The 224,059-nt window shown below is 36.5% G+C and overlaps 19 protein-coding genes, 1 long non-coding RNA gene and 2 other non-coding genes across 25 annotated transcripts; 12 read left to right on the plus strand and 10 right to left on the minus strand.

The window, feature by feature from the left end:
- The first annotated feature begins 70,152 nt into the window (after positions 1–70,152).
- On the plus strand, positions 70,153–72,514 carry LOC140744035 (uncharacterized). The gene is made up of 3 exons (XM_073075476.1): positions 70,153–70,234; positions 71,587–71,823; positions 72,360–72,514. Exons 1-3 carry the CDS (start codon positions 70,153–70,155, stop codon positions 72,512–72,514), a joined length of 474 nt encoding a protein of 157 aa, XP_072931577.1.
- Positions 72,515–73,796: 1,282 nt separating this feature from the next.
- Positions 73,797–77,416, plus strand: LOC140744088 (uncharacterized). The gene is made up of 3 exons (XM_073075553.1): positions 73,797–73,879; positions 74,647–74,888; positions 77,148–77,416. Exons 1-3 carry the CDS (start codon positions 73,797–73,799, stop codon positions 77,414–77,416), a joined length of 594 nt encoding a protein of 197 aa, XP_072931654.1.
- TRNAR-UCG (transfer RNA arginine (anticodon UCG)) lies at positions 76,332–76,404 on the plus strand. Its single transcript has one exon. It is a non-coding gene; the product is annotated as a tRNA-Arg (tRNA).
- A 5,278-nt stretch (positions 77,417–82,694) lies between the features above and the next one.
- Positions 82,695–84,791, minus strand: LOC140744037 (uncharacterized). Its single transcript, XM_073075477.1, has 4 exons — positions 84,506–84,791; positions 83,848–83,971; positions 83,177–83,203; positions 82,695–83,063 (listed from the first exon to the last, which is right to left on the minus strand). The coding sequence occupies exons 1-4, from the start codon at positions 84,585–84,587 to the stop codon at positions 82,949–82,951; spliced, it is 348 nt and encodes a 115-aa protein (XP_072931578.1). The 5' UTR covers positions 84,588–84,791; the 3' UTR covers positions 82,695–82,948.
- Positions 84,792–85,433: 642 nt separating this feature from the next.
- LOC140744038 (uncharacterized) lies at positions 85,434–87,118 on the plus strand. Its single transcript, XM_073075478.1, has 4 exons — positions 85,434–85,568; positions 85,854–85,972; positions 86,636–86,790; positions 86,917–87,118. The coding sequence occupies exons 1-4, from the start codon at positions 85,553–85,555 to the stop codon at positions 87,083–87,085; spliced, it is 459 nt and encodes a 152-aa protein (XP_072931579.1). The 5' UTR covers positions 85,434–85,552; the 3' UTR covers positions 87,086–87,118.
- Positions 87,119–89,242: 2,124 nt separating this feature from the next.
- LOC140744516 (uncharacterized) lies at positions 89,243–92,704 on the plus strand. Its single transcript, XM_073076143.1, has 3 exons — positions 89,243–90,578; positions 91,481–91,584; positions 91,833–92,704. Exons 1-3 carry the CDS (start codon positions 89,539–89,541, stop codon positions 92,093–92,095), a joined length of 1,407 nt encoding a protein of 468 aa, XP_072932244.1. The 5' UTR covers positions 89,243–89,538; the 3' UTR covers positions 92,096–92,704.
- A 1,386-nt stretch (positions 92,705–94,090) lies between these two features.
- LOC140744517 (nucleoside-triphosphatase THEP1) lies at positions 94,091–95,774 on the minus strand. Its single transcript, XM_073076144.1, is given in 5 exon segments — positions 94,091–94,304; positions 94,910–95,104; positions 95,248–95,441; positions 95,444–95,503; positions 95,579–95,774. Coding segments are annotated over 5 exon segments (567 nt in total). The 5' UTR covers positions 95,622–95,774; the 3' UTR covers positions 94,091–94,229.
- Positions 95,775–96,094: 320 nt separating this feature from the next.
- Positions 96,095–102,803, plus strand: Echs1 (Enoyl-CoA hydratase, short chain 1). Its single transcript, XM_073076145.1, has 6 exons — positions 96,095–96,370; positions 97,972–98,148; positions 98,966–99,114; positions 100,222–100,426; positions 101,544–101,731; positions 102,616–102,803. The coding sequence occupies exons 1-6, from the start codon at positions 96,262–96,264 to the stop codon at positions 102,679–102,681; spliced, it is 894 nt and encodes a 297-aa protein (XP_072932246.1). The 5' UTR covers positions 96,095–96,261; the 3' UTR covers positions 102,682–102,803.
- A 2,703-nt stretch (positions 102,804–105,506) lies between these two features.
- Positions 105,507–106,672, minus strand: LOC140744519 (uncharacterized). The gene is made up of 2 exons (XR_012102554.1): positions 106,239–106,672; positions 105,507–106,143 (listed from the first exon to the last, which is right to left on the minus strand). It is a non-coding gene; the product is annotated as an uncharacterized LOC140744519 (long non-coding RNA).
- Positions 106,673–110,137: 3,465 nt separating this feature from the next.
- LOC140744520 (uncharacterized) lies at positions 110,138–118,996 on the plus strand. 2 transcript variants are annotated; one of them, XM_073076147.1, is made up of 6 exons: positions 110,138–110,318; positions 112,002–112,162; positions 113,543–113,720; positions 114,438–114,631; positions 115,547–115,756; positions 116,234–118,996. In XM_073076147.1, exons 2-6 carry the CDS (start codon positions 112,025–112,027, stop codon positions 117,257–117,259), a joined length of 1,746 nt encoding a protein of 581 aa, XP_072932248.1. In that variant the 5' UTR covers positions 110,138–110,318; positions 112,002–112,024; the 3' UTR covers positions 117,260–118,996. The 2 variants fall into 2 exon arrangements, with proteins under 2 accessions (XP_072932248.1, XP_072932247.1); XM_073076146.1 differs by lacking the exon at positions 110,138–110,318 and adding an exon at positions 111,128–111,688.
- A 2,848-nt stretch (positions 118,997–121,844) lies between these two features.
- On the minus strand, positions 121,845–140,615 carry LOC140744521 (glutaminyl-peptide cyclotransferase). The gene is made up of 5 exons (XM_073076148.1): positions 140,374–140,615; positions 133,558–133,888; positions 129,273–129,505; positions 127,119–127,344; positions 121,845–122,896 (listed from the first exon to the last, which is right to left on the minus strand). Exons 1-5 carry the CDS (start codon positions 140,461–140,463, stop codon positions 122,745–122,747), a joined length of 1,032 nt encoding a protein of 343 aa, XP_072932249.1. The 5' UTR covers positions 140,464–140,615; the 3' UTR covers positions 121,845–122,744.
- Positions 140,616–145,693: 5,078 nt separating this feature from the next.
- LOC140744039 (raffinose invertase) lies at positions 145,694–147,296 on the minus strand. The gene has a single exon (XM_073075479.1). It carries the CDS (start codon positions 147,268–147,270, stop codon positions 145,750–145,752), a length of 1,521 nt encoding a protein of 506 aa, XP_072931580.1. The 5' UTR covers positions 147,271–147,296; the 3' UTR covers positions 145,694–145,749.
- Positions 147,297–150,026: 2,730 nt separating this feature from the next.
- LOC140744522 (uncharacterized) lies at positions 150,027–155,468 on the minus strand. The gene is made up of 7 exons (XM_073076149.1): positions 155,329–155,468; positions 154,722–154,933; positions 153,122–153,347; positions 152,776–152,881; positions 150,968–151,100; positions 150,422–150,656; positions 150,027–150,191 (listed from the first exon to the last, which is right to left on the minus strand). The coding sequence occupies exons 2-7, from the start codon at positions 154,922–154,924 to the stop codon at positions 150,042–150,044; spliced, it is 1,053 nt and encodes a 350-aa protein (XP_072932250.1). The 5' UTR covers positions 154,925–154,933; positions 155,329–155,468; the 3' UTR covers positions 150,027–150,041.
- A 62-nt stretch (positions 155,469–155,530) lies between these two features.
- Csas (CMP-sialic acid synthase) lies at positions 155,531–157,633 on the minus strand. The gene is made up of 4 exons (XM_073075555.1): positions 157,602–157,633; positions 157,294–157,496; positions 156,354–156,567; positions 155,531–156,277 (listed from the first exon to the last, which is right to left on the minus strand). Exons 1-4 carry the CDS (start codon positions 157,631–157,633, stop codon positions 156,106–156,108), a joined length of 621 nt encoding a protein of 206 aa, XP_072931656.1. The 3' UTR covers positions 155,531–156,105.
- Positions 157,634–158,541: 908 nt separating this feature from the next.
- On the plus strand, positions 158,542–160,625 carry LOC140744523 (ATP-dependent DNA helicase Q1). The gene has a single exon (XM_073076150.1). It carries the CDS (start codon positions 158,755–158,757, stop codon positions 160,585–160,587), a length of 1,833 nt encoding a protein of 610 aa, XP_072932251.1. The 5' UTR covers positions 158,542–158,754; the 3' UTR covers positions 160,588–160,625.
- Positions 160,626–160,633: 8 nt separating this feature from the next.
- Positions 160,634–162,647, minus strand: LOC140744524 (UPF0193 protein EVG1 homolog). The gene is made up of 4 exons (XM_073076151.1): positions 162,219–162,647; positions 161,769–161,926; positions 161,232–161,462; positions 160,634–160,829 (listed from the first exon to the last, which is right to left on the minus strand). Exons 1-4 carry the CDS (start codon positions 162,515–162,517, stop codon positions 160,696–160,698), a joined length of 822 nt encoding a protein of 273 aa, XP_072932252.1. The 5' UTR covers positions 162,518–162,647; the 3' UTR covers positions 160,634–160,695.
- Positions 162,648–162,813: 166 nt separating this feature from the next.
- LOC140744091 (uncharacterized) lies at positions 162,814–164,642 on the plus strand. Its single transcript, XM_073075556.1, has 4 exons — positions 162,814–163,068; positions 163,152–163,409; positions 163,769–164,048; positions 164,275–164,642. The coding sequence occupies exons 1-4, from the start codon at positions 162,984–162,986 to the stop codon at positions 164,327–164,329; spliced, it is 678 nt and encodes a 225-aa protein (XP_072931657.1). The 5' UTR covers positions 162,814–162,983; the 3' UTR covers positions 164,330–164,642.
- A 1,560-nt stretch (positions 164,643–166,202) lies between these two features.
- LOC140744525 (histone H3.3A) lies at positions 166,203–167,879 on the minus strand. Its single transcript, XM_073076152.1, has 3 exons — positions 167,721–167,879; positions 167,252–167,539; positions 166,203–166,801 (listed from the first exon to the last, which is right to left on the minus strand). Exons 2-3 carry the CDS (start codon positions 167,531–167,533, stop codon positions 166,673–166,675), a joined length of 411 nt encoding a protein of 136 aa, XP_072932253.1. The 5' UTR covers positions 167,534–167,539; positions 167,721–167,879; the 3' UTR covers positions 166,203–166,672.
- A 567-nt stretch (positions 167,880–168,446) lies between these two features.
- On the plus strand, positions 168,447–175,535 carry unk (RING finger protein unk). Of its 2 annotated transcripts, none has more exons than XM_073076153.1 (6): positions 168,447–168,783; positions 168,866–169,096; positions 171,716–171,999; positions 172,365–172,465; positions 172,540–172,777; positions 172,866–175,535. In XM_073076153.1, exons 1-6 carry the CDS (start codon positions 168,725–168,727, stop codon positions 173,981–173,983), a joined length of 2,031 nt encoding a protein of 676 aa, XP_072932254.1. In that variant the 5' UTR covers positions 168,447–168,724; the 3' UTR covers positions 173,984–175,535. The 2 variants fall into 2 exon arrangements, with proteins under 2 accessions (XP_072932254.1, XP_072932255.1); XM_073076154.1 differs by having other exon boundaries at positions 168,453–168,783; positions 168,887–169,096.
- Positions 175,536–181,582: 6,047 nt separating this feature from the next.
- On the minus strand, positions 181,583–212,014 carry LOC140744527 (uncharacterized). The gene is made up of 23 exons (XM_073076155.1): positions 211,612–212,014; positions 211,095–211,248; positions 203,417–203,488; positions 202,038–202,256; positions 201,344–201,449; positions 200,542–200,688; positions 199,994–200,152; positions 199,340–199,479; positions 198,610–198,877; positions 197,973–198,226; positions 197,270–197,393; positions 196,881–197,001; positions 196,182–196,422; positions 195,520–195,641; positions 195,108–195,261; positions 193,656–193,812; positions 193,250–193,396; positions 192,766–192,897; positions 190,876–191,038; positions 189,460–189,634; positions 188,847–188,941; positions 188,239–188,359; positions 181,583–187,742 (listed from the first exon to the last, which is right to left on the minus strand). Exons 1-23 carry the CDS (start codon positions 211,796–211,798, stop codon positions 187,610–187,612), a joined length of 3,591 nt encoding a protein of 1,196 aa, XP_072932256.1. The 5' UTR covers positions 211,799–212,014; the 3' UTR covers positions 181,583–187,609.
- Positions 212,015–212,308: 294 nt separating this feature from the next.
- On the plus strand, positions 212,309–219,058 carry LOC140744528 (diphthine methyltransferase). 2 transcript variants are annotated; one of them, XM_073076157.1, is made up of 7 exons: positions 212,309–212,510; positions 212,697–212,894; positions 215,507–215,512; positions 217,301–217,422; positions 217,529–217,990; positions 218,218–218,350; positions 218,717–219,058. In XM_073076157.1, the coding sequence occupies exons 2-7, from the start codon at positions 212,701–212,703 to the stop codon at positions 219,039–219,041; spliced, it is 1,242 nt and encodes a 413-aa protein (XP_072932258.1). In that variant the 5' UTR covers positions 212,309–212,510; positions 212,697–212,700; the 3' UTR covers positions 219,042–219,058. The 2 variants fall into 2 exon arrangements, with proteins under 2 accessions (XP_072932258.1, XP_072932257.1); XM_073076156.1 differs by lacking the exons at positions 212,697–212,894; positions 215,507–215,512 and having other exon boundaries at positions 217,278–217,422.
- Positions 219,059–220,005: 947 nt separating this feature from the next.
- On the plus strand, positions 220,006–220,078 carry TRNAR-CCU (transfer RNA arginine (anticodon CCU)). The gene has a single exon. It is a non-coding gene; the product is annotated as a tRNA-Arg (tRNA).
- Positions 220,079–224,059: the final 3,981 nt, after the last annotated feature.

Here is a 224,059-nt window from a genome sequence, read left to right on the forward strand (position 1 = left end):
TCTGACGACCTTTTTTATGTCTAACTATTTTAAATATTGAACCATTGTTTAAAAATAATTTCGGAGAAGGAGCAAGACATCTCTGACCAATAAAAATATATGTTATACGATCTACATTTATAAAGGCTTGTTCTGAGTGACTAATTCATCATCAACGAGACTAAACTACTGAAAATAGAAACAGAAAATTTGACCAGAGGATTTCTTTTGTGACGTAGACTCTCACTAAGGCAGCATTTTTATATTCTACCTCTAACTATTTAAATTAGGGGATAAACATTGTTTTGAAGACCCGCTAATTTAAAGCAAGCCGTTTAAAGAATTGACATTTAACGTTCTGTGTACCCTTACCAGGAGTTTTTACGTTTCGACAAATATGACTGTTTTGGTATTTGTTTACGTATTGGCCCATACGATTTGCTTGTTCTGATACAATCCGCTAGGGGCGCTGATTGGAATTTGTATGGGCAAATACGTAAACAAATACCAAAAATTATTTGTCGAAACGAAAAAACTCCTAAAAATGGAACAATATTTCACGGTTTTCGGAAAATCAACCCGTGGCACATTAAAATAAGGGTTAAAAGTTCGTTCTATTACAGTTTGGGTGGCAACCCTATTCCTGGGTCGACTTTTTAATACGACAGCCCATAAAAACTGAAACAAGGCTCGTTCTGTACTCGTTGCGCAAACGTGTTGCGCCAATGATATAATTAAAGCTTCTTATAACATAAGAAGCGCCATTTATAGTTAGTTATTCATTATGTTATAATAACCTTTTCTAAGAAGTATAAATATTGACAGCTCATTTCTCAAGGGTGTGTAACTAACTATAAACATGCCAATATGATAAAGTAATACGTACATACGAGTAATATTGGATTTTTATAACTGATTTGCTTACAACAATGTTGTAGTAATATACCCATGGCTTTTTATACCTATTAATTAAGTGGGAAGTATACTAATTCGTACTAGATGTCTCCTATTAAAAATACGTGTGAGGAATATTGTTACGCCAATATTGGCTGATCACAGATAAAGCAAGCAGTGATAGCCTAGTGGTTAAGAAACGCGGCCTCTTGATTGAGAGGTCCGAGGTTCAAATCCCAGACACGGACCTCGGATTTTTCAAAGTTATGTGCGTATTAGAAAAAAATACCTATTCGCACTTGGCCAGCGCGATGGACTATGGCCTAATCCTTCAAATTCTGAGAGGAGACCCGTGCCTAGCAGTGAGACAATCATGGGTTGATGATGATGATCACAGACACATAGGTACGTAAGTTAACTTGCATCCACACCTTCTACCGAAACCCAAGAAACCCTATAAGCCAGAACTAGGTGTGACGGCGGTGGTACCTTCCTAGTCAAACTGTACTGCTTCTACCTTTCTTACAGTTCAAGACCATGATCACATATAGATTTAACGTCCAGTGCGAAATAAAACTTTAAACGACACTTCACTTTTTTAATATAGGAGTAGCAAACGCCCATCCAGTCCACTCATGGTAAATGGCTACCGCCGCCCATGGACATCAGTAATCAACCACTAGGATTAGATATTCCTACCTGGAATCAGCCACAGCCACGCTGCCATCTCTGAGGACTAAGCTAGAACGCCTCGGAAAAGTAGGTCTCTCTTACCACAACCTCCAAACCGGAACACAGCAGCGCCTAACACTGCTGTTATTAGGCAGAAATAGGTGTGGCGGTGGTGCCGCCGGAGTCGGACTTTAAATAGAACACACCTTTAAATAGAACAAGCAACGCTGCTACAAAAAATCACATTAGAATTAAAAGAATCAATATCCCGTTATTTGCTGTTTTTTTGGTACCCATTAAGACTTTTTGTTTCGCGACGAGTTAAGAACGGAAGCGTATCTTTACGATCTCGCGGGTAACGTACGAGGTGATTACGACTGCCGTGCGAACACCCGAGAGGTTTACTGCTTCCTCTGTCTTCGATCAGTCTGTTTATATAATGAATAATAATGTTTATTTTTTAGTTAGAGACAAAGTTATGAATAGTTGCTTGGTTCTACAGTTTTTATTAACCTAAGTGTCCGAAGTCAGTCCTCAAGGGTAGCGAAACACCTGTGGTTAACCTAAAGTAAGAATCTATTCTTATCTAAGGTTGATCACAGATGTCCAGGGACGGCACTAGGCACTTACCATCAGGTGGACAAGATGCTTGTTTACTATAAAATAAAATAACCAATATTCCGTTGTTTGCTATTTTTGGTACCCATTAAGACTTTTTGTTTCGCGACGAGTTAAGAACGGAAGCGTATCTTTACGATCTCGCGGGTAACGTGCGAGGTGATTACGACTGCCGTGCGAACACCCGAGAGGTTTACTGCTTCCTCTGTCTTCTATCAGTCTGTTTGTATGATGAATTAATGATTATTATTATTTTCTGCTAGTACCTACGACATAAAATTTCAAACATAAACATTTGCTCAACAGTTTTTACTGTAGAGTTGGTTTTAAAGCCATCTGCGGTTTAGCAAAGAACTCATTTTGAAGATCATAAAATCCTGTGTGGTTCTGGACGTTTTACCGTCACAATACAATACCGGCAGAAATTGGTTCTGCCGGTATTGTATTGTGACTAATAACACCACGCAGTGTTTACAGTGCAGTGAGACATAGCTATCCGAGACGTTAGTCCTTGCGGGTAGCAACACATCTGTGGTCAACCTAAGGTAAGAATCTATTTTTTATCTAAGGCTGATCAATATAGATTACGTCAGTACCACAATTTAAAGTTATGACTACAGAGCATGCCAAAGAATGGAACAAACCTAGGTAGGTACATACGCTCGGAAAACATTACCCTCAGCAGTCGATTAAAAAGGAGTAGTTAGGATTACTCGTCTAAAATAATTCAAAAAATGCCAATTCAAAGCTAATAAAACCAAATAGACTTGAAATACCGTTTTAATATTAATAGATAGTAGATAAATCAAAATGTACTAGAAGATGCTTTGTTCTAAGTACTGAGCTCTGAAATTATGCAAGAATCATGATGTAGGGTATCAGAATAGTGAACTTTAAACGCAATAAAGATGCAAACGGAACAATTACGGACAGTTATAACAATAAAATTTGAAGGCGAGCGGGCCGCCGCGGGCTGCATCGCGATATCGCAGAGCATTTGAACGCTCCTATTGCTATTAGGGCAGAACCAGCAATTGCTAGGAGCTGTCCTTCATATCTATTAGAATTGTCGTTTTATGCAGACGAGCATGCATCTGAAAGTACCTAAGTGGCTACTGCCCATGGACATCTGTAACCCCAAACAAGACCAGATACTGAGGACTAAGCAGGAATGCCTCGGAAAAGTATGTCTCTAATCACACCCTTCAAATCGCACAGCAGCGCTAAACACTGTTATTATGAGGCAGAAATATGCGGCTGTGGTGCCGTGGTGGTAGAACCCTTTATGGTATGACTCCGGAGTCATACCATAAAGGGTTCTACCACCTTCTTTATTATAAGTAGTGTATAATAATCATATCGTTATACTAATTGGTTAATTAATTAACTTTTAAAAATGTCTTGCAATTTATAGAATTACAATATTTATAAATTGATTCGAATAATTTGTAATGCAGAATGGCGGCATTTTAATTTTTCTATGGTATGTTCGATATAAAAATACCGCCATACTCTATTATGTTCTTATTAAAAAATGTTACATATTTGTCTTTATACACATAAGATGTATTTTATAAAGTAAAACGTCTCTTATTATACTTCGCACAAAGTTTTTCCCCTGGGCTTACTCACCTGATATTTGTGTGTTGATCTGTTTATGCAGTTTCGCTTAAAATTTCAAAATAAAAGCCTCGTCAAAGCTCTTAAATGTTTTGCCAAAATTAACGTTCAGAAACAATAGATAAAACATATTTCCTAGGTTTGGTATTTAAAACTAACCAAATTAAACTTTAACAAATAATAGACAAAATATACCTCATTTTATTCACTTCTTTAGATAATATTATTAAATTAATTCATTCCTTAGCGCATAATGCCACTTCTACTTAACACGTACTCTGTGATTTCAAACGACGGTCTTTTTGGATAAAATGCATTGTTTTATCGAGCGGAAGAGAAAATAGCGCTAAAAGCCTTGAAACGAGATACAGGTACAAGCCCGGAGGCGGAGGACTCGGTTACAGCTAGCCCTTAGCCGCAGCTGCGCTTGCGCAAGTGCAATATCTGTTTTTTTTTTATAATATAGGAGTTGCAGACGAGCGTGTCCACCTTATGGTATGTGGCTACTAACGCTTATGGATATCTGTCAATCCGAGATAAGATTAGATATTCCTACCTGAGGTCAGCCACAAATCTGCCTACTCCTAATTATTAAGCTGGAACGTCTCAGAAAAGTATGTCTCTCTTACCACACCCGAGCACAGCAGCGCGTAAAACTGGTGTTATTAGGCAGAAACAGGAGAAGCGGTGGTGTCGCTGGAGACGAACGATAAAGGATTCTACCACCTTTAATGGTAGATAATGTGATGAATGATAATGAAATGAACAGAATTTCAAATAACCAATGACTGGAATTTAATTTTGATTCCCAAGAGACCAAAAACACACTACCAAAATATCATTTCGATTAAAACAATTCCAAAAAAATAAAGTCTGCAATTTGAATCGCGGTCACAAAAAGGCAAAAATACTGTACAAAAACGCTATCATCTAGTCTTGCTACTTCTCTCAGTAGCAATATCTTTTAGTAATAAAACACCCGTAAATAACAAGCATATTAGTAATAAACAATCGGCGCTCTAAATAGCTATGCACCGTTAAGGAATGCGATGCCGGTACAAAAACGAGTGAGAATCGATTCCATCACACAATTCCGATGAAATTGATTCTCGAGTACGCTTCGGAGAAAACGATTATTAACAATCTATGCACTTGTGTTACTGTCTTGTGTATTACTTTGTGAGTGCGGTTTTACCTGTGATTTAGAAGACAATAAGGCTATACAAGCATAGCATCCATCACAAAATTGAGATTAGAAATAAATAGTTCGAAAAACTAAAACAAACACGCTTTTATTGCTAATTGAACTAAAAACTCACTTTACTCTGAATTGAAACTCTTTACTCTTAAACTCTTTGTCATTAAAAGATATTTTCTAGTTTTTGGTTCTATTAGCAAAATGAGCGTGTTTTTTTAGTATTTAATGTATTTTTTTTTCAATTTTTAGTATGTGACAAACTCATAAATTGGGGAATTTATTAATCTAATAAGGATAATGGGAAACCGTTATCAAATTATTGCATTGTCATCGGTCCTTGATACGTGTGCAAAGTTTCAAATTAATCAGAGTTGTGGAAGTTGGTGAAATTATGCTCAAAGATTCCGTCACATACATACATACATACATATAGTCTGATTCATAATTAGGTGTCCAAAATGTAAACAAAGGTGTTGACCTATCAAGAAAATACGTTTCAAATAGTAGTTTCTTATTTTTGACAATATTAAATTATTACAACAATAATAAAATAATAACCTAAAAAAATTAAGATCAATTCACATTTTCTAATATTTATATTACCTCAATTTCGTTCCATACAGTAATAATAATAAAAAACAAGGTTTATGGTAGAAAATTAAAATGTGATAATGGTAACACAATCGGAACCCAGAACATTTCTTCTGCCGTCATTTTTAAGTTTCGTAGCTGATGTTATTCATTTTCGTGATTGTAATTGAATTCGTTTTCATAGCGCGTTTGTTAAATTGTGAATAATTGTAAAGTTTTCGTTTTTTGTTATGTTTCTAAAAGTTTCTGTTTTTTGTTAATTTTGACAGTGACATTTGCTTGTTTACATTTTGGACACCTAATTATGAATCAGACTATACATAGATACAACCCAAGCTAATAAAAGTGTTAAAAAGAGAGATCTTGCGATAATTACAAATATCATGTGATATTAGTACTTATAGTTTTACATACATATATGCTCCTCATAAACCTTCAAGTGTTTACGACGGTATCTAGCCACACTTGCCGTCGTCCTTCCCAGGGTCGTTGGTTTAGCTGTTCAAGCTCCCACTCTTGCCGCTCGAAACGAGCTTGCGGCGGTAATCGCCTCTTATTACAAGCTGATCCCCTGCTCTGTACTGCTCCGCTCTTTACTGCTCCGATCCTTTCACACCATCTGGTGTTCACGACGGTATGCAACCACACATACCGCCGTCTTCCGGGGTCGCTTACTGGACGGTTCGAGCTCCCACTCTTGCCGCCGGCAACCCCGGAAGCCCCCTTTTAGTCGCCTCAGCGTATGATGTAACCTAACTATATTTTTTTGCTTCGAGGAACCCCCCGCTGCCATTAAAAATCATACGGACACCCCATGTCTATATAAAATGTATATCTTAGCAACACTTTGACTAGGTCGGGCTTGATGTATGGTTTTTAATTAAACAAAATTAAATATTCAATTTATTTAGACCCCACGTAAAATATATCCCAATCCCTGCTATAAAGTGACAAAGATAAAATTAAATGTAGTAAAAATGATTCAGATCTAGCTGAACAGAATATCTTACGTATTCAAACCGAAATTCAATTATAATTGGTGATTATCAGCATCAAAGCTTGATGGCTGTCTCAATTGAACGCAATGATCTTTCTGGATACAATTTCATAAATTGCGCTTTACTTATCAGATAAACCAAAAAGTGAACGTTTTTTGGAACTAGCAGGCAATTATTAAACTCTAACTGTAGTAATATAGTGTTAGGCCAATTACAATTCTTACAATAGTTTTTAAATTACTATAATTGTCATGAAAAGCCCATTCACTTATTGGCCTACTTCGAGTCATGAGTCTGGTCTCAAAGGGAGAGAGTTAGGTCATAGTCCACTAAGTGGACAATTGGTAGACTTACGAGATTCAAACATAGGAGTCCCTGATTCAGAAACAAAATTTAAACTATTAGGCTTTCACGGCTATCATCATCATCACCAACACTTTTTATTGTCCTTGTGCTAAGCTAATATGTTCTCAAAATAATATGAAGAGCTTATAACAGCGTTTCTCAACCTGTGGTCCGCGCCGACACTAGAAGTGATCCGTTAACTTTTGAGTGAATTTACTCTTACTTGTAAAAACGTTAGTCTTATTTACCTCATTTTATTCTAATTATTATATTGCCAAATATAATAATGGTGGTGATCCATGTGCAATTAATGTGACCACCACCATACCACCAGACCATATCTATACAGTGCAATATTCATCCGCCTAATTAAACCTATCGCAATCCGAAATGGTAATCACCATAGGAGTTTGGAAGTAAAAGACACCGTAGAAGTCGCAAGTAATGAACCCTTAATTGACTCGATTAAGATTGACAGACCTCTGCCTGATTTACGTAATCGATCCCTAGCCTCATAGAGTCAAAGCACTTTACGCTGGAATTATAAATACTTAGGCTAAAAAGCTTCTTAGTTGCAAATAAAGTCTATTCGATCTTACTGTTTCAACCGTTTTTGGTGGAGGTCGTTGCCGACTACAACATCTGAAATCAGCCTTAGCGTTAATTGACAAAAATGAATCTGTATATCATAATGGGATAGGATTGGATTGGATTGATTGGACACCAAATTGGATTTTTATTCGACAAAATTTCAAATTTCGTTCAATCAAAAATACACCATCCTATCGCAGAATTTAACACACATCCATAGCATAATTATCTCGAATATCTTTAAAATTACCTTATTGATAGAATGGCACCTTAAGGGTTCATACATTCAACATAGATCATAGACAGAGACTGTCGTACATGTGCCATGGCAGAAAATTTTAATAACTCTGTCACCAAAAATAACAAAAAGCTGGAATGAAAAGTATGCATTTTCTGCTTGGTAACTTATTCAACGTATCAGTTGAATGGAACATGAAGTGTATTAACTTATTTATATCCATCTTAACACACTCGCGCAGGCGGCAGCCGCTTGCCTGTCAAAATATTGTATGTATATTAGAATTGTGTTGGAGAATTTGTCTGCCGCAACCCCTATATGACATACAATATCTCTCGATATAAACGGCCTCAATCGTAAGAAAGAGTCGTATACTTATAAATACTCTTACGTCGTGATCACAAACAACGAACCACCTTTAATTGACTGGGTTGAGATTGACAGCCCGCGTTCCGATTTACGCAATCGATTACTGCCAACATTAAGCCTTGAAGCCTTCACGGAGCATCTCGGAATCTTTATAAATGAACACATGAGATCTAGAATCGATTAATCGCCTTTTTGTGTGATGCTTCTGATTACTGTCGTCATTAAATGACTGTAAGTGAGTCCGGTTGGGAATGTTCTGCTAAATTGCGTGTACGCATGCGATCGACTTTTTGACGTGTCGGTTGTTTTTGACGGGCACTTGGCTCTTCACTTTGTGCTTCACTGTACCAAGCGTTCCGTTTTACGCAGAATCCTTGGTTAAGTATATAATTTTGGGTAATTATTTTTAAGTGCGATTACGTTTTTATTATGCATCTTGATTGCTTCGAGTAAAATGCTTATTAAGCTATTTTTTTGCTTGTTTCAATATTATCTGAACATAGATGCAGATAAATAAGCATTTTGCTTGAAGTGTTCAAGATGTGCTATTGTAACTGTACGGAAATGAAACTTTTTTAAAACCTTAGCAGTAGATTTATAATTTTCAGACAGGAAAACAGACATACACGAGATCAGACAGATTAGATAGTAAATAGATTACCACTTGTAAACTAGCGCATATCGCAACATTAAACATTCTCACTGAAAGATTACTGTGTTAATGCTTACCGTCACGCTAATCAAGTATACATGTACTAGTTGACTGACAACCGATAGAAAAAGTTCTTCGGGTGATAACAATACAAAGGAGCATGGTTTGGAATAACACCATGAAAGCGCTAGGTACAAAAGGATAATTCACGTATATGACTAGTTGACTCCAAGGAGTGATGAAGTGTTGCGCTAGTCAAATAGTTAATTGGATTAAGATCATTTGAAAGACAAAGATGACATTGGCGTAACTGTAGGATGGCAGGACTGACAAAATGCCACGGACCCCCGGCCTGACGGGGCCCCCGGCCGGACGGGGCCCCCGGCCAGAGAAGTTAGAAGTTCAAAACTCGCCAAAAATGTGTATTAATCAGCGAAAAAGTAGGTCGCTAGGACCAAAAGGGCTCTATGTAATTAATTTGCTACGTATCTCCTTTGGAATTATGACGTCACTGATAAAAGTTATTGACAATTTCTACCTACTAGAAATTGTCAGATTCCGATGTTAAGTAGGCAAAAATTTGATTGATATAACGAGCATTAATCTTCATAAATAGCAACGTATTTGTGATCTATTGCAGCAAACCCGTTTTGTTTTTGATTGAGGTAGATTACACATGTTCTTGGACAGCAGTTACAAGTTAATATCAGGTGGACTACACGGTAATTTACCGTGTAGTTGCATTTTCACAAAGAAATATCTCAAAAAGTGATGGATGGAGTAGTTGACTAGTGACTTCAATTAAAACTATTTTAAAAAGACAAGACCTTATCACATTTACGTCATTATGTAAAAGGCTATGTATCTACATGATATCTTGTGTACATGTGTATGTAAAGTGGCACGTATTGATGTCTTCATTCTTGGAAGTTATTTCAAACTTCATTATCGTATACATAAATTGTTTATTGAACAAAACCTTTTGTTTACGCCATGACAGAAAAATTATATAGAGCAGGTGTTACAACTGTGCAAACATTTTGACTAAAAAATGTAATGACGTAAAACGTTTTATGTAAAATAAGCACATAGCTACAGACAATGAGTTTGTCTGTCTTTTTATACATGTTGTTCATAAAACTTTAGTTTTATTTAATCTATAGATTAGCCGATTTTGATGCGACTTTCAGACAAACGTAACTTGAAACATGATCCTCAAACGAGATGTGTTGTTGTTTATCTAATTAGGACTTGATCGTAACAGATGCCCTCAGATTTAAGTACTCTTATACCAATAAAAATATCTATCCCTGTACTACTTCAAGTCGTATCCGACAAGCAAAAGATTCCAAGTTCGATTACAGGTTTTGTTTTGTTTTTCTAGTAGATTTTTTTTCTGTTTCTGTAACTTTCTGACTTTTATGCACCCATCGAATCTTCATATACCTGTTTAAAAACACATTTTTATTAAACTCCACAAAAGCTTTTTGTTAACATGAACCGTCGCAGTTCGAGCCTATCCCTAATAAAACATGCAAAACATCCAATTTACACTTCAGCTCAGCCGCTCATAAACACTAGATAGTTACAGCTCATGACAGGGCGGGCTGTAGGGCGCACTAATTAAGAAGCGTCCCTCACACACGCCCAGCACAATTATGTTTGTAAGGTGTCAATTAAAAGTGCACGGTGCCTGTCTAGCGTAATACATACAGCACAGATAAGTAGGGTTGCCATCTAGAGATAAAGATAAAAAGTTTTGTGCAATTATATAGAAATAACAAATGAGCAGTCCACGTGAGGTAAGTGGCTATTGTCGATGGACATCTGTAATCATCGTCATGAGATTAAATTCTCACTTGAGGTTGCACACAGATTCGTTGGTAGCCCTGAAAACTAAGTTCAGAGCAGAACACATTAGCGCTTATCACTGCTGATATCGGGCAGAAATAGGTGAGGCAGTCTGGAGTCAAACCATAGTATTCCACCACCTTCATAATCTAATGTTGCATTTTTATTCTAAGCATTCGACTATGTAACATTTCTCCTCAATCGTTTGAATTTAATTTGTTTAAATTTCAGTTGTGAAACTTAACTCTCATATACGAACTAGCTGACCAGGCAAACGTTGTGTTGCCATATAAATAAAAAATGTTAAGGGTAAACAACTCTTATCACGTAGGGGTATGAAAAATAGATAGTAGCCGATTCGCAGACCTACTGAATATACATATAAAATTTGATAAAAATCGGTAAAGCCGTTTCGGAGGAGTACGGTAACTAACATTGTGACACGAGAATTTTATATATAAGATATACGAACTCTCACAAAACAAAACATACAACATACGAACTAACAGGCAAATTAAATAAAAGCTTCTAGAACTACCAAAGACGTTACGTGACGTTACGTTACGTTTCGACATTTAAAAAAACACGGTCCTCAAAAGTATGTGAAGTCTACCAATACGCACTTGGCCAGCACGGTGGACTATGGCCTACTTCTCATTCTGAGAGGAGACCCGTGCCCAACAGTGAAATTATAATAGGTTGACGACAATTTCTTTTAAACCCGCATTTACTAGAGGCAACCAACAATAAGGCGCAAAAAAAACTACTGTGTTTACCCCCCCCCCCCCACACACAGACTAAAAATAAACATAATACTAAAAAAAATAAAGATCTTCAACCACTAAAGCTTTTCGAAAAAGTGACTTATGTAACTCCCATTTAGATATCATAAAGATACCATTTAGAAATCATATCATGATGTAATCAGGATGAAGGCGGATTCCACGCGGATTGTTACAAAAGTTTACCTATCAGTTTATACACCTAGTATTAAACCCGAAATTTGCTAGATAGAGGCAGCCCTGTCTTTAAGATCCACCTGAAGCTGTCAACTACGAAGTAAGTGGCAAGCGGCGTACCTTCCGACCTTCGCAACTAACTACCAAACTTGTAACAGGCGGCAATTAGCGGCAGCGGATTAAACAATAACGCGTAATGCCATTTTCATATACATCGTGGACGTGTCGTTAAGACGCTGAAAATATCATTAACCTATAGGGAATTACATTATTTATGTTTCTGTCTTTAATGCGCGGTTTTAATTCTAAAAATTCTTAACTTTTGATCTTACTTCGTTGAGGTCTCTTACATAAGAATCAAGAATTGGAGTAAAATCTATTGGAAAAATTATTGTGATTACCTTAACAGACTAAAAAAAGAAATTGCTGAACACGTTAATGAAGAATTCCAGTGAGATTTAATAGGATTAATTCCTTTAAAATTTCGTTTATAAAACCTACTCAGATAAGCCATTCCACGAACATTGGTAGAGAAGGGTACGAATACATTTTACGCGCTCGGGCATTTCGCTATTTAGGCACATTGAAAGTAAGGCATTTGTATCTAATCTCGTACGAAACCCGATATTTGCTTGATAGAGGCAGCCCTGTCTTTAAGATCCACCTGAAGCTGTCAACTACAAAGTAAGTGGCAACCAGCGTACCTTCCGACCTTCGCAACTAACTACCAAACTTGTAACAGGCGGCAATTAGCGGCAGCGGATTAAACAATAAGGCGTAATGCCATTTTCATATACATCGTGGACGTGTCGTTAAGACGCTGAAAATATCATTAACCTATAGGGGATTAAATTATTTATGTTCCTGTCTTTAATGTGCGGTTTTACTTTTAGAAATTCTAAACGTTATGTCTGTTTATTTTTTCATTAAAGTTTGTAGCAAAAGAATTAAGAATTGGTTACCTACTTGGTTGAAGTCTCTTGCATAAGAATTAAGATTTGGAGTCAAATCTATTGAAAAAAAACTATTGTGATTACATCAACAGGCTAAATAACGAAATAGCTGAAGCTGTCAACTACAAAGTAAGTGGCAAGCAGCGTACCTTCCGACCTTCGCAACTAACTACCAAACTTGTAACAGGCGGCAATTAGCTTTCATATACATTGTGGACGTGTCGTTAATATGCTAAAAATATCATTAACCTATAAGGGATTAAATTATTTATGTTTCTGTCTTTAATGTGTCGTTTTAATTTAAAAAAATCTATGTTATGTTGGCTTGTCATTTTGTTGAAGTTTGTTGCAAAAGAAAATAAAAAAGGGATAAATTTTATAGTGAAATCTATTAGTAAATTTATCGTGTTCACAACAGATCAAAAACAGAAATTGCTAAAGTAATTTAGGAAGAATTTTAGTAAAATTAGGAAAATTCGACTCTTTAAAGTTTTTGAAAATGTATTCTAAATAAGTCACCAAATTAATTAGAAATTTATATAGGATTCCATCAAAAAAGTAAAAAAAAAAACTGAAAACACCTTCCGTGTAAACTATCAAAAGTTTCCTTTAATATTTACTTTGAACTACTAATTATTAGCAGTATTCCCATTTATCTTTCTCCTTTACTACATAATTAATCTTACTAAGCATGATAAAATCTTGACAATGGTCTTCACTCCGCTACAAGCTATCATGCGCACGCGCCGGTCGGGGCCTACTGTTAACCTCTCTCTGTCAGTAACTATAGTCACGCTTCACTGCGCTCGCTTAAATGTAGTTGAAACAGGGTATACCTTACATTGTGCATTATTGTATCCATATACTTTGATGATTTTATGAGTGGAGTCCGCGCCAAACTGCTAGTCCGCTCCGAATATAGAAACGAGTCGCGTCGTAATAGCAAATTGTAGATATGAGCGGGAGGAAGATAGTCCGGGACCTCCTCGGCACCCGACCGCTGCCCGCTCTTGCCCACGGGTACATAGCTGCGTTAGTGTTCCCTTACGTTGTTACCGAGTATATGCTTGTTGAGTTGAGTTGTGTTCAACCATATTGGCTGTCTGACTGACACCTACGCGCATTAACTTCAGAGCGGACTTGAAGTTTGGCGCGAACTATGAATCTATATTCTTTTATGAGTACCTACATTATATAAAATCTTGACACTGGTCTTCACTCCGCTGCAAGCAATCATGTGCACGCGCCGGTCGGGGCATACTGTTAACCTCTCTCTGTCAGTAACTATAGTCACGCTTCACTGCGCTCGCTTAAATGTAGTTGAAACAGGATATCCCTTAGTATGTGCATTATTTAATCCTTATACTTTGATTAATTTATAAGTGTATATTTTTTTTAATTTAATTTTTAAAATTTATTTAAAATCTTGACAATGGTCTTCACTCCGCTACAAGCTATCATGCGCATGCGTCGATCGAGGTCTACTGTTAACTCTCACTGTCAATAACTATAGTCACGCTTCACTGCGCTCGCTTAAATGTAGTTGAAATAGGGTATACCTTGGATTGTGCATTATTGTTTGCACAATAATGCACTCTTATACTTTTAAATCGGTAGTTATTTAACTCTGTATAAAACAAGTTTTACCTGAAGCGGATGAAAATTTGTTGACACTTCAAAAAACTAAGATGGTTGCAACTAAGAACGATGGTATGATGGTCGACTTTAAATGTTAATCAGCTAACATTCCTTCCACCCTGCCACCAAAACGCCTAACTGCTTTAGCTAGAAATGTATGTGGCGGTGGTATCTCCCCGGTCGAACCATACTGACTCTACCTTTCCAATCAAATTACTACTATGTAGTTCATGGTAAGGAGTTATTGCTGCCCAAGAACATATTACTTATGTATAATAAGATTACAGTCATGAGATTGGCAATACATGCGCTGCTACCTCAGACGACTAAGTTGAACCACCTAATAAATATTTCTTCTCCTTACCACACCCCTTTAACAAGGATGCAGCAGTGCTAACACTAGCATCAGCGCCCGTATAAAAATTGATAGCACGGAGAACGCGAGAGACACAACACTAAGTGTAACACTATTATTAACATTTCTCTCTCGTGGAATTTATTTATAACAGTTTCCTTGTGTTAACCTCTGATCGCAAGCAGGCTTCAAGACTTCAGACTACTGTTGGCTTGTCACTATCGTTAACTACATTCACGCTTCGGTTGACGCATACACGGTAGTTAGCGGCCGTTTAAATTATAGTAATGCAATTAGGTTAACATGTAGATATCAAGATACGAGCCATATGGTGTCGGAATAGAAAGTTGATGGTGTAGGAACCCATTTAAGATTAAATCCAGAAGATGAGTAGCGGCGTCTTCCGGTGAAGTTATTCGTCTCGTGTAGTCTAATAAGTTTATTCAAAGTAAACATAAGCTCCACACATCAAAGCATAAGCCGCCCAGGCGTAAGGTGGTGCTTGGCACATATCCGAGCGTCACATGCACGAATTTCACATGCACGAGCGTCACATAACCGAGCGTCATATGTCCGAGCGTCACATATCCGAGCGTCACATGCTCGACCGTCGTTTTTTTTTTTTTTTTGTTTACGAGGGGAAACCTTCAAAAGGTACCCGGTGTCGTGGGAGCGACGTAGGGTTATGTGGGATTCTTACCGCACTAAAACCCCCCCGGTGGCCGTCCTCGGCGCTGCGTAGAGGGTTCCGGGATCTCCAAAGGAACGCAACCGGAGCCCTCTTAGCGCGTTGCCCCGTCGGGCTCCGCCCAGGTGAGCTTGGCGCTCGCCACACCGACTGGTGCGTACGACGGTATGCGACCACACATACCGCCGTCCTTCCCGGGGCCGCTGGCTGGGCGGTTCGAGCTCCCACTCTTGCCACCCGCAACCCCGGAAGCCCCCTTATAGTCGCCTCTTACGACAGGCAGGAGATACACCGTCACATACCTAAGCGTCACATGCGCGAACGTTATATACCCGACCTATATATATAATAGCGTCATTTACCCGGGCGTCTCTCACCCGAAAACCCCAAATATATTCGAGCAAATAAATCCTAATTCTCTAAACCTGAACTGTATAGGTATTAGAATCATTTATAATCCTCACTTTCAAACTATACTTTAGTAGAATCGTTCTATCAGCCTCCGACTGTCAGTATCGCATTCACGCTTTGCCGAACGTACCATTTGACGAGAAATATTGTTGCCATTTAATTATAAATAACTATTTTAAATGATAGATGGTGCTTTTAAGTTTGATATCACTTCGATATAATTATTTATCTCTTAATACAAGATAGTGAACGGTTGTTATGAAAAGTGGTAGAAATCTTTGTGGTTCGACTTGGTAGGCAACACCGACTACCTATTTCTGCCTTATAACAGCCTGTAGTGTTGCACTGAGTTTGTTTTAAGGGGACTACGCTACCAAATATGGATTAACCTTGAAGACCCTTTGCGTACAGTCATATAGATTCCTCAAGACTTTTTCCTTGACAAGTTCTAATAGAGGCATAATTGGAAAACTAAGATATCGAATAGAACACCAGCATAAGCACTTGCATACACACTTAAAAACAGAACTTTTCTTACTTCCAATAATTTCCTTAAAATTTCTTTTTAATAAAGAAAGAACAAAGTAAACTCCCGCGGGTCCTCACAATACGCTACGCCGACCTTAACACAAATGTCGTGGCATCCTGAATTCCATTTAAAAATCAAGAAGCGATCCGTCAATGCAAGCGATTCTAGCCATTAGTTGCTTATATCTTAGGTAAAAAGGGCCCTGTTCCCTTGCAGGGCGTATTTCCTGGGTACCGGGCACCTTACATGCATTCCTCGCAACATCTCCGCGGCTCACGATCTGTCCTTGCTATAACTCTCGTAATTGACGTTAGCCACCCAGAACGGAACCGGGCCGGCAAAAGCATGTAACTGAAAAATTAATGGTTTCCGTTACTATAGGTTTCCTTTTGGAATAAATGTTTTAAACATATGGTTAAAACTTTACGCCTTAACAAACTATAAATATGACTATTTTATTAGCACAGCATTATTATTATGGCACAGATTAAATTGGTCATATACTAACATCACATAGATTTATTTAAACAGCAATGCTTGCCACTCAATTCTTATAGTAATATAATGTAAAGAATAAATAAACATCATAGTCAGATCATACAAATCCTTGAAACATGAAGAATAACTTTGATGAAGAGTTAATTATAGTTAAAGTTTTTGCGTAAAATAAGTCATCAACCTATTAGTACTACACTTTTAGGCAAGGGAGTCCTCTCAGATCGAATTAGGTATTAATTCCCTGGCCCAGTGCGAATTCGGAGACATTAGATTAACGTGATGATTTTTGGGCGAACTCTCGCGTGCAGGTTTCCATAATGTTTTCCTTCACCGTTTAAGCAAGTGATGTTTAATTTCTATTCCTAATATGCACATAACTTAAAAAATCAGAGGCTCCTGGGATTTGAACCTCGGCCCTCCTGATCGACAGGCCGAGATACAGCCCCTAAATTATCACCGGGTTCTTTTCTTTTATTTAATTTCTTTGCATAAACACATTCGCAATATTGTAATTTTCATACTTAGGGTCTTGTTGTTTGTTCATATCACCCCGTGGTCATAAATCACGGTCGCGTGGTGACTTGCTATGATAATTTAATTGTTGTGCGTGCACTAACATGTACTTCATATTTATAGCGAGAACGGTCCATGTCTTAAGAACATCTAGATTACTCTAAATACAATGCAGATTTTTATCAGAAAAGGTAATTTAAAATCAAGTTACTATTTAATCAGAAAGCTTACTTATTCCTAAGTTAAAAGCCTGAAGTTATTATTATAATTCGTTCAAAGTAAATCACTGATTAGAAACAAAATTCTGTAAGTTAAATATTAACTACCTTATTCTAATCTAATTTATCATAAGCCATCGGTTGCATGTTGCATTAGGTATCAATCAGACTTCAGTCACTCCAATAAACTTCCATATTCTTAGCGCCCGTTAGTATCTAATAATGAATCTTGACAAAGTTTTTTCTAACATAATTCTAAATTTAATAAATTTCAAACTTTGGTATTAATTCTATCTTTAATTTATGTAAGGTATGTGCGTCTCCACGATACTTTAATATTCCTCACTCAAACTACCATAATATAGATTAATTTATTGTACGTTATCTTGTACTTTGCTGTTTGTCCCGTTATCCATGCTTCATATTTAAGTAACGAAGGTAAGTAGATGTATACTTTCAATTTTGACACTTAAACTTGCATATCCTTACATTACGAATACATAAAATTTTCAAACGTCGACCAACCAAACCATATTCGTGCAATCCACATACCACGTTTCATATTTACGTAGGTATTTATTCTGGTTCCAATCTATATTTCTATACCTTATCAAAGCCCTATCTATTCTTCCTTAGTCCGCCAGTATATGGAGTACCGGCGGCACCACAAAGGGACTAACGGAGTACAAAGCAGATAACTTGTTACGGATGATATTGCAACGATATCGATAATTGACATGCAATAAGGAATATTTCGTATTTATGTGCTGGATTCGCAACTTCAATGTTTATCTAGTAGACGAAATGGATGATATTTGTTTTTACAGGGAGGCGCAAAATTAATCACGATATTTTGTTTTTAATTTGTACTGAATAAAAAAAATGATTTTGAGTAATATAAATCTTTACCGGGACCTGTAACTTTTTTTTGCCAATTAGAAAATATGATATCTGTCAAGTGTCTTCCACCAGCGTTCATACAAATTAGCGAACAAACAATTTTTTAAAGAACGTTAATGCGTGTAGGTTTCCACACAAAGTTTTCCTGCACCTTTATAGCAAGTGATGATTAATTACTAATAGGCACATAACTTTGAAAGTCCATAAGCAGTAACATTAACCATAAGTAATTGATACATATAAATTCCAAAACAAATGGAAGACCAAACACTGCACCCCTGTCTCACGTCATACGTTAGACCGATGAGTAGTGTACTCACCGTGGGGCTTGCCTAAGTAAGGAGGAGTTCCTCGAGACCCGAAATCCCTCTACCCTGCGGCGACGTGGGCTTTAATATAGAGCGGCCACAATTAATTCCTTCTTAATTTACATGCTCGTTTTCCACTTTCATATTGCAAATAACCCATTATTCTAATGACGAAATCAGATGAAAAGCTCTTCCATAACTAAGTCAGAATTTAAATGCCGCAAGATTTCCACCACCTATTTATAATGCATTCTATTATCACGTGAGCTAATACCACGGTCTGGCTTCCCCATTAATTTGAGCGATATCTTTACTGGTACACGACAGACAATAAAACTTGTGATAAGCAACGCTACGTCGTCTGTTAAATAGATTCAACGAGCTTCTATTTAATATGCGAAAGGGCTGCTACCTTATATTTTATACAAATTTGCCTTATTTAGAGTTCCGTACAAACATTTGCAACTGTTTCTTAACCCAACCCTACACGTTCGATTAGTTTGCTTTACCTCTAAAGCCCGCCCCACATTCTCGCGAGAATCTCGGGAGAATCTCACGAGAATGCGAGAAAACCCCGACTCGTATAGGCTCCACATTCTCGATTCTCGTGCTTTTCTCGCGTTCTCGCGAGATTCTCGCGAGAATGTGGAGGGGGCTTAAAGGACTCTAACATTTGAACCTTAATTGGTAGCTGCCTTAAAATCAATAGGCTTACTGCTGAGCATGAGTCTGTTCTCAGGGTGGCAGGAGTTCTGGCCATAGTTCACCGCGCTAGGAAAGTGCGAATAAACTTAAAGACGCTTTTAAGAACTTTTTAAAACTTGGCGCCTGGGATTTGAAACCCGGACTCCCCAATAGAAAGGCCAAGTTTCCAGTAAGTAGACTATAACTGCTGTTAAGGTGCGATTATGAAGTATATCAATCCGCACTAACAAACTTGATACCTAAACTAACTGTATACCAAAATAATTCAATTATTTCCATTAAGTACAAAAAATATTAAATTACCTTATCAAACCCTACATTACCGGCCTACACCAGTTAAAACCAATCAAGCCAAGATATAAGAAGTGGAACCAATCGAGTTCTATATTTACAATTTCATTTACACTTAAGCTTTTAAAGCAATCCTCAGCAGCCCTGAGATCCGGAAACTTCCTCCAAGCGTTGCCCTGATACAATAAAACATTATGTAATTATGCACTTCGGTACTATGATACACGATCACCTTTATCCGACACGGATTCTCAATACCGGGTATTATACACCTGTTTCACGGCTTGCGATTATGTACAAGCTATTTTTTCTCATAAAGAGAATTAGAATTCCTTACTTCAGGAAGAAAACGTAATCAAAATTAAGCTGGTATATTTTAAGGTATTTGTTCATGAAATAAAATCATTATGATTATTATGGATTTTAAAAAAATAAGCCGAATTATGTTCATCTGACGGTATTACACAATTGAGTCTAATACCGGTAAATAAACAAACCAGAAGGAAAATACATCGCCATTGAGTTGAGTTTTACCATGTAAATAACATATAAATAACATTTATTTTAGTTACTTTTCTTTCCCAACCGATTCATTAAAAGAAATGCATTTAAGTATTGACTCGGTATAAAACAAGGTAGGTATAATTCTATTACCGATCGTAAAGTATATTTAGGGCTCTGTACCAAAAGGAACCCCTAAAGAAACGAAACCCTATTACTAAGCCTCCGCTGTCTGTTTTTGACAAGGCTCTATCTCTTGAATCGCAATAGAGGGGGACAGTTAAAATTTATCAGAGTACATACTCTGTAAAAAATACATTTTTTCAAACATTCAAAAATACTTACGTACATATCGAAACTGTTACTCTCCCTCAAAAAAATACTCGCTTAATCTATATCGCTATTCGGTATCGGTGAAGCCAGCACCTTAATCCCTTGTTGTGAGAATGGCAGCTATTTCATAAAGCCGAGCTCTGCCCGGAGCAGTGGTGTATCAATCAGATTAAAATATATTCTGTCTCAGCACTGGTTTCATACAAACTTGTTTGATATTCAGAATTCAATATAATATCAACTTTGTTGTTTACTGCATAAAAACTAAGTTATGTGCTAAACTATTAATATTGTGGTCCTGTTTTGCATTTACTAAGCTTTCGAGTTCATTTGATGAGCCGTAATTCTTCAATAATATTTTTGATTAAGTCGAATACATGATGATCAGACTACAGTCCAAAATATGTCTAGTTATTTTGGACTACCAAAACCAGTTGAGTCGAAATAAACGCTTGACCCTTAGCTTAGCGTGGCGCTAAGTCTAACACGCAAAGTTTTCCGGATTCTACCCCCAGCCAAACAAACATCTGAATGATAAATTTGGATATCTGTTCTGGGAATGGGTGTTTGCGTATTCGTCTTTGTTTGTGTCCATGGCAATTTCAAAATATTTGACTTATTATAAACTTTATACTCAAAAAAATAAAGGTGGTGACCCTTCGTGGTTTGTCTCAACTAGTTCTGCCTAAAACAGTGTTAAGCGCTGTTGTGTTTGTGTTTTGATTTCTAGGGGGAGACATTATACGAGGTATTCTAAGTTCAGTGGTAGCAATGCACCAGTGTCATTTGGCACCCTAAATAATATTCCAAAAACATCTGGCACTGATTTCAGATGTCCTTAGGCGACAGGGGTCACTTATATTTCGGGAGAGTGCATGCTCGTTTGATGCTCCTACTCCTATTTTATAAACCAATCCTTTTCATCATTTTCCCAGAAGCTTACTTCAAAAACCTATTGTACCACTCTCCCACGAACTAAAATACAGTAACAGATAATCTCGGTAGTATTTCAGCCATATATAGAAGCCAAGACACGACATTATATTTTTGTTGTCGATTTCAGTAGAGGCACAGACCAAAGGGAGCCGTTGCGTTTACTTTACAAATACATATTGGTCACAAGACCCATAACTTGAATAAACAAAGGTGTCACAACTACAAAGGAATATAAGTTTATTTCTATGGTACACACACTGTAATAAGTCGTATGCGCCTGAGAATTACACTACAAAGGCTGTTACTAACTAAAATGTGATTATAGAAGGGAAATGTGATCTCTTAATGTGCTGTCGTTGTTATAACTTCGTGAATATAACATAGTGTCACACAGATAAACAAAAAGTGATAATGAAATATGATGGAACTTAAAATCTGGCAATGAACTTTGAATCCAATTCTCAAGCAAGCCTTACTTAATCATAGTATTTGGTTCTGATTAGAAATAATTAAAGATATCACCATTTTGGAAATCAACTCTACGGGGGTAATTTCCCATATATTTAAATCTTAAATATACTATATGATGATGTGATTATTTATGATCTGGAAAAAGCTAGTAATATCTTAAAACAACTGCTAACGATTAAAGATAAAACATAACTCAAGAGAAATTTGGAGATAAATTGAAATTTTGAATCTTAAACATATTCTTGTAATAAATAATATTTTAAATGCTTGGTGCTTGATATTTTAAATATTACAATCATTCTATTTGCAATTATTTATGAGAGAATAGTTATGAACTGCAGTAAAATGCAGCCCACGCTTTTTACTCTGAATTGAAACTCTTTACTCTTAAACTCTTTGTCATTAAGAAATATTTTCTAGTTTTTAGTTCGATTAGCAATAAAAGCGTGTTTTTTTAGTTTTTGAAACTATTATTTATTTTTTAGTCTGTCACAAACGCATAAATTGGGGAATTTATTTTATTAATCCTGGCGGTCTTCTCAAGGATAGTGGGAAACTGTTATCAAATGATTGCGTTGTCATCTGACCTTAATACGTGTGCAAAGTTTCAAATTAATCAGAGGTGTGGAAGTTTGTGAAAATTATACTCAAAGATTCCGCTACATACATACATACATACAACCCAAGCTAACAAAATCGTGTTATAAAAAAAGCTTATTTCGTTCAACATAGCATACAATGCACACAATTACAGTCCGCAGATCTGTTAACCAATATATCAGATAAAGAAACCGTTATCCCGCAACCGTACGATTTATTCGCGGCATAATCTCGAGCAATTTAAATACTTCCAATACCTTATTGATTCCTAAAACAACTGTAACGCGAAAGCAATGAAGATGATAACTCGCACGTACGGGCGGACGTGATCGCATTTGTACGACCATTGTCATCGGCCGATAAAATCCGAACGGAGCCGAATACTGCCGATACGCATCTCCAACCGCCGCGCATGACACAGATAATCTAAACCACCCGCTGCGACCACAGATATTATATAGCCAACTTAATAAATGCCCATTAAAATAAATTGTTTGGCATTGTTAGCTTCCGAGTGGTTCCGAGTCGCGTGCTCCCTTGGTCTGATTGCATACCTTTATTAGCGATCGTGTGATAACGTATGAATGGTAATATATGTGTTGGATCTAAGGATAGGCAAGGTTTTTATTACACTATTACAATGGATAAATTAGTTTGTAGTAAATTAGCTTTTGCCTTTAATAGTGTCTTAATTTTGCCTTTAATAGTTTTCCATCACAGATGTATAATACCGAAAAATTTCTTAATGATTTATGGCCAATGCTATTACCAATATCAATATGTAAAGCCGCCCTAGATGAAAGCAACAGACCACAGAAACCCAAAATTGGTTTAGCGCGTAGCTGTCAAAATGACAGTTAATATCCGTTCATAGACAACGTTATTGCGCTCGTCTCTGGCTAGACTACCTGAGAGATTGCGATCTGCCGCGTGCCGTAGGAATGGACAAAAAATATTACCGGATGACTGCCTGGACAGTGGTTGTCAAAGTCGAAAGAAAATATGCCAGTCGTTCTTAAGATGCATTAAACATTCCATTCATTGTTTCCTGAGAGAAGGGTTCTCGAGACTATCAAAGCAGAATAAAATGTATTGAATACAATTTTTAAAATGTTTCAGTAGTGATAACCATTACCTACTAACCATTTCATAGACAGCTTACCTAATTTAACGTAATTAATTAATGATTAATACCAATAACTAATTATGTCAAAATGAGATGGAGATCTTCGTATAAGTTTAACAATACTAATAAATGAACAAACAATTATTAATTAGGCATTTCTCAAATCAAATTTTAATATTAAATTGGTCATTTGTTAGACGTCTTTTATTTTTTTTATATTACCCTACTAATTAACAAAAGCTCAAAGCTTAAGAAGTGTAAAGCTACACGCGTCATCAGAAATTTGAGGACCACTGGAACAATAGTAGGTTATTGACACGGTATTTTAAAATGGCTCTCAAACGTTTTGAATAATGTTATTATAACAGAGATGTACTGTGACGGTTTATTCTTAAAATCGGTTATTCGGCTGTATCGAGTTACGGTATCATTTTTTCATAGCTATCACGAACTGGACTGGATCTGTTGCTGGCACGTGTACCAATCATCATGCATAATACAAGCTGAAACTTGTATTAAGTTAAGAATTTTAAAGGTCCCTTTGTGGTTCGACTCAGACGGCACCACAGCCACACCTATTCCTGCCTACTGACAGCAGTGTTAAGCGCCGTGTTCTGGTAAGAAACATGGACTTTTCCAAGGCATTCCTTAGTCCTCAGGGGTAGCAGCGCATCTGTGGTCGACTCCAGGTAGGAATCTTTCTTATCTGGGGTTGATGATAGTTACTTAACATCAGGTGGACTACTGCTTCTACTTTATAAAGAAATCCTGAAGTACTTTGGAAGGTGATAGAGCTAGTACCTTTCGAGCGAATTACAACCCCACACGTATTTCTATCACTTTAACTTCTTTCATTTAATTGTTTGAGCTGGAAGGACTACGTATAGACTACGTATCTCACTGCAATAATGTATTATTAACTTGGTCTGAGATGAACCTGAATACTGTCCAAAGCGACGGTTCAGGTAATACCACAACCAAAAGACAATTAAAAACTTTATCAAGGAAAGTTATGAAAGTTTTCTACAAAGCTCTAAGCGCAATCTTTATGTGATCTTGACAGTACTCCACCATAACTATATTTAAAATTTTAAACCTACTTGTATTTCTATATAAGAGTTTTATATATTACGTTCCTAAACTTATCAATGACGGAATCTAAACTTTTATTTAGTTCCCTAATAAGTAATAGCAACATGAGACACAGTAGCCTCATAAAACTTGTACATAAAAAAGATATCCACAAAAAACGCAATAAACCAACACAAAAACTATCGAATACGAACAAAAAACAAAACAGTAGCTAAACTAGGATAATTAATTGTTATTATTATGTTGAAAACGTCCTAATGTTTAAATAGATCTATGCAGACAGGTCATAATTTAGATATGCGTTACAATTAATCAAAAATTCTAGGCGAAACTAATACAACTGAATATTATACTGGTTTAAACCAGTAAGAGCTGCTAAACTCTGCCTTTTATTTCTGACCGATTTAGTTTTATTTGTGTGTGTATATATATTTTTTAAGTTTTATCAAATGAGAATAGTCTGTAGGATATCTGCAACATGAACATCAGTTAATCCCAAAATTAGATTGGAGCCGTCTAAAACAGAGGTTCAGATTTTTGCCCGCGGCTAAGCTCGCGTTACGAAGTAATATTATTAACTAAGAATATTTATACACACTTTCATCCCCTATTTTATCAACTTGGGTGTAGAATTGATCAAAATCCTTTCTTAGCGGACGCCTACGTCATAACATCTACCTGTACCCTTACCATGAGTTTTTACGTGTCGACGAATATTACTGTTTTGGTATTTGTTTACGTATTAGCCCATACTATTTCCAATCAGCGCCCCTAGCGGATTGTGTCGGAACTTGGAAATAGTATGGGCCAATACGTAAACAAATACCAAAACAGTCATATTTGTCGACACCTAAAAACTCCTGGTAAGGGTACTGCATGCCAAATGTCAACCCGATCAACACATACCAAACAGTCATATTTGTCAAAACGTAAAAACTCATGCTAAGGGTACAGGTTTACTACAGCCCATAGATCTATAACCAATTTCAAATAGATTGTCCCAGTAAATCGTAAAGACTACAACTTCACATATTTACTTGGAACTAGCTACTGAGCTACTAACTTGGAACAGCAGAGCAATCATATGTCATAAACTCGAAAGGTGTGCCGGTACTCCATGCTAGGGATGTTATTTTCAGATCTGTTGGACATGAATACGGATACGGATTCTTTTAAAATATTGTTTAGGTTTCGGATACAATTACGGGTATCGAATTACTTCTGATTATCCAACAGTGTCCAACACTTAACTGATATTGGATTAATAAAAATGTAAAATTGAATAAAATACAAATTGCTAATTATTTTATATTATTTTTAAAGAAACTAGACAGCGTCAGATTGGTAGGGCGAAAACTTCATTATAGTTTCATAGATTATTCTGTCTTATAAGTTATCAGAAATTATTCCAAACTGTTATATGAGATTCGGTTACGGTTCCAGTACCCTTACCATGAGTTTTCAAAACTTTTCACTCTTAATAATAATAATAATCATATATACTTTATTGTACCCATAATATGAAATAATAAAGAAAACATACAAATATTAAACAATACAATAGGCGGCCTTATCGCTAATCAGCGATCTCTTCCAGGCAACCTTAAGGTGAGGAGTAAAAGTAAGGATGAGTAAAAATAGGTAGGGTCCAAACAACAGTAAAGTAGTGTAGTTAAGGAGTAAATTGATGATAGCATAGAACATATAATAAAAGGAGAAGGAAGGTAAAAGTGAAAAAAAAGTAATAACAGTTTTAGGAAAAAGGAAAGATTAGAGATGGCGTAAAAGAATAGGATAGGGTTAAAGACAAGGTTAAAGCTGCAAGTAATGCGATTTCACAAGATTATTGAATGAGTGTAATGTTTTTGCGTTACGGATAGAAACAGGAAGGGAGTTCCAGAGACGGATAGCTACTACAGTAAATGACTTTTTGTAAAAGGAAGTTGAGTGGGAAGGTGTAGTGAGAGCAAGATTTTAGTAGAGCGAAGGGATCGATCATGGGACACGTGGAGAAATTGGAAGCGATGTTTAAGGTAAGGAGGGGTAATCGGATTAAATAAAACGCCATAGAGAAGAGATAGGATGTGAGCTCTCCGGCGAAGGCGAATTGGGAGCCACTTGAGTTTTGCGCGATATTCAGAAACATGGTCATATTTTCGTAATCCAAATATGAAACGTATACACAACTCTTTCATTTTACGTTACGTTTACTCAATCCATTATTCTGTTCAGTTTGCATCAGTAGACTGAGTAAACGTAACAATAAGTAAGTGCTCAAGTCTGTCTCACATGTTCGCAAAAAAGAGAGACAAAACAGTCATTTTTGTCAAAACGTAAAAACTCATGGTAACGGTACAAATATGTTTTCATTCAGATCCGATAGTTACGGAGCTTCATTACATCTCTACTCCATACTACACACAAGTTTATACACAAAAAGCTAATAGATTACAAAGATTTATCAATTGCGATTGATTAATGATATCTCCAGCTTCTGAATCCGGTTTGTTTCTGCATTTGAAGTTATCTTATCGATCAATACGTATCGAAGCTTAAAGGCTTGTGACACAAAAACGCAAAGTGCAACTTTGACAGGTGTATAAAGTGATTGTATTATGGCACGCACAGAGTAATTTTAAAGCAGAGCTTCAGTAACGGTCATTAGTTTGTGTAAATTAAAGGCAGGCGCTGACAAGAGATTTTACATGTAATGTATCAGCATTCGCATTGAAGGTGGCGACTCAGGCGGCGCCACCGCCACACCTAGTTCTACCTAATAACAGCAGTGTTAGGCGCTGCTGTGTTCCGTTTTGAAGGGTGTGGTAAGGGAGACAGACTTTTCCGAGGCGTTCCAGCTTAGTCCTCAGCGGGGCATCTGTGGCCGACTTCAGTTAGGAATATCTACTCCTATTATATATATATTTATATATATATATAAATACATTATATATAAAAAATCGCTTCTCAACATTACAATGCAATGAATATATCAACTTTTAGCCTAAATTCACTGTCCCAAGTGCCATGGAGCGAGAAAACACATACCCATTACAGAGTTTGAAATTACTAGTGTTAGGTCACATTTATTATGATACCTTGCTGCGTTAGTTCAACATTATAAAAATAAATAAAATTAAAATTAGTTTAAAGCCTTTCACTTTACATATTTAATTGACTGTAATGTTGTATTCGTGATTTAAAAAAAAACAAAAGGGTATTATGACAGGAAACAGCAGATGTTAAGAACGATGTTTGTGGAGGTCTTGGAATTAATTAAAAATAACTAGCTGGATTCAAGTCTTTCATTGGAGATATCCCCAACAATAGCAATTATTGTAAATAATTGCTATTGTTGGGGGATACCCCCAACAATAGCAATTATTGTAAATTCAAGTCTTTCATTGGAGATACCCCCAACAATAGCAATTATTGTAAATAATTGCTATTGTTGGGGGTATCTCCAATGAAAGACTTGAATCCAGCTAGTTGTTTAGTCATAACAAGCTTCTAGATATACGAGTATACGCGTGGCTAGATTCGACTTTGGGCAATCAATAAGGTGACCGCTACGTCAGGACCCACTGTGACAAAAGCGCTAGAATGCGTGAGCATAGATTAATAAAGATACTTCGCCGCCTTGAAATTGAATGAAGCCACAAACGGCTTATTTTAGTAAGTTCTTTTTTTGAATTCTTGACAAATAAATACATTTTTAGAGAAAATTTACGAATAAATAACTAATACTGCGTAATTTACGTAATAAATAAATAATTATTTCAAATATTTTAGGGACATTTTAGCACGGAGACGTGACGAAACTTTTTTACGCAACTATTTCAATTCTCAAAACTGGGTACATTTTCTTGTTAGGAGTGAGGAATCTTTATTAATCTATGTGCGTGAGTAGGAGATTTGGTAAGAAGTGGGAAGAAGAATTTATATGACTTTCGCGTATTGTTTATTACAATATTGCATCAACATTATTTTTTTTCGTACCATCTCGTCAAAACAGTTTTGTTTTATTCCTGCCGAGTGATGTAAAATAATATCTAATTTGTCTATTCCTTCTCCATCTCTTTCGCAACTCGATCTTGATTGTGTTCCGTCATACGAAGTGAACAAACTTAAGCCCTTATGCGTTTTCGCATATCCAGTGTATAAAACCAACTGAAATTGTCATATTTTGCATAAAAAATTAAATTCCCTGCAAAAAAAAAGTCGACGAACATCATACAAAACTGCTTATTGTAATATTGTAAAACAATCTTACTTTAACAAGGTCGTGGTACGAAATTTCAATGTATGATTAAAATAATATTGTTTTAAGAGATGGTAGGAAGCCCCCGACTCGTTTTCATGCTGACAATTCACAGAAATGCCCTGGTGAGTACGCATCATAAAACCCACGTATAGTATATTATAAAATGATTGTATAAATTGGCGCTATTATGTCTAAAACATTGCGTGTTTCCGCAATCAATTTGAACCATTTATAGACATGAACTTTAGCAAACATGTTCCTCGTAATAAATACTTCACTATCTACGTATGTCGCAATATTCTACAGGAAATTCAGAGAATTTCCTATAAAATCCGTTTTGACAATTACTGTAAAACAAAAACCCTTAAATCACTTACTACACATTCTGTGATACTTATTAATAAAGGAACACAAACAGATACATATAATAAAAACGACAATAATTGTACTACAAACTCGCCTTCTCTTCAATGTACAAATGAACAACCAAGTTGTAATGTTGAATGCAATTGTAAAAATATATTGAATGAATGAAAAGGAAATCATTAATACTATGTGTAACAATAATTTAATTGATAATTTTGTAAATGACTTACAAAATACAATAGTTCTAGCATTTGTGTAAAGGAAAATAATGTCACAGAAATAAATAATCTTTTTCGTGAATAAATTGAATTGTATTAATAATTATTATAGCACTTTAGGAATAATGCATAAGAATATTGCAGGAGCACTAACTAAACAAAATGAATTATATTTCTGGATAAACAATCTAACTGATACTGGTTACGTCCGTGGATGTCATATGTCTTTGTGAAACCAACTTACAGGCCGGCACAGAAAAAAACTTAAGAATAAAGGACTTTAGACTCGCTGCCTGGTATTCTAGGAATAAAGTAAGAAAAGGAGGGGTAGCCATTTTAGTACGAAATGATATAGAGTATCGGTGCATTATTAACTTAAACTCTATATCGAAAACATTTGTGTTTGAATGCTGCGGCGTAGAGCTTATAAAACATGGCGTAATAATTATATGCGTTTATACCAATAAAACACCAAGCAGCATTAAATCAGAATTCTTCTATAAATTATCTGAATTATTATATAATTTCTGCCGTAACAAAAGAAAAAAATATGTCCTCTGTGGAGACTTAAATATAGATTCAATGAAGGGTTCAAAATTAGCAATTGAACTTCAACAAATAATGGAAACCTATAAGTTAACACAGCAAATTACAGAGCCAACGCGAATAACGGCAACTACTAGTACTTGCATAGATCATATCTATACAAATATAATTGGTGGTCAAACTCAAGTTTATGACTTGAGCCTTTCAGATCTCACTGCTCAAATTTATCATTTTCCAGTTCTTAAGAAGAGAACTAAATAATTACAATGGTGGTATGAGCTCAAAAGAGATATTTTAACGCACAACTTAGATAAATTTATAGACTGCTTAAGTAGCCTTTCGTTTAATGAAGTGTTTAATGCACGGACAACCTCACAAGCATTTAGTGAATTCTATGAACTATACATATTTTTTTTGAATTATGCTATCCAATTATTAGAGTAAAAGTATCATTATTAAATAGAACTTCGTATAGGATAACTAAAGGTCTTCCTTCGTATATCAACCAAAACTAAAACTAAAAAAAATATCGTTACAACAGGAAATACAAAGAAAAATATAAAACATATTCACGTCTATTAAAACGCTGCATGATATACTCACAAAAGAGTAATAATATGACATACATACAAAAAACACGAAATAAATGTAAGGCCGTCTGGAAAGTCATGAAAAAACATAATAATAGAATTATTAGCGATAAAATAATATCGAAAATAAATATAAATTATTTAAACGTATCAGATCCCCAAAAAATAGCAGATTCATTCAATAATTATTTTATATCATCTGTCACTGATCACTGTACAGATAATCAAAATATGCCCGAAGCCCTTAAAACTGTCCCGTCAGAAGAATCAACGATTTTTGTCACGCCTTTATCTAACTCTGAATTACTTAATATAGTAAAGTCATTAAATAATTCAAACGCAATTGGATATGATGAGATTAATACCAAAATATTCAAAAGCTCCGTTAAAATAATTGCCTATCCACTTTACAACTTACCACAAATACAACTTACCGCGGGGAAAAAAATCAAATCAATCCATCAATTTTGTGGTCACTAACATAAGTGATTTTTAGGGTTCCGTACCCAAAGGGTAAAAACGGAACCCTATTACTAAGACTTCGCTGTCTGTCCGTCTGTCCGTCTGTCTGTCTGTCTGTCCGTCTGTCACAGGGCTATATCTCCGGAAGCGTAATAGATAGACACATGAAATTTTTACAGAGGATGCATAACGGTGGCAGCTATAACAACAAATACTAAAAATAAAATAAAGTTGAATATTAAAGGGGGTCTCCATACAACAAACAGGATTTTTTCGGCGATACGGAAGCCTCCATGTGCGAGTTCGACTCGTACTTGGCGAATTATTTATATACAGATATAAGTTATTTATTCTTTATCAATGAATTAAATACATATGCATCTTTTTAATCTATGCAAGAAAAGTCGTGATCAAAACATATTTATTACATTAAATTCAGTTAGATCTTAAACAACCGTTACCAAAGTAGACAGATGTTAGTTATTCTGTATTTTATACGGTGTTTATCCTGTTTATTTTTTTAGATATTCCCACAAATTAAGCCAGCTCTTACGGTAGTACATACCTAGATTAATACATCAATCAATTAGCTTAAGAGATATAAATCAACCGCTGTCAGTAGTAACGTCAATATGATGCTCTTAATTGCGCTTCAGACGTAAAACCATGTGTAGGTAACATAAAAAAAACTGTAATTGAAATGTTTTCAAAAGTAATGTTATACAACTGTTTGTTTTGTGTAACCTGTATCACTAGAGAATGGAATCTAGAATGGCGTTTTGTTTTGTTATATTTACATCATAGGATAAGGGAAAGGTGAATAGAAAAACTATATTGAATTATAAGTATTTATTGAAAGTATACATCGAATATTACAAAAAAATAGTTTAAGTATATTTTTTTGTACTACAAATTTAATTTATATAATTTGCTTGTTATCTAAGTAATGAATAACTGAAAAGTCATTATATCATGTTTATTTACTATTAGGTACAGTTGAAAAAATATAGGCGATGTATATAAGAAGTTATATATTTACAAGAAATATGTCCAAAAACTGACCAAAAAAGATAGGTTTGATCTTACAAAGGTATGTAATTGCCTTTAAAATTACATTTACTTTAGAATTTTGCCTAACAATAAATGGGCCTGAAGGCGCATATTGTTCTGCAATAAATGGGCCTAAAGGCTCAAGCAAAAATACAGACCAAAATATTTAAGCATACGAGAATTATGCGTATTGGCATAGTGCACACGAATTACGCACTAATTATGCTGATTACATTCAAGTTATTATGCGATCGATCATTAAATATCTCTGTCTGTCGCCAAGATTTCTGATACATCCTATAAATCATTTCAAAATGTAACCTTGACCCTAATTTCTCGACTATCACTCAACTTGATTGTATTCATAATTACTATCATTACGATATCGGTATGTAAGGTCCCACGGAAATATATATATATATTTTTTTTTTTATATAATATAAGAGTAGCGGACGAGCATGCAGTCCACCTGATGGTAAGTGGCTACTGCCGCCCATGGACATCTGTAATCAACCCCAGATAGGATTAGATATTCCTACCTGAGGTCTACCACAGATGCGCCGCTACCCCTGAGGACTAAGCTGGAACGCCTCGGAAAAGTCTGTCTCCCTTACCACACCCTTCAAACCGGAACACAGCAGCGCTTAACACTGCTGTTATTAGGTAGAAATAGGTGTGGCGGTGGTGCCGCCGGAGTCGAACCATTAAGGGTTCTACCAAAACCTGTAAACCAACTCACGTTCTGGTAACATATCGGCCAAATGGGTCTAATGTTAAGCCACGCCTTTATTAGCTAATGTAATCGGAAAATGTATGTTTATGATAAAATTAGTCTATTGAATCTCGTTTTGTATGTTCTCTCATCCAAAATGTGGTTGAACTTCGTTCGATAAAAGTGGGGACACCACAACATTATCTCTGCAGAAGGTATAGCACGGTTGACCGTTGAATCATAAAACCAGAAAATAGCTACAGTTCCCCCTACCTGCCAGCCTGCCTGTGAGTATGACGGTATTTATGGCATCGTAAACACCCAAAAGTTTGGTGAGTGTAAATGCTCACCCGTGTAGAGTCCAATAGAGGCACCGCTCTCGCAAGACTCCAGCTATGTTCCATTGGAGTTCACAGATTCGTCCTCCACGTAACGCTGAGGACGAGCGAAACTGAAGAGCAGATGTTGTGACCACCATAAAATAACATCGAAAGAAAATCGATGCCGAAGAACGAACCCGGATCCCTGCACATCAATCGAAGACCGCTCTGACACATCATACTTCCGAAGTAACATTCGCAGTTGTACAGAGCCGCAAATTATTGGTTTTATCTCACAGCAGTTAACATGTAAAGCGGGCCCGTAGATCACCTCCCCTGCTCTGGTGGTCCGGTCAGCCGCCGCACGATCTCCACATTACTGGCCAGGGCGACCAAATTTACAACATGGGCGCAGACTCGTGATTAATAGGAATTTAAGACTAAATCCACATAAAATCGTTAGTCTTGTAGAGATTGCAAAATTAAGTCGATTTTCATAGCTCTGTATTATTTATAATTTTATTGCCTTTTGAAAATATCCTTTGGTAAAAACGTTTAATCATGTTTTTTAACACTTTGAAAAATAAATACTTCTATTAACTAGATACTCTTAAACCAATTTTTATTAATTTCTTAAAGCTGGTTTTAGTCACCTCACTTTTGTAATATATTAATTAGATTTATTAAAGTATGAAAAAGTAACTTGTATAGTATGGTAGTAAAAAGTAAACATGAAAACTTTCGCGCTATATTCCAATCACACATAAATCAAAATGTATTTCACATCAATATTATCACAATTTCATCACAATCACAATTTAATCGCGAAGAAATAATATGTATATGTGGAAGCGACGTAAGACACGGATGGAACAGACAATATAAGACAATGCCGAGCACGCTCTACAAGTTTTGTATAAAAATAACTTAGGCGAGGCCCCGCGTTAGCGTTCCAACCGCGCCTCACGTCTCTTCTTCTATCAATAAATTAGACTGTCCGCGCAAACACTGGTAACCCTATCCGCGTCATGTTTAGATGTTTATAACGGATATAATGTTGGGACGACGCGTGGAATTTTCTCTATCTCTGGAACAGCTCTTAAGTAGTCGCTTTGCATATATTCGTGGGCAATCAGCGAGCAGAGTGTTCACATATTTTTCCCCTAGTGTCAGGTTTACACGAAGCTACTTGCCAAGTGGCAACTGTGTACGCACAAAATCTGAAACACGATAGAATAAATGGTTTTATCTGAATGCTCTGGTGTTTACTACTTCGGTATGCTTAATGATGTAAGTAAATGTAAATATGGTTCATAAGGTGGTAGAACCCTTTGTGGTTCGACTCCGGCAGCACGACCGCCACACCTATTTCTACCTAATAACAACAGTGTTAAGCGCTGCTGTGTTCCGTTTTGAAGGGTGTGGTAAGGGAGACATACTTTTCCGAGGCGTTCCAGCTTAGTCCTCAGGGGTAGCGGCGCATCTGAGGCCGACCTCAGATGGGAATATCTAATCCCATCTGGGGTTGATTACAGATGTCCATGGGCGGCAGTAGCCACTTACCATCAGGTGGACTGCATGCTCGTCTGCTACTCCTATACTATAAAATATATATGATTATATGATTTCGGTATGGTATGATTTCGGGAGGGCTTAACGAATAATGAACGATCAATATCGTATTAGCAAAACTTGATACTGATATAAATTAGGTTACTAAACTGAAGGTGGTTCAACCCTCGACTCCGGCGGTACCTATTTCTGCCTAATAACAGAAGTGTTAAGCACTGTGTTCTGGTTTGAAGGGTTTGGTAAAGGAGACATACTTATCAGGAACGTTCCAACTTAGTCCTCAGGTAGCAACGCATCTGAAGCTGACCTCGAACAGAATTCTAATGTCATCTGGGATTGGTTATAGATGTCCGTGGTCGACAGTATCCACTTGGAGTACAAGAAAAGATAGAATAGTTCCTAAATTTTATGCTCATGGACCTTTGTGATGTTTAAGTTCGTAGCAGACACCACAAGGTTAGATATATTAAACTATTATTTACTAAGAGATTTCGGCCTCAACCCTTCTCATTCTGAGAGAAATCTCATGTTCAATAGTCAAACAATTACCTTATTAGCCTTATTTCTATACCTGAACAGACACTGTCATACAAATTATCATCTCTAAACACCATACTTAGAAGCCTTTAAATAATTCCCGGTTGCGCCAATTTATTTCAAACTTTTTGCGCCAATTTATTTCAAATTTACTTAGATACTATGGCTCGAATAAAATCGAATAACAAATTAATTCCCCCCGTTTCTCGTTACAATAATTCTACGCGTAGAATCTGCCACATTAGGGCGCCTTTAGACGCATTAGTTTTAGCCGGATTAAACCGGACAACGGACAAAATGAACTATTTTTAAATGTACCTACATTTTTTACACGTAGAAATCAAAATGGAAATGCGTTTAATACATTGGAAGGTAGTCAATTTTTTGACACCACCCTTCAAAAATAACGCGAGAAAACCTGAAAAGCGCTGAAAAGTTTAAATAATGTTCTCAAAAATTTATGAAATCTACCAATTCAAGCTGGACAGAAATAAGTTCTCAACATTCGAATACGACTCACATCTATGACAAAGGTTGTGATATAACATACGAGAGTTGAGAGCTATAAGCAGTGATAGTCTAGTGGTTAAGAAACACGGCCTCTGGATCGAAGAGTCCGAGCTTCAAGTCCCAGATACGTACCTCTGATTTTTCTAAGTTATGTGCGTATTATAAACTGCCTAATCCTTCTCATTCTGAGAGAAGACCGTGCCCACCAGAGAAACAGTAATGGGTCGTTGACGACGAAGCGAGAGTTGTATAGCAGACGCTTAACAAAAACGACTCTCATTTACACATAAGAGATAATAACTTCGTAAGCAAACATCCTCGATTGGACAATGCCGTATTATTTCTCCCAGCCGCGTGTGCCATTACAGGAATCGATTTGCGAAACGTAAATGTTTAATAAAGCAATATTTATCGGCGAATTGTGAGCATTCTATCCCTACGCTGCCCTGAACGAGAGTTTAGCTAGGCAGACTATTTCTGTAGTAAAATTAATAATGTATTTTCTTATATTGAAGTGAAGGTAAAATGTTAAATATAGCGGAATCATCGCCACACCATTTCTGCCGTTTTACAACTGTTTTAGCACTGCTTTGTTCCGCTTTGAAGGGTGTGTTAAGAAACACACTTATCCGAAGCGTTTCAACTTAGTCCTTAAATGTAGCAAAGCATCCGTTCCCAACCTCAGATAGGATTCTTCTGGGAACTTATCTGGGCTTGATAACAGATGTCTGTGGGCAGTATCCACTTGCCATCATGTGGATTGCATGCTCTTGAAATCCAAAAATTTATTACCATTTTAAGATAATCCATTTTTATCCGACTTCTCTACTTACTTCTATCCAAATAAATTCCTCCTGAATCTAAAAATCACGTATAGGTATTTAAAACGCATTTTAACTAAGAATTTTTATGTTGGATTCTAAACATGCCGCACTGAATCAGGTTAGAAATGCAACCTAAATGTCAGTCTTATTTCGAAAATCGCGTTGAAAAACTGGACGTCAAAATTATACAGCGCACGATTAGTTAGCGTCCAGATAATACCCCTCGGACGAGCGACCGTATCGATCACGATAGGCAGACTAAACGCGGAGCAGGTAAAACGTCATAATTCAAAATTTATTTTTTTACGAAGAATCGATAAATAAAATTTATTGTTACTTGATTTTGTTTTATACATTAACGTATGTGATAAATATTTAAATTTGTACAAATATATTAATAGCGTAAAGGCATCAAAAAGATTACACGTACAACTGTTAGCTAATCGTGCTGTATGAAAAAGGCTAATTAAGAAATAAATAAAATTAAAAACCTCTACCGTAGCATCTGGTCTTGTTTAACTTTTATATCAATAAAGTATTAAACCTTGATTAAGTTGACTGACGTTATACGTTAATCCGTCCAATTGATAAAAAAAGTAATATAATTTGAAAAAAAAATCGACTTTAAAATAAATTTTATTACTTCGAAAAGGTATTATTAGCACGTCCGTGATATTTAATTACTTTTATTCAACTCAGATGAGAAGCTCCCTGTCACCATTCGGGCACCTAGTAACGGACGGTTATAAAACGTTAATTTTGGCCGCTCATAAAAAGCATAGCCTGCGATCAGCCTTAGCCAAAGCGCCGCTAGAGTCAAGAGGTGTTAGACGCCGGGCTTTAACTGCAGTCAAGTGTTCGTGCGACTTTTAACTACTTATAGCTAAACCCGCCTCTAAATTATAGAGTGCGGTTACTTCGGTACACTACGACAAAGTTAAGTAAACCTTCGGGCTTTGCTGTTTTATGGGCGTAAATAGCAAATGCGTGTGCAAGCTGACCGCTAAATATTTATTTTTTATTTATAATATAAGAGTAGCAGACGAGCATGCAGTCCACCTGATGGTAAGTGGCTACTGCCGCCCATGGACATCTGTAATCAACCTCAGATAGGATTAGATATTCCTACCCGAGGTCGGCCACAGATGCGCCGCTACCCCTGAGGACCAAGTTGGAACGTGCCTGAGATTTGAACCTCAGACTCCTCGATCAAGAGGCCGAGTTTCTTAACCACTAAGCTATCACTACCCTTAACGTAACATTAAATCACTCATAATAGGACTTTCTGTACTGTGGGTGCCGTGGACACAAACAAAGACGAATACACAACCACCCAGACCAAGAACAGATATCCAAATTCATCATTCAGATATCTGTCTGACCGGGGATCTGAACCCGGAACCCTTTGCGCGCCAGGCCGGTATGATGACAGCTCCGCCACGCGAGTCGTATGAAGCGAGATCTAAATTCTCACGAGCGGCAATGCGTCTGTGCTCCCTGTTGCATGTGCAGTTTCTGTGGTACACGACTTATTCGAAGTTAGTCTATAAAGACTAATCTTAATAAAAAAGGAATAACAGCCCACAATAATTACATAGAAAAACAGTAGGATATTACAAAAATAATTTATTATATAAGTAGTTATAAATGTGCGAAAAATCAGATAACTTAATTTATCATTCGATTAAAGTAGAATCCAGTGAGCTCAGACCACTCGCTGTTTGATATAAGATCGTATGAATCATCTATAATAAAATTGTCTGTACGTACTTAACATCTTGAATTATTCCATCGTTTATTATTCTCTCCGGACCTCTCGTAATTCATCATGATCCTCATCTCTCTCAATTACAACATCAAATTAATTTTATTATCTATATTCGATAAGACAAACAGCGGACAGAGTAAGTTGGGAGTTTAGTAGCGGTGTGGTACAAGTGATAAGGTGAAGCGTGTATGAAATAACCGTTTTGAAAAATCTTTTGTTAATCAGTAGCATTACCATGAGTTTACAAAAGTATTACTCGCTAGCGACTACGTAAAATAAATGTATGAAAAATTGTACAGCGCCTCTGGTGGTTACTCGTAGACCTAAATTCCGTAGTGTGAGCCACTCGTAACGTAAAAAACCTATCGAAATCAAATCGCTAGCGAATGTCATTATGATCTATTGCCATACAAATTCGGTCCCATGAGTCATTAATTTGACAGACGTTGTCAAGAAATACCGTAACGATAGTAGTTATGTTATTCACTAGCAAAATGACAATAGTTTTCTATTTACAATTTCTATAGTGGCGTTTCTATGCCAACTCATGGTAGTGCTACAGTACTCGCGCACGGTATGTCGTTGTTTTGTCGCTGGGCACGGTTCTCCTCTTAGATTGAAAAGGATTAGACCATAGCTTTCGGCGCTGGCCAAATGCGAATATATAGAATTCATATGCCGTTGAGAACTTCTTTGAAAGATTTCACAGATGTGCAGGTTTCCTCTCGATTTTTTTTCTTCAACGTTAAAGCAAGTAATAATTAATATATAATACGCATATTACCTTTTTTTTGTTGACGAGGGGGAAACGTTCAAAAGGTACCCGACGCCATGGGAGTGACGCCTGGTTATGTTGGACTTTCACCACACTAAAACGCCCCGGTGGCCGTCCTCGGCGTTTGATGGAGAACTCCGGGATCTCCAACGGAACACAACCGGAGTCCTCCTAACGCGATGCCCTTTCTATCGGGTTCTGCCCTGGGGGGAGCAATTTACGCACCTCTCACATCCCCTGGTAATTACAGCGATATGCGACCACACAAACCGCTGTCCTTCCCGGGGTCGCTTGCTGGACGGTTTGAGCTCCCACTCTTGCCGCCCGCAACCCCGGAAGCCCCTTTTAGTCACCTCTTACGACAGGCAGGGGATACCGTAGCCTTATTCTGGTCCCGGTACTACAGGGACAAATACGCATATTACCTACTTAGAAATATTAGAGGTGCGTGCCTGAGTTCCAGCCTCGGACCCCTCAATCGAGAGAACGAGTTTCAACCACTCGGCTATCTCTACTGTTGTCAGTGTAGTATCGGGACCAGAATAGGTCGACGGTATCCCCTGCCTGTCGTAAGAGGCGACTAAAACAGGGCTGCCGAGGTTGCGGGCGGTAAGAGTGGGAGCTCAAACCGCCCGGTCAGCGACCCCCGGGTGGACGGCTATATGTGTGGTCGCATACCGTCGTACGCACCAGACAGTGTGGCGAGTGCCAAATTCGCCTGGGCGGAGCCCGTCGCAGCAACGCACTAAGAGGACTCCGGTTGCGTTTCTTTGGAGATCCCGGAGCCCTCTACGCACCGCCGACGACGGCCACCGGGGGTGTTTTAATGCGGTAAGAATCCCACACAACCCTGCGTTCCCACGGCACCGGGTACCTTTTGAAGGTTACCCCTCGTAAACAAAAAAAAAGGCTATCACTGCTGTACTGCACTTCACTTGCATGCACTATATATAAATATCTTCAAAATAGTGAAAGTTCAAATGTTTTAGTTCATACACATGTAAAATGTGATAACACATCTTTATTCTCTTATCACTTAATCCATACGGTCATTAGGCCTGTCGACGATGGATTGGAGATGATCGATCATGCAGGTACACCTCGTTTGAACCATTTGCTGCCGCCTCCTTATCTGTATTCTTTATTATGGCAACATTACGGACTCATTATCAAATGAGCGGTTATTTCATACACATTTTTATAACAGGTGGGACTCGATTGTTTATTTTGTAACATTATTTCAGTGTTTTTCAAAGTTGCGACCCCCTGAGATCGCACAGCTTTTATAAACAAGTCACCGGTCTCGACTTCCTTTTAGTAGAAGTAAAAACAAATTAAAGTTGGCTCCTATAAAAATGACTACGCCAATTCGTGATGTAAGGACGTGAGAACGATTTCAGAATTATATACTAAACCAACACTTATTTATTTATTTTTTTCATTGTAGTGACCTATGTCACTAGACATCTATATGTCTGTTATATTTTCTTATTATTTTTTTCCAACAACAGTTCGGTGTAACAACGACACCGAACAACCATATATATGGCCATCTGTGTAGTTTCGTACTGAAATTAATTTATAGAAACAGAAGATATACTCGTAGATATAGACATAGATATGTTAATAAATAGATACGTTAATAAAATAAAATAAATCTATTAAAACGATTTCACAATTCACAATTTCATTCGAGCTTACCTCAAACAATGTAGGAAGCGCAGTGGATTGGCAATATTTCAGTACAATTGAATAATGTTGGATAACAATGGTCATTGTGGTGGGATTGATGAGCCCCGATGTCCGCGTGACGAAATTATGGCCGTTTGAACAAAGCTCTATGGGTTAATATACACTCGCTTCAACTAGTAAAGTATACGGTTTAATTTAATAATGATTTATAGAAAATTAACTTAGTACTTAGTTAGTAACTAAATATACTACCTACACTTAGTATAGTTAGTGTAACTGCAGCTGGGATAGACTTAAATAAAAGTAGTCGTGAAATAATTTAACTATATTCTCGGGCAGAGTTTCCTCTTACAGACCAAATATTAGAATACATCATGTCAATGCAGAGCTTCTACTTAAATATGATTTTATAATTTTGCACTACCTCCTTTATACTTATAATTGAACAAACGTTTATTAACACATATTTCCGGTAAAACATTCCATAAATTGAAAAATTATTAGGCATTTATAAAATAACATAAATTAATTAAATAACAATTTTAAAGACATAAATAATTAATAATATAAAACTAAATATGTAATTTACGCAATAACTAATAAACATGACTATGACGTAAATAATTCTTATACAATAATAATCAAACTGATGTGTAGTGTCCTTAGGCAAGCTACTTGTTGGTTGGTAACATTAGTTTGTTGTTTTCTTGGTAAAATAGGATATAGAGAATTGAGTACTCGAAAAATGAAGTTATACAGTTTAAAGGTAGAGCAAAAGTGGTTCGATCTGGTAGGTGCCACCACACCTATTTCTAACCTGAAGCTGTTCTTGCGTTTCGGTTGACGATACTGTGGTGGTCCATGATCCATAGATAAGAATGATTATTATGACTTCATTGAGCAGCCCCTCAAACCCCGTCGGCCCTCATGTTATCAAAAATAAGCGAAGTAAAGACGGGGCATCTTTTGTTGCATATATAATACTTGAATGATCCGTTATTCAGATTTTTACCATTACAGGCGCAGTCCAGCATGCAGTCCACCTGATGATAAGTGGCTGCTGCCGCCCATGCAGTAGTAATCAACCCCAAGTAAGATTAGAATTCCGACCTGATTTCGCCCAAAAATCCGCCACTACTCTTGAGAACTATGTTAGAATTCCTCGAATAAGTATATCTCCCTTACCACACCCTTCAAACCAGAACACAGCAGCGTTTAAAACTGCTATCATTATTTGAAAAATGATGAAAGTTTAAACAAAAAATAAAGTTGCTGATATTAAACAATATATTATAACAATAACAGTAGCAACGGAATAAATTATTCGCAGATTGCATATCTCAAATGTCAAAGGAGTATATTTACGAACCACCTAATTCCTTATCAGTCATCAGGTCGAATCTAGTGATAATGCACTAGGGAATACCCGTGACTTTGGTTACAGATACAATAATTCGGATCAAATTACACTAACGGTATAAATAGACCATTTAATGACTGACGACTGTTGTAACACTGTTTGTAAAGGACAGTTGTTAAGTTACCTTTTTAATGATTTTTTCGAAGCGAAACTTTAAAATCGCATCTTTAAGTAACAAAACATTATTTTGTTAACAATACATGAGAAAAATCGAAATTTGGAGACAAAAATAAAATTAAAATAAAACGGCCTATGTTTCTATCTGCTATTATTAAATGCAAAATTAAATTCAAATCCATTCAGGTTTTTACGCACGTTGAAATAAGAAACATAAAAGCTTTAAAATTCATAATCCGTCGTAATTCAGAACTTAAACTATTTGTAGACCTTTGAACTATATCAACAAACTTCTTTAAACAAATCGTTTCAACACTTATTGCGTAATTTATTAACAAGCATACAAACTACAAGCTACAATATTATAATAGAGCTCATTTCTTATCAGTCATCAGGTCGAATCCAGTGACAAATTATAATGCATTTTCTTCAGCGAAAATTGGACACTCGATATAACTTATGCAGCGAATTTTAATGGTTTAATATTTCAAAGGTGTTGGGAAGTTGGAGATTTCATTAGGAGATTGTCAGGTCCAGTTTGGTCCATTTTGCACTGGGCTAATGATGTTATTATTTGATAGGCTTGCCTTATCACGCCTTGCCTTAAGCGCGAATGAAGCGGTGCACCCAGGTAGCCTAGATTCTAGATTTGGATTTTGTAAGGAATATTAATATTAGTTTCCATTGTTCACACCTTTGTTCGTAAATGTGGTGTTACCGAAATAGATAGGTTGTTCGTGACTCTTAACCATGACTTACTAATCAAATACAGACTTAATAAACATTGTCGTTGTTAGTATTCACTTTTGGTTCACTCGAAGTTTTGGGACTATTTTTTACAATCAATTAAAAGGCTTAAGAGCTTATCATGGTGCAATAGGTACTTTGTGGGACCTAGCAAATGCCAACGCTATACTTAAAAAACTCTCGCTTTGGGCACCAGTACTTATAACAATGGTCAAACAAATCTCATCTACTTCTCACTACAGCTCTATAACAGCAGTTAACCTACTGTATTTTTATTTTAAGGGAATAACATCTGTTAAGAAAATAACATACTTCCTGTTCCCTTGTTTTTAACGCCAGCAACAAATCTGTGGCAGACTTTATGTTGAGCTCCATTTAGTTAACCCATACCATTCACTTTCTTATACTCATTCATTCTTCAGTTCGTTCAACATTATTATTTTTGAGAAATAGTCCTTTTGAGTGGTAGTCTAAAGGATCACAATAACATAATAAACGGTATTAGAAGAGAAGAATCTAATTGAAAAAATCTCTTTAACTTCGATTAAAAGTAAAAGTCTAATTATAACAGCGGCGTGTACTCGTTTTATGTACACGAAAGTCTCATTAAGGGAAATGGGCAGCAATCGCAATATTTAATTCTACGAACAAAACGCTAAAAGCATTTTTAGAATTAATCCAATTAAAAGTCAATTTAATTGAAACGCCTGCGTATGTTAGTCACGCACGGCTAACGCTTAGGGTTTTATTGAGTCAGGATTACATAAGATACTTAGTTATATTAAGCGTTACTTTGTTATAATAAAGTTACTTCGCAACAATCTGCTACCAATGTATGTATGTTATATGACGAATTTGTAATTTAGCGTAATATAGCGCCGTAGTGTCAACTTGATTACTTAATTTTGAAGGTGGTAGAACACGTTGTGGTTCGACTCCGATTGTAATAAAGTAGAATATAATATAAGTAGAATAGTTGTTTTTATTTCATTTTATTTTAAAATTTCTTTTTTTATTATTGTCCGTGGTTTTAGTCTGTAATAATTGTTTTACTGTTCATCACATATTTTTAGCACATATTCTCGAGCAGCTACTTGTGGTTTTCAGTTTACCTATATTTTACTATGTAACTAATATGAGCCGGAAATACTGCAAGTTGTTTTTAGTATATTATATTATAATTTTTCTTCATTTATTATTTTTCTTGGCTTGTGTTAATTTTAAGCCCTATACTACGGATAATGTATGCATTCTGTGCTGCAGTACAAGTAAATCAGGTGAGACTGTTGTGGTAGACATTGGTTTAATTTTATCGAAAGTCACCTGCATTTGTATCACTTTCTATTTACTTCAATCTATTTTAACCTTTTTTGAGAAGTGTTTTAAAATTATAATTTATATAGTGACTACATATTATTCTCGCAAAACTCATTATTTTCTATATTACTATGACAATGGGTAACTCAAATAAATTAAAAATTGGTTTGCTTAACCCAGGATCGCTAGGGAACAGACATGACGAGTTCTTGGTGGCAATGGCGCGACATTCAGTAGACGTTATGGCAATAAATGAAACGTGGCTTAGGGAAGGTGAAGAAGGGAAAGCACCAATAGTTCCTGGGTACCGTTTTCACCATATACCGCGACCTTCGGATGTACGATCACGTGGTGGTGGAGTAGGCTTCTATTTCAAGCGGGGCTTACCTACGAGGAAGCAACACCATCCCATTTGCCACACAGTTGAACAAATGTGGGTGAGCGTCATAGTTAATGGCAAGGCTCTCATAATTGGAACAGCGTACCGCCCTCCGTGGTTAAATGCGTCGTTATTTTTTGATGCACTAAGCGAGTCATTAAGCTCTTTCACACGGTTTGATCATGTAGTTTTACTTGGAGATTTTAATATTGACATCCAAAATAAAAATAGCGCCACTACTAAAATATTTTCAGATTTTCTAAGTTGTGGAAATCTTTCACAATATGTAAATCAACCTACACATTTTACAATTAATAGTGAAACTCTCATAGATGTCATATGCACTGATGCTCCAGTATCTTCCGTTCAAGTAGACCACATTAAAGATCTGAGCAATCATGCTATGGTTGTATGTGAACTAAATATTACTAAGATTCGTCCGCGACCCAGATGGGTCTTATACAGACCCTTAAAAAATATAGACATAGCTCTTTTTAATCGGGATTTGAGTAATGTTGATTGGCTTAGCATTTCGTCGATGAAAGATGTCAATAATATGGTTTACACGCTTAACAATAATATTTTAAATCTTTATAATGTACATGCGCCGCTGAAGAAAGTTTATATAAAGGAAAAAAATAATTATCCATGGATAACCTTTAATATTCGGTGTATGATGAAAAAGCGTGACGAGGCACAAGTTAGAGCCCGTAAGACTAAAATAGACTCTCATATAGACTATTATCGGGAACTTAAGAAAATTGTAAATTCTGCCATTACTGCTGAAAAAGCTGCATATTTTAAACAATACATAAATTCTAATTCTAACCAACCTAAAATAATGTGGAAGCACGTAAAACAGCATGTCGAGGTAAAATGTAAAGACATTTCACTCCCTTCCCAATTCAATAATCCAGATGAAATCAACGATCACTTTTTAAAAGTCCCCGGCATAACCAAAGTCTCTTTCAGCCTATTAACGTTCTACGAGTTTAATCGTTTCTGTCACGCTACCTTCAATTTCCACTCAGTTACAGAGTACGAGGTGGTAAATGTTATAAATTCTTTAAAATCAAATGCGATTGGGTGTGATGGTATATCACTTGACATGGTCAAGTTACTACTTCCGGATTGCCTCACATCAATTACTGCCATAGTGAATAGATCTTTTGAAGTAAACACCTTCCCAGAGACATGGCAGCAAGCTGTAGTCCAGCCTATACCCAAAAAGTCTGATATATCTGAATTGACCGATCTTCGCCCAATAAGTGTATTGCCATGCCTATCTAAAGTACTTGAAAGGATAGCATGCAATCAGCTTACAGAATATCTTGTTGCGAATGACATATTACCTGTGCACCAATCCGGTTTCAGGAAAAAACACAGCACAACCACTGCACTAATAAGTGTAGTAGACGATATCTTGACAGCGCAGTCCCAAGGAGAGGGCACTATCTTGGTCCTATTGGATTTTTCTCGAGCTTTCGAAACTATAAATGTAGATTTGCTACTCTCAAAGCTATCATATTATGGAGCAAGTACAGAAACACTTATGTGGTTTGACAGTTATTTCAAAGACCGTTTTCAGCGGGTCGAACTAAAGCAAGGTTTTGACGGATCAAAAAAAGTGTCTAAAAACTTACGTGTCATTCGCGGTGTTCCGCAAGGATCCATTTTAGGACCGCTGCTTTTCATTTTGTATAGTGCTGACATCATTAACAACATTAAGCATTGTAGATATCACATATATGCGGATGATCTGCAGGTCTACATGTCCTTTAAGCCCGACGATGTTAACATAGCTATCGGAAATCTAAATTCGGATCTTGAACGTATATCCTTATGGGCCGAAAGAAATGCATTGGTCGTCAACCCGATAAAAACTAAATTTATAATTTTAGGAACTCCGGCACAAATAAGAAAAATTAGTTCAAGAAACCCCACTATTGTAATAAATGGAGAGGTAATAGAAAGGGTGGTGACCGTTCGTAACCTAGGGATAATAATGGATGAAAGTCTACGGTTTGAGAAACATGTGGTGGACATTATTCGTAATTGTTTCTATAGACTCAAAATTCTATACCGCATACGTAACTACCTCAGTACAGCAGTACGCATTAGTCTTTGTGAGTCCCTAGTACTGTCTAAATTTAACTACGCTGACACTCTTTTAGGGCCCCGTCTACTGGCGCGTTCCAAGAAATTAATTCAAAGGGTTCAAAATGCCTGCGGAAGGTTCTGCTTTAATATCCCACCTCGGGCACATGTAGGTCCTTTTTTAAACAACGCAAATATTTTGAAAATGGAATACCGCAGGCGGCTACATTTTGCTACTCTTCTGTTTGGAGTTGTTAGATGTCAAGAACCCAGTTACTTGTATAGGAAACTGATATGGGCCAGGGACCAAAATAAAAGAATTGGCATGAGGTCTACCCCTCATAAGCTTTTATATCCCTATAATCGTGCGGCATCTTTCAGGAGTAGTTTTAAGCACAGCGCCACGAGGTGCTGGAATAACCTTCCGCCGCCTCTTCATACCACGAAAACATTGAGGAATTTCAAAAATACATACAAGTCATTGTTGTTGGAAAAACAAAAATATGATTATAATATGGTTAGCGCACAAAAGAAATAAATATATATATATTGTGGAAGCATCAATATGTACGAGTACGTCATCATAAGAACAGTGTTTTATCAAATTAAATCATTTAGAAGTTTCCTAATAGTATACGCATTGTCATGGTAAACTAGTCTCTTAACTTAAATTTATCGACCCTCAGAGTTGTAGTTTCTCATTAGGTTTTAGATTATGTTTATACTAATAAGTTAAATTTTGATACTACTCATAGGATAATACATAAGCATATTCCAAAAAAGCAAGAATGAAAATAAATATACACACAGACAGCCGCCCGAGTTACTTCAATACCAGGACCGGACTGAAAATCAGTGTCGTGAACCATGTTTTCGCGACTTACGCTGAGTTCCGGTAACCTTTTTGCGAGCTTGGCCTGCAGCACGGTATGCAAAACATTGTTCGTAAAATTGTAGGTATATTTATAAGTCGAAATTTTTATTTTTTATTTTTTTGTATTTTTTATGTGATTTTGTATTTTGTCATAATGATTGCTGTAGTCCTTGTTTTCGTGAATAAATGTTATTATTATTATTATTATTTGAGTACGTTGTTTTTATTCTCCCTTCAAAGGGGTATAATCCATCTGCGCGGGCCTTAGCCAAGCGTAGAAGGAGGAGACTTTTACAAATCTAAGAACTTACGCGTGATCCGACAGGTATTAAGGATGGCGGCTTTTTGTAGAAGTGATTGTGTGTATGGTGGCATCTGTAATGTGTTGAGACTGATGTGTAAAGTTTTGGGAATGACACCTGTTGTCGAAATTATAATTGGGACTGTTTTGACTGTGTTGACTTGCCATTGCCTTTTTATTTCTATCGCTAATTCATTGTATTTGGCCATTTTTTCTGTGTGTGTACTTACTAAGTTGTGGGTGTTACATACAGCAATGTCTACTATGAAAACCGTCTTATTAATTTTATCCAATAATGTTATATCCGGTCTGTTGAAATGTACTGTTTTGTCGGTGATGATTGTTCTGTCCCAATAAATTTTATAATTATTATTTTCTAATATAGTGTCAGGTATATATTTGTAATATGAGATTTTGTGTGGTATAAAATTATGTTTGTGTGCTAGGTTTTGATGAATTATTGCTGCTACTTGATCATGTCTGTGTTTATAATCTGATTGAACTATGGATTTACAAGCGCCTGTAATGTGTTGTATTGTCTCAGGACTGCTCTGACATCGCCGGCATAGATCATTTAATATGTTAGGGTTTTTGATTATGTGTTTCTGATAATTTCGAGTGTTTATAGTTTGATCCTGAATTGCCATCATGAAAGCCTCTGTTTCGGGGAAGAGCTCACCACGTCGCAACCATTCATTTGATGCTGCCTTATCAACGTGTGGCTGTTGTAGATCTTTATAGTGCCTTCCGTGCATAGACTTTTTCTCCCATGTAGCAAGTTTGTCTGATATATTTACTAATTGTTCATTGTGTTGTTGTGTTCTATCGCAAAGGTTGAGTGGTGTCAGTCCAGTATCTGCTGCAGTAATTACTTTATGTAGATTCGATTTTAGAGTTTGGTCAAAGAAGAAAGTGCGTAAAGATGTTATTTGTTTATTATGTAAATTAACCACGTCTATAATTCCTCTTCCGCCTTCAATTCTGGGTAGTGTTAGCCTTTGTACACAGGATCTGGGGTGATGTTTTCGATGAGTTGTTAAGGACGTGTTAATGTTCCGTTGAATATTCTTGAGTTCTGTCTGTGACCACCTAATAGTTCCAAATGAATACGTTAATAAAGGTATAGCATAAGTGTTCAGTGCTTTAATTAAGTTGCGCGCGTTAAGTTGAGAGCGAAGGACGATGTTAAGCCTATGTTGAAATTTCTTTAATATGTCCTTTTTAATGACTTTATGATTAATTTTTTGATTTTGTTGAATTCCTAAATATTTATACGAAGTGTTATGATCTAGTGATTCTATAATTTGTCCTGAATCTAAAGTGTAATCATTTTGTACTATTGTGCCATTTTTAACTGTTAGGGTTTTACATTTATCTACACCGAAATTCATTTGGATATCTTTTGAAAACGTCTGGGTGGTGTCTGCTAAAGCATGCAGAGATTTGGTGTTATTACTGTATAGTTTGATATCATCCATGTACATTAGATGTGTGAGTGTTGTCTGACTTTGATTGATTTTAACGCGGAACCCGGCTTTTGATTTGTTTAACATATAGGAGAGAGGGTTAAGGGCTAAACAAAACCACAATGGGCTAAAAGCATCACCCTGGAAGATGCCTCGCCGAATAGGAATAGAAGGAGTATGCGGTGTGATTTCAGTTTCATGTGTTTTTAGTTTAGTAGACCAGTGACTCATGGCTATTTCTAAGAAGGTTATTATTGTTGGGTGTATTTTATAATGATTTAATATGTATATTAACCAGGAGTGCGGTACAGAGTCAAACGCCTTTTGATAGTCGATGTACATTATACTAATATCCTTTTTCTGTGTATAAGCAGTGTTCATGACGACTGCGTCTATTACTAGTTGTTCTTTGCAGCCTTGGCTCCCTTTTCTACACCCTTTTTGTTGCTCTGCTAGTATGTTATTTTGTGTTATGTGTTGGTAAACAATGTCTGATATGCACCCTGTAAGTATTTTGTAAATGGTCTGTAAGCAAGTAATTGGGCGATATTTTGAGGGATCTGCGGTGTTTTTATTTTTAGGAATCAAGTAAGAGACGCCCTGCATTATATATTCCGGTATTGAATGTGGATTACTTATGAAATTGTTAATATGTTTGTGTAATATAAGATGAGTTGCTGTAAACTGTTTGTACCAAAAGTTATGAAGATTATCGGATCCTGGACATTTCCAGTTATGAGATTTTTTAAGAACTTTCAAATTATTATTATTATTATTATATTATTATAATATACTGTTTGGAGGCGTACCATGCTTTAAATACATATAAGACGCTTCTACACTCACAGCCCCACACTAGCATTTCATTTGTGTCTTGTACACACCAAAGACGAATACACAAATACCCAGACCCAGAATACAAACCCACATTCATCATTCAGACCAGATCATTCACATCAGAACAAAGCAGCGCTTAAAATTGCTATTGTAAGGCAGAAGTAGGTGTACAAGTATACCTCCGGAGTCGAACCACAAAAGGTTCTTCCACCTTCAAAAACAGCAGGATTTGAACTATGAAAGGTTTTATAACCATAAATGTTATTATAATATATTTTAACGCTACAATTCAGTGAAATCAGAACATATTTTATGCGCATAAGCGATATTTTTCATATCTTTCATTTAAATGTAAGTAAATATCAGATATCTAATGAGTTTAATTCCCAAGACAATGCTCCTACCGTGATAACACATGTTAAGTCGCAATTTGTATGCCAGTAGTAATGGGAGCCAGTGTGACCTCTGAGCTGCAGCCGATTTTCAGAATAAGAAACCTGTAGAGCCGGTATTTATTTCATCTTTTGAACGTCCTACAGTCACATGAGTATGAATACAAATTCAGTGCACAGCTTTTTGTTTTTTGGAGATAAATGGTGAATAATGCCAGTTCTAAAATTTTGTTTCTTTAATTATATGAGCTTAGAGTTTAACAGTTATGAACAGCAATTGTAGAGTCCATTATTGGAAAGAAATTTGAAAAATAAATAATTAACGAATATTAAAAATAAATCGAACATTATGACGATGTGTTCATTTTGTGTAATATAAACATATTTTAACGATTTCCTTATTTTTTCTCATAAAAAAATAAATATAAGTCCTAAAAATGTCATTTACAAGTAGCCTCGCTTTTAATAGCGGTCATGCATTTAGCGGGTCAAAAGATAAAATACAAAATGAATACAAATTTCAAAACTTAATCTGCGGTTTTATTTACCAAAACTATTACTTTAATACTACTCCATACCTTTATGTCCATCGATGACATCTGTGGCGTGAAGCCCGTCCATTACCGACCTATCAGCACTTCGTTAGCCCAACACATTCTATCAGCAGCTCGTATAACCGCTAAAGACCATTATCCCATGCGCCGCATCACACTTCACCTCAATTTCCATTCTAATGTCACCGAAACCATTGAAACCAATATAACCTTTACTGCATTGGAATACTTCAATTGTTTGACGTGTCCAGTGGCCGCTGTGGTCTAATATCGTATGGATCACTATTCTTTGTTCAAAGTAAATTGTGCTGCTGTTACACTGTTTGTGCAAAGGATTCTAGTCCTTAGTGCACTGTAATAGATTCGTGGTTGGATTTTGGATTAACCCTTAATACAATGGTCGGGCTTTGCCACCCACCAATGGATGGTGTTAGATAAAAGAGGATTTAATGAGACCTGTGTGAATGGGAACCGTTCGTTAGGACTCTACAAAAATGGAACAAATCCTTTTAGAATGGGCGCTATGGAGACGATGTAATCGGTTGCTGGACGTCTTTTACAACCTTATATAGGTTATCATAAATATGTATGTGTATTTTTAATTCTCTATTGTAAAGGGTTCTAAGGGTTCTAATGCTATATCTAGTCCATATATAATTTTAAAGGAAATGTTTTTTCGAGCATTTAATTAGGTATAATAAATGGAGCCTTATATCAGACATTGAACGTGTCAAACACGTTACGGGCCGTGGAAGACAGAATTTTTTTTCTATAAAATATTTTGACGCCCACGGACCTTTGCTGTCCGACCGTGTCACTATATCTACGTAGACACTATATGTTTATGTATATCTGAAGTAGATTTAAATAAACCCTTCAATTTAAGTTATTCGTGACACTTAGTTATAACTTCCAATTTAGTTTTATAAATGAAACAAATGTATATGTATATCTATATGTTATATCAAACTAAGTTTGCTATCAACTTAGCCAAGGACGGTACTTTAGAAAACTATTTATACATTTTTAGGGTAACGTACGAAAAATCGTAAAACGGAACCCTTAAGTTTATTAACTATTGCAATAATCTACGCAACGATCTACGATTATTGTAGAGGATATATTAAACATGTATAATTTAATTCTTTTATATTTTCAAAAATACGAGTAAATATATAAGAATGGTAGCCTGCAGTGTAATGTCAGCGTTTGGACCGTAATCATTACCATACTAGCGAGTCTTACCGCCACATTTGTTCCAGAATTAATTCCTAAATAAGATGTAATATGTATAAGCAAATTATACGGGCCTGAATACCGTACGACAACGAAGAGTTATTTACTAAAACGCTTCGATTTTTGTATAATTACTCTATAAGGATTGTAATGTTGGATAATAATGGTAATGGAAGGATAGGTAATGTGAATAATAAAGTTTAAATGAATATATTTCTTTAAATGCACTTCTTTAACTTTTCAACAGACAGACCAACAGAATATGAGCACGGGTTTTTTGAGTACAATTCATATAGGATAACATATTCAAATTACATATTTTTGATGCATTTTAGATATGTTTAAAATACAGACACTACAGAATAAACATTTAGGATGTTAATTTAATAAAGTTGCTGCTGCAGTGACCCAAGAGCTTACCAACAAATTCGTTTGTCAATTCAGCGAAGTAATGCTGCTTGTATCTTGGGTACACTTCCTCGGGGCAGCGATTTGGCTCATTTATTTTATTTAGAAAATTTAATATTAATTGTACTTAGTAGTTTATGTTTAACTATTTTTTAATTGTTTTAAAAAAAATGTATTGTAATTATTTGTTATTAAATAAAGTTTTTAGAGGGGTTTCTGCACTTATAATTTCAATGGTCAGTATTTTCTATTTTGTTTGTTTGTTTATCATAGAAGAAGGATTTAATGGACCGGCGCCAACTCATTACCCGTGTGTTTTTATACAAACTCTAGAGAGACCAGTCTTTACGAATTCGTTCCAAGAACTACTGGAGGCGACGATTTGAAGCTAAATAAAGATATTAGAATTCATTACTAGTTTAATAATTATATTGCTTTCAAAGTAAAAGCCTTCTATTATTGAAAAAATCATACCATATTAAAGATTTTAACTTTTTTTTATAAAATTGAAGGAGTAAACGAGCTATAATATGTGATATATGATATATGATATGATAGGTGATATATGGCATATGATATGATATGATGATGTGTGAATTTGATGTAGTCCACCAGATGGTACGTGCTCCCTGCCAGCTTACCACTTATCATCAAATTGACTCATTTTAGCATTAAGTCAGCCTTTTGCACCACACTGTTTTTAACTTGGTCAAAAAGGAGTAAATAAAATAAAATAAATGGACTGCACGTTTTTTATTATAAAAATAAAATTACTCTTTCTTTAATTTTTTTTTCAAACACTTGTCGCAAATATTTAGCAGAAATACACTTGTTATATAGAGACTGAGACATGTTTCAAGAAAACATAAACATTGCATTATATTACCTGTATTGAACTCTACCGTACTCTACCAGATAGAGCTTAGGAGCGGCATTACGCACTCCACCGATATCTCTATCGACGATATTTATTGTCTAACATTATTGTTATTGTTCAAAGCTGTTTAGAACATTACCAGGTCATTCTGGAACTAGGGAGTGCTTCGAGATATTACATTGTTTACTTAGGCTGACTACACATTGGCTACTATCGCTTTTTTATAATATAGAAGTAGCAGACGAGTATGTAGTCCACCTGAGTGGCTAATACCGCCCATGGACATCAGTACTCAACCCCAGATAAGATAAGTTTCCTATCTGAGATCGACCACAGATGCGCCGCTACCCCTGAGGACAAAGCTGGAACGCCTCGGAAAAGTATGTCTCCCTTACCACACCCTTCAAACCAGAACACAGCAGCGCTTAACGTTGCTGTTATTAGGGAGTAAATGGTTGCTGTCTGACCGGAGACCGGTATGGAGACCGCTCCGCCACACGGGTCGTCAAATTAAAATCAAACATATGTAGTATACACGTAGGTCGTTCAAACAAAAGAATTGATGCTCAACTCCCCGAGTAGCAGGGAATTAATCGACTACTTAGTAGCTTATGCGACAAAATGGTAGCATATGCAACCATCACACACGACAGCGGCCAGTGGGCAGTTAGCCTTAGGGATTCCGAAAAGGAACCCTAGAACTAAGTAGTCTGAGTGTCTTACTTTGAGGCTGTATCAATTGTAGCGTAATAAGTAGCTGGAGGAAATTCCAGAGGATATTGTTATGGCGGATATTCTGATAGCTGAAAAACAAAGTCAAACATTAACGGTATCTACTAGTAACGTTTCTTCACAGTTTTGTAGAATCGGTAATACTTGCAAGTTTCAAATTTACCTGCCTACACCTATTTCTACCTAATAACAGTGTTAGGCGCTGCTATGTTCTGGATTGAAGGGTGTGGTAAGGGAGACATACTTTTTCTACGCGTGTCAGCTTAATCCTCATGGGAAGCGACGAATCTGTGGCCGGTCTCAGGTTGTAATCTAAACCTATCTGGTTAATCACAGATGTCCATGGGCGGCAATATCTACTTAACATCAGGTCACTGCATGTTTATCTGTGATAGTGATTTGTGTAAGGTAATAGTGATTTTAAGTTGGAAGTCATAAGATTTCCTGTATCTTGATTACCATGACCTGATGCAAAAACGAGTTCACGAAAATCTACACGAGAAACAAAAACTTAAATTCCTCATTCACGTATCTACTTAGTTGGAGATCGAATCCTGTACCCTTACCATGAGTTTTCAAAACATCCCACAATTTTACGTTAAGTTTACTCAATCCATTATTCTATTCCGTTTGCTTCAGTAGACTGAGTAAACGTAACAATAGGTAAGTGCACAAGTTTTTTTGTCTGCCTCACATGTTCGCAAAAAAGAGAGACAAAACATAAAGCGCCATTTTGTCAATATATATTTAATGTTACTTTACTGACACTATAGTTCTGATTTAATCCGCTAGGGGCGCTACTTAGAATTTGTATGGGCAAATACGTAAACAAATACCAAAACATTCATATTTGTCAAAACGTAAAAACTCATGGTAAGGGTACAGAACCCTCTACGTATGGTTACGTTACCTACTGTTAGTCATACAAACTACCAAATTCGCTACTATGTACTGCCATATATTATTATTTATCTGTAGTGCCACTTAGTCACAAGCCGAAAATGTCACAAATTATAGAATTGTGTAAAGGAACAGCTTATATTTGTTTTGATAGAGATAAGATCATTCGCAAATGCAGTGCACACAAATCTTATTCGAAGTTCGAACATACCGTCATCATAGAAATTACACAAATAAATAAAATCAAACTACATGTCTGTAATTTAAAGACATTAGATTATTAACTGCATACTAAAATACTGATATAAACAGTTCGCTTTTTTTTAACGGAACCTGTTATCATGTGACTTTAATTTTTTTTTTATAATATAGGAGTAGTAGACGAACATGCAGTACACTAGATGATAAGTGGGCACTGCCGCCCATGGACATCTGTAATCAACCCTAGATAGGATTAGATATTCCTACCTGAGGTCGGCCACAGATGCGCCGCTACCCCTGAGGACTAAGCTGGAACGCCTCGGAAAAGTCTATCCCCCTTACCACACCCGGAACGGAACACAATAGCGCCTAACACTGCTGTTATTAGGTAGAAATACGTGTGATCTTGGTGCCGCCGGAGTCGAACCACAAAGGGTTCTACCACCTTCAAATAATCAATGAAATAAAAATTAAAATAAATCAATGTAATAATTACAGGTTTTATTTACATTTACTATTAGCTATATACAGAAAAATAAGTTTAAATAAAGTTAAGGTATCAGTTAAAAAAAATTGAAGGTATAGCGTTTCTTAACGAGATTTTACAGAAATATCTTAATATACACAGTCATCAAAATTGACATTTATATAACAGTAGCTAGAAAAAAGTTCTCAAAGGTGTGTAAATGTAAAGTCTACTAGAATTAGTAGACTTTGCAAGCGCGGTGGAGGTGGCCTAAGCGTTATTCTAAGAGGAAACCCATAACCACTGTGACAGTATTAGGTTGACGAACATCCATTATACTTTTAAGGTAAGGGCCAAATCTAGCAAAACCGAAATGGCCAATACCAGTGCCCTATCGGATCGTGTAGATGTATATGAAATATCCGCTAAACAGCAGTTTAACAAACAGATGCTGCGTTGGTCACAGATGCGATAACACAGGTTGAACAGACCTTTGCCCTTACTACCTGTTCGTGTTACGAATGTGAGTTAATCTCATCCATGTCTCGAATATTTGTCATTCTAGTTACCCATTAGCAATAGTTGTGTTAAAAGTTTTAAACCGAGCAAAGTACACATGTCATTAAAATATTACTTAAAAATCTGTGAATTACGAGTACTTGTAATAACATGTAGTACACAATATGTGTTTTTAATAATATAGATGTAGCAGACGAGCATTCACCTGATAATACAGCGCGTATTATGCCAACGATAAACATCTTAATTCAACACTAGTTACGATTAAATTCCTACCTACACCGTTACCCCCGCGGATTAATCTGAAATGCCTCGGAAAACTATGCCTCCCATACCACACCCTTCATACAGAACACAGCAGCGCTCAAAATTACTGTTATGAGGCAGAAATAGGTGTAGCGTAGGTGCCGTCGGAGCTGAACCACACTGCTTAGGCTTCTACCACCTTCGTATAATTATAATACAAACTCAAACTAATATCATAATAAAAATATTATTATTCATAAAAATTATCCAAACGTGATTAACATAAGACCAGAATTCTCTCACTTCCTTTTTTACTAGTTTCGAGAACCAAAAGTACTGTCAAATGTCGATATTATCCACGGGTCTTTAATCAGATATCAGCTGTTTATACCCGACTGAGAAATTTAAATGTACCGATGCAGCGATGACCTAAGGGTTAAACTTGCCGATAGCCGATATTGTGGTGAGATATGGCGCCGGATTGAGAGATTCAGATATTATGCATATAGAGCAAACTTGGAATTGTTAGGCGAAAGGTTAAATGTGAATTGGTGTTAAGCAATTAAAGTGTTAAGTCTGTACAGACGGTTTGCTTTTAAATTGCAATTATTAGAAAAAAAACTTGCAACATATTTTCTTGTTTTGTCGCTGCTCTCATGATCATCTGTAACGATTGTAACGAACTATAACTATATAATTACAAGTAGAATTCGGGTCCTACCTCAGATCAACCTGATGCGATGTCTAAGACTAAGTTAGACTCTCAAAATGCAAAATTGCAGTTTTAATGCGTTTTTTGTCCCGTTCAAATAACAACATAAAACTACTAACCAATTCATTAATTAGTTAAAACTCAACGCTGATTTGAAATGATTGCGCAATAATTGTGGTATTTACCAAAGTTACTTTTCATACAATTATGTCAACTGCGTAAAAACCGTACCTGAACTGCAATTGCAGTTCCAATGCAGACCGTCTGTTAAACACTTATAGTGCATGGCGCCTACATATAATAGCATTATTTGGCGTCGAATAATTTACTTCCTTGCCAGAGGCTTGAAGCTTACTAATGAGATGGTGCAACTTTGCTGGTGGTTGCTCTTATAAGAACACTGAACAGCAATATGTTTAAGAAAGTAATGTCGTAATTTTTAGCGCTTCTTGTTGGTTGAGATTTATGTTGGTTGGTTGGTTGAGCGCTTGAGATTTTCATCACAATTTCTTTACTTATAATTATAATTATAATTGAGTAGGTGGCATTAATCTATATAGAATTTCTATATAAGACATTAATAGCTTATACTCTTTGAAATACCAAAACTTTGACAAGTTGGGTTACAAATTCGAATAATCACAATCGATATAATGGTGTTATATAAACCCGTTTCCAAAAAAATATATATTTTATCCTACATAATCAACAAACCATGTGCCTAAGTGTTAGAACGTGTCTACCTGTAACTAATTACACCAAAGCAACACCTTAACAACGTAATAACAAAACATGCTCCTCTGTGCCAATATTTCAAATGTTGCAAAATTACGAAGTAGCTCAACTAGTTACTAAGTTAAACGTTAAGTCAGAGGATAAATAAGGCGGCAGATCGATTAGCGGGTAAGAAAACGAGCACAATGAAACAAGAGTTATGCGCGGTTCCCCAGAGAAATGAGTTGTTACCGAACTGCGAAAAGCGAGCAAAACCAAAAGTCATTAGGGCATTAAGAGTGAGACGGTTGCGGACGCCCAGTTGCTCGATTTAATGCTGCAACCCATAGCTGAGTGGTACAAAGGTGAGAAATCAGCGTTTTAGCCTTAGTTAACAGGACTAACGACGCATTTATGATGAATTTCAGATATATCGCTAGTCCCAATTAAATTACATTACGAAGAACAACAGTTATGCGCTTTTCCCGAGAGAATTAAGTTGTTACCGAACTGCGAAAAGCGAGCAAAACCAAAAGTCATTAGGGCATTAAGAGTGAGACGGTTGCGGACGCCCAGTAGCTCGATTTAATGCTGCAACCGATAGTTGAATGGCACAAAAGTAAGACACCGGCGCTTAAAATTGAAAGATTGACTGACGCATAATCATCAACTGCTTTACCAGTACACCTATTACTTCCTTCTAATCCCGTTGTAGCACTAATGTGTTCTGATTTTAACTTCTTAAATTTAAGCAAACTAAGTATACGTTGCAAATTTAGATAATTTTTCGTGTTGATGGTTGATTAATTATAAAAAAAATATATTTACTTTTAGTTAATTAATACGTCGATATTAAGAGTAAGAAAAAAGTGATTGCAGAAACTAATCACACTGTTAGCGTACAGAGTGATTATTTTCTAATCATAACTGTACGCTTTAAAACTCAACATTGTATATAAACACTACTACTACTAAATGTACTAAATCTTAACATTTTTAATGATATAGGAGTAGTCTGCTACTCCTATATCCTATATATAGCATGCAGTCCACCTGATGGTAAGTGGCTACTGCCGCCCATGAACATCAGTAATCAACCCCGGATAAGATTATATATTCCTACCTGAGTTTGGCCACAGATGCGCCGGTATCCCTGAGGACTTAGCTGACCTCGGAATAGTATGTCTCCCTTACGACTCCCTTCAAAACGGAACACAGCAGCTAACACTGTTGTTATTAGGCAGAAAAAGGTGTGGCGGTGGTGCCGCCGGAGTCGAACCACAAAGGGTTCTACCACCTTCAGCATTCCATTTGTTCAACATTGTATTTGTTAAAAATCGCTCACATTTCATGACTTAAATCGACCAAAATGGAAGCACGAGCGTAAAATATGGCGGGCGGGAGCGCGTGTGCAGCGCAACATTTGTACACGAGCTTTTGATATTAGCTTCCCCGATAGCAGAGATAATATCGCCTCTTAAGCACATTCAACATTACACTTTACCTTTTTTATTTAGGTAATAGCGGTAGCTAACGTGCATGCAGTCCACCTGATAGTACGGTCTAATAATCTGTAGATATTAGACTGAAAGAGAAAGAAGTGGGCAAATTGCAAAGTACTACAACATAATAAAATTAATAAAATAAAATGAACGATTCAATTGCTTATAGTCATATATCGTCTAGTATTAAGCGTAATAATAATAAGCATATTATTAAATAAAATTTAATTTAAATAGGGCAGAAACATACGACGTGTTCCAACTTAGCCCTCAATGTTGGTAACATTTACAATAGTGGCCGACCTCTAAAAATCGTATCCTATTTGGAATCCCATGATTGTTATTAATAACATTAAGTTATTGGTGTTATTAATAATATTAAGTTAAAGTTAACGTTTATTGCTAATGCGTATTTTATTTCATACCACAGAAATAAAATACGCATTAGCAATAAAACCGTATTTCATATTAAACCGTGGACATTTCAACAAAAACGCCTTTAACATTTATTGTTGTAAAACAAACATTATCAATGACAATAATAAATACCTAATTATAGCAAATCTCAAGACATTTATTCGAAGTTAGATCCAAACTAAAACAATTTCATTTGCAACATAAATCCAGATAGAATTATCTTTTTACGCTAAAACCTATAATGGAGCAGCACAGCGAGTCACGCTCACTTAAACTACGGTAATGGGGTAAATGCACACATAATGTACCATTTTCATTTTTATTAGTATCAACTTATTATGTAGATAGATCAGAAAAAGGCAATAAATCTTCGTTATCTGACTTAAATCTACGTTAAATACGAGTATCTGTGGCAAGTAAAGTATCTCCTATATTTGGCTAAATTGTTGGATAGCGACGTTTGGTTTAGTTAAGGCTAATTTATAAGCTAAGTCTAGTTTATTAATAAGGGATACCGAACGAGGCGAAATAAAGACATCAGTCACATAAGACGCGATTTAATAAACCACAATGTTTGGCGCGGCGATAAATAGTTAAGAAAAATAAGACGATTATAGTAAGATAAAAAGATTATAATATTTCGAATTTCCTAAAAATTACATTTAACGAAATAAAGTGGAGCATTGGCTATAAAAATGATTTTATGATGATGATATGATGATAACATCCTATGATATGATGATGCGGAATTAATAATGTATCTCTACATTTTCATGGTTATTCGCTTAAACACTGATTTTTCATCGCACTTAGTAGCTAGATATCTAGGAGTTCTAGGAAATACCTGCTACATTAATATATTTCATATTCTTATTATATAGTACACTTACCTATTACGTTTACAAATTTAGGAGCATATTTGTAAATATCAAAAGTGCCATGTTAAATCTTTGTTCATAAAAATTGGAAATCCATATCTTTTTTCTATACCTTACCTACGTCAAAACCATTAAATTTGCAAATCTTTGGATATTTTTTACAATAACCGTTTTAACAGTAATTTCGTATATTTATAATTTTCCACACCTTTTATGTTATTTATATTACAACATTGTAACCTATGCTATGACACATAAAGCAGCAAGAGATTGATCAACACTCAACAGTAATTAATTAACTCGTAATTACCAGTACATTTGTTTAAATACTGTTCATAATTTGTTATACCGCAACCATACATGGTCAATGGTGGTGAATGGTACGATAATACTAATTAATTTCGTAGGGACAGTGTGATTGTAAACGCGCCAGAGAACCTTAAACGTAACACAAAGAGCCGGTGGAACAATGCTATTGTTACAGTAGGGTGGCTATGAATTTTCTTTTTTCCGGATACGAATGGCCTAAAAGTTGCGTAATATTGGGCATTTTTGGTGTATTTACCTGCGATATGAAGACTGGGTGCTATGATGGGTATGGTCATTTGGTATCGTTTGCTATGTCCGTTAAGAATATAATGCAGTGATTGTAGATATTCGCAGGTTTAAACGCTGAAAGATAATATCGTGAAAAATCAGTCTGGCTCATAGAAATTGATGTCTCAATAAAATTTACATAGCAATTGGCATTTAGCTATCGATCTGGACTTACTACTACTTACGTTATTACTAATACAATAAAGTATTTAAAGATTAAGTAATTCTTTTTTTTTATTTTTATTTTAAGTAATCAGCTAACTTAATACATATTTATCCCATTTTCGTAAAACATATGGGATCCCTATCCAAAACTTAGGTAGCCCACACTCTAATATGGTCTAGGAAGTACGAATGAACTATAACAATTGAGCTTATTTATTTACGAATGAATTATAGAAATGGTATTTTTCGCCTTATAAGGGAGATTATTATTCTACTATATTTAAATAGATAACTCTAAGATTATTTGGCGCATGAAGAAAGTAGTACCTATATTAATTTAAATACAATAAGTATCTCGAAAACAATGAAATACTAATTTAATTTAATACTTATTAAGATATTGTTATAAGATATATTTATTTTGAAGGTGGTAGAACCCTTTGGTTCTACCTAATAACAGCAGTGTTAGGCGCTGCTGTGTTCCGGTTTGAAGGGTGTGGTAAGGGAGACAGACTTTTCCGAGGCGTTCCAGCTTAGTCGTCAGGGGTAGCGGCGCATCTGTGGCCGGCCTCAGGTAGGAATATTTAATCCTCTTTGGGGTTAATTACAGATGTCCATGGGCGGCAGTAGCCACTTACCATCAGGTGGACTGCATGCTCGTCTGCTACTCTTATATTATAATATATATATATATATATATATATATATATATATATATATATACACAGAGAGTATCATAGGTATCTATAACCTATCTCGGTATCTATCTATCCTCCTATCTATTCCTCATAAAATGTAGCAAGGCTTTTTTTATGGAAATGTTTACAAAAATGTTTTTGTTATATCTTAACAGTATTTTCTTAAAGTGTAATTCCTAACATTATTTTTAAATGAATATTTGAATGCAACCATATATTTTGTTTCAAGTATATAATATACATTCTTCATCTGGAATGAAAAAGTTCAAAATCAGGAACAAAAAATTGGAAAACCAAAGATAGAAAATTTAAACGAAGTAGCTACAAGAAAAAATTAAGTTTTAATCAAGGGATACTGACATATTACACAAAAGATTAATGATTTAATAAAAAATCACGTAACAGAAACCGAATGACATTATAATTTCGCACCTTCCACGCTGAGTGGAGAATAAATCATCACTCTTGTCTGTACAATACAGTGGCTAGATAAGGCAGGTGTGATACTACAAACGATAATAAATTCAAACAAAAGAGGTGTAAAAGAAAGAAAGAAAACGTTAAGGTATAGGAACGGGATTAGAAAGTAATTAGTTAAAAATAACAGCCTGAACAATTACAAAGGTAAAGTCAACTTAATTTCGAATTTAAGGCTCCAATGTAAAATACTAGGGTTGTTTTTATGAAACAAATCAACAGACAGCATGCGTTCGATCTAATAAAATAAATGATCCCTGCGGTTATGTATTAGCAGCCCCTGATAGTATTGTAGTCTTACCTGAGGTCGACTACAGATGGGGTAACTGAGAACTAATGTACTACAAAGGTTTTTAGGAGCCTTGTTGGTAATAGTATTAGCTTATAATTTGGTGTTAGTCTAACCGCCTTGGAATGAGCATCAACATGTCAGCAGCGCCTAAAGTTAGCATCGCGTCCACTGTGTAACAAACTTAACAACTCGGATTGCCTTCAGGAAGCCTCGTTTCGGTTTGTAACTGCATGTGAAATCCATTAATTTATCACATTGCCCGCCATTTTGGCATTACGCCGCCATTGCCATGATTTGTTCGCTCGGTGACCACCGTAATCGCTTTAAAATTGATATTTTGATCTTACACAGCATTTATCATGCCATCTGTCCACATTTATATCCGCTATAAATAGCTACTGCCGTATTTAGGTGTTGACTCACTCATGTATTCTATTCAATTCAAATCGATCGGTAGATTAGATGTTTTAAAATTCTTATTTGATATGAGCCTAATGTTTGGTTGCGTTCTGCGCATGAACAATTCACACTTTATTACTTACTACAGTAGTAAGTGATACAAGATTAGTATTCCTTTCCTTTATATAGTAGTAATGTTTAAATACAAGATGTACGAGTACCAAATGTGGACTACATTACTACCTACTGCGCTACTACGATTTACAGAATTTTTAAAATCTATTATACCTCTACATTTTTGAATTTGAATTCAAAATACTCATTACACATTTTATTATTTTCTAAATAAAAAAAACACCTTAAATAAATCCCGAAAAATTAAATGCCTACAAATTCCCGGCTTCAATTACTATTATTCAGTTGTTATGAAAACTTACAGGTACTATTGTTCAACAGGCTAATTTCGAAACATGATTTTGGATTGACGAATAGTACCTATTTCGACATATTTCGATCTATTTCGAATACAATATTCGTGGTTCGTGCTGGTGTATAGACGTGAGGATGGCTATCAAAGCCATTGTTTGGTATTTCAAGAAATATATCTTTAATATAAGAATACAATAACCTTATACACAAATGATTATTTCTAAACAGACGCGAAACGTGCTGGGGGCATAGGGGGAGATCAGCCCCGAGCAGCTTTTTATTTGTAATATAGGAATAGCAGACGAGCATGCAGTAGCCACCTACCATCGGGACTTATTTACTTCTTCCATATTAAAAAAAAGATAAAGGGAGCAAAGGTTTTTTAATAATAATAATAATAATAATATACTTTATTGCCTCAATATACAATTAAAGAAAAAAGGGAAAGATTTACAAAAAAATACAAGCATAAAATTGCTGACACAGAGTCAGGGTTCCGTGCAGCGCTGTTTTTCAGCCACATCCTTGTCTCTCAGATGTTAAGCGGAAAAAAGTGACCGTCGCCTTTTAAAGTACAGTTTCCACACAATTTGCATTATAATTTCTATTTATTTTCAATTTAATGTAAACTTAATAAATATAATATAGTTTTTCCGATCCAAGCGGCCGAACACACGCTTCGCCACAGTTTTAAATCTGGTTTATTATAGTCACCGATGCAGAAAACCCATGTCAGTTGTTCCAAACTTAGTAACGGTATTTCAAATTCATATTTTTGACAGTACATTTATTGGTCGTCCTATATATTCATTAATCTTGCATCAATGTGACAATATTTAACATATTTATATTGCACACGTGGGCGGCTAACAAGAGCTAGTTAATAGCAATAACTCGAACAATTATAGCTCGCTCACTAATGTTTTATCACCGGCTCATAACATGTTACCGTCTAATAAAATAATATCACATTACACTGATTTCATACAGTATATCAGTAACATGGACGAAGTAGTTGAATAGACGCCCAATAAATATTTTCGTACAACTCTGATCTTACAATGTGCAAGTGTGGATTACTGCACATGTATGAAATTATAGTAAAAAAAGAATAATATGTAAGTTATGGATATCTTCCAGACATCCATAGACAATTATAAAAAAAACGAAGTGGAGGTCATTCTCATAGGTTATAGACAATTACAATGGTATTAGAAAATATTCCTTCACCTTAAATTTCATAAGTTCCCAACTACATAAAGTTATAACTTAATATCTATATCGTTTATTAAAAAAATACACAACTGCTACTTACATGTCTAAATATATATAACTCAAAGGTGACTGACTGACATAGTGATCTATCAACGCACAGCCCAAACCACTAGACGGATCGGGCTGAAATTTGGCATGCAAGTAGATGTTATGATGTAGGCATCCGCTAAGAAAGGATTTTGATCAATTCTACCCCCAAGGAGATAAAATAGGGGATGAAAATATTACTTCGTAACGCGAGCGAAGCCGCGGGCAAACGCTCGTTCAATATAAATCATTACCGTGGTGACAACCAATCTACTAAGCTAATGACAGCAAGATCACTAGGAGTCTGTTTCGTTACCACATCCAAGATTTTACTGATGTGACCACCCCGCAATGATGCGAACAGTACAACAACTCTACATTGCACCCCCTGATATTTTCAAACAATCTTACCGCTCTACCATAGAGCTTAGTTCTTCTATCATTCATTTTCATGAACGCAAACCTAAGTTGGTGAATACCGAACATAAAGTTACATGCTTAATAGGTATTGAGCCCATAAATCCACCTGTAACAACTATAGTAGAGGCCGTCCATCATACGTGGCTGAAAGACACCCACCGAGATTATTAACTGACCAGTATAAAACAATGGCTAAGGGCCGACATAGACTAAAGTTGTACGTTGATCTGCGGCATACGTCGCAAAGCGTGCTGCTATTGTGGTGTGAGGAGACAATATTTGAAACAAATTCCGGAATACGTAGCGCGTTGCAAGCCACTTTCGTGTTTCGCGTCGCTAAATTTGCGCACCGCTTTGATGTGTGTTAGTCCTCATCCTAGCAGTAATAGCCTAGTGGTCTGAAACTCAGCGTCTCAATCGGGGACTCCGATGTCCCAAGGCACTCACCGCTGACGTATTACGTTCATAACTTAGAAAGTAATGAATAATTAAACCTAAAACATTTGAATAATTAAACCTTGCTTAAACGGTGTAGAAAATACATCCTGAGGAAATCTCTACCCTGAAAAGTGTTCTTTAAAATAAGTTTTCAAGGGTGTTCGACGTCTACCAACTTGCACTTGACCAGGTAATCAATAGCCTTAAATACTCTTTACACTCTGAGAGGAGACTTATACTCAGAAGTTGCGCTATAAAAAACTATTAATCACCTAAATCCAGACCAGATATCTTAATACACGTTTATAAAGACCTTATTATATAAATAAACAGCACTGATTATATATTGATAAATGATTTGAAAATTCAACAAACTTCAATAATATCGAAATAGTTCAATCTAGATAAATATAAGCACTAAATTGATTGATTTCAGATCACTTATAACCCGAAATTCTACTTCAGATTCTGGATATCAATATGAATAGACTACTTATCATAAATAAACGATCCCAGATAAAACGATCTCAATTCTACATTATGTTAGACCAACCCACTAATTGAATATTAAGCCTCAATACCAAGTCCTAACCTAAGCAGCTTTGCATAATGACCCGAAGAATAATGCCGAAACTTCACGTAAATCACCGTGATATGAATTAGAACAGACAGGCAGATAAAGAAATTTCCGTCCATTGTAGTGGTGTCGCCAAATTGCTGCCTCAATGGCTTATCAGGTAGTATTCGAACATTATTGAAGTATTAGGCCAGTGTTCCACTGCGTAACGTGCGCACGAATTGGTAATATTTTATGGAAACATTTGAAAAAAGAAAACAGAACATGTTTATGACAATATAATCTAAAAAAGTTTATTAAATTCGAAATTTAATTACTACCTGTAGCATTACCATGAGTTGGCATAGAAACGCCACTATAGAAATGGTAAATAGAAAACTATTGTCATTTTGCTAGTGAATAACATAACTACTATCGTTACGGTATTTCTTGACAACGTCTGTCAAATTAATGACTCATGGGACCGAATTTGTATGGCAATAGATCATAATGACATTCGCTAGCGATTTGATTTCGATAGGTTTTTTACGTATCGAGTTACGTCACTACGGATTTTAGTTCTACGAGTAACCACCAGAGGCGCTGTACAATTTTTCATACATTTATTTTACGCAGTCGCTAGCGAGTAATACTTTTGTAAACTCATGGTAGTCCTACTGAAGTCGGCCAAAAATGCGCCGCTACCCCTGAGGACTAAGCTGGAACGCCTCGGAAAAGTATGTCTCCCTTACCACATCCTTCAAACCAGAACACAGCAGCATTGCAACAAATGCGGAGTAATAGACTTAGGGCAGAGTTATGGACTTCATACATACTCATCCAAGGTCTTTCTCAAAACATCGAATTCTAAACAAGTTAAACGGACTCCGATTAGCAGATATAGCAACTTGCCCTGAAAAGTGTTCTGACGATAAAAGCAACAAACTATCCTAGCTCGAAGTGTAAAACGGTTTATAAAATCGGTTAGTTATTTGTAATTGGCGCCATAATATCGTAGCTATTTGGTACGCAACAATGGCGGCGATAAGCGGGTGATGTATTATTTTGTAGCACAATTAGCGCGTGCGATGTTGGCTGTACGCAATTTATTCCGGTAACGAGGGAGAATTGGCGCTACGATGTATTGGGAGACGGCATAGCTATCAAGATACTTGTAATAGAAATCCCACTTAGGAATACACTAAATTCTTCGATTTAAATATAGACATGAAGACTTTGTACGGGGATTTAATCACAACTAACATTTTAAAAATCATTTGTATAATTTCAACATATAATAGATCGTAACTAACATCGTATGGTAATGCGGATTTTGTCTTTACAAATATCATCACCACATTTAAACCTAGAAATATAATTTACGTTGTTATTAAATCAATAGTAAAGATTAGGTTTGTAGAAATATGATTTATACATCCTTTAAAGATGTAGCCGTTACTATTATGGGGGATATTGTATGAGAGAGTCGATTTCATTAAACACACCCACACATACACATACACACACACACACGCACGCGCACGCACACACACACACACACACACACACACACACACATACACGCACACGCGCACGCACACACACATAGTACACACATTACAGAATTATACTGATGTCTTCTGGTATTACAACGTAGTGTCTTCGCCTCCTCTCTTCTCCTAATGTACTTTACACGAACTATACTTAACCTTGTAAGAAAAAAATCTTGAGCAACCTATACCTGCCTTATATTAAGGAGATCTGAATAATATTTTCAAAGGCATTTGAAGTTTTAAGCCCCGCACTCAGCCAGTCCAGTATGGCCAGTAACTAAGCCGAAATATGCCATAAGTGGCTTAAAAGTGATGCAAGTTATTCAACGCGTGAAATGTTGGAATGATTCAGTGGTATCTCTCGTCAGGCTTACAGACATTAATTAACGAGAATAGACAATATAGAAACGTTAGGAATCCAGACCGAACTAAATATAGTCATTGTTTAACTGACAGTTGTCTAGAACGCTTATCTTCTACACGTTGATATGCCCAAAAAGTTAATGGGTAACTTCAAAGCAGTTACGAAGGGAGAATAAGATTTATTAAACAACTGTTGTTTAAACTACTATTGCAAATACTGCTCCAAACACAGAAAGTAATTTTTCTTGGCTTCCAACACGTGCTAGACGTGAAATGAGCTCTTATTCTACTTTTGAAGATGGTAGAACCGTTTGTGTTTTGACTCTGCCTTTTTTTAAATTTTGATTTCATTCGTATCCTAAGTACTTTTATAAATACAAATGTAAGTTTGTTTGTTTCACTTTCACGCCTTAACTCACGATTGTCATGATTTTTTGGACACACGTTTTCAAGGATTCAGAAAAGGTCATAGGGTTCCATTTATTCCGAAAAAAAGTACTTTTCCTGAGAAATAAATAAAAACGTCCGTAAAAGCTAGTAAATAAATAAACGAAGCAGTTAACAGGCACGCAATTTTCAGCTCTTACAAGTTATGTTAGACATAACCCTATATTTCTTAAGTCGTGCTAACAACAAATGATATATGTATGACAAGAAAATGTTGACTTTCAACTTATTCTGTTTTTTAACCTGAGATCCGCGGTCCCTTGAGGGTCCACCATCTAATCTTCATCATCAACCCATTATTGTCCCACTGCTGGGCACGGGTCTCCTCTCAGAATGAGAAGGATTAGGCCATAGTCCACCGCGCTGGCCAAGTGCGTATTGGTAGACTTCACATACCTTTAAGATTTTTTATAAATCTCTCAGGTATGCAGGTTTCCTCACGATGTTTTCCTTCACCGTTTAAGCAAGTGATAATTAATTTCTAATACGCACATAAATTTGAAAATCAGAGGTGCGTGCCCTGGGATTTGAACCTCGGACCCCTCGATCGAGAGGCTGCGTTTCTTAACCACTAGGCTATCACTGCTAATAACCACCATCTAATCTATCTGAAATGTATTCCTACGTTTTAAAAAGGTTGAGAAACACAGGTCTATACTACATATATCGTTCAGTACCTGTGAATTCTCCAAGCTGTTCTTTTTAAATAGAAAACCATTACTTTACTCGCTGGCTTACAACGAAAACATTCAATGCGTTTTTATCTCACTTTCATCGTGTTTATTGCCAATTGCTTTTAAAGCCAATTAGTAAGTCGTTTTAAACAAAACACGTTGAATTGAACATTTATTTGTTGAAGAAACATGCGGAGTGCTATATTGATTTGCGTTTTGCTGCAATTGACGAATCATGTTGGAGTTCGAGGATATATTGTTGGTGCTGGGTGTAAGTTTAAGAAGCATACTTTAAATTCCTTACCTTACCACTAGATTCTGCTAGTGACTTCATACGTATGGATTTTTGCGTAAGTTTTCATAAACAAAGTATACTTATACGATAAATATGCTCAAATCATACTTACGAGGGAAATAAATCGAGGATGAATCAATCGAGAGATCCAAGGCTTAAATCCCAGGCCCCTTTGAGTTAAGTGTGTATTAGAAGGTACTTAATTATAACTTACATTCAGGGTTAAGGAAAATATTGTGAAAACCAGCTAAGACTGATTAGGTAAGAAACATGCAAACTTTCACATTTTATTTAATATAACCGACCGTCGATATAATATGACGAAAGTTACGCAAAATATGATAGTTTGATTGTACAGTTACCTATTTCCAATTAATTCCTTTATAGAAAAAATAATTGCTACTTTCATAATAAATTTCAATTAGACAATGATAATGCAATATATCGTAATGTGACAGGAAAACTTTAAGGATAATAGTTTTTTTCCTGTAGAAATTATGATAGAGTATTGCAACACGTATCTATTCTTTTTAGGGTTTCGTACTCAAGGGTACAAACGGAACCCTATTACTAAGCCGTCTGTCCGTCTGTCCATCTATCACTCCCTTATACCGTAATAGATACACTTGAAATGTTTACAGAGGATGCATAATGATAGCCGCTATAACAACAAATACTCAAAATAAAAAATAAGTTAACATTTCGCTGCTTTGCAAGAATAATGGCACAAGTAAAAAAGGTAATTTTCCAGGAGAGCCAGTTTATAATTAAACAATGTTTTTATTTCGAAATCTTTTATTTAAGTGAAAATTAAACTAAAGATAAATACCACTATAAGCAGTTACGTATATAACAGTACTATCAGGAAACATTAAAATAGGAAATATTCGGGATTAAATTGTATCTTTAACAGAAAAATGAATTTTGAATTGTGCTATTATTGTTGCAAATCAGCGATTTGTTGGTACGGAACCATCCGTGTGTGAGTTCGACTCGCACTTGGCCAATTTTATTCATCTTATTTTATTACTGTGCAATTAAATCACTTGTAAAAATCGTATTGTAAGTACTATTAAATACTGTGAAAGCGAAGACTATTGCAAATAAATATCATAACCAACTTTTTTATCCATTTGCGGAGGGGAATGTTTTTCGACGGTATGTATGTACGAGTATGTAATGTAGGTATGTCTCACTCTTAGGCACGCCTTGAAGTTCAAACGGCTTGATGGATTTTAACTTAAGAAATGTTGTTGGACTCGTGTCAATGATGGGAGTGACATAATAATATGCTTTATTTTTAAGCAGTCTGTTTTTTAATTTCCTAGTAAACGTCCGCTTCGCCCAAATACTCCACACGGACTCCAAGTACCAAGTGCTCCGTGAGGAGATGGTGAAGGCCAACACGAGGAACCTGGTCTACCACTGCCGAGCTGATGCCTCTGACTGCTACGCCGCGCTCGCCAAGATGAGATACAAAGCCAGCAAGCACTTCTACGCGCTGTCTAAAGCTGTTGTTGACTATGTGAAGAATAAGCGACAAGCGCGACCCACGGGTTACGTTGGTGAGGTCTTAAGACTTATTTTCTAGTTTGTCTCCTTTTTAAGTGGTTCTACACGCTGCCGGTCTTAAGTGCGTTGACACTCCATTCTTTTTCACGTGGGGAAACCCTACATCGGTTCCTCTCAGCCGCGTGGGACAGCGAAGAGGATATGCCTACTCCTTACGTTGTTCCTCTGTACGCGCTTTGTCGGGACAGCGGGTACGCTAAAGGCATTCGTCCGCGGTCCCGACGGCTACGTTGCCACTCCTAAACGATAAGACGATCGCCTCGTATCTAAGTCAAGTGGTATCCACACCCTTCCACCGAAAAGTAGATTTGCTTCACGCTAGAAATGGATTTGGTGATACTTTCTCGGCCTAACCTATCTGACTCTACCTTTCAGAATTTAGAAATGTATTTTTGGCGCTATTTCTCTCCTGAAAGTAGCTACGTAAGCGATTATAATTCCTATAAAAAAAATACGCTGAACATAAATATGGTGACATTTATGGACTCAATAATACTAACACATTTCAGTAAATTAATTTCTGATGCAGGCACTGCCACTTTCTGCCAAGACAACATATGCGTTCCGGACACCGATCCACCCATTGTCTACGGTGGCTGCTACACCCTGATCTCCTGCGGCGGGAACCAAACCTGGCACCTCGACCCCGTCGCTCATAAGAAGAAGAAGTCTAGATTCTTCTAAATTTAAAATGCTGAATACATTATTGATATAAAATTGCGTTTTCTTTACAATTAATAATAAATAAGCTTATATATTATTTTTTCTTATTATGCCCTTTATTGTCATACTTCTGAACATCTATCCTTGTAAAATTAGAGTTCAGTTCTATCAGACTGGTCACACGCTATTAGTTTAGACTTCAACTACCTTTACCAGTTAAGGTATATAATGTTTAGGTACACCATATTGATATTGGTTTGAAGGTGGTAGAACCCTTTGTAGATCGACTCCGGCGACACCACCGCCACACCTATTTCTACCTCATAACAGCAGTTTTAGGCGCTGCTGTGTTCCGTTTTGAAGGGTATGGTAAGGAAGACATACTTTTCCGAGGCGTTCCAGCTTAGTCCTCAGGGGTGGCGGTGCATCTGTGGCCGACCTCAGGTAGGAATATCTAATCCTATCTGGGATTGATTACAGATATCCATGGGCAGTAGCAGTGATAGCCTAGTGGTTAAGAAACGCGGCCTCTCGATCGAGAGGTCGGAGGTTCAAATCCCAGGCACGCACCTCTGATTTTCAAATTTATGTGCGTATTAGAAATTAATTATCACTTGCTTAAACGGTGAAGGAAAACATCGTGAGGAAACCTGCATACCTGAGAGATTTATAAAAAATCTTAAAGGTATGTGAAGTCTACCAATACGCACTTGGCCAGCGCGGTGGACTATGGCCTAATCCTTCTCATTCTGAGAGGAGACCCGTGCCCAGCAGTGGGACAGTAATGGGTTGATGATGATGATGATGATGATGATCCATGGGCGGCAGTAGCCACTTACCATCAGATGGACTGCATGTTAGTCTGCTACTCCTAAATTATAAAAAAAAATCTCTCTCACACTTTCACAGTACTTTGTTAAGTTTGAATCGATTTTGAATAAACTCTTTATTTTTCGTATTTAGAAATCTTAATTTTAATGTCCTAAACGAATTCCCTTCATGTTAATTCACCAAAACACCCAAATAAACAGCAACATATGCAAATAGGAAACAAGATACTCACTAATTTCCTTACGATTTAACCAACGCGAGATTTCCTACGAAACAGAATATCGTGACGACCGATACTCGATAACAATATAAACCACCTGTTTCATTGTGCTAACAACAATGCACGTTTCTCGTATTGTTAGCCCTATCAAGATAATAACCAATAAATACAAAAGGGAGCTTAAAAGACCAGCTTAAACAGATGGCAAAGCCATTAGGAGTGAAGCAGATGATGTCGATGCGATAGGCGACAATGAAGGCTTTAGTATTCGTTGCTGTTTTAGAACTGTCTGGGTTCGTGACGCCGGAGATAAGGAGCAGTGTACTCGTTAATAAGTAAGTTTATTAAAAAATTAATTTGAATGCCAAAATGAATTTGTTTGGAGTAGACTTACTTGTAAATATAAGTATAGTCCGCGTAAAACTGCTAGTCCGCTCTGAATATAGAAAAGAATCGCGTCGCCATAGCAAATTGTATGAATATACCTACTCGCAACAACTTCAGAGCGGACCTGCAGTTTGACGTCGACTATACCTACGTTATATGAGAAATATATATATCTCGAAATACTGCAGCTAATTGAACCTGTACAGTGTACAACTCTATCGTTCGTTTGTGGTGGTACTAACGTCACACGTATTTACGCCTATAACGCTACTATTTTCTAAATTTAAACGATGCGTTCCAAAATCCTATTAGCAATACATCTGTGTTACAGAAATCAGGTAAGATTCTTATGCTATCTGGGATTGATTATGAGGACTATGGACAGCGGCGGATCAAGAGTTCTGACCGCCCTAGGCCAATTATGAAGACGCGCCCCACCGTTACGATAGACCTCAAAAGTAATATATTAGTTTTGGCTTTGTTTACTAGCATGAATTTAAAAGTGTCGTAGACACAATTTTGGCGCCCCCCCCCCCCTACCCTCACGCCCTAGGCTGCAGCCTAATTAGCCTAAGGGTTAATCAGGCCCTGACTATGGACGACAGTTGCAACTGTCCGTCCATGTGCTCGTGCTCTTATTACTTCTATAATATACAAAAGAACATTTATCCATCACCACAATCTTTTTTGGAAAACGTGAAACTCTTTTCGACAGGTTAAAAAAAGTGAAGCCAGTGGGTGGTGTGGTAGCGAGTAACTTTGTCCCCCTGACGGAGATCCCCCCGCCGCACGCCCCCCACCAGCACTCCGGCCGGCGGCATCTCGAAGATGACTGCTCCCAGAAACCGCCCAACAAGGAGATGTATGAAGGCGGCGAGGTGAACATCTTCGGAGAAGACTACGATGACAGAGTGGCTAAAACTGTCGCTACCGTGATCATACCTGATCATATTGATTGTAAGTATTCTAATTATGAAGGTGATAGAACGCTCTGTGGTTCGACTCCGGTGGCACCAACGCCACAGTTTCTACCTAGTAACAGTAGTGTTAAGCGCTCATGTATTTTGGTTTCAAAGGAGTGGTAAGGGAGACATACCTTTTCTGAGGCGTTCTAGCTTAGTCCTCAGGGGTAGCGGCGCATGTGTGGACAACCTCAAATAGGAATCTAATCTTATCTGGGGTTGATCAGGTGAATTGCGTGCTTGTCTGCTACTCTTATATTATAAAAAAACGTAAAGTTTGCTTTAAAGTTAACATTAAAATGCATATACAAATTCATTAGAATTTTGAATTTCAGGCCTCACCCACTAGAATTTAACGCGACAAACCGTTTGTTCACTGTCGTTTATAATTTTCTCTAGCTTTTACCCGTGGCTTCGTTATCCATGACAATAATTTGATAACATTGTCCTTAAGCTCATCAGGATAATAGATAAGGTTGTTCTTATCCATCCCTCGGGAACGGTACTTTTTCGGTATAAAAGATACACTATGTCCTTTGCTAAACCCCTAACAACATGTGTACAAAATTTCATCGGTTATATAGTTAAGGCGTGAAAGTGTACCAAATAAACAAACATTCACAACTCACGATTCAGAATATTCAAAAACTCACATTCGCAATTTCACAAATTCACAATTATATCATTAGGTGGGATTATGACTCTTTAACCCTTTGGTAAGATTCACCGCCTTGAAATTGGATGCCATAAAACGCTGATTTGTCGTTGATTTTTTGATTTATTGACAAATAAAAAACATTTTAGAGATAATATAAGTATAAATAACTAATACTACGTAATTTACGTAATAAATAAATAAGTATTTCAAACATTTTAAGGACATTTCAGCATGGAGACGTGGCAAAACTTTATTTACGTAACAATTTCAACTCTCAAAATTGGTTACGCTTTCTTGTTAGGAGTGATCTAAGGGTGGGTTGCATCATGTAACTTTAACATTTACAGAAGCCTAACCAACCGTCAAATCAATGGTTTAAAAATAATTCGTTGCACCATTTTAGTTGAGGTTGAAATTACGTCATATCTAATACTTAACTTTAACCGCTTGATTTCGATCGGTTAAAGTTACTGTATTTGTCAACTTCCCTATCTGTCAATTTCGACTAAAAATTGCGGTGACAGCGACACAAATGACGTTAATGACAAATCAATTGATGCAACATATAATTCTTACTTACTATCGCTACCGTCAAAGTTACTGTTATATTTAACTTTAACGCAAACTTTAACCGGGCTTTCGATGCAACGCGACCTAAGTATTTTACTCATAACTTTAACCAAACTCTTTATTAAAAAGCAGCGTAGCTCGATACCACTTATTCAGGCTGCGCGCGCATCCCATACGAATCTGTACCCTACATTTGAAACTGATTTCCATGGCCGTGTGGCCTAATGGATAAGGCGTTGGACTTCGGATCCAAAGATTGCAGGTTCGAGTCCTGTCACGGTCGTGACTTTGCAGATAATCTTTTTTGGTACTAAAATTAATTTAATAGAAATATTTATGTGCGCTGTTTTTAATCAAATTTTTGACATTGTATTTTTTTGTTTGGAATATTAATACGGTATTACACATCATAGTAGGAAGAATCTTAAAATACTTACATATTTTTGATAGATTTTGTTAAAAGTAAACGTAAGACGTTGATTTACATTCGGAACGATCAAATTTAATAACAATTCACTTTTACTTTAATTCTAAGTCTGTTCTTGAAATATTTAAAACGCAATAATATTTGCATCATTAGTTCGATAGTAAAAAAATATTTTTAGAGTACCATGCTTATACAATGTTTACAAACGCAATAACATCACTTAACCCATCCTACTCCCGACTGCGTCAAAAATTACTTAACTTTAATCCGATAACATGTATCTAGTGCCTTATCACAATTAATTGCCAACAACATTTACGCAAGCTATCCTTACCACTATTAATTCCTATTTTTATCACCCTTTTATTTTATTAGCTTGACCTGTATGTATGTATGTAACGGAATCTTTGAACTCGATTACCCACTTTGAACTGTCCGATTAATTTAAAATCTTGAACAATTATCAAGAACCGATTTACCGGCAATACACGATTTAAATATTTTTTACGCATTCACAATCATTCATCAGGATCGTCAGGAATCAAGATAACGATTGCAATTTTAGCGTGGTTTTTAGTTTTTAATTTTTATTTTACCAGTCAAACACTTCCAAGTAACAACTCAGGTGCCCTACCTGACGTTGGGTCCTATCGACGCTATCGGCTACCACCCCAGCACCACACGAAGCGAATACCCAAATGAGTGCGAGAAGATCTACCAGGACCACATAGCCGAGATGTACTCGGACGAAACGACCGACATGTCTGAAGAATCGCTAGAAATGGCAAGAATGCCGCTGTTCCCCGACAAGAATATAGATAGCGTGGAACAGAGATTCGCACAAATGTACGATGATGTAGATATGTGACTGTAGTTTCGTTTTTTACTTTTGTATTTTTAGAAGAATTAAAATTTATATTGTTTGTAATGTCTGTTTGTTATTTCATCGTCAATTCATACCGGCCCACTGCTGGGCTGGGTCTAGACTTAGAAGGATTGAGTTAAAAATGTATATGTCGGCGATATCCCACTATCGCACTTTATTAATAAACTGAACGAAACGATTTTAATATGAAAATCACTTATATTCACTTTTATTTATAATTCGAGCAGAGTAACGGCTTACACGACTGACTAAATGCGAATGAATCACGCTCTACCAGCGCGTGGACTTAAATACTACTCGAGTGACAAACAGCGTAAGAACTACCCTCTCACATCACTTGTTTTGTTATAACAAGTGACATGATTCACAATAAATTTAACTATTAATAAAATAACATTATATTTAAAATATTGTTTTAAAAATACGAGAATAAATATTTTAATATTATTATAATTCATATAATTTATTTGGTATGACTAACAAAGTGTTTTGAAGTACTACCGGAAGTCGTCCATATTTTAATCTAAATATTAATTCCACATTGACAATCAAAATTAACATGATAATTAATATTATATATTATAAAAGGTCTCGCCGCCCATACGGCCATACTGACTCAGCGCGCTCTCTGCGCAGATCTGGTGTTACAAAAATAAACCCACAATAAATATAACATAGTTATCAAATGCCTCACCGCCCATAAACATAGTTATCAAATGCCTCGCCGCCCATACGGTCATACTGATTCAAGCGCGCTCTCGGCGCTTATTACAAATGAAATAAAAATAATAAATTTCTTTTGTGAACTTAAAAAAAAGAGAATCAATAACAATAAAACATTTTACATGTAAAACAAAAATATAACATTTCCTTGAACATAAAAAAAATAAAAAACATTTTAAACTAAAAATAACAATAAAACATTTCTTTGAACATAAATATTTGTAAACTTAAATTAGAGATAAGATAAACAGTATTGCAATATGGTACCAGTAAGCCCCAGGATCCAAATCAAACCAACCATAACAACCATCACCCATATTGGGATCAAGCTGACAATAACCGGCATCACCCATCCCGGGATCTAGCCCCCAAGACCGGGAAAAGGAAACGCATGGTGGCCAGCCAGCGTCAGGGAAAGGAAATGCGGACAAGACAACAACAACACAACACAACACAATAACACACATCGGGCATCACCCATCCTGGGATCTAGCCAACACACAAATCAGGCATCACCCATCCTGGGATCTAGCCTCCAAGACCGGGAAAAGGAAACGCATGGTGATCAGCCAGCGTTATGGGAAAGGAAATGTGGAAACATAGGCATCACCCATCCTGGGATCTAGCCCCCAAGACCGGGAAAAGGAAACGCATGGTGATCGGCCAGCGTTATGGGAAAGGAAATGCGGAAAGGAAATAAATAAAGCGTAGTTACAAATTGTTTCAAAGTTCTCATTTACCCAGTGCCCATACGGCTCCACGTGTGCAAATTTGCATCTTTTTCTTTTTTTTTTAAAGAAAATAATTTGTTACAAAAATTGAAATGAAGGTTCAGCGGTCCAAATTGTGGCGTTGTGGCACCCAAGGACCACGCGCACCCCGACCACTCACTTGTAGCAGGTATCGACAAACCGCCCCTATGTCTGTCCAGCTAGTGCCATCTCATACTTAGCGCACTCAAACCAACCCTCCACTGGCCATCCGCGGCATGGCCATCGTGATAAGTCAAACGTCCTCGTGTGTTGTTCCTATAAGACAGAAAAACAAACGGCGAATATTAGAATTTCCGCTCGGCCAATCCTGACTAACTCGTGTTAAGGTTATTCGCCACGCTAAAACTAAAAGACTAATGATGAATAGTTTATTTCAAATCACATGAATCTCTCAACGCACAATACAACCGTACTCAATTTCGACCTCTTTTACATTACTATCACTTTTCTAATTAAACAAAATTTTACACAAAATCGATCGGTCGCATTGTCTGTATAAGATTCCAAATTTTCTACAACACCATTTAAACAAAAGAATTAGTCCCTTAACATTAAACTCAAACGCGTAAAATAAATTCCAACGAACTATTATTAATATATATATATATTTTTTTTTTTTTTTTTTTTTATTAACTAAGAGCTTAGCTGACCAATTCCTTCTAATTACTAAAATTACTTAGACCAAATACATCAAATAATTAGAGACATTTAACCACTACATGTGATTGATGGATAACCCAGTAACGTCTTGTTACTTTTTATTAACGCAAATCCACTTACATGAATACACATAGTTTCTACTGAAACTAGACCTCCGCCATAGCTGCCTGCCCACCGCATACTACGGCTACACGACAACCTCTGGTAAGATTCGATCAACATGTTTACTCAAGTTCTCAAGTCATTATTGCAATTACTTTAAATAAATTTAGTCAGCTTAGCACCAATTACCCCGTAATATACCCTATTTGTATATAGAAAAACAAAATGACAAGTCTGGAAGTTCATCAAGGACATTAAAACCCAAATTTTAAATGTTCTAACCTAAATCACCTTCACCTTGCTCAATACAACACACCGTTAAATTCAAACACGAGCGCCACTGAACGCTACGGTATCATATCTTCGCTGAACCCATATCACAAACACATCTATTGAGCCTTTACCGAAGACAACTCTATTCGCTTCATCAGAAAAAGAAATGAGGGACCTTATGAATCGGCTTGAGAGTACAAGCTTGGACTTTGGCCTTTTGATAAACAGGAGCAAAACTAAAATTATGATGATCGACCGTTCTGAGTCACTACAACGAACAAATCTGCTCAGCGACTTCGAAATCGTCAAGGAATTTCAATACCTGGGGTCAGTCATTAATGATAAAGGAAACTGCGAAACTGAGATACGACGCCGCATCGGTATGGCTAAAACGGCAATGAACCAACTTACCAGGGTCTGGAAGGACAGGAATATTACTAATCGTACAAAAGTTCACTTAGTTCGTACGCTCGTCTTTTCCATATTCCTCTACGCATCGGAATCTTGGACGCTGAAAGTAGCAGACAGACAAAGAGTGGACGCATTTGAGATGTGGTGCTGGCGGCGAATGCTAAGAATCCCGTGGACAGCCTTCCGGACCCACGCATCCATCTTAAAAGAATTACACCTAGAGCATTCCCAACGTCTCTCCAGCATTTGCCTGCACCGCATACTTAAATACTTCGGTCATATTGCCCGAAGAAATAATGACAACCTAGAAAAGCTACTGGTGACAGGCAAGGTGGAGGGCAAAAGACCCAGAGGACGCAGCCCAAAACGATGTTCAGACCAGGCATCGGACCATCTACCGGTCAGCGAGGCGATACACCAGGCCACTAATCGGAATCTCTGGAAAGACGCTATAAAGCAAAGAAGTCACGATCCTCAGCATTGAGGGACCGACTATAGAGAGAGAGAGAGAGAAGAGTCTCCATTGAGCAACGTGTAGACTATTAAAATTGCATTAATACGACTAACTTCAGAAAATTTTCACAAGAAATAATGAGTGTACCCGCAAAAATCTTAAAAATTCGTAATTCGTAAGTAAATTCTTTCCCAACAGTGGTCATATTCTTGTAGCCAAATTCTTAACAAACCGTCAAGTATCTCAATTTTTAAAGCATAAAGTCACTTACCGAAAAGGCTCTTACTAACTCACCGCCTTGGTTTTACCAAAGTCAAAAGTATCCTGCCTTATAGCGACCCGTAATATTGACCACCTTCCGGTACGTTTGCGGTCAACACAAGCCCAGTGTCGTTGCAATACACCCAATAAGCAGCTATAGTAGATTCTTATCCTGTGAACACTCAAACATTAGGTGAACATTATAAAATTACGAGATAGAAATAAATTGAAACAATAGACCATCCAAGTGATTATAAGTATCAAAATGGCAACGTGTCGCCCGTATGAAATAAACGGTCATACTAGACCAGGGTCCACCCCAAAATTGCACTGTTCCCTACGTTCAGTACCGCCATAATCAAAGCATCTGTCAAACGCTTTACCAACGGCGTGGCTTCCTAAGGCTTCGTTCAAAGCAATCCCAGGAAAATCACCAAACACGCGCGCCAAATGTGCGCGCCATTGCCCCGAACCAATAAACGTCACCATTGATCTCCATCATGGCCATGTGGACACGTAGGACCATCCCACCGCTGCTGTCGGCGATATCCCACTATCGCACTTTATTAATAAACTGAACGAAACGATTTTAATATGAAAATCACTTATATTCACTTTTATTTATAATTCGAGCAGAGTAACGGCTTACACGACTGACTAAATGCGAATGAATCACGCTCTACCAGCGCGTGGACTTAAATACTACTCGAGTGACAAACAGCGTAAGAACTACCCTCTCACATCACTTGTTTTGTTATAACAAGTGACATGATTCACAATAAATTTAACTATTAATAAAATAACATTATATTTAAAATATTGTTTTAAAAATACGAGAATAAATATTTTAATATTATTATAATTCATATAATTTATTTGGTATGACTAACAAAGTGTTTTGAAGTACTACCGGAAGTCGTCCATATTTTAATCTAAATATTAATTCCACATTGACAATCAAAATTAACATGATAATTAATATTATATATTATAAAAGGTCTCGCCGCCCATATATACTAATAAACTCAATATTAAAATGATACAGGAAGTCTACTAAACATGTGGATTTCTTCACTATGTTTTCTTTTTAACATTCCCAATGTTAAACTGTACCCTTAGTACGATTTTTTACGTTTGCTCAAAAACGTTCGACGTTTACGAATTCGCGCATACAGCGCCACCGTGGACCTTAACAGAACTAAAATTTCGCATTGTAAGTTTTAAAATATTTAATAGTCAATTGTATTGACACTTAATTTAACAAATATAAATAGAATGCATTTATTTTTACATTTTTAATTTAATTTTGATAGCGTTATAGTTCCGTTTTTGAAACTTATGCTGCGGAATTTTAGTACCGATTCGCTCCACGTGGGCGCTGTATTCGCGATTTCGTAAACGTTGAACGTTATCGAACAAATGTAAAAACTCGTACTAAGGGTACTGAACTGAATATGACCATAATTTATTACATAAAACTTGCCTAAAACCTACGTTTTCCTGCTTCCTGAAAAATTCAATAAGGTAACTTTAATGTAGCAAATAGTTAGATAAAATATAAATTCAACTTTAGGTTTAATAGCATTACAATGAAATACACCAATTTACGTTACAATTAATGGATTTATTGCTTATCTTAATTTTTTTCTTACACCTAACTTACATGGTAATAAACATAAAACATTTTAATAAATATATTCAACAGACATGCTCACAGATCATAAATTGTATCTGTACTCTATCAATTTTTCACTCAATAAGTTTCCAGAAATTGTGTCCTTTAGGAATACTAGTTATTTCGTCGTAGTTATTAAGCCCTTCAAACGTAGCACAATTTAAAGTCAAGTTAATTGATTTCTAAACAGGCCCCGCCTGTAAATTATACTTATTAGGTAGTTTCACATCTTTGTCTTTATCATCGAAAAATTCCTCCGTTTCATCATCATCAAAATCATCAATGTCCAATGGATTCCTGAAAAACACAAGCATTAGTAACAGAAGTAGGCTATAGCAGATAGTATGTAATTTGTTATAAATTTCAAAATCATTACTTAAAATTTAAATATGAAAGTATTTTTAACTTACTTGTTCCAGTCGATTTTATGTCTTTTTCTGAAATGTAAAAAATGTTAAATTTTAACAGTTTACTCATTAATTATTGTCGTATTATAAGAATGAAATGAACATTTGTAAAAAGTGAACTTAACCATTCTTATAAAATTCGTGAACGAACTTAAAGGATAATTAAAAGAATAAGCTTTACATTGAACTATGTAATTCACACATTACATTGTGTAAAAAAACATTGTGTAAAAAAACATAAAAAAAAACATTGTGTGTGGGCGTGCCAAAAAACGAGACATACATAGATAAGTACATACATCCACTCGGAAAACATTACCCTCTACAATTGGGTTAAAATCAGACGTGCATGCCTTATCTAAAAATATATAACTCAAAGGTGACTGACTGACATAGTGATCTATCAATGCACAGCCCAAACCACTGGATGGATCGGGCTGAAATTTGGCATGCTGCAGGTAGATGTTATGACGTAGGCATCCGCTAAGAAAGGATTTTGATCAATTCTACCCTCAAGGAGATAAAATAGGGGATGAAAATATTACTTCGTAACGCGAGCGAAGCCGCGGGCAAAAGCTCGTTTGGACATGTAACTCAAGCCCTGACGTCAACATTTATACTATTACTTACTATTTTCATCCATTTTGTCATTGCCTATTTATTAGGTTTCTTACCTATTGGTAGCTATGTAATCCTGGTCCATGTATTCTTCTGATACCTCCACGGATATAGGCTGTCCGCGATGGTCTTGCAGTATACCAAAATAACGGGGCGCTCGTGTCACCGTGAAGAGCAGACCTGGACAGAAATATTTAGTTAGCTAATTGAATGAACGATTTAGCCACACTACGATTTAATTTAGCTTTATAGTTTAGCTGCAACAGGAACGTCGAAAACACAAAGATGGCAGAACCAGTGTGGTCTGATCGGGGGAGTACCACCGCCACGCCACACCTATTTTTGGCGCAAAATATCGTTTCGGTAAAAACCTGTGAATGCTGGCTGACTTAAATATGAGACGATGATCTTAATCTTTAGGAGTAGCAATGTATCTTTAATCGGGTGTTGTAAACGGAACTCGTTACAGAGATTTTGAAGGTGGTAGAAGCCCTTATCGGTTCGATTACAAAGGCACCACCGCGCTTAATAGTGTTAAGCACTGTCATTGATATATTGATAAGCGCTGTTATGTTCTGGTTTGGAGTAATTACCCCAAGGTCTTCCAACTTAGTCCTCAGGGCTACCAAATAATCCCTCTTTAGGGTTTTAAGTTTACCATCAAGTTTACTATACGCTCGTTTATAATTACGATTTTCAAAATAAGCTACTTACTGTCATCAACAGCATAGATTATTCTAAGGGCTAAACTTAATATGACTAACACAACTTGCAATCTTAATTGTTTTTCACACATTTTGATATTTAAAATAGTTAAACGATAAGTAATAATTCAGTAATATTTCAACTTAGCCGAATTATAAAGTGTTTAAAAATCAATTAATAAGGATAAATAGTATGACAGAAATTAACTCATTTTCTCCTACTATAGCTGAACTTTTAATAGCGAATGAGACTAAAACCAACTTGACTTAGAAAAGTTTGTCAAATATTAACTGTTTACTGAAAACTTGCTATTGTTCCTGTAAGTTTTCGATTTCAGTTGTTGTTGAGAAAACACGTGACTGTTATGTAACTACGTAGGTCTGTTCTAAAAACTTCGTATCTTTTTTGCTTTATTGAGCTTTTTTACGAAGTTTGGGCCCCGTAAATCCCCAAGAATTGTTTTCTATTTCTTACAAATGCACATCCAAGCTTAAAAAAAGTTACTTAAAATCACTCCTCAAGGTCGCATTTTTGCCTCAATCAACTTTTATGTAAACAAGAATATTATATTGCTGTATGTACAAATTACTTATGTACGCATTTTAGAAGCTATTATCTACTTCTTATAAAAGGAAGATTAAGATCAACTAAATGAGCAGAAGTTTTTCATGAATAACTGTTTCCCCTAAAGTAAAATAAACAAAAAAATAAATTTCATATCAGAAACCTATAAATAGCCTGTGTAGCAACAAAACTGATTAAAAATTAGTTTATAAATTTTGAAATGCCGTAAGAAAATTTACAAAACACTTATCGCTGACACAAATCCGACGCATTGTTGCCTAGCCATAAAACCATGTTTTGTAAACCATTTACATCTAGAGATTTGCCCTTTACAACACAGATGCAGTTGCAACGAACAACGGAGGCAAAATGACTTTAATTGCGTTAAGTATTCAGTGCTATCTTTTATTTTTAATTTCGAACACATTTGTTCTTGGAGGGAAAACTTCGGAAGAATATAATAAACCGGATATACCTAGAGTTGGCAAGACAATGAAAGCAATGATGGGTTAGTATTTTTTTTTATTTAGTATTTTTAACACAGCCATATTCAGCCAAATTCTGGATTCAGCCAAGTTCTAATAAAGGCGCCAAGGAAAGATCTAAATGTTTGGCAAGTTAAATATTCAAAAGTGATTAAAAATTATCAAAAACTCTGTGTTTAAACGGTATCCTACCAAAATGCTCTCAACAGGCAGCCATATTTATCAAAGAACACAGAGACAAACAATTTTAAGTGTAAATAATTTCCAATTTTATTGTGTATATTTATTTTATGATTATATTATTTCAGCTAGAAAAACAGCAGTAGGATCAAATGACAAAGTGATAGTACAGATACAGAATTTACCGACCATGGACCTCGGTCGGAAGTTCAGGACCCCTTGTAAAACTGGAAACAAGTGTGGGAAGGTTACCAACTTTTTAATATCAGTTTTGAATCTATTAAATCCTTTAAATTTGTAGATACTAAGTATAAAATATTTTATACAGAAATCTCTTGTTATTTATGGTGTTTATCAAAATGAAAAAAACGGTGAACAAGGATAAAAATTACATTGCACTTTTCTATATCTTTATCTCCGTAATTTTCTGCGTGGCGGAGTAGTTACAATATTAGTCTAGCGTACAGAGGGTCCTGGGTTCTACCCTAGTCAGTTAAAATATAAATGCTAAATATAAATGTCTGGGTATTTATGATATTTGTGTGTCCATGACATCCACGACACAGAAAATCACAATGTGAAACCGGTTGTAAAGAAAGCGTCAAAACAGGGTAATTTAAAATCAAAGCACCCAAAATATAATTAATTAGAAACCCTAATGAAGCAAAAACAAATAAATGCAAGAGAAGGGTGAGGTCTTACTAATTTTGCAAGATCTGATTAATTCCCCACACAGTCTCACACGGCCTATGGGACTGTGAGTATTACTCACAGACCTGTATCTAAATACAGGTATTTGGTATACCTCCTATACGAACCCAATTACATTACGACCTTGACTTGATTCAACAAATATTAGGTCCATGCCACACTGCGTATATCCTATCCATATAGAATTTTAAATGTTCAGGTGATCAAAAGACTAATGGTGCCGAAGCTAGCACAACTAGAGAACACCATTATGGGCATCATGAAGGAGCTATCCAAATTGCCGCCTGGCTCCCGTCTACCTGATAAATACACGAAAACTGAACCTATTAAGCTGTTACTGGATCAAAATTACAAGTAATACTTTTTTTTTTTAATAAAAAAGCAGATTTGAATTACTTCTTAGTTCTTCATAAAAATGTCAACATCATTATTCATGTTAATACGTAGGACTAACTAAACCGTACTTTTTATTTTTTCAAGGGAGGAAGTCTGTATGGACAAACTGGAATCCTGTCTGAAAGAAGACAAGCGGCGTAAGCGAATCCTTAAGAAGTTATTCTTCAAGAAGTACAATGCATTAAGACAAGAACTCATAGGCTATGGCGGGCGGCGCCTGTGGGGTGGAGAGGGCAACCTGTTTTATCGCTAGTTGGTTAAAAATAAAATCCTATTTTAAAGATAATTGGCTACTTGACACTTTTTGGGAAAGTGTTTTAATGAATTAGTATACGTATTATATATGCCTTTCATTGATTACTTTTTCGAAAAAAGGGCTATTCATTAATAAAAATCGAACTTTCTTTACGGTGAACGGAACGTCGCGTTAAATCAGGCGGTCAAGTGTCATTTTGTGACATAACGTCATTACACTGTAAACAAACAACGCTTTGAAGAAAATTGAGAGTTATTTAGCTATTATAACTAAAATTTAAATAAATGACAAGTTATAAGACGTGTGCAGTGACGATGTGTACAAGTACGATCGTAACAAATTTGCTTATACAAGTTCCTAAACCCAAATCTCATAAACGTTAAAGAACTTGCAGATTCTTATATGTTTAAATCCTCTGTTTGCAAGCAATGACATTTTATACTATCTATGTAAGAGAAGTATTATTGAAAAGGAATAAATTTAGTAACTCTCGAGTGATTCGTCAATTCCAAATCATTGGAACGGGACGTAATCAAAACAAAACAGCAAGTGGAAGTATTCATATATTATATAGATGTCTATGATAAGAATAGAATTATAAGACGTCTATGAGAATTCTATTTTAAGGGCCCATTCAGTAATTAATAGGACACAATTAAAATATTTCATGACTGTGTTATTATTGATGGTGCATGTGCACTGATTAAGTTACAGGACTGTATAATTAAAAATACATGATTTGCTAATATTGGTATTTTATTAACCGATTTCTTTGTTTATTTGGTTTATATGGTTCTATTAGTGAGTACACACAGTAGAACTTTTGTATATATTTATCATATGTTACAGTTACAATAATTACTACAGATCACCTAAGCTAAATTTTTGTGCTGCTTGCGTGTCTGCTTTTCTTCATTACTAAAATTATTTTCCGTAACAAATGGATATATATTTTTATCACTGTCATTTTCAGAATTAAATTGCAATGCAATAATAGGAACTGTATGGTCACTTTTCTTCCTTTATCTTGTTGGGTAGGTTACGCAAGTAAAGAAGTACTATTTCCCGTGTACTTTACTTTATGTATTCAGACTGGTGCCCACTTTCCTCCGGAACTTTCCACTTTCCGGAAAGTTTTGGCTCCTCACTTCTTCTAGGCAGGACAGTCATCACATTTTCATTTTCATTGATGTACCTTGTGTTCAGGACAACTTTTACTTTTCATGAAACACAAACCTTCACACTTGCCTTCCTCTTAAACTGCACATACTCTATAACGTCGTCATTATACGATTGTCGGGAAGATCTGTAAATATAAATATAACCAATTAATAACCTTAAAACAGTTCACATAAGAATATAAGTATATTTAAAAAAATCTTAATAATTACTTGAAGACAACCTTTCTTCTGTCTGAAGTCAGTTAAGAAATGTTTTAATTGTCCGATATGATTAAATGTAAATATAAAGAATGTTTTACTTACGTTGTTTATTTGATATTTCCATAGGTTATCTCACGGAAGTTTTTGTATCCATTTTGATTTATTGCACTGCATATATGGATCTTCTTTAAGCAGGTTCACGCTATCAGCTTTAATATAGTATGGCTTCATTTCGGTTCACAACATAAATTCAACCAACTCTAACAGCAAACGATTTAATTATTATTTGTCTTGTTTGGTTTCGATGTAGTGACGTCACATGACATTTGAGGCAGCACTGTCGCCGTTTTGGGATTTAAAATCCACAGATAAAAAATCGAAAATTTCTTTTTAAAAATTAAAATACTTATAACGTATTAAAAAATAAACGAAATACTGCATAATTTATGTTTACTTATAAGCTATCATATCCAACATATTTCATATTTTATTGTTATAACTGTCAAGTACCCAATTCTCATAAGTACGTTTTATTTGAATAACACACTCCAAACATGGGATTCAAAATGAATCTTCTATCGCATATATTATAAATATGCGTACTTAGTCAAGTGACAAAAAATCTTTTGTACATATCTTGTCCGGGTCCAGACTTATTTAGACATTATCATTTTTTTGTCGAAGCTTATTATTACAAAATAACCAAAACACCAGAAGCCATAGCTTCAAGAAAGTAAAAATGAAAGATCTGTACTTTATTTGTCATATGTCATTGTCAACTGTCAAAATTTAATTCCGAAAAAATATTACAAATTTAAATTTACAGCAAATTTCAAAATACCTGCCTACTACTAAAAATACTAATCGAAACCATACAAATCAAAACTGTGTTAATCTATAAAAATATATTTCATCTACTACTGCAAGTTCAAACAAAGTGAAAATTTCTTTGGTTTGTTTCTCGACTTTTAAAAATAAAAAGATTAGTCGCCGGCGGTAACCTACAAACAACTATAATGAGGCAAATTAACTTTAAATCAATGTGACAATCAGAAATATTTATGTACAATGGAAAAAGAAGAGGACGCACTGATCGAGCGAAATGGTTTTACGAAGTTATTGACGAACATTCATATCACCGTCTTGGACCTCAGCCACCGAAGTATTGCTAATATTGATAACACTAACTTCCCGCCAAACTTGATCGAATTGAACTTATCCCACAATGAGCTAGTATGTGTACCGCCACCGATATTGGACCTTAAGTGTGTTAAGATACTAGATTTGTCTTTCAACAATATTAAGTACTTCGACGAAAGCCCAGCGTTTTGTCACACGATAGAAAAACTCAATTTGGCCTATAATGAACTTTGTGGACCCCCATATTGGGTGTGGGTTGAAAACCCGAAGAATCTCCAAGAACTAGATATTAGTTGCAATAGAAATATTAAGAAATCGCTCAATGACGCTTATTTCAATGAGTTACTACAGTACAAAACTTCGTTAAGCATTATTAAACTGTGTAGTTGTAATTTAAGTACACATTATGAGCTGTTAGGAACATTTCATAAAGCTAAAACACTAGATTTAAGTACAAAAAACTTGTTGCTCTCAAATGTTATGAAGCAGGTTCCTTGCATAGGGCTGGACAAATGTTGTGATATTGAAAGACTGAACCTAAGTCAGACGTGGATATGTACTATTACGTCCAATATAGATATATACCAGAACTTAAAAGAAATAAACCTCTCGCAAAACTCTCTTACTGATGTGCCTAAAGAGTTTTGCAATTTGAGTAACTTAGAAATATGCATTCTTTCCTCAAATAGTATTATGTTCCTACCTGACGAAATTGTACGATTAAAAAAACTAATCATACTTTGTTTGGATTTCAATAAATTGTGTATGCTTCCGGAAAATATGCATGAGCTGCCAAATCTTATTAAGTTAGATGTATATGATAATTACTTGTATGATGCTCCGGAAAAAATGGAAAAGTTACAGGAATTTGATCTAGCTCAAAACTACTTTGAGGAGCCTGATGATGAGGAATATATTTTGAAAAAGAAGAAATTGAGGTTGAATTTGGAAGAAAGGATTGATGGAAGGTAGGTTTATGCCTTATCTAATACTTTTTAAATATATCCATACCAGGCATGAATACGTAATAAGTTAAAAATACACATTTCATTGTAGCTTATACTCTTGTACTGAGAAATTAATTCAAAAATTATAAGTTGTATGTGTGTAAAAAAGACCCATTAACTTACCTATATATTTACCCAATAAATTTAGCAATTCTAATACTTATTTATTGTTTATATAAATATATATACATATACATATATATGTACATATTTGTATATGTAGGTTGATTAACATATTTACGCCTGATATCCATGTGATTGGTACATTTATATGGGCCACAGCATTGCTACTAGCCACAGGATTGTTTTTTTTTCTTATGTTAATAGTCTGCTAACAGCTCAAAAACTATGAAATACTATCAAGTATCTGTTTCGATCTCATAACATAACAGTTAATCACTTTTTCAGTTCCCTATCATAGACCTCCAGAGTAGCATCTAACTTATTTTAGACGGGAAATATATTCTTATCAAGCAGCCTACAAGCATATAATAATCATCATCAACCCATTACTGTCCCACTGCTGGGCACGGGTCTCCTCTCATAATTAGAAGGATTAGGCCATAGTCCACTGTGCTGGCCAAGTGCGTATTGGTAGACTTCACATACATTTGAGTTTTATTTTTTTTATAAATCTCTAAAGGTTCTCATGCAGGTTTGTTTTCCTTCACCGTTTAAGCAAGTGATAATTCTAGTATGCACATAATTTTCAAAAATCAGAGGTGCATGCCTGGGATTTGAACCTTGGACCCCACGATCGAGAGGCTGAGTTTTTTAACCACTAGGCTATCACTGCTGTATCATATAATAATAATACAAGAGATATAAGAACCCAATATAACCAAAATGGATCCATTTTTCAGAAAATTTGAAATCTTAAGGCCTGAGAGTGCAAAATCGACAACTAGTACAGATGAAGATCTAGCATTGACTGATAATGAAATTAGTAATATAGAAGAAAACAACGGTACGTATCATAAAGAATGTAACCACATTTACAAGTTATCATTATTAGGATGAAAAATTTAGTTTTCTGCTCAACTTTTTGCTCAAGCTCAACATATTTTATGCTCAAGCTCTAGATATTATCAAAAGTAGCCTATATTCCATATAAAATTGTCTAACCTTCCATTTAAAGGAAACTATTGACAAATTACCTTGAAACAGTTTCAAGATTAAATAAATCATAATTTATTCACATTTTTAAACTTCCAGATATAAATAATAGAGAGCTAAGTTCACCAGAAGATTGGGACTCCGATGAGTACTGGGTACCCCACTTCCTCTGCCCGACCGCACCCTCTCAATCGCCCTGGCTTTTCTTTGTCAAGCGGAAGATGGCAGAGGGAAACTTCTGTCCAATGGACGCCCATCCTATCCCGGTAGTGGAGAAAGTAAGATATGAAAAAATGTGCAAACCCAATTACCAATATGAATCCGATGGACAATTTGACGATTATTCCAGTGATGATAGCTGATAGTTGGATAATTTAGTTATAAGGAAATCTTGCAATAATTTACATCAAAATGTTTTTGCTTTGTTGAATATAATTCTTCATTTTTGAGTTCAGTGACAGTAATATCGAGTGACACTAATATCAACCTACCAGTTTTCTAATTGGAAATTAAAAATAGTAATATAGAACATATTTTTTGGTAGCGACATTCCGAAAATCCACAAGAGATGGCGCTAGAATGGCTTCTGAATCACGCAATTGATTTTTTTCTCAAGATCTTGCTTAAGCACCTATTATAACTGATTAAGCACTGCCTCTCATGCACTACTCAAGCATGGTATAAGGTCTACTAGATATTCAAATGCAGAAACGGGGTTATTATCACCAATATCAAATTATTGTTAAATGAGAGTAATACTTATTTGTATATTATTAGGTTTTCAAATGATACGCTTATTAATATTAATTGACATTAAACCTCATTTTCACCTAGTCGCTGCTACCCTATCCATCCATGCAAAATAATGATACATAAATAGATTTTTTATACAACTTATAACACTTAAGACAACAGCATTATAACAACTCTGGTATTTTGTATTTCTACAGTAACATATTTATTTCAGAACGAAAGTTCAATCATATCAATCAATCAAACAACAAATCAAAGAATCAATCGGATATAAAGTTTTTAAGTAAATTTTCATACAGATATGAATGGCCGCTATGTTCTAAAAAGCATCTAATTTATGGAGCAAATTAGTTCGAAAAATGTTTTGGTTGAGTTGTTTCAAAAAATTAATGTAAAAGCGAAATTAATATATTTTTATGAAACTGATTATTTAAGAGCCTAGATATTAAAATTGATAAATGTCCACTGTTATGTACAATACCTAATATTCGTCATATTTCAATTATACAGATGTGAGTTATTGTTTGTATAATGTTGTAAATAGTTAGCTAGTTAGTATTGTTCAATTTAATCTTGGTACTTGACATATGAGCTTCGTTCTCGCTGTTGTAGTCTTATCATGAAGCAGATTGCATTTAAAAAATCGTCATTGCTACCACACTAACAATGCTATGTTATGACGCAACAACCTCATACTGGTTAACTACCTAGATTCTAAGATGGAGTTAGTTGGCCTAACAAATCGAAATTATTTGGTCATCTTTCATATTTACATGCAAGCATACTTGTATGCATTCTGTTGTTGTTGTTCTCTTCTGTTTGAAGAATTTGTTTTTCTTGCCTATGCTATGGGGAAATGCTGACCCCCTAACCTCCCCCAATCTGTCTCTCTTTTATGTATGCCCATTTTACAATGTCATGAATAAATGGTGCTTTATAAATTAAGTAACATATCTATATTTATACTACTTAGTACATTGTAATTAACTTACAATTCAGTGATATTATATTTTATTTTAATAGAATCATAACTGGCAATTGGACTATAATATACCAGGTTCATGGGCGACGGCATGGGCGACACTTGCCCCCTCCTGGCCCCAAGTCTGAAATTTATCAGCGGAAAAAAGCTTTTCAGGACCAAAGGATCTGTTAAAAGTTTATACAGTATATCGGCCCAAACGGCTATGTACTCAGAAAATAATCGTGGCGACGCCCGTGAACAGGTTGATCAACAAAAAAATAACATATATTAAACATTTATATTGTTAACTTCTAAAAAATTACTATGTGTACTATGAAAATGAACTGACAAATTGTTTTTTGTGATTATTAGGTAATTAATAGACATCAATAGTCAAAGCTTATGTTCACACAAATTACTGTTTTTGTCTATATTGGAATGCATCATATGCCAGTGCATGATGGCAACTAGAAATATGTGCGGAAAATACTTTTGCTATAGAAAAAGCACTATATTTTGTTACTACAATTGACCTCATGTATTAATGTTATTAATGCCTGTTTTAAATATTACATATAAGGTTAGTACTCAAAGAACAGTTGTTTATTATCAAATAAATAATTAAAATTAAACTCCTATGTCTTTCCAAACAAAAGTATTTATTGTTATATAGAGTTGTAATGTTTTGTTATGTATTGCAAGCTGCATAATAATAGAAAATAATGTTACTTTGGCATCATCAAATGATCTGTTACATAGTTAGTACTTAATAAATAAAGTTAGTTCATCCCTAAAGCAGTTTTAATTTCTTGGAAAATAACTTCATGGATGGTACTTCTATTTTCTCTTGTCACCTGAAATAGGGAAATATATTTGTTAATAATTAATATTGTGCTTTGATCTACCAACTGATCTGGAGGTTGGATCTACTACTAAATTGACTAAACATCTTTTTCATGGTGCAACCTCCTTACGAAGTATAGTGGGGGTCTCAGTATATCAGTAAAAATATTTTGTCCCACTCATATATTTACCATACCCGCTACTGTTTCTCACTTGTACTTTATTGTATTCAAAATATAAAATCCTCACAATTTTTTTACGACACCCAAAACCTTTAACTTTTCTACAAACTAAATAAAAATATTTTTTGAACTATATTAAAAAACTATAGGTTTGTTTCATTTTTACTGAGTATAAGAGACCCCCATGCCCCTTTATAGATGTTTTGCAGCCCCTTAGAGGGATAATCAAATGTAAACTAGAATGTTATTGTTATAATGCACAGTAATTGATATGTTAGATATATTATATTGTCCATGTAAAACTGTTAGTCCGCTCTGAATATAGACAAATCGCGTCACCATAGCAAATTGTATGACTACACCTGCTCGCAACAACTTCAGAGAGGGCTAGCAGTTTGACGATAATTATACTATAGTAAATAATTTTTGCTTACCATCCAAACTTTAGCCCTTGAATTGTTTCTAATAGATTCAATGAGGGGATCACCCTTTCTAACAGGTATTGTAGCCAATACTATACCATTAGAATTTGGACTAAAGATTTCCTTTATTCTTTCTTTGAATGGTACACTGAAGAATTCCATTTTGCCAATTTCGTCAATTACCAAGCATGTCTGGACATCTTCAGTCTGTAAAAAAAGTTATAATTATTAATTGATGAGCTGTGCCTGCGACTTTGTTGATCCAGAAAATATAATGTCAATTCTACAACCTCTTCTATCAAACTTATGAAGTCATTATAACAATAATATTGTATAGTGTACAGTCTTACCTTATTTATAGAGGGCAAAGCAATACTTTCAAACTCCTGAATTAAAACACCATATTTACCAACTTTATACTTTATAGGACCATTCAACAGACTCTGGTCTCTTGCCAGGCGGCCGCGAGTACCATCTAAAGTAATTACATCAAACCCTTCTCTCACTCTGTTCTTCCTAACCTCTTCGGTATAAAAACCAGCATTTTTATGCCATTATCATTCATGAGAGTTGATAGTTTTTTAGTCAAGGTAGTCTTACCGACCCCTGTAATATAAATCTCGTGATAAAACAGGAAATAGGGCAAATAATAGCCACATTTATGGAATATCGGTACCTAACCAGGGTCGCCGGTTAAGATAAAGTATTTCAATCTGTTAGCCATATTTAAAAGAATGATAATAATTTCAACACAGGAACAACCTTTACGTGTACAGTAATAGTAAATTTTATTTAATATTTATGTTGATTTTGTTATTATTACATTACAGCAAATAATGAATACATCAGTACACAATATGCCAGATGCCAGTGATAACTTGACAGTTGACAAGTGACAATTAGGGATACAGGTGTATAGAAATTTCGATAATATCGAGCTATAAATATAGATATTTAAGTCGATACTACTGCTGATATGATATTTTCATATTCTGAGATCATAATGAACGAGATTTTTTTTTACTTTAATAAAATCACAATCTTAAAAACTAAAATATAAATATGTTAAATTAATAATGGTTCACGTATTATATATAAATATTGTTAAAATTTTCTTTTCAGTTTTGACAAGCTTGCAAAATTATAAACACCAGTGGTGCCTCATAAAATTAGCCAGGAGATATGATATGGTAACACTGTTATCTATAAATATTCAACCTCGCTGTTTCTTATCAGTCAAACAGCAAGTAGATATTTGACTCGTATCAAAGTTCATACATAATTATTTATAAAATTTGTATTACTTTATTAACTGACACGCGGCTGGAGTGGTGTGATATTGGGACTTATCTATATTGTAAAAAATGGCTTCCGTGAGCTCGGTAACCCGTGTTTTATTAGGCAAAAATGTTTTTAATGCCTGCCGTGCCGCAACCTGTACGAATACCGGTTTTATAAAGTTCTACAGCACAGGTAATATTTAAAACGAGTTATTTTGCGATGTAATTTAGAGATGGTAAAACTTCGTTGCACGACTGCGGTGACGACACCGGCATATCTTAAACTAAAATTAAAATAAAACTGCTATTTCCTGTTTGAAATGTAAAGCAGATATACTAATAAAAGGCATTCCAGTTTTGTTCTTTGGGAGTAGCCGGAGTAGTAATGTTTGAAGCCATGAGTAGAACTTCCGTGTTATTTGATACCGGTTACCGGTATACATGGGCCATAGTAACCACATACCATCTATGTGACCACCAAGCTTGCTTAATACTACTAAATAAAAAAATGTCTTAGTTATTAAGTAATTGATATGCATTGGCAATAACATTTAATAGATAAAGTAATATTCATATCCAATATTTTTATATATGTGATCTTCACAATGATTTAAGTCACCATTAATCTTTGGTTAAGTTATCAAAAAATTTGGTGCATACCGGATCAAATCTCGGATTTCCAATTTTCATTACGACACAGCAAAATCTTAAGTATTCAAAAACAAATTCTGTAGGTTTGGTATGACCTTGAAATAAAAAAATAATAAATAAAATAAAAATTGTACTCTGCCACAATAAAATGACTTATTTAATTTACAGGCATATATTAGGGATATGTCCGTCCAAAAATACATGATGAATGAACACATTCATCATGTATTTTTGTAAGATAACAATCTTAAAATATAATTTTTTTTTAATTGGAGTTGCCTGCAGATCACCTGCATCACTGCCATTTACGTACATTTTATACCACCTTTACATAGAACATATTCTACCAAAATTGATCATAGATGTGTTGTCCTTGTCCTGAGAACTAAGATAGCTGCCTCATATGTAAGTCAGCCAGCATCTAAAATCTAAAAACTGCTGCACACTATAAAAAGGTATAGATTCATTATTGATCTATATGTTGTAATCTTTACATCATACATATAAAACTGATCTTATGCCTCATGTGTAAAATAATATAATTGAAACAAAGTTGTGCACAATTTATCTTCATTATGTGACACTTATCTTACATCATATAGGAATATGATATAGCTAGTTACATAACCAACTCTTATCTTGATCACTCTCGCTGTCGGCAACCTTCGCTTTTGTAAACATGAAGCTTATCTATTATCTAAGTATATGGCTCAATATTCATTTTATTTAACAAACATAGGCCGAAATAAAATTTCCTTCTGATGTATGATATGATATCATATAAATAAGTAGCGTGAAATAAATATCTCATTTTCATGTGATTATACTGAAATTTATATACTTACCTAGTCGTATAATCTTATCGCTATAATTATGTCGACATATGTTTCAACTAATTTTAATAAAAAACTGACTACTCTTTTATTACTGACTACAAATCATTACAGAATGGTACATGGAAAGCAATATTTATCTAGTCTATCTTAATCTAGTTTTATATTGGAAAATAAAGAATTAAAGAAATCTAAAAATGTGTTTAAACATATCTTTAAACTCTAGCGAATGAAATAAACATAATATTATCTAAGCAAGGCTATAAACATATTCTGTATTAATACAATTTTCCCGTTTTATCTATTTCAGCTCCAACATATGAGAATATTAAAATCGATGTTGTGGGAGCAAAGAAAAATGTAGGCCTGATACAACTGCACAGGCCTAAGGCCTTGAACGCACTCTGCAAAGCCCTCTTCACGGAGCTCGGCAAGGCTGTGAAGGACTTCGACAATGATAACAACATTGCAGCTATTATCATCACAGGTATTGCTTTTCAACTACTGTTATATAAACATTAATTTTATACATTACTGGTGTCTTGTCGTGGTAGAAATAATTTTGCCGTAACCTATTATGTCACACTACTGGGTACCAATCATTCCCCGCGCCAAATGGGGAGCCTAGAATATACTCCACCACTCTACTCCAATGTGGATTGGTGCATGAAGGTATGATACGAAGGTTAATCTAACCCATGTCGATGGTGTCTAAGCCTCTGACAAAATTTAACAACTCATATCAACAACTCCTCCAACCTCTAACATACCCAAAAATAAGGAAAGCATACATAAAGTTTAACCATTGGTGTGACAGTCCGGATGGACGGTGTCATCCATCCACCTCCTAATGCTTAATAATGGTAATCCTGCTGCTTGCCTTGTGTAGATTGATATGTACATAAAACTATAGGCTAAGCACTCTTTTATTTGCGTGTCGCTCTTTAATTATATTTTAAATTTGTATTTTGTAGGTGATAGAACCGCTTGTGGTTCGCCTCCGGCGGCACCACCGGCACATCTATTTCTGACTCATAACAGCAGTGTGTTCTGATTTGAAGGGTTTGCTAAGGGAGACATACTTTTTCGATCCGTTCCAGCTTAGTCGTCAGGGATAGCGGAGCATCTGTAGCCGACCTCAAGTAGGAATGTCTAATCCTATCTGGGGTTAATTACATATGTCCAAGGGCAGCAGTAGCCACTTACCATCAGGTGGACTGCATGCTCGTCTGCTACTCCCATATTATAAAAAAGAGAATGATATATAGTTAATGTTGTTTTTATAATAAAGCAATGATCTGCAGGCAGTGAGAAAGCCTTCGCGGCGGGCGCAGACATCAAGGAGATGCAGAACAACACGTACAGCTCGAACCAGAAGGAAGGCTTCCTGCAGGAGTGGGAGGATGTCTCCAACTGCGGCAAGCCTATCATCGCTGCTGTTAACGGATTTGCCGTGAGTTGCTTACTTTTCTTTGAGAATAGGGGCAGAGTATGAGTGATTTTGGCTTGCTGCAAACATCGTCACACGAAAGCGACAGGTTCTATAATCTTTAAGCACCTGTTTGCAGGGGCACAGGACCATACACAAGCTGTAGTGCTTATAAATATTGCACATTATTTTGTATATACTATGATGGTAACAAATATTTTAAAGAAATTACCCATGCATTGGATGAGGTGGATATAGATAGGTGGAGTTGTGGATGTATAAGACAACCAGAGCACAACATAAATAAAATATGAATTGAACTAGCTTAATAGGACATTAAAACAGCGAAGTTTTAAGTTGAGCATCATCTTTTTTCTTTCATTTGTCGTGTTAGATTGAAACTACCTATAACGCTCCATGCACATAGTCAGAATCTAAAAAGTACAATTACCAAAAATGATAGTTATCATCAATGTGTGTAAATACTTGATTAACGTTTTCACTGATAGCAATATCGAGATAAAATGCTATCATGATAAAAGATAACTAACATAAGGTTTGTTCAATGTTCACAAATAATGAATAACAATTATACTGGGAGAGAATAAATTATACATGTATGGATGATGAAATTGATAAATTAATTAAACTCATTTCATTTTCGAAATACCTAATACGATAAATTGTAAATGGTTATAATTATTATAGTAATGTTAATAATTACTTAATAATTGTCAATTATATTTTTCAAAATAAGTAAGTAGCAGATCCGTACTTGACTAATATGGCTATGGCGAAGACTCTAAAATTTTCGGTACATGGGAAGAGACGCGTGCCTTTTCAGCTTTTTTATTTATATTTAGTATTTTTTGTTATAGCCACCCTTGCTTTTACGGTTCCGTTCCGGCCACCATTTTACATACTCTGTAAAAATTTCAAGTGTTCTATTATGGTTCAGAAAATAGAGTCCTATGATAGACCGACAAACAGTAATATACAGTAATGCTGAGGCATAGTAATAGGATTCCGATTTTACCCTTTGGGTACGGACCCTGAAAACGCTTCCTTAAACTCCTTGATACTGTAATGACGCATATTTTGAAGGTAATTTAAAAACTTCTACTTTCACAGCTCGGCGGTGGTTGCGAGCTGGCGATGCTGTGCGACATCATCTACGCGGGCGAGAAGGCGAAGTTCGGGCAGCCGGAGATCAACATCGGGACCATCCCCGGCGCGGGCGGCACCCAGCGCCTGCCGCGCTACGTCGGCAAGTCCAAGGCGATGGAGATCGTGCTCACCGGCAACTTTATTGACGCTCACGAAGCCGAGAAGATGGGTAAGTTTGTCTATACTAAGACAATATAATACAACCAAGACTTTCTAAATGTTTATACTTTCTCCTAAGCATAAACATCGTGCTCCGGTAACTTTATAGACGCTCACGAAGCCGAGAAAATGGGTAAACTTGGGTCCTTAGCGAAATAGTCGCGATCGCACCATACATTTTGGTCACAGGGTAAATTTGGCTAAATTAGGCCAATTTTTTGTAACGCGTTTTAAATATAAATTTTAGTATTTATTGTATAGTCCCGCGTGTCCTCTCAGCCGCGGGGCAGGAATCCATGCAGGGTTTCCAAAAAAAAAACTGACCAAGTACGAGTCGGACTCAACGGTTTTGGGGGGCGGGGGAGTCATGACCCAATGAAGCCCTCCCACGGGACCACACATGTAGCGAAACCGATATGTTTTAGCAACCTTTGCTCATACTTTTCAGTCATGTTAATAGACGCGTAGGAAATCACTACCTCCTAATCAACTTATAGATAATCAGTTAGCTGAGAAAATAGATAAATCCTTACTTCCTTACTAATATTATAAATCTCTAACTCTGAATCGGAAAGTAACTCTGTCTGTCTGTCCGTCTGTCTGTTTGTCCCTTCTTCATGTCTAAACCACTGAACCGATTTGAATGAAATTTTGTACAAAGATAGTCTGAGACCCGAGAAAGGACAAAGGATAGTTTTTATCCCGGAAATCCCACGGGAACTAGGGATGGCGATCTAAGATCGATTAATCGAAGGATCGATCTTTCGGACCCAAAACATCGATTATTTTAATCGATATTAGTTAAGATTAAATCGTAAGCTATGCATTTCATCAAGTAATGATCTTTAGCAAAGTTGAAGGTACGAATTTACAGTTTAATGTATGTTAGTATGTTATATTATTTTCTTTACGCGGGCGAAGCCGCGGGCAAAAAGTAGTTTACCATATTTTAGGTTACGACTTTCCATATAAGAGATGCTGCCATAATGATGTTAAAGTTCATCTTAGTTCTAAATCATACTATCCTGGAAATTCACTTGCAGTTTTTAGGTAATACCATAACATTGTAGGAAAATTATACCATTAATTCTGTAACAAACCACACTTACTTCTGGTTTGGTCGCCAGGTCTGGTCAGCCGTGTGTTCCCAGTAGAGAAGCTTCTAGAAGAAACCATCAAGCTAGCTGAGAGGATCGGCACCCATTCCCCACTTATAGTGAAGATGGCCAAGCAGTCCGTGAACCAAGCCTATGAAACCACACTTAGATCTGGTCTGCAATACGAGAAGTCTATATTCTATGGAACCTTCGCTACGGTATGTCAAATGTTTATTAATAAGTAGGCATAGATTAGTATGTCCCTGTAGTTCCGGGACTAGAATAGGGCTACGGTATCCCCTGCCTGTCGTAAGAGGCGACTAAAAGGGGGCTTCCGGGATTGCGGGCGGCAAGAGTGGGAACTCGAACCGTCCAGTATGCTACCCCGGGAAGGACAGTGGCATGTGTGGTCGCATACCGTCGTAATCACCAGATGTTGTGGGAGGAGCGAACGCTCCCCCAGGGCAGAGTCCGATCCGGGCATCGCGCTTGGAGGTCTCCGGTTGTGTTCCGTTGGAGATCCCGGAGTTCTGCAACAAGCGCTGAGGACGGCCACGGGGGGGTTTTTAGTGCGGTAAAAATCCCACATAACCCGGCGTCGCTCCCACATCGTCAAGGGCCTTTTGAAGGTTTGCCCTCGAAAAAAAAAAAAAAAGAGGCATAGAGTAGTAAAGATTGCTAACTACTAACAAGAAAATGTAACCAGTTTTGACAATTGAAATTGTCAGTCATCTATTATCGTGTTTGAAAAATATTAAAAAATATGTAGTTTTTAGATCATTTAGGAATGAAACGATACTTCTCTGCACTTTTTCTTTGATTTCGTGTTTTTGCATCACTTACTGCGCATGTCGGCATTGTCTCCTCTCAGAATGAGAAGGATTAGGCCACAGTCCAGGTATGCAGGTTTCATCACGAGGTTTTTTTCACCGTTTAGCAAGTGGTAATTAACTTCTAATACGCACATGACTTTGAAAAATCAGAGGTGCGTGCCTGAGATTTGAACCACGGACCCCCCTATCGAGAGGCCGAGTTTCTTAACTACCAGGCTATCACTAACCTAATATTAGTATTTTATATAATCATTTTTTTTGTTCTACAGGAGGACCGTAAAGAAGGCATGGGTGCATTTGTTGAAAAGAGACCTCCCAACTTCAAGAATGAATAGACTGCGATTTTTTAAACATTTTATACATCCTGTTGAATCATGTAGTAATAAAAAAATAAGAAAAGGTGCTTTTATATCGTTATAAATATTTGTTAATGGCAATATACACTATATATTTTTAATAGGACTTTTATTTGTTACATTTGCTGTCCTCTGTTATAATTCATAAAATGGCTGGCAATATATTAATAAATTGAAGTTACTTATACGACTTCGTTATACCACAGTATAAGGATCTATACTATAGATAGATATTTGTACCGTGGTTATACTGACGACCCGCGTGGTGGAGCGGTCACCATACCGGTTTGACGAGCAAAGGGTTTCTGGTTCGATCACCGGCCAGACAGATTTGAATGATGAATTTAGATACCTGTTCTGGGTCTGGTTGTTTGTGTATTTGTCTATGTGTGTGTCCATGGCACCCACGATACAGGGAGTTGAAAAATCTAATATGCTTGTAAATAATACTTTTAATGGATTTTTGAAAAAAATGTGAATTTTATAATAAGTATTTCAATATTCAGGATTTTATATAAGTAGGTATGCATTTTTCTCATTTTATATTAATATTATCATTTAAAAGAGATTCATAATTTATTAAATGCTTATAAGGGATTCATTTTTAATTGATGCATAATTAATAAATAAAAAAATATTTACCAAAAGTAAAATATATACTTTATATCATTGTTTTCTTATTTGTTATATTTTCAAAAAATTGTGCCATTTAAAAACGTGAAGTGTTTTTTTAAAACACTGGCTACGTCACTACAATGGCTATAGTGAGGTTCGATCAATGTGTGTGCGACGTTGAATTCACCCCCTTGAGAATTTTGCCGGGCAAAGAGGATACCCTCGAGACCCAAATAATCCCTACCCACCCCCATATTGCAAACGCAAACGCGGCATATGAGAGACCGGTGGGTATGAACTACCATTTTGCTTGCTCGGATCTTGCAATCCTAACCTAACAATTTATATATTATTTAAAGCTTAAACTTGCTAGGCGACACACGACACCGATACTGCCTCATTATATAAGTTTGTTTTATTGTTTTGTAGATTCTGAAATGATGTAATCTCGAGCGGATTAAGGGGATGGGGGTAGAGGCTGCGGTTACCAAACGCAGTTACTAAAAAAATATCACCGAAATCATACGTATTTTTCGACGAATATGTCTATCACACATTTGTAAAATCAAATCAACTTTTTACACTAGGAGCCTCCATTCAAATTTCCGCCCCGAGCGTCTGATAACCTTAGTCCGGCACTGGGTATAATGGTATTTTTTGAGGTCTAAATTTCATAGTAAAAAGCAGTGTAAAAGAATTATATGTAAAAAAATAAAAGATAGATATGTAAAAGAAACATAGTAACAAGTAACCGCAATTATGGGTAACAACATATTATTTTACTCTTTGGTAACAACACTAATAACTACATAAACTGCATACAGAATACAGTGCCGCAATGTACGTATTCGTTTGTTTACTATAAAGTGACGTAATTTGCTCATAATTATCATTTTGAAGTTTCCTTCAGAAACGCTAAACGCCATGCTATTTTGGCTCGTAGCGTGACGTCATTGCGTTAGTAATCATTAATAATCAGAATACAACGTTGCAAAAAAGAGGTTTATTTCAAAGGTAATAATGAGTTATCATTGGTGTCCTGTGCCTGGATGCAAGAACACTAGCGTAAAAACGCCAGGAAAGCTGTGGATTCAAGTGCCGAATAATATTAAAATGAGAAATACGTGGCTACAACTAGCTGGAAGACATCCGGCGTCTTTGTCCATAAAATCCAGACTGTATTTCTGTGAAGATCACTTCGACGTAAGTAATCCTAGTATACAGATACAAAAGAAATCGTACAAAATAAGTCATATATATTATAGGTTATAAAAAAGTAAAGTTGCCAATATGCATGATGACAGATTTTGAAATACATTATTTTACAAATAAACTTGCATTTGCGAATTATGCGCCGATACTCACGCTGGAGTTCATATACTTAATATAAAATAAATTCAATTTTTGCAAGATAAAGGTTTGAAGAAAAAAATACCAAAATATACAGTGCGCAGATAGTTAACACTTTTATGTTATTTATTGATTGTTTTGATTCGTAATTGGCTACTTGACACTTTTTGGGAAAGTGTTGTAATGAATTAGTATATATGCCTTTCATTGATCACTTTTTCGAAAAAAGGGCTATTTATTAATAAAAAACAAAGTTTCTTTACGGTGAACGGAACGTCGCGTTAAATCAGGCGGTCAAGTGTCATTTTGTGGCGAAACGTCATTATACTGTAAACAAACAACGCTCGGAAGAAAATAGGGAGTTATTTAGCTTTTATAACTAAAATTGAAATAAATGACAAGTTATAAGACGTGTGCAGTGACGATGTGTACAAGTACGATCGCTAAATATCCTAACAAATTTGCTTATACACGTTCCTAAACCGAAATCTCATAAACATTAAAAGAACTTGCAGACAGAGGATTCAAACATATAATAGAAGTATTAATGAGAAAAAAGAATAAGGAGTGATTCCTATACTCTAAATCATCAAACCCGGATGTAATCAGAACAAAACAGCATGTTAAAGTATTCATATATTATAAAGATGTCTACAATAAGAATAGAGTTAGAATAGTATTAGTTAAGAATAGAATAAATGAATTAAAAGACGTCTACGAGAATTCTCTATTTTAAGGCCTCATTCTGTAATTAATAAGAAACAAACTATTTCGATGACTGAGTTATTATTACTTGTGCACGGATTAACTTACAGGACTGTATAATTAAAAATACATGATTTGCTAATTTTAATCTTTTATTAACCGACTGCTTTGTTTGTTAGGTTTATATGGGTCTATTATTGAGTACACACCATAGAACTTTTGTATATATTTTATTCATTATATGTTACATTTACAATATTTACTACAGATAACCTCAAAGAATTTTGAAGCTGTTATTTTCTTGTATATTGAAGCTGAATTTTTGTGCTGCTTGAGTGTGTACTTTCTTCATTTTTTAAATTATTTTCTGTAACAACTAGATATATAATTTTTATCATTATCATTTTGAGAAATCTGTAGTGCAATAACAGCAACTGTATGGTCTTTTTCCTTCCTTCATCTTGTTACTCAAGTAAAGAACTACTATTTCCCATTTCTTTATGTACTTCAGAGTGCTGACCAGCTTTGAAACTTTTTGTTCCTCACTTTCTATGACTCCACATTAAATCATGTTTGCTGCATCCTTGGGAGGCAGGACAGACATCACATTTAATAATACTTTGTTTTTCATATACAGTCATGGACACTGAGCATGACTTTTGATGTACCTTGTATTCAGGACAACTTTTACTTTTCATAAAATACAAACTTGCCTGCCTCTTAAACTGCACATACCCTATAGCGTCGTTACTATACGAGTGTCACGAAGATCTGAAAATATAAATATAACCAATAAATAACCTTAGAGCAGTTCACATAAGAATATAAGTATAGTTTAAAATGCTTGATAATCACTTAAAGACAACCTTTCTTCTATCGGAAATCGGTTAAGAAATGTTTTAACTGTCCGAAATGATTAAATGTAAATATAAAGAATATTTTACTTACGTTGTTTATTTGTGATTTCCATAGGTTATTTCACGGAAGTTTTTGTATTCATTTTTATTTATTGCATTGTATATCTTCTTTAAGCAGATTCACGCTATCAGCTTTAATATACTGTGGATTCATTTCGGTTCACAACATAAATTCAACCAACTCTAACAGCAAACGATATCATTTTTATTTGTCTTGTTTATTATGCATGTAGTGACGTCACCTGACATTTAAGGCAGCACTGTCGCCGTTTTGGGATTTAAAATCCACAGATAAAAAATCGAAAATTTCTTTTAAAAAATTAAAATACTTAGAACGTATTAAAAATTAAACTAAATACTGCATAATTTATGTTTACTTATAAGCTATCATACTGAATATATTTCATATTTTATTGTTATAACTGTCAAGTACCCAATTGTCATTACTTTATGGGATAAATATGAATCCTAAAGTGTATCGATGGTGTGCGGTTCCTCAATATAATTCGCATTCCTAAGTGTCGCATGAATAAAAATGTGTCGTCAAAGTCAAGAATGTCTTACAAACCGAAACCCCCCAGTATGTTTATACCTTAACTTATTATAATAAAAACATATTCGTTGCACACATCTCATGTGGCACTGGAACGAACTGTGGCGAGTAGGCAGGCGGGTGGCCGTGGCACTCGGTGAAGACGTGATCTGTGCGGCGGTGCGCGCGATCATCCCTGCGCGGACTATACCACGCCAAACTTCTAGTCCGCTCTGAAATTGCGCACAGGTTTAGTTGGCATACATATATATTCCGTAACGTAAGGGCACACTAACGCAGCTATGTACCCGTAAGCGAGAGCTGGCAGCGGACGGGGGCCCGGGGGTTTCCGCGTTGTCCCGCTAATATCTACTTTTAATTGTTGCGGCTCTTCTCGTTTCTATGTTCGGAGCGGACTAGCATTTTGGCGCTCTACTTCATTAAAATCTTGTGTTCAACCATCTCTACTTCGCTCTGCCAGCACACAAGCAGCAATCAAATAAACGTAAAAATCAATATTCCACTTTTAAAATACACAATTTTTAGCAAGATTTTTAGCCTGTACCTCTCTGATCGCCATTTTGACGCCGATGTGACGTCAATCCGAGAGTAAACTGAAATTTTTGGGGTGCTGCTAAAATTTATCATCTTAGTATTAGACATGGTTTGCTATAGTTTTTTAAATAACTCTAATTAAATTAACATGAAAATATGGATATTACTTTATATACGATATAAAAAATAAGGTTGAACGAGTCTGATTTAACTTTACCGGTCTAAGTATTCCCAGCGTGGAACTGTTCTTATATTTCAGTGCAAAGGTGTAGTTGCTAGCTGGGGGGTTACTACCATCTCTTAACACAATATTATTTTAATCATACTTTTACTTTTTTTACAGGGAATTTAACTTTTTAAGCAAAATATGTCATTTTCAGTTGGTTTTATACAATGGATAAGCGAAAAATTAATAAGGGTTTAAGTTTGTTCAACTGTGTAAGACGGAATACTTTACTGTTTTAAGGAGGAAAATAGAATTTTCCTGAACTATGATGGTTTTTAAAACATGGTGGTAGGCCCCCTGGAAGTCCCAACATCATCCTAAAAACATTATTATACTGTATGCGCAGAGCGCTTAGTGAGTTTTTGCCATAAGCAATCCATAGTCCTCCCGTATACCTACATTCCCTGACAGTACGGCTTAAAAAGTGTAATTTAGACCTGTCGTGAACAGCGGGCAAACCTACGGGTCCGTATATTACCTCGAACGACAAGCGCTCTGCGTTCCCTCTAGATAACTACATCTATCTAAGGCTGTCTGTAAGGACATGTCCTAGATATTTGAATTGATAAACCCTATTTGAGATTATCACCAGGTAGGTAATCGCAGGGAAGGGTTCAGGATATTTACTGGCAGCCTTAAACACCATGTACCTACTCGCTCTTTTTTACATTGTATACGAGACCGTGTGATGCGGCATAGACGTCACAAGCGAGATAGCAGTTCTCTGATTGCTCCAACAGTCGGCCCCAAAAGCACCATGTCGTCCGCATGGCTAACGTTGTTAAATGAAATACCACCGATACGACATCCTACACGCATACCGCTGAGCCCGACTATGAGGTCATTGATGCACAGATTGAAGAGCTTGGACAAGGTTAACCCCCCTCTGCCTCACTCCACACTACAAAGTTAGTCTGATTTGCATACCAATACCTGAACAGATTAATCATCTCCATCGGCATTTCCCTATGTGCCATTTTTGTCCAAAGCACGTCGTAAGAGACGAGATCGAAGGCCTTGAAGAGTTCCAGGAAGCAGGCGTACACCGGTGTTCTACGATCGGTATAGTATTGGACAGCATGCTTAAGACACAGTATTGCATTCTCAGTTGATAGACCAGACCGAAACCCAAACTGTGCATCATGTATGTTTAAGTATCTTTGCAAGTAAGAGTCCGACAAATCATCCAACACCTTAGCTGTAACAGTAGCGAGAGAAATAGGCCGATAATTTCCCGCATCAGAGATGTCTCCTGTCCTGCTCTTAACTATGGGCACTACAATGGTTTTTATTAAGTCAGCTGGTAAGTACTAGTGGCTCATGCACATAGAAAAGAACATAGAGAGACCCTCGGTAGATGTAACCCGCGTGTTTTAGATGCTCGACACTGAGCCCATCGTGTTCTGGAAATTTACCACGTTTAATACATGGAAATAGATATTCGTTTTTAGTACGAGATTTTCTGAGATGATGTTACTGTGAAGCAGAGGAATGAATATAATATAGTGAAGTTATGGCGTTTTATTCTTCCCAATGAATTCCCACTCTCCTTTCAGCTGCCAAATGACATGGAAAATTATATGCGTTATCATTTGATGGGCTCGGTGTCAAAAGTGCGCATGAAACCAGAATGTATTCCCAAAAAATTTGATTGCCGGCCAGATAGAAAAACAGGAATACTTGACTCTATTGAAAAACCAATATATTCAAAAGAAAATATTGTTCTCGAAGAATCTAACAAAAAATTGGAAAAAGGTGAGTAAAACAGCATTCAAACATTTTTAAGTACAAAAAATGTGTGTGTACAAAAAAAAAACACGTAAAAAGTGGTACATTTTCGCGAAATATTAGTTATTTTTCTAATTAAAATAAAATAAAAAATGACCAATATATATAATTAATCGACTTATTCAAATTCATTTTTAATAAATAGTGAAACTTTAGATAGATCATAGATTAGTAAAGATACTTCGCCGCCTTGAAATTGAATGAAGCCACAAACGGCTTATTTTAGTAAGATCTTTTTTTGAATTCTTGACAAATAAAAACATTTTTAGAGAAAATTTACGAATAAATAACTAATACTGCGTAATTTACGTAATAAATAAATAATTATTTCAAATATTTTAGGGACATTTTAGCACGGAGACGTGGCAAAACTTTTTTACGCAACTATTTCAATTCTCAAAACTGGGTACATTTTCTTGTTAGGAGTGAGTAATCTTTACTTATCTATGAGATAGATAGATAATTTCAATTATTTGCTTAAAACTTGTCCTGTTGATTGGATTACTCTAATTTACTTTTTAAATAAAAACTATTATTACTAGTAGTAATACTACAATACGGGCTTTGAATTTATAATTGATTTTCGGATTCAATGGTTTCTACTGATAAAATAATATATGAAGTTGATGTCCATTGTCGTCATTGTTCACAACTTAGTGGTTCAATAACTACAATTATTAAACGCGCAGCAACACCAGCTGAGCGCTCAAGGGCATACAGAGCTCGTAAGAAAGAAACTTCAGCAGTTAGTGATCATTTGTCAGTCCACTATTAACATCCAGAATCATTAACACATCGTATGCTAGAGTGTAGAGCTCAGGAAATAAGGAAATTTCGGTAGCGAATGGTGGTTTTTCAATTCAACGAAAACGTAGAAAATCAGGTGGAGTGCGTGCAAAATAATATAGAGATCGAAAAAAGGCAGAAGGTAAGATTTTCACTTTAATTTTTTATTTTCATTCATTTGTCCTATAATGAAATGGCTATAATTTGATACGAAATGATTTCTTTTCTGCGTAAACTTCACATGATCAATTCATGTTAAATATATAATAAAAGCAACTAATATATCATGAAAAAGTTTCACTTCTACGTGTGTACATTAATACACACACCCTTTTTGTTAATTCTTGCGAAAGTGATATTTTGTCAACAATCTTCTATAAGTGTTTTTGTGTTATACGATGTAACGATCCGATTTATATGATAACCGTAGCGAACACAAAATGAAACTTATAAACAGTATATTAAATGTGCAGTAACCCTAAATAGTTAAATCATCGTTTGTTTCCATTTCTCTACGTGAATTTTGGCTTTTCCTTTGGTGAGTATAGTTAATTAATTAATATTCTCATGACTTCACAACCGACCATGCCTGTATCGACCGTCGAAAAATGGCCACGCCCCCAAAAGGAGAAGAGAGAGGCGCCCTCTACCCCAACCTTCCCACCCCCCCTCTGTCTCGCGTCTCTTACCCTTGCCAACGCAAAATTAGAATCCAGCAGCTGTAACCCTCCGCTCGTAGGCAAATTGCGTCTACATGCCTGCAAAACGCAATTTCGTTCTCAAGTTAACTCTGGTTTCTATGTCGGTAAAGCGCGCTCTTGTGATATTTACTCTGATCGCTTTGATGTCGAAAACAAAAATAAGGTAACCAGAAATAAGAGAATCCAAGGCACCAAACAGATTTTTTTTAAAAAGAATCCGACTTGTCATTGTCATTACTGTCAGACTGTCACTGTTAGTTGCAAACTTGCAAATTCTGAAATTAATTAAATTGTTAAATCAAGTTAAATGGAGAAAGATCAAATAATATTTGTTTTCTCATTACAATTTAATAAATAATATACTCCTAAAGCTATCCTCCATCATTCTAGCTTCTCTAATTCCATCCACTTTGTCATTTATTTGGTAATAACAACACATTACGTACGTGACTACTGATTGACTAATTCAAACAAGTACAAACAAGTGTTGTTATGATTGAGTCGTAAATAAAATTCTAAATTCGAATTTTGCGTAATAATGTTCGCACCGTAGCGTGATGTATGCACAGACTAAAAAGTGTTCGTAAAGTTTATTAGGTGCGTAGAATAAAATAGTTCCCATGTTTTGGGACCTAGTGAACCGAAACCGGCATATTATGCAAGAGTTTGAGGACACTGCCGTCCACAAGACCAGTGTCTCCGTGTTCGTGGCGCTCTTCTACCTGGAGATGCTGTACATCCTTATCATGACTCTCTCGATCCTAAACAGGCTGAATCAAACCAATTCATAAAACATTGTTTATTGATTAAAGTAAGTATAAAACAGTTTGAATAGTATGTAAGATACACATACTGATCCTAAGCATTCCAACCTAGTCTCTTGTGGCCAACCTTAGTTAAGACTTTAATTATGTGATGTCCATGAGCGATAGAAGCCACTTACCAACCAATATAATATAAGTAGCCACAAATGCTTCTGCTCTGGGTCGATATGCAACATCTGCTCTGCCCCCTTCAGTTAACTTGACTATACTGATAGGCTTTGATCTTAGACTCTCTAAGCTGGTAGCTTACTCTTAGGTAGCCCGAATGCCAAATTAATAAAAAATATGCCTTTTTTACAGCACTCCGTACAGTATACAACAAAATGTCGGGATACATTACTGATGATACCAAGAGGCTTTATCTTGAAGTGGGTCCAAATGGAAACATCTCGGTGCCTGGTATAGGCTTAGCAAAGCATCAGATTGATGGGATACGTTTCCTCTTCGAAAAATATAGAAAGGTAAATACCTCCCCTTCCCCTAAGAGTAGCTAATTATAGACAGCAATGGAAGGAGTTGGAGGAGGCCTATGCCGCAAGGAACACCGAGTTGAGAGACATTCTGTGAAAATAGAGTAACTAACTAACTAATGTATTAGGAAAAAAATTCAAATTCGGAAATGAAGGGCTATTATTATTATTAAAAAAATCCTCCACCTTCTGAAGATGTAAGTTTTTTTGAATGGGAGTAGGTTGGAACATCTTTTATTGGGACTTTATTAATTGCATTCTAACCAAATCTCAATTTATTGGCTAATGAATAATTATAATTACATATACAATTAAAAGTTTTGCCATTGCTTATTGTTATCAGACTTATATAAATAAACTAGCTGACCCGAAAAATGTTAAGGGTGAACAACCCTTATCATTTAGGGGGATGAAAAATAGATGTTGGCCGATTCTCATAGATACCAGATAAGCACAAAAAATTTCATCAAAATCGGTCAAGCCGTTTCGGAGGAGTATGGCAACGAAAACTGTGACACGAGAATTTTATATATTAGATTATTATGTTTATGGTATGTTAGGTTATGACAATAAATATTTGTAAGCCCATAAGGGTTGAATATAGAGCACCTTTTGGTAATGTCTAAAAAAACCTGTATACCTATATTCACAAATAGTGATATTATTATAATTATTATTTATTTATTTATTACTAGTGGTGTCACTTGGTGCCCGCGGCTTCGCCCGCAGTTTAAAGAAATAATATGACATACATAAAACAGAAAATTTGTACGTGCATTGGAATGACAGTCGTGCCATCTGTCGAAAATTGATCTTACCAACTCCCAAACCTTTGTGGGGTCTCAACAACAACTTTGCTAAAGATCATCACTTGATCAAATGCATAGTTTCCGATTCTATAAAACTAACATGGATAAGTAAAGTAACTGTAAGTAAATTATGAAAAAATCGAATTTCGAACTTCTGGGTTGAAAGATTGATTCACTGAATCAATCCATTACTGGAGATCAATTAAAATAATCGATTTTTTGGTCAAAAAGATCGATTCTCCCATTAATAGATCTAAGATCGCTATCCCTAGTTCCCGTGGGATTTCCACGATAAAAACTATCCTATGTCCATTCTAGGATCTCAGATTATCTTTGTACAGAATTTCATTAAAATCGGTTCAGTGGTTTAGGCGTGAAAAAGAGACATACAGACAGACAGAGTTACTTTCGCATTTATAATATTAGTAAGGATTTATGCACAGATATAAGAAAAAAACCAAACATATAAAGAAATAGTATGTATAAAGGCATTGCTTACAAACCTTGTATAAAACCTTAAAAGTGATTGAATAAATGTTAATTTTGCTATTATCCTCACCAGGGAAAACCAGGTGTTCTCGTAAATTATTCGGCGTGCTCTGGCAGACGTGTCATGGTTGTGTTGTTCATAAGTTCTATTATTGAGGAGTTGGAGCGACCTGTGCTCATTATTTATAAGCACAACCAAGAAAAAGAAGATTGGGTACAACTATTTGGCGCGTGGACTACTGTTAAAAAAGGTGAATTATAATAACAATTATGAAGTTACTTTAGTAATAAGCAGTTGTCTGTGTATGGTTCATCTGATGTTAAGTTTGAAGGAAGTAGAGTTTTGAAGGTGGTAGAACCCTTTGTGGTTCAACTCCGGCGACCCTACCCCCACACCTATTTCTGCCTTATAACAGCAGTGTTAAGCACTGCTGTGTTCCGGTTTAAAGAGTGTGGAAGGGAGACATATTTTTCCAAGGCGTTCCAGCTTAGTCCTCAGGGTTAGCGGCGCATCTTTGGCCGACATCAGATGAGAATATCTAATCATATCTGGGTTGTTACAGATGTCCATGGGTGGCAGTAGCCACTTACCATAAGGTGGACTGCATGCTCGTCTGCTACTCGTATATTATAAAAAAACCCTCTTTTTATAATAATGTCGCCCATGGACATCTGTGATAAACCTCAGATAAGATTTGGTTACCCCTAAGGCTTAAGTTGGAATGCCTTAAAAAAGTATGTCTTCCTCACTACATCCTTCAAACCAGAACACAAAAGCGCTTAACACTGCTGTTAATAGACAGGAATGGGTGTGGTGGTGGTGCCGCCGGAGTCGTACCACAGAGGTTTCTACTACCTTTAGACTCAGTGTGTGTTTGCCTGTATGTGTGTGTATGAAAAGATATTTATAGATTTTGTATAGTATAACTGTAGTTTATAATGCATTTGGCTTATTTTTCACATTACAGATGACATTGCCGTTGATCCCGCCAATATTTTTGTAAGAAGCAAAATCATCTTAAAAAGTATGTCTGATATGTCTACATGCTGTAACCGGGTATGGAGCATGCTTGCAGTGAATATAGAACACGATGACGACACAATGTGCAAAATGCAGCTAAAAGTGGATTTTAAAATATGGATCACCGCAATAGATTTGAAGGTTAATCTTACGTCTTACTAATAATATAAAAGTGGATAATTGTTACACGCTGGTCAGATCAGAATGGTTTAATGGATGTTTGTAACTCTGTCATAAAAAATACTGAAATACCACAGATGCGCCGCTACGCCTGAGGACTAAGCTGAAACGCGTTGGAAAAGTATGTCTCCCTTACCACACTTCAAACCAGAACACAGCAGTGTTTGACACTTCTGGTATGAGGCAGAATTAGGTGTGGCCGTGGTGCCGTCAGTCAAACCACAAAGGGTTCATGATGTTATAATTGTTACGTATTGGTCAGATCAGGATGGCTATATGGATGTTTGTTACACATTCATACAAAAATTACATATTGGTCGGTTGTTGTTTACTTATATAAATGTGGTCCAGCCAAAATATTTTTTAAGCGTATGTAACATACGAGGTGTTGTTGGATCCATCTAAATTGTGGGAGTGACATTGGCTATTCTTTTAAGGTTTTACGTATTAATAATAATTTTAATAATATTGGAATTATACCAAAAAGCCTCCATATAACCATCCGAGAATTAGATTTACGAAAATCCATCTTTATAGAGTTACAAAAGACCACAGTCTTGGACACAGCATCCATTCACAGTTCATCGATTTTTAAACATGTCAACGTTAGTAAGCAATTAAAAAATTATAGTCCGCGTAAAACTGCTAGTCTGCTCTGAATATAGAAATGAATCGCGTCGCCATAGCAAATTGTATGACTACACCTGCTCGCAACAACTTCAGAGCGGACTTGCGGGAGATTCGTCAGAGTAACAAGATACTTGGCTTTTGCCCAGTACTTTACGAGTCCAAGTTACCTGGACTCTAAAATACCGATGTAAAACCCGAGTAGAAAAAATTTTTTCTTACGTCATAATTTTGTTTTAAAATTTTCAGGAGCACCTGGAGATACTGGGTCCTATCTATACATGGATCAATGGCCCGCTAGACTCACGTTTGAAAGAGTTGTTCGAGGGAAACATCATTATGTTTGAGGATGAACTTGAGGCTCCTCTTGTTCCGTTAAGCCAGGAATTGTTACTAGATTCATGTCTTGATGAATTCATGATAAGACGCAGCATGTTGAGGCGTTTTATTTATAATAAGGTAGGTTTAATGACTTCACATATTTTATTTATATTAGTAGGAAACGGTCTGTGATGACACAGTATGCAGTGCACCTGATGGTATGTCTACTGTTGGCCATGGACATATGTATTCAATAACTGATACTACCTGCATCAGAGTCCTACCCGAGGTAGGCCACAGATTCATTGCTACCTAAGGACTAACTTAGAACGGCTTATCAGTGTCTGTTCCAGAAAATACTTTTCAAAGAACACAACAGGTAGACATTTTTGCAATTTACAAATCTCTTGGCAATTTTAATTTATTTTTAATGGAGGACATTATCAATCACGATTTATGGTGCGTAACAACTAAGCTTCTGTTATCACTAGTTGATAAGATCCTAGAGGTTATCTTACACTGGCGACACATGAGCTTGAATTGCAAAAATGTGCAAAATTGCAAAAATTTTTAAAAACTATATTGTTAATACAATTGATGTTTCTGCCTATACAGCCAGAGACTAAACATACGTCGCGAAAATCAAAGAATAAAGATGCTTCAGGGACAAAAAGAAAACGCTCCCGCAATTACCCGGATGTACCCAAATTCACAGAGGCACCAGAGCCAGAATGTAGCACAAAAACTGAAAATTCACATGCTAAGGTCGATGATGGTACGAGTACATCTACTAATCACTCTAAAAAACCTAGAACAGATACAAATGAAAAGGAGGAATCTAAAATGGACGTGGAGAGTTTCATACGAGATAATGAACCTTTGGCATCGGATAGTAACTCAAACATGGCTATAGAAAAACTAGATGATAAAGTTTTGGATCCTAACGTGAAAGATACAGTAAAAACAGAAGAAGCAAATAGTGACAGTTCGCTGGATTTCGGCAATGCTGTCGATGACATCGTTAAAGTTGAAAATAATATATCAAACGAAAAAGTTATTGCACAAAGTTCGCAAAGTTACAGTGTTGTCAAAGACCTGGAAAATACTAAACACTTTGAAGAAGTTGTATTCAATCCAATGGACGTCTACACACCGAAAATCCAAAATGTATTTTCTATTAGTGCGGATGGAGAGAATTCAAAACAAGAATTGGGTAAAGATGGGGATGGTACTCGCAGTGGCTATGAGATGAATGTAGATGGAACTTGCATTGGAAATGATAAAGTTGAAAATACTCGCAATGATGGAGGGATAAAAGGTGATGATGAAAGTTGCATTGGAGATGATGGAGATAAAAGTACTTGCAGTGTCAATGATGGGACTGAAAATGCAAACATCAGTATTGGAGATAAAGAGATCAAAGGTGAACATGCAAGTTCTCATGGAGGTGAACCTACTAAAGAAGAAATTACTCAAGGTAAAATTAAAGAAAGTAACAATGAAACAGTGGATCAAGAAAGTAAGGTAAAAGTAACGAACGTAAAGAAAGAGACAGATGATGTTTTTGATTCAAAGATGAAAGAAATAGAAGAGCAAGCTTTAAAGAAATTTAAAGGATCTGTTTTAGACAATATGTTTTAAGCATACAATGGTAGTGTAGCCAGGTATTCTATACCTAATATATTGGATATAAAACTAAATGTCCATTAGAAGGACTCGGAGATTTCAAATGGATCATGTTTTAAGGTACTTTTAGGTACAGTAGTTGAAAAAAACAGGCATGTATTTCTCTGTAGAAGTAGGTCTGTGACAGACAAACTGAACGGAAGCATAGTAATAGATTCCCGTGTTTACAGTCTGGTTATGGAACACTTTAAAAACCAAATTTATAGTAATGTATGAAATTAAATTCATTAAGTAATTTATAGTAAATTTAAATGTATAGTAGCCATTAAAGCATATGCATTGTGAAATCTTGATGTATCTACGTTTACGGTTCAATAGATGAAGGGGGAAACGTTGAAAAATATCGTTATCTTTTATGGTGACCCCTATTTATTTTCAACTTTATTTTTAGTATTTGGTGTTATAGCGGCCACCATTATATACACTAAAAAAAATCAAGTATCTATATATTACAGCTCAGGAAATAGAGCCCTGTGATGGACAGATAGACAGCGGAGGCTTAGTAATAGTTTCGTTTTTACCCTTCGGGTACGAAACTCTGAAAATAATTCCTTTTTTATATTTATACATTCTTCCATTGTTTATTTAAAATTTATTAGCATGTTACTTGTTCCTTATATTTTATTTTTGGTTATAAAATAAAACGTGATATTTTTATTTCTGCATTCATATATTTAAGTAGTCAGATAATGTAGTACTACTAATAATATAAATAATTGTATAATTAGAGTCGGGAATGTATATTTATGGACCATGCCCCTTTTGAGCACTATTCGTTAAGACGAGACACAGATAGTTTTATATAAGCTGTACGCATAAATAAATGAACATTTCATACATTGAGAATATAACAAAACACAATTTTTGAACTGATGTGAACTTAGCTGCCATAAAATTAGTAACTCATGATATAGGACTCATCTCTGTTGAATAATGTTTAAAAGTGGGCTCATTTGCATGGTCCTTTTGTTTAACTTTTAAGACGTAACATTACAGCTCTATATTTCGTTAAAGTGTAGATCACACGGTGCTGCCACAGTACGACTAAAATTGTTTTAAAATTGCATTGGTTAACGTTTCACAAATGTAGCAAACCTTAGCAATTGTTGTAATATCATAAAAACATTACGATTAACATAGTTGTGTTAGTAAAAGTTATAATATTTTATAACGGCAATGTGCACCAAATTTAATATAAATTTGTAAAATTCGGCCTCGTTTGTGCAAACACTTTTTCCAAATAAAAATATCAAAGTAGTAAAATAAATGTGCGTATACCTTTACAACTTTTAAGGACAGTACACACGTAACTAACATCATATTATATTGATTTAAACGCCATTTTTTTATACAGCCCAAAAATCTGGTAATTTTGAAATTAGTTAATACATATAAGTAAAGTTATTTAGCAAACATAGTAAAGATATGATTATAATATGTTGAATATATTTAATTAAATTATAATTTAGTTACGTGTGGATGGACCCCTACATATAAGTAATAACATTTAAAAACTGTAAATACATTTTCTGTCACAAAACATATTTATTGTATTTCACTCGTGGAGCAAATAAAAATAAACATAAATATAAATCTCTCCCGAGTGTACATTACATGTAGTTGTAACATATATAAATTAAGTACTATGTAACTGAATGTGGTGATTCTATAAAATAAACCTACTAAAATATACGTTTGTATTTCTTATAAAATTATTTACATAAATTAATATTTAACTATGATAGATAACTCAACAACATGCCCAGGAACAATTTCTATTTAATAATAAAAATTATTTCCTCGTTTTCATAATAAAATAGTTATATTTGCTCCGAAGCATTGTTTATTTAGGCGCCTAAAAAGAAAACTTAAGATTACAGATTTCGTAGCCTTATTATAAGCTCGCCGTGCATTCATCTTACTACAACTGGTTCAGGTAAAAAGAGTTTAAGAGTTTAGACGTTGTCTTTGTGTAAGTTTTTTGGAGCTCACAACGCCAGCGTCTTTAGGCGAAGCACGTAGCCAGAGGGTATCTTCAAGACCCGAATCATCCTTTTAAGCACCCTATATTGTAAACAGCCGTGGTATATAAGAAGAGAGAAGGCAGGAAGGTAAGATCTAAGGCGCCATTGAGGAGAGTAAAAATGAGCGGTATGAGACCAAAAATATTAGTAATTGTGAATTCACTGCGATATCCGAAGAATGCTAATTTTTTTCGATTAAATTGGATGGATCAAATCTTATTTGAATTTATTATTAAATTAGCGTATTTAGGGCTTATTTCCAACTGATTGTACAAAAGAACAGTCAAGTAATTTACACTGCCATAGTCATATTATATTAATTAACATAACCTTGAAATGCATGCTGACATAATATGTATAACCATTTATAGTCAAGTTGACGCCAAGGCAATTATTAGAAAAAAATAATCGTACAGCAAATTAAATAATTTACATTGCCTTACATAATACGGAAAACATCGAACAGTCTGCGAGCGTAAGAGTACTAATTAAATTGTTATTTTTAATAACAAACGAACATGCAACTCGCCAATAGTATGTGGTTACTGCTTATGGTCATCTGTCATAGATTCCAAGTAGGATTGTATTTATAGCTGAAAATAAAGCTGCTTTCTACACTCGGTGCAATACTACGATTCCTTGTGTTTTGGGTGCCATGGACACCACCAACCAAACACATAAAAGATATCTAAATGTATCATCCAGATATCTGCCTGTACGGGGATTGAACGAGGAACCCTCTGCGCGTTTGACCGCTAAAGGCTCTATCTTGGTAGAAGGCATGGTTGAATATAAGCAGCTATCATAGACTTAGAATTTTGTCGCGACATCCTATATCTATGGCAGCTATACACAAACTTCATATTATTGTTATACTTATGATAATATATCATTCTATATTATAAACGTAAAACAAACATTCAAAATCAAAATAAAAATATATCACCACAATCGTTGTAAACATTTTAATTTCACTCAACAATAATTTTATATTAATATATATTTATCATAATTATCTAATTCTAATGCTCATAATTCCGTTCCACATTTGTACATAATGTTTCATTTTAAGACGAAAAATACAATAATAATAATAAATAGTATTACAATATTATATATTTAAACTTCCACACAAATTCGTATACGTAATAAATATAGTTTTCAAGTAAACCTACCAACTGTAGGTTTATAGCTTATAATAAAATGTCATCATGTGTAAATAATTACATTAACTAATAATTGTAAAGCTGCACAAACACTTGTGACCGGTTATACAATGTATAAAAATCATGAGTATTATTTTGTATACATATTAAAGTCTGTTACTGTGCATATCAGAAACGCAGTGTATTTTTGAATTTCCATTTTATTAAACATAGTTAATTAGATCGCAATAGATAACGCATAGCTAAACTAGCGAGCTAAACATATTATAAGGCTATTTTCAAACAGCAAAAACACGTATCTGTTAACATTTACAATCGTAAATAGTTTTAAAGATGTGTGAAATTGTCTTAGTTAAAGTTAAGTCACTGTTGTATAGTTCTTAACATACACCATTTTGTAACATTCACATTAACTTACTATGTTAAGTACAGTTGTCCTCAATCTACAAGGCTAGTGCTCAGTGGCACAGTGGGGATAGTATATTATAGTACAGAGGTCGGCAACGTAAAGAGTGATATACTAAATTAAAAATCCATGGCGAGCGCCATCTTTTTTTTGACCAAACATAACGTAAGCGCGTCACAGTCGATGTTGTTTTTTTTTAATTGTTGTAGTACACCACCAGAACACAGCAGCGCTTAACACTGCTGTTATGAGGCGTGGCAGTTGTGCCGCCGGAATCGAACCACCTTGTTGTTTTACGTACAGTAGAAACTAAGAATTTTAAAATTTTCTTGTCTAAATTAATAATAGTTTAAGGGCGCACAGAACTTTATTGAAGGGCGCCGCATTGCCGACCTCTGGTGTAGTATATTATACTTGTCAGTATATATCAGTACATGTTACTAATAATAGTATAGTTGTAACATCTTGTTTCATAATCATACTAATAAATAAAATTTAAGTATTTCCGTTATTTTCAAAAACAAAACATTTCCTATATTTGATATTTTGGTATTCAATGATACCAACACATAATTATGTCTGTTTCTATAATCCAGTCTTATAAGCAGGGAAAATATTTTTTTATAAAGAGTTAATGAAGAGTTGGTACCTATGTATGCATCATCAGATTATTATCTCGCTTACATAACAATTGAACAACAACACAATCATTCATTTAAACATCAACATTATATATTTGAAATGTTGAATTCTGTTAACTCCTCAGTTTCGTCTTAGTTTTTGAACAAAACGGTGTTAGCACATCCAAATATTCAAAACTGATATTTCTAAATATAACTGCCATTATTTTTTATTGAAAATATAATACAGATGTATCAAATTCAAACTTTCTTTAACTTAAAATTCTACTAATTACAAATTGCTGTCATTTCGTTTTTTAAATTATCTTCAGAATACAAAGTCATACACCATTTTCCTGCTTTAAAACATGTTATTTTTGAGGCCATTTGTCTACTTATACATATTAAAATAACAATTACATTATCAACATTGTTTTAGCAACAGGCCATCAGGTCATACGTAAAATTTACTATCGATAAAACTCTTATTACAATAGGCATAAATACATTGATAACAATATTATAATTTAACTATAACATCATTTACACATTTACTAAGGAACAGTAATTGTAAGATACTCCGCAAAAATGCTGGAAATATCTTAAATCAGCTTTTAACAAGCACTACAGCATATAATTTTGACATCAATAAATGCATATAAGGGCGCGTTTATATTGACAAACATTGAACGTATTAGACGTGTATTTATCTATCATGACAAGGGTACTTAGATGCCGACAGACACATTGGTGGCCATACCATAAATAACATCACAAGAATTTCTTGGTTTTTAGATCCTTCCCCCGTTTTTGCCATAGTTGTCATATTTTGTGACGTAAGATTTTTGTAATTTTTAACATATAAATTATTAAATTTGATCAGCTGTTTCAAAACTATCTCTGTTTCAAACTAGTTAAAATTGCAGATATATTACGTTTTGAAATGTCACGCTACGAAATTTAGATCCCCCCTTGTCACATTATGTCACACTTCGTCGACCCCTTGTATAGAAAAAAATGTCTGACACGACATGTGTCTGGTACGCACAATGTCTGTAACACAAACGAGCCGTAATTTCAACAGTATACCTAATATATTTAGAATTTAGAACATGTTTCTCTCAACTTATCACTGCACTGTCACGTATAATATTCATCATCATTATAAGTCCCGAAGATCATATGCCGCTACACGACGTACACGGCGTGGAGGCGCCACCGTCGCTAGGGCTTCACGTGGAGGTACTCCGCGACGAATACACGGAATATCTTGTTCAGGTTCTCAATGGTGTTGAAGTCGAGCGCCGCCATGGTGTCGTGCTCCGTGTGCCACACCGACGGGAAGGGGTTCGGGATCACGTGTAGGATGTCCACGTCTGAAACGAACGAACAATATACTATGATACGATGCCATAGATTAGTAAAGATTACTCACTCCTAACAAGAAAATGTAACCAGTTTTGGCAATTGAAATTGTCACTGTCATTTTCGTGTTTGAAAAATATTAAAAAAAATAGTTTTTAAATAATTTACGAATAAAAGGATATTTCTTAGCACTTTTTCTTCGATTTCACGTTTTTGTACTACTTAACTGCGCATGTCGGCATTGTTCCGCATAAATTACACCATGACAGGTCTGTCAGCCGTATAAGCCATTTAATGGCTTCCTTCAATTACAAGGCGGTGAGATATATATACTTAACTATGTGTACGATGCAAATACGTTTAATGTATAAAGGTGGTAGACTCTGTGGTTCGACTCCGGTGGCACGATCGCCACATCTACTTCTGCCTAATAACAGCAGTGTTAAACGCTGCTGTATTGCGGTTTGAAGAGTGTCGTAAGGAAGACATACGTTTCCGAGGCATTCCAGATTAGTCCTCAGGGGTAGCGGCGCATCTGTGGTTGACCTCGGGTTGGACTCTGGAGTTGATTACAAATATCCATGGACGGCTGTAAGCACCAACCACCAGGTGGATTGCATACTCGTCTTCCACTCTAATATTATAAAAAACTCCGAAAAATACACTTATAAAGCATTCAAAAGCTGATGGATGGCCTTACTGAGTGTGTAATACGATTTTTTTGTAATTAAAAAAGTTGTCAAAGTGACAAATGTTTAGAAAATAAATAAACAAAATGTTAAATAATATGTTAAATAATGTTAAATAAATGCATTTAAGTTTAATGTTATTAAATTTAGCATGTACCATTTTAATCAGGTATAAAGTATATGAAAACTTATACGAAAAATAAACTCATAGTTACAATAATAACAGTGTAACGTCAAACCGTAAACCACTAAAGATAACGCGGTAAATATTATTGAAATTATAATACCTACATAGAAAAAGATTATTCTGTTCACAGAATACATAGTCATAAATTATCATTTTAGGGAATAACTTTGTTATTTCCTTGTTTCTTTAAACTGATGCAATCACGATATTCTGTGGCCGAAGTAAACAACTATTACGCACTAAATCATCTAATACGACTTATTATTATCATAAACAATTTATAACCTAAACTGATATAATTAAAAATAACTATATGATAAAACGTTTAAAATGTGATTTTATTATGTTAATTTTAGTAGACATATAATCTAAGAAGCGACTATTTCGAGGAGTGAACGGCTCTTCGCGGTTATTTCTATCAGACATACTTAACATGTATCATACTAGCTTACTTATACTTTTTATATTAAGACGGGCTATCTGGAGGAAAGTAGTATTTTTTTTTATTAAATATAGGACGAGCATGAAGTCCACCTGAGGGTGCGTGGCTACTGCCGCCCATGGACATCTGTAATCGTCCCAGACAAGATTAGTTATTCTTACCTGAGGTCGGCCATGGAACGCCTCGGAAAAGTATGTGTCCCTTACCACACCCTTCAAATCAGAACACAGCAGCGCTTAACACTGCTGTTATGAGGCAAAAATAGGCGTGGACTCCGGCGGCATCACTACCGCCGGAGTCGAACCACAAAGGGTTCTACCACCTTCTAAATCAGTTACCTTCACCGGACATTTGCAACCATTGGGATCTCCCATACATGCATACATACATCAGCTGCAGAGGAGAGCTCTTTATCACCTTTTTTGAAAACCCCAAGTTCATTTTACACCTTCTTTTTTGTTTTCGAGGGGGAAACCTTCAAAAGGCACCTGACGACGTGGGAGCGACGCCGGGTTATGTGGGATTTTTACCGCACTAAAACCCCCCCGGTGGCCGTCCTCAGCGCTTGGTGGAGAACTCCGGGATCTCCGATGGAACACAACCGGAGTCCTCCGAGCGCGATGCCCCAATCGGGCTCTTCCCTGGGGGAGCAGTTTACGCTCCTCCCACACACCTAGTGTTTACAACAGCATGCGGCCACACACACCGTCGTCCTTCCCGGGGTTACATGCTGGACGGTTCGAGCTCCCACTCTTGCCGCCCGCAACCCCAGAAGCCTCTTTTAGTCGCCTCATACGACAGGCAGGGGATACCGTAGCCCTATTCTAGTCCCGAGACTACAGGGACAAAGTTCATTTTACACCTAGCATGTTCTTGGCAAAACAACTGTTTAAAGTAACAATTAACACGGTTATAATCGAATTATCAGATTTTCCAATTACATGCAATGAAATTGAATTGTTATTTACATCAATACTAAATGTTCTGCTACCGTATCGCGTACTATATCACGATAAAAAAGCGTATTAAAAGCATGACGTATTTTACAATATAACTGTAGTCTATTATTATGCGGATTCCTATCAATAGTTTTATACCTAGGTACATTATAGTATGCTAATACTCGGGACATTAAAATGCAAATAACTTTGGGGAAATACGAAGGATGTTCAAGAGTACAATGCCAATGCAGTCCACCTGATGGGTGATCAATGCCGCTTATGGACATCTGTAAATAGGTTAAGAGCCCTCCTTGAGGGATGGCCTTACCACACCTTTCAAATCTGAACACAGCAACGCTCAATACTACTGCTATACGGCAAAAATAGATGTGGGCGTGGTCCCACTGGTGGTGGTTCATATTCCAAAGGATGAGAATAAAATAAGGGATTTTCAAAACGGAACCCCGAACTCTGAATGACATTTTTATCAATGAGTATGCTTGGATCACTTGATCAATAGAAACTATTTATACAATTAAATTTACATAGATAACTTTCGATGGCTAATAAAAGTGACTAACGCAAAATTCTTCAAAAAGACGGACTTTTTTGGTTTTCGATCGATAAATTTCAGACTTTAGAAGAAAGAGTGGAGAAAGTAATACCAACGGGCAGTGAATCTAAAAGATGGTCGAATGACATAAATACGTTTGTAAAGGCGTCGTATGTAAATATCTTTACGATGCAGTTATATAACATATATCAACAAGTGTAAGTTATAAATAGAAATACATAGGAAAACTTGATGACTTCGTGTTTTGCTTTGTATCGTCTGTCTGAATACGGATACATGTAATATTTCCGGTATTCGAAGTTATTTTTTATATATTAAAGTAACAAAAGAGGGTGCAGTCCGTCTGATAAGTGGCTACTGCCGCCCATGGACACCCATAATAAACCCTAGATAAGATAACAATCCTAACATGAGATCAACCAGTCGCTACCCTTGAAGACGTTGGAACGTCTCTTATAATTACCTATGTCTCCTTTACCACAACCTTTAAACGGGTAGCAGTGACCACTTATTATCAGATGGACTTTAAATTTGCTTATTTCCTACTTTAATACAAAAAACCTTAAATTTATGTCTGATAATAAACCGACTGATCTCAGTAAATTAGTGCACGTGGTAATAATAACAGGGTTATTACGGAACTCCTATCACCAACTAACAATAACAAGAATAAAATAATCAATACATATCTACACAAATAAGCCGAAGCCGGGAAAACGCCAAAAAATCCAATTCTACAATCAATCGTATTTCCCCGCCATTCATAATTTATGGCGCGTACAGCACAGATACATAATTTTTAATACAATTTGCGACTAGAACGTCATATCTGCACCAATAGGAATTTACGGGCAATTTCTAGCGACCTTTTGTCTAATTTGTGTACATATTCAATTAGTTGGTCTAGAATTGCCTGGAAATATTAATTTTAAGTGATCTACAGTCTATAAATTGTATGCATTCAAGAAGTGTAAAGCTTAATTTAGCCTAACAGTACTTACTTTGTATAAAGGCGACACTAAGTGCAAAGAAAAATATCGTCTAAATGCCTAAGAGAAAAATTGAAATTCATACGTTCATAAGTATCTTTGTAAATTAAACTTTTGTGTGTGCGCATATGTGCAGTTTGACGTGTATATGAATTATGAATGAATGTGCATTAATTATATAACAAAATATCCTGTTACATTAGCAGTATCAAACCTCCTACAATGAAATGAAAAATGAATTACTTATCATTCACTTGCATCGGAGGATTTTTGAAACATTACAACATGTATGTACGAGTGTGTTTTTGTACGTTTTTGTTCGTAGGTGAGTGCAGACATAACTGTGTGTATATAACGTTTTTTTGTGTGTTTGGGCGTGTGTGTGTATGTATAAAAACAAAAAGCACTCACTCCTCCTCAAGAAGGGTATGTGGTCGTCCTCGATGGAGGCGCTCGAGCTGAGCAGCCTGAAGTACGTCTGCTCGTTCTTGCCCTGCGAGTAGCCGCGCATGTGGCCGAGCTCCGCCAGCCGCTGCTCGGCGCTCGCCAGCCGGATGAACCACTTCTCCGTCGACGCGAAGTAGCTGTAGAAGATCGGGTCCGGGGTGCCCAGCAGGTCCAGCAGCACTAACACGTCCTGATAACATTCGTCCATTTTAATTCGAAGGAAAATGAAAATGTTCTCTTTATATGTACTTGTAAAATATTATCTGTTACCGTGGCTTCGCGCACAGTTTGGTGTCGGTGACAATTGTTTTTAGCTCGCCCTTAGGAACAGTACTTTTTCGGGCTAAACGGTACACTATGTCTTTTTCTAGACCCTGACAACGTTTACAAAATGTCATGCCAATTGGTTTAATAGATAAGCGCGATAGCGTAGCAAACAAACAAACAAATCACTATCACTCTTTCATATTAGTTAGGAGTTAGGAATAAGATGTTCACCTATAAGTCACATGAAATACGGAGCTATATAAACTTCTAGTTTAACAATATGAAGTATATAATCAAAAAAATAATATCATGGGAAAAACCACTAAAAGCAGATAGGTCATGAACTAGTAAAAAATGTGTGATAAACACCAGCAGTTTCGTAAACATAGCGATAAAACGTTTATTAGACAAAATGAACACATTCTTATCACTTCTTCCCAGCTGTCAGAGAAAATATATAATAATACGTGTATTGTTATAACAACGAGCTTATACACGCTGCTTTAGATATTAAATTATTATTTTTGTATGAACTTGGGCGCAACATTTTCTGTTTTCGTATCCTCTTCAATTCTACAGTCAGGCTTAAAGGTTTAATTCTACATAATAGATATTGTTATTTAGTAGTGTGACTATCTTTTGAATGATGGTAGAGTCAATATGGTTCAACAGGGGAGGCAGGCCCTAATTTTGGGAAGGGCAAGCGGGGCTGTTGCCCCGGGGACTCCGAAAGAGAGGGGCCCCCACAATATTAATAAGTTTCTTTTAAACAGTATTAAGTATGTGATTTTTAAAACAGTGTGAAAATAATTTTACTTTTTGAAAGCAATTTTTTAAAAGACTTGATAGTAAATAAAGAGCCTCCACTCCTTCGCTGCCCTAGGGCCTTTATGCCTCTAAATTCAACCCTCCGGGAAGGTACTACCACTACACCTATTTTTAGCTGGAAGCAGTTCTGCGTTTTACTAACATATTATAAATTAATGTTATAAAAATCTGAGAGATCGATAAATAGTATAAATATAAAAGATATACTGTCGTCATGTCATGTCATGTTAAGATATTACATTTTAGTTTGAAGAGTTTAGGAAGGTGTAGTCCGCGCCAAACTGCTAGTCCGCTCTGAAGTTGTTGCAGCAGGTGTAATTGTACAATTTGCTATAGCTATGCGTTTCATTTATATATTCAGAGCGAACTAGCAGTTTTACGCGGACTATACCTACGCTTACACAAGGCATTAAGACTCAACTCTTAAGGGATAGCAACCCACTTGAATATACCCATACCTGTGCGACGAAACAAGTTTATTTTTGAATGTAATTACAAACTTTTATGTTATGTTCATACATTCATCGTTACCACCAAACTATTATCATAAACATAGTTTTCCGGTTATTATTGCAAAACCGTGTCACCATTTCACAATACCACGGAACTAGTAAATTGTTGTAGATTACAAAAGGTTACAGACATATTGAATTATGTGATAATATGTATGTTTCGAGTTAATATACCTCGCAAAATATCCAAGGTGTTAACAATTTATTATATCAAATGCAAGTGACCCATTATTGTACACGAAAACATAAAATATTTCTATATTTATTCTACAAATATTAAACTCGAATATTAAAATGTTTAAAATTAAAAAATAATCCAAAAAATTAAGTCATTCTCATTGGTCCATTACTGAATTCAGCATTTCTTTAATAGCTCAATGATACCTTTTATATCAAACAATAGCAGTACTTAATGTAATAGGTGTGTCGGCGGTGCTACCTGAATCGAACCCAACAACAAATACAGCAAAATATAATGACGAATTCAGGTGAACAAGATTGATCAGCTTACCATTCTCTGAAGGTGATTGGCGCCATCCTTATACTCCGTTCCGTGCCATTGCTTCGCGAGATGCCGCGCGCCGTATATCGAGTCATTCGGTCCCCACTGCCTGAAGGCCTCCTCACCGTCGAAGAAAATGAACATGATGCTCAGGGAGTTCTGCTTCAACGGTTCAAGTAGACTGGACATCACTTTGGCGAGGTTGATCATCATCGCGCAAGGCACTGCTGAGTCGGTAGCACCTGGAAACATTGATTACGGTCAAACTGAGCTCTAGATCCAGGATAAGGCAGTTGAAACATCGCAGCAAAGTTTTCCGCCTATTACAAATACCAATTTTCGATATTTAATAGGTAAAAATGGATAGATTGATTATTCATAACTAATATTTGGGGATAATAGCTAATGGGTGATTAACCTAAAGAATACACAAGCCTCATAGACTTATTCCACTCAAAAGTATTGAAATCCGCAGAAAAAATATTTCCAGTGGGTTAGAAATTTAAACCCCGTTAAGAAAAGCATCTAGATTTAGATTTCTTTTCTGGGTCTGGTTGTTTGTTTATTCGTCTTTGTGTGTCCATGACACCCAAGGTAAACCTAGTGTGGGTCTGTACGCATAAAAACGATATTATTAATTAACCAATTATAATGCAAGGTTTAGACATGATGCATTGTATAAAGAATTATAGAATTATTAAGCAAGAAAAACCGGATTCGTATAATTTTCAATTCCAATAGGCACTTTATTGTACAAACCCCACAATCGTAGGTAATAAGAAACCTTAATTAATATATTCCAGGAAATTGGAAACTTGATGATATCAGAGGAATTCAGAAAAACGAATGTATATTAATTTGGAATTGGGCAATACCCATTCGAACAGGAAAATCGTTAAGTGGCAATCACAAGTGGTGAGTTACTAATAAACATATTTTTCATAAAACGAACATAGCTTTTGTTGTCGATCAACAAAGTGGAAGATCTGGCGCGGACGGCAGCTGGATGGGTGCCCGTCAGTACCTAAATGAACCCCGCCTTTTTGTTAAACCATCACTCTTGATTGTTTACTTAGTTGTCAAACCTTGTCAAAGGTCGCATAGGCAATTTGACAATGGCCAACACGTATCATCACACAGACCAACCACTAAAAGAACCTTTCCCCAACTACGATAGAGAACAGCTTCGTAGCGTATGTTTGCTGTGAAACATAAAAATGGTTTCTGACAACTATAATTCAGTGAAAATCCCATTAACATTTGTGTTAAACCGCTAAGATCGCTAAGAATGTTTCAAAATGCAGTGTTTCAACGAATTGTTCCATTAGACAAAGTTTTTAGACTGGGTGTCACTTGAATATGAATGACTGATGACGAATGACGGCTGACGTAATGTATGACGGCTATGAATATAAAGCACTAGCAGAACCCGCGGCTTCGCCCGCGTAAAAATTATGATATGACATACAAATAATTGTAATCGTAAATTTGTACTTTTAACAATTTTAACGATAAAGTAGCATTAATATTTAATTAATAAAAGCTTTTTTTTCATCACTGTGTACCTAAATTAATCAAGCTTTCTTCAGAAACATACACTAAAACTCTAATTAGTGGACTGTAATGAAACTTTCTTTAAAATATAAGTTTCATGTAGGATACAATAATTATTATTTACACTATTCCATAGGAACCGTCCATGTTATTTGGGGCCTCACATACATTGGTTCTTTCTAGGGTCTCTGACTGAGCGGTTAGAGCTCCCATTCTTGCCGCCCGCAACTCCAGAAGTCCCCCTTTAGTCTCGTACGACAGGCAGGGGATACTGTAGCCCTGTTCTAGCCCAAAATTTTAATCCAAGGTCTATGTGTCTAGCACATTACCATCACTAATCCACGCATAACCACCACCATAACCACCGATTCCCGTATACATACATATAACACTTCTTTTACCTCCTTAGTAGAATTTCAAAAACATTCCTATGTACATATGCATCAATAAATACTTTATCAGCAAATTTCTGAAAGCTAGTATTCAACACCAGCGGTCGGCAACCCGACACCCACGGGTGGTGTGTGGCCCGCGACTTTCCCTTGTGGCCCGCGGGTATGCGCGTTACTAATAATTGGGCAAGTGCAAGTCAAACCCGCACCTGGAGGGTTCCGTACAACCAAAATTTTCATTTTTTTTAAATTTCTAGTATTTAATATTGCAACAGCCATTAAAGTACACACATTGTGAAAATTTGAACTGTCTACCTCTTACGGTTCAAAAGTTAGTTGGAAAAATATTGAATAGCAGTTTGTTATATGGGGACCCCTTTTTATTTTCAACTTTTTTATCTTTAGTATGTGTTGTTATAGCGGCCACCTTTATACATCCTCTGTAAGAATTCAAATGTCTATCTATTACGGTTCCAGAGATAGAGCCCTGTGACACACGGACAGACGGACAGACAGCGAAGTCTTAGTAATAGGGTTCCGTTTTTATCCTTTAGGTACGGAACCCTAAAAAACCGCTGTTCTGCACTTCAGCACGCGCAATACATTCCCATGTTAAAAATATATGTTACGACGGCCCGTGGAATTTCGCCCTACACTATACTTCTCTGCACTCTGTTATTTTTCCAGACACGCCAAAGAAAGTAACTTCAATAACGGTTTTCATAGAAACTTTCTTTACTTATAGTATCCTAATGGGGTTGTCATCCTTGTAATCCTAATTATTGAGTTGGTAAAAACGCTGAAACAGATGTGTAAACAGAAAGGCATAATGCATACACCCTTTTATACCCGTCTTAAGGGTTGATCTAAAAAAAAACAGTGGCTTAGATGCTTAATTGAGTCCAATGATATTTTTTCATAGTGGTTGCTTCCAAATTAACGGATTATAAAATAAAGTTCCAACCCCTATTGTTAAATAGGGGTTGGAACTTAAGGACCTTAGGGGTTGATTTTCAAAAAATGGAAAAATAAGTGATATATTATTATTTACAACCAGAAAGCAAAATACCAATTTTCATAGACTTTGTAGTTTCTACCCCTATTATATCATATTAAGGGTGGATTTTCCATAAACGTTGTTAAAGAAGATCTATTATTTTGTACCAGAAAGCTAAAACCTATTTTTATAGTCCTTGTTTCCAAATAAAAGGATTTTAAAATAAAATTCCATCCCCTATTAAACAACCTTAAGGGTTGATTTTCAAAAAACAGAAACCCAAATAACAATTTTCATAGACTTTGCTTAAAAATATGCGGATTTCTAAACGAAGTTTCCACCCCTATTTTACGTTCTTAAGGGTAGATTTTCCATAAACGGTGTTAAAGAAGCTCTATTATTTCGAACCAGAAAGCTAAATGCTATTTTTACAATCCTTGTTTCCAAATTAACGGATTTTAAAATTAAGTTCTATTCCCTATTAATCGAACTTAAGGGTTGATTTTCCAAAAATAGTGAAATAGGTGTTTAATTATTTTCTATCGAAGACCCAAATACCGATTTTCAAACAGTTTACATCAAAACTGGAGGACTTTCATACAAACTTACAACCCTTATTTAACCCACATAAGGGTTGATTTTCCAAAAACGGTAGAATCAAAGTTCCACTATATTTAACCAGTAAGGTAATGTCTAAGTTTCGTAGTGCCAGCTTTCAAATTGGCAAATTTTAAAAGAAGCTGTCAACCCCTATTTTACCAACTTAAGGGTTGATTTTCCAAAAATTATGAAATAGGTATTTAACTATTTTATATCGAAAACCCAAATACCGATTTTCATAGAGATTAGATCAAAACTGGGGGATTTTCATACAAACTTACACCCCTTATTTCACCCACATAAGGGTTGATTTTCCAAAAACGGTAGAACTAAAGTTCTTTTATATCTAACCAGTAAAGCAATGGCTAACTTTCATAGTGCTGGCTTTCAAAATGACAAAATTGAAAATAAGCTGTCAACCCCTATTTAACCACCTTTAGGGATGATTTTGGAAAAACCCTTAGATTAGATTTTTATTACTTTAAATCAGAAAGCTAAATACCAATTTTCATCCAGTTTGCATTAAAACTGACGGACTTTCATACTAAGTTTCAACCCCTATTTAACCCCCTTAACGGTGGAATATCAAAAAATCGGTTCTTAGTGCGCATCTACGTTATAAAATGAAGCTATATTCCAAATTTCATGATTCGAGCTTCAGTAGTTTAGCCAAAACCTTGATTAATACGTTTTGAACGTGAGTATCTTTTCGCTTTTATATATATAGATTTATTACACACTGAACACTCACCAACGAAGACATGTTCCCTCGTATACTTGCTGTCATAGTGGCACGCGAGCACCAAGTACCTATCCGCGTTAGGATTTAACTTAGCGACGATGTTCCTGAAGTTGAGGGTACCGAACACTGGAGTACGATCCGCGAACACGTCTTCTGTCACGTCCCAGCCGAGATCTCGCATCTGCTTCACTATGTAGTTCCCCACCTTCTCATGGTTGGGCGTCCCCACAACCCTCGGTATTAGGATCTCCTCGAGAACAGCTCTAAAATGCTGCTCATCGCTCAATTTGGCTAAATCTCTCACATTCTTGTCTGTCAACTCGTCAGCTTCGTGGAATTTCTGGAGGGAGAAAATTTTCGTGTTAATACATAATGTCTATATTATTGACATGACCACACAATACATATCGAAATACACTTAGGTATACCTTAAATACACGTATTTTTTACCCAACTTCGGAGAGTAATGTACCATTCTTGGCCACGCCCTACAGATCAAAAGACTTGTCGGATTTGAACATATGAGGTGTGGTTATAACCATCTAGAATCATAATTGTGATAGTGACATAGGTTTTCCCTTTACAGTAAATTAATTTTAAGCAGTCGGGTTTTTTCTTAGGAAATCTCTAAACTTTCAATTTATTTTTATTTATTTCGGGTTTTTGTTTTTATTTAATAACTAGCTGACCCAGCAAACGTTGTGTTGTCATATAAATAAAAACATGTTAAGGGTGAACAACCCTTATCACTTAGGGGTATGATAAATAGATAGTAGCCGATTCTCAGACCTACTAATTTGGTGAAAATCGGTAAAGCCGTTTCGGAGGATTACGGTAACTAACATTGTGACACGAGAATTTTATATATAAGATTACTTGTTTAATTAAATTTAAGTATCAAACTGCAGTTTTCCTACATAGGTTACCATACTCTTTGCTGCAGTTCATCTGTAATTAACTTTAAACAACCGTCAAATACGAGCTCTAAAGTCACACTTAGATAAATTGCTCGTAAAGTGGGTACCAATGTTGTGTAGTGAAGTTTTCTGTTATTTGAAGGCATACTACGCATTTATGACAGACTAGCTGACCCGGCAAACTTTGTACCGCCTCAAAATTAATTTATCAAATATATTTCATATAAAATATAGCCTATGTTACTCGTAGATAATGTAGCTTTCGAATGGTGAAAGAATTTTTAAAATCGGTCCAGTAGTTTTTGAGCCTATTCATTACAATCAAACAAACAAACTAAGTTTTCCTCTTTATAATATTATTATTATAGTATATAGTGTAGACGACAGACCTCGAGTAGGGCTCCACTCCTTGGGCTAGATACAAACGTCCATGACACTGTGACCTCTTATCTGGTGCAGTACGTGCTCGTTTGTACTTCTATTACATAATACATTCGAAAGTATTTTCTCAATACCTTTCACGATATATAAGCACAATATTCTCAGAATTTAACTACCTGTTGTGATAACTGTATTAAAAATACTCATACCAATGGAATAATAAAGTTGATAAGTAATACTTTATGATTCATGATTCAATTGAAATTCAGTCATTCAATCAAACAGCTAGGCAAATGACTTGGATCGGTAACGTTTAAGTCCATAATTAAACGAGTAATTAAACTAGTTGGCTGCGACATATTATTATATTCCCTTATTTATAAGGGAATATAATTGTGCTAAAATGTAAAATAATATTTTACTGAATAGATGTGTTATTTCTTACGTCGCTTCTTCACCATGAACGAAACACCTTGCGAAACGGTGATAGGATTTTGACTTTTAAAAGGTTTCTTTTAAGATAAACTACATTGAATTAAATTTTTAATGAGGTGTAAATATACTATTCCTAAGAGCAAAGGGGGCTGTGCTCAATGCGCCAACATAAGAAGGCCCCCGAAAGTCAATATGTTCGACATGACGACACACGATTTACATTCAACATTACTAAATTGTTGATCATTCACTGGTCAGGTTTTAATTTTTCGTTACATTATTTCTACCCCCAAGGTCCCCAAATTCTTACGTGCCTAGGGACCCAAGTTTAAGTTATTTCCACCCTGAATGACGTATTCTTTTAATTAATTACGCGTTGCGAATTACCAGGATTCTTATCTAGAGTCAGTCCAAAGAATCGATAACAAAATCTAAAGTGAATTAAAATTATTGATTGAATAACTGAATTAAATTTGAATATCTAATGTACCTTATAGACCACGTACCAATCTGTTGCAATATATTGTAATCAAATAAATTATGGTGTCTGTTTTTTAATATCAAAATAACGTCTTTTTACAGCATATTAAAAATATACATAAAAAGATGATAAAACAAAAGACGATTATTTTGTGTGTCTGTCCATTTGTTCAGGATAATCTCCGTAACGGCTGAACCGATTTTGTAAAGACTTTCAGTGGCAGTAAGCTGATATTTTAGGAGTAACATCGGCTACTATTATTTTAGAAAAAATCATATGGGCATCTACAAAAAATTATAACTTAGGAAATTTTCCGACTATTTGCGCTTATAAATATGGGTAAAACCGTGGTCACAACTTGTTAAACATATTATCACGGCATGACAATCAGTCGTTGGTTGAAGCGCTGAATAAATAATTGGTTATAGACACCAACTTAATTCTATACAAGGCCGCTAGACGTATACAAACTGATATACGATTATAAAAACGATCTGGATACAATAGCGCCGATTTTCCGAGTTCCGGGTTTGGTTTTTTTTTTTAAATTCGAACCTGACGATAAAGCAGACGTGCTACCTGATGGAAAGTAGTTAACGTCGCCTATGGACATTTGCAACACCAGACGAGTCGCCAATGCATCGCCGGCTTTGAAGGAGAGCTCATTTTTGCACCTTTTTTGAAGAGCCCCATGTCATAGCGCTCCGGGAATACCTCAGAAGGAAGTTCATTCCACATCTTGCACGTCCGTGGCAAGAACGTCCGTGCAAGCCGAACCGCGGAGGACCGCCAGGACTAGGTGTTTGGTCAGGCAACTTAATTGTGAAGCATCTTTAGTCAGGGTCATTTTGTGCCTTTTGAAACTAGAAACCAGGCTCAGTCAAACTAAGAACCTGTCTTATAACAGCAGTGATTGTACTGTTAATGTTAATCAGTCTTAGTACGAAGCCTGCACTATAACATAAGGCATTCGATCTTCGCGACTATGCCTAATCTGGTAGTGTCACACCTCTAGCGGCCTAAAGGGGCGGTCCGCCCCGGGCCTCCGATCCTCAGGGGCCCAAACACAGTAGCTAAAATAGGTCGTCTAAACCAAATAATCTATGAAATGTGATACTTAGCGAAAAAAAGGGTCACCGAATCACATGCGAATAATTCTACGACACATTTGTCATTTTGTAAAATCAAATGAACATTACACTTTTGGGGGCATCCATTTTACGTTACGCCCCGGGTCTCCGATGAGCTTAGTCCGCCACTGTGTCACATTCGCTTATAGGGAAATATACCAAAGGTTAGAGCCAGTATGATACGATCAGGGAGGTTTCACCACCTTTTTCTAGTGTAAGACAATTCTTGCGTTTCGAAAGCCGGTTGACACAGGAGTAACAAAGCATCTGTGATTGGCATCAGGCACCTACAACCGATGTTTTACATGGAGTTGGTTACGGATATCCATTAGGCAGCAGCAACCACTGACCATTAGGTGACTGACTGACTGACTTGACGCTCGCTTTCATCTTCATCTAAAAAAAATGTACAAACATAGATGTCTAACAAGCACAGGCAGCAGATAGCTAAGTATTAATCAGATAGTTAAGTCTCTCGAATTATTCAGTTACGTTACGTACCCCCGAAAGCCACATGACGCGTGAACACCACTTTTAGCCAACGTATATGCACATTTAATTTTGTTGGCTAAATATGCTAATTGTAAACGGTTCGCATATGTTAATAGTTTAAATTATTTGACTAACGGTTCACTATTGCCCTTAAAAGCAGTACATCACTATTGGACAACTATTAAAATATATCCAGTCTTAGTTAAGACTTAGTAGCGCACTTTGAACCTTGTAAAGTGAAAGTGCTAACGTAAATCATAAGGATACTACCGGTAAGCGTCAGTTCAATGTCGTTAGAAGCTGCACAATTAACAACAGAATATAGGAACACTATATGCGAGTAAAAGAACCTATTACTAATTATTTTGAGGGTCAATTTACAGGGTATTGGCAATTTCATTGATCGATTAAAGTTAAAAGTTATTATTTTTTTGCTGTCGTTTTTTTTGTTGGAAATCTTCAAAAAGTACCTGAGATCGTGGGAGCGACGCCGGGTTATGTGGCGGCGATCCTCGGCGTTTGATAGAGAACTCCGGGATCTCCAACGGAACACAACCGGAGTCCTCCTAACGCAAAGTAATTTACGCTCCTCCCACATCCTCTGGTGACTACACCGATATGCTACCACACAAATCGGTGTCCTTCCCGGGATCGCTTGCTGGACAGTTTGAGCTCCCACTCATGCCGCCCGCAACCCCGGAAACCAGTTTTAGTCGCCTCTTACGACAGACAGGAGATATCATAGCCCTTCTGGTCCCGGTACTACAGGGACAAAACCCCAGACCCAGGACAGATATATAAATTCATCATTCCAATATCTGCTGAGAATCGAACCCGGAAAACTATGCGCGTCAGACCGGTATGGTAACCTCTCCGCCATGCGGGTCATCCAATTAAAGTAAAGTTTGAAAAGTAAGCCTTTAATCAGTGTCCTTGCTCAGACAGTTCTACGACTATATTAAACCACTGCAGAAGTCACTGAATCAGAACTCCAACAGTTTTAAAGTGAATTACGAATTAAGCTTTCTCTCATAAATCCATTTAAATTAATTGGATTTCACAGGGATATTAAAAAAGGGGCCAATCACATTAGCAAACAAAATCAATAATATTTAAATCAATCAATCAATAAAATCAAATCAGATAAATCACTGTTGTACTTTGGGGACTCAACTGGAATATTTTCAGTATTTATTTATATTTCAGTAAGTATTTTCATCTACACATCCTACAAGCCTAATCACAGGAATTACCTCACTTTCAATCATTTAAATGCCTACTGTTAGACATGTCCCTCTTCATAAAAGGGGGCAGCCAAAGCTTACTCCACCATGCTCCGGGGCAGGTTGATGAAGTACATGTATGTAACATAGAAATATGCTATCAGCCTTAAAGTTACCCTATTTTTAAAATTACCCTACTTCCCTACAAAAATAAGTTTTATGATAGTAATCACTAATAGTGTCCACCCTTAGATATGTGTATTAGTAATCACATTATAACTATTTAGGAAGATACTGCTAAAGTAATCTCCACCAGAAATTTGCATTGCATTTCAAGGTTGACCGCACAAAATAGGGAAATAACACTGTGATGTGATTTCTGAAATATTAATCACTGTTTCAACAGATTGTAATGTAAAGATTGTAAGGGTAAAACCAAGTTGAGTTCCAATTTCCATATAAAATAGGCTTAATGACAGTGGAAATACTACATATTACTACTAAATTATACATAAATGTTAGAATATTATTATGGGTTTATCCAAATATGTTTAATTATACTAGCTGACCGGGCAAACATGTTCCCATATAAATAAAAAAGAGTTAAGGGTGAACAACCCTTATCAGGTAGAGGTATGAAAAATAGATAGTAGCCGATTCTCAGACCTACTGAATATGCATATAAAATTTGGTGACTAACATTATGGCGCAAGAATTTTATATAATATATAATAAGAATTTTATATAAGAATTTTATATATATCAACATGCATTAATGCCTAAAGTATTATCAAATCAGATTGACAAAGTGCAAAGATATAAGGTTGATATATTATTGTTATCTTAACCTGTCAATCTGACTACTGTTCCTTATTCAGCCATTTTCAAAATTCTATATTCTAATATTAAAATTAGCACCTTGGCTAACTAAAAACTTACCGATAATATTCGATTTTTTTATGAGATGTATATTTTGTAGATGTATCATATGAGTATACAGTAACCTGATGGTATGTAGTCACCATTGCCTACGGACATATGTAATCACTTCCATGTCGAACAGGAATTATATGCACATCTGTGACCATATAGACCATGTGACCATATAGTCCATAAACTCCATATAGAACTGACAACCTAAGCCTATCTCTGATGCATTACCGTTCCTGAAGACTAAGTTGGTCGACTACTTTGTAAGTCAGTACTATTCTACTGTTTGAGGCTGTATTCATATTTAGCACAATAAATACTAATATTCTGTTTTTTGTACTGGAAATATGAAGTATTTTTCATTGTTCCAGTACAAAAAACAGATTATTGCTTTACAGAGTGTTTATAATTTATAAGCAGGCTTCTGTGTCCATTATACTGGTAAAAAAACTAAGGCTATCAGTTATGTATCCAAAGCTTTAACTTTTAAATTACATTCTTCGTAAATCTAGAAAGGTCAGTACCAAGTACGAAACTGTAGTAAAACTAATATTGTAATATGTAATGATACAGACTTTACTTCACTAACTTTTTACAACATATAATATTGTATTAATAAAAAACTGTAGTCATCTAAGAGCGTAAATTATAAAACAGGTATCATGATGTTAGTATTTCGATAAAGTTTCAAAAGAATTAAACTCTATAAGTAACAGCACAAATCAATTTTTACACTAGACGTAATAATTTACATGTAATAATTTACATGTAAATGTAGCTTAAAATGAAGTGTGAAAGTACGCGAGTATTGTACGAAGTTTTTAAACTTATCTTACCTTTTCTTCGTAAAATTTCAAGGGCTTGTCCGAATCTACGAATGTTAAACTATACGCTACGAGCACTAAACATGTGATCACTTTAGCCATATTTTTCACTTATGAACGGGACTTATATTAGTTTGTTAGAAAAAACAAAACTTAACAAAACATATGTTAGATTACGTCCGTCTTATCGGCAGCACGATACGAGTGGCTTTACCCTCTCCAAAATCCAACTCATTCATTTTTACGTCCGCTCGCAACCCACCCCTCTCCACCCCTTGACTCCGTCACGCACACGAACATGACAGTTATCTTGGTATTGCCAGTTACACATAATAAATTGCAACAAATTAATTATAATATCCATGAAATAATACAAAAAATATTATATCTCAAGAATTTACCACGCTGTTGCTTGGTATTGGGTGAGGATTTTTTTGGTAATACATATCATCACTTTTATTATTTGAAAGAAATAAACTTGTATTATTTGTTTATTTTATTTTACAAAATTTTCACAAAATATTAATCATAAAAAGGTTAACTGAATTAGTTAATGCAAAATAATTAAATCAAATTAATGATTTACTATTAAATAGCTTTTAAATAGGGTAAATACTAGTAATATGGTAACACTAATTTCAAAGATCATGCAACATGTAGATAATTGAGAACCAAAATCCAAGTATATACATTAAATTTTTATTACTAACAATGCCATACATTTTAGCTGCCTTAATTAACCTAAATAATCGTAAGTATTTGTCAAACTCAAAAACTTTACCATTTGTAACGTTTACTTTTGATGCATTTACATATAGTATAACGGACTATACAGCATTATCCTTATTTCTTGTCATCTTGTGTGTTATAGTTGCAGTAAGATATTGAAATAGTTGTATAATTGAAATTAATTCGACCATATCATTTTGAACTACTGCCGTGTTATGTAGTTTTAATCTTTGACTTTGCGTGACGTCAATGGTCGAGCGTGACGCTTGTTCGGAATGGGGATTACTCGTTTTTCCGCAATGTATTTCGTTGTCAAATATTTACGCTGTGAAAATAGGGTTGAAAATTGACCGGGTTTAATTTAGAACTTCATAACGTAGGAGCTTTTCTCGGGAGCTTTTTAATATTCTTTCAAGGAGAAAGTTGCGTGGAAAAAATATTATTACCGTCCTCTCAAAGGACGCAAGTTGTTTATACAAGATGCAAATAAGAAACTTAATAACAGGAGAAAAATATGAACCTGGAATACATAATGTAAACGTTATATTGAGTAGTTATCGGCACCTTATACTTAGGTACATTAATATGGGTACAAATGAGCATAGAGTTTAACTGATGGCAGGGAAGTGGAATATACTGCTCATAGACTTATAATCAATCCTAGATAGCATAAAAGCTACTGCAAATCATTGACTTGAAGCCAATGATAGATGCTTCACTTCTCTTACAGCTGTGTTATAATGCCTCTTATAAATTTCTCGCCATTACCACGTTCTTTATTGACACTGAAGTTATAAATCAACAGTTGGTATAATTCTGGGTCGTGGAACCCTTCGTAGCTAGACCAGACACAGAGGCATCAAAGCTACAATTAATTTACCTTTAAAACAATGAATACTGTTAAATGCTGCTTATAAAGACGTATTTATTAATTTATTGAAAACGTTACATTTTGGCATATTTTACTGTGAAACGCACGTTTTATCATAATATTATAGCACCGATTGCATAATTTAAAGGTGGTAGAACCCTTTGTGGTTCGACTCCACCGCCACACCTATTTCTACCTAATAACAGCAGTGTTAGGCGCTGCTGTGTTCAGTCTCTACATACTCTATGGTCTCTACATACACAACGAACACTACAATCTAATCCTGTCTGGGGTTGATTACAGATGTCCATGGGCGGCAGTAGCCACTTACCATCAGGTGGACTGCATACTCGTCTGCTACTCCTATATTATAAAAAAAATCAAGAGTATTGCATACAGATTTACCTCCTCAGTATATAATAACTTTACATCAGATGGACTGTATTGAAGTGCTACTTCTATCAAGTAGGCGCTTCTATACCTACTATAGGCTTATATATAGCCTATCTATAGGCTACTTCTATCAAAAATTAAAAAGGTCCTTGAGTTTAAACCTGATGTGAAATAAAGTCCTATATTTATATTATATACATTGCGAAAAATCGTTACAAATACGTAACAACCTTTTACAGTGTTCAAGGTATTCTGAGGTTTTACCCTACACCTACGGTTACATCAAAAATAGCTCCTACTTCAGGCGTCTACCCCTTCTTCCGTCATGAAATGCTGTAAATTATTAAACATAGAATAAACACCTACACTGCCCACACTGCCACTGCCCACACACGTCATATAGCGTAAGTTTTAAGATGGTCTTACGTAGGTTATCTTTAGCCAAGTCAGAAGTCAAAGCACCTTTGCCCTTTCCAAATAAAAGTTCTAAAAGAAATAACAGACCTTTTTTTTTTCTTCTCGAGGGGGAAACCTTCAAAAGGTACCCGGTGCGGTGGGAGCGACACGGGGTTATGTGGGATTTTTACCACACTAAAACCCTCCCGGTGGCCGTCCTCAGCGCTGCGTAGAGGACTCCGGGATCTCCAAAGGAACGCAACCGGAGTCCTCTCAGCGCACTGCCCCGTCGGGCTCCGCCCAAGTGAGATTGAATCACCCCACCGTCCGATGTACACGACGGTATGCGACCACACATACCGCCGTCCTTCCCGGGTTCGTTGGCCGGACGGTTCGAGCTCGAGAACGGTGGATGGTGGTGGTGGCTCGTTCGAGAAGAGTGGGACTCTTACCACCCGCAACCCCGAAAGCCCCTTTTAGTCGCCTCTTACTCTCTGGCGGAGGACGCGGATCTTATGAAAGACCCGTGCGTCCATATCCGCCAGAATGTAAAAGAAAGAACAGACCTACTGACTTCTTATATTTTAGGTATACAACACCCAAACATTTCCTGCTATAGTTCTAATGAAATATTGTTTCTCTTTGCTTTAAGTAATAACTGCGTTTATTAGGGATCCGTACCTACCCAAAGAGTAAAAACGGAACCCTATTACTAAGCCTGCTGTCGTCTTTGGAACCCTAATAGATAGAAACATAAATTTTTCACAGAATGGTGGCTGCTATCAAACCAAATACTAAAAATGTGCGAGTTCAGCTGCTGTTCGCAGCTCCATCTGTATTTACATTTACGAATATACCTAATAGTGTAAAAAATAAAAACTTGGTGAATCATTGCCTATGTGTCATGGCAATGATTCACCTAAGTCATGTAAATTTAATATGATACTAAAAACAGCAAAATAAATATATCAATTATAGATACCTATCATATGACAGGTACTTACATATTGCGTTGTGATATCCCTTAAGGATAGAATTTTTACACACATTTAGAACCTCGAGTATGATTCCAATTCTATCTATTACAGGCGGCACTAACTTAACCATCACATCACCTGCATGTTCATTCGTAATTTCAAATAAAAAAAACATATGAACATAGAAAATAGGAATTTAAAACTACACAGACGATTAACAATCATTTATATGTATCGGTGGTTGGTAAAAAACATATAGGTACTTATCTATTATTTCCACATAACTCAAACGCATTGCTGTGCTCTACATAACTGTGTCCAAACAATTTTATCGCAAATATAATCATCTTCTCTGGAATTGTGGGTTTTCCTATACCAGCCGATATGTACCTACTGGGATTCCCAGGAGATATTTCCTTGAGAAAGTTATATAGGACCACGTTAGGGCTGTCAAACAGTGTTATAAAAAAAATCTATACAAGTTTAAAAAAAAAACAAAACCAATTAGTTTATTGTGAAATTGTTTACATTTTCCCTTTAGAATACGTCGGTAATTGTGAAAATGCTTATAGATATAAAGATCAAATTCTGGAAAATAATTATACAGTAAGTAGATCCCTCTGTGGTTGCATTCCGGCGGCACCACCGCCACAACTATCTGCCTAATAACAACAGCAATGTTATAAGTTTCTGTATTCTTATTGGAAGGGTATGATAAGGGAGATATACTTATCCGAGGCTTGCCAACTTAATCTTCAGGATTAGCAATGCATCTTTCGCCGATAGGTAAGAATTTAATCTTAACGGAGGTCGATTTCAGATATCCATGCGCGGCAGAAGCCATTTACCAACTACTCTTTCTCTTCTTTGCTATATAAATATTATAAAAAAAGAAATAAAAAAATGTTGATATAAACTAAACCCAGTTTTAAGAAAATTATTATCTACTAGATTAATTTTGAAATATATGGGTAAGAACTTGTGATCTTCAAATTATTATTTTTAACTGACTCCGAAAAAGAGGATTTTTTGTATTCTGCTATATTTATTTTTATGTAACTACATATCGCTTATTGTCTATCAAATATCAATTAAACCAAAAATCAAACTTGACTGATGCGTTTACAAAATATTTTACAACTTTATGTTACCTTACATTAAGTTTCTTCGCGAGCTCACAACGAGGTCAATAACGCAAATCCTGCAAAATTTTGCAAACCCTATATTTTTTCTGATACTTTATTACTTACCTATGTATAAATATCACATTCGTCATATTTTCCTGTTCTAATGTTCCCCGTCCGTGCATAAACCGCATATTTATAAAGGGTTATTTTATTTACTTGACTTAAAAAACCACAGTTTGTAGTTTTTCCTATTTCCATTGAGAAATTACTTAGAACGTGATAAAGTTGCAACTTCTTGTAACAGTTAATACGGGATTTTTATTAATTGCCGTTTGAATATATACCTTATCCTTATATAATGTACTTAATTTAAACAATATATATATTTTTTTATAATATAGGAGTAGCAGACGAGCATGCAGTCCACCTGATGGTAAGTGGCTACTGCCGCCCATGGACATCTGTAATCAACCCCAGATAGGATTAGATATTCCTACCTGAGGTCGACCATAGATGCGCCGCTACCCCTGAGGACTAAGCTGGACCGCCTCGGACAAGTCTGTCTCCTTTACCACACCCTTCAAAACGGAACACAGCAGCGCCTAACACAGCTGTTATTAGGTAGAAATAGGTGTGGCGGTGGTGCCGCCGGAGTCGTACCACAAAAGGTTCTACCACCTTCAATATACAGACCAAGGAATTTAAATTTGCTAATTAACAAAAACTACTATTAACAAATACTATTAACAAAAAAGTTATACCTACCACATAGGTACCTATTACCTATGCAGATACGAGTATATCATTTTGATAATTCGTTTTGGAGAAAACAAAGACTATTTATATAAAATACATTTAATTTAATAATGTAAAATAATAATAACTTTGGAGGCCACTAATTAAGACTTTTTATAACATGACTTTTTAAATACTTTACTAGATTTTTATCAAATCCGATACTTCGTTTCAAACTGTATTGCGCTATGTGAACTTGTGATTTACCTTCTATCTTCACCTTAATGCTTTTAGGGTAAATACGGCTCGAAAAAACCACCTCGCCTTCGCCGCAAAACACTTCTATGGAACTGGAATCCACAAAAATGTGGAAATATACGTGGTGATTGGGCGACCAATCCGCTCTTCGTATCCCATCCTCGCCTCCACGATCCACCGTAATCTGTCCAGCTTCAGAGGAATATGCTATCGTATATCGACCCCCAGACCACTCCAACAAAATAATAACATCTGAAAACACTGCACTCGTGTTTACTAACATCTCAAAGAATTTCGCACCGGCTAGAAACGCTTCCCCGGGACTGTACCATGCCTCCTCCAATATTTCCGTTCGGAGTTGGGCAGTCTCTCTAACCGGAGTCATCGTGATTCGACCTTGTTTATTCATCCTTACTTCTCTGATTAACGTCAGCATTCCCGCCCAACCAGATTGAGCCTCCAAAAAATCGCTCTCCCACATCCCTAGCCACGCAACTAGCAATATCCTGCCGTCTGGCGCTAACATTGTTTTCGCGGCGTAAAAATCATGCCCATAGTCGAGTTCGTTGAACGTTGCTGTAGAAACTTCCAAGTCATCGAACTGTCCATGTAAGTAGTTGAAACTACCTACGACATAGCCCGTCTGGTATAAGTTTCTGAACCTGTGACCTTCCGACTGGATACCTTGCGCAGAGATTATTAAAACGTATTGGTCCTCGATCTCAAATATGTCAGGACTTTCCCAAACGTAGCCCATATCACCGTACGACTCGGCCAATACTCTGTAAAATTTCCAATTAACCAAATCCTGTGACGAATAAAGCAAAAGCTGGCCATTCCTTTCTCTCGAAGTGGTGCCGATTATCATGTACCACGTCTGTCGGAATTTCCACACTTTGGGATTCCTAAACTCTTCAACGCCGTGCGGAGATTCCCTTATAACTGGATTGTATAAATACTTTTGGTACAAGATACCATCAACACTCAAAGCGACACTTTGTGTTTCGAAAGTACGGTTGGAAAATACAAGACTACCCGTGTAGAACAAATAAAGATAGTTGTCGTGAACTTGAGCCGAGCCAGCAAAGCAACCGTGTTTGTCATAATATTCTTTGGGGATCAACGCTGGGGGATAGTGCGTCCAGTCAATTAAGTTTTTGCTGGCGGAATGGCCCCAATGCATGTGACCCCAAGCTCCTCTATTGGGGTGATACTGGTAGAAAACGTGGTATTGCTTCTTGAAGTATACGAATCCTGTTGGATTACTGAGCCACCCCTCAGGCGCCGTGATGTGATAGTTCGGTCTGTACTTCTTCTTTACGAAATAACGCCTTTGATTTATGAAGTCCTCAACATGCTCAAAGTCCTTTAACATTGCAAGAACGACGGTTGGAATCCAAACTAGAAAAATAAGTATCTCCATTGCCACTACAGTTAGTACTGAGAAGATTACCGAATGGTCGCCTAGGGATTGTATCGAAACAATAGTAGATTTCAGAGTATAATAATAGGATGGCGTAACCCACTTAGTAATGCTAAACGTAAACAATTACGTTATCCCTCTAGGAATGACGATGATATGTGTAATCTATACAAATAAACTAAGTATCTGTCTTTAATTTAAAAATAAGTACCATTCTCTAATAATCTCATAATAATATTTTGAAAAACCTTTATGGACTTTTCTTTACAACTGTAGATTATAGTATTATAACAATTGATAAATATATTTCAGACGTTGTCTTCTAAACCTATGCAATGAAATGAAACAAAAACCCAGTTACAAAACGTTTATTATGTATATAACTTTTAATAAAACAGAATATACAGATAAGATTAAGTCAAACTTACTATAAAGCTAATATTGCAATATTCGATACATTATTACACTAGTTTAAAACATTCGAATATATCACAGAATGTTATGTTTGGTGATATCATACTTGTACCAGCCACCAGGGTTAATATAACTGTAAAACAAATTCTACTAAACATAATAATTTAACGAATATAAGTATATGAATAAAATGTAACCCATACATGCAGCCATGGAACATGTCATTTCGGCTACAGACTGCTTTGAAAGTTTGAAACACTTCTTACTTGAGCTTTTACTTAAATAAACTGGCTAGAAAGTGTCCAGGAAATCTATATAGCTATGTAGACTACGGACGGTCCAACGCATTCATAATGAATATTGGAGACAGATGATTTTGCAATCATAAGTCACAGTACCTTCCTAAGAGCACATTTTGTTACAATAGATGTTCTCTACACAAGCTTACACAATGTATGTCCTATCAGGAACATGCATGTACAGAATATTAACACTAATAATAATCATATATAATAAAATAATATGTATATTTAATAAAATATTGGAAAATATATATCAACATATTATAACTGGGAAAACCCCACCCGAATTTTTCAAATGTGAGTTTTTTTATAGTGAGGCAATTCTACTCTTAACGCTACATTTTAATTCATACGATAGCCATATCCTATGAATGTAATAAATGGCCTTATATGTAAAAATATTCAAAAAAGTATAATATTTTCCAAAATTTTCATATCCTTCTAATATAAAACTTTAAAGCATATTTAGTAACGACGAATATCGACGAATATACCATTATACACTTACTACTATTAAAAATGAAACTAAGTTAAAAAGCAAAATTCCCTTAATTTGTTACAAATTCGCAGTTAAAAAATATATTGTTTTCACTTCAAACAGCTGCCATATTTTTTGACATCTCTCTAAGAAAATGGTAAAGGAAAACATTGTGAGAAAACCGGCATACCTGAGAAATTTATAAAAAAAGATAAGGTATGTGAAGTCTACCAATAAGCGCTTGGCCAGAGCGATGGACTATGGCCTAATCCTTTCTCATTCTGAGAGAAGACCCGTGCCCAGCAGTGGGACAGTAATGGGTTGGTGATGAATTCATGATCTAAGAAAAGTTAAAGAACACAAAAAGAACACATGGAACCTTCAGACAAATCTAACAATACCTTAATTTTAGAAAACAGTCTAGCGGTTACGATGATAAGATAAATATAAAAAATATAACAAACATACAAAAATAGGCTTAAAACATAACCCTTTTCCACAGCAAAAGAGAAAAAAAGCAATAAAACAATATAGTTGCATTTAATTTGGAATAACATAGTTGCACTTAAATTGAGCTTATATTTAGGAGTAAACATTCGAGGATTAAAGTATATGTTTATAATATTTATAACAATTCGAGACTAAAAGGCCTAACTTGATTTAGTAAAATTGTATTGATGATACTTATAAAAATATAGTAAAATCATTGCTTCAAATTTTTTACAATTAAAATGGGAAACATTTTCAAATTTGTGATTAAGGTAATTCTAGATTACTTTTTAATGAACCCAAAACAAATTTTCCATTTAAAATGACATTCGAGAAGTAAACCAGATCATTAAGCATTTTGTTATGGATCATAATTAAAATAAATACTTTTATTCAACTGAGAGGTACATTTTGGCCAGGGTACTTACTTCGGAGCTTTCGTATATAGAAACGATTTCAATGTCGATAGCGTCACTTTCACCTATCATTAATAACTACCCCCATGTTACCAAAGATGGAAATACAATGTCTAGTAAGACGAAATTGTCAAATGTCGAAACGCCCAATTTTTGGCTCACATTTGGCGCCATCTTTAATCAAATTGTTAAATGTAATGTGCGTAGTGTGGAAGACAATAGCCGGTGTAGCCGAATACTAACACACCCACTGGTGTTCCGTGCAAGTGCGCTAGTTAGTCGTGCGCGTATCGTGCCGCGCGTGTCGTGCTGCAGCGCGGCGTGCGGCCTAGCGCGTGCCGCGCGCGTCGTGCTGCAGCGCGGCGTGCGGCCTAGCGCGTGCCGCGCGCGTCGTGCTGCAGCGCGGCGTGCGGCCTAGCGCGTGCCGCGCGCGTCGTGCTGCAGCGCGGCGTGCGGCCTAGCGCGTGCCGCGCGCGTCGTGCTGCAGCGCGGCGTGCGGCCTAGCGCGTGCCGCGCGCGTCGTGCTGCAGCGCGGCGTGCGGCCTAGCGCGTGCCGCGCGCGTCGTGCTGCAGCGCGGCGTGCGGCCTAACGCGTGCCGCGCGCGTCGTGCTGCAGCGCGGCGTGCGGCCTAGCGCGTGCCGCGCGCGTCGTGCTGCAGCGCGGCGTGCGGCCTAGCGCGTACCGCGCGCGTCGTGCTGCAGCGCGGCGTGCAGCGCGGCCCACAGCGAGGCGGCGCGCGCGCGTCCCGCCCCGTGCGCACGCAGCAGCTCCGGCAGCGCCTCCAGCGCGCACAGCGCGTACGCACGAGCCACGCGCGCCTCCTGCCACACGCATACACAAACAATCACAAATTAACAAATGGAATTTATATTGGATGAAATTAGGAATAGCGGGGTGCCACAAAGAGTTTTGAAGCCGATTATAATAATAAATTTAATTGCATAATTACATGTTAAAAGTAGTAATAATTATAAAAATGAAAATTTGAACGCTTCAAAATAGTAAACCGAAAAGGGTAGTAATGTAGCTTATGTTACTTCCGCAAATTTACCTCAACGGCGGCGGCGAGCGCGTACCGGTGCCGCGCGCGCAGGCGGTGCGAGGCGGCGGTGTGCGGCGCGGCGGCGGCGGCGGCGGCGCGCTCGGCGTGCAGGCCGCGCGTGAGGCGCGCGCACAGCTCGCGGTGCGCCGCCAACGCGTCCAGCGCTAGCAGCATTATGCCGCCAGCACCCTCCTCAGTGTACTCAGGCTCCACGCCCGGCGACTCGCTCGTCTCCTGCGCTAACCTGCACGTACAATTTATTTACTTATTTATAGTCCGATTCATAATTAGGTGTCCAAAATTTAAACAAAAGTGTTGACCTATTAGTAGTAAGGGAGACATACTTTTCCGAGGCGTTCCAGCTTAGTCCTTAGGGGTAGCGGCGCATCTGTGGCCGACCTCAGGTAAGAATATCTAATCCTATCTGGGGTTGATCACAGATGTCCATGGGCGGCAATAGCCACTTACCATCAGGTGAACTGCATGCTCTTCTGCTACTCCTATATAAAAAAGAGTCCTATATAATATATAAAAAAAAATATAGTATGTACGTACTGCGCGGCGTGTCGCATGGCGGCGCGCGCGGCGGCCCAGCGCGGCGGCGCGGCGGGCGCGGGCGCGGCCAGCGCCGCCAGCGCCGCGCCCAGCTCGCGCACGTCCAGCCGCTCCGCCGCGCACCGCGCCTCCGCTGCAAACACCACATTTATTCATTTACTAGCTGTGCCCCACGCTTAAAAAGAAACAGGGGCACAGCTAGTTGTAACATATAACTAGCCCAAGTTACTCCTTATTACATCAGCTACCTGCCAATAAAAGTCCCGTCAAAATCGGTCCAGTCATTTCAGAGATTAGCCAGAATAAAAGACAGACAAAAATTGTGAAAAATGTTATTTTGGTGAATGTACCCTGTGTACATTCACATGCATGTAATTAAAAGTGGTTATTTCGATATTAAAAACAAACACTCTAATTTCATTTAAATGTATAGATTTATTGTTAATTGGAATGATACATTAATCACTTACATTGTATTTGTACTACGTATATTTGGTAGGTGTTTGTGAGGAATTATTTATAAAATAGAATAAAATATTTATATAACAGCTAAAAGTATAATTCTAACATTTAAGAATTAGGAATGAATAATATAATAATTGAATAATCGATGTCAATAAGAAATTAAATATTATATAGAAAAGCAACTGAGAATGTAGGAGGTAAGAAATGATCGGTAAACTTAAGGGATTAACTTAAAACTTCCTATCATCTATTAGCAAATAAATGAAAGTCGGCATATGCGTCAAGAAGACTTGTCAAATTAGAGAGTGCACGAGATATGGGCGTATTAACCATGCCATCATCATTATCATCAACCCCACAGTCCCACTGCCGGTCACGCGGTTCCTCTCAGAATGAGAAGGATTAGGCCATAGTCCACCGTGCTGATCAAGTGCGAATTGGTAGACTTTACATACCTCTGAAAATCTTATTTTAAAGATTTCTCAGATATACAGCTTTCCTCATGAAGTTTTCTTTCACCTGTTTAAGCAAGTGATCATTAATTGTTTTTTCGGATACGCACATACCTTTGAAAAATCAGAGGAGCGTGCCTAAGGACTAAGTTGAAACGCCTCAGATAAGTATGTCTCCTTTCCCATACCCATCAAAGCAAAACACAGCACAGCAGCACTGTACTACTTAATTATGTATTCGTACCACTTGCGCAAACATACGATAGTCACATAGACGATTGGGGAGTCAGTTTCTACGTAGGAAGACAGAGTTATTTTAATTCCGTCCTAAATGCACGCAAGTAGCTTAATGGTGGTACGGCCGTTGCGCTGATTCAGTTGATGCCTCGGGTTGGAATGGAATAGTAATAATAATAGATTATACCCACTACAATTATATTTTCAACAATATATAATAAAATAGTACTGTGTAATTTAGTTAACTAAGCGCAGTGTTAGTATTTACATAAATGTGAAATATTCATATCGATCTTAGAGTATACATGAAGAAAAACACATTGTTACTATAATTTAATACTTAGTATTTTACTATGAATACTTTCATAACACATCCCAATATATAACTTTGTAAGATTCAAGTAGAAAATTAGTCACATGGTCGCGCCCATGGACGTCAGTGACTTAACTCCATATGGAACAGATTCTACCTGAACTGGTTCACAAATGCACTACCACTCCTAAGGACTAAGATGTTTACCTCATATATACGTCAGCCGGTTCAAATCCTTCCATGGAAACAGAACTGTTTCACGTGAGACATAGGCCGGCCATACTGGCCCTATCTATCAACGGTTCCTAACTTGAAGCATACAATAAGCCTTATTAAGGTACCTCTTTCGAATATCTTGAAAAGTCTGCCCAGCCCCAACTGCACCAGTCTCAGCTGCTCTTGCTCCGATTCGAACGATGCCTGCATCTCGTCTGTAGTCATGCCTCGCTGAAAAAATATTTCAATTTACCTCTTTATTACCTTATACTCTACTATAGTCGAACCCAAAAGAGTCTGGTTCGATTTCCAAACAAGCAAGTTTCAAAAGGAATAGCAGTTCTTCAAATAGGTGGTCCTTTTTTCTGTATCAACAACATATTTCGAAACCATGCTACACCACTGTTTTTGAGCCCCTTAACAAATACATCATGAAAATATGGTGTTTTATCTTATTTAATAGAAACTCACAGGATTATCCTCCTGAGTTCCAGCGAGCACAAATTCGTCATGTTTAGGCTTGTCCAGGCGAAGTGAGGTTTCACACAGGAACATCCTGAGGTCCGCGTCGTGAGCCAGCACCGGGTGTCGCGCCACCAGCGTCAGCCAGCGCTGCAGCGCGGCGCGGCGCCGCTGCAGGAACAGCGGGCTGCCTCCGCCGACCACCACACGTTTAGGGGGCAAACGGCAAACAGCACTGGAAATTATTGAAGTTTTAAATATGCCATATTCAATGAATCTTGATAGTGCAATACAGTTTTTTTTTTTTTTTTTTTTATAATATAAGAGTAGCAGACGAGCATGCAGTCCACCTGATGGTAAGTGGATACTGCCGCCCATGGACATCTGTAATCAACCCCAGATAGGATTAAATATTCCTACCTGAGGTCGGCCACAGATGCGCCGCTACCCCTGAGGACTAAGCTGGAACGCCTCGGAAAAGTCTGTCTCCCTTACCACACCCTTCAAACCGGAACACAGCAGCGCTTAACACTGCTGTTATTAGGTAGAAATAGGTGTGGCGGTGGTGCCGCCGGAGTCGAACCACAAAGGGTTCTATCACCATTAAAATCATCAATCAATTATGTTATCAACAGACTGATTTGTTTTTGGATTCAATTTGAAGGATGCAGCAAAGCAGATATGCTTATATGTTCATCTGTGGCAATCTTAAGATACTATGATGTTCATGTGCAGCAGTTGCATATCTTAGCAAAATGGAAAATCATGTTACTTCAGTATTTTAAAAAAATATACTCCATGGTGCAGTTAGCTATCAAAACAGTGTGGTGAACTGAGTTAGGTCGCTTGTCAATCTTATTTTGGACCGTAGATAGCAGCTAAAAATAGCATAGACCTAATAGTAGGTCTAACTTAATCGTAGGTCTATTTATATTACAAGTTAGGCGATCAAAATAGGATGAACAATTTTGAAGCAGGTTTGAAATAGGGATTTTTTTCTGCCATAACATTGGAATAACCTGAAATGTAAATTTATTATATACCTAAATATTGAATGATCACAATGTAGATTCTGCTTATCAAACTTATCTGCTGTTATGTACAAATGGCCGGATACATTTACACCGCAATTAATATGTACATGTGAATATGAAAACATTATTTTATTACATGTTGTGATAAGAGATGTTATTTATATTACAACAACACAATTTACATTGTCATATAATTAAATCACAAATGAATTCATTTTATATGAAAACTCTGTAAAAATATAATTAATATCCATAATTTGAATCTTTATTTCGAAGATATTAGGAGAAACAAAATAGATAACATAAATACAGGAGACTCAATTATTTATAAGAAACTACACTGCTACAACTTTATTAAAATAGTATGAGGCAAACAGCAAGAAATTGGAGTTATAGCATAAAGAATATTGATTTATTTAAAAGGGAAAAGTCCCACCATAATTAGGTATATAAGGAATTTGAGAAAATACAGAAAATTTGATTTTCCTCATTTAAGTGTCCAGATCTTAACTTAACTGAATGCTTTACAACAATAATCAATCCAATTAAATAAAAAATACATGATAAATCTTTACCGGTAAGGGTACTTGGCGTACAAAATGTCATGGAGCTGCACAAACTCATTGTATCTCCTGGTGACGGTGGTGCCATGTCTCCGGGAGCTTACATAATATTCACAGTGCTTCAGTATCAGGCCCTTACGCTCGGGCACCAGCTCCACGCTTATAACATCAGTGGCCTCCAGATCCTCAAATGTTACTTCTATGTTCGTTGTCATTTTTAATAGCTGTGATAAGAAAACATTCCTTATAAAGTTTCCTGATTAAGTTAACACTTAAAGAGTTGTCAATGCATCAACAGTTTTCAAGCGCTTTTAGTAGATTATTAAAGAGTTCGAATGCAAAACGTGTCAGAAATTTTTTAGGCGGAAACTCATTTAATATATTATAAAAAATATTGTGTACCTAAATTTTACAAACCTGATATTAAATTACCTACGGCATTAAATTTACATGTGTTTTAGTGAGTACAAATTAATGTATTGTTACTATAAAAAGTAATAGAAACTTCGTAAGTAACTTTCTACTTACTTAGAGCAAATAAATAAAATCTTAAGAGAAATATTATTTTCAATGAAAAAGCTATATTTAAGAATTAACAACATCATTTATATTAACTCACCGTATAGAAGTATTATTCATCGAATAATGTCGATACAAAAACAAAACTTTTAAACTAAGTTATATTTAAGTAAAACATTAGCCATTTCGAGGTCGTAATAAGTGTCGATTTCCAAGCTCTCTGCAGTCGACACTTCCCATACAGTGCAACTGGAACATTCGGTTAATAAAAAAGCATACGCAAACTCCTTATTACGAAACATACCAAACACGTAAACACAAATTCTTTTCAATTCCCATACTTCACGTAAAAGTTTGCCACGTTCGGAAACCGGAATTGATTTGAAACATCGCACAAAAAGTTTTTTGAATTGACAATGACAAGCATAGATAAAAAAGTACTATATTTATTCATTTTACACCACAGATTAAATTGTGAGAATCACTTTACTTTTCTTCGTATTTATTCGTATAGTTGGGACTGATAGTATCACTTATAAGCATGAATCCCTGGGAACTAATGATGCATTACAATCTGAAGGAAAAGGCTTATTTTTAGGAAAATACATTCATACGTTCTCATACTATATTTTTTTCAAATCATCAGAATAAGAAATTTCCCCGCTGAATCGAAAAATATCATATAACCTTTTCTTCATTCTAATGTCTAATCTATACAATCATATAGGTACCAATGACGCTCGAGTTTTTACACATTTAGCATTCGCGGCGTAAATTACGCCGTACGCAGCGGTAAAGTACGCGTTCTGTTTGGCCAGGCCTTTAAAGTATACCTGATTATTACATACATTTATTGTTTTTTATTATTGTTTATTACTCACTTATTATTTTGCAGTTTACCGTCTTGTATGAGAGCCGTCCTCGTTATATAAAATGCCCCAGTTTCTAAAAGTTCTCCGTCCCAATCCTGTCTTCTTGGCCGTTGACCACTTAAGAAATTCGCGGCAAGAAGGCTTCCATTTTCAAAACGCCATCGTAATTTGTAGCTACTAGAAGATTATATAAAATTATTCAAATCAGTTTATACATATGTAAATACATTTAAAATAATCAAAATTTACTTACCGAGTAACTGAAAAAACGCAATCTTTTGCTAAAGGCTCTTCCAATCGCCTTATAGCTTTATGCAAATGATCAGCTCTAATAAATGGTGATGTGACTTGTATTAGAATTAATTTTTGGATATCTTTTCTACTGTTCACAAATTCAGAAACACCCCATATCGAAGGAGCCCAATCTGTGGCCGTGATCTGACTACGCCGAAAAACAGCAGCGCCATCTATGCGTTATTAAAGGTTTTTTAGAACGAATTGGGTTCACTGAAGGGAATTCTAATTACATCGCACGAGTGCGTTCACGTAATTATATTTGAAAATTTTATTTCACATATGGGTCAACCGGGAGCGACATAGGACCGCCATTGTATACAGTCCTATGTCGCAGGTCTTCCCAACATGTATAAGGTATAAAAATAATATCTATATATAAGTACAGCCCCGTCAAACTGCTAGTCAGTCAGTCAGTCAGTCCGCTCTGAAGTTCAAAGCGGACTGAATTTGTATGACAATACCTATTTTCATACAATTTCAGAGCGGATTAGCAGTTTTACGCGGACTATTACTAATGATTAAGATGATAAAGGCGACAGGTAATACCTACCACGCACGATCATACATTAAGAGACCGTGTATTGTCGTACCGCGATTTAATAGAGATACGATGGGACATGTTTCAATCCATGCATTTTACCCATATAAGTAACAAATAAATTAATTAATTAATAAAATAAATACAATAAAGTAAAATAGATATATATTGCGCATGGATGGACTACCATACTTTTGGTTCTCTTAGCCGCCTATTACGGCACCCACGGGAAGAGAGGGATAGGCCCTATTCTACAACACCTGGGCCTCACGAGGGTTGTAGTTATTAAAGGTTTAAATGTACATAATATATGTGTTCAAATTAAAACAACAGAATTCACTACGTTTACTTTACTTACGTTTTATAGACTCCAGGGCTATTAAAGGATGATCGGTAGAAACTGTAACATCATAAAATCCAGCTTCTTTCGCTGTGCAAATAGCACGTGCAATCAAACTTGCATCACCCACTTTTTGCAGATTTTTTAATCGAATACCTTTTGAACCTCCTCTTGCCAGTATAAGGACCGCTATACTCTCTTTACCATCAATCGGAAAAATTCTAAAGTAAAAAAAATACAAAAGAAAGATACAATTACTACAGATAAAGTAGGTCGAATAAGATAACATAATAATCATTTATAATTATGGTTCAATATACACTTACATAAGCAAGAGAAGAAATGATACGTTCAACATGGTTAAATTCAATATAGAGCATGCAAGAGGTCGGTGTTTCGTTACCACTTGTTACTAATGGATAATTTCCTTATTTACTGGTCAATGATATGATAATGTGTATTTGTGTAAGTAACCGTCTTATGCTTAGAGACATCCGTATTACATTAGTTTGTAGATATAAGCTATTTGCTTCATTTATATGACTTTACTGAATTGGACTAGATACGATTCCTAGTCAAGCAGATATATACGATGAGTTTAATAAATTTATGAGTTTATTAATAGTTTTAAGATAGCACCTGTGTGGTTCAACTTTGGCAGCACCAAAGCACCACTACCACGTGAGCTGGAATGCCTCGGAAAATATGTCTCCCTCGAGGCAGAAATAGGTGCGTCGGTGGTGCCTTTGGAACCACAAGGAGGTTTACAAAGCCGATTATTATTTTTTTACTTTTTCTGCAATTTTATCTTTAAAATACGTTTAGTGCGAATAAGATATAAGACGTATATTAAAATCTACGCGTGTGTCTACCACTTTTACCAGTGTCCAGTATAGTGCGCGCCAAACTGATAGTCCGCTCTGAAGTTGTTGTGAGCATGTGTGACAATCTACTATAGCGACGCGATTCAATTCTATATTCAGAGCGGACTAGCAGTTTTACGCGGACTAATAATACCAGTGTGTTAATTCCACATATTACTGTTTTGTGATATCGTCAATACATAATGTGTAGACGATTTTTTTTCGCCAACAAATACACGTTTTAAGAGCTTACTGGTATATTAAGGACGATTAATTTGATGCTTTTTAGTTCGGAATGGTTGGCAACATTAATCTCATTAAATTTTTAGTCTCCTAGGACCATGTATAATCTATGTATTAGTCAATGTCACTGACTCACTGGTGATAACTTGATAAGTGATAACAAGTAGGCGCTATTATAATATAACTAAAGCTTTATACTAAAAAAATATTCGCTGCCGGTCAACCGATTACAATAAAATGTTGTGACTGTCCGGTTGATTTAGCTTGAAGGATAAACTACTTTTGGACTAGACAGAAGGTGCAGTTATCGAGATACATATTTTTTTGTAGCAGGATAATATAAGGTCCACCCGACCCCTGCGTTTTAAATAAAATGAAAACCATTGACGAACTCGAACAAGAGATAGCAAATGTAGAAAAACAACTGGGTGAAGTTGATGCAGAACTCACAAAATGGAAATCCCGTCAGCGAGAGTTACACATGAAGAGGGATTTAATAATAAAATGCATTGATAAAATAAAATCTGACGCTTTATCTCAGAAAGATTGGTCCGGAATTAGTTATGACTGGTATGAGGAAGTAAAAAAAAAACTGAAGGATGTTTTTAAAATTAAATCTTTCAGACCGAGGCAACTGAGTGTTATTAACTGCACTCTGTCGGGAGAAGATGCTTTGGTGGTGATGCCTACAGGAGCGGGAAAAAGTTTATGCTTCCAACTACCAGCACTGGTGAAACCTGGACTCACTGTTGTAATATCTCCCCTTGTATCCCTTATGGAGGACCAAGTTAGATCTTTGACTGAAAAGAATATACCAGCAATGCTCATAAGCAGTGGCTCCAAAGACGCAAATATAGCATTAAATGCTTTGAAAGACACAAATGCACCAATAAAGTTACTTTATGTAACACCTGAAAGACTCGCCAAAAGTAAAAGATTTATGGCAAACTTGCAGAAATGCTATGAACAAGGTAGGCTGCAGAGAATTGCGATAGACGAGGTTCACTGCTGCTCCCAGTGGGGACATGATTTCAGACCAGATTATAAACATTTAGGAATACTTAGAAAAACATTCCCAAATGTACCAATTCTGGGTCTAACAGCGACAGCAACTTCTCATGTTTTAACAGATGTACAAAAGATACTCAACATCTCTGGCTGCTTACTGATTAAGTCGACATTTAATAGACCAAATTTGTTTTACCAAATACTTGAAAAACCATCATCAAAAGATGAATGTTTAAATATTCTAGAATCCTTACTGAAGCATAGATATAAGAATGAAAGTGGTATAATATACACTTACAGTATCAAAGATTCTCAAGATATTACAGAGGGATTGCGTAAAAGAGGTTTAAAAGTAGGATGTTATCATGCTGAAATGGAAGCAGATATGAAGTCAAAAATGCATACAAAGTGGCACGAGGGCTATTATCAAGCTATTGTAGCCACACTTGCTTTTGGTATGGGAATTGATAAGCCAAATGTAAGATTTGTAATACATCACACTATAAGTAAAACTATGGAGAACTATTATCAAGAAAGTGGGAGAGCAGGAAGGGATGGTCTTAGAGCAGAATGTGTGATGTTATATAGAATGCAGGATATTTTTAAAATCAGTAGTATGGTGATGCCCTCTATTGAAAATAAAGACCAACTGTATGGAATGATAAAGTACTGTATCAGTGGAAATCGGTGCAGGAGGCAGTTACTAGCTGAATATTTCGATGAAAATTGGGGTGACACTGATTGTGATGAAATGTGTGATATTTGTTGTAACTCGCAAACTCCTGCCCAAGAATTGGATCTTGAGCTACATTGTAAAACACTGGCCAGCATTTTTTCAAATGCCAATAAGCAGGATGTCAAATTAACTGCACAAAAATTGCTTGATGCATGGTTTCTTAAGGGTTCTGTACCCCTGCGCCACAAAGGCTTAGAGCCCCGAATTTCCAGAAGCTTAGCTGAAGATGTAATTGCATATTTATTAACAGAAGGTTACCTGGAAGAAGACTACCATTATACTGCATATACCACTATTGTGTACATTAAGGCTGGTCCAAATATGTACCTGATTAATGATCCTGATTTTAAGTTGAAAATGTGTATTCGAAGATACTGTACTTTTGATACAAGAAAGCGTGCACCAGCTGATGATGAAAGTGAACCATCACCAAAAAAATCAAAAATATTCGTTGTAGATTGATAATCTAATTTATTTAATAAATAAACATATTGAAATATTTGGAACAACTTTTTTTGGATTCAACTTCATACTTTACATACATATATTTTCGCTAAACAATGAATAGTGTTACACTCTGCGTCGAGGTGAATACTGTAATGGTGACAGCTTGTTGTATGCCATAACATTCTCCTCCTTGCATTTTCTTGTAGAATCACCTAATCTGCGCTTATTTTGCGAAGATGTAGACTTACTGGAGTGCACTGCAAATAAGTTTATTTATTGAACCTTACACTTAATATTTTTGTAATTCACTATTATGTAAAAGTGAAGCACTTGCTTTTATTTTTTTAAACAAATCAATTTCAATTTAAATAAAGCTGCTTTCAACCAACCTTAATAATCATAATATTTTATATCTCTTAAAATTATAGATTAACACTATGGGTTTTCTTTTTATAATTATACCTAAACGATGAGGCAGACGGGCTACCTGATGGAAAGCAGTCACCGTCGCCTATGAACATTTGCAACACCCGAGGAGTCGCCAATGCATCGCCGGCTATTTATTTTTACTATTCTAATCATTCTTATATTTCTATTGATAGCGTCCACAGACATTGATATATTCGAACATAATCACTGGCAATATACTAATCACTAACCAGATTTTGCCACACTCCCTTTGGACCTGTCGCTTTTGGGTTCGTAATCCAAAACGCTGAAACCAGACTTGTTGGAGCGCGCGGAAGAGCACACGCTGTCTATACCCAAAGCATCAAGGGCTCGGAGACGCTCGGCTATCTGGTCCTTGACCATCTCCCTGTGAGGCCCTGCTTCACCCAATTCTTCCATCTCTGCCAACCATTCAGCGCGCTCACGAATTTGGGTCACCACTGGGAAAAAATATTGGTATAAAACAGTTATAATGTAATAATAATAAATCTACCCTCAGACAGTAGAAGAGTCCTATAAGACGTGTAAGCTAAATCTAATTCAAAATGGGAACAGAACCTAAAATAATACTTTGTAGGCCAAGTGCCCATAATGAATTAATAAATTATAGCCGAAGCTAAATACATTTTGATAGTTGGCTGGTCGGGGATCGAACCTTAAACCCACTGAGAGTTTGATCGGTATAGTAACCGTTTCGCTATGCAGGGCCACAAATAAGGAAAAAGTAAAAATAATCTAAAACGTACAATTGTTCCATTTTTCCTTGTTCGTGGGTAGTTTAGCCGGTGGTTTAATAAGGCGCGGCGCTGGTGGCGGCCTCTGTTCGTCGTGGCCGTAGGTCATCGCGTTCGCTAATCGTTCTTTCAGCAGCTCGCGATCTTCGCCTCGTTTCATTGGCCTATATCTGAAATAAACCAAATAGACTATACGATCTATCCGATCCGAAAAGTTGTTTTAGAAATGCAGGTCCCTAATTATTCCCCGAATAACAGGAACCATTTTCAACAACAAAGCCAACAGCAAAGAACAAAGTGTTTCTAGAATAAATTGCCGAAAAAATAAATTGTTTAAGTAAATAATGTAGGTAAAAATGCGAAAAATTATTATTTGATAAAAAAAACCTATTTTTTTTCATTTTACCTGACTCATCCAAATATTAGTTAAGTATTAATTATATTTTTTTTTGTTAAAATTACCCGTCGGATTCCAAAGCTCCCGACTGTCTTATCGCGGACAAAGATCTGCGGCGTGAGGTGCGCGGTCGTACAGTTGGCGCCTCATAGCGTGGCACTTCTTTACACTCATATTCTCGCAAAGCAAGGGCAGACTTCCGACGCTGGGCAACAGTCAACTTTGATTCTTCTAAAAGAACCCTCAGAAACTGCTGCTGAGCTGAAGATGGATCTACAACCCTTGTATGAAAAATACCCCCGTGTGGAACGCTTTTGCTAGGCCATGTTACATTTACAAAACCGTTAGCGTCAGCCTTTTCCATTATAAATAAAGAAAGTTTATTTCAATGAACTTTACTACAAACATAGTATAAATTATATAAATGATCGAATGGCGTTTTGGCATATACTCAGGTTCTGTTTTCGAATAACCCGGGTAACGCAATCAATAGACAAAATATATGTTCCATTTTACGATGCTGCTTATCTTACCCGCTTGCTTACCCATTTTACTTATAATATTTTTTATAATTTATATTTGTCGTGAAAAACTGACATGCTCTTTTTTATGAGCCGATAAATGTAATATATTTATTTATAATATACTTGAAGTTTTATGTGTACGTGGAGGAAGTACGTTTTTAAAGCATAGACAAAAGGATTATTGTTTTTGGCGGCAAACTCAATTTTATACTCCATTATTACAAGATACATTTTTATTTACTATTTAATAAAAACAATACTTACGATTACGTGGTAGAACTTGGATTTAAATATTAAGAAGTTAATATGGACCAGTCTGTAGGTTCCACTATTGAAAAAATTAAACAGCAAGAACAAGACTTAGAAATTAAATTAAAAGAAAAACGCGAGTGTAAGACAAATAAGCAGGAGTAAATTGTAATAATATTTTGATATAAATATGGTAGAATATTGAAATTTTAATTGTGTGAACAGATGAAGCAACAGTATTATCTTTAAATCGAGCTATTCGAGACGCATATTCCCAAGCTGAAAAGTCAGACCAGGAACAATGCGAAATAACAAAGAGGATTGAAAAACTGCGACCTTTGTTAGAAATTGAGAAAATAAGACGTAACACTCTCTTATTTCAATTACAAACAGTTACTGCTATTTTAGACGACCTAAGAGCGCGATCTGTAAGTTATAATAGTTTGAATATTGTTTTATTATATAAACTCCCATTTTCAACGGGCATAATGCATAATATAATATATCACATTAATCAATAATATTAGAATAATATTTTTTTTATTAATGTTACTTTAGCAATATTCAATTTCAGTAATGTTAGATCATATGCTCGATCTAACATTTGTTACTGACTACGGTATTCTCAAATATTATTATTGTTTATAAAGCAAGTTTATATGGCGCTAATTCAGAGATAGGGTAATGTTTCGAGTGGATTTGTAAACGTTATAAAATAAAGATATAAAAAGCCAGTTTCTGAACTGACTTGATTATCTTACCACCCGTATGTATTTTAATAATTTGATTATAAATTTCACACCTATTTAATAGTTAAAAATACTTGAATACTTATTTAATAGTTAAAATACAGGATAGAGGCATAACAAATGTATGGAGCCTCCGTTCTACGCTATGCGAAGCAGTTCATAATGTATCAAATGAATGCGACATTTGGAGTCTTCTTATAAGACCCGTAAACACCGCACCGTTGCCGTTTGTAGTCGGTGATACTGTTGATAATAAGGAAAATGATCTAATAAATGAAGGTAGACTCCAATCAGCTTTAGCACGACGCGCAACAGCTGAGACAGAACGCGAAAGATTGTTGGTTGAACCAGACGTCGGAGAGGAGTTTGTTCGGTAGCTGTTTATCCTTTATGAATAATGTAAACTCTTTCAATTAAACCTTACGAACATATTTACATCTGTCCATTCATAAAAACGAATAAGTATGGTCCGCAAAACTATTTTCTTCACATAATCGCAGACTCCCTTAACTACTTCTTGCGGAAAATATTGTATTTAACATACAATAACATAGTTATTAATATATGTTTTAATTTTAAATAAATTTATATTATTTCAGAATAAAGAATGCTCTGCGCTATTCACTGGATAAGATTAAGAATCTCAAAAAATAATATAGCTACATTTAATGTTTACTTAAAAAAATCTATAGATACGTTTAAATGCTACAAGAATCAATGTGGGTTTTAAAGTATTAAATTAACTGCTTATAATTTTAATTTTAAGTTAATAATGTTTGTTGCATAAATGTCGATTTTAACTGTCAATATCAGCTGCTCAACTCAATTGAAGTAAATTGTCATTGTCAAGCAAATCAACAAAAGTGTCTTTTATAATTAACTCATAATGTATAAAAGCTAAAAATTACTGAAATTAGAATCAATCCATTTTAAACAAAAAATGTACCGGAGTCTGAACCAAGTCAGGTAGTAAATTCCATTTTTATTACATTTCATTTATTACATAGTGTGTAATTCAATTTACACTTCTATTTTAATTAGAATAATTGGTTATTAGTTAGATGTTATATTTCATCGTATTTAGGATTGTATTATATTATACAAACATTATTTATTCAATAGAGAATCAAAATATAACCTATATTTTATGCATCTAGAGTCAGGGTAACCTAGACGAAGATTTGTGAAGACTGGTCTACACACGTAACTGTATTTATCACCTCTACTTTTTTAGCATCGAAAGAACTACACGTGGTAGCCCTTTCATTAAGTCAGACATTTGCACTTGCACTTAGTATTTTTTACGATATTTTCATGATGTCAACATCAAAACAAAAAGTGATGTAATTAAATTAGTTCATTAATGATGATGAATATTCCATAGATGATTCATACTGTGAATGATTTTCCATAATTATTATTCAAGAACTGTTCCAGGAAATTCCATTATCATTATTTGTTCAATAATAATAATTTGTGATGTGTTGTGTTCATGTCTAGTGTAATGTTTTTCCGAGGAACAATTGTCATAAAGCATAACTTTCCTTATAAAATCAATTTCAAAGTTCCTCATAGAATTATATTTCTATAAATGCATGCAGTCATTTAATCTTTTTGGCCTATAAACATGTATTTATTACAGTCATGTATTTTAGGAATATGATAAAATCAAATCAACTAAAGAGATTGTTCAGCAGTAATGTAGAGCCCAATGAAAATGCACCAATAAAGTTTTCTACGAGTGAAGCTGCGAAACGGCGAGTTTCCCCCATCGTAAGGTACACACCTACTCAAACTACGCCGTGGTATCAACCTTATAGCGTTGTGGGCAGTGTTGCAGTATTTCTTATATATTTTTGTTTTATAAGAGAAGAAAACGATGTGGATAAAGAGTTTGATAAAACCCTATATGAGAGAATAAAAGGCTTAGAAAAGTCTCAACTGTTACAAACCTACAAATATAATAAAGAACATGGTAAGAGTGTAGCAGATATTGAAAAAAGGTTGAAAGAAATCGAAGCAGATGAGGCAAAGCTTGCAATGTAGTGTAAGATAGTATCCATTTAGTGAATTATTAGTATTAATAAAATAAATATTTAACATACAATATTTCTTTTCTTAACATTACTCATGAATCAATTATACTGTCTACTACAATTGACTTTAAAAATATTGTTATATTAATCTTCAAATTCCACTATATACATATATGTATTTCTTTGTCAATTCATTATTACTGAAGGCAAATAAGGATACCTAAAGGTATAAATGTAAGATGTTTATAAATCTCTCTGAAGGGAGGCCCCTTTGGTTCAAATATACTGATTACTGACCAATATTATTACTGTCAATCAAAACAAAATGAAATAACTTTATAACATTACTTGTATTTAGAAACTCTCTTCTGTTATGTAAGATAAAATTCTTTGAGTTCCTAAGAAAATGTTATTACTCACTTATGACAGGACTATGTTGAAAATATCTCTAAAATAAAAAAAAATATACCTTGTTGAAATAAAACACAATATACTCCTAAGTTCGTATTTATTAACACCAAATTATCAATTACACATAAATCATTAAGGGCCTAATACATCGAGCACTCCCAAGCAAATTACTGTTTCTCACAGACACGATTGGTTTTGCCTGTTGGGTCCCTTTGCCTAGTTCTAAGACACTACATAGACATACCACGAGTCACTTAAATATAAGGCTATGAAATGTGTTGTAAACTAATAGTGTAGATGTTATAATGTTCTAAATAAGCTGTGGTATAAACAAGTTACACATGCCACTATTAGTACAATGCAGACAACACAGTTAAACTTATAAGAGAATATGACAAAATATTTATAAAAAAAAAATTCAGTTCTGATGTCTCCTTACAATAATTGTATGATTATGATGTTGAAAATGTGAGACATTACAAAAACAGGTTATAGAATTTATGTCTATTTGAATTACAAATAATTTATAATAAGATAAACTAAAATTAAATTATGCTCGCTCGCCGCGGATTCGCCGTGCCAGCTGAATGTCTTTAGGCATGATGGTGACACGCTTGGCGTGGATAGCGCACAAGTTTGTGTCTTCAAACAGACCCACTAAATAGGCCTCACTGGCTTCCTGAAATAACAAAGAAAGTTATTATTACCGAACATACAAGTAGTAGAATAGATAGAAAGTACTATGAAGGAAAAAATATAAATATAATTTTTTCAACAATATTCTCAATTCCAAGTGGTTTCTAGCTATGAAGTTAAGGTATCTCTAAGATATATTTGTGATATTAGGCACTAAATACTCTAATAATTTATATTCATACTGGATTCCCTCACTGTTAATAGTATTACAATAAATGTATAAATAAACACAAAAACGTGCTAAAGTATAAAGGAATTATTACATTTAAAAAAATGAAGGTTGCAATGCTATCTACGATAGAAGGGGTACTTGGTATTTACTTATAATAAGTAACAATGAGTACATAAACAATATATACTTCATTAAGCTAATAGATATGATATTATTGCCGAACTGCAGACTATGAAATAAAAATGTCAGCATTATACTGACCTGCAAAGCGCCAATAGCAGCAGACTGGAAACGCAGATCAGTTTTGAAATCTTGGGCGATTTCTCTCACAAGTCGTTGGAATGGCAGTTTGCGGATAAGCAACTCAGTAGATTTCTGGTAGCGACGGATTTCTCGCAAGGCCACGGTACCAGGGCGGTAACGATGAGGTTTCTTGACCCCACCAGTGCTAGGCGCTGATTTACGCGCGGCTTTGGTAGCCAACTGTTTGCGAGGAGCTTTACCTCCCGTTGACTTACGCGCGGTCTGCTTGGTACGAGCCATGTTTTACTAGAATATAAGAAATAGACAATTAGCCATTACTAATACACAATAAACATGTAGATGTTGCAATACAAGTTGCAACAGCCTCCAAACTTTGAACTTTCGAAATATAACAACATACACTATTATTTTTCGAGTATTTAATGTTCAAATGATAGTTTATGCATTTATCTACAAATTTACACACCTTTTCACGGAATTTACGTTAAATAGAGAATAAATGACACAATTTACACGAGCTGGTCACAACAAAGATCATATGCTCAAAATGGCGTCAACTAAGAGAATGGATGGCGGGCAAAGGGAGGGAGACAGTGACGCCAATATTCTGAACATCGATTGGTTGACCTTTGGGAAATTCTGATGCCGTCATTGGCTATAAATATTGCACGCCATTGGTTAACAAATTGGTACATGAATTAAACGAGCTCCTATTGGTCCGTCTAAAATTACCGGTGTTGTCATGTAAAAATCACAAAAAAAATGCAGGAATGATAAGAATTTAATTTCCAATATATTTTATAATATTGTAGATGATTATTATCTACTATTTAAAAATTAAGTGTAAATTCGATAAAACATTGACTTCTTGAACAATAACGAATAAGCTGTAAATTTGAGAAACAAACTTTTATTTGAGTTATAATAACATTTAACAAAAGCCTCAGTAAATTAATAGTAATAGGTATTTGCATTGAAAATATTATACCCTTTATAAACAATGTTTGTATTCAAGAACGATGAATATTATCAATACGTTTTATATTTTATGAAAAACTACAAATAAGAAAAATGTCATAAAAAATACAATTTATCTTCAAAATAATTTGATATATGACCTATTTTTTGTTTTTGTCTTACAACAAAAGTTTGTTGTAGGAGCAAGTGAGACAAATAGAAAACACTACGTGACGTTTCTGTCATTTCTGTCAATGATGATTGCGTTTTTATTATTTTCTGTGATTCAGTGAAGCCAGATAGCGAATGTAGCGATAAACGTATTTTAAGTTCAAGGTCGTTTAAATCTAAAATGTTTAGTGCATCTTCACGATTTTTACAACGTATTTGCTTTTATTTACATTTTTTACCTTTCTAAAATATTTGGTATCACGTGATCTTATATTGAATTTTAATTGGTCATCGGTGAGCGTGCCCTGCGCGACGCGAGAGGCGCAATAATAGTTCACCAAAATGCCGTCGGAATCTAAGCCTTTGTTGACAGCTCAAACAGAAAAACCTAATCATTATAAGTAATTCGATGTTTTGATACATATTTTAGTTAAATGTGAATGTACTAAACATGTAGATTTCGGCGACATACGATTCACTAAGTTCGGCGGTCTTGTGTTGCAGATATCTCAAGGAGTTCCGAGTGGAGCAGTGTCCGTCGTTTCTACAACATAAATGTACACAACATAGGCCTTTCACATGTTTTCACTGGCATTTTAATAACCAGAGAAGAAGAAGGCCCGTTAGGAAAAGAGATGGCTCGTTCAATTATAGCGCAGATAACTATTGTACCAAATATAACGAGACTTCGGGCATTTGCGAGGATGGTGACGAGTGAGTACATATATTGTCATTGCTTTGTTTTGTTTCATTTTGGGAATTCTTGTTGTTATTTTGTATGCCTGCAAGTCGTCAGAACTCCGTTGAACGTTAATATCGTTCAGTTACAGTGTTAAATTACGACGGACTAAAGTTTATGGGCGAAACATTTTGTTTACCAATAGCCCGATTATAACACGGCCGAATTGTGTGCGCGTTCAATTTCGGTGAATGTTGGGCGTAGCTGTATCTCTCCAATTTGATGTCTTTGTGTGTTCCATTGTTCTCTGGAGAAAATATAGGTATCACATAGCACTACTATCGTTTTCTAAAAACAAGTTAGGCCAAGTAAATTTGTTGTTAATGTACCTCATTCAAAGTTTTCTCACACCTTTTTCTTAATATTGTGTTATGATAACTATTTTTGAGGAGCATTATACATAAAACTGCTCTTATTGGAATGTCTTTGACATATTTACAAGGGACTTTTTTTAAAATAATTATGGCTTCAATTATTATTTGGTTAAATCATAATACAGAATTATGGACAGGAATGAAATACCTTGTCTGTAAAGTCAATTATAATATCATTTGTGTAATTATAAGTTTATCTTAATGATGGTAATCACATCACACTTTCTATTGCAAGCACATAGATAGACCTTTATATTCCCTAATGTTTCCTATAGTTAACAATGATAACTGTTTATGCCCTGATGTAGTTATACTAAAATGTATTTCTAGAAATAGTGACTACTACTACTACTACTACTACTACTACTACTACTACTACTACTACTACTACTAGTCACTATTTTTAGTTACAATATACACTACTACTACAGTTAAAATATACATTATTATACATTATTGACAATAGTGGCCAAGTGAATATTGCTCACTACAATATTCTAATAGTCCCTAGTAGTCCAACTAGGAAAACTGACTGTAAATTTCTTGGTTTGATTTTCTATAATGTTTCATCAAAAATAAGAAGAGAGAGAAATTTCATAGATTTTTCATCAATTAATATCTTTAGAGGATATATATTGATGCTGTAATAATTAAAAAAAAGGCAGATGTAACAAGAGTTAAATAAATCAACAAAAATTGCATATAAAGAATGGTACACATTAAATTGAATCTTATACCACAGATAAAACAAGTATGTTTGTTTATTCACTGTTACAGATATAACACATTTCTCTGTTGTTTGAGACACTACAAATTTCGTTTTAGTTATTATCTATTGAGCCAAACATTTGGTACCCAATGTAAATCATTAGTTAACATAATATATTACTGGTAAAATATTCAATTTGTATGTCATATTGGTCATATTATTTATTTATTTGGTGATTTTATTATAATAAAAATGGGCTTAGATGAGCATGTTATCAATTTGTACACTCCCAAATTTTAAAAAGTTTATGCATATTAATTTAAAATAAAGTTCTTCAGGTATTTAGGATGCTTGTAAGAATTTCCATAACTCAAAGTACACCATCTGGCCCTGTTTATGTATATGGACATTAAATTTATGAAATTCTAATTTTTCTGTACAAAATCTTGACAGGCAAGTTCTGTGTCTGCACGGCTGTCTTACAGTAGCTTAATATGTGTCCATACAAATTTTATATGACTATATTTTTTTGTCTGATGTGGCACATTGTCTGACTTTAATTTTAGTAGTTACACATTTCAAAGTTATTTCAATTAAACATAGATAGTATAATAAGGCTATCATTTAAATTGTCAAGAGTAATCATATTTTTGTACCAACTTCTCATATAATAATAATTATTACTAATTGATATAATTTTATTCAACTATATTGTTAGCTGACCAAGATTCAAGTTGAGTAAAGACCACTTACAAGGAAAATAAACAACAATGAACATGATAACATAATGATGTGTTTGTAAAAAATGCAGTGATTGAGGATAATTTGTAAAGGTCATTAGGATTTTTAGAATTTCATTCTTATAAATTTATGAACAATTGATTTTTATATTAATTTGGTTCAATAACTAATACATGAAAATATGAAATAAGTAGTTGCAACTAAAAAAACAAACATTTTATTCATTAGAGTGCTCCATATGAAATAATTGGTTAATATTGCTTTATAATATGAATGACGTTTTTGGTCTTAACTACATCAACACATAATTACTAGGCTTACATTTTATTATAATATGTAACGGCTGCTCGTAATATGCGGTTTTAATAGTTTACTCTCAATATTTCGACCCAGTTAAATGGAACTAGTACATATTAAAACCATTAAACCATATATTAGTAAAGATTACTCAATCCTAACAAGGTAATGTAATTGGTTTTGACAATTTCAATTGTCACTGTCGTCTATTTTTCGTGTTTGAAAAATATTTAAAAAAATTTCGTTTTTAGATCATTTACGAATGAAATTATATTTCTCGGCACTTATTTTTCGATTTCGTGTTTTTGCACACTTAACTGCGCATATCGGCTTTGTTCTTCGTAAATTACACCATGACAACCTTAATAGCTGACACATTTGTCAGCCGTTTAAGCCATTAAATGGCTTCTTTCAATTACAATGTGGTGAGATATCTATACTTATCTACGATTAAAACGTCCAACGTCCACCAGGTGTCCGTACTTGCACCGCACCGCCGGCGACACGGAGCGGCGCTACCACCTGCGCTACTACAAGACGTGCATGTGCGTGCACGACACGGACGCGCGGGGGCTGTGCACGAAGAACGGCGCGCACTGCGCCTTCGCCCACGGCGCGCCCGACCTGCGCCCGCCCGTGCTCGACGTGCGCGAGCTGCAGGCGCTCGACAACCCCGACGCGGCCGACGGGGACGCCGCCGCGCCCAACGCCCTCGACAGGGAACGGAACCTCATGAACGAAGACCCCAAGTGGCAAGGTTGTTTGTCTTGCATTACATAAATTCCTTTTTTTAATCTTGACGTGATTGTTGCTTTTTTCGTTGTAGCATATAATGGGAGGATTGGTTGTAAATACCTGAATTGCTTAATTTTTTTAAGTGATTGTAAAACTTCATCTGATTGCCATTTGTCTACATTAGAATCATTGCACTATTATTGATACATATGTACATATTCTAAGATGAAAACATTGTTAGATTCACACCTGTTAATGCTACATTTAGCTCATATTTTGTTTTCATTTTACAAAATTTTATTATACTTAGCTTCCTTAGAGATGTAATTAAAAGAATATTGGCCTAATAATGATCACATTTTTACAATGTTTTTTCTTTCATTTCAGATACAAATCATGTGTTATCATCATATAAAACAGAACCATGTAAAAGACCACCTAGATTATGTAGACAAGGGTATGCTTGCCCACAGTATCACAATAGTAAAGTGAGTTCAATTTCATAATGTAAAGTGAGGTATCCCTATATTCTCCAATATACTAATGGGTAATGGGTTTTCAGGATAAGCGTAGATCTCCAAGAAAATACAAGTATCGTAGCACGCCATGTCCCAACGTGAAGCATGGGGAGGAGTGGGGCGAGCCTAATAACTGCGAGGCCGGCGACGCCTGCGGGTACTGCCACACGCGCACCGAGCAGCAATTTCACCCTGAGATATATAAGTCCACGAAGTGCAATGACGTGCAGCAAGCAGGCTACTGTCCGCGAGGACTGTTTTGTGCATTTGCACATGTCGAACGTGAGTAAAGCATAAATTTCCGGGACCTGTATAAGTCAGTATAATATATTCCGCAAAGTTGCTGATTATATACTTTTTTATATTGCAGCCGACGAAATCGGCGGCCGCGAGCTGACCGGGCCGCTGGAGTGCGGCACCAGCCTGGCCGACCTGCTGTCGTCCGCCCTGCCGCCCGACAAGAAGGGCGCCGACGCCGTGAGCCTGCTCGGCAACGCGCTCAGCCTGGAGCGCGCGCGCCCGCCCTCGCCCGCCGCGCCGCACACCAACGGCAGCGGCGACGGCTCCGAGTGCGCCTCCACGTCCAGCGGCGGCTCCAGCGGCGGCCGCGCGCCCGGCCCGCCGCCGCGCGCGCCGCCCGCCTTCGACGACAAGCCGCTCGCCTCCGTGTGGGCGCCGCGCTCCACCTTCGACGCCACCGTGCTGCAGGAGGTCGTCGGCAACGCGCTCGACGACCTGCACCTCGACGACCCGCTCAACCTGGTCGCGTCGCTCGACCGCGACCTGTCCGACGGCGAGGGGCTGCTCGGCGGCTCCGCGCCCGTGAACATCCCGCACGCGCGCGGCGCGCTGCGCGGCTTCAGCCCGCCCGGCGGCGGCTCTCCGCTGCCGCCGTTCCTGCGGTACGCGCAGGCGGAGCCCGAGCGGCAGTTCAACTCGCACGCGATGAAGGCGGGCAGCTTCGGCGCCGTGCCGGCGGGCCCGTTCGAGTTCGCGGCGACGTCGCCGTCGGGCGGCGGCGAGCTGGGCCGGCTGCGCGAGGAGGTGGCCGCGTCGCGCGCGTGCGCCGCGCGCTGGGACGAGCGCATCGCGCAGGCGCGCTCGGCGTGCGAGGCGTGGCAGCGCGAGGCGGACGAGGCGGCGCGCAAGGCGGCGCTGGCGGAGCGGCAGCGCGACGAGGCGCTGGCGCACGCGGGGGCGCTGCGGCGCGAGCTGGAGGCGGCGCGGGGCGGCGCGCGCGGGGCGGCGCGGGAGGCGCGCGGGCTGCCGCTGGCCGCGCTGAAGGCGCTGCAGGCGCAGGCGCGCGCCGAGCTGGAGGAGATCGAGAAGGTGCTGTACCTGGAGACGGCCACGAAGTGCATGGTGTGCGAGGAGCGGCCGCGCAGCGTGACGCTGGCGCCGTGCAACCACTACGTGCTGTGCGAGGGCTGCGCGGGCTCGGCGGACGAGTGCCCGTACTGCCAGACGCCGGTGCAGCGCCACCAGTAGCCGCCGCCCGCTCTCTACCCGCGTTTCGTCTCAAAAATGTAACAGGAAGTATGCTCGTGTTCCGGATCTATGTATCGATGCGAATAAATTGACTTGATATATTTTTATATGTAACCAAATGAAGCTTCACCGATGGCAAGTATCACTTTGTAATGTGTAGGATATTTAGTCGTACAGAAAATAGTAAGACTTATTCGAATATAAAACGTATGATGAGCACGTTTGAAAATGTTTTAAATATTCCTACATTTGAGTAGCTCGATTGTAGAAGATTGCAGTATCTTATGCAGGATATGGTGATTGTTACAATTATGAATTTGAATGTTTCATAACAAGTCTTATCTTAACTATGATACTAAAGGGGGTCTATGCCTCGACTTTTATGAGTGTTCGACTAACGTATATTCTTCACTGTAACTCAGTAACAGACTGTTACACCAAAGCTAAATGATATAATGAAAAAAGACAGAATGTTAAAATACAAAAGATTACATTTTTATATTTCTCTATTTAACATAAATATAACGTTTACTCAATATTTTTGGTAAAAATAAAAATATATATTATTGTACGCATATATATTTAGTGCATGTTTAAACACAGTAGAGATTTTGATGTTGGAGTAATATGCTTTTGATGTTGACTAATTTACGTTTATTTAGACTCGTGTACTTGTGGCTCGTTGCTTTCTGTCTGATAAATGAAGACTATTTATAGATATTTATGAGATCTACATTACGTTGACGTGCTTTCACCAACATTCTCGATTACTGAAATGCTACAATGCTACAAATTAGTGATGTGCCAGAATCCGTATCCGCGGATATTCGAGGGAGAATAAATATCTTGAATGTTTTTCTTTTTCATTATTAAATTACGATTTTTAAATTAGGTTGTACTTTTACCCTTGTGAAAATACTTGCTGCCCTAAATTTTACCTTTCGCTTTTTTATAAATAATACTGTATTGCATATCCGGATGGACTGTGTAAAAATTTGAGATCCGTATCTGTATTCGCGGATCTAGACATTTCCTATGATCTGACACATCACTACTACAAATAATATGGATGTTGGTGAATGAGACGCGCATATAGAATTAGTGTTTATAAACGATATTTGAGAATTTATTGAAATGGTAGATTTAGTTTTATATTTGACATAAACTTTCATGTTCAGATTAGAATATTGCATAAACGTAGTAACGAAATGCATGTATGATCAAATTTAATCAGATGTTGTTGATTGTTACTTTTTGCATTTTCTTAACAATAATAGTGATAAGGAAAAGTGAATACTATCTAAACATTGCTTCCTCCGTTCGATTACGTAGCACAATGATTTTATGACCTTGTTTTAGTCACCTAAGGACCAATCTAGATATACTCTCTGGGTGGTCGTTCCTCTAAGGGTGCCTCCTTAACACACTCCTTAATACTAGGAATGTGTGGAATATGGCTTTAATAATATAGTCGTTTGATTTCGTTATTTCCATAATAGTGCTTCTCTGTGTATTTCTCCACAAACTTGTCCACCCTTTTTTTTCAATAAAACTGAATTTACAAGTAGAGAAAGAACTACCAAATTGAGAATAATAAAAAAAAATTGTAATTTTGGGACATTTCACGGGAAAATTGGAACTTTCTGGAGGCAAACTTAGAGAGACACGTTGGTTTCCTATTCGCCCCTAATTTATATTTTTATATGACCTGATATCTGGATGTCACATGGGGCTATAATATTGTAAGCAAATTTGACCGAAAATCGCAATCATCTTTCTTCGCTAGAATTAAAATTACAAATGCCTATCGTGTAGCATGATGAAGAAAAGGAATTGCTTCGTAGCGCAAAGAATTTGAAAACTTAGATTGTTGTCTTTGATCGCTTCCATGGACTAGAGATTTTTTATTATTACAAACAAAGGAATGTACCGGTCGATATTTTTTCTTTGTTCTTTTCTTGTTTTTAAACATATTGTAGTGCATTTTACATGTACATTCCCAATAAATAATTGCGTTGATCATAATATTATTTCAATTATGGCTGAAGGTAGAAATATGATGATACCAAATGCATTTAGTTTAAAACTTGTAATCCTAAAATCATTTGGAGACCAGGTAACATGGTTGGCATAATGTGGCCACATGAGTCTATGGTAATTGACAAAAAATTCTGAAATTTCATTAATTACTAATAAAACAATTGGTTTAATATATTACAATGATGAATGAATGTATTTTCATAAGCTTATAGTTACACCAAGAAATGTGTTTTTGCTAGATGACGGGACAAGCAAAACATCAATTTTTTGGTCACTATTCAATTCACTTCCAAAGCTGTCTTATGGTTTCATGTGTTTATGATGTTCTCATAGATTAGTAAAGATTACTCACTCCTAACAAGAAAATGTACCCAGTTTTGAGAATTGAAATAGTTGCCTAAAAAAGTTTAACCACGTCTCCGTGCTAAAATGTCACAAAAATATTTAAAATAATTATTTATTTATTATGTAAATTACGCAGTATTAGGTATTTATTCGTAAATTTTCTCTAAAAAAGATTTTATATGTCAAGAATTCAAAAAAAGAACTTACTAATAAGCCGTTTGTGGCTTCATTCAATTTCAAGGCGGCGAAGTATCTTTACTAATCTATGGATGTTCTATAAAATGTTTATACATACGACGGTTTTGAGTGGAATGTTCGAATTTTTTTTAAAGTTATTATGACGTTTCGAGAGCAAATATTCTAATAAAAAATCGTATTTCGTATTAAATTTTTTTTCGAACGTCGGCATTAGGATCGGTTATAGAAAGAGAAAGCTATAACTTGTTCAAGCAATGTAAGCCATCGAAAAAATACGTTTTTTAAATATTGAACAATTATTATTAACATACTATTACTATGCATACACAATTAATTTAGGTATGAGGAACTCTAATTTTTTCAATTTTACTACATTTAAAGATATTAATATTTATATATTTTGAAGATAAAAATCTTAAAATGTTTTTGTATCGGTATATTATAATAGTAATAACAAATTTAACTTAGATTTATATGACATAGTGTTAAGTAGTGTTTTCAAATTGTAATGGACATATTTTAAGATAGTAGTTGCAAGCGTCGTGCATTGTAATCTGAAGCAATATGACCACAGCCGCCTTTTACTCAATAATAATCAGAATATATAGTCTATATAGTGAGGGCTTCCGTCGTAAATATATTCGAAATTAATATATTATACTTACAATGATTGACAAAAGTTTCGTGTAATTGTATAAGAGAACTAGTACGAGTACTAATCCTACTACATTTTTTACTATTGAAATGTCTTAAAAATTTGTATACGGTCATTTTTACAATATCACAGATAATTTCAAACGTGTATCTTATTATAAACGGTTAGCAGCAACGACGGTCGCCCTCCAAAAGTACATGTCAACACAGCACATTTTGCTTTGGTATGAATAATATAGGAAAGAAAATATTTCGGAATGGCTATTGTATGTATTTGTATTGTGTATTTAACGATTGTAAGGTAATGGAAGCAACAACCTGTGTAAGTGACATGAATTGCCACACTTTTTGGATGTTATCGCCATACCGCCGTTTGAAACACTTACCTTATTATAAAATGCATTTAATTTTATGAATTAATAAAATTTTCTTAACATAACATTCAGACATTGAAGAAATATATTGATAATTTGTATTTCGTAATTTGACTAGACATAATTTGCAGAGGTTTTACAAATCAAATTATATGAATACAGTATTAAATCTCCAACAAGTGTGGCACAGGCCTAAATTGTCACAAATAACAATGGATAGTGTGGGTTTGTTAAGTCTCAAAATGTATTTATTGGTAATGGTTGAGCGTAGTGTGTGTAATACAAAATGTCCTGTGTGGCCATCGCCTATAGTAGCTTGCTAGTGTTTGTAATTCTAATTATTTAAAATTTAGATGTGTATTAGAGTCACACTTATTTTTATATAGAATCTTTATCACATGGAGAGTACTTGCAACTAATAAATTTATTGACAAAATTATATTATTTATGCGAATAATATTGGATTATAATTATGAATAGAATCTGAATATGCGAGCACTTTTATTTTCATAAGTGATGAGAATAGATTGTTTGGAATATAATTAATTGGTATTATTGTAATTTATTGAATTATTGTGGACATATCAGGAAAAGATGATTATTTTTATTTATTTGTCTTGTTAAGGGATGCAGCAGTGGAATGCAATTCGTTTCAATTATTGATTAAAAATTATTAAATTGAAAATATTCAGGTTCGTCATATTAATCATAAATATAAAATGACTTGTATGATATATATCATAGATATATATATAAACTAAATTATATAAAATTGATGTTTAAAAAATCTTTCCAATTTCCATATAAATCGTATTTTTAAATAATCTGGTAAGTCTATTTTATGTATGAAAAGTACTCTTGGAACGACCCTATAACTGCCACTGTTAGAGCTATAAGATAAACTTCAGTGTGACAAAAATGACAAAAAAAAAAGAAAGTGTGACACATATAGTTTACTACAAAAGTACAAAAAAATAATACTCGGGGACTAAATAGTCTTCTTATTATACTTGCTTCGTTCGGTAGCCACAAGAGTCAATTTCCACCAATTGATTGGTTTTTTTGTTCTTTCCTTCCGGTAAAGACATTGATGACCTTAATTTTGTGCAAGTAGTGGATCGAAAGACATATCTCAAGATTTATTGATTAAAAATCTCATACCTGAGATCATAATATTCTGGTTTCACCCTCGTTGCCAGTCCTATCGTACACTTGAATATAAAGGTAAAATATATAAAAAACATGATAAATTCGCATTCCACTGCTGATACAACTGTCCACTTTGCATCACTTTGGATAAAAGTGCAACTCACCGAGTAATTATTTATTAAATTTAAATATATAGAATGCAGGTATTAGTTTGTCTGTTTGTATTGAATCGACAGGCGCGATGTGGTTCTTGTTGTTGTTTTATGATGATTATTATTATATTTGTTTTAAGCAATTATTTTACGCTATATAAATCCATTTTGCAGTTTGCATTTTATGTTATTTTTTACGTAAGGACCAATTTTGTTTATATGATTGAAGTTTGTTGCGTACGCATAATAACCCCTTTTTTATATATTTTTAATATAATTTTTTTCAATTATTTAATCTTAGGTAGGTAGGTCCAACAAATTCTTTCAAATTTATTATTGTTAATTAGACATAGCTAAATGTTATAGTAGAAACCAATTCGCGTTCACACTCGCATAAGATCAAATAAATTATGTTTTTCGATTTTTATATTTATTACTATGCATTCAAGCTTTTATTACTATCACAGTAGGTATTTTATAACAAATAATTTTCAAATCCATGTGATACAACATGTAACAGAGACGTGAACATTATAATTACTCTAGGTAGGTAGGTTTAATAAATTTTAAATTCCATTCAATAAACATGTGTTTTATTTGACTTCCCTATCCCATATCTCATTTTGGCATTTGAAATACAATCTTTAGAATATACCTTTGAGGTTTTCATGTCTTCTAAAAAAATGTTTTATGGTTTCTATTAATACAATTTATTATACCACTTAAAATATTTCTCTGTTTAAATTAAAACCCATGTTATTTTATATATTTTAATAAATAAAAAGTTACAATATTGCATTGTTTGAAAGTGTTAAAAAAAGTTAAATAATGTCATAATAATAAAACATAATTAACAAAATTACCGATCCGTGTTGCCAGCATTGGTCTTGTTCTTTATATTATTTTATGTTGCTGGTACCTAAAGGTATATACCTTACCTTAAGGTACAAGCAAGAACAAACGCACCACTAAAAAAATGAAAGTTAATTTCAATGAAAAACTAAATCCAAAATGTAGCTGTTGTATGTTTTTCGCCAACTCAAAAAAGTAAATAGAAATGCAGCCATTTTGGATTGCCATCTTTACTAAAACAATTCATACTAAAAATAATAAACCTTTACAAAACAATATGTATAGTCAATTTTCACTTACTAGTAATAAAGCGGTTCAATTTGATTTAACAGGACGGAGGTTGATTGGATCGGTCAAAACAATAAGCTGCCAATGAATATAAGCATTAAGGGTAAATTAAAATTAGTGTAGGTATTAAAATGTCTTACTTTGGCCTAAGAAAAATAACTACAACAAACCTTCATAATATTGCAACGTTATTTGTACACTTTGGCTGTGAGTATGTAATTATTCTTAGTTGCTGGTGATTGTGCATATACATCATTTAAAATATACAGGAATACATTTGAAAAAATACATTAAATTAGCTAGCAATATATAAAATAAATAAACAATGTGTCCTAACTAGATAAATAGAAATCAGAGGTCTTATGTAAGAAATTGGGATTTTTTTTTATATAGAATGGACGTTCATTCTATATAAAAAACTTTTAATCTAAATGAGTGAATGAATTGAACGAATAAATATAACAAGTTATTTTACGGAAATTCAGCATGAAGTTAATACAAAAGTAATACCCATAAATTTGTAAGTTTTAATTTAGCGAGCCTTTTTACTCGACTGCGGGGGGAATGTCTTTCGAGCGTATGTGTCACCTTCTTTGGCACGCTACGTGGCTTGACAGATATAACATTATGAAACATGGAGTAAATAAATTATGGAAATAACATGGCTATTGTTTTTTAAGCAGTCGGATTTTATTTAAATAGTAATTCTCTAGTTACAGCATACTTGCAAGAAACGAACTTCGTACTTATACAGGCATGTCTAAAAGGCTATAAAATCTTCGAATATCTTAATATATGAGACGAATTATGGATTGTTTCTATCGTTGTATCACCATTCTTAGAGGTTACTATATTTTTCAGGCAAAAATTGCGTCTATGAATAACGGACCTCTGATTTAAAACGAATACAATTACATTACGTATACAATATTTCAACGTAGGAAGAAAATGTGATAATATACATATTGCTGTCTATAGATTATGATATCATCATATCCCAATTAAAAGAATTGTATGATAGTTGATTAAATGCAAATATAATGTACTTATACTAATGTATATTTTCTTATATAGCGAATTAAAATGAAATGAGTATAAAATTGAAATGTATTTTAAAACTAATACTAAAATAAAATTAATTAATATGATATCTAATTAAAGTAAGCTTTGTATAATAATGAATAACGAGTCAAATCAAAATATTTTAATTGGAATACTACTATATGATTTATCTAAATTAGCACGGGGAACATATAAACTGTCCCATAGGTATTCCGTTATTATGAAACATTTATTAGTTCTAGCTAGAGACAAATTATTTAGTACGAAATAAATTGATTTTATAACTATTTTATTTTAACGCAATTTTTTGGATCGATTTTTATTAATAAACGGACGTTAATGGATTTTTAATATAATGATACATACAAATATATCTATTTGCACACAACAATAGATTTTATTGAGACACTATATAAAAAAGAAAATATCATGAAATGCAGATTAATAAATTATTTCACGTATTTTATTATATAAAAGTAAAGAGATAAAAATAAAGAGATTTGATTTGAAACTAACTTCACTGTGAATAAGAATAAAATAACATAAATAATGGTCATCAAGAAGCGTTCTTATTGCTAAATTAACGATTTATGCACTTAAAACATAGAAGGAAGAACACAAGGAGTTATGAAATAATTGTGATATATTGAAAAATAGTGAAATAAATAAAAATAGTCTTGGAATAAATCATTCGAAAACAACAACGATATTTATGATTTTGACTTATCATTCATCTTAACAAAGCGATCAGATCCTTAAAAAGTAATTACGATACACAATACATAATTTGCATTTTATTTGGCTTTACAATTTATTAGAGAGCTTATTATAAGTGTCTATATCATAATACAAATAAGATTTATTATGCTACGTCAAGTTGCTTTAGACTTATGTTTGAAAATATATTAAAACTTTTATTTAACAGAGGCAATCATATGAAGTAATTCTCTGTAACAATATAATTTAACAGTGATGATACTCTTAGGAAATGAAATCCCAAGTAAATTTAGGTTGCGTTAACAGTAAATAAGGCTCAACTTAATAAAAATATGACTTCAATACAGCAAATTGAGTCTTTAAATAAAATATATATGGCGGAAATGTCTGCTAATAAAGAATAGTCACACAAATCCTACAAGTAAAATAAAAAAGTGATATTTCATCTAAAACAACCTCACGCTTACATATACACAATAATAATAATTTATTATAATTATAAAGATAATAATATATACTATAATCTCTAATGTTGTATTTCATACCGTAATAAATATAATCCTAACCTAAATTAATCCTAACTAAAGCTTAACGCCATGGTCACGTGCACAGTCGGCGACAATCAAACGTAAAATGCTGGTTTCACATAAAGACATTATTAACTATAGACTGGGAGTTACTACGTCATGCGTGTAACGCGTTGTCCACGAAAAGTAATACGCCATAAGCAAGGGAATTTTTAATCAATTAAAAATAATTTAATTGTTTTTATATATTGAAAACATATTGCTAATATAATGTCGCATCCATACGCTAACGAACATCAACAAACCGTCACAAATTCAAACATGTGGATAAAGTATTTGCCAAATTACACCAAACATATAAACTCAAACTTTCACTAAAATATTACAAGAGATGCATGTAGTAATTGATTAATTAAAGCATAATTGCTAATTTAGTGTATAAAAAAAATCAAAAAAGGTGCGCGATGTTGCTTCTAAGTGCAGAGATACTAAAAATTAACAGGCACTTTCATATTATGACGACTTAAATATAATATGCGTATTATTTTAAATATTTATAAATTATAGTGATGGACAGTATGTATTAGGCAGATCTATTCATCCTATATTATTAGGGTGCTCATTCATCGAGAGCATTTGCATTGTAATTTAATGATGTAAAATTCGATTTTTAACATTGAACGGTAATGGGTAGACGATTAAAATTTTCTATGATAACGAATACTAAAAATAATAATTTCGTGGAACTGAACTCTCCGTGTGCGAGTTTGATTAGTCCTAGGCCAACCAGTTACAAATTGTATCATTATTTACAAGTAGCGCGCTTTAAATGATTAGATTTCGTTATTCAATGATGTAACACTGGTTCTGAATTGTTACATTACATCATAGATTAGTAAAGATTACTCAAGAAAATGTAACCAGTTTTGACAATTGAAATTGTCACTGTTAAATATTTTCGTGTTTGAAAAATATTTAAAAAATGTAGTTTTTAGAGCATTACGAATGAAACGATATTTTTCCGCACTTTTTCTTCGAGTTCGTGTTTTTGCACCACTAAGTGCACATGTCGGCATTGTTCCGCGTAAATTACACCATGATAGCCATTACTACGTCTGACAATGTGTCGATTTAAGCCATTTAATGGCTTCCTTCAATTACAAGGCGGTAAGATATCTATACTTATCTAAGCATTACATGCAAATGATTCCGGTGAAGGAGCGCCCCAACAATTTACTCATTGTATTATGTATCATTAGTTATAAATACTCCACCATATAGGACAACGGACCGATGTATCTACATAACAAGTAAGATTCTGTTCTCTAATATAAGAAGCTGCTTAGTGAACTTAATGTACTATTTCTTATAAAACAAGTGTATCGTTTAAATTAACTCCATTTCTTTGTAGTTACACAAATTATTTATACATAATAGAGAGCGTGTATGACAAATTTAAAAAATCTCAGGGCTTATTTTGTAGGCCGTCATTGGATTAAAATTTGATATATTAAAATGTATGTAAAAAAATCGACAGATAATAAAATAGAATTACTGAAAGCTGCTATGAGCTAAAATAAATACTACTTATTAATATAATAAATCAGAAAGCATTTTGGTGTGATATTGTTACATTAGTTAAAATTGATTTGAGCCCATCGCTTGTCCAAAGTTGATAACACTTTATTTCAACTAAAATAAAGGTTATAATTATAAAACTGGAATCGTTTATGCAATTTTATTTCATTTTATAATTTTAGAGTGTCCTCTGTATTTCACGAAAATACTAATAAAATCAAAGTTAAGTTAATAAATGTAATGATTCATTAGTATTGGTGAGTGTACCGGTCATTTAACTTCTCCTAATAGTTTATCAAATGAAAAGTATAACATAAAGTTCTCTGTAGATGGCGCTACAGGTCCATCAAAGGCAGTCAATATTTAGACGTAGTTTAGTTTTAGCACTGAAATATTTTTATATGCTCAATAGCCCTGAAAAAATTGAGTACATTTCGTAATTCTATTCTGTGTCAGACCGACACAAAAACCGCCGCCATGTGAACGGACCAGTATTATTGTCCGTTTTTAATAAGCAATCCATCCAATGGTTTTCCTACCAAAGATTAAAATTGGACAATTTATTCATACTAGTCGTTGTCATTCTTTAATCTTTGGTAAGAAAAAATGTCCAAACAGACCAATCATATGTCATGGTATTGCACTTTCATGTATTTTAATGTCCAAATGCTTAATTGGGTAACATTGACAAGAAATATAGCTGAATCTACCAAGTGCGTGAAGTAATCCATCTAAATAATAATTAACATCCACGTATAAATAATAATCTCATCATGTTACGAGTACAATAAAAAGTTATGCATAATTATTCTATCATTGTAGATGTATATAAAGAAAAAAATAAATTTAAATATTTATTTATATATCACTAAAGAACTGTTAAATATGAACAAAACATTAGACTTATAACAAAATCTATGCTTAAATAATAATGCATAAATTATAGTCCTTTGCAAATATCAATATATTATAAATAAAATTAAAATAAAACAGGTATGAAGAAACAATTAAAATGCTATTTATACTTTGGATATGCATAATTATGTAATTATTATGTGTAATATTGATATTTGATTCAGTCTAAGATAAAATAATTGTTCAATAGACACACAAGATCATTCATTCATTCAATGTTTCAAGGTGGGATTAAAAAACAAATCACATAGCGATATTACAAGGAAAAGTCCCCTAAACTATATTTTCAAATGAATTTCGCGTGTTTATTCGTGTGTAATTGCTAATACTTTTTATAAACGTTTTTTTTTTACTTTTAGAATGAGCTCATAATTAAAGAGAATGTAGTCAATACATATAAATAAAGTTGGAGTGTCTGTTTTTAATATTGAAATAACCGCTTTTCACTACATGCATATTTAAAGCTAGCTAGACTCCGTTGCTGTCGTGGACTCAAGACTCGAACTCAAAGCGGTGGGAAGTGACATGATAAACTTACATCATTAATAAGAAACGACATGGACATCAATGCTCTTAATATTAAACTAAGCAAAACACGTTTCATACATCGGCTGTCATACATAAAATACTTGCATACAAATAATAGCCAGTGATTACCATAAATAAAGAAATTAATTATATCAAAACCATTTAAAATTGCTTTCCTTAAAAACCTAAGATTGTGTTATATAAAAAGGTGACTTTATTATATTAAAAAAAAAACAACAAAAATTTGAAAAACGAACACTTTCAAACGTCATAAACCACAATACAACCTTACATATCTATGCGCTGTCGTTGTTTAAAAAGTGCACTTAACATGAGGTACTAATAATTCCATACGTTCCTATATCCGTCAATAGCTTAATATTAATCTTCGACATTACTTATTATTACACTTACCGTTCACGATCGATCTAAGCTACGTGGTCGATTAAATCCAATTGATAATCTATTCGAGTACTATAGTCTTATATAATGAGCTCAATTTTAAGGCAATCTTAGGCAAATCAAAGTCTTTTACGAACGTAACACGGTTCAGCTTGCTAGTCGTAAGCGTCCTTACAAACTAGTAGAATGTTCATTCTCTATATAACTAACTTTCTGTTGGTTAAAGATAGATGTATCGTTTACGTAAATTTACCGTTTAAATTCAGGCTGTTTTATCTATGAGCCAATTAGTAATAGTAATAAGTTGGTAAAGCCGGTAATCACTAATTCTAAGATTGCATGGGATCGTCTAAAACTATGTCGTAACCGCCATGAAATTCGACAAAACCTCTATATTTTCACCGATTATTAAATAGTTAGTCGCATTGTTTATTTGTTGTACGTATAGGTGACGCATATAACACGTGTTTAAATTCATATTGTGTACCTTTTTTTATATTGACGATTTCCCTAGTTTATGATTATTTAGTATACGCGTACCTGAAGTTTCGAATCCGTCTAAAATTTCTAGTATCTTGCCCCATTCACTTATCATTGACTCTCTGTTACGCCAGAGTAGGATGTGCTTTTAAAACTAAGAACACATTATGCAGAAAATTTGTGCATACAAAATAGATAATCTGACCAGTGTGACCTGACCTAGTGTGAGTTTACACGTTTTAACAAAAATGACTGTTTTAGTAATTGTTTACGTATTTGCCCATACATTTACAATCAGTGCCCCCAGCGGACTGTATTAGAACTGATTGGAAATATATGGGAAATACGTAAACAAATGCAAAAACAGTCATTTTTGTAAATACGAAAAAATTCATACTAAGGGTACAGGACTACCATAGAGCACGAAGCACTAGGTTAAAAATGAACACAAATGAATGGTACTATACTATCATATCCAATAGAATATGGGCATTTAAGCACTAAATTCTTAAAAGCACATTAGCAGACGTACTTACAGCCCATTCAATATTGTTAGCGAGGTAACTTTATAACCAAGCAAAAATATGAGACGTGTTTTATGTGACGGTGGTGAAAGGTGTAGAAGAATGTAGTCTCGCGAAGACACAGCTTAATTTTGACTAAATTTTGGCGTAACCTGAGTACAGGTTGAAACGGAAGTCCTGGAAAGACTAAGGTCTAATCCAGACGAGAGTCCCGGGTAAATAAGGCTTAATTCAAAGGGAGGTCTCGCATGGATAAACGTCGTTTCGAAAGGAGATTTTTTGCCAACTAAGGTTCAGTTAGATCAAGTTGCGATATAGAGGCTCTATCCAACCGAAAGCCCTGCAACCTGAGTGCAGTTAGACGTAGGCGCTGTACCAGCGTGCCAGACAGACGTCACGTGTTATTTGATTCCTGATGCAGCCAAATTACACACGTCTGGTCTACACCAGGCTGAAATCTGGCTACCCAGATTACCACCGTTAGCTAAGTTCTGGTCTAATAGGAAATCCCGTACTAGCGGGATTTGTCAACGGGGTTGTCTGGCGGAGGTCCCGTGTACACACTATGGGGTTAAACTGACATCCCATGCTAATTTCGACAGCGCGCGAGGAAGTCAAACGCCGGTCACGCGCACAAATATCGGGATTCATGGGAAGTTCCGTGCTAATCGCGGCAGTGCTGGCGGGCGGTCAGGCGGTGGCCCGCGTACACACCATGGGGTTAAGGGTAACATCCCATGCTAATTTTGGCAGTGCGCGACACAGTCAGACGCCGCTCCCGTGTGCACACCGTGGGGTTGTCGGCGACGTGCCGTGCTAGCGTCGGTGGCGCGCGCGGCGGTCAGACGGAGGTGCCGACGTGGCGGTCGGCGTCGAGCGACACGTCCTCGGGGCTGGCCAGGTCGGCGCGCAGCCGCACGCCGCGCCCCGTCAGCGTCCAGCGGCACGCCGCGCGCTCCGTGCGCGGGGATATCCTGCACGCAATTATAATATCACATCACACATCATATCTTGCCAAACACATCTGCCAGGCGCAGATCCTGCCTGGGGAGCGCCCGACACTCTTAGACAGTTTGGTGCATGTATACAGGGTGAATTTTTCAAATAGGTCTTCAGGGCCAAATCCGAAACTATAAGGATTAGCGAAAAATGCTGAAAGGAGTTACGAGGCCGATTTTAATAAAAACGAATACTTCGTCATTCATTTTTTAAAATATCTTTTTCCCTAGCCTAGCCTAGCCTAGCGGGAATCGAACGAGTTAATTTTGAAAAAAAAAAAAACGTACGCGCGACAAGCGTACGCGCTGTGTGACCGTTCTGTGTGACCCAGTAGTAACTTCGCACAACGCAACTCAGCGCTAGAGCACGGCGTTAGGATTTTGTTCTATCGCTGACGCCTAGCGCGGCACTAAAATAAGCGTTCTGTTTGGCCAGGCCTTAATTGGTGGTAGTCGTACTAGCGGCGGTTACCTGCAGAGCTGGTCGGCGTCGAGCGAGCGCGGCGGCGAGGCGCGCGGCGCGGCGGGCGACTCCGAGCCGCTCGCCGAGCTGCTCGCCGAGCTGCCGCCGCCGCGGTACCGCTCCACGCCCTCTGCGACACACACACACACACATACATGCATACTATGCACTACTTTGTAATGTTTGAATTTGAATTAATGCAATAATTATATATGAACAACCTTTATAACCGCATGCTTTTACAAATAAATAAATTCATTCATTCATTCATATAAACATGAATATTGGCGCTGTAGTATGGAGCTATGATATCCTATGTGTGCTGATCCACACTTACGAATAACTCGCCATCAAAGTCAGCGACACATTAGCTATTCTTATAGTGTTATAATGGTATATTGTGTAAGTATTAATATTATAAACCATTTCCTTTCTCATAACTTGTTTGACTGCACACACAGTGAAGTTATAAAACTTCGATCAAACTGATCCTATGTATGTCCAATTTGTAAAATGTTATGGTTTGGTTTAAAGTAAAGTTAATTTCCTTATTCATTACAAATGTCAACGTATATTATTGATTTCGTGGTGCGATTATACATAAAAACTAAAGTTACCTCTCCTACCATCGTCACAGTCGGGCGCGTCTTCTAATGTCTTCAGTATCTCGGCACACAGTTCAGAGTCCAGCGGCACGGGATTGTCAGATTCCCTGAAATAGAAAATATTGGTAAATTTTCATAAAAGGACAACATTCGTTTTGGTATATTATGGTAGTGTAAGGATGCTTAGTTATTCACACGTACTTACGCCCGCACGCATATCTTATACTTGTATTGTAATGCGTGTGCGGCTATAAACATGCACAACACGTAAGGCACCTTTACTGTTAATGCATTATCTAAATAATCATGCGTGGTTATTGTTTGTGTGTGTATGCGCGCACGCATATGTCTTTCTCTGTGCCTTAGCAATGCATGCAGCATATGCAGCGCCGCGTCGCTCTACAGCAGGCACGCCACCAGCTGGAACGGTGCGCACAGCAGCGGCAGCGGTGTTGTGTGTGTGCACGAGCACTCGTAAGTTTTCTTTTATTCTCTGCGTGGTCAGTGTGTACGTGTGCGTGGGCTGTGTGTATGCGCGCTGGTATGTTTTCATCGCGTGGTAAGTGTGTGTGTGTGTGTGTGTGCGCGTGTGTGTGTGTGTGTGTGTGTGTGTGTGCGTGCGTACCGGTTGTGCAGCACGAGCGCGACGGTGGCGGGGTGCGGCACGGGCGGCTGGTGCGGCGCGCGCGGGCTGAAGGCGCTGGCCTCCAGCGCGGGCGCGCGCACGCGGGGCGCCGCCGCGCCGCCCCACTCGCCCCACACACCTGCGGGGAGGGACGCCTTGTTGTATGATATATAAGCTTATAGTCGTCACAATTTAATAGGCCCATTTTGACACATGCCATACTAATCTCATTAATGTCTTAAACTAACTTTTTAGCAGGCAATTTACGACCACGTGACGGATAGCTTGCAGCTTCAAAGCATTCGGAAGAAGCTATAATCGATTACTTTCAAATAATCGAAATTTAGAATTACCAATAACTAATTATTTTTCCGTTTTTCATCATAACAACAATACTTGTAATCAAGACTTTGTTTCTTAGTGAATGATAAAACGAAAAAAATACAGTTTATAAGAGATGCTTTATTTAATCTTCTAAACATGCTTAAATTTTTAAATTACAGTAGATTTTATTTTATTTTCCTCTTTTTATTAAGAAAAAATAATTTAGAAAAATATTAAATAAATATTGTGTTTACAAAATATCAAGTAATCTAAATAACACGATGTGGGGTTGTAATCGATTTGTCGTAAAAATCGGTTTCTTTGGTTATCGATTTGTATGACACATGCTTAGTGCCTAGCGATGGCATGTGTCAAAATGGGCCTATTAAATTGTGACGACTATAGTTCATAGATTAGACTTAAATATTTGAAATGCTTTTTTTTTTAAAATTTAGGAGTAGCAGACGAGCACGAAGTCCACCTGATGGTAAGTGGACACTGCCGCCCATGGACATCTGTAATCAACCCCAGATAGGATTAGATATTCCTACCTGAGGTCGGCCACAGATGCACCGCTACTCCTGAGGACTAAGCTGGAATACCTCGGAATAGTATGTCTCCCTTACCAAACCCTTCAAACCAGAACACAGCAGCGCTTAACACTGCTGTTATAAGTCAGAAATAGGTGTGGCGGTAGTGCCGCTGGAGTCGAATCACAAAGGGTTCTACCACCTTCAAAACTACAGACTACAGACATAGATAAGTATAGATATCTCACCACCTTGTAATTGAAGGAAGCTATTAAATGGTTTAAACGGCTGACAATTGTGTCAGCCATTTAATACATGCAATTTACGCAGAACAATGCCGACTTGCGCAGTTAAGTGGTGCAAAAACGCGAAATCGAAGAAAAAGTGGGGAGAAATATCGTTTCATGCGTAAATGATCTAAAAAGTACATTTTTTTAATATTTTTCAAATACGAAAATAGATGGCTGTGACAATTTCAATTGTCTGGTTACATTTTCTTGTTAGGAGTGAGTAATCTTTAGTAATCTATGACTACAGACTACAGTTAGATATATTAGTGTGCGTGTACCGGGCGCGGCGGCCCAGTCTGCGCGCTCGGCGAGCACGTCGGGCGGCGCGAGTGCGCGGGCGCAGCGCGCCTCCCACGCGCGCGCGCCCGCGCCCGCCTCCAGCGGCAGCCGCGCCTCGCGCTCCTCCAGCGCCACCAGCGTCTCCGCGTCGAACACCTGCAGTGTGCGTGACACGCATACTTACATAAGTTAGGAAAACTTAGTATTAGGACAGTTACAATAAAGACTACAACATAGTAACACACCTCTCAATACCTAAGAGCCTGTTTGTACACTACACACCTGTCAACGCACGTGACATATAGCTGAATGCGTCTGCTGATATAGTCCGCGCCAAACCGCTAGTCCTCTGAATATAGAAATGAATCGCGTCGCCGTAGCAAATTGTATGACTACACCTGCTCGCAACAACTTCAGAGCGGACTAGCAGTTTGGCGCGGATTATACTATAGTAAGCAAATATGGCTTTTGATACGAATCGTGGCAGCCACGTAATTTTTTCAAAAACTTAACTTGTAAACACATAACTCAGTGGATAAACATCTAAAATAAAAAATACGTTCGATAGAGAGTAATATAAGTATGCAATCTCATGGTGCACTCTCTGCCCGCACCCCGCACGTCCCCCACACCCGCCCCGCGTTACCTCGACGAGCATGTTGGCGGCGAGCGCGTGCCAGTCGCCGGGCGCCAGGCCGCGCGCCGCCCACCACTCCCCCCGCGTCCCCCGCACCCGCCCCGCGTTACCTCGACGAGCATGTTGGCGGCGAGCGCGTGCCAGTCGCCGGGCGCCAGGCCGCGCGCCGCCCACCACTCCCCCCGCGCCCCGCACGTGCCCCGCACCCGCCCCGCGTTACCTCGACGAGCATGTTGGCGGCGAGCGCGTGCCAGTCGCCGGGCGCCAGGCCGCGCGCCGCCCACCACTCCCCCCGCGTCCCCCGCACCCGCCCCGCGTTACCTCGACGAGCATGTTGGCGGCGAGCGCGTGCCAGTCGCCGGGCGCCAGGCCGCGCGCCGCCCACCACTCCCCCCGCGTCCCCCGCACCCGCCCCGCGTTACCTCGACGAGCATGTTGGCGGCGAGCGCGTGCCAGTCGCCGGGCGCCAGGCCGCGCGCCGCCCACCACTCCCCCCGCGTCCCCCGCACCCGCCCCGCGTTACCTCGACGAGCATGTTGGCGGCGAGCGCGTGCCAGTCGCCGGGCGCCAGGCCGCGCGCCGCCCACCACTCCCCCCGCGTCCCCCGCACCCGCCCCGCGTTACCTCGACGAGCATGTTGGCGGCGAGCGCGTGCCAGTCGCCGGGCGCCAGGCCGCGCGCCGCCCACCACTCCCCCCGCGCCCCGCACCCGCCCCGCGTTACCTCGACGAGCATGTTGGCGGCGAGCGCGTGCCAGTCGCCGGGCGCCAGGCCGCGCGCCGCCCACCACTCCCCCCGCGTCCCCCGCACCCGCCCCGCGTTACCTCGACGAGCATGTTGGCGGCGAGCGCGTGCCAGTCGCCGGGCGCCAGGCCGCGCGCCGCCCACCACTCCCCCCGCGCCCCGCACGTGCCCCGCACCCGCCCCGCGTTACCTCGACGAGCATGTTGGCGGCGAGCGCGTGCCAGTCGCCGGGCGCCAGGCCGCGCGCCGCCCACCACTCCCCCCGCGTCCCCCGCACCCGCCCCGCGTTACCTCGACGAGCATGTTGGCGGCGAGCGCGTGCCAGTCGCCGGGCGCCAGGCCGCGCGCCGCCCACCACTCCCCCCGCGCCCCGCACGTGCCCCGCACCCGCCCCGCGTTACCTCGACGAGCATGTTGGCGGCGAGCGCGTGCCAGTCGCCGGGCGCCAGGCCGCGCGCCGCCCACCACTCCCCCCGCGTCCCCCGCACCCGCCCCGCGTTACCTCGACGAGCATGTTGGCGGCGAGCGCGTGCCAGTCGCCGGGCGCCAGGCCGCGCGCCGCCCACCACTCCTCCCCGCGCGCCGCCTCGCCCCACGCACGCGACAGTTCCAGTGCCGACGCGTGAATTGCTTTCTATGGAAATACCGTTCTAAATAGTATTTACGCATACATAAATTATTTCTTGCGAAAACATTTTTTTTTTAATCCTTTGCGACATTTTTCTATTAATATTTTTCTATTCGCCATTGTCATCGTACGGTTACAATTAAATTTATCGTTATCTTACAACGTGTTTGGATTTGTATCTTATCTGTGTTTGGTCCTTCGAGCCAGATTTGTTAAGATAAGCGAATAAGAGATGTTGAACAAAATTTGATTATATAATACCTACAAAAATGTATAAAGGAAAGGGTGCCACCTTAAAAATGGTCTGAAGAAGCTAATCATAATATGTTTCAATTAAAAGTAATGTAACGGTTCTCACCCTCAAATCCTGAGCAGGTAATCGAACCCGAGCCCGTGCGGCGTCGGACAGCGGCAAGGCGAGCTCGCGCCGCCGCGACGCCAGCTTTTCCCGCGCCGACGCCACCAGCTCGCTGCACTCCTTCTCTAGCTGCTTGTAGGCTCCGGTCTGAATACATAAAATTAAAATTTATATAATAAGATCTTTAAACATTATCTTTCGTGAAATTATACAATTTGGGTTGCTCTGAAAATATAGAGAAACAAAGTTTAAGCTAACAATTCACAAATTATGAAATTGATATTTTTATGATATTCTTATGAAAATGTCCTGTTGACTTTTTTATATTTCATCGGTGTCGGCCGCCCACAGCGCCAGTGCCCACAGCAGTGCCGCACCAGTAGCCGCGAGCGACGGGAGCACCGACCTTGGCGATCTGCACGGAGAAGGGCCCGAAGCAGGCGTCGACGAAGTGCGCGTAGTCCCGCAGCGGGCGCTCGATGGCCGCCTCGGTGTCGGCCGCCCACAGCGCCAGCGCCTCCAGCTCGCCGCGCGCGCACACCGCCGCCAGCGCTTGCGCCGCACTGCAACACGTCCACCAAGTGTATTTGTAGTGTTTTTTTTAATATATATTTTTTTGTATTTCATAATATAGGAGTAATAAACCAGCATGCATTCCACCTACTGGTAAGTGGCTACTGCCGCTCATAGACGTTTGTAATCAACCCCAGATAAGATGAATTTCCTAGCAGCGGTCGACTCACTCCCTCTAAAAATTAAACTGGAATGCCCTGGAAAAAATATGTTTCCCTTACTACATCTTTCAAAACGGAACATAGTTTCGCTTAACACAGCTCTTATTAGGCAGAAATAGGAGTAGCAGTGTACTCACGTGATCTGGTACCAGGTCTTGCAGTGCAGGCCGGGGCCGGCCACGCGGCGGCAGAAGGCGGAGTCGTGCGCGGGCACGCGGGCGGCGCGCGAGATCACGGCGCGCCACGCCAGCGCATGTGTGTGTACTGTGTGTACTCACGTGATCTGGTACCAGGTCTTGCAGTGCAGGCCGGGGCCGGCCACGCGGCGGCAGAAGGCGGAGTCGTGCGCGGGCACGCGGGCGGCGCGCGAGATCACGGCGCGCCACGCCAGCGCATGTGTGTGTACTGTGTGTACTCACGTGATCTGGTACCAGGTCTTGCAGTGCAGGCCGGGGCCGGCCACGCGGCGGCAGAAGGCGGAGTCGTGCGCGGGCACGCGGGCGGCGCGCGAGATCACGGCGCGCCACGCCAGCGCATGTGTGTGTACTGTGTGTACTCACGTGATCTGGTACCAGGTCTTGCAGTGCAGGCCGGGGCCGGCCACGCGGCGGCAGAAGGCGGAGTCGTGCGCGGGCACGCGGGCGGCGCGCGAGATCACGGCGCGCCACGCCAGCGCATGTGTGTGTACTGTGTGTACTCACGTGATCTGGTACCAGGTCTTGCAGTGCAGGCCGGGGCCGGCCACGCGGCGGCAGAAGGCGGAGTCGTGCGCGGGCACGCGGGCGGCGCGCGAGATCACGGCGCGCCACGCCAGCGCATGTGTGTGTACTGTGTGTACTCACGTGATCTGGTACCAGGTCTTGCAGTGCAGGCCGGGGCCGGCCACGCGGCGGCAGAAGGCGGAGTCGTGCGCGGGCACGCGGGCGGCGCGCGAGATCACGGCGCGCCACGCCAGCGCATGTGTGTGTACTGTGTGTACTCACGTGATCTGGTACCAGGTCTTGCAGTGCAGGCCGGGGCCGGCCACGCGGCGGCAGAAGGCGGAGTCGTGCGCGGGCACGCGGGCGGCGCGCGAGATCACGGCGCGCCACGCCAGCGCATGTGTGTGTACTGTGTGTACTCACGTGATCTGGTACCAGGTCTTGCAGTGCAGGCCGGGGCCGGCCACGCGGCGGCAGAAGGCGGAGTCGTGCGCGGGCACGCGGGCGGCGCGCGAGATCACGGCGCGCCACGCCAGCGCCTCCCACACGCCGCGAGCCGCCCACCAGCTCACGCCGCCTGGGGAGTGAAAAGTGGCCAAATCTACGATGATTTTGAAATCGACTTTTATAATGTAGCTACACATATACTGTTTTTACCATGTCTTGATTAGATTATATGTAACAGAATCTTTAAAATCGACTTTTACCCACTTTAAACGGTTACATTAATTCAAATGAGAACCGTACTTACACACTTTAAATTGTAACTCCATGTGCGAGTTCGACTTGCACTTAGTTAATAATAACATAGCCATATACATGTTAAAGAGCGTACCGACGAGCAGCACGAGTGCGGCAAGCGGGCACAGCACGAGCGCCACGCACAGCGCCAGCGCCGGCTGCAGCACGCCCAGCAGCCCGATGCGCCACAACAACACCTCGAACAGCACCAGCCATCTGCGACAAACCGTTACACGCTATAGTCAGCGTCAGACGTCTAGTCCGCACTGAAGTTGTTACGCGCAGAGTTGGTTAGCATGTACTCTGTAACGTAAGGGCACACTAACGTAGCTATGTACCCGTGGGCGAGAGCGGGCAGCGGGCAGCGGAGCGGTTCATCCCGCTAATATCTACAAGTAGCTGTTGCAACGCGACTAGTTTCTATATTTAGAGCGGACTAGCAGTGTGGCGTGGAAAACACTTATTTCGACACGTACACATGTAGCAATGTAAGGTAACGAGAAACAGGTAAGTTATGTCAACCCAACAACATTATGCGCAGTTAAGTGGTGCAAAAACACGAAATCGAAAAACGTTCGGAGAAATATCGTTTCATTCGTAAATGATCTAAAAACTACATTTTTTTATAATTTTTCAAACACAAAAATAGATGACAGTGACAATTGCAATTGTCAAAACTGGTTACATTTTCTCGTTAGGAGTGAGTAATCTATAGTAATCTATGGCTACTCCTTTATTGTATATAAAAACAGCTACCTGTTCAGCCTGGCAGGGTCCGGGCAGTCGAGCTCGTACACGAGCGCGTTGAGCGCGTGCAGCGCGAGCGTGAGCGCGGGCATCCAGAGCGGCACCGTGGCGGCGGCGGCCAGCGACAGCGCGCTCGCCAGCAGCGCCGCCAGCGGGAACAGCAGCAGCAGCGCCAGCGAGCCCAGCCCGCCCACCACGCCGTAGTTCCACAGACGGTTCGCTTGACGGCTCAGACCCTTGCCGAGGAGACCTGCGTTACAAAAAAAAGATATTTCCGTATTTAAAATGTCTTTCAAATGATTTGTTTTAAATTGTCTGCATTTTTACCCCGGCTACAGACTCACGCCGAGAAACCCCGAGAAAAAAGAACGGCATCACATTCTTCTTCGGTCTCAGTGCGACCTTGACATTGTATATTGTTGTGTAAATATGGCCGCTGCATTGACGTCCATTCTCGATAACGATCGAGAATGCGAATGAGAAGGTCGCATGAATGTAAATACCTTCTCGGTTCTCGCGCAATTTTTTGGCGAGATTTCTCGGCAAGACATCTCGCGAGAGTCTGTAGCCGGCTTTACATGTAATATTTTTTTAACGTTTATTATGACGTCATAATCTCGTAATAACCCATTATGTTTCGGAATAAAAGTTTATTTAAAATTTTTTTTTACTAATATTTAGCGTAGTCGCAATTAAGACTACACGAACCTGTATCCGGTTCTGTCTCGAATCTCGTCCGTTCTTTCGATATATGCCTCCACAGCTTCAACAACCGGGACCACATCGTTTGTGTTTCACTACTGCGTTTCGGGAACAGAGTGCCGTTCACCTGTAATTAATTCAACAAAACATTATTACAAAAAACACTACAATATTGCAATATTTTACAAGTAAGGCGCGGCACGTAGGTATAAGGCGAATGACCTGCTTAATGGATAAATAATCGCATATTTTGTAGACCTATGACTATTTAAACTTCATTTAAGAATGATTTTTTTAATACCTTTTTTTGGACTGTATGGTCCAAATAGACCACATTTTTACAGCTTTTGGTCATTAAAATCAACATATTATAGTGTTAGTGGTGCGTGTCGTACCTGCGAGAGCTCGAGGTCGGGCACGAAGGGCTTCACGCTGAGCAGAGTGCGCAGCGCCAGCGGCGACCACCACGGCACCACTACGCCCAGCACGAACATCATGTTCCAGCACCAGCACCACGTCCTGTGCAAAATGTCACATTTATATGTTACGAGAACATATCGAATACACAAGGTGAAGGCTCACCTAAATAAAATACAATATATGTTCTTTGAAGTACAGAAACGATTGTGTATAAGTTCTATTAGACACTACATCCAATCACGGACGGACGAACTGTGGCGCCAGGCGGCCAGCGCGGGGCGGTGGCGGGGGGACACGCACCTGTGCGCCAGGGCGAGCAGGCGCCAGGCGGCCAGCGCGGGGCGGTGGCGGGGGGACACGCACCTGTGCGCCAGGGCGAGCAGGCGCCAGGCGGCCAGCGCGGGGCGGTGGCGGGGGGACACGCACCTGTGCGCCAGGGCGAGCAGGCGCCAGGCGGCCAGCGCGGGGCGGTGGCGGGGGGACACGCACCTGTGCGCCAGGGCGAGCAGGCGCCAGGCGGCCAGCGCGGGGCGGTGGCGGGGGGACACGCACCTGTGCGCCAGGGCGAGCAGGCGCCAGGCGGCCAGCGCGGGGCGGTGGCGGGGGGACACGCACCTGTGCGCCAGGGCGAGCAGGCGCCAGGCGGCCAGCGCGGGGCGGTGGCGGGGGGACACGCACCTGTGCGCCAGGGCGAGCAGGCGCCAGGCGGGCCAGCGCGTGGTGGTGGTGGCGGTGGAGTCGCGCTCGGCGAGGAACACGGGCTGCGAGGGGTCGGAGCGCGGCGTGACGATGGAGGTGGCGCGCGCGCTGATGACGGTGGGGATGCGCTCGGCGCGCCCGCGGAAGTGCCGCGTCACGGTCCAGTTGCGCGCGAACCAGATGCGCGTCGCCCAGCGGAACTCGCGCGTCGGAGTCTTCGCTGCTCGGAGCTCCTGTCGAATTCATTGTTATTATAATATCATTCTAAAAACAAATTCAAAATCGAAAAGTTCCAATACACCGTTTGTCCAGGGACGAGATATTACAATGAAAATATTTTTATTGAACATAGTAACTCAATAATATTAAGTCATAGTAGTAAAATTTTAAGTAGCAAAGTTACAATATTTTTGTATCATTTTGTCACCAATAACAGTGTATTATTAGACTTATAGTGTCAAGAAACTTCCATTGGTATAATTCGTGCAACATAATTAACTACGAGCTGATATACATAAAAGGGGTAAGTCTCGGTAGTCACAAAGCCTGCTATTAATATTTTTCAAAGTAAATACGTGGCGTGTTGCCGTGTCGCCGGTTCTGTGCGGCGCCGTACCTTCATGAGCAGCGGCTCGCGGTCGCGCAGGAAGGCGAGGTCGCGCAGCAGGAAGTATCTGTGCTGGTGCAGGCGGTGCGCCTGCATGGCCTGCGCGGCGTCCTCGGCGGGCGCCCAGCGCAGCTCGGCGCGCAGGCGGCGCGCGGCGGCGGCCAGGCGCTCGCGCCGCCACGCGCCCGCGCGCGCCAGCACCGGGTGCGCCGCGCACACGCGCGCCTCCGCCGTCGCCAGCCCCGCCTCCAGCTTGCGACGCACGCCCTCCTCCGCTCTGTGAAACACGGAGGCATAGAAATTTCATTGTCAAATGTGGGTATTAACTAAAAGTGGGCGTATAAAAGGGCACTGTAGACCCTTATTTTCCGATCTTTATAAATAATGTTACTCTGCCAGTTTTGCTAACAATATTATATATTTATCAATTGCATGATTTTACTGTGTTCCACAATTTTAAGATTATAAGATACATTATTACATACATATTTATATGGTCTTAAAAAATGTCATTACCTATAGGCAAAAATCGGTTCAGAAAAAATTATCGAACAGCAACTTTCGGCTTTCAAAGCGCCACTTACATAACATGAAACACTAATATTACAATATAAATCTGTTGTTAAGTTTTAACAAAAAATATCTCATAAATTAAAACAATAAAGTCAATGTTCTTCCAAAATCTATCTATGTTAATTGCACCACACCCCCGTCACGTACTCCAACCCGCTCCCCTCACCTGTTGACGATGACGGCGGCTCTGAGCTGTGCGGTGAGCAGCTCCGGCAGCTGCGAGCCGAGCGCGCGCAGCTGCTCGCACGCCAGCACCGCGTTGCACACCCGCGTCACGTACTCACGCATCGCCGCTGCGCTCACCTCCTGAAGTTTACTCATTAAAATTACTCAAAAATACTTTAAACATTTATTATAAAAAATGTTCTACTTCTATTGTGCATTCTTATTTTACTTTTTAAGAAATTCTCATGTAAGTCAATGTATATTCTTATGAGAATAAAGATATCTCAAATCTCAAAAATAAAATATAAAACCTTAATAAAAATTCTAACTAAAAAAGCAATATAGAGGAGGAGTTGGAAGGAAAATTTGCGTATGTCCTATAGCTACTTCGTTTTAATGATGAAATTTGAAAGAATTTTCTGTCTCTTGGCGACGTCCTTAGATGGGGATGTACTCGTAAGTGAAGGGATAATGGATACGTAAGAGAAAAAATTGGCTAAGTGCGAGTGCGAGCAAACAGAGGGTTCCGTACCACCAAATTTAAATTATTAATTTTATTATTAGTATTTTTACAGTTAATAAGGTTCCGTTTTTTACCTTTAAGCACGAAACCCTAAAAATGAGATAGTATGAAACGGTGTACGTCGTGTGGTACCTCCTCGATGTCCTTGAGCGGCATCTTCTGGCTGGCGAGGTGTGCGGCGCGGCGCTCGCGGAAGTGCAGGAACCAGCCGCGCGCCTCGCGCTCCAGGATGGCCTGCAGCGGGCCCGCCGCGCGCCGCAGCACCTCGCGCTTGTACAGCCGCAGGTCCACCTGCCCACACAAAAAACAATGATGGCTTGTTGACGTAGATACAGTTAAAAAAGTGAGACCAAAGGAAGATTTCTTTTAGCATGGAAAACCTTTTATTTTGAGACATTTTGCAATTATTTCAACTAATTACTTATAACGAGCTTTTCTGTGCACACACTGTTTACGAGGTAAAAAAAAATATTATCAACGCATTTGTATTCTACTGAGTATCGGCCGGTATCCAAGTTTCCTCATGGTTTCATAAAATGGGTCTGGAAGAAATCTTCCAAACCTTAGAGAAGGGTTTTTTTCCAGCAAGCCCATGTTTTTCGAGAGTCGAACCAAAGTCGGAAACCCCATAAATAAGCAGTAGCTACTACACGTCGCCCTCAGTGGGACACAACACTCGCCTGCGTCCGCTGCGGCGTGGTGTAGAGGCAGGGCACGCGCGGCGCGGTGCGCGGCAAGTCCCGCGCGTCCGTCTTCTCGGCCGCGGCGCGCCGCATCGCGCGCGTCACCCACGCCGCCAGCGCCGCTATGTCCTCTTGGTTTTCTGGCTGCACAATACGAATCAGAAAGGTTCATGGTAACTATCGATGTGGGTATGAGGCAACTTTCGGGAAATAAAAATTAGAGAAACATTGAAAGAAAATGACGGAAAGAGGAAGAAAGTGTACAAAGCGGTAGTACAAGCTCTCTGAGATTCGACTCTGGAGACACCACCGCCCCTTTTTTCTACCTATTAATGCCTATAGCCAGACGTTAGGTAGGACTCTTATCTGGCGTTTGGACAAGTGACATAGGCGGCAGTAGCCCTTTTTGCTACTTCTAAATTGTAATAACATATTTTAGGTGATGTTAAAAATGAAAGTAGATTATCTACAGATTCTTGGTTTTTCGGTTGCAAGTCTAAAAAAGGCTTTGACCAAGTCAATCATAGTGCTGATTTAAAGCATTTCACATGTCCCTCTTAACACCTTTGTTCTAACAGTTTCGTATACAGATGACGTCTTGAATAGATTATTTTATTGACAAACAGATACCGATAGATATTAAGTAATTAGTTTACAGATATGACATACTCGATAAATAAAATACGCAATACAATTTACGGATTGAAACATTTCAAGACACTTAGGTAATATACACTTGTATTCCCACAAAATATTTTTAAGTCATACATTACTTCCGAAAACAAGTGCCCATCCTCACCTTACAAATAAGTTCAGCGACTAAATATCGCGACCGTTCCTCACGTATTTTCTTGTCAAGGTCGCGCGCCTCCAACGAGGGCATCCCGAAAGCTAGGTCTAGCAACCTGAAACGTATTTGCATATTACATTTAGCCTGATATTGCCAACCAAATGAAATTCGGGACTGCTCCGCCCTTACGCAATTTTGAGAATGTTAATAAATCCTCCGGACAAATAGGTACGCCTTTATTACTTTAATTTAAATATTCTAATATAATATTGTAGGGAATCTAATATTGTAGGAAATTTAAATTTTACTAACTTTAGCGTTTTTTTAGAGAATACAGTTAAGATTTTAGCAACTAGAGATTAAGTTGTATTTCTAATCATTCTACGATAGGAAAATGATCGAAAACATAATTAATTGGCTCCAGAGTTGGCTCAAGAATTAGGTGCCCACGGCCATTTCGTTCTGAACACCGTTAAATAGGTTAAAGCAATTCTTTATATAGGTGCATGACCTATATCGCTGAATTTATATCCAAACTTGTCGCCAAAGGACAAAAGAAAGTCACTTTACGTAACCTACAAGAGTCTCCTTGAAGTGACACGTATGACACTGCTCTCGTAAAGATGGTAAATTGTCAAAAGGCTTCGCTTCCACGGCACCTTTTGATGATTTCAGAGTTTAGGGCCAACGCTTTAGCGCTTACCTGTGCAACCCTTGGAGTAGGGACTTAGCTCCAGCTATTACAGAGAGGGGCTCGTCTCTCAGCAGTCGGTCCCTCGCCACGACCACCAGTAAGGCCACGGCCCGCGCCACGTGACAGTACAGCTCTTCCCTCGCGCGCGCCCTCCCCCTCTGGAGCCAGCCAGCCACCCTCCACACGTGCGTTTGTCCCGGGAAATGCCGTGACGGTACCTCGAACTCCCTGTCATATTTCAAACATCCTGCTTACAACACACATGATCAATTTGTGAAATCCTTGAATATCGTTCTTGTGTTAGATTTTGTAACTCAACAAGATTGGTCGCACAGTATCAATCATTTCGAGCGCTTTCAAAGCCTCATTTGAATTTAATCCTTTGAAATTTGGACAAAAGCCGGTCACAAAGAACGATGTTCAAGTTACACGAGGACGCATCAATACGGTTATTTCTGTTCATCAAACCATATTGTTAGTTTTTGAATTTGTCTCTTGAATAGAATCGCCAATCGCCATTGCCAATCAACGATGCGTAAATTGTCACAAAAATTTTACCATTCAATTCCACGTACAGTACAGGAAACAAGATTTATTCACATCTACAGACATAGAGCTTGTCAGACGCGTGTCGGGGCAGACAAAAATATTCTCCTATACAATGCGTATAATATGTGCCCGCGCAAAAGTATAGTGTAATAAAAATAGTATAGTAAAATATAATCTTGTCTGCCACGGCCCGTGTCTGACACGTTCACTGTCTGTATATATTAACGGGGCCTGATACATACGAACGGTCGCCGTGCTGAACACAATTCACCATTAAAAAGCAGAAGTCGTAATGCCTACGATGATATGTATGTACCACTTTCTAACGACATACCATGCCTTGGTCTGGGAGATTTCATTTCTATGCAACATTGGCGGCTACTATGAGATGGTTCTACCACGTATGAATTCTATGTACTTACGTAAATAGTTACATTAATTTATGTATAGTAGAAGCGCTAATGCACGAATATAGGACCATGCTGTGGATAGGGGAGAAACATTGGCGCCAACATTGGCCTAGAGACATAATTTCTCTAGTCAGAATCCGTTCATTATTAAGTGAAAATTGGTGCAATGCGCCTAGAATTTGGATGATACGAAGGTCATACATATATTTATGTTTGTGCGAAATCCCACAAGCAAAATAATGTACAATACATATTATGATTATGTTGGCATGACAAGAATATTAAGCCACAATGCAAATGAGGTACAGTCACGCGGGCAAGTGCTATAAAAAATCTACAATTAAGAATTGTTTTGCGAAAAATGTTGGCGCCAACGTTTGTTATATCGAATACACATAAATAAACGGTACATATATTTGGGCGACATACCCCCATTCGCGTATCGATTCCAATTGTTTAGTACTTAGCTTCTTCGGCATATATACTTTGTCCATGTGCAAGCTTTATAAGAAAAAAATATTTGTAATAGTATGATGACTAGAAAATTATAGTTCTGGTTTGGTAACATTTATGGAAAATAGATATATATTGGCCTTAATGGCACTGATAGTATAGATATAATGTTGATTGCTCTTTATGTGAATAACCCGTGATAATTTTTATACTTATAAATTTTATAAAATATTAGCGAGTGAATGAACGGTGTGTCAATCACAGCAGTAATCGCAATTCGTAAGCTCAAGTTAAAGTAAAATTAATGACTATGCCCATTTTCATTTTGTCATTTTTTTTTTTTTTATAATTTTCATGTTCAAATTTTCACAAATACATTGAATGACTTATTACGCTCATTGAACCAAGCGACCCACGCGTCTTGTAGTCTTGTAAAAATGTTATACTTTATTAACTGACCTAAGAAATATGCATGTTACAATTATCCACCCAGATCAAAATCTTTATAATAACTAAACTTTATGCTCTACATTTGAAATTGTACGATTCCTGTGAATGTATGTACGATACCTAAAACTTCTCACAGCGAATGAATGAAAATGAACAATCTAGATTACATATAATCGTAATATCTCCAATAGCTTTATGTGTGTGATTGTACTACAATGCAATCAATATGCCACTGCTGTTGTAATCTAATGCTCTATGAAGCAGCAAAAATTAAAACGATATAGTAATGCTACATAATATAACATGATTATAGTATATGTTAATCCATTTCAGCACGTCGAAAAATATTACAAATATTATAAAAGTGTAATTGAAAAATATTAGAATATTTTCAAGAGAATCGAGACAACATAAAAATCTTATACAAAATTGTCTTATGCTATTATAATACTAATAGAAAATTAATTAATTTACATTTTTATTAATCATACAATCTACAACTAGTTTCGTAAAAGACTCCAGACTCGTATACTTCTAGAGAACTTCCCGAAACCTCCATAACCAGATTGGGTGGCCTTAATTCATACCGGTACTACTTACTACCTAGTACTTGAAAACTCAATTCAATCGAGCACTCGCTCAATCTAATCGCCAGCTCGGAAGTTCGATCCGATGCTTTAGTAGTAGGTAAGAATTCGATACCGAAGATACCGATACTTTTCTTTAAGTCATTTTGTAATTAAATACTTTGTGGTTGATTATAGCAAACCTGACATCTATATAAAATAAAATGCTTACATCGTGTGTTCGTTTCGTAATTGTACTCGAGTCAATTGTAAGCTAATGGAATGTTTTTGTATGAACATTGTTCTATCGCCGCGGTATTAATACAACGCCATGTATGGCACTGTTTCAGTGTCTTTGTCCTTAACGTGAATATTATGCAAGTTAAACGCTTGCTTGTATCGAAAATAGTTTAGTACAATTTTTAGAACGAAATGTAGAACCAGTATGGTTCGGTATAGTTCTGCATTTCATACATATAGTTCTGCATTTCATACATAAGGAGCAGAGGTTTCAGGGAAAATCCATCGTATATGGAAATGGTCAGTGTGGAGGGCGACAAATCTTTGATAAACCCAACTTCAAAACTTATAAAAGAAAATCCTGAATCCGCTATTAGTTAGCAGTTATTTCCATATACTCGTAGTTATAGAACTAAATACGAAATTAATTAAGATGAGACATTTTAACGGGAGCGAAGCCGCAGACAACACTAGATTCTCAAACTAACACAGAATCTATAAAATGTTTTGATTGTTTTCAATTGAAGATGTCTCCTACGTCACCAATCAATTAATATTGAAGAATTGATACGAGGCAATGATTTTTATGAAATCGAAATAGCAAACAAGAATACAGTAGATCTAAAGTGACCACTGTTCGTGGACATCTGTAATCAATCTCGAATAAGAATCCTAACATATGATAGACTCAAATAGGAATTCAATTTTACTACATTTGATGTCTAAGTTGCCTCGTGTAGCAATTTTATAAGTATTTGAATTTGAATCATCGTGATAATAATACATAGGCTCTCTTTTGTTCAATGATATTCTAGAAATTTTAGGGGAGGAGGCGTTCGAACATGCGCACTACAGCCCTTAATAGTCACAAAGGAAACAAAGAGTTTTACTGAGTACTGACCAGACCTCTGACCACTCTCGAAAAAAGAGGAAAAAGTTTTTTCTGTTGAATTGTTTAATTCAATGTTACGAAGAAATTATGTTTGACGTCTTTTCTTGGCGTAGGTTATATTTGATCGTTATATTTTCTAAATACACGTGACCCAGTTCCATAGGAATCTATTGTATCTATTGATTTTTGAAAACGCACTAATTTTATCAAAAGAGGCAGGATTTTTAGCATACGTTGTCGGAAAAAGTATATACGCGCATGGCAATACAAGTAAAACATACATCTCGGTCGAAAACGATCTGCGATCATTAACACGTTTTTTTTCATAATAAGTACTTAGAGATTGAGTATGGGGACTAAGTTGGGACGTCTCGACTCGCTACTGTACCCTTCAAAGTAAAACACAACATATTTCCCTAATAACATTATTAGGCAGACATAAGCCGTGGCCCCTTTGCAGCAGAAGGGTTCCACCTTCCACCACCTTCCAAATATTTCTAAGCCTAAGGGTTTGACACCTTAGGCATATCAAAAATAACTTAATACCCGTTGAACATGTTGCAAAGCGCTCTGAAGTGTAACATGTAAGCGAATTTTTATAACCCTGCAAGAGCCTTTTGGGATCCTAATCAATCACTGAACCCTATCGTTCAGTACTTATACAAGCTACACAATCATATCGTTAACGTGATTCAGAACACTACTGACGCCATCTATTGGTCTTCAGAATAGTCGGTATTTTACAACGAGGTATGTAGGTAGCAGCACCTGAGCTGTTTATGAGTACAGAGTAACTCATTCACCTAGGAATAGTGTCGACGTAACTGATTTCAATCAAGTTGTCTTCGCATGGTTCTAGGTTCAATTCTCTGCGTTTTTGGGAATGTAGTAGTTGAAATTTTGATGCTGTTGTTATGAGGCAGACGTAGGTGTAGCGGTAGTGCTTTCGGATTCGAACCACGCAATATTCTACCACCTCGAAACATTTAAATTTCGATTTTTCTCTCGCTTCGGATGTTATATCGTATGAAGTGGCTATCTTAGTGGTGGTTCGGTCCAAAGTTAACTATATGAAGTTGACTGGAGATTTTTATAGTCGGCAGTGATCACTTATCATCAGCTAGAATGCTCTCGTTTGGTACTTCAATCTTATAAAAAAGATAAACGTTTGTAAACTTTGTATTTATCAACACAGGTCCCTTGCAGACGATACGTCCTTCTACTTTATTCCAACAAGTTATAATAGAATGTAATGAATAGGATACTGTCATTCGGAATGGTTTTTATTCGTCCGAGTGAAAACATTAATTGATACTAATGAGTCAGGACTGCAGGCGGAGGGGCCACCACGCTTTTGTTTAAGCACGCAATGTTTTTATAACAAGCCGTCCACCCGCGGTTTAACTTGTGGACACAATTTCTAATCATACGAGAGTAAAAGACGCTTTCTACACTTACAGCCCACAGTAGGATTCCCTGTGTGTCTAGTCACACTAGGATGACTGTGTCGTGGGTGCCAAGGACACACATAATGACGAATACACAAACACACAAACATAGAACTATAATCTAAATTCATCATTCAGACATCTGTCTGGCTGGGGATCGAACCCTGTACGTGTCGACTTCAACGTGTCAATATTAATTTCAGTACATAAAAAAATAAACTATCTTACTCCCCGTAAAAACTTTTGTAAGCGGACGAAGACGCGTCGTCGTAATTTTCTTCGTAGAAATTACTGTAACACGTGGACAGTCCCGTTAAAATAGCGTCAGACGGGTTTGCGATACCTTGTAGCGTAAAAATATGACTAATATAAAAAGTATTAATGTTCCCATTTGTTTTAATGGTTTTCACTTACCATTGAAATCTGTAATCAATACCATTTAGGTAGGGTGCAAGCTCATTTGTGGTGGACACAAATGAGTTGCTATCCCTACGACCCCCCTTTATAAGTAACAACACACCTAAGTGAACTGTTTTACCACCTCCATATCTTTTCTAATACCAGTGATGCAATGATAGCCATTTAGACTAAGAAAATGGCAAATATATTACAGACGCACACATTTTATATTCCACAGATTTAAAGGCATGATGTGAGTCACCATCTTGCAGGAAATTGCAAGCAGTTTCTTTATCTTCTGTTTCCGCTGTCGCGCCAAGTAGATCAGTAATATTTCTTTTGTTTTTACGATTCCCAAAGGAACGGTATTGAACGATCGGTCTTATTATCTCAATTATTATGGCTAAAGCGTAACTGCATGTTGGCAGGGTAGTCAAAGGAATGGCGAGCACATTTAGAGGCCTAAAGGTGTAAGGAAAAAACTTGACCAATTTACAAATTTTGAAGGTGGTAGAACCCTTTGTGGTTCGACTCCGGCGGCACCACCGCCACACCTATTTCTACCTAATAACAGCAGTGTTAGGCGCTGCTGTGTTCCGGTTTGAAGGGTGTGGTAAGGGAGACAGACTTTTCCGAGGCGTTCCAGCTTAGTCCTCAGGGGTAGCGGCGCATCTGTGGCCGACCTCAGGTAGGAATATCTAATCCTATCTGGGGTTGATTACAGATGTCCATGGGCGGCAGTAGCCACTTACCATCAGGTGGACTGCATGCTCGTCTGCTACCCTAATATTATAAAAAAAAAAATACAAATTTTGAACGTAAATCTTACCATGTCGCGGAAGCGAATATTTCTCGTGATTACAGTAAAGTCGCTGTGTCCTCAAACATTAAAGAAAATAAACTTCAAAAATGAAATACCCTGATCTCTTTAATATTCTATTTTATTATTTGTCAATATGTGCTACAAAAACGTAATCCCATACTTATTATGATAGTTAAAAATACAGCTTTTTAAATTATTGAAAGATAGAGATGGACAGACAAGCGGAAGGATAGACGGACAGACAGGCGTAGTCTAAGTAAAAAGCTTCAGTACATAACCTTGACAAGGTAACCATTTCGCAATAATCTATACGGCTAAATCTAACCCAAATTTAGATCGGACGTGCAGACCAAAAGCAAAACAAAAGCTCGTTGTAAAGGTCCGCAGTAATTCCGTAAGCTCGCTCAAGCGGATATAGTAATTTAACTGTCACAAATCATATGAACCTATCAGTGGCATCTGATATAACAGGCCATCTTTATTGGAGCGTAGCCTCTCACATATCACATAAACCAGGTTTTTTACATTTTACAATAGAAATTTAATTTCTGTATTAACTTTTGTGGCGCTGTCTACGATTCCGTAGAATGTGTATGAGTTCGGTGAGATTTATGCCTAAAGACCTGAAACTTAGTTCATCATTCAACACTATAATTTCACACACTCGTGTATAAAGAAGACGACCAATCAACGTACAAGTGTTGCAGTAGAATATCAGTGTCGCCCACAATTCAATGAGTTTCCTTTTGTGAGTAAATAAGGTCGCTGCAATCATTGATGCTTCACTGTAACTCGATCCCTGCATTCGTTTGTCAAGTACCCACCTCATCATGGCGTCTGAAGAGCAAGTCAGTTGACGGATATTTTAGGTGATTTTTTTCTGAGATGACAGTTTTTATTATTATTGACTTTTTACAACTTTGGTATAGGTAATCTCGTTCAATACAGGTGGAAAGAGAAAGGTTAATCGGTTGACTGATGACTACCAATTATACAGTGATTCCTTCTAACAGCACTTTCCACCTACTACCACCGTACGTCACAGGAGATATTAGTCCAGAACAAATGACCGGCAAGCAAAAAGCGAAGTATGCGTATTTTGCGAGTCCCCGACGTCAGATAAGATCAGCTCCCGAGACGCGCGACAATTAATTCGATTGACCCACACCTTCGCTTGGAGAACACGATTGCAGATTCGAGCTGTAATAAGTGTAGTATTAAAGACTTCTCACTTTTCAAGCATTTTGAAAGCTATTCTCACGTTTTCATGGAGTTGAAGTAAATTAAGCATATAAATAAATATGTTTACTTTTCCATCTTGAAGGATTAGTGTGATGTGCGTACGATAAACACACATGATCACACTTAGATCTAAAGCAGGCCATTGCAAATCCGTTTGATTGGGATCAAACCCAGAATTGTGTGTAGAGTATTCGAGATGATCTACTAGATAAGATGACCGAGATGCAATACAACTAATGCGATTGACCTCCGCCTCCGCTGCTGGACGCGGCGCGGAGGCAGGACTCAGATTGGATAACAACCTATAAGTATCCTCTGATTTGATATTATTATGCACCCTTTGTCTACGTTTACTGGAATTTAATGTTATAATGAGGTACGCCAGCTGACATCACACAATGGATACCTGAAGGCCTCCAAAACATGACGTGACAGCTATGATTTGATGGTCTTGGGACAAAATAGAGCAGTGGAGGCATTTGGGGAAGTCCCCGGTAGTGGGACAATGTAGGTTAAACTGAAAGAAAAATAGTCATAGCCTGTGTCAATTTAAAGATATAATATTTTTTACTTTTACTACCATCATGTAGTCATTGGATCATATGGATAAGTACAATTTTTACAATTGTGTTGCATCCAAAATCTTTACAGGAAAATCATCATGTTTTGGTTGCTATTAAAATTTTATCATAGCTATTTCTTCATTTAACATGTGATTTATTACCTAAAACTCAAATAATTCACCTTAAATTAAATATTTTTCAATTAGCTCTTTAATTTATAAATTAAAAATCTTTGGGATTTATTATGTATTGAATAAATCTTTCCTTATTATTATAAAACATGACTAGAAATCAGATACACACATTTTTTGTCACTCAATTCTCACACTTAAATTATATAGTCTGATGTGAACAACTTACCAACACAATGTAGCACCAAAACTTCACATCATTGTACTTAATCCAAAGTAATTATTAGGTATAATAAATTTGTGTAAGCTTCTGATGAAGTCACTGGTTATTTCATGTACCCATTCATCTGCCTTTGAACTGTGTGACATGCTTTTGAGGCCCACCCCAGTTGCGGCAGTAACCTTCTTTCATTCGTAGGTCATAATAGGGAGTTGTGGCTAATTTAGTCTACCTAAATTATGGCAGTGAATTAGCATTTTTTTAAATGCTACAGTAAAACCATCTTTAACCAAGACAATTGTTTAGTAATAACCAAATCAATTTCACAGTCTCACATAGAGACTCCCTGTGACTGCACACATGCTTAAAGAAATACACAACCACACAATACAATAGATCAGGGGAGTTCCATGTAGTAATACAGCAGTAATTCAGTAGTGTGGCTTTATACCTGAGGTAGAAGTTTGAAGTCACATTTATCGGTGAAGAAAAGGTTCTTATAAGTGCCCATAGGCATTTAAAGACACTATTTATATTTCCACAGAACAAGAATTAATTAAACTTGTGACATTTTTCTAAACAAACTGGCCATTATAATGTAATAATTGAGCTGTGCACATCACTATAACACATTTTAGACACAATTATAGGTGTGTTACAATTAAATTTTCATAACTTACCCTTTCTCTCGTATAGAGTGAAGCTGCTTTGGGGAAAGTGGATGTGGCTCCATGCCAGCATCCAGTGCTGCTGCGTCCAGTTCATCGCAAGGTGGTGCTACTATGATGTCTGAGGGGCGATTACCTTGGCCCGTGAAGCGGGACTGAGGGAGCACTGTTACAAAAGATTTAAATGTTTAAAAATGTTTTGATATTTATAGTATTCTAAATAAATAGAGTTTCTAGCCACATTTAAAGGGGGTCAGTCAGGTTAAATGTGTAAGGAGGGTCACAGCCAGGACATGTGGCAGAAATTCTACAAAAAAAATTTACATCATAGTTCCAAAGGCATTCAGAGCATCTAATTGTAACAATCTAATTGATCATCTTTACCGCCTATCGGCATTTGAAATTAAAGAACTTCTAATACATAATCATTTTCTAAGTAGTCCCTTATGCTTTCAAGAGGAGCTTTATATCATATCACTATGGGTGTTACAACTTCACTTCTAAAATAAATGTTATAATGCATGCTTACCGATGGGAAAAGTCTTCCAGTGGTAGAGAAAGTCCTCAGCGACCTGTTTGATGTTGTTGACGAGCTGCTCCACTTCGGGCGGCGCGCCCACCAGCTGCACGTCAAAGCGCAGCGGCTCGCGCTCCGGCGCCGGCGGCTCCAGCAGCAGCGAGTTCGGCCGCGACGCCCGCTCCTCCGCCATCGCCATCAGACCACCACTAAACGCATAATCATTTCACGCCGACCACTTATTGTTTCACTATTCAAATATTCACACATTTCAACTATACAACCCGATACACCTCGACATAACACCTAACATGCCGCACGATAACGAGCTATATTTACAGAGGGAGGCGACAAAACTCAAAATAGTTAACAAAAAGACGGGAAAGAAAAGCGATACGGTGATACTCCAATCAGATTTGACAAACTGACACTGACAGTAATTATTTATTTGCCGCTTGACAGATTGTCAAATGATACGCCATCTTGATTAATAAAGCTTGCCTTCCAGTTCGATTTCTAATGTCGGTTGTCTATTAATATTTTAATGCATTTTCATATTAATAATTTATTACTAGCATTTATTTTAAAAAAATTGAACATAGTTCCTTTAAAGATACATCAAACCCTTGGTACAAAATCGGTACAATTTTTTATTATCTGTGTTCTTTGATTCTTGATTCGATGGTTATTAAAATACTCTTATCTTATCTGTGTTTCGATGTTTCTTGTCAATGTGGTGAATTCGATTTTGTTTATTAAAAGTACGGGTTTTATTTATGAAATTCAATTATAATCGTTAATAGCATTATACATTCCAGCATTTTTATAATTTACTCACCTTTAGTTAAACAATTAGTGTTCAAATACATAACATTCGTGATCGTAAAGGAAATTGAAGGTGATCGAGTTAGGTATGTCCTACATTGTACATTTCCTATCATAAGAGTTTTATCATTTCACGTTTGCGTCGCGCGTTTTTCGTTCGTTTATTTGTGAAAGTCCACGTTAATCTCTAACTTTTGTTTCGATGGTAAGTTTTTGGTTCCTACGTCTTTTTTGTTTGATTTCTTTTGTTATCAAAACATCTTGGTTTTTAGAGCGATGGAGGCAATGGACATCCAGGCTGTGGAGTCGAAGCTGAGCGACGTGACCGTGACCGCCATACCGATGAGCGGGAAAGCCATTCACAAGGAGTTAAGCCATACGGGAAGCAGCCACGCTACGATATCCACAGTTCCGGCCGCATCGCCTTCTTCGAAAGATAAGGACAATGGGATGTCGAAGTACGCTCAACTGTTAGCCGTCATCGAAGAGATGGGTAAGGAAGTGAGACCTAGTTACTCGGGCAGTCGCAGCTCGGCGGAACGTCTGAAACGCGGCATCGTCCACGCCCGCATCCTCGTAAGGGAGTGCCTGCTAGAAACCGAGAGATCGGCTCGGCAGTAACTCTCTGTGATAAGTTATTTCAGTCAATTTCTAGTGTACCTCAATATGACACTCAAGGATAGTTGAGATTCCCCAACTGATTCAGATTGCATACTTGCTAGTGTTTACACCAATTGTAATGCCATAGTCATCTACAAATTTAAATAATACCTAGTTAAATTGATATGATGAGAATTTATTGCCCACTTATAGCTAGACGAATGAACCCGTAGACTTTATCAGAATAGACCACAATGAAACTTAAGAGAAACCACACTTATAATAACCAAATTTTATTATATATTTGTCATTCTATTTATACATAAGTTTTACCAATAACAAAATGTAGCTGAAAAATATACAAACCACTTATTAAGGAAAAAATATATTTATTAATGATAATGAAGGTATCTCCGTTTTAATTAACATAATTGTAGCTGATAACCATCAGTTCTCAGGATGGGTTTATAGACCTGAAACTTACACAGTGGAATTAGTTAACCAATTACCATATTTATACTATTGAATTCAATATGAGATGATAGTTTTAAATTTAAATTTGTTTAATTATAGTTATTACAAAGTTAGACGTTGCTCATGAATGATATTTGCAATTTTACATTTGGCATTTTTAATCATGTTATTGAAATATAAATTGACATTATCTAACAAGAGTTAATATTATTAGATTTAAACGAAATATATAATTCAGGGTACTTAGACATTAAATTTAAGATGTCAAAATTACGAAAATCGGGACACTTATTGTTTAATTGCATTGCAAACATTTTTGGAACAATTTTTTAAACAAAGTATCTATAATGACTTACCCAAAGAACATTCTCTGCTTTAAAATGTATACTCTTTCTCTAAATACATATTGATAATATAGTGATAAATTAAAATTAAGTAATTGGCAGTTGTGAATTCATATATTGTACTTCTTACCTTAAAAATAATGTAATTTTGTTTTTTGTTGTGTTGGTGTTAGTAACTATTGGTATGTACTTTAATAGACACTGTTCATTATGTATAGTGCCTATAAGTATATGCATAAAAGTACAAAACCATTTTATAACGAAATCAAGAACAGTCTGTAAGAAATAAAGATGCACCATATTATTTTAATCATCTTATTGACCAGTGTAAACTTCTTATAGGCAAGCCAGTGATCTGAGAAAGTATTACTTTTTAATATGTGGAACATCAAACCAAATAACTTTTAATTGAAAACTCAATTATAGATACATATTTGATAAGCAGATTGTTTTAAATATCATTATTGTTATTATAATAGTGATATAAAGTTTACAAATGACATTGTCTGTACAACCATTTCACCACTATCCACCTTTGTCTCAACAAAGAGCCTTAATTAAAAAACAGCAGAAAAAAAATCATAAATCAGGTAATAGGGGCAAATTATCATCCTAAGTTTTGAAGAAGATTTACATTAGTCAATACATGCTATACAAGAGAATATATGTTCAAAATAGTAAAAAAAGTAGTAAAAGTGATTTTCAGGTGCAGTATTTGAATTTCCCCAAGTCTAAATATGTATGTATGTGTCTTTGTCATAAATAATACATTTATTTATTTCTAAGATACTCTTTATCTACTATACTTATATATATAAAACTACATTCACGTATCTATCTTTTCCTTAACGAGAACATTTCAACTCCCATTGGGAAGACTCATACAATACAAACACTAGTTGATAAATAAGTTGATATTATGTCCTGATAGAACTCGGGCTGTGATCGCAACATTTATTGTGAATATCTACCTCAAATGCAAACAAAATATTAATTATTTTTAACATTAATAATGGATGTTGTAATTTAAGCAGTGACATGTGTTACTATCGAAGACAGTCTAATGAATGTGTGCAAGATGTTAGTATCATGTACAGTGAACTGGAAATGATTATGCAGTGATATTATTGTTGTGTGGCTGTTCGGAGGATCATAGTCAGACGCTGATATTGTTACTTGTATGCATTGGGAGGCCGTAGGTGCACTGTATAATAGTAAAATAAGTCACTAAGTCGTAAAATTCAAATCATAATAAATATAAAATGTTTACTTATATCATGTACAAAGTAATGATGTATTGAGACATTTAATATTCATGTTTTAATTAGCGAAAGAATGAATAAAAACAAAAAAGTCAAAATGTGTGTGTAAAATCATTTAAATTGTAGTGGAATAGTGACTTATAATATTAATGACTTTTATTGGCTTTACAAATTTCTCAGTACAGCAGTTAGCCTAGCAATATATTTTAGGTACCGCAATGATACAGTGTACCTCCAGCCTCACAAAGCCAGTCTCATACATGACCTCATCATAGGATATTATAGTTTGTAAGACAATGTGCTCATTTATTTCGTTCGTAATATTAATTTCGTGTAGATTAAGTTGTATATATTTTACTTTTAATTAACCAATCCACCTTGTGACTACATTCAATACAATAGCTCCGTGTTTGTGTATGATAAATGAATTACCTTAAACATGCGTTTTTTAAACTGTTGCGATTTAATAGTGTTTGGGTGCAATGTAATGATTATTATAATACAAGAAAATCTTGTGTAACATGTAATTGCACCTAATAAATGATAAATATATAAATGTAGTTGTTGATTAATTCATATATTTAAAAAAAAAAAAAAAAAACATCAGTTTTTCTTCATCAGTTGTGGATATGATTTGTTAGAAAATAAATCGCATTTCAAATATGTACTACATCAACGTTTTGGATTTGTTCTATGTACGTGTAGCAATGGTTTAAAAAACGTTTGTATTTACAAGTCAGCATTTTAATCAAAGTTTAAAACGATACGATAGTTAAGATGTCGGTCCAACTGCCGTTGAAGTATACTTGATAGTGTTTAACTAGCCTTAAGAAGAAATTACGAAATAGTTTTAATTACTAGATATAAAATAAGTTACCATTAATGAATAGTACTTACTTGAATGTTAATGTCCTGAAGTCCATTTCAATTGAATTTTTATATTATATCGGATTTTCCTATACACGTAAATGATTTGTTCATATTAGATATCCAATTGTGGATTATTAATATGTTTATCTATTTATAAAAGATATACGATTCGATGTTTAAGCTGAAAGCATTTCACGTTTAGGGCTGCTAACCGGCAGTGGTTATATTTCAGGCTGCTAACCAGTGAATCCAAAAATATAATTATAAGTTAATTTAATACAAAACTGAATTAAAGACGCGGTTTAAACTCTACATTGCTTTACGTGCATTGCATATACAATCTACATGATGTTTTAAGTAATTTCAAATAATATTTATTAGATCGAATTATAAAATAAAATTTATTTACAGAAAATCATATATTTCCGAAAAATATTGTATACCACTTATATTGCTGGCTTAGCAGTCTTAGCGAAGAGACAAATTAGTACCAATTTATACCCTGTTACCTTAAGGATAAGCAGAGTTTTACCATTTACCTTTCCGCAAACCCCCAAACTAATTGTAAGTGATGAACCATAAGACAGTACAAATTTTAGAGATTTAGTAAAGACGTGCGTTGAACATGTGAAACGAGATATAAGTATATGTTAAATTTGTAACTGTTCGATGTAAGCGTTAGTATACCGTATTTATTCACGTATGGACTTATTTTTTATTATAAATATAGATAATTATATGGGTTTAAAATAGTAACGGTCGTTTTATTTCATTTTTCCACTTGAACCTGTTAAGAATAATAACTATATTTATTACTAACATTATGTAATGGATAACGTAATGTTAACTACATATAGGTTAAATGTTATGAAACTACTAAGAAGCAGATATAGTCTAGGAGCATCTAGGCTGGGTTCGATCCCGGCCAAGCAGGGATCCAAATGTTAAATGTACATTTTAATGACATAAGAAATCCTAGTGAGTGCCTTTGGAAGTAATGCGCTAATTAATGCGACACTTCAGGGAATTTTTTTTTGGACGAATACTAGATATTTTTCTTTATATAATTTTAGCTAATTTAGTAAATACCTTTTTACTCCTTTGGTATAACGTACAGCTCATACACATTCATTTTTACCAAATAGGCACTATAAAATAAAATAATTTTATATACATGCATAATTAATTAGCCCCACGACCATTTTAATGGAAGGTTCCGAATAAGATTTAGTACCTTAAATACTGTTAAATCTCGAAAAACTGTTCCTATAAAATTATGATTAATATAGCCATTATCATCCAGTGATAGTCCAAAATGGCGGTGAGCTGGACGTGCAAATGGCGTTGGGACACCGGATACAGCGCAGACTCAGTGGAGTGGTGTCCTGTAGCACCGTACCACGACGTGCTGGTCTGTGGGACTTATCAGCTGGAGAAAAAAGACGAAGGTGCATATGATTCACTTTTTGAGGCCTGATAACTCTGTATAAACAAGGTAATATAGGTAATTGGAAATTATAATTATGCTTAAATATCTTACTTTCAATCTTTCAGATTCTTTGCAGCAAGGAGTAACACAAAAACGACTGGGCAGGATATATCTTTTCAAATTCGACAAATATTCTACTGAAGTAAGACCTTTGCAAATCATTGACACATCAGGCATATTAGACCAAAAATGGTGTTATCACACCGTAAAAGGCTTTGCGATCTTAGCGGCTGTTACATCAGAAGGTTATATAGAGTTGTACCGGCTTCTTGAAGAAAAAACCTTGAATTTAAAATTGTGGATAAATGTTTCTATAGGAGAGAATATTCTAGCTCTCTCGGTCGACTGGTCATCAAACAAAGAACATTCAGACGAGCCTTGTTTAATAGTCAGTGACTCATCAGGCAGTGTTTCCTTGTGGAAGTTAGTTGGGGACGCTTTGCAGAAGATCGACACCTGGAAAGCACATGGGTTTGAAGCATGGGTTGCTGCTTTTAATTATTGGAATACGAATATATTTTATTCAGGTACGATTTATTAGTTTTTTAAAATGATTGTTATATAGTTATCGATATAATATGTTTCCCTATTTAAATAGTTCAGAGAAATCTTATATTAATTTATAAAGATGACAGGATCTTCCGTGAATCCATTTGAGCAGGACACTTATTTTGTTCTTTGGAATGTAAGATATTGCAATAGAATCACACATTCACCCATTAAATTTTGCTGTTTTCTTAACTTACTTAATAAGGTGGGGATGACTGCGGGTTCAAGAGTTTTGACGTAAGAATGCCAGAACCTGTGACGAGTAACCGCACCCATGAAGCCGGTGTAACGGCGGTCAGATCCCACATCGAGGTGGAACATCAGTTACTAACTGGCAGGTTCGCTATCTTGGGAAATGTATAGTAAACTCCAATAATTATATGTATACTCGCTGGATTTTGTTGATTTAAATATAACCTGGCAAGTACTTTAAAAATTGTTTTTTTAAAGTAAGTAAGCGATAACACCCCACTGTGAGCGGCCTAGAGGGGGCGGAGGCATACATGGAAGTTAACGGTCCAAAGAAAAACAGGGGGAGTTGAAGCGGTTTAGTTGTAACGGTTGTTTTGTGTTTTACTAAATAGGACTATTTCACATACAGATTATTGTTATAGGATATTCTTATGTTATTAAATGTATAATTGGTATTTTAGTATTTGTAAAGAAATAAGTGGTACATATATCTTAACTTTGTATTTTTTCAGTTATGACGAAAAGGTGCGGCTATGGGACACAAGGAACTTAAAACGTAGCGTGACAGACAACAACGTCAGCGGCGGCGTGTGGCGTCTTAAGTGGCATCCTTATTGCGGCAGCGTCATTTTAGCTGCCTGCATGTATGGCGGGTTTAGAACTTTGCGGAATGACGGCGAAATATCTGTTATAGGCGAATATTTAGAGCATGACAGCATAGCGTATGGAGCCGATTGGAGCTTCTCGAACGATTACTCAGCTGAAGTATCTTTGATCGCCACGTGTTCTTTTTACGATTGTAAAATGCATATTAGTGAGTTGAATTATAGACAATAAATGTGACTAAATATTTATATTTCTATGTCATTAAATACATTCTTTTAAATCCTTTTCCTTCACAACGAAACAGCTGGCAAAGCAGTGGGATGTTATACCTTCTAAAAGTGTTCTGTAAAGAAACCGTCTGTAACGCACCATTCTGGCAAACCGCAGGTCTTCTTAAAATTTCTCTGTGGCTCACGATTTTTTTATTCGTCAATTAATTTCAGAGACGAAATGGGGCTCGTTAATTATACCTCATGTAGCTTACCATGTGGCGCGTGATGCCGATGAAGGTTGACGGCCGATTCTGTAAATAATCTGCTTTGAATACAATCTTTTTATTTTTACAGAACAAATTTGCGATAGAAATATGATTTTAATTTTATTTTAATGTTATCTTTCGCGGCGTAAGAGTCAGATAAACGTATCTACAAAAAATCAAAAAAACTTTTTTCACAAAACGGTTCACAATGTAGTCCTTTATGAAATGGCAAAACGACGTAACGCTATATTAAATATTTCACAAGTTACAAAAAAAGAAATAACATAAGATTTCGACTGAACCATCGTATTATGAGTACCGTTAAATTAGTTTTAATTATCATGTTAACTGTTTGACCTATAAGAACGTATTTGCAAAAATACGTTTTTAATCATAGATTATTGTATGTCCACAATATCATAACTGAATATAATCTCTATTAATCAGCTGGCAAAGTTTGAAATGGCGAATTGTCACACTATTTTTGCTCTCCTGTAAAATTGACAAAATGAAGATACGTTCATCTGACTCTTACACCGCGCTTTGCTTCATCTGATATAGGTGTATAAAGAAAATCTAGATTTAACAATAATTTTTAATAACAAAATTAGGTTTACTTGTTATGAAAAATAACTTAGATATTAGATGTACTTACATATTATTCATTTATAATAACACAATTAAAATATTGTCCCAATTTTCGTAACTTCCTATACAGCCCCTGTGGCCTAATGGATAAGGCATCGGCCTCCTAAGCCGGGGATTGTGGGTTCGAGTCCCACCAGGGGTATTAATCAGATAATGTTATATGTTTTTAACTTCTATTTTTAATTTTATGTTTAAAAGTAGTGTATCATTATCTTTAAAGAATTGTCTCGAAATATAATTTTGATATAATTTAGTAATACTGATGTCATATCCATACATTTTACCACGTTTGTATTCAATTACGAATATGGAAATATTCAAATTTTGTAACATAGGTTTCCCCTATTATACTCATAAGTTAGCTTCTCTCTCAAAAACTGGAGACCAAAAAAAAGACAAATAAAAGATTGCATACGTTTTAAACATATTGTATTTCAATTTGCTTATGTCATGATAAATATAATTTATAACAATTACATACTTAATAAAGTAATCATTTGCCGTAAGTGATTAAAAAAAACTTACAACATTTACAATATTATGATGGCTTGGGATGTTCCGATCTTCCATTTGCTGACAGTATCCGCTCTTACCCGACACATTTTAAAAACATTAAAACTGGCCTGATTATTTCTACAATAAATTTGTACCTTAATGTTCGCTACATGTATACCGTCTATTTTCTATTCACTGGAATTAAAGTACACGATTTTCCTTTGAAAGCAATTATGGGATCCCAAAATAGTTCGTTTCGCCACCGGTTTGTAACCAAACTTTTTTTAAACTTCTAATAACAGCTAAAATGGACACAGGTTAATTATGATTTAAAGGAGCTTCCAATTTTCATGCGATTAACAAGTTTCAGTACACTTTTAAATTATAATGCATCTTGCATTTGTTTAAAAATCTTCCTGTTAAATTGTATGCCAGGTACCATCGGTTACTAACCGGTAACCGATATCAACGCTTGTAATTTTGTTCTTTGATAAATTTAACTATTAAAAAAAATAGGATTGTTATTGAGAAGTCTTAAACAGAATTTGGTCTAATATGAAAAAAAAACAAAATTGTGTTTCATGAAAATCTCGTGTTTCAGCTGACTACATATATCGCTTCCATTTACTTACTTTTTATTATTTCTTTAATATGCTGCGAAAGAAACTCCATTATTATTTTCTCCTGAAAAATGTTTCCTAATTTAGGACCACATCATCAAAAAGTGGCCTACTATGGGTAGATAAATAATGTATGATAGATAAATGTATGAATTAATGTATGTAGAATTAACACATTTTCACCATTAATGCTACAATAAGTATCAATTATTAGTGGCAGTAGTAAGCATGGGTTTCTGTCGTCTGAATAAGAATAATGTAGGTACGTTGCTACAATATACAGGGTGAATTTTTAAAACGGGCCTTCAGGGCCAAGTCCGAAACTGTAAGGATTAGCGAAAAATACTGAAAGGAGTTACGAGGCCGATTTTGATAAAAACTAAAACTGCATCATTAATTTTTTTTAATATTTTTTTCCTTAGCCGGGAATCGAACGAGTTCATTTTGAAAAAAATTACACCTCTATATTATTCCACTATTTGATAGTGTCGCTTATAAGGATCAAATTCTGGGAAGTAATGTTATGTGACAAATTAAAGGAAAAGGAAAATTTTGAAGAAAATACAAATTTTTCCATACATTGACATACTAATCCTTAAGGATTATACATAACAAATGATTTATGTATAATTCTTTAGAAACATACATAAGTCATACCATTGAAGAATTTGTTGGTTAATCAAGTAAGTATTCGATGTTATAACTATGACATATGGCTTAGTATGAGAAAGTAATAGTTTGGCAAATAAGTTACCGCCGTTTTTAGGATTTATTTTTTAATGAAAATAGATAATTGATTAAATTGTAAATTCTTATTGTTTGTTGTTAACAACTTCGTTTCAACGTTAAATATGATTTTCTATATGTCTTTTTTTAGTAATCACTTGGATTTGACTCTAAAAAGTAATTCTCGCAAATTGTCAACTTTACATCTGTATTAAACGAAAATCCGCCCATAGCTAAGTCAGACATAAAAATATAAATTATTGGGAAACAAAACGTCCATTTCGAATGATTAGAAACATTGAGCCAAAAAAATGTCAATACACGAAATGTTTAAATTGATGAATGGCGGGAACTTAACTGCCAAATTAATATGGAAAAATATGTATTTTCTTAAAATTGAGGCTTTTCCTTTAGTTTGTCATTTATCATTACTTTCCAGATTTTGATCCTTATAAGCAACACTATCAGATAGTGGAATAATATAGAGGGTTCATTTTTTTTTCAAAATGAACTCGTTCGATTCCCGGCTAGGGAAAAAGTTATTTTAAAAAAGTAATGATGCACTTTTAGTTTTTATCAAAATCGGCCTCGTAACTCCTTTCAGCATTTTTCGTTTATCCTTATAGTTTCGGATTTGGCCCTGAAGGCCCGTTTTAAAAATTCACCTTGTATATGTACATATATACTAGACAACTTTTGTCAGTAACCACTGTTTGGTAGACTTCACATCTCACACATGTGAGAACATTAAAAAGTACAGTAAAGCTTGTAGGTTTATTCACAATCTTTTCCCTTCACCTTTAAAACCTCTATCTACCCTTACATAACTTTGAAAAATCAGTGACACAAACCTGCTATTTCTTGCACCCTCCAAACAATTAACTAGTACTTGATTCTCATTACCTACTAAGTACATAATAATACGTTCAGGATAGAACATTTCCCGAAAACAGGATACGTCTAATCTTATGAGATAGACGTTTTTAGTTGATCTTCAAGGTTTGAAATACTACCAAAATACTCAAAACAATCTCAGTTCAATGGACATATTATTTTTCATTAACCTACTTTAAGCTCACTTCCTTTATTTATTATTACTTTATATTGTCAAAACCAAATTAAGTACTTCGGAAGAAAGTGGCGTATAAAAAAGGCAATTTAGCTGCCAATTAGCATTTAAACGCCACAAGAAGTTTGGATACATATCGATTTGAGGCAAATCGCATGAAAATTGAAATTCGATTTCCGTGTTAAAATTTAAGCGTATTTATTTTCACAGTAAAGTTACATTTAACAACATAATTCTACACGATCAGTGCGATACCCATCGATAACAATGCAGTACGATCACCGCATGTACGACCACATAACGAGTATCGAGATGAAATTCCTGTATAATTTTCGTATTAAAAAGATTTAATGTAGTAAACATTTAATATTGCGTAACAAAAACTATTCTATCGCTATTGCTGAGAAACTAGATGCATGTTATAATTATAATTCTTCTATACATTTTTATACCGCTTGTAGTTTTATTGAGCTACATTTAGTTATACATAATACGAGAAATTAATACATGACCACAGAGACATTTGGGGGCACGGTAGTGCCCTGCAAATTAAGATTTACATCAAGGCAGTCCAAGGTTGTCACGAAAAAACACCTTTTACCTTCATTCATTTATAGTCTGCCAAAGATCTAAGATTTTATTTACAGGAGATATTTTCATGGAATATAACTGGTTGAACAAACGAATAGACACTAGAAGTATGAAAAAACATACTGTATATTCATTTATATTTCTATGCAAAATGTAAAGTTAATTTTTATCATTTTTCTAATTACATATTTACTGTTGTATGTAAAGTCGCATAGATAATATTGCCTTGCTAAGGAAACTTATAGTTTGTCATTTCGTGTATATTAATTTTTGAGCAGACTTGTTTTTCTTATTTTAAGTACATCTTGTATTAGGTCAATTTCTATTACACACAAATTTTTGAAAGTCCTTATGTCCAAAAATTAACTTTTCGCTAGCCCTGGGTTATATTTATATAAGATATATTATAGACAAGACATTCCTACTCGATACCCGTTCAAAGTTTACTACTATGCAGCTATATTATATTGTAAATTTTCATTAGACCAAAAACAATTTCATATTTTCTTTAAATCACAAGATACTATTTAGACTAGTTCTCATTCTAAGATGGCAACTAAATAAGTTGTTACGAGTTATATAAAATATACTCATCACACATTATTATGTAACTTTTTTCATT

Source organism: Epargyreus clarus, unplaced genomic scaffold, assembly GCF_041222505.1.
Source record: "Epargyreus clarus isolate Ecla_fem2 unplaced genomic scaffold, WU_Ecla_fem_2.2 ptg000008l, whole genome shotgun sequence".
NCBI lineage: Eukaryota > Metazoa > Arthropoda > Insecta > Lepidoptera > Hesperiidae > Epargyreus > Epargyreus clarus.

Excerpts from the sequence above, each read along its gene's own strand:
- LOC140744088 (XM_073075553.1), top strand. The coding sequence starts at position 73,797 with ATGAAGGCTTTAGTATTCGTTGCTGTTTTAGAACTGTCTGGGTTCGTG. Across the intron at positions 73,880-74,646 it reads AGCAGTGTACTCGTTAATAA|GTTAAAAAAAGTGAAGCCAG; the intron begins GTAAGTTTATTA and ends TCTTTTCGACAG. Across the intron at positions 74,889-77,147 it reads CATACCTGATCATATTGATT|TCAAACACTTCCAAGTAACA; the intron begins GTAAGTATTCTA and ends TTATTTTACCAG.
- LOC140744522 (XM_073076149.1), bottom strand. The coding sequence starts at position 154,924 with ATGACAACGAACATAGAAGTAACATTTGAGGATCTGGAGGCCACTGAT. Across the intron at positions 151,101-152,775 it reads TTTCAAGATATTCGAAAGAG|CGGAGGCGCGGTGCGCGGCG; the intron begins GTACCTTAATAA and ends TGGTGTTTGCAG. Across the intron at positions 150,192-150,421 it reads CGCTCGCCGCCGCCGTTGAG|GAGGCGCGCGTGGCTCGTGC; the intron begins GTAAATTTGCGG and ends TGCGTGTGGCAG.
- LOC140744520 (XM_073076147.1), top strand. The coding sequence starts at position 112,025 with ATGTCGGGATACATTACTGATGATACCAAGAGGCTTTATCTTGAAGTG. Across the intron at positions 112,163-113,542 it reads TCTTCGAAAAATATAGAAAG|GGAAAACCAGGTGTTCTCGT; the intron begins GTAAATACCTCC and ends TATCCTCACCAG. Across the intron at positions 114,632-115,546 it reads TCACCGCAATAGATTTGAAG|GAGCACCTGGAGATACTGGG; the intron begins GTTAATCTTACG and ends TAAAATTTTCAG.
- LOC140744035 (XM_073075476.1), top strand. The coding sequence starts at position 70,153 with ATGCGGAGTGCTATATTGATTTGCGTTTTGCTGCAATTGACGAATCAT. Across the intron at positions 70,235-71,586 it reads ATATATTGTTGGTGCTGGGT|TAAACGTCCGCTTCGCCCAA; the intron begins GTAAGTTTAAGA and ends TTAATTTCCTAG. Across the intron at positions 71,824-72,359 it reads GCGACCCACGGGTTACGTTG|GCACTGCCACTTTCTGCCAA; the intron begins GTGAGGTCTTAA and ends TTTCTGATGCAG.
- LOC140744038 (XM_073075478.1), top strand. Across the intron at positions 85,973-86,635 it reads CTGGAAACAAGTGTGGGAAG|GTGATCAAAAGACTAATGGT; the intron begins GTTACCAACTTT and ends TTAAATGTTCAG. Across the intron at positions 86,791-86,916 it reads TTACTGGATCAAAATTACAA|GGAGGAAGTCTGTATGGACA; the intron begins GTAATACTTTTT and ends TATTTTTTCAAG.
- Csas (XM_073075555.1), bottom strand. The coding sequence starts at position 157,633 with ATGTTGAACGTATCATTTCTTCTCTTGCTTAT. Across the intron at positions 156,568-157,293 it reads AGCCCTGGAGTCTATAAAAC|ATGGCGCTGCTGTTTTTCGG; the intron begins GTAAGTAAAGTA and ends AATAACGCATAG. Across the intron at positions 156,278-156,353 it reads TGCGTTTTTTCAGTTACTCG|TAGCTACAAATTACGATGGC; the intron begins GTAAGTAAATTT and ends ATAATCTTCTAG.
- unk (XM_073076153.1), top strand. The coding sequence starts at position 168,725 with ATGCCGTCGGAATCTAAGCCTTTGTTGACAGCTCAAACAGAAAAACCT. Across the intron at positions 168,784-168,865 it reads GAAAAACCTAATCATTATAA|TTCGGCGGTCTTGTGTTGCA; the intron begins GTAATTCGATGT and ends CGATTCACTAAG. Across the intron at positions 172,466-172,539 it reads CACAGTATCACAATAGTAAA|GATAAGCGTAGATCTCCAAG; the intron begins GTGAGTTCAATT and ends ATGGGTTTTCAG.
- LOC140744527 (XM_073076155.1), bottom strand. The coding sequence starts at position 211,798 with ATGGCGATGGCGGAGGAGCGGGCGTCGCGGCCGAACTCGCTGCTGCTG. Across the intron at positions 198,227-198,609 it reads GCGAGCCGCTGCTCATGAAG|GAGCTCCGAGCAGCGAAGAC; the intron begins GTACGGCGCCGC and ends TGAATTCGACAG. Across the intron at positions 197,394-197,972 it reads CTGCTCGCCCTGGCGCACAG|GACGTGGTGCTGGTGCTGGA; the intron begins GTGCGTGTCCCC and ends CATTTTGCACAG.
- LOC140744037 (XM_073075477.1), bottom strand. The coding sequence starts at position 84,587 with ATGTGTGAAAAACAATTAAGATTGCAAGTTGTGTTAGTCATATTAAGT. Across the intron at positions 83,972-84,505 it reads AATCTATGCTGTTGATGACA|GTCTGCTCTTCACGGTGACA; the intron begins GTAAGTAGCTTA and ends ATTTCTGTCCAG. Across the intron at positions 83,064-83,176 it reads CATAAAATCGACTGGAACAA|GAATCCATTGGACATTGATG; the intron begins GTAAGTTAAAAA and ends TGTGTTTTTCAG.
- LOC140744525 (XM_073076152.1), bottom strand. The coding sequence starts at position 167,533 with ATGGCTCGTACCAAGCAGACCGCGCGTAAGTCAACGGGAGGTAAAGCT. Across the intron at positions 166,802-167,251 it reads CTGCTATTGGCGCTTTGCAG|GAAGCCAGTGAGGCCTATTT; the intron begins GTCAGTATAATG and ends TTGTTATTTCAG.
- LOC140744516 (XM_073076143.1), top strand. The coding sequence starts at position 89,539 with ATGGAAAAAGAAGAGGACGCACTGATCGAGCGAAATGGTTTTACGAAG. Across the intron at positions 90,579-91,480 it reads GAAGAAAGGATTGATGGAAG|AAAATTTGAAATCTTAAGGC; the intron begins GTAGGTTTATGC and ends TCCATTTTTCAG. Across the intron at positions 91,585-91,832 it reads TAATATAGAAGAAAACAACG|ATATAAATAATAGAGAGCTA; the intron begins GTACGTATCATA and ends TTAAACTTCCAG.
- LOC140744039 (XM_073075479.1), bottom strand. The coding sequence starts at position 147,270 with ATGGAGATACTTATTTTTCTAGTTTGGATTCCAACCGTCGTTCTTGCA.
- LOC140744528 (XM_073076157.1), top strand. The coding sequence starts at position 212,701 with ATGGAGGCAATGGACATCCAGGCTGTGGAGTCGAAGCTGAGCGACGTG. Across the intron at positions 217,423-217,528 it reads GCTGGAGAAAAAAGACGAAG|ATTCTTTGCAGCAAGGAGTA; the intron begins GTGCATATGATT and ends TCAATCTTTCAG. Across the intron at positions 218,351-218,716 it reads CATCAGTTACTAACTGGCAG|TTATGACGAAAAGGTGCGGC; the intron begins GTTCGCTATCTT and ends GTATTTTTTCAG.
- LOC140744523 (XM_073076150.1), top strand. The coding sequence starts at position 158,755 with ATGAAAACCATTGACGAACTCGAACAAGAGATAGCAAATGTAGAAAAA.
- Echs1 (XM_073076145.1), top strand. The coding sequence starts at position 96,262 with ATGGCTTCCGTGAGCTCGGTAACCCGTGTTTTATTAGGCAAAAATGTT. Across the intron at positions 98,149-98,965 it reads TGCAGCTATTATCATCACAG|GCAGTGAGAAAGCCTTCGCG; the intron begins GTATTGCTTTTC and ends AATGATCTGCAG. Across the intron at positions 100,427-101,543 it reads TCACGAAGCCGAGAAGATGG|GTCTGGTCAGCCGTGTGTTC; the intron begins GTAAGTTTGTCT and ends TTTGGTCGCCAG.
- LOC140744521 (XM_073076148.1), bottom strand. The coding sequence starts at position 140,463 with ATGGCTAAAGTGATCACATGTTTAGTGCTCGTAGCGTATAGTTTAACA. Across the intron at positions 133,889-140,373 it reads TGAAATTTTACGAAGAAAAG|AAATTCCACGAAGCTGACGA; the intron begins GTAAGATAAGTT and ends TTCTCCCTCCAG. Across the intron at positions 127,345-129,272 it reads CCAATCACCTTCAGAGAATG|GACGTGTTAGTGCTGCTGGA; the intron begins GTAAGCTGATCA and ends GAATGTTATCAG.
- LOC140744091 (XM_073075556.1), top strand. The coding sequence starts at position 162,984 with ATGGACCAGTCTGTAGGTTCCACTATTGAAAAAATTAAACAGCAAGAA. Across the intron at positions 163,410-163,768 it reads TAAACTCCCATTTTCAACGG|TTAAAATACAGGATAGAGGC; the intron begins GCATAATGCATA and ends CTTATTTAATAG. Across the intron at positions 164,049-164,274 it reads GTCGGAGAGGAGTTTGTTCG|AATAAAGAATGCTCTGCGCT; the intron begins GTAGCTGTTTAT and ends ATATTATTTCAG.
- LOC140744524 (XM_073076151.1), bottom strand. The coding sequence starts at position 162,517 with ATGGAAAAGGCTGACGCTAACGGTTTTGTAAATGTAACATGGCCTAGC. Across the intron at positions 161,927-162,218 it reads GGAGCTTTGGAATCCGACGG|ATATAGGCCAATGAAACGAG; the intron begins GTAATTTTAACA and ends GGTTTATTTCAG. Across the intron at positions 160,830-161,231 it reads AGGGAGTGTGGCAAAATCTG|TGCACTCCAGTAAGTCTACA; the intron begins GTTAGTGATTAG and ends ACTTATTTGCAG.